Source organism: Mesoplodon densirostris, chromosome 2 (assembly GCF_025265405.1).
Source record: "Mesoplodon densirostris isolate mMesDen1 chromosome 2, mMesDen1 primary haplotype, whole genome shotgun sequence".
Classification (NCBI taxonomy): Eukaryota; Metazoa; Chordata; class Mammalia; order Artiodactyla; family Ziphiidae; genus Mesoplodon; species Mesoplodon densirostris.
The window spans coordinates 31,584,101-31,864,812 of record NC_082662.1 but is presented as its reverse complement, the minus strand read 5'-3'; the positions used below and the strand labels follow the sequence as shown (position 1 = coordinate 31,864,812).

The 280,712-nt window shown below is 48.8% G+C and overlaps 11 protein-coding genes across 20 annotated transcripts; 8 read left to right on the top strand and 3 right to left on the bottom strand.

The window, feature by feature from the left end:
• The first annotated feature begins 27,483 nt into the window (after positions 1–27,483).
• Positions 27,484–28,827, top strand: POU3F1 (POU class 3 homeobox 1). The gene has a single exon (XM_060082412.1). It carries the CDS (start codon positions 27,484–27,486, stop codon positions 28,825–28,827), a length of 1,344 nt encoding a protein of 447 aa, XP_059938395.1.
• A 19,133-nt stretch (positions 28,828–47,960) lies between these two features.
• UTP11 (UTP11 small subunit processome component) lies at positions 47,961–59,392 on the bottom strand. Its single transcript, XM_060082402.1, has 8 exons — positions 59,236–59,392; positions 54,451–54,512; positions 53,129–53,231; positions 52,508–52,621; positions 51,912–52,005; positions 51,685–51,815; positions 49,619–49,729; positions 47,961–48,893 (listed from the first exon to the last, which is right to left on the bottom strand). Exons 1-8 carry the CDS (start codon positions 59,296–59,298, stop codon positions 48,810–48,812), a joined length of 762 nt encoding a protein of 253 aa, XP_059938385.1. The 5' UTR covers positions 59,299–59,392; the 3' UTR covers positions 47,961–48,809.
• A 5,412-nt stretch (positions 59,393–64,804) lies between these two features.
• FHL3 (four and a half LIM domains 3) lies at positions 64,805–72,345 on the top strand. 2 transcript variants are annotated; one of them, XM_060089534.1, is made up of 6 exons: positions 64,805–64,898; positions 69,664–69,837; positions 69,926–70,100; positions 70,965–71,134; positions 71,256–71,442; positions 71,569–72,345. In XM_060089534.1, exons 2-6 carry the CDS (start codon positions 69,682–69,684, stop codon positions 71,721–71,723), a joined length of 843 nt encoding a protein of 280 aa, XP_059945517.1. In that variant the 5' UTR covers positions 64,805–64,898; positions 69,664–69,681; the 3' UTR covers positions 71,724–72,345. The 2 variants fall into 2 exon arrangements, with proteins under 2 accessions (XP_059945517.1, XP_059945518.1); XM_060089535.1 differs by lacking the exon at positions 64,805–64,898 and adding an exon at positions 64,922–64,999.
• A 3,949-nt stretch (positions 72,346–76,294) lies between these two features.
• SF3A3 (splicing factor 3a subunit 3) lies at positions 76,295–105,605 on the top strand. The gene is made up of 17 exons (XM_060089533.1): positions 76,295–76,507; positions 76,789–76,836; positions 78,137–78,189; positions 78,296–78,401; positions 81,984–82,056; positions 82,433–82,524; positions 83,599–83,681; positions 84,825–84,963; positions 86,241–86,309; positions 86,968–87,035; positions 87,193–87,300; positions 88,681–88,750; positions 90,749–90,913; positions 91,008–91,118; positions 92,259–92,349; positions 104,321–104,376; positions 105,307–105,605. The coding sequence occupies exons 1-17, from the start codon at positions 76,412–76,414 to the stop codon at positions 105,382–105,384; spliced, it is 1,506 nt and encodes a 501-aa protein (XP_059945516.1). The 5' UTR covers positions 76,295–76,411; the 3' UTR covers positions 105,385–105,605.
• Positions 105,606–108,690: 3,085 nt separating this feature from the next.
• Positions 108,691–115,125, top strand: LOC132502759 (uncharacterized). The gene is made up of 7 exons (XM_060118871.1): positions 108,691–108,762; positions 110,422–110,489; positions 110,808–110,914; positions 111,138–111,306; positions 112,542–112,853; positions 114,017–114,116; positions 114,923–115,125. Exons 3-7 carry the CDS (start codon positions 110,808–110,810, stop codon positions 115,123–115,125), a joined length of 891 nt encoding a protein of 296 aa, XP_059974854.1. The 5' UTR covers positions 108,691–108,762; positions 110,422–110,489.
• INPP5B (inositol polyphosphate-5-phosphatase B) lies at positions 114,840–159,579 on the top strand. Of its 3 annotated transcripts, none has more exons than XM_060089531.1 (24): positions 114,840–114,942; positions 115,651–115,715; positions 116,101–116,195; positions 117,053–117,150; positions 117,284–117,313; positions 118,592–118,702; positions 122,848–122,988; positions 137,736–137,832; positions 139,470–139,637; positions 141,279–141,380; positions 142,184–142,298; positions 142,919–143,035; positions 143,702–143,889; positions 145,421–145,532; positions 146,952–147,061; positions 148,101–148,236; positions 150,034–150,144; positions 151,061–151,211; positions 152,495–152,730; positions 154,468–154,581; positions 156,338–156,422; positions 156,794–156,921; positions 158,147–158,258; positions 158,504–159,579. In XM_060089531.1, exons 2-24 carry the CDS (start codon positions 115,659–115,661, stop codon positions 158,617–158,619), a joined length of 2,730 nt encoding a protein of 909 aa, XP_059945514.1. In that variant the 5' UTR covers positions 114,840–114,942; positions 115,651–115,658; the 3' UTR covers positions 158,620–159,579. The 3 variants fall into 3 exon arrangements, with proteins under 3 accessions (XP_059945514.1, XP_059945513.1, XP_059945515.1); XM_060089530.1 differs by having other exon boundaries at positions 151,049–151,211; XM_060089532.1 differs by having other exon boundaries at positions 114,850–114,942; positions 115,648–115,715; positions 122,848–122,992; positions 151,049–151,211.
• A 1,346-nt stretch (positions 159,580–160,925) lies between these two features.
• On the top strand, positions 160,926–202,698 carry MTF1 (metal regulatory transcription factor 1). 5 transcript variants are annotated; one of them, XM_060089521.1, is made up of 12 exons: positions 160,926–161,004; positions 162,789–163,247; positions 178,761–178,999; positions 179,810–179,941; positions 182,535–182,608; positions 183,055–183,191; positions 183,889–183,939; positions 186,498–186,575; positions 192,218–192,317; positions 193,028–193,623; positions 197,712–197,772; positions 199,105–202,698. In XM_060089521.1, exons 2-12 carry the CDS (start codon positions 162,840–162,842, stop codon positions 199,533–199,535), a joined length of 2,307 nt encoding a protein of 768 aa, XP_059945504.1. In that variant the 5' UTR covers positions 160,926–161,004; positions 162,789–162,839; the 3' UTR covers positions 199,536–202,698. The 5 variants fall into 5 exon arrangements, with proteins under 5 accessions (XP_059945504.1, XP_059945503.1, XP_059945505.1 ...); XM_060089520.1 differs by having other exon boundaries at positions 197,709–197,772; XM_060089522.1 differs by lacking the exon at positions 183,889–183,939 and having other exon boundaries at positions 197,709–197,772.
• Positions 202,699–204,981: 2,283 nt separating this feature from the next.
• Positions 204,982–206,561, bottom strand: C2H1orf122 (chromosome 2 C1orf122 homolog). 2 transcript variants are annotated; one of them, XM_060089529.1, is made up of 3 exons: positions 206,206–206,561; positions 205,702–205,903; positions 204,982–205,454 (listed from the first exon to the last, which is right to left on the bottom strand). In XM_060089529.1, exons 2-3 carry the CDS (start codon positions 205,747–205,749, stop codon positions 205,359–205,361), a joined length of 144 nt encoding a protein of 47 aa, XP_059945512.1. In that variant the 5' UTR covers positions 205,750–205,903; positions 206,206–206,561; the 3' UTR covers positions 204,982–205,358. The 2 variants fall into 2 exon arrangements, with proteins under 2 accessions (XP_059945512.1, XP_059945511.1); XM_060089528.1 differs by lacking the exon at positions 206,206–206,561 and adding an exon at positions 205,995–206,092.
• Positions 206,245–209,610, top strand: YRDC (yrdC N6-threonylcarbamoyltransferase domain containing). Its single transcript, XM_060089527.1, has 5 exons — positions 206,245–206,646; positions 207,190–207,304; positions 207,427–207,546; positions 208,764–208,906; positions 209,209–209,610. Exons 1-5 carry the CDS (start codon positions 206,255–206,257, stop codon positions 209,276–209,278), a joined length of 840 nt encoding a protein of 279 aa, XP_059945510.1. The 5' UTR covers positions 206,245–206,254; the 3' UTR covers positions 209,279–209,610.
• Positions 209,611–210,859: 1,249 nt separating this feature from the next.
• Positions 210,860–216,986, bottom strand: MANEAL (mannosidase endo-alpha like). 2 transcript variants are annotated; one of them, XM_060089525.1, is made up of 4 exons: positions 216,437–216,986; positions 215,141–215,250; positions 213,762–213,838; positions 210,860–212,665 (listed from the first exon to the last, which is right to left on the bottom strand). In XM_060089525.1, the coding sequence occupies exons 1-4, from the start codon at positions 216,984–216,986 to the stop codon at positions 212,029–212,031; spliced, it is 1,374 nt and encodes a 457-aa protein (XP_059945508.1). In that variant the 3' UTR covers positions 210,860–212,028. The 2 variants fall into 2 exon arrangements, with proteins under 2 accessions (XP_059945508.1, XP_059945509.1); XM_060089526.1 differs by lacking the exons at positions 213,762–213,838; positions 216,437–216,986 and having other exon boundaries at positions 215,141–215,211.
• A 22,383-nt stretch (positions 216,987–239,369) lies between these two features.
• Positions 239,370–280,238, top strand: EPHA10 (EPH receptor A10). The gene is made up of 17 exons (XM_060082393.1): positions 239,370–239,475; positions 241,731–241,795; positions 242,488–243,166; positions 247,985–248,140; positions 248,653–249,003; positions 265,372–265,505; positions 268,083–268,254; positions 272,155–272,263; positions 275,808–275,869; positions 276,017–276,142; positions 277,199–277,384; positions 277,834–277,895; positions 278,134–278,337; positions 278,598–278,747; positions 278,984–279,177; positions 279,818–279,973; positions 280,124–280,238. Exons 1-17 carry the CDS (start codon positions 239,370–239,372, stop codon positions 280,236–280,238), a joined length of 3,027 nt encoding a protein of 1,008 aa, XP_059938376.1.
• Positions 280,239–280,712: the final 474 nt, after the last annotated feature.

Here is a 280,712-nt window from a genome sequence, read left to right as displayed (position 1 = left end):
GAGAGTTACTGGTGTACAGGGAGACCTCAGGAAGAGGCTGCCTGGAGGAATAGATAGATGGCTGCAGGAGACCTGGGCTCTCCTTGGGGGTTCAGCCCTAGTCCAGAGTTCCTGGAAAGTGTCCTTTGCTATCTCTCCTCCCCACAGTTCTGAGCTGGGGCTTGAATCAATCATTCACATGCCTAGCACCGTGCACAGCAGTAGGAGGGTGGGGAGAGGTTCCCTACACACATCCAGCACCTTCTCTTGGCAGGCAGACATATATATCTCTCACAAGTGTGTAGCATGATGTGATAGCTAATTTCCTGTGTCAACTTGACTGGGCTAAGGGGTGCCCAGACAGCTGGAAAAACATTATTTCTAGGTATGTCTCCGAGGGCATTTCCAGAAGAGATTAGCATCTGAATCGGTAGACAAAGTAAAGAAGATCACCCTCATCAATGTGGGTAGGCAACTCCCAATCCTGGATAGAACAGAAAGGCAGAGGAAGGGTGAATTCTTTCCCCGCTTAAGCTGAGACATCCATCTTCTCTTGCCCTCAGACATCAGTGCTTCTGCTTCCCAGGCCTTCAGACTTGGCCTGCGACTTAACACCAATGGCTCCCCCAGTTCTCAGGCCTCCAGGTTTGAACTAGAACTACACCACTGGCTTTCCTGGGCCTCCAGCTTGCAGATGGCAGATGGCGGAACTTCTCAACCTCCATAGCCATGTGGGCCAATCACTCATAATAAAGCTCTCTCTCTCCCTCTCTCTCTCTCTCTGTATATACAGATATAGATATAGATATAGACATAGATATAGATATAGATATAGACATAGACATAGATATAGATATATCTGTATCTATCCTATTGTCCTGTTTTTCTGGAGAACCCTGACCAATAAACACACCCATACCTTGTGGACTGTGCCCAGGTATGCAATGACTACAGATATTTTGTCTTGTGCAAGACTGAGGATGTTCCTTTCATGACCCGCTGGTCCCCTCCCCTTCCCCTGGGAGTTGAGGAAGGCAATTCTCTCCAGTCTCCTCTATCACAGGCCACTCTTGGGCTGAAGACTGACGCTGGGCCCAGCAAGCTGACTTGTGAGCCCTCCTCATTAGAGATCTGTACGGTGTTTGTTTTTAAAAGAAGAGTGACGAACTACAATTTCTGGTCTCTGTTAGGCAGTGTAGCTTGACAGTGAAAACCTACAATCATAGACACGTGGGTTTGAATCCCAGCTCCACCACGTCCTAGCCATGAGACACTGAAAAAGCTATTTAACCTCTCAGAGCCCCAGTTTCTTCATTTATAAAATGAGCATAATGATAGTACCACACTTATAAATAGTTGAGGGGATTAAATGAGACAACTCATGCAAGTGCTTCACACGGTGCCCAGTACAGAATAAGTGTTTCATAAATAGCAGTGATCTTCCTTCAGTAAAAGTTTCTTTTGGAAAAATTCCAAGCCTCAAGGGCATCCCAGAAGTCTGTCCATAGCAGAATTAGTATGAAAGTACTCAAGGGTGTCCTGGGCCCCTCAGACCTCCCATCCCAGACAGTGTGAGGCTCAGTCTGAGGCCCTGTTCAGGGGGTAGTATTGGACCATCTGGGCCTGGGCTGGGGCTGCCTGTGAGGTCAGAGTTCAGGCTCAGTCTGAGCCTAGTCAAAGCTCTCCTGCCAACACATAACATGGCCTTGTGTGAAAGGCCCTTCTCTATGAGCCTCAGTTTCCTCGCCTATAAAACAGAACAGTTATTACGGCCAGCATGCCTCTTGGCGGTGTTGGGAGGGCACCATCAAATCATGCGTGTGAAGGCTGGTGTAAACCTCAGAGACCAGCGGCGTGACTTGCATTGCCCTGGACTCAGACCTACTGGGTGAGAGGGTTCTCTCCTTGTGTCCCTACGCCCATGGTGGAGGCCATTCCCCAGGATGGGAGCAGCAAGGCAGGGGATGGGATGCAGAGGAGGAGGACATCCAGGCCCTGCTGCTCTTCCCAGGAGCTGGGAACAGAAGGCATGGGATTCACCACACACATATTCGCTGACTCTGCTGTGCTGTGCCGGCTTCAGGCATTCACTGCCCAGTTTATTCGAGGAGACGCAGTTGAGCCGGAGCTGGATTCAGCTGACCCGCCCAGGCAAGCAGGCTGAGCCCTTTCTCAGTCCCTCGCTTATACACTCTGCACCTCGCTTGGTTTCTCTTTGTCTGTCTGTCTCTCCATGATGGCCTGCCCCTCGGCCTCCTTTTCTCCTTGGGCTGTTCCTTCTCCATCTGATCCCCTGCCTCAGATTCATTCGCTGCCCTTCTTAGCCCTGCTCTGTGCCCCGAGAGGCTGGGCCCCTGGTTGGGTTCAGCCAGCGGGAGGGAGGCACGGGGAGAGATTGCCCGGAGGGAGGGGCGGGCGGTCAGGGATTCCCTCCCCACTGCCTCTCTCCTGGACAGCATCTTTCGCAGAGGCAGTGTTTCTCCATCCTACAGCGTGCACCAGGCATCCGGTCCTCCACGGCACCAGTCCTTGCTGCCCTGCAACATCACCACCTCCTCCCCTTGCCTCGTCAGCCCTAGAGGAGGTAAGGGCTTCAGACTACTGCCAGCCTCAAGGGCCTCAGCATCTCCTGTCGCTTCCTAAACCCCAGCCATGCCTTGCACGCAGCCTGTCCATTGCAGTCTCTGTGTGGAAAGCATCTGAGGTGAATTCTGTGCCCTGCCAGGACCCTAACCAAACACTCCTCAACCCAAACAAAGAGGATGCTCTTTGGCATTCTTGGTATCTCTCACCTTCTCTCTCCTACAAGTTCTCCTGAACACAGCGGGGGAAACACTGAGATTGCTTCTGTCACTTTCCTTAGTGGAGACCACCCCAGGGTGCTGGGGGTGGGGGAGGGGTACCTGCTGTTACACACACACACACACACACACACACACAGAACCAACAGCCCCTCTCATCTTCCTCACAGGTCGCGGAGAACTCGGGACAGGTTGGAACTCAGCATCAGAAGAGCCGGGTTATAGCACCCTTTTGCCACAAACAAGCTAAAGAATTTGATAACCTCTATTTCCCCCCATATAACATAAAGAAACTCACACTTCTTCCCAAGCTGTTAGAGGGTCTGGTGGGTTGAGGGATGCGGATGTGGTCTGTAAACTATAACCATGACATAGGGGTGAGAAATTATTACTGAGTTCCCACAGGAGCCTCCAGGGCTCCTGCCCCCTCTAAGCTGCAAGGCACGTTGGGGAAAGGATGGCAGGCCTACAGGACAGCCAACATCTGGTGTCCAGGGCTGCTCCCTGCCCCCACGGACAAGGAGGAGCCACTTCTTTCCCAAGGACATCAATATCCCAAGTGATATTGACATTGAGGTTGGAGCAGGAACTGGGCTGAAAATGGGACTGAGGCAGTGATTGAAATTCGGGCTGGGGTTGGATTTAGGATGGGGGCTCAGGCGGGGCTTGGTGGTAAAGCTGGGGTTGAGGTCTGGTATTGAGGCTGAGGTCAGGTTGGATCTGTGTTTGAGTTGGGGCTGAGATTGAAGCTGATTTCAAGGTGGATGTAGGGCTGAAGTTAAGACTGCATCATGCGGTTGAGGCTATGATGGGCTGGAGTTGAGGCCGAGGTCAGAGCTGCGGAGGGGGTTGTGCTTGGGGTTGAGGTTGGCGTTGGAGATGGGTTAGAGGTTGAGGCCGGGCTTGGACTCTGAGTTGGGTCTGGGGCTGAAGGCGGAAGCCGGGTGGAAGCTGAGTCTGCCCTGAGTTGGGGTTTGGGCGTGAGGTTCTAGAATCCTCCCTGCCCGTGCAGACCCCACTGGGCTTTAGGAATCTAACTAACCTGCCCAGTGGAGGTGTTGACATAGCGACATCTCCTCCTTTGCCTCCCTGGGGTGACTACTTTATCTGTTCATTTATTATTTCATTCATCCATTCAGTAACAAATTTATCGCTCACCTATTATATGCTGAATACTGTACCCAATGCTGGAAATGCACTGTAAGCCAAGCAGATGTGGCTACCTCCATCGAGCTTATGTTTTAAAAGGGAGGAAAGACAATAACCCACCAGTCACAGAACTGAAAGCCTAGTTATAGGAGTGCAAAGGGCTGTGAATGAAAGGCCCAGGGAGCCATGTGATAGCACAGCAGATGAAGGGTCATGGAAGGCCACCGGATGTGATGAAAGCTCCCAAAGTGGTTCAAAGTTCATATGGGGGAAACAGATAACAGAGGGATTGACTCCAGCTAGAAACCAAGGAATGCTTCCTAGAAGTGGTGGCACTGTGCTAAGTTCTCCATAGTCTCCTCCACCCATGAAGCTGGGAGGCAGTGGGTGCAATGGATTTGGAGTCAGATAAATCTGACTGGGCCCTAACCAGACTATCAAGGTAGAAACCAGCTTAGCTGTGTACCTTGCGCAAGTAACTTACCCTCTCTGAGCCTCCATCCCATTCTTTAAAATGGAGATAGCAATTCCTACTTTGTGGGGCTTATGTGAGGATTCAAGATGAGGTGTGTGTGCGCTTCCCTGATGGCGCAGTGGTTGAGAGTCCGCCTGCCGATGCAGGGGACACGGGTTCGTGCCCCAGTCCGGGAGGATCCCACATGCCGCAGAGCGGCTAGGTCCGTGAGCCATGGCCGCTGAGGCTGCGCGTCCGGAGCCTGTGCTCCGCAACAGGAGAGGCCACAACAGTGAGAGGCCTGCGTACCGCAAAAAAAAAAAAAAAAAGATGAGGTGTGTAAAGATCCTGGCACACATGAAGTGCTCAATTCATGTCAGCGCCTCTCCCTTTTCCAGGGCAAGGGGAAGAGCAGGAGGTTGCCGCAAGTAGCCGACACCCCGCAGGCAACCACTTGGGGTCCAGATCTTCAGGATCAAGCTGTCACCCCTGCAGGCCCAGGCATGATTTTTCCCTGGAGTTCACACTCCCCAGAATGGAGGCATGATTTACACAGCCATCGGGACAACTCCAAATTGGACTAAAACCTAATGACTGGAAACGAGACGAGTAATGAAATTCTACGCAGAAAATTTACAGGGGAGATTTATTAGGTGGGTTTTATTTACGATGCTGAGCACTTAGGGCTATGGGGTGGGGTGTGGCATTGGACAAATAAATTCAGTCCACACACTCCCAACCCAGATATCACCTGCCCTGGCACTACCTCCACTCAGTCATCCTAGACTCTGGATAGGTAGGAGACCCCTGCAGCATCTCCTGTGCCCACTGAACTCACAACACCACCCCCCGCCAGGCTTTGCCTTCTTCGTCGCCTCACCCCTGTATTGCCAGCCTCTCCAGACCCTGCATTTCTCACTATCTTTGGGAAGACAGCTGTATTGCCCTTGGGCAGGCTTTGCCTGGAGGCTGGACCTCAGGAACACAGAGGGCAGTGGCTGGAAAGCAGGAGCGTCAGGAATGGCCAGTCCAGTGGTTAGCATCTAATGAACCTGACCTTGGAATAAGTGTTCCCTGAGGCAGAAAAGGCAGCAGAAACCCAAGAGAAGGATGGTGCCATTCCAGAACAGCAGTGCCCTTAAGGCAGGACCTTCTTGTGGTCAGAACAAGGGAGCTGCTGGTAGGAGCCTGGAAGGAAAATCCAGGCAATTCTGTGCTGCACCAGGGTCTACAAGAATCCAAGGACCTAGACAAGGGCTGCAAGACTATTTGTAGCTACAGAAAGTGGAGCCCCCTCCTGCTCTCTCCCCGCATAGCTGTCCCTCTCCCAGGACATAGGGATCGGCTACTGGCCCTCATTGCACTCCACATGCCTCCTCCCCCATCACTCTCACTTGCCCCTTCTTTCCTCCACCTACTTCTTTTGGCTCCAATAACTCTTTGACCTATATTTTCCTTCAGTCACCTCATTCCAAACACATTGACTTCTTTGTTGTTACTCAAACATTGCCCAGCAAGTTCCTGCCTCAGGACCTTTGCACTGCCTGGAATGCTCTACCCCCAGTGAACAGCATGGCTTGCTCCCTCACTTCCTTAAAAGTCACCTTCTCAGAAAAGTCAGACAGGTTCCTGACCCATCAAAATGTCAACCTCCCCCTGGACTCTTCCTATCCCCCTTCTCTGCTTTATTTTTTCTCCTTAGCATGCATCACTAAATACTTTATATTTTATTTCCTTATCTTGTTTATTGTATGTCTCCCCCACTAGAACATAAGCTCCAAGAGAACAAAGATTTTGTTTTGTTTTGTTTTTCTGTTTTGCTCGCCACTGTAACCCACAGCTCCGTGCACAGGGTCTGGCAGATGGAAGGCACTAGAACAAACTTTGCTGGCTGATTGAGCCTGGTCTCAAATAACCACACTGCCCCTTAGGGAGCAGCATACACAGCACTATGTACCATGTGCCAGGCACTGTGCCAAAGGCTCCTGTGATCACCTCCGTGAGGGGCTCATTCAGCAAATGACCTCAGTACTTGCTTCTGTGCCAGGTACTGGGGCACCAGATGAATCAGACCCAGGCTCTGCACTCCAGTAGCTCCCAGTCTGGGGGGCAGGAAAGACCCAGAGTCGGGAAGAGCAGTTTTGTGTGTTCAATGCACAGGTCCTGGGAGACGACGAAAAGGAAGTCAGCCAGGGAAGCCTGGAGTGCCAGGGCAGCCAGAAAGACTCCAGCAGGGGGCACCCCACAAGCGGCCCTCACAGCCACGCAGAGGTAACACAGGAACCAGCAGCACAGGCCACGGGGCCAGGTGTGGGTTCCAGCTTTGTCTTGTACCCACCTCAGATGTTCCTCAGCCTCTCTGTGCCTCAGTTATTTACCTCATCCGTAAAATGGAAATAACATAGTACCTACTCTCAATTTAAACAGCATCATCAGGGCTTCCCTGGTGGCAGAGTGGTTAAGAATCTGCCTGCCAATGCAAGGGACATGGGTTCGAGCCCTGATCCGGGAAGATCCCACATGCCGCGGAACAACTAAGCCTGTGCACCACAACTACTGAGCCTGCACTCTAGAGCCCACGAGCCACAACTACTGAGCCCACGTGCCACATCTACTGCATCCCGCACACCTGTAGCCCATGCTCTGCAACAAGAGAAGCCATCACAGTGAGAAGCCCTCACACCACAACAAAGAGTAGCCTGCGCTCGCCACAACTAGAGAAAGCCTGCACGTAGCAATGAAGACCCAACGCAGCCAAATTTATTTATTTTAAAAAAATAAATAGGGCTTCCCTGGTGGCACAGTGATTAAGAATCCGCCTGTCAATGCAGGGGACACAGGTTCGAGTGCTGGCCCAAGAAGATCCCACACGCAGCAGAGCAACTAAGACCGTGCGCCACAACTATTGAGCCTGCGATCTGGAGCCCACGGGCCACAGCTACTGAGCCCACATGCCACAACTACTGAAGCCCGTGCACCTAGAGGCCATGCTCCACAACAAGAGAAGCCACAATGAGAAGCCCGTGCACTGCAACAAAGAGTAGCCCCTGCTCACCACAACTAGAGAAAACCCGTGCACAGCAACAAAGACCCAACACAGCCAAAAATAAAAAAATAAATAAATTTAAAAATAAATTTTTAAAAATAAAATAAAAAGCACCATCAAAATTCATATCTACAGAATATAAATACAGAATACCCACCCTCCCTACTCAGCCATAAAAAAATGAATGAAATTTTGCCATTTTCAGCAACATGGATGGACTTGGAGGGTATTATGCTAAGTGAAATAAGTCAGACAGAGAAAGACAAATACTGTATGATATCACTTGTATGTGGAATCTAAAAAATACAACAAACTAGTGAATACAACAAAAAAGAAGCAGACTCACAGATATAGAGAACAAACTAGTGGTTACCAGTGGGGAGAGGGAAGGGGGACAGGGCAATACAGGGGTAGGGGATTAAGAGGTACAAACTATTATGTATAAAATAAGCTACAAGGATATATTGTACAACACAGGGAATATAGCCAATATTTTATAATAACTATAAATGGAGCATAACTTTTAAAAATTGTGAATCACTATATTGTATACCTACAACTTATTAATATTATACATCAACTATACTTCAATAAATTAAAAAAAGAAAAAAAATATATAGTGCCTACTCACTGGATAGCTGTGAAGATGAAATGAATTGAACTTGCAAAGCTCTTCACACAGACGGAGAACATAATTAATAAGCACACAGTAAATGTTAGCCATTATTATTACTGCTTTTATTTATTGTTATTGAAAATTAACAGGCAAAGGGGAAGAGAAAAGAATTCCAAGGAGCAGGCTGGGCAGTGGTTAAAGGCAGAAGTACAGGCATGTTCAAGGTTAGAGCAGAGCCTTCCATACCCATCTCAGAGCTGTGCTTAGTAAATGTCTAACAACTGGCTCTGGGGGTGGGGAACCCTGATTTGCAGCATTTGCCAATTTCTGTGGGGTAAATACTCCCACCTCATTTCAAACTACCTATGTGACGTCACTGAATGAGAAGTTGAAAGAGAAGCACAGTTGGCACCTGCAGGCCCATATGCATGATCTCCAGCCTGCAGGTTGGCTCAGAGGATATGGCTTCTACCTACCCCGATCCTTGACAGGGCTGGCTCTGTCTGTCCCCTGTCCTTGGCCCTCAAGTTGGGCTCTAGAAGGGAAAAGGTTAGGCATGGGGTGGGGGGCAGGGAGAGACCTGCTAGGACGTGGCCTGAGGTCCATGTGTGGCCAGACCTCAGAGATCCTTGTCCCTGGGAATCTTGGGAGCCAATGTCTCACAAAAACCCACACATACACACACACACACACACACACACACGCACACATTTACACACCACTGAATTCTCAGCCCTGAGCCCTGGGGCCACTTAGGTATAGGTACCTCTGCCTCTAGGGAGGCCAAGGTGATTTGAGCCCTTGGTATCCTAGGTGAAATGAGGGACGGGGCCCTTCCCAGAGGCACATGTTCCAACCTCCCACATGAATTCCCTTCAGAGGCCCTGGTCCCCTCCTGCCAGTTCAGATGGGGGAAGTTCTAGAAACCAACTTCAGAGACTTGGGGCTGGGCCAGCCCCCGCAGATCGGCTCTACTGGTGGGGAGGGGCCCTCAAAGCTCCAGGGTTTGCCACCTTGCTCCCTCCCTCCCACCCGCCCTCCCCAGCAGGTTATCAGCGTGAAAACAGGAAGGCTGGCAGTGCTATTAATAATACATGAAGCTGCTCTGCCCTGATCAGGCAGGCAGAAGCACAGAGGCAGCTCCAGCCCCAGGGAGGGAGAAAGCCAGGCTGCTGGGGGCCTACCTGGCTGAGTGGCGGGCAGGAGCGGAGGGGGGCCCTCCCTTCCTTCTCCCATTTGTTTTGTGCACGGCCAACACTCAAGGCCAGGTGCTGGTGCTCCCTCTATTTTGCTGAATGTCATTTCCCTCCTTAGCTGCTGCCTAGGTCTGGCAGAAGCAGCAACCAACACAGAAAATCTTCTAGCCTGGGATGCAGGAGACCTGGCCATAGAGGGCCAACGAACAACCCAATCTTTGGTGATCAAACAGCTGTGGGTCTGAATCCCAGCCCAGGCCCACCTACTGTGTGACTTCAGACAAACCACTTTACCTCTCTGAACCTCTGATTCTTCATCTGCAAAATCAGAGACTACAAAGGAAAGAGAAGGAATAACAAAAGAATAGATGTGAAACCGCTGGCATAAAGCAGTTGTTCAATAAATGGTAGTTGGGTATTATCACTTCTATGAGTCTGAACTTGGGCAAGCTTCTTCCTTCCCTGGGCCTCAGTCTTGCCATCTATAAAATAAGGGTGTTGAACCAGGTGATCTTGAAGAGCCTTCCAAGTGCCAGTGGGATATCCATGACTACAGGGTGAGAAATCCTAGACTACAGATGGGCTCTCAGAAGCCCACAAGACACCCTACCCCACGGGGAGTCCCCTGCCTGGAAATGCTGTCCTGCCCCCAGAATGCACACGCACTAAGATGCGGGGTGCCTGTGCGGTTTGGTCCTCTCTGCCTCAGTTCCCCTAGTTTTGATGTAGGGACATAATCCCATGGTGGCTCCCTGAGGAAGGGGTCAGCAGAGCGCAGGTCCAGGAGGAGAGAGAAAAGAGCAAGAGTGGCCCAGGGAGGGAGAAGGAGCCTTGACTCTGGGTCATCAACGGAGAATCACGACAGGCCCAGAGCCCAGGGGCTCTCCAATCCTTTCTACCTCACTTATGCATTCATTCATTCATTCATTCCACAAATACTTACGGAGCCCCCTCGAGACTTTGGTAGCAGCCCTCTGTCTGGTTCCCCTTCTGCCTCCTGTTTCTCCGTCTGAGGTTCCTTTACTAGCTCCTTTTCCCCAACCAGCCCTCTAAATGAAGGGTCCCCAGTTCTGTTCTTGGTACTTTCCCCCTCTCATGCCACACACTCCCCTGGGCCTTCTCCCATTTCCACAGATGTATCTGTCTCTATGCCAATAACCCCAAACCTCCTTCCCTGGAGTGAACTGCCCTTGAGCTCCAGAGCCATGGATCCAACTGCCCCCAGGGCGTCTCCATGTTGAAGCCTCACAGGCACCTCAAACTCAATCAGGCCCAAGCCCAACTCACCACCTGCCCAGGCCCTCCCTGATCTGGTCCCTCTGACTGTTCCACTTCCACCTCCTCTGAGCCCTACAGTTTCCAGGGTTCTTCTCTTTCCCTTCTGCTGTCTTCTCAAACGTAAGTTCTATAAGGCTGTGTTAGGCAGAGAGTGTCTCTGCCCGAGCCCTGGGAAGACCACACTCCTACTACCCTATAGTTACCCTGTTCCCCTCCACCTCCATCCGAGGGCCTTCCTTGGACTGGGGAGTCTGGGTGCACGGGGGAAGGAAGGACCAACTGGCAGCTGAGGGCCTGTGCATGGAAGTCTCCAGGACTCGGAAAATCAGAGATGCCAGAAAAACAAAGTCTGCTGCCTCTCCACAGCCAGATCCCCTCTCCCCAAGGTGACGCCTGTGTTTCCCTTGTGATGGGACCAAAAGGAAGAGGCTGCAGACAGTACCTGCAGTGGGCAGAGCGTGGGCCTCAGCCCTGAGCTATTCCCTGCTCTGTCCCTGCCTAGCTGTGTGGCCTTGAGCACAATTTCGTCTTTCTGGATCTCAGTTTTGTCAGCTGTATATTTCAATCACTCGACCAATATTCATTGACCATCTAGTCTATTCCAGGCCCCGTTCTAAGCACAGGAATGTTTTGGTAAGACAGACAGAGCAAGTCTGTCAGACCAAGTCAGACCAAGCTTTACGAAGCTTACATTCAAACTGGAGAAACAATCAAAATGTAAACAATGAAATAGGTACTATAACGCTGCACAAGGATAAATGCTCTGCCGAAGACATTAGAGAAGAACTGGGAGGAAGATGTTTTAGCCAGGGTAGACAGAAAAGGCCACTCTGGGAGGAGAAGTTTGAGAAGAAATCTAAATCAAACGAGGGAGTGAGCATCTGAAGAGGTGGGGAAATCACTCCTAGCAGAGGGAACAGCAAGTGCAAAGGTCCTGAGGTAGGAATGAGCTTAACAAGTTTAAGGGATTACAGGGTGGCTGGTATGGCCAGTGAGGCTGGAACAAGGGAACAAGGGAGAGGATGGCAGGAGGGAAGATCTGCAAGAAAGCAAGAGGGTAGGTCATGCAGGGCCTTGAAAGCCATCATAAGGCTTTCAGCCTGTGTGAGATGGGAGCATTTAAAGGGTTGTGAGCAGAGGAGGGACGTGATCCAATGAAGATTTTAAAAGATCCCTCTGGCTGCTGTGGAAGAATGGACTGTGCAGCAGCATTGTCCAATGGAAATATGATGGAAGGCACATATAAAATTTTAACATTTCTAATGGCCACATAAAAAGTAAAGAAACAGGTGAAATTAATTTTAATAACACCTTTTATTTCATCCAATATATTATCAATATGACATCTATGTTGAAAATTTATTAGAGATGTTTTACATTCTCTTTTTCATACCAAGTCTTCAAAATGCAGTGTGTACTTTACACTTGCAGCTCACTTCAATTCAGACAAGTCGCATTTTAAGCGCCCACTAGCTGCGTGTGGTTACGGCATTGGGCAGCCCCGCTGTAGCGGGGCAGGTGTGAAAACAGCAAGCAGGTAAGAGGCATTGCCAGGTGCCGAACAGCAGGACCGAGAGTGGGTGGAGATGAGGAAGAGGAAGAAAACACAGATGTGGGGGAGGGGAGTTGAGCTGAGCCCAGGTGGTGCCCAATGGTTGGAGTTAGCATCATAGGTCAGATTCCCTGGAAATGCTCTGAGACTATGAGATCTGCATAAAGGAGGTTTATGGGAAAAGACTCTTAGGACAACAGCAAGAGAAGGAAGCAGCACTGGGCAAAGGGAGAAACGGATGTGCAATGCAGTCACAGCCAGTCTCACACGGAACACGGGAGCTGGAACGGCCCTTCCAAAGGTCCCAAGTTGCAGCAAGGGGACCTGGCCTTTGCCCACCCCCACCAACTGATCAGCCATCAGAGGCAGGCTGCCCCCAGGGAGAGGGCTAACTTTGGGCAAGGTGCCCCCCTTCCACCAAAGGCAGTTCCCGGAAGTGGATTCATCTGGAAGCCATCAACAGCCCACACTCCTACACCACAGCCAGGCAGCCGGGGGACAGGAGAAAGGGGACCAAGAGGGAGGCCTCCTGGGACCACTTCTTCCTCCCGGGAAGAGGACCAGTAATGCACAGTAGCAGGAGGGTCCGGCACTGGCCAGCCACATCCATCGAGAGCCTCTGAGCAGAGCTGGGGAAGCCTCAGTCACTGGAGAGACTCAGGCCCAGCTGGGGGCTCCGTCTCCAAGCCCCTCACTCTGTGGGACCCATCTCACAGCCAGTCCTCAGGTTCCAGTTCCAGCTTTGCGGCTCCCCCTCCCCCTGCTGCTCCCCACAACGGGGCACATCCCTGCCCCCATCCTTCGGAGGACTCCAAGCCCATCTCAGCCAGGCTATTGTGAGGCTTGAATGAGCTTAAGCAAGTGGAAAAGTTTTGTTCACTGTGGGGTGCTAGCCACATAGGAGGGGGTTGTTATTAAGCTCCACACTTCCTGCCTCTGGAAGAGCTAATCCCCCTGGGCCCACCGCTTTCTCCTCTTGCCCTGGACTCCCTCCCCCCACCCTCTTCTTCAGGGCCTTTGAATCTTTCTTCTCTCACCCGATTCTGTCTTTCTGAGTCTCAGTCTCTCTCTCCCTCTCTCCCTCTCTGAAGCCCCATCTCTATAACCCTCTGCCTCTCCGTGTCTTTGTCTTGATTTGGGTCTTTGTCTATGGCCCCTCCTCCTGCAGTTTCACCTCCTACCAGGGCAGCTCAGAGCTGCCCCACAGGTCTGGCCTGGGCAGGGAGGAGGGCAGGATGGGAGGGCAGGGAGAGTGGCCTGAACTCTCAGGACCCAAAGCAGCAGCTCAGTTCAGTGCTCTCCCACCCACTCCTCTGAGCCCTCACGGGGCTCCTCCACTTGCCAGCATGGCAGCCAGCCCCTGACCCGGTTCCCGCCTCGGGTCCCAGCCTGCTTGTTTATTACAGCAGCGTGGAGAGGCTCCGTAGCCACACAACTTTACCGCTCCAGAAGCTTGGTGCTGGCAAGGGGCCATCAGCCCCTGCAGCAGCACAGGCAGGCTGCCAGGAGGTGAGTCCCTTCCCCTGTAGCAGCATGGCATCCTCCAGGCTGGGTCACAGTGAGGGTCACAGGCCCAGCCCAGCAGGGGTGGGAGAAGCATGCAAGATTCCCCACGACCCTGGTCCCCCAGGGTGCTCAAGCCAGGCAGCTGCTGACAACCCCACAGCCAAGACAGAGCCTTTCCTCTTGTCTCTATAGGGGGATCGGGGCCCCGAGTTCTCAAGGAACTTCTCTAAGAACCCAGTAGGGAGAGGAAATACATAAACAGAAGGGTCACAAAAATATAAACACTGACCAGCTCTCCAACATATGCACTCAGTAAGCATAATTGAACTAGTGGCTGTGTTAGGCATTCAGTCAGTGGTTGGCTGGCTGGATGGCTGGATGGCTGGCTGGATGGATGGATGGATAAAGTGGGTGGCTGAATGGATGGGTGATGGATGGATGGGGCGGGGGTGGATGGATAGGTGGATGGATGGGTAGGTGGATGGATGGATAGATGGATGGGTGGATGGGAAAACAGACGGAGTCATGATTTCCAGGTTAGCATAGCCCATCAGAACAAGATCTTCCTTTTCCTTTGTCCCATCCAGAAAACCTTCTTTACCAGGTTTCTTTATTCACCAAAGACTGAAGCACCAGACTCCTCCCTTGGCCTCTGCATTTTGAGCAACTTTTCTATTCCCTCTTCTCCATAACTTTTCCTGCAGGAGAGGTTGAGGAGCCCAGGTCACAGGCACAGATGGGTGGTCAGGAACTGAGAAACCCACCCTGGCTGAGGCCTGTGTGCTCACCATCTTAAGGAAAGGACTGAGGGAGCCAGGCCAGGCCAGGTGAGCACCGCCCTCCATCAGAGTCAGTTAAGCACAGGGAGTGTTTCAGGACAGTCCCATCAGAAAACAAGTATGGAAGGGGAAGGTCTACAGCTTTCATTTGGGGAAGAACAATCAATTGAAACACCTGCCCTGACAGCGAGATTAATTTCGCTTTTACAAAAGAGTGTTATGAGCAACCATACTTCCAGGAGATGCTTCCCAAAGGAAGAGCCCTGGGGAAAACTAAGTATGGGAAACGCTATATGTTAAATGTATCTTATGATCATTCACAACACATATTAGCATAGTAAAAGTTTGTAGTAAAGAAAAAAAAAAGAGAAAGACAAATACCATATGATATCACTTAGATGTGGAATCTAAAACATGGCACAAATGAACCTATCTACGAAACAGAGACAAACTCACAGACATAGAGAACACACTTGTGGTTACCAAGGGGGCGGGGGGGTGGTGGAGGAGAGATGAACTGGGAGTTTGGGATTAGTAGATGCAAACTATTACATATAGAATGGATAAACAACAAGGTCCTACTGTATAGCACAGGGAACTATATTCAATATCCTGGGAAACCATAATGGAAAAGAATAGAAAAAAGAATGTATATATGTGTATAACTGAGTCATTTTGCCGACACCAGAAATTAACACAACATTGTAAATCAACTATATTTCAATAAATAAATAAAGATATATCTTTAGGGGGAAAAAAGAAAACAAGTACGGAACTTTCTCTTCTCCCTGCCAAGAGCCTCGGCTCTGAGCCGCACCTTGGCTCCCTGAGCAGAGCCCAGAAGCCAGAGCTTAGCTATGCAGGGAGTTGCTGGGAGGCCAGGAGCTAAGCGGTGGAGGGGATACAGAGAAGACGTGACTGGGAGCCCCGGAGAGAGAAAGTTCTGAGGCAGGCCTAGTTGAATGGGATTAACGTGGGCACCCCACCCTCTACTGGGTGGCTTCCAGGAGGCTCAGGGCCTGATCCTGGGCAGGGCCCAGGCAGGACATGTAAGACTCCAGAGCCGAGATTTTCTCAGGACCACCCTGCCTCACCCACTGTGGGGATCCCGCCCTTTCTGAGTGGCAGACACTCGTGACTGTGGTGACTGGGAGATGGGAAGAAGCTGAAGGAATAAGAGGAAGCCCAACTGTCTCCCAAGGATTCCTTGTGTTGTTGTAAAAATTAAATGAAATAATATATTAAAGTACTTAGAAATATAGTAGGCGCTCACTAAGCGTTAGCCATCAGCACTTAGGATAGTGCCTTACACAAAGTGGGCACTAAATAGTTGTTGAATTAATGTACGAATGAATGAATGAATCCTGCCCCCACTTAGCTCCTCCACCTCAAACACCAGAAGATACAAGTTAATTCTGTCTCCGTAGCTACTGAGGAAGATGTACACATTAAGCCCATTCTAACCCGAGGGCCTTTGCACTTGCTATTCCCCCTGCCAGAAGTGATTTCCCTCATATCCTCACGTGAGGGTTCCCTCCCTCACTTGATTCATCTCTGCCACTGAAAATGAGAAAGGGCCCTGACCACTGCCTGCTAATAGAGCTCCCAAAGTTGTCTCTCCTTTCCCAGTCAAGGACCCTCACCAAGTACGTACAGACACACAGACACAAATCCAGGCAATTCTAACTAGACAACTTCAGTGTCCCCACCCTACCCAGGGTTAGGCCTAGAGTAGACAGGGGCTCTGGCCTGGCAGGTGGCCCCTCCCATAGGCTGATGGCCATTAGTGCCCATGCATGACAAGGGCTCACCCAACCCACAGAGGAGGTCATGCTCTGTCCCCAACCACCCCCCTCCCAACCAACCTTGGCAAGAACCACGGTACCATGCAAACAGTAGAGTCTACTGGACCACAATTTAAGATCCTAGCTCTATCACTTAAGGAAAAAAAACATTTTTTTTATTGAGCACTTACTGTGTGCCAGCCACTGTGCTACCCTCCCTACACACTTGAGCTCATCTAACCCTCACAACAATTAAGCAAGGTAGGTGTGATCCTTATTTTATACCTGGCTGAAGCAGAATAAACTGGCTAAGTGCTCAGGCTGTAAAATGAAACAGAGCTGGGTTCAAATCTGAGCTCCTCCACTCACAGTGTGACCTTGGGCAAGTCACTGCAGCTCTCTGAGTCTCTGCTTCCTCCTCTGTAATGAGGAGATAAGACAGCCACTGCCTTTGATCCTGCGGACAATCAAAGGAGATAACGGATAAAAGTGCCTGCAACCTTCAATCAAGGTCGGGGCCCTGCCCTTCCTGCCTTATCTAACCGGCTTCCCTCCAAGGTTTGCAGGCTGGGACTGGTCTTCCCCATGGTGCCAGGCACAGGGCTGGGCACAGCTGGCACACACAGACTATTCCTACTAATTAGCAGATTCTCCCAAGGCCTTGATTGCAGAGAGCACTCCCTGTCCCAGAGCATCCAAGCAGGGGATCCCCGCCCTGGGCAGCACCAGGGGGAGGGACATATAGGATCAAAGGGGGAGGGCCAGAGGGAAGGCCCTTCCTGCCTCCGAGCTTCCTCCTTGTTTTAGAAGCCCTCACCAGGCTAGACCCGGTGTCCTAATCTGATCCCCAGATCCTGTCCTTGGGCTCCTAGGGTCTGAGTTCCGACCTAGAAAGCCTGACTGGCACCCTGGCTTTTCTAGGACCATGGCCACCTAGAGACCCACGAGTCACGCACCCCAGTGCCTGGCGCTCTGACCCTGCCCCAGCCCCTTAGCTGGACCCTGCCTTATGCGGACAAACAGCCTCCACTCATACCAGCTGCCCAAATCACCCATTCCAGAACCCCAAGCTCCAGTCTGCCCACTCAGCCCCCCAGCTGCCATCCACCTCTCCACAGCTGTCACCGTAACCGCATCCAGCAGCCCCCCACGCACGCACACTCAGAGCCTGCAGCCGGTCCACACTAACCGTGCCCTCTGCAGGGCCCTGAAGCCTGGCAGAAAAATCACCGAGGCACTTTGACATTAATCAAAGACATTCATAAATAAATATGTGTAAATCATATGCAAACCAAGGTAGGAATTTACATCTTTCACTGCTGAGTCAGCATCTCCAGGCACCAGGGATGCTGCCTGCAGCTCAGGAGGTTTGGGACAAGAGCCCTCCCCTCTAGGGGTCCACTGAATGATCCTAGATGTCTCATCTGAGATTCTCGAACTTTCAAGCTGGAAGCATCAACCCCTGTTTATTGATTGCCTAGTACATGCCAGGCATTATACATACTACGGGCATTCAATGAGATGACATGCAAAGTACTTAGAATGGTACCTGGCACCTACCTAGCAAGCACGCAATATATGTGGGCTATTACCATTAATATCTCTCAGCTTCTTCATTTGTAAAATGAGAATAAGAGTTGCACCTAATTCATAGTGTTTTGGTGAAGATGCAATGTGGAAACCCAGGTAGAAGCACTTAGCACAATTCCTGCACATAGTAAGCACTCAATAAATCTTAGCAATTTTATTAAATAGTGTGTGCCCATGCAAACAAGTTCTGGAAAGATATAGCCAATAGGAGCAGTTAAGAGAGGGGAGGAAGAGAGATGAACAGAGGGCTTCCACTTTCTGTTTCAGATATTTCTGAGGCAAAGAATTTGACAAATGAGGGGCTTCCCTGGTGGCGCAGTGGTTGAGAGTCCGCCTGCCGATGCAGGGGACACGGGTTCGTGCCCTGGTCTGGGAAGATCCCACATGCCGCGGAGCGGCTAGGCCCGTGAGCCATGGCTGCTGGGCCTGCATGTCCAGAGCCTGTGCTCCGCAACGGGAGAGGCCACAGCAGTGAGAAGCCCACGTAATGCAAAAAAAAAAAAAAAAAAGAATTTGACAAATGAGCTTGTATGCCTTTCATCAGCAGCAAGAACAAGAAAGCTGTTTCTATTTGGTGGAATAAAAGCCACCAAGGCAGAGTCCATGTCCTGGGAGCCTCCACTTCTCAGCCACCTCCTCACCGTTCTGCACCCCTCCCCACTCAGCCTCTGTCCCCAGATGCTCTCCTCAGAACCTGGCCAGGCAGAGCAGTTTGCTCTGGGCAGGTGTTTATATTAACAACACCTTATGTGACTTTTCCTCTCTGGCAGGACCAATAAGCCCAGGAACTCTGAAACTTCTCCAACAAGCTAGGCCAGGTCTCCATTCTCCCACCTGCCCTCAGGGAATGGGCCTGGACCCAGGTAAAGGTCTTCTTTCTTAGATGTGGTCCCATCCCCGGAGCCCACAGAGAGGCCATTAGGTCTGGATTCATTACTGTTCCCCGAGCATCACTTCTCTTTTCTGCTCATCAGGAGCACATGTACCAAATCTTTGGATCCTATATGTCTTCATCCTGGTCGCAGATAGAGAATGAAATGAGATGGAAATGAGATGACAGAGGTACAACCATGTGATCATCCAACAGGCCTTTCTTACTGGTACCACCATAGACCAGGAATTGGGCTGGGTGCTGGGGAGACAAAGATGAACCAGAGCCAGCTACCCCCAGGAGCTCACAGTCCCATGGGAGAGACAGATATACAAAGGGCAATGACAGTGCAGGCCCACAAATGCTAACACGGAGGTGGTCTTCACAATACATTGTGGAAGCAGGGCAGAGGTCGTGGCTTAGTCTAGAGAAGGAGTGAAAAAAATTCCCAGAGTGGTGACCCTTGAACTAGGACTTGAAGGATGTGATGGGAGGATGGGGGGGGGGGCGGGCGGTGCGGGGGAGAAAGACATTCCAAGGAGAGGGAGCTGAGTGCACAAAGGTAGGGAATCATTAGGTCCTGGTGTGTTCGTGGGAAAGAAGCTCCGTGCTGCTGGTTCAGAGCAGAGGCAGGGGCAGGACCAGAGGGGGCTTTGGGCCTGATAATATATACAATTGGGAGCAAAGGAAGGCTTCTCAGGAGGCAAGTGACATGTCCGAGTTGTGTCTTGGGGGAGCACTCTGATTTGATTCAGCGAAGGGACTGGAGGAAGGAAGAACGGTCCTAGACCAGTCCTAGATTTTATAACCTATCCACTCCCTTATTCTTTTAACTTCGCTTTCTTGGAGTTCCTGAGGTGTAGGCTTTGGCTGTCCCTTGAGGTGTCCAGAGCAAGCAGGCCAATGGGCCTACAGAAGGAGGTAAACTGAGGCACTCTATAGAAGAGCCCTTCCCTGGTAGAAATGAGAGCAGGGACATGAGTCTGGCATATACTCTGTTCTCAGCCACAAACCAAAGTTGAGACTCGAGGGTGATTTTATCTGCCATGACAAGTCCACCCCCAGGCTCAAACAGGTACTGTTCTGGGCTCAGCAGACAACCCCAGGTCAGACAGATGTCCAGAGCTCAAACAGACATTGCCCCCAGGCCAGGAAGATGTTGCACCAGGCCCAGACAGATGCCATGCCAGGTTCAGACACATGTCCTGGGCCCAGACAAAAGCTGTCCTGGGGCCAGATAATGTTCTGGGCTCAGCCAGGTGTCCCAGCCTCAAACAGATGTTGTCTCCAGCCCAGACAGATGCTACCCTAAGCTCAGACAGATGTCTGACACCAGAGATATATAAAGATGCTAAGAGGTCCCTGGGAAAATATAATTCCTAAATCCTCCTTTGCCACTTCCGCCCTCCACCTGCTACTCTCAAGAAAGCCGAGGAATGCCAGCATTGGGCCCAGCCAACTCTCTCCTGACCCTCCCAACTTGTAACAGCCAAAGAGCTATATCATTCTGTCTTTCCCTCGACTCCAGGCTAGGCTGCTGCACGGAGGGGAGGGGAAGGCACATACAGTTGGGGGATGAATGAGGTACATGAACAGAAGTACAGGGCACCTGCGCCATCTGTGGCGTGGTAGGTAGTGGTGTCCAGGCTACCCAAGCTGACTCTGTATGGAGAAAGGGGACTGGGGGGATCAGAGGTGATGCAAAGACCAGGCCCACTTAGTCTTACCTCAAACCCCACACTCTGGAACTGGAGGGGAGAAGTCCTGTGACCTCATCTGCTTACTCATGTACCTTGACCAATACCCTAGGAATGTCATTACTGGGTCATTTGAAAATAATTATTGCTCCAAAGCTGGGCTGCACTAAACTAGGGAGAAAGACAGGGATTAGGAGGCTGGCCTGGTGTGGACATTGAGTGGGAGTGAATCCCATTCATCAGCTTGGTTCTGGCTGGAAGAATGACCTTCTTTCCCCAAGAGCCGCCATAGGGGCGTCATGGACCAGGAAGGAAAAAGAGCTTTCCCATCACCGCCACACAGCTCCCATCAGGAACTAGAGTTGTGTGTACTGCAGCTTTGCAGAAGTTGGGTTTCAGAACCCTGGGTTCTCCGAGTCCATGGGCGGAGGAGGCACAGCCACTAGACCTGGGGTGGCAGAGTGAGAGGCGTTACGGTCCCATCTCCCCATCTGCCATAAGGGGCCTCATGCTAGTCTCTTCCAGAGGGGAGTTCCAAGAGACAGCAGCTCATGAATATGTAAATAATCCATGAGCCATGCCCCCTCCCACAGGTGAAGTTGGGACCTCCCTCCAGCTCTACCTACTCCCCCTCAAGAGCTTCCTGGAGGCTGAGGAAGGTGAGGTGTGGTCTTTATTTATTTTATTTTATTTTTTTTTTTTTTTGCGGTACGCGGGCCTCTCACTGTTGTGGCCTCTCCCGTTGCGGAGCACAGGCTCCGGATGCGTAGGCCCAGCGGCCATGGCTCACGGGCCCAGCCGCTCCGCGGCATATGGGATCCTCCCAGACCGGGGCACGAACCCGTATCCCCTGCATCGGCAGGCGGACTCTCAACCACTTGCGCCACCAGGGAGGCCCAGGTGTGGTCTTTAAAACCACTCTTAAAGGGAAGCACTGTCTGATACGATTACAAACACTAATGCACACATATTAATACAAACCAAGCACAAGCACCCAAACACAAGCGCTGAAATACTTCTGGGCATCTGTAAGGTACAAACAGGAATTCACGCAAGCGAGCTAACCTACAGTCACCCACCGATACAAGCACACCAAGCCCCCAACACACTATCATAAACACTGATGCACACAAACACAAGGGAACTCCCCTCCCTCCCCCCCCCCACCTGAGCTGTCCACCCCCCACCCCTCGGGCCAGAGTCAACACCAGGCCCAGGAAGGCACCTCCCTTGTCTAACAATGGTGACAAGAACTTAAATCATCACTGCTGCTCCCACCCCACCCTGTGGTGTTGAATTTTGCAGCCTTCCAGATAAAAAGTGTGTTTAAAAAAAAGAGAGAGAGAGAAACTCAAACCCAGCCCCAGCCTTTCAGAGTGATTAATCCCCGCTAATGATTTACCGATTTGCAGAGAGCGTGTTCTGCATAACCGGATTGTGGGTATTAGCGCCAGCTCAGAGGCTGCCATTCTGCTAAAAATGAGAGTAAATTTCAAGAGCAATTGACCACCCCTAATCTGAATATTCTACTGATGCACTGGGAGGATCCCCACACCACACACAGACCTAGGGGGCCGAGGCAGGCGCAAAAATACAAGGAAAGGTTCATCCCTGAGAGATATTCCACCTTTCATCCTTCCTTCCCTTCCCCAAGTCTGAGAGATAGGGAACCTTAAATTAAATGAGACTGTTTCTTTTCTCCTCGGCCAAAGGCAGCCATGCCTCTCCTACCTCTCTGCTCTTCTATGCTAGGCTCTTTTGAGCACTGAAAGGACAAAAGAGGTAGGACACCTAGAAGGGCTGAGTTTAGAGGGAGAGAGGTGGGGGATTGAGAGCTCAGAACAGTGATCACATCCCTTGTGGGAGAGCTCTCTGGATGGTGGTGAGCGCTATGAATCTGGCTGGCTGGCACCAACCTGCACAGAGGGAGTGGATGCGCCTACCCAGGCTGGAATCTGCAGCAGCCAGGACCCTGACAGACTCTTCCAGTCAAAAACACATTCCAGCCCAGAACAAGCAGGTTATGGGCGTGGTCACTCCTGACACCGCTCAGCAAGAACTGGTTGGGGGAACAGGCAGGTTCTGTTCCTGCTCACACAGCCTCTTACTCACCCCTAGCAGCCAGGGAGGAAAACCAAGCCATGCTTCCCCTTTCCGAGTTTCAATCGGGGCAGTGATCTCATCCCGCCTTCACAAGAACCCAGCAGAGACCATCCTGCCCAGCTTACAGATGAGGACACTGAGGCTCACAGAGGTCAGGAGGTTGAGACTGGCCCAGTGTCATCCAGCAGGCCTGGGTCTGAGTCAAGATGGAACCCAGGACCCTTGACACTCTGAAAATACAGGATCTGGGTCATAAGAAGACTGGCAGAAGGGAAAGGAAGTGGGCTGAGTGCTGCCCGCATCCCGCCCCCCTTCCAGCCCAGCCTGCCTCAGACAAAGACTTCAAGCCCACGCACACAGGAGGGCATCCTAGGACACGAGCTCCTCTAGCAACCCTCCCCACGGGCCCGATCTCTCCTCTCTTTAGCTCCGCTCAGCACTCCTGACTTGTGAGGAATCCAGGTGGAGTGTCTTGCAGCCAGTCTTCCCGCAACACTGAAAAAGCCTTGGGTCTGCGGCTGCATCTCCTCTCAGTGCTGCCCTGGACTCCGAGGACCCACTGCCCCCCACACAAGACACAGCGGCAGGGGCCCAGAGTCCAAAGCGGGAAAGCAGCCGGAACCAGCTGCCTCCTCTTCCTCCCAAATCTCGTTCAGTGCGCCACTGCGTAGGCTCGCCTGTCTGGGATGTGCGTCTGGAATATTACAGTGCATGTGTGGCTGCAGTGCAGCTGATGGCGAGTGTGGTCAGACTCTAGAGGCTGTGTCTGAACTTCTCAGGCGGGAGTGTGAATGTAGGTGGCAGGGGTTTGTGTCTGTGACTTGAGACTGCACAGAGAATGTGGGGCTTGTGTAGCTGCAGTTCAGCCCCACAGAGCCTCCCCCTGCAGCCCCTCCAGCTCAGAGATCCCCCACAGCGAGGGCCCCATCTGCCGGAGGCTCGGTGACCTGTGTCAAATGAGCAGGCGCTCGGTCACACTCCAGAGCCTGGAGGAGGTCTCACCACTCTGGGAAAGCCCGGGCAGCTCCTGGCCTGGGGGCAGGCTGGGCAGGGGCCCCTGCTGGGGAGGGAGGCTGGGGAGCCTCTGAGACTGGCGGCGGCCTGGCTGGGAGCTGTCCTCCGCAGACAAGGAGAGTGAAAAAAAATATATGAAAAGAAAGGGCTTTCCTGCTTCCTTCGAATGAGTGGGGCCACTGACTCGCATGGACTAAACTCAGGGCTGGGTACAGCCCCTTCCTCTGCTTTCTGATCCGCTGTGCAGATGGGTTAGTTCCTACAGGATGTAGGTGTCTGTGTGATGCGTGGGGTGGGCCTCTTTGTATCTGTGCACTGGGTGGGAGAGTGTGTGCTCATGTTTGTGAACACACGAGGGTGTGCCCATCTGTGTGAATTGGCGTGCCAGCTGACAGCCTCCATGCTTGTCACCCGAAGGGCCTGCAGGTCCCCTCTATGTCTACGTTGCTGAAGGAATGCCTAGTTGAGCCGACTTCAGCCTCTGCATGGGTTCTGCGAATGTTCCTGTTGAGACACATGCCTGTATTTATCATTGTGTGTTGATTTGTGTGACTTTGAATATCCAACCTAATGATGGGAGTCCATGTGTTCCTATTATGACTCTGAATGTTTGTCTCCAGGCTAAATTTCATGTGTGTATCTGCGGGCTATACATTTGTGCGTGTGTGTGTGAATGCACATCTGTTCATATGCCTAAACCATTCTGTGTCTGCATTGGTCAGCTGGCTGTCTGACTTCCGTGTTCTGGGTTTTCTCTGTGGTCTATGAGGGTAGGGCTCCTGGAGAAAGGAGATGCTCTGTAACAGGTGTCTCTGCCAATGGCCATGTCATAGCCCCCAGTGTCCCACCCAGAATCTCTAGGGGCAAGAGCAAAGGGGATGTCGAGACTTCCTAGGGAAAACTTAACTCTCAAATATAAGAAAATTGTGACTCAAGACCAAACCCATATTATTGTAGGAGATGTAAAACTTCCAAAGCAGAGAAAGGAATGTTATCCTTTCCTAGTTCACACTGTTGTTCACCCCAGAGCAGCAACTCATATTAAGAGGGGGCATCTAAATTACATGCTTTGTTTCATCCTTGCAGCTTCAGAGCAAACCTGAGAAGCAGGCATTACTGTCCTCATTTTAAGATAAAGAAACTGAGGCTCCGACAGGCAAAGCAAAGGGCAGGGGTACTGAAGGGGGGTAATGGGATTGGGACTGAGATTTGCTAGCTTACAAGCTGGCAACCTAGAAGCCTGGCTCTGCTGCAGCCACCCCTCAATTCAGCACAGACCTGGGGAACTCAGCTTCAAGAGTGCCAGCTGACCAGAGAGCTCTCTCTGTAAGCTCTCTCTGCTGTGACGGCCAAAGCCGCTGCCTCCACACCCTTCCCATCCCACAGCCACAGGGAGGATGATGGGGAGTGGGACCTCCACGCATTCTTTGCCCTCGGACAAGCCTCAGTTCCTTCAGCTGTGCAATGGGAGAACAATCCCAGCGCTCACTCTCGGGGCTGAGAGCGGCAGGTAACGTGATGAATGAAAAGCATTTGGTAAAGCACCCATTGCTCATGGTGACCGTTCCAAACAACACCTGTCCACTGTCCAGACATTTCCCTTCCTCTGACAGAAACTGAGACAGGTTCATAGACTCACAGACCATCAGAGCTGGAAAGGAGTTTACCAGAGAGGTCACCTGGCCCAAACCTCCAGAACCCCACTCTGCAGAGGAGCAAGCTGAGATTTAGTTAGAGAGGGGGAGTAACCTGTTCATTCACTGGGCACTAACAATAGAAACAACGAGAGTGAAAGTCCTTTCTGAGCCCTTTTCACTCACGTTGTCTTGTACCACTCTCTGACTTACCTTAGTGAGACAGGTGAGCTGCTTATGGTACTGTTATTCCCAATTTACAGGTAGAAGAACCAAGCCCTAGAAGACTGGGCCAGAGTTATTCTTGCCCAGGAAGACAGTGGCAGGTCCAGGTTGGAAGCCCAAGCTTCAGTGTCTTGCAGGTCTGGTTAGGGCTGGCGTGAGAGGGGACTTCACTACAGGACTCCCAGCCTTGGTCCTACCTCCTGAGCCTGGGAGAGAGGCCAGGAAGGCGAGTGGACCAGGAAGTCCTGGGCTGCCTCAAGGTGACCACTTCCTGGGCCAGAGTCCAGGAAAGCCCAGCATCCCTAGCTAGGTTCAGACACAGGGCTCCACCACAGCTCTTGCAGTGGGAGTGGTACCTAAGGACTCTGCTCAGGACAGTGGCCAGTGGCCACCCCATCCCTTGGGGGCTAGCCAGAGGCTGGTCCTAGGGCGTTTAGGGCCTGGACGAGCACAGTCTGTGCCCAAGGATGACCCTTGTCACTGTCGACTTTGCCCCAGTCACCCCCACTGCGGCTGCCCCCTGAGCCCCCATCACCCTTCTTCACACACTGAGGCTTTATTCCACAGTCCTGACTTGCCAGTAGGGCCCTAGCTGGGCCCCCAGCTCGGCCCTCCAATCTGGGACCCCCGGGGCCCTGGAATCTATGAATCCATTGGAGGCAAGATCAGGGATAGAAAAGAGGTGAACTGGCAGCTGGAAGACTCCCCGAGAGCCAAGCCTCAGCGTGGGGAAGACGTGGAGGCTACAGCTCATTCCACTCATCCTCCAGCCAGCATGGCACAGAAGAGCTGATGCTGGGGTCCAAGTCCACTCAGGATCCTTCAGGGAGTCCTCAAAGACCTGGGGGATGAGTAGGTAAGCCAATCGCATGCCGCACCTTTCCAACAAGACCTCTTCAGTCCCAGTTCCCTTTTCAGCAGCCCCAGGCAAGTGGGTTAAACTCCAGCCCAGGGCTCCCTGCAAGGCTGGACAGCTCCCAGCCTGCACGCCGGATTTCTGAGGCACCAGCGCCCTTCCCCATGTCCACGCCACTCCTCACCTAGAGCAAGTTTCCCCGGGGCGTGACCCCGCCATGACCCAGGCCAATGAGCCGGGCAGGCAGGAAGGAGAAGGAGCGAGGCGGCGGCGTGGGTCAGATACCCGTGGGCCCAGTGTGTCCACCATTCCTGTCGGCGGTGCTTTCCCGGAGCCACGGTCTCCACCTCGAGATCCTCTCACTCAGGAACCTCGGAATCGGCCTGGTTACAGGAGCTCCCGTCTCCCCACAGCATCGCTGCCGCCGGCTGTTCCGGCCCCGAGCCACCCGCGAGGTACTCACCTGGGCCGCGGCGCCCGGGAGAAGGAGAGCCCGTGAGAGGCGTGAAGTCGGGGCCAGTCCGACTCTGCCCGCGCCCGACGCTCTCTCAGGGCGGCGGAGGTCGACGGAGTTGCGCTGGGTGGTCTAGAGGGTGAAGAGGGAAAACGAGACGGGCCGGGTAGGAGCGCAGAGGAGAGCTCCGTGCCCGCTGGAAGTCGCGGGAGGCGAGGCGGGCGAGGTGAGCAGCCGCGCCGCAACCGAGCCGGGGACCCGCGCCGCCTGCCGCTCGCAGCCGCCGAGACCCGCGGGAATCCCGGCCCGCCGGCAGCGGCACGGCGGAAGGAGGAGCGCGGGGCTGAGCTGCTTCTCAGAACCCGAGCGCCTCCCGGAGCCCGCCATCCCCGCCACCGCCTCTGGCCACCCGGGCGGGTGACCGGCGGGAATTCTGCTCGCTTGGAGCGTGGGACCCGCCGGGCTCGGAGTCTCCAGCGCCGGGGGAAAGTGGGGCCCACGCAGCCAGGACGAGAGGGGGTGCGGTCCCAGTGCCACCCCCGCGCCACTCCCCACGTGGCGGCCGCGCCCCCGGGGCGTGAGCGTATACGCGGAAGGTAGGGGGGGCTGTGAATGAAGCCCCAGCGGCCAATCAGCATGGTCGGCGCGCGGGACCCCAGGAGTGAGGCCCAATGGCGAGCTCTGGGCGGCCGGGCCGAACGGCAGGCGGGCAGGGGGGGCGGGGGCCGGGGCCGGGGGGCGGGAGGCGGCTCCGCTGGCAGCCAATGGGTGGCGGGTGGGGTGGGGCTCCAGAGCGCTGAGCTGGTCGGGCTTTAAGCCGGCGGAGCGCGGCGGCGGGGCCCGCAGACGGAGCGGAGCGGCGGCGGCGGCGCGGCGCGGGGCGCGGGGCGCGGGGCGGCATGGCCACCACCGCGCAGTACTTGCCCCGGGGCCCCGGCGGCGGAGCCGGGGGCACGGGACCGCTTATGCATCCGGATGCCGCGGCGGCAGCGGCAGCGGCGGCGGCAGCCGAGCGGCTGCACGCGGGGGCCGCGTACCGCGAAGTGCAGAAGCTGATGCACCACGAGTGGCTGGGCGCGGGCGCGGGCCACCCCGTGGGCCTAGCGCACCCGCAGTGGCTACCCACGGGAGGAGGCGGCGGCGGCGACTGGGCCGGCGGCCCGCACCTGGAACACGGCAAGGCGGGCGGCGGCAGCGCCGGCCGAGCCGACGACGGTGGCGGCGGCGGCGGTTTCCACGCGCGCCTGGTGCACCAGGGGGCGGCCCACGCGGGCGCGGCATGGGCGCAGGGCGGCACGGCACACCACTTGGGCCCGGCCATGTCGCCGTCGCCGGGGGCCGGCGGGGGCCACCAGCCCCAACCGCTCGGGCTGTACGCGCAGGCGGCCTACCCGGGGGGCGGTGGCAGCGGCCTGGCCGGAATGCTGGCGGCGGGCGGCGGCGGCGCGGGGCCGGGCCTGCACCACGCGCTGCACGAGGACGGCCACGAGGCTCAGCTGGAGCCGTCGCCTCCGCCGCACCTGGGCGCCCACGGACACGCACACGGACATGCACACGCCAGCGGCCTGCACGCGGCAGCGGCGCACCTGCACCCGGGCGCGGGCGGCGGTGGCTCGTCGGTGGGCGAGCACTCGGACGAGGACGCGCCCAGCTCGGACGACCTGGAGCAGTTCGCCAAGCAGTTCAAGCAGCGGCGCATCAAGCTGGGCTTCACGCAGGCCGACGTGGGGCTGGCGCTGGGCACGCTGTACGGTAACGTGTTCTCGCAGACCACCATCTGCCGCTTCGAGGCCCTGCAGCTGAGCTTCAAGAACATGTGCAAGCTCAAGCCGCTGCTCAACAAGTGGCTGGAGGAGACCGACTCGTCCAGCGGCAGCCCCACCAACATGGACAAGATCGCGGCGCAGGGCCGCAAGCGCAAGAAGCGCACGTCCATCGAGGTGGGGGTCAAAGGCGCGCTCGAGAGCCACTTTCTCAAGTGCCCCAAGCCCTCGGCGCACGAGATCACAGGCTTGGCCGACAGCCTGCAACTGGAGAAGGAGGTGGTGCGCGTCTGGTTCTGCAACCGGCGGCAGAAGGAGAAGCGCATGACCCCGGCGGCCGGCGCCGGCCACCCGCCCATGGACGACGTGTACGCACCCGGCGAGCTGGGGCCGGGCGGGGGCGGTGCGTCGCCGCCCTCGGCGCCCCCGCCGGCCGCGCTGCACCACCACCACCACACACTGCCCGGCTCCGTGCAGTGACCCCGCGGGCCGGGCCCCCCGCCGGTGCGCGGCGAGGCGCCGCGCGGCCTGAACTCTTTTTGTTCGGTTGCTTTGGATTTTACAAAAAGCCCAGAAACTTTCGAATAAAACCAAACACCCGGACGACCCTCTTCTGCGAGCGGCGAAGACGGCCGATAGGCTGCGTCGCCCGAGCCCCGAGAGAGAGGAGCGAAGATCCGGAACGCGCCAACTCACCCCGGGCATCCTGCCCGCCGCCTGCTCCCTGCCCCCAACCCCTCGACGACCCCCGCCCCTGCCCTCCCCCGGGCTGTTCGGGGCCGGATCCCGGCAGCGGCCTCCCCACAGCGACAGGTAACGCGGTACGGGGTTAGGGATTACCCGGGAGAGAGGACGGAGAGAGGAGAGTTCCCCATCCCTCTCCCCGGCGCGGATTCCCGAGCCTGAGGGTCGAGGGTGGGGGACTGTCACTTTATTCGCTCCACGCCTCTTCTCTCTCATAAGGATGCGCCCCATCCCCCTTACCTTTCCTCCGGGCTTGGTTTTTTACAGTTTTTATTTATTCACGGAGCCTCTCGGCTCCTGGGGTCCTTCTAACTCCGCCCGCGCCCTTAATTTAAATCGCTGTATACTGTATTTATCGGGGCCCCGGAGGGGAGGCCGCGAGAGCCGCGTCTGTGTATAAAAGCAGGAAATAGCCAAAGCTTTAATCTAGCCTAATTTATTTTTTCCCCTTACCTTCCCCTACCCTACCCCCCAAAAGCAAAATAAAACAAAAAACAAACAAAAAAGAAAAACTAACAACAAAAAAAAATTCGAGTGTTCATTTTTCGTTTCGTTTTATCCGAGCTCCGGCTCGGTTCCCGGCCACGCTGGAGGGGTCTGCGCTCCCACGCACACGCAGATGGGAAGGGGCTTCTGCCCGGCTGTAGACCGACCACCGCACAGCAAGGCCCCCACTCCCCGCGGGGCCCTGACCTCCCGGCCACAAACAAACGAAACTTGGAAAAGTTGGAGATATTTTTTAACCAGCTGTAGAAATAAGCCGTTCCCTGAGAACCTTCTGCCTGAGTCCCTGCAGCTTCCGTCCGCTCCCTTTCAGCCCCCTGGGATGCGGGATGCTGGAGGAGGCCTGCAGAGAAATTCCCCAAATTTGGGGTGAGGTGGGAACCATGTAAATATGTGAGATATGTACACACTGGCGGGGAGAAAGAAACATTTTGTGCTTGGTTTTTATTTTTGGTTTTCCGGGTTGCCCTCCCTCCCCATACTAAAGGATTTTGTACACCCACTAATCCGAAAAAGATATTTTAATATGATTTCCAGATTTCTGATCCATCTCTATTTATTTTCTGGATGTGTTTGGAGCTTCCCCCTTCTCCATTTCTTGTTCTGTTTGTTACCGTTTGAATTTAAATTTTGTTATTTTATTTTTATTATTTTTTGGAACAATGTTTTGGTGCATTCTCTTTGTATCTTTATTGCAAAAAAATAATAATAATGTAGACTGGGAAGTTCCCTTTATATTTATGTTATAGTAAATATTTTATTACTCACATAAACATGTACCCCAGGGCTGTGTCCTGTGCTCTTTACTACTAGGGCTGGGTTGGTTTGTGGGTGATGGGATGGGATACCCCGACTCACCTCCCCCAAAGTTCTGGCCTCACTCTCTTGGAGGAAGGTGACCACACAGACCTTCTTCCAGGCCAGTATCGGTGCTGCTTGTTACTTGGACAACGGTTGGGCCCCTGCCTCAGATGAGTGAGGTTAGGGAAGATGAAGCTACCTCATGTCCCCCACCCCCACCCCCATAAACAGACTACCCTGGGACCAGACCAGGGCCTAAGACACTGCAGACACCACACCGAATTTGGATCGGCCATTCCTCAGGCACAACTCAACTGCTCTTCCGGGCCAAGGAAGAAGCCTGCCTCTCTCGACCTGGACCACCAGCCGGGCATCTTTGTATTCCCCACCCGTGACTTTGCACTCCCCGGGTGGGATCCAGGCCAACTTCATCATTCTGGGTCTTGGGGCAGTTGGAAGCCGATTCAGGCCCCACCAGCCCACCCCAGCTGGCTTTCCACCTGCAAACAAACGGTACCCAAACCTGCCTGGATCCACTGGGAGTTCTAACAGCTTAGACAGGGGTCCTGGGGGAGTTGAGTGGCCTGGGCAGGAACCCCCGCCAGTTTGCGTGGGCAAAGCTGGTCCTGCTTCTATGCAAAGAAATAACCTGCCCCAACTTCTCTTGGGGAGGAGTGGGGGCAAGAAGAGCTGTGCCACCAGAAAGCCCTGGCATTGCCTCTTCAGGAATGGGTCCCCAAGGGAACCCCCGCTCCCCAGGGAGTGATGCTTCTGCCTATAGGAGGACTCCCGGGCTGCGCAATCATGACCTGGGGAGGGAAGCAGACATTCTCAGACATCCCCCTGTCAAGCCTTAAACACTCCCCAGAGTCAGGATGGTGGAGGCAGCTCCGGGTTTCAGGGCCAAAGCCACAGACTATCTGTGTCCCAGTCAAGCTCTTTCTCCTTTAGAACAACTCCTCTTAAAAATACTAATCAAACGGCTCTTCCTGTTTCCTCCGTAGATGCAGTTCTTTTCCCTTCTCAGGAGAAACCACATGAGGTTTCTGTCACTCTTCGTGGAGACAAAGCTTGAAGGCACAAGCTGGGGAGAAAGTTGTGTCCCTAGTGAGGGTATGTGTGTGGCCCCCTCCCACGAGGGAAGTTGTCCAAGCCCAGGCCTGTGAGAGGCCTTGGCTCCAGCCAACAATATCTTGGGTGCCCAGAGAGATGCTCCCAGACCCCCAAGCTGGCTGTCTCAGGCGGGCTGGGGCCTCAGGATGACTTGTTCGATGCTGAGGGTTCCAGGTGACACCCTGGGCTCTGCCCCTCAATCTCAGGAGAGAGTTGTCTCTGCAGAGGCCACCGTGGTTTTCAAAGGCTCAGCCTCTCGCTGCTCCTTTTTTTTTTTTTTTTTTTTTTCCTCCCTCCTTAAGTCCAGCCCAGTAAGTGATTAGCCCTGCAGTTGGCACCCGTGTCCCAGCCATTCCATTCCCCAAACCGGCAGGCCAGGGAGCCTCCCCAGGCTTCTTACAAAGGAGGCTGGAAACTTTACATGCCAGTTGGGTGACACCACGACTGACCGGGAGCCACTGGTCACCCCACCTAGGCCTCTCATTTCCTGCTCCACTAACTACGGAACTTCGAAGTAGTCCCACACTTCCCCACATTCCCTCCTTGTTTCGTCCTTCCTGGATTCGTCCTAGCCTCAGGGCCCTGAAATGGAAGCGAATGTAGCTCAGAGCTCCCTGTCGCCTAAGCCGCAGCAGGACTGGAGGTTGGAAAGGGCGGCCAGGAAGACGGGGGCCCTTCCCTGGCCTCTGCCTGCAGCTGACACCCATTGATTGATTGATTTCCTAATTGTCTGCTTAACCCCGTCCAAGAGGGTGGATTTATTATTTAAGCAAGTCAACTCAAAAACAGCAAAACAATGTGGCCCCCAAGATCTAGCAGCAGCTGAGGAGTAGAACAAAAAGATGGAAAAAAAAAGTGGGAAAGGGGACGGAAGAAAATCTTCCACTTGGCGAGTATTTTGCTTAATGAGACACCAGCCTGGGACAGCTACCCGGTAACCCAACCCTTGGTCACAGAAGGCCCCAGGGGGCTCCTTCCCCTAGTCGCCAGCCTGGGATGATGGTAAGAACCACAACACATCTTACCGTATAAGAAAGAAACCATAGGAAATATGGAGAAATATCTTTCCCTGGAGTCTTACTCCCTGGATAAAATAGAGTTTAGGAATGGCAGTCGGCTGTGAGCTTGACCGCGGGTTTTTCCATCCCATGTGTACGTGGATCTACCTGCTCACTCCTGAGAGCTTGAAACTTCCTTTCGTTCAAGAGAGCTAGCTGTCCCTAGCATTGACCTCCCACGAAGCCCAAGCTTTCCCTAACAGATTTGGGATTTTCTCATCCCATCTCCCTCCCCTTCTCACTGGAACAAAATTATTTTCTAAGATCATGCAACCACAGACTCTGGTAGCTAGAGAGAGCAGCCCTCTCCCCATGTGAGCCCCTCTGTGTTGGTGTACAAACGTGTGCATGTGCCACTGTGCCTGCAAATCCATAGCTGCTCCCAGACATAGGAGGGGGGAAAGAAAGTCCACGCTACATTGCCGATGCTTTGAGCTGGGACAACATTTGCAGGGTGGGGGGTGGCTAAAATGGGAAGAAGGAAGGTGGCCACTGTGGTCGCCTGTGATCATCAAGGCACACCTGGATGGTGCCCGGCCCTGAACTTCAAGGATGCCTGTATTCCCCACCACCACGTGCCCCGGGAAGTTGCACTGGCATCAATGTTGCATAGCTTAGGATCTGTGCAATCATGCCTTGACCCCAAGACTCAACTGGGTGTCCACAGGACTAGCTGACCCCCACCACAACTGCCCACTTAGGGCTCTTTAGAATTGAGCCTCCTCTGGAGAGGCTCTGGGCCGACATCAGGGAAGGTCAAGCCCCTAGTGACACACCCAGGCCCAGGCTTTCCCCAGCAGGGCTGGAGCTCCAGAAAAGAGACCCACCTGAGCAGGGGGAGGAACGAGAGGAGGCTGGTTACTTGGTCTGGCGGCTGCCCCCGAGCTTAGGGAAGGGGATTCACCCGGGGCCTCTGGCTTAGTGACCGAAGCCAGAGGAGCCGTCAATCCTGTCCCTGCTCCGCATATGTGAAGGCCTTGGAGTTAGCGTTTGGCCCTCCATTCTGGGCTCCCCTTGCCGCTTGGGAGGCCTCCGTGTGGGAGGACTGCCCTCTATTGGTCCCTGAGCTGGGACATGGCAGCAGTCACCAGGACCACCTCACAGCTGAGCATACCCCAAAATCAGCATCGAGCTGGCTACTCTACAGAGGGTGCCCGGTAGAGCAGAGGCAACTTTCGCCTCCAATGGAAGCGGTCCTGTTTCACACGCACAGGCTTGCCCGTGACCCTTCCTTCCCCATCTACTACCCCGCCTGTTTCCACAGCCATTCTTGGAAATTCTCCATCACAGCGACCTCCTCTGTCTCTGCCCCACTCACACCTATCACTTCCACTCCTCCCCTCAACCAGCTAAAACCCTGATGCACACTCTGCCAGGTTGCTCGCTCACACGTGCTGACGCTCTCGGGCACACCCGTGCCACCGTCTGGCCAGCTTCGTGGCCTTTGACACCGAGCTCTCCAGAGCCTCTGGGTACCTGCACCTGTGCTATTTGATGTGCCACACGCAGCATCCTTTCCATCCCTTGGCGGGGTCCCCTCCTCTCAGGATTTTCAAGCACTCACCCCACTTTCCAAACACTTCCCTACCCATCATTGTTCCCAGCTCCTCCCAGATCTCGCCTGCTCCCTTCAGATAATTAAAGTTAGGCTGTGTGTTTGTATGTATGTGTGATCTTATTTTTTAAACACACACCCCCACACATACATATGCGTGTATATATACAAACACACACAGCAATTAGAACTATCCATTCCTGCCATCGTCCCTCCTGTGCTAAAAACATGTCCCCACATCGCCACACCATGAACCCAGCATCATGTAGTCACGGGCTCCTGATCTCTCTCTCTCCCTCTCTCTCTCTCTCTCTCTCTCTCTCTCTCTCTCTCTCTCTCTCTTTCTCTCTCTCTCACACACACACACACACTGACACGTTCACACACCCACCCCCAGCTCCCTCCCTGGTGTTTCTCCAGGGGCATGACCTACCTCCCACCCACCTCCAGGGCATCTGAATGGGCTCCCCTCAGAACCAAGTACCAGGAGGACTCTGCCTCAACGGCTCCCCACGCGCACACCCCCAGTGGACATGTCTCTGGCTGAGCCTGACCAGGGTGGGTCTGGGTATTATTAGGCTGCAGAGACAGCGCGGAGGCATATGGTCTCGTACACAAGAAATAATGTTCATGTTAAATCAGACCTCATGCATAATGCATGGTGCCTGATCTCACATTATTTTGGGTGTTCGTCAAAATCAGTGTTCTTTCTTGTGAGGGCTCCTGAAAGGAAGGGGAAAGGGCGTTTGCTAATTGCACCTGCAGCCTGGACCAGGGAGCCGAACGTGCCCCGGGAGCCTCCCTCTGGCCCCGCGAGTGGGTCTCATCCCTCTGTCCTCTCTGTCTTTCCACAGGGAAGGAGGGGCTGACTCGGGTTTGGAGCAGGCGTGAGGCCCCGTGTTATTTTTATTTCTTTTCTCTCGGCTCTCTTGTCCCCGGAGGGTTCTGGGGAATAGCAGTGGCTTGTCGTCTGCACACCCGATTCATTTGCCGTTTTATGAACTCCCCTTTGATTCATTGCCTCCCTAAGTCAATGATTCACTCCTGATGGCTTTTCAGAAATCCTTCTTCAAAGGCTCCAGATTATTCAGCTCATAGCAGGAGCAGACTGTGACCCTGCACTGCGACTGCCCTCCCTGCTTACGGTTGGAAATTGTCACCATCCTTGCCTTTCCCCAGGGCTGGCCAGCCTGGAGAGGAGGAAGTGCTCCCTCCATACAGAAGCTGCTAGAGTTGACCTCAGCAGCTCATGGACAGACCTGGCCCTCTGCCAAAGCCCCTTCCTGCCACTGTGGGTTACCTGCCTTTTCCCATTGTCATCAAAATCCCTGGGGATGCTCTCCATGTCTCAGGAGAGGCAGAGAGCAGAATAGTGAAGCACAGGGGCTGTGGGACCAGAAAGATCTGGGTACAAATCCTGGCTCCATCTCTTATCAGCTGTGTGACTTTAGGCCAGCTCCTTACCCTTTCTGTGCCTCAGTTTTCTGATACGGTGACAATGGCAGTCCCTACATCATAGAGCTATTTTGAGGATTAAGGGACATGAGGTACACAGAGTGCTCAGCATAAGTAGGTGATGGGTGGATGAAAGCTGTTTTACTGTGGGGCCTGGGTAGGGCATTGTACAAAAGCAAGGGAACAGGGAAGAAAACCAAAATGTAATGAACTTTTACACGGATCCCACTCCTCCCAGGGCACTCTGACATAATACTTATCCGTGCACTGACTTTGTACTTTATTTTCTTTATCTCACATTAACTATTCCTATTTTGCAGATGAGGAAACTGCTGCCCAGAGAGTTTGAGTGACCTAACCAAGGCAGCAAGGCTAGTTAATTATAAAGCCTGGAATAAAACCCATTTTATCTGACACACAGGTCCATGTTATTTTTATACTCCCTGCTGGGGTGAACAGCAGTGTCCAGTGCTTGGGGCATGTGCCCAAAGCAGAGGGGGTTCTAGAACTCAGGACTGGGCCAGGGAGAGAAATAGGGACCAAGGGTATTAGAGCTAATTAGATCTGCCCCCTTCTCCACCACCATGCAATCAGGTAAATCCCATGAGGCTCAGGGAAGTTGGATGAATCACCAAGGTCAGGAAGCCTTCCTGATGTGTCGATTCAGAGCACTGTGCACTGAGAAGCTACATATAGTGGCTAAGAATGCGGACCCTGGCATCTGCCCAGGCTTCCATCCTGGCCTCACCACCTCCTACCCATGGGACCTTGGGCAAGCTACTTATGCTTTCCATACCTCAATTTCCTCATCTGTCAAAAGAAGACAATGACAGTACCTGCCTGGTAAGATTGCTGTGAGGATTAGATGAGAGATGATACACAAAAACACTTAGAAGAGAGCCTGGCATAGTGTAAGTGTGCATTAAATATTAGCTATAAAATCAACTTTATATGCACAATATATATTATTGTATAATTGCTGGGGCTGAAGCAGTGTAGAAAAATAATGCCTAGTGCTTTTTCTACCCCCAGAATTATTTTTCTTCATGCTCAAAACCATTCTGGGAAGAAAAGTTCAAGCTCTCCATTCCCAGTCCACAGATGAGGAAACGGAGGCCCAAGGATTTTGAGGGACTTGCCCCAAATGACCCAGAAAATTAGGCAGGTGCAATCTCCTAGCCTGCTCCCCACATCTGACTCTTTGTGGCAACCCCATGCCCCCAGTAATGTGCTCTGAGCCTCTTCTAAGTACTAAGGCTCTGTGCTGGGTTCTGGGGAGACAGCATCCAGAGGGTCAGGGAAGGCCCCACAGACAATGGTACCATTAAGCTAGGTCATGAAGGATGCGTGAGGGGTTGCCTCTGGGCCTCCTAGCTCAGGGCCTGACCCCAAGGAGATAAAACCACTCAGCCCCAGTGCCCTCAGACCCCACTAGTTCCCCCTTCCTGAGCCTTCATGCCTCTTGCTGCCCTGCTCAGGACCCTTCCACACACACCCTTTGATCCCAACACAGAAGAGTCAACTCAGGGTCAAGGCCCCTAGACCCCGTGAAGCCACCCACCATGACACTAATCTAACTATAGTTAGATTATTAGATTATTAGATATTATTATTATTATATATTATATATTATATTTTATTATATTTATAATATATTATAATATAATATTATTATAATATCTAATATTATTAGATTATTAGATATTAGATTCACGTCCCAACTCCTGCTTCTACTGCAACCCTGCCCAGAGGCTGACCACCAAACCATGCCACAGGGCATCCCAGCCTAAAAGGCAGGGGCCAGGTACCTGGCTCCAGGTCTCACTCTACTGTTTATCTTTAGTATGACCCAAGTTGGGTCATTTGTCATCTCTGGACCTCAATATATGAAATGGGCATTCCCTTGTTTACCTACATCCATCCATTCGTCTATTCACCAACCACCCATGCAACCATCCATTCACCCGTCTACCCACCCATCCTCTCATCCATTCATCCATGTACCTCTTCAACCACCCACCCATGCAATTACCCAGCCACTCACAATCCATCCACTCATCCAATCATACAATTCAACAGGCCCTGTGTTGAGAAGCAGGAACAGACCAGTCCCCCTGTCTTTAAAACGCTCCTGGGTTAGCCTCTTCCCTTTCCTACCTCTCAGTCATATACAGTAGGCATGTGAGAGCCCAAGGGAGATCATTGTTTGGGAGGAAACAATGAAATCTACTGTTACATCTATGAATCTTTTGTGTCAGAGCACTGGGAACCTCCATGCCCCACTCGTTTCTTCAGGGCCCTACAGAAGATGTAGTCAGTATAGCCTCTGCATGGCCCAAGGACTCCCCTTAGCTCTAAATTCTCATTCCAGGGATGCCAGGTATTGACCTAAAGTAGAGAAATTTCAAAGCAAGTGAGGGAGAGAAAGGAGCTTGTGGATATAACTTCTGCCAAGGCTGAAGATCACCACTGGAGCTCAGTTTTTCTACCAGAAATGGCAGCAGTATCTCAGCACCAGAGAGATATGGGGAAATGTTCTGGACCCAGGCCTGTCCCCACCTAGCTGTGTGACCTTGAGTAAGTCCCTGCTATTCTCTGGACCCCAATTTCCTCACCAGTGCAGTATGGGGGGTGGTCTACGGGTCCTCCCAGCTCTGAGGTGGTCCCTCTCCATCCTCACTTCTCTTCCAGCCTGGGTGGGCCTGCCCCTCTGACAATGGGGCCTCTCTGACCAGCCCACACATGAGGAGGAGTACAAGATGACGTGGCTGGTGTCCACAGCCCTGAGTCCTCTTGCTATTCAACCCCGCCCTCTCCTGACACAAACAACCCTCAGTCACCTCCCCCTCCCACCCCCCAGAATCTGGGCATAGCTGGGGCTTGCTATGCCCTGGTCACCCCATGAATCACCCCTCTATGGTCCCCGGGGGAGTGGTCCAGGGAGCATCCTACGCCCCATGCGGGGTGAGGGCCAGAATTGCGGCCCTCAAGCAGGCAGTGTCCACAGGAACAATGGAGGCCTGTGGCTGGCAGCCGGAATGCAGCCATTGTCCTGCCCTGGCCCCCAACCCCAAGGCCTCAGGTCCCCAGGCCGGGCAGGCTGGCGTGGGTCGGTGCATCAGGCACTCGTGTGCTGCTTCCCCTCTTTGGGCAGGCGAGCGGGTGGGCCGCCGGGCCAGAGCCCACCTCCACACCCCAGCTCACAAAGGATCCCATGCACAGGGTGAGGAGAAGCGAGACAGGACCCAAGGAAGCCAAGCCGTCCTCGGACCCACCCATCCCTAGGGTACTTGGAGCAGACTCAGAGAAGGGGCCTCGCAGCTCCAAGACCCAAGCTATACATCACAGTGGGGAGGGGGACCACATTAGAATAATGCAGGATTAGAGTGGGGTTGCTATAGCGACGTATTAGGGCAATACATCTAGGGAGCCCTGCCCCTTGGTGATGTATGACTCTGCTCAGCTGAGGGGAGCAGGGGGAGGGGACATTCCCGCCCCTCCGAGGGGAAAGCAGACACCAAACATGCTCTTCATTGGGGGAGAACATCTGCCTTGAACTCCAAAAATAGGCTTCTCAGAATCCTGTCAAGACTGAGAGAGATGCCCTGCCAATCCAATCTCCAACAACCCCACTGGGGTCCAGGCTCAACTCAGTTTCAACTCATCCCAACTCCAGCCTCTGCCTCAGCCTCTGTCTCAGCCTCTGTGCCCCACGCCCACCTCAGCCCCAGCCTCCATTCCAGCCCCTCCAGGCTCTCTCCTTTCTGCTTCAGTGCTAAGGACCATTCCCCATACTAGCTCCCCAGCATCCAGTGGGGTCAGTAGGACTATATGGGGGGGAGGGGCAAAGAAGGAGGGAAGGAGGGAGGAGCACCCAGAAATACCCATCAACCAAACCATCAAAAGTGTTAATTTGAGAGAAGCCTGGAGAAAAAGGCTGAGGGCACCCATGCTGTCCCCTTCTCACCCACAGGCCTCCCCAAGCCAGCATCGGGGCACCCCACCCCCACCTTATCCCAGATCTGGGAATTTAACTTCCTTCTATATACTCCCAGGGCCACCGCTGGGGTATTAGGGTGGACTAGCCCTAGAGTGAAACTTGGATGAGGCTCCCAACAAAGGAGACCATGCTAAAATATTTTCATGTGATATTTGTAATATTGTGTGACAAAGTCAGACCATGAGATCCCTTTCAAAGTGCTATATCAAGTTATTTGTACTGCTTGCCCCATCTCAGAGGCCCCCGCCCCACGCTCAACCCTCTGGGGACTTCAGGAAAAGATTCTCTTGAGATAACCTGCTTGGCTATATCCACCTTGATGAGAAGAGGCAGGACAGATAACCCCCTCCAAGAATCACAGGAGCGAGGGAGGGATAAATTAGGAGGCTGGGATTAACATATACACACTACTGTACATAAAATAGATAATCAACAAGGACCTACTGTATAGCCCAGGGAACTATACTCCATAATCTGTAATAACCTATATGGGAAAAGAATCTGAAAAAGAATAGATATATGAATATATGTATAACTAAATCACTTTGTTGCACACCTGAAACTAACACAACATTGTAAATCAACTATACTCCAAAATAAAATTTGCAATTTTTTTAGAAAAGAAAGTGCTTTAGGACCTTTTCTAGCTTCTCAAAAACAAAAACAAAAACAAAAAAAAACAGTCATAAGTGCAAGTATAACCCTATCTCCCATCTCTCTGTATCTTGACTTTCCATCTGTGTTCACATGACTGCGTATAACTCTCATTTTGTGTGTGCCTCCTCACTGAATGGTATTTTTTAGTTAATTCAATCGATTACAATAATTACACAACGCCCCCCAAATTCTTCCTTTTCCCTTTTGAAAGTAACGCTCCGGCCCTGTGCCGGGGAGAGGGGGCGGGGGGGGGGGGGCGGCGGGTGTCTCCAGCCCCAACTGGAAGATGCTGACCTCGACATCCCCAGCTCCCACCAGAGGAGGGCCTATGTCATAAGACAAGGCAGGGTAGGAGGCGTTGCCTTCTGTGTGCACACTCATGCGCCACCTGTGCCCATGAACACATGTGGGTAAATACACACACACACACACACACACACACACACACGCATACACTTTGGCCCTACCCTGGTGTTATCCCCGCCATGGAAGAAACTTCATCCATTATTAGAAAGAACCCATGAAGGGGGTTTCTTGTCTCACTGTCCTTCGTCCTCTGGGAGCTTCCTTGCTCACACTCACGTAGACATACGTGCTCACACGCCATATACGCACACACAGGGCAGTGCGAAGAGGAAGGGAAGAGAAAGGCCAAAAGAAGAAGGTAGGTGAAGACAGTGCATGTGCCCAGAGGGCAGCTCCTGGGATGGGGGCGGCAGGGTGCCCGGGGTGCACTGAGTGGGAGGGAAGCTTCGTGGCTTCCTCTCTTCCCCAGCCAGCGACCAAAGGTCAGCCCAGGCGGCTCGGCCACGTGCGGTCCACCCACCCCCATCGGGTCATGTGAGACCAGGACCAAAGCCTCATCAACACGCCATTGTCCTCCAGAGCCCAGCCTTGTGCTGGAGGGAGCAAGCCCCCTCCAGCCCAAGAGCAGTCAGTGCCCCTCCAGAACCTGTGGTCCCCTCCTGAGGGGACTCTCTCAGCCCCCACCTTAAGGACAGCTGCCTGATGCTCAGGCTAATGCTATCCTCTTTGGGGCCTTCCGTCCCCTTCTGAGAAATGGGAAGGAATCAGCTTTCCACTTGCACTGAGAGTGCCTGGGGTGGGAGTAGTGAGTGAGCAGGGGGAGGAAAGGCCCTCTTTCTCATGTGCCCTCCGAGGGGTGCATACACCACCCCATGCCACCCCCCTCCCCGCCCATTCCCCACACACTGTGGAGGGGAGAGAGAGTAAAGCAGAGAGGGCCCAAGAGTTGCCCTGAAGGTCATCTTGCACGTCAGCACAGGGATGGGCCCCAGAGCCCCTTGCGCCCTGGCTCCTAGCCTGGACCACAACACAGGCTCCATTGACTCCTGGGCACCCTCTTTCCCAAGATGCACGCAAAGCTGTGGGCTCGTGGTTCCGGCCCACGGGCCCCTGAGTCCCACAAGGCTCCATGGGGCCTAGCCCCACAGGACTCACCCAGGAAAAGAGGCCAGAGCTGGCTGGCTGGACGGTGTGGGTGGAGGCAGCTGCCAAGGGGCTGGCAGGAGAGAGGGAGACGGCAGGGATGGACACTGCACCTACCCAGAATCTCCTCGATCCAGGCTAATGGCCCTCATGGCCAACCCCTAGGCCCTGCCCTACCCAGCCCGGAGTGGAGTCAAAGATCCCCAGTGCCTCCTCTACCCACCCCTAATCCCTGCTGACTCCTTGCAAAAACAGGGACCTCTGCCCCAACACTGAGACTAAACCTAGGGCGAATCCACCCTGGCCCACCCTCTGTCTCCTACAAGGGAAGTCAGGTGGAGAAGGATGGTTGTGTCTGCGGGAGGGGGATCACAGGAAAGCTGGTCTCCTGTAAGGGGAGGGCTGCCCCAGCAGGATGACAGAGAGATGATTAAACCCACAGAGAAGATTGATAAGAGAGCTAAACAGCTGCAGCTCTGCAAGGTGGGCTGGGGACAAATCTCATCTTGTCCTGGCGGCACTCTAGGGGGGCTGGGCCAGCCTGGCTGAGCTCGTGACCTACACATGCTCACCCGGCAGAGGTTGGGGCGGGGGAGGGCTGCTCCCACCTTCTTCCCCCACCCCCAGGCCTCTGATGGTGACTTCCAGAGCCCAGCTCTCACTCCTGCCGGCCCGGAGCTCGGCCCCCACTCCACACCCCCCTGTACTTAGGCAGCGCATCCCTTCTCATAGGTGCCCCCTTCACCCACGGCATCTCTGCCACAGCTCTCACTCTCGTTATTATTAGATGTGATTTACAGCGGAAACGCTGAGTCAGACAAACCAAGACTCCCCAGGCAGAGGCAGTGGGAGAGGAGAGTCCAGGGGAGGTGGCCCTCTTGAGGCAGGGTTCTCGGAAGAACGTGAGGAGATGGGGGGCCGGGATGAGCTGGAGGGTCATCTCTCCTGTTTCTCCTGCTTGTTCCAGGCCCAGGATCCTCATCTGGGTCTCTTGGACGTTCAGACCCCTTTTCGGATCCCCACCCAGGTTTTCAGCCTCTGATCTTCCTCAACAGGTTGGAAGAGAATAACCCAGGGATCCAGAAGTCTTGACATCAAGGTGGTTCTGACGGGTCGTTTCCTCATACCAGGGCTCGTGGTCCAAAGATGGAGAGAGGCAGGAAAAGTGCATTGCTGGCGTCCCATCCCCCCACTGTGCAGCAGAAAACACAGTCACTGTGCGCTCGTGTGGGCGTCCGAAGGCACCAGGACACGTGGGGCACAGTTCCTGCTCCCACCTTCTGCCGAGGAGCTCTGGCGGGCAGGTCCGTCTCTGCTCCCTAGGTCTCTGACTCCCTGGCAGGGAGGAACTGGGCATTGTTGCCAAAAATAAACGTTCGCTCTCCCGCTCCCTGGCTCCCGGCTCCCGCTCATTAGGATGCGTGGCGTTTGGCTGCGGTCCCACACCTTGCAGCTCATTATAAATATGCAGTCGCTGCTGGCGCTACCCCAATCATCTCTGCAATCAGAGCTTTTAATTAGGTTAATTAAATTGTATCAAATCTCGCAGGGACGCAGTTCACTGATGCTGATGAGGCAGCCAAAACAGACCCCAGCTCCTCTGCTAATGAAGGCCGCTGCCTGCCTGCGTGGCGAGGGAGCCCAAGCGCATAATAAACAGGCGCACCCTGTGGGAGGAGCTGCTGCCCAGGCCCTGAGCTCTGGGGACCTGGCCGGGGGGTGGTCTGCCTCCAGCCCACCGGGCTCCAGCTGCAGCAGAGACTCCCGCCCCGGGAGACCTTCGCCTTCAGTATAGAACTAACCGGGGCAGCTTCTGGAGCCTAGGCAGGTGGGCAGGGTCGGGGCTCTGAGCACCTGCCACCCTTACACGGCAAACTTAGGTGTGCCCCAAGCTTCACGGGCTCCATCTGGGGTTTCCACTTTCCCTCTTCCCCAGCATGGCGCGACCAGGCCAGGACCCCATCTCACACACACACACACACACACACACACACACACACTCTCTCTCTCTCTCTCTCTCTCTCTCTCTCTCTCTCTCTCTCTCTCTCTCTCTCTCTCTCTCTCTCTCTCTCTCTCTCTCTCCAGGGCTCATCCAGCCACTGCTGGCCTAGTCTCCATCTGCTATGGAGGCCATCTGCCCGTCGGGGTGGGCGTGGTCTATAACTCTACCAGGCAGTAGCAGGAGGTGGTGGCACCCCTCAGTCTCCACGTGCCAGATGGACCCTGCATCTCCCCACCTACCACTCCACCTCAAGAGCCCTCTCTGAGGGAGGGACACTTGCCCTCCGACCCCCTGGGATCAAATTAGCTAGAGATGCGAGACGGTCCCTCATTCCCTAGCCCCTGCCCGTCCTGAGATGGCTGTCCCAGTCCCCTGGCAATCCACAGCTGGCCACGGGGAGGGGGGGGGCCACAGGCTCCAGAGCTAGAGAGGGCCCTGCAAAGCTCCTCCCGTCTTTACGAGGGAAGGGAAGTGCTGCCACCTCCAAAGGGACTGTCCCCAACGCTCTGCTCAGCCTGGCTCCAACCCCCTCCTCTCAAGCCCTCTGTCACTGGCCTCAGTGTGGCTGAGCAGCTGAGGAGAGAAGATGGGGAAATTTTCAGTGCTCTCGGGACATGCTGTTTCTGCTGTAGAAGCTGGTTTTTTGGCTTGGAAAGGTTTTTTTTTTCCACCCAGTAATGTGAAAACATGAAACCTGAAACCAACCCCCCGACATTTGCCACCGCAGAGAGAAGACTTTGGGGGAACTAGGAGAGAGCTGTAAATGAGTCAGGCTGACTCAGGGCAGGGGGGGCTGCCCAGCTGCCTCCGGGGCACCAGAGTTTCATTAACACTTATGGTCTAGGCTTGACCGTCAGGTGACAGACGACAGGAGGAGAGGAAAGGACTTCCTTCCCACCCTCAACCCCAAACACAGCAGTCCTCAGATAAACTCCTCTTGCCGAGAAACAGCTAGGTCCTTGGCTCTGTCTTGCACCAGCCTCTACTACCACGCTGCCCCGACACCAGCCAGGCTGCTCCCCTCACACAAGAAAGGAAATGGCCATGGCCATTACCAGGGCCATCGAGGGACGCAGCCAAGACTGGGTAGGGAGAACTAGATACCAACTCCAGTTAGGAGAGATACAGATTAGACAGCACTTCCCCAAAGGAATGATGGATTCAGGAATAAGGAACAGGGAGATTCCTTATAGGGAGTCTGAAGAAGCAGGAGAGATTTTTTCCCCCCCGACTGGAGAAGTTAGGAAAGGAAGGCAAGCAGAAGCATGAACTGGGCCGCCTCCTGAACCTCCTAACTCTACTCGCTGGACTTGGGAAAGGAGGCTCTGCCTCTCGGCGTTGCGTAGCTGCTCTGGGCTCCTTCCCTAAACTTTCTGCTGAGACAGACCCAAGGGAGCTGAGCGGGAGCCCTGCCAGCAGGGACGCCCCATGACCTGGCTGGCAAAAGAGAGCGCACCCTCTGACCCCAGGAAGCAGCTGCACAAGAAACCTGCTGACACAGCCCCAGGACGGTATCTCAGGTCCCCCATCTCCTCTGCTCTCCTGGGGCTGCGGCCCACCCTTCCCCAACACCCCGTGCATGAGGCGGCTCTGTGAACCGATGCTGGGAGAGCTTGAGGAGGAAGGGAGGCCGGCACCATTCACCCACTCGCCTCTCCGTCTCAAGTCCCAACAGGCCCCAGCCTCACCGGCCTCCACAGGTAGGCAGGGCGAGTCTGCATCTGCTGGCTGCCTCCCCTGCTGGAGGCTGTGCAGCTCTTAATTGTTCGATGCCCCACAGCCAGCAGCAGCGTGGGGAGAGAGCAAGCTGTAAACAGACACTCAGAACTGCACGTGGGGAGACCCCACCATGTCTCAGTGGAACCACCCTCTGGAGACTTGGGACTCCAACACAGGCTTCCTCCATGGTCCTCACTAGAAACGTGAAGGGAAAGCCCTTTCCTGCCCAGTCCTTTGGGGGCCACACTTATCTCACGCTAGGGGAGCAGGGATGGAGAAAATCTTTTTTCACAAGAGCTCTACCATGTGGCATTAAATCCAATAAACAAATGCATACTAAGTACCTATGGAGTACTGGGCATTTCAACAGCAGCACCCTGAGAGCTAAGCCCAGTGAAGGGGCAGCAGCTCCACCTACTGGGCTCTTTCCCACCGTCGCCAGGAATCAGTTCAGTACAAGATTCTATTCAAAAATACAGGTCTTCCCTGATGGCACAGTGGCTAAGAATCTGCCTGCCAATGCAGGGGACACAGGTTCAAGCCCTGGTCCGGGAAGATCCCACATGCCACGGAGCAGCTAAGCCCACGAGCTACCAACTACTGAGCCTGCGCTCTAGAGCCAGCGAGCCACAACTACTGAGCCCACACGCCTAGAGCCCGTGCTCCGCAACAAGAGAAGCCACCGCAACGAGAAGCCCGCACACCACAACGAAGAGTAGCCCCCGCTCACTGCAACTAGAGAAAGCCCATGCTTGGCAACAAAGACCCAACGCAGCCAAAAATAAATAAATACAATTAATTAATTTTTTAAAAAATACAGTAAGGCCTAACACTCTCCTGCTTCAATCAGAAGGGCCCTAACAGGTGGCAGTGAACTGTGACTAAGCCAGGCTGGTTGGTTCTCTGCTGGAGAGTCCTGAGGCTTCCATGTCACCTGTGTAGCTGCTGCTTTGGAGACTTGGATTGTACAAACCTGAACGACACGTGTCCTGCCAAGAAAAATGTTCTCCACCTCTGCAAGCTGCCACATTCCCCCGGCACAGCCACAGCAGGGTGCCACCAAGAGCCCAAAGCACCCCTGGACCTGGAGGGGTGGATCCAAAAGAAACAACAGTCTCTTTCCCAAGCAAGGAGCCAGAAGTCTGAGGTTCCAATGGGCACTAAAACGTCAAAGCCCTTGGCCTATTTTCAGGACCCATGAGGCTGGAGCCTCTTAGGTTAAACACAGGGGCAGCCAATCTCTTCCCTTAGAATCCTCGGGCCTCAGAGACAGCCTTCAGTTTAAGAGCAGCTCAGGACCCCTAGCTTTATTCCCTTACAGTGAGTACTCTGACTTCTACCCTGGAACTTCGTACTCAGAGAAGATTGACCTTCCTGCTCCATTTGGCCTGTGCACCTACATAGCATTTGATGACTTGTGGGTGTGTAATCTGCGTGCATGAAACCCTAGTGGTGTGTTCGTGCACACACCTGTGTTTACGAAGCCTTGTGCATCTACTACCCTGAGAGCCTAGAAAGTGTGTGCACCTTTGTGTGGGCGTGCGCTTCACCAGAAGGCCTTTAGGTATACCTCCACCCTCCTCCCACCTTCCTCCCCAGCGGGGGCAAGGCAGCCACAGCAGCAGCATCAAGCAAGCTGTTCTGTCCCAGGAACAGACTGCTGCTTGATCTGTTTGATCCTCTGTCCGACGCCCATGGGATGAGTCCCTTTCCTGACTCAGGTCTCAAGTCTCCAGATGCCTCTGTCATAAGACTATCAACATTTACTTAGCACAGCACCTCCCCAAACTGGGAAGCACTACGTTCCTGAAGGCAAAAGCTGCAATAGCTTCTAGTCCCCTGGCCCTTCTTCCTGCTTTCCAGGGCTCCCAGATCTGAATCCCACTGAGTACACCCTTAGGAAACAGGATTTCATTTCAGGCTTTGTATAAGAACATAACAGTCATAGGAATGTATTAAGTGTTAATAACTTTTCTTTTTAAATACCCGCAGAAGGACGCTGCTCTTCCCCCTCCAGGGGGTGAGGTGTACGCAAGCCTCCCAGAATCCTGCTCCTCAAACACCTGCTCTAAGCACGCTCAGCCCTGTCCTGACTGGCCTCGGCCTACCATCCGTGTGTGTGCAGGTAAGGGAAGGGTGAGACTCTGGCAGGTCTATGTGTCTCCCGCACACACGCTGGGGTATCTATTTCCAGGGTGAAGGCCTGTACCAAGCTATTTATAGCCTTGGAATCAAGAGCTGGCCAGGAGGGCAGGAACAGAGAGCCAGGTCAGTTCTGATCTGAGCTTCATCAATAAAGAAGAGGTGCCCCTGTGAGTTCCTAATTCCAAGGGTTCCTATCTGCAGCTGTAAAGTGTAAAAGAAAAAAAGTCCTTCCTGGCTAACTTATGCAGCCACCTGAATATCCAATAAATTAAGAATGAATGGAGGTAAAATCAGTCTATCCACTGGTTAAAACATTATGCAAGCATTAGAAATATTTACTTTAATTTTTACTATGAGCATATATGACTTTTAAAAATTTAATGATGTAACAAAATGGAAAAGAGCTAATGATTTAATAGTAAGTGGAAAAAGTAGGCCATAAAGGTGTTTAATTACAACTACAAAACACAAAAACCAGTGCCAACCTCTACAAAATGGAGGAAATCAACCAGAATGCACTTGATAGTCGTTCACCTCCATTTCCCTAACCTCCTAGCATAGTTAAGTATGCAACAGTTATCTGTCGTTCTTGAGTAAGTATTGGGATTAGAGATGAACTCACTTGTTTTCCAAATCTGCTATATAAAAGATTATGTGGGCCTCCCTGGTGGCGCAGTGGTTAAGAGTCCGCCTGCCGATGCAGGGGATACGGGTTCGTGCCCCGGTCTGGGAGGATCCCATATGCCGCGGAGCGGCTGGGCCCGTGAGCCATGGCCGCTGGGCCTGCGCATCCGGAGCCTGTGCTCCGCAACGGGAGAGGCCACAACAGTGAGAGGCCCGCATACCGCAAAAAGAAAAAAAAAAAAAAAAAAAAAAAAGATTATGTAACTTTTATAATGAAAAAAAATGAAAGTATATAAAAATAAGACTGATTTCAGGGAATTCCTTGGTGGTCCAGTGACTGGGACTTGGCGCTTTCACTGCCTTGGGCCTGGGTTTGATCCCTGGTCGGGGACCTGGGATCCTGCAGGCTTCGCGCAGCGGCCAAAAAAAAAAGACTGATTTCAACAATTCAACAACCCACAAACAATTTAGACGGGGGAAGGGGCTTTAACACTGTTCACATCAAATGTCAGATCTATAATAAATTATGGTTATAAACAGGAAAACCAAGTCACTTAGACCAGTGGAATCTGAAGTTACTGGAAAAAAAAAAACATAAACTCTTCCACGTGGAATGACAGGCTTATCTATAACACTTCAACGTTTTCGACGACTCTCAAATTTGTAAATAGCTGGAGAGTTGACTGTTTCTTTCTTCACCTTCACCTTCTGAGTTTTATCCTACAAAAGAGTAAAAAGTTACCAGTAAATAGTAGGAGAGGTCTGTGTAAAACAGAAAGTTTAATAAACTACCTATTAGAAAGCCCCTAATTCAGCCCGTCTCAATGTTCAAGAGAGACAAAGCCCTTTGTCCTAAGGCATCCCTGACGCGATGAGTCAAGTTCTCCCCTGGGCATCTATAATGAGGCTGGCTGTGCAGAAGTTTTTGTGAAAATTGAGAAGAAAGGTACTCAAGTCATTATTTTGTAGGGCTTCTTCTCTTATGGAACCCCAGTTGAGAAAGGCAGACCAAAACGATCTGCAAAGCTGAAAAACTTGACATTTAGAGGAATGATAATATGAAAGGGGCATCTTATATTCCTTAGCTCTGCTATTTAACTACACAATGTTGCCTATTTTTAAACACCAGTGAGTGACACGCATTGTTTTACTAACCTGTTTAAATGTTACAGATAGCTGCTCATAAGCTATAAAGTTCATATGCCACCCGATCCTACCCTTTGCTGTTCCAAAGCACTGACTAATAAGCAAGCCTCTTATTACCTTCTTAATCAAGGAACATTTCAACACTGTCAGAGTAACAGACACTGGCTCAAACCACTGCCCCTGAGGAGCAGACATTTTCACTGGGGTTGGTTTACACACAGCTGAAATCCAGTCTCAGTTTAGAACTTTACAAGGAAAAAAATAAAATAAAATGAAGGCCTAAGGCTCTCTCTCCTCACCAGAAGATCTTTGCGAGTCTGAATTTTCTGTGCAATAACAAACAATTTCTTCTCACGCTCAATCCGCTGTGTCAGGCAGTTATACTGCTTTTGCCTCTCTTTCGCTATTTGCTGCAGAAGAAACACACATTTTCAGTAAAACAGTTAACAGGATAAAAATGAGTAAGAAACTGTTTCTTAATCCACTTGGGCCAAACTCATAAATGATTTCATCAATTCCCTCCTTACCCCAGAATCCACGTAACAAGTGACTCTGAAGTTGGCCATTTTAGGAACAGCACATTCCAGAGCTCCATGGAATCTTGGAGACTTGCCCATGGACGCAGGTTCACCTGGAGCGGAATCAGGACTGTGCCTCGAGTCTCACAGATCCCAGGAAGCTTTCCACTACTACACTGAGCTGTCTGAGCATCCCGGTTACCTAACGTGCAGGAATGAACCAGTGCTAGAAACCCTACACAATGAGTAGAGAAGCAGAGAAGGGCCACCGGGCAGTGTGCTGGTGTCAGAACCGCAGAACTCAGAGAGCAGAAGGACTCTGTCAGTGGAAGCTGACCTGAAAATTCTCACTGCTGATGACCCCTCAAAGACCAATGGTCCTTCAGTGTGGGGGGATCACAGACCTCTGAGAAACTGATGAAAGCTTTGGATTCTTTCTTGACATAAATGTATATATGTATTTGTACAAATTCATACAAACATATATACCCAGTCACACAAAATTTCAAGGTGGGAAGAAGGTGTTCATAGACTTCCTAAAGCCCATTCGTGGATTGTCCACCCCCTCCAAGGTACAGACTAAAAATTCCCTGGCAAGCCACCCACCAGCAGTCTCTTAATAAAAATAATTTTGCTTTAAACAAGACAGTCAAAAGAAACAACACCACTAGACAAAAAGGGCAATCCAAACCTTCCCAACTTTTCAAAAGGTAAGATGGTGAACTATTCTACACAGGACTTTGGAACACCAATCTCTTTAGGGACTACTGCAATACTTGAGAAGTGTCAGCAACACAGCTAATTGAAAATACAACTACATGACAAAGAGGGTTATCACTAGAACACCAGTCAGCTGGCTCCTCGGCTGGAAGTGTTATCTACACAGAGGGGAATATTACTGGGCCTCAGATTTAAACAATTCACCAATTCTAGCATAGTCTCACAGCAGTGGTTTTAGACAGCTTTTGTTTTCACTTTATTGCACAGACTGTTGATTTATGGGATTACCCAATATAATCAAACTAATTACGGGTATTTATATTACTAAAGCAAGTTTAGCTGCCTCTGAGCTAGAGAAGCTGCTGTGAAATTAAACAAAGCTGATGCAGTGTAAATGATTCAAATCAAAACAGAACAGCTGTCTGCCTGAAACACATTGACAGCATTTTTTTAAATGAATCAGTCAGAAGTGAGAGTTCAACTCCAGAAGACTTGGAGAAAAAGCATGTCTTCTGCACAAACCCAGTTACAGTGGTGGAAAGCACCGTAAGGACAAGTCAATACAAAATTTGGGGTACAAATGCAGAACATGAAAGACCTTTTGATGTGCATATTCACTGCTAAAGGTTTAATATCAAAGTATACCAAATCCCTTCATCTTCAGTGTCCCCTCCTTTCTCTGCCTTTTAAAACTGTTGGCACCTGTTACAAGCATTGAAAGCACAAAGCCCAGGGTCAGAGGTAGGATTCAAATGCAGACCTAGGGAATTCCCTGGCGGTCCAGTGGTTAGGACTCGGTGTTTTGCCGGGGCCCAGGTTCAATCCGTGGTCAGGAAACTAAGATCCCGTAAGCCTCGCAGCATGGCCAAAAAACCAAAAAAACAAATGCAGACCTAAAGGCCAGAAAGTAAGCTCCTGACCACTATGCTACACGTCCTCTAATCTTAGAAACTAAGGAACCCTCCTCCACTTCCATTCCCATCACCAAATCCTCCTTCCACTTCTCTAAGAGAACTTAGTAAGTTTTCCAAAAATAATCATCTTAAAAGCAGTAGGGAAAAAAAAAAAAAAAAAAAAGAACCTAGATTCCCATAAATTCAGACCTGAAGAAAAATGGAGAAAATTACCTTAAGTCGAGTCTGACTGTTAACTCCTTTCACTTTCTCCTTCTGCAAGGTCTCTATCGTAGGTCTGTTAAAGACTCTGTCGACTAGTTCTGGGGCTGTTCGCAGGTGAGTTGCAATATCAAACTGTTCGACTAAAAGTCAAGATAATCCTTAAGGCGCTGTCTCTAACACCAAACAACACAGACCAATATGCTGGACTGTCCCAGAAACTTTCAAACATTTCATACCTTCCTTTTTGGTGTCAAAAAAAAACACATGCTTCTTCTGTTGCTTCCCCTGGAAATCCAGCAGATGGAGCTCTGATTTTAGTCTTTCAATTTTCTAGGATACAGAATATGGTCTCATTTTATATTGGGTTCTTCTAGGGTATCAGAAATGAATTTGCACAAGTTTAGACCATTCCACATCATTATCACCAGCCAGCAAAGAATTTGCTTCATTCTTTTAAAAGAAAGGACCACTAACATTTATCAAGCACCAACCACATGTCAGGTAGGGGGCTAGCTAGGCACTACACAAAACTCATTTAATCCTTACAACAATCCTATGAGATAGAAATGTGGAAACAGCCCCAGGGAAGTTAATTTGTCCATAATCATGGGGCTAATGAATGGCAGAGCCAGAGTTTAAACCTAAGTCTGTCTCAAACTTGACCTCTTTCCACTCCACCATGCTGACTATACTTTTAAACCATTATCATAATTAAGTGTACTTTAAGACTGGAAATGCCAGAAGAAATCAACTTACAACTCGAGATCAATGGATTTCTATTTCTCTTCTTCACCAACAAAAACATATCAGAATAAAGAGTTTTAGTTGTTACCTTAGCTTCTGCAACCCTTTTCATTTCTATATATTTGACATCCTGAGTTCTCATCAGTTTCAGCTGTTCTGGAGTTACTTCTTCCTCAGTCTCCTTAATAACATGAACTCCATCCTAAAATCCAAATTTAAAAGATACGTTTCCTATTAGATTAAAATCATTAATAAGTTGTTGGCATAGTTCATGGCTGGAACAAAGACAACCAAAGGCTACATACAACAGCAACACAATGCACCAGGCCCCCAAGACACACATTCAATTCAGCACCTCCAATCACCCTCTCAGAATAGCTCCAGGCATCAGACTACTCCAAACGCATGCTGCTCATGAAGGGGCAGCTTTGCCTTGCATAATGACCAGGAGCACCTGACCAACTGGAGAAGAGCTAAATAAAAGCCCAGGGTCCTAGCTATCCATCTCCTCCCTCATCCTTATTTTCCTTGTTGAGTTGGAGCTCAAAACACCAACTGAGGGACTGCCCTGGCATTCCAGTGGTTAAGACTCTGTGCTTCCACTGCAGGGGGCATGGGTTCAATCCCTGGTTAGGGTACTAAGATTCCACATGCCATACGGCATTGCAGGGAAAAAAAAAAAAAAAAAACTGATCCATTAGGCACCCACCTGGAGTTTAACCCGAGTCATTTTATAGTAGAATTCATCTGGATTTTTTTCAAGAGCCTTCTTCCGGAGAGCTCTAAGGTATTTTTGCTTTTTCCGGTAGTCACTGAAAAGCAGGTTAAACAAGGTTCATGGCAAAAAAGAAAAAAAAAAAAACACAACAAGCAAACTTTACAAGCATCTAATGATACATACAAAAGGAAACTCAAAAAAGCCAAAGGAGTAACTACATTCGACTCACACTCCAATGTCACACTCCACTGTCAGATGTTGAGCTCATCTCTTTGTGGGTCCTCTCCTATCCCTGTTCTACCTGAAATTAACAGTCCCCATTTCACGTTAGTTTTACTGCCATCTACGTCATTACAGGGAGAGACCCAACAAAGCACAGATTACAACTCCTCAGACGGGGTTCTGATGCAAGCTTGGGCACCAAGTGACCAAATAAGATTCAGAAACTACACGTTGTAGTATAGCATAGTGACTAGAATCGTGGACTCTGGAGCCAGACTGTCTGGGTTCAAATCTTGGCTCCACCACTTCTGGCTGAGTAATCTTGGATAAGTTAGTTAACCACTCTGCATCCCAATTTAATCTGTGAAATGGGTGTGATAATAATAGTATCCCCAAAGATTGCTGGAACAAATGCATGTAAAAATGGTAACTCTCTTAGAACACTGCCTGGCCTAATAACAGCACTCAGTTATTATTATTTGCCTGAAAAACTCTGGGACCCAGAGCAATCCACTTAATCCATCACCAGCTGCTCAGGGGGCATAAAAAAGGACCTCAGCTGACATGCATAGCTAACAAATAATTATAAAATGTTTTGTAAATAAAGTGCTAAAGAAGAAGAATAGGGATCATTGTTTTATAAAATGTTTTCGAAGTTCATTATCACCCACACTCAGTCCCATGAATCCATCTTTCACATGTCTTCATTCCACACCACACATGGTGATGTAAGAGACTCAACAACTGGAATGTTAGATTCTATCTTGAACTTCAAGAAAAGGGAGAGAAAAAAGATTCAGCGTTTAGCTCAAACACCAAGGCAGAAGCAACCAAAGCCACTCTGAGAAAATGATCTGGAACAACATAATTAAAAAATTTTTCAATGCAACTACAGTTAAATAAATAACGCTCTGCCTAAACAAAGAGAGAAGTTTAGGGTCGCAGAAAAGTATCTGACAGGCTGCCAGAGCTTTGGCCATTCTATCAATGGCAGGAAATCATCCCCTGCTGGACACTCAGGCAATTCAGCTGTAGTACAGGGAGGCTGTAAGCTTTTCTGGCAGCACCGCTCCCAGAAAGACTGTACTCACTCTGCACGAAGTTTGTAATCTTTCTTTTTCTCCAGCAGGCCCAGATGTTTTCGAAAGCTGGGCTAGAAGACAAAAGGAAAAAAAAAGTGCTTAGTTTCCTCAGCAAACACATACCCGAATCAACAGGACACCTGACAGGAACAAGAATCTCTGGAGCATTCAGTAAATCCATGTCCTGGCAGCCAATGTGCTATCCTGTTCCCTCCCCTCCCCCAACTGGGCACTGCCCAAGGATGAGAGGCCAATGCAGGCGCCAGAGAGGTCACAAGTACTGCCATAGTAGGCTTCTTGGCCTATTAAGGACAGAGAAAGGCAACAATGACTCGGCACTAAGAAAGCAGTTGCCAGTTGTACTAAAATTACTACAGACTTAATCCAAGGGTTTATAAAATACTATGAAGGGAAAACATAGTAACAGGGAAGCAACTGTGGTTAAGAGAGCTAAATTTAGAGTCTGAAGAACTGGGTTCAAATCCAAGCTTTACCTCTTAACAATCTGTGACTCTGGGCACTTCACTTAACATCTCTGAGCTCCTGTTTCCTAGCTATAAAATAACAACAATAAGACCTACTTCTCACGACTATCCTGAGGATTTAATGAGCCTCTGTAAGTGGTAGTTGCCCGCACACAGCCTGGCACATAGCAGGTGTCCAGCATATGTGTACTGTTATTATTCTAATTTCGGTACTAAGCATGAGAGAAAACCAAGTACGACAGAAAATACTTTCTCTGATACAGAACTTGGATAGCATGAAGGTACAAGGATAAATCTTGGTATTATCTTTCTACAAGCTATCACTACTTGAGCACTTAACCTACGGCAAGGTCAGTGCTAGATGCTTTTGCCTACATCATCATAATAGGCCACATTTATTAAGAATTACCGTTAAATTTTGGGAAAATTTGAAAATATAAAATTAAAAGAAAGAAAAGAAAATCACTATAAAGAATTTGTATGGGGACTTCCTGGTGGTGCAGTGGTTAAGAATCCGCCTGCCAATGCAGGGGACACACATTCGATCCCTGGTCCGGGAAAATCCCACATGCCGCAGAGCAACTAAGCCCATGCGCCACAACTACTGAGCCTGCACTCTAGAGCCCGCGAGCCACAACTACTGAGCCCATGTGCCTAGAGCCCATGCTCCGCAACAAGAGAATACACCACAATGAGAAGCCCCCGCATCGCAACTAAGAGTAGCCCTCACTCACTGCAACTAGAGAAAGCCTGCGTGCAGCAATGAAGACCCTACACTTCCAAAAATTTTTTTAAATTAAAATAAAAGAATTTGTATGTACTTTTACTTTGCTTTGTAAAATCTAGGAGTTTTGACATTCCCAGAAGGTAAAAAAAAATTCCTGTTCTCTTGTTAGGATAAGTATGTAACATGAGTAAATAAAATTTTTATCAACGTGAAAAAAAAAAAAGAAATACTGTTACAAAGCAATCTGCTATGCTCATTACACACAATGTCATTTATCCCCAAACAATCATGGAAAGAGGATAAAGCAGGCACTACTGTTATCCCAATTTTCCAAAAAGGGAATGAGGTTTAGAGAACAACTTGCCCAAGAACATAGAGAGAACTAGTAAGTGGCAAAACTAGAACGAGACCTATTCTATCTGGGGCCACAGTCTGATCTTCCCCACCCTCCTACACTGCATCCTCTTCCACTTTGAATATTCTCGATGGTTGAGGCAGTACATAAACTTCTCTACTGTTTAAACTTGTATAATAACTTGAGTGGAAATTTTTTATTTCTTTATTTATTTGTTGGATGCATTGGGTCTTCGTCGCTGCACGCAGGCTTTCTCTAGTTGTGGCGAGTGGGGGCTACTCTTCGTTGTGGCGCGTGGGCTTCTCATTGCAGTGGCTTCTCTTGTTGTGGAGCATGGGCTCTAGGTGCGCGGGCTTCAGTAGCTGTGGCACGCAGGCTCAGTAGTTGTGGCTCGTGGGCTCTAGAGTGCAGGCTTCAGTAGTTGTGGCACACGGGCTTAGTTGCTCCATGGCATGTGGGATCTTCCTGGACCAGGGCTCGAACCCATATCCCCTGCCTTGGCAGGTGGATTCTTAACCACTGCACCACCAGGGAAGTCCTTGGGTGGGATTTTTAACAGTCTCCTCTCATCCTCTATCCTTGAAGTGATGCAAGAAATAACTCAATATTTAAAATAATACCCAAGCCCTCTCTTGAGCATTATTATTTTAATTATAGCAGACAAAGAGAAGTTGACAGAGAATAAAGAAAGAAAACTCAAGGGTCAAAAGAGCAACAAAGTGAGGCAGAAATCTTGAAATTTGTCACATCCACTTGAATGTACACCGGCCAGGAGGAAGCCTGGCATTGAATCTGAAATAGTTCATATAATTATCCCCTCCATACCAAGTATTTTCCAGAGCTCCCCCAATGCCTCAGTGAAGACCTGTAAGATAAAGTCCAAACTTTACCCAAATAGGGAGTGCTCTCGTCAATGTGTTTACCAACCTTTCCAGCATGGCCTCCTCCTCACCTCTCCCACAAAGACCCCTCTATTCCCACTCAGACATGGCCATGTCATGCTCTTTGCCTCTGTCTTCTCTACGAATCCAAATCAACTACCCACAACTGTGCCTTTGGACACACTATTCAACCTCTTTAAGCATCAGGTTCATTTGTATTGATACAAATGAGGATAACCTCTGCCTCACAGGAATGCTGTAGGATTATACAAGATAATCCTTGTACAGCAGGTTGGGCTGTACCTAGCATACGGTCAGTTCTCAAAAAGTGACAGTTATGGGACTTGCCTTGTGGCACAGTGGTTAAGAATCCACCTACCAGGGCTTCCCTGGTGGCGCAGTGGTTGAGAGTCCGCCTGCCGATGCAGGGGACATGGGTTCATGCCCCGGTCCGGGAGGATCCCACATGCCGCGGAGCAGCTGGGCCCGTGGGCCATGGCCGCTGAGCCTGCGTGTCTGGAGCCTGTGCTCTGCAACGGGAGAGGCCACAACAGTGAGAGGCCCACGTACCACAAAAAAAAAAAAAAAAAAGAATCCACCTACCAATGCAAGGGACATGGGTTCGAGCCCTGGTCCGGGAAGATCCCACATGCCGTGGAGCAACTAAGCCTGTGCGTCACAACTACTGAGCCTGCGCTCCAGAGCCCGCGAGCCACAACTACTGAAGCCCGTGCGCCTAGAGCCCGTGCTCCGAAACAAGAGATGCCACCATAAAGAGAAGCCCGCGCAACATAATGAAGAGTAGCCCCCGCTCGCCACAACTAGAGAAAGCCCGCGCTCAGCAACGAAGACCCAACACAGCCAAAAATAAATAAATAAAATGAATAATTTTTTTTTAAAGTTGACAGTTATTATCATCGCCTTCCAAGTCCAACAAGTTTCACTGTGATGCTTTCTCTCATCATCTCTCCTCTTCCCATTCATGTTCCTCATTGAGCATTTTTGTTTGTTTTTTAATTTGGGGGGTTTTTTTCCCCTTTCTTTTTTTTTCCCCCCTCTTATTGGACATTTTTTTATGCATCTCTTATAAAGTTGCTTCTTTATTCAACTTTTAGTAGCCTCTGGATTCAAAACACTTGGTCTGATCCCTGGCTTTGCTGATTGTCACCAATAGCTGTATGTCTTTGGGCAAATTACTTAACCTATCTGAGCCTCAGCTTCCCCATCTGCAAATGTAAGAAAATAAGAGTACCTACTCCCACACACTCTTGAGAGATAAATGAGATAATAAGGGTAAAGCATTTTGCACTTTGTCTGGCTCTGGCACACAGCAAGCACTTCTAGCTGTTATTATTTTTAGATAGATCCACACAGGGGTCCAAACAAGGTGGCAAATTATCGATACACTACTCCCAGCACACCACTGAGCACACAGCAAGTGCACAATAAATGTCTGATAAATGTTATTAAGCAGGAAGACTGAACTGTGGTTGGGAGGCCTTAGTTCCATCCCATCCATCAGTGACACAGCTTTAGACACATCCTTCTCTTTCTCTTCCGCATCTGTAAAATGAAATTGCACCAGACATCCCCAAGGGCCTTTCTGGATCAGATATTGTGTGATTCCTGAGAACAGAAGAATAAATTGATTCTGCATATATTAAATGAATTTCCACTCAACCTCTCCACACAGACACACCCTCCACAGAAGTCCTGCAATTGTTTATTCGGTCTGAATTTGGTGTTTGTGACTGGGCAAGTCAATTCTGTTCTTTGGACCTCAGTTTCCTCATCTGTATAATGGGGTTGGAAAACACCAACATTACATGGTGAGACATAAACAAAAAGCGTACGTGGCAGATCTCCATGGATCTCAAAGCCCAGGCATGATGATGATAGCACATTAATTAACTCCAATCTCTTCGGGATCAGCCCGCATACACAGCTGACAGGGCTGAGCATCTTTAGATGTGGATTCCAGTTCCAGCGGGACACTTATTGGCTGTGTGAACTTTGACCTCAACTTCCCCAGAGAAGATCAAGCACTTTACACACAGTATCTCATTTAACTACTTCAATGAAACCTTGCAAGATAGCTTTGATTATCTCCCAGGAATAGGGACAGCTGTGCTCTCCTAGCTAGAACGACCACCCCCTCCTCCCCGAACCGCGAGGGTCCGCCCCAGCCAGGCCTGCGTCGTCAGCATATATTTGCATGTATTTACAAGCAACATCTCCGCACAGAAAAGGCCAGGACCAGCAGCTGGGTGGGTGGGGAGGCAGGGCCGGGGCGAGAATAGCACATGGGGCCACCGGCCAGCGTTCGTGGGGCCTGTGCGGTCCTACCTGGCTTCGCTCTCTGTGTTCCCGCTGCCGCGACTTAGCCGCTTTCCGAAAAGCCGCCGCCATGCCTGCTCAGTCCTGGAAAAGCTCAGTAGACAACGCCAGTTCCGCACCGCCTCGTCCACTGACCCTACCGGATATAGGCCAAGCCGCCAGAGGTTTAGAACCGCCCCCTGCCTTCCTGCAGCCTATCCAGCGCCTGCTTTTCCGGAAATGCGTCATCTAGCAAAAGGCGTCCACCCCAGGCTACTTCTGGGAAGTGTAGTTCTGTAGGTCTAGCCTCGTGACTCTACAACAGCCAGTTCTTATTCGCCAGAGCCTGTCCACGTGTACGGTGAGTTCGCCTTCGTGATCCGCTCTGTTGGCACCTGGGAGCACCGTGGCTGGCCCTGTTCTTGGGCTGAGCTGGGTCTGGAGTGTGCGCATGTGCAGTCAACTACAGCTCTGCTCCGTTTGCCGGTTTATGCGGTGTATTTGTATACACTGCTAGGTATAAGATAGGTAACTACTTTAGAACTGACTGTATAGCACAGGAAACTCTACTCAATGCTCTGTGGTGACCTAAATGGGAAGGAAATTCAAAAAAGAGGGGATATATGTATATGTATAGCTAATTCACCTTGCTGTATAGCAGAAACTAACACAATATTGTAAAGCAACTGTACTCCAATTAAAAATAATAATTTTTTAAAAAAGGCTAGGGGCCCTGCGAATTTTCTGGTGTACCGGAAAGAGCACTCTAGAGAGAGACAAGCATCCTTAAAACCATGTCTGGCTCTGCCATGTACTGGCTGTGTGACTTTTGACAGGTCGCTTTGATACCGACCAGGGTTCCTGGCCTTCCCCAATCAATAGAAATTGACTAGAGGCCAGATAAGAAATTCAGTGAAGGCTTTATTGGGGCCCCTGCAGCTGCAGGAGGGAGCAAAAACAAGTAATAGTTTCCCTTGCTTGCTCCCGGAACGGTGGGCGTGGCAAGCTGGTTCCTTATATGGGGTGAGGGTAGGGGTATGTCCAGGGGTCAGGCCAGAGGGGTGGCTTAGTTGTGTTCTGCCCACGCCTTTGTGGTGTTGAGTGCAGGCGGCATGCGCAGTACCCTGCTTTTGCTTCCGACACCCGTTTTTTGCTCCTGGCTCTTCAGAAGTGGCAGTTGGGGGTTTTTTTGGTCTTTTTGTATCTTTTGGTACAGAATTTACCCCAATCGCACATGCACGCAGTTATTTGACTTTAATGAGCATCATTTCTCTCATCCATAAAACAAGGTTAATAACAGCATGCACTGCTCTCCTCATAGGGCCGTCAAGGGGCTCATAGTTGAACGGAGGAGTTATATCATGGCATTAGTTGTAAAGTTCTAAGTCCCTCACACCCTCAAGGTGTGACTGACAGAATGAGTGTCAGAGGCAGTACAATATAATGATTAGGACCGTAAACCATGGAGGTGTGTTTTATCCTAACTGTTACGAGCCAAGACAAAGTTAGCTTCACTGAACCTTAGTCTCCCATGTGTAAAATGGAGGTAATAATACTATACCTACAGGATTGTTGTGAGGATTAAATGAAATAATATGTTTAAAGTCCTTAATACTGTGTTCACCTATCTGCAAGTTCACGATCAATTAGAGCTATTATTGTTATTATTAGTATTACTAAACCTACCTGTAAGGATTGAGAAAGGGTTGAGCACAGCAGAACATTCCAGAGGCATTTGGCTTCTTTTCCACCACGTGAAGCTAAACTTCAGCAAGTTCTGTAACTGCACCCATTTCTCATGACAGTGCTCATCTCTCCAGCTGAGGAGCTCTGGAGAAATCCTCTCCTCAGTCCCTAGAGGTGTGAATCCAGTAGGCCAGTGGGCGTGTAAAAGCTGAAAGTAGCTGAGATCTGCTAAGTGAAAAGTTTTTTCCTGCCTCTGAGTCTGAGCCTTGCCCAACTAAGGCCACATGCATTAGCAAAATTCCGTCTTATTTGTTACTTAACCATTGAAAGACAAGGCCCTTCATGATCTGGCCCATGCCCACCTTTCCAGCCTCATCTCAATTAAGAAGCCCAGCCATCAGGCAGAGTGACCAGGTGGCAGCCCTAGTAGCTCCTGCCACTTCCCCTGAAGAAGGCATTGAGTGGCAGGGATACCCAGGAGAAGGCAGCTCTGCACGCTGGAAGTGGGGGTGGGCCTTCAAGTCAGCCCCAGATTTGAATTGCACATCCACCACCTATCAGCTTGTGATTTGGGGCCACCTTGTCAAACTCTCTGAGCCCCCATGTACTACTCTGTAAAATAGTGATAGTAATAATAACCACCTCACGTGGCTTTTGTAAGAAATGAAGGAAGTAATGACTGCCACTTAGCACGGTGCCCTGCATGTAGTTGGCATTTAAGCATAGGTTAGTCCTCCCTCTCCTCTTCCTCCCCCACGCTCTGTAGCAGTCACTCATTTTACCCTCTGCACCCACAGACCCATTGCCAGGCTTGGGGTCACTAGGCAAGTGTTTCTGGGCAATCTGAAAGAGGGTGTCTGCTCAGCTAGGAGGCCTGCATGGGCTGTAGGCAGCCCAACGGGTAAGAGTGAGCCATACACCAGAGAAGGAAGAGAGTTTTCTCACTGGGGGGAGGAGAGCTTGTGGTTACAAGCATCAGGGAATGATTCAGCACCCAGAGGAAACCATCAGAGTCTTGCCAGTCTGTCACTCACCCAGGGCCTCCTTTTGTAAACCCTTCCAAGGTGAGAGAACAGCTGGGAGGCCCTGAACAAGATAAGGAAAGGGGGGGGGCCTCCAGGGTGAGGGAAGGGACAACCAGATCCCACTCACCCAAGGCCAGTCAGCCAGCGCTCAGGCTCTGCTTCCAGCCCCAGTCAGACACACCTGTTCCCTGAGAGGAGGGGGAGGACTGATGGGGAACAGGAACAGGGAGTCCATGAGGCTGATCCCTAGACCTCCCTGGGGCACGTCCACCTGGGTCAACGGAAATTAGAGCACGCAGGGAAATGTGAGCCTACTGGGGAGCTGGAAATGGGGAAGGGAAAGGATACAGCCCCTGCCCTACACCAGTCTCCCTCTCTCAGGCTGGGCCAAGTCAAAGGTCTCCTAACTTTTCTGGGCCTCCAGACTCCAAGTCCAAGAAGCAGAATCTTAACACTTGACCAGGAAAGAGAGTGTTGGAGTGGAGGGAGTGTCCCACAGGTTGAATACCTACTGTGTGCTTTCATCCAATCCTCACAAGAATGCTGTGACACAAGGAGTCCCCCACTCTGAACAGATGACAGACTGAGGCTTCAAGAGGTTAAATGACTACAGAGGCGATAGAGCCTAATGATTAAGCTCTTTTTTTGGCATAAGGAACTTTGACAGTTGACTGTCTGGATTTGAATCCAGGCTTTTCTATTGTTAGCTGTGTCACCCTTGGCAGGTTACTTACCCTCTCTGTGCCTCCATGTTCTCATCCTTAAATCAAGGATAAAAATACATATTTCACAAAGTTGTTGGAAATCAAGTGCATTAATATATGTAAAGTGCTTAGGCAGGGACTGGTGCAAAGTAAGAACTCAGGAAATATTGGCTCTTATTCAGGCTGCTCATCGGAGATTCAAGCCGTGAGTAAAACCAGAGACCCCAAATCACTTTGCTGTACAGCAGAATTAACACAACATTGTAAATCAACTGTACTTCAGTTAAAAAAAAAAAAAAGAGAGACCCCCCCCCCAACCCTACCTTTGATCCAGCACCTTCCTTACTCACTCATAACTCCTCCCTTTCTGAAGGATGCTCACCTTTGCCCTCCCCTCACCCCAGAGCAAACCGCTTCTGCCATCTCCTCCAGCCAGGCAGTCTTCCCTGCACTCCCCTGGGCTAGGAGTCTCCTACGCCTGCAAGGCAAATTCCAGAGCAAGGCCCACCCATGGGCTGGCTGTGCCCTCCCTGGGCTCCAGATAGCATGTGCCTGTGGTCCAATCTGGGGTGTGGGAGTCCAAATGGAAGCAATGTCCATCATTCATTCATTCATCAGATATTTATTACATGCCAGACATTGGAGTAGGTACTGAGAATGCAGTGGTGAACCAGAAGTACGCAGTCCCTGCCCTCATGGCACTTACAGTTTAGGCATCGGGAACAACAATAATAAGGAATTAGTTAATGGCCTCAAGTGTGACTTGGGACCCAGGAAGGTAGGCGTGTGATTCAGAAGTGGGAGAGGAGGGTACTCAGCAGCCCCAGCCTGGGAGGGAATGAGTCTCTGCTCTGAGAGCTTGGCTGGACCCAGCCTGTGGGATGGGAGAGCCTCTGTGGGCACCTGATCTCTACTCTAGACTCTGAGGAGGTTATTTCCAGGGTTGGTTTGCTGTCTCTTGTGTTGCTAACAGCACAGCAGAGCCTCCTCCTCCCTCCCCCACCCTTCCAGATCGAGGCTATTTATTCCTAGTGACAAGCCTGAGGATCCCAGGGGGGGTGGCCTCAAGGACCTGGAGGGGCCTTGTGTCCCTGGCAGACGCCAGTCCTCCCGCCGGGGCAGGGCACAGGGAGGAAGCCAGAAGGTTGGAAACTGTAGAGGTCGGGGAGGAGGACTTCCCTCCACCGCCCCTGCAGCGCCCCATCCTTGCACAATCCTCACACCCCTTCCTGAGAAGCTCAAAAATCATGGGGCCAGGGCTTCTCTGGTGGCGCAGTGGTTGAGAGTCCGCCTGCCGATGCGGGGGACACGGGTTCGTGCCCCGGTCCGGGAGGATCCCGCGTGCCGCAGAGTGGCTGGGCCAGTCCGGAGCCTGTGCTCCGCGGCGGGAGAGGCCACAGCAGTGAGAGGTCCGCGTACCGCAAAAAAAAAAAAAAAAAAAAAAATCATGGGGCCAAGGATTAGGGTCTCCCCTAGGCCTCAAAGGTCTAAACTGTTCCTGGGCACTGCGGAGACCAAGGGAGGATTTCTCTGTCCCACGATGCAGCTGGAGGTGAGGAGGTGGTTACTTCTGTTTTCACCACTCAGAGTTGTGGAATAAAGCCCTTTGAAAGTCAAGGCCGTATAGAAGGGGTCCTTAAACTTCACTCCTTGTTTCCAGAGAACACCTTCGTTCCCACTGACAGGGCCGCGACAGCAGGGTCAAAACCACCCCCTCCAACAGGCTGGAATAAGTCCTCTTTTACAAATTAGGGCTGAGTGTGATCCCTGGGGGTAAACTGCGAGGGGGCGGGGACACGAAAAGAGCATGAGGACTCTCTGGGTCTCCAAATGGACCTTGGTCGGCTGCCTCCTGTATCCCTTGCCTGAGGCTGAATACAGCTAGCCGCTGGGGACTGGGGTGGGGGAAGGTAAGGAGAGTGGGGAAAGAGAGGGAGGACAGCAAAAGCTGCAGGGAGGGGACAGAGGCGGGGTCCTGGCCGCCCACGAAGGTTGGTAGAGCCAGGTTAGGCCCGGCGGGCCCAGGGGGCTGGGGCAGGATCCAGCCTAAAAGGGAGGTGGGGGCGGGGTCTGGCCCCCAGCCTCCGGGACGAGGGCCGGGGGCGGGGTCCGCACCCCGCGGGCAGGGGAGGCCGGGGGCGGGGTCCGGGCGGGGCGGGCCCCCGCGCTCACTTCCTAGGGGAGGGCTTGGGGCCGCGCTCCCACTCGCCCACACAGTCCGTGCGACGCCGGCAGCCTCGCCGGCAGCTAGCTCGGTCCAGCTCGGCCCGGCCCGCAGGTAGGAGGCGCCGACGGACGCGGCCCCGGCTGCCCGCCACCCCCCACCCCACCCCCCGCCCCACGCGAGCGCCGCGCCCCGCTCTCGCCGCCTGCTTCGAGGTGAGCTCCCCGCCGACCCCGGCTCCCCATCCCGGCTCCCGGCCCCCGCCCTCTGGCGGAAAAGGAGAGGCGGCCAGCCGGGGGTTAAGGGCAGCTGCGGCCCCCGCCTCGTGCCCCCGCCTGGGTCCGGTCGCGGGCGCAGGGAACACGCTAGGAGCCGGTGGCGCGCGGGCGCCGAGCCTCGGGGGGCGCCCCCGGAACCGTACAGCTCCGGGCGCTGCAACGCCAGTTAGGTGGGGCAGGGGGCCAAGTTTGAAATGGAAAAGCGAGAGTCGAGAGAGACCGGGAGGGTTCGAGAAACCGGCTTCCAGAACGGCCGGTGGAGCAAGAGACCGAGACAAGACAGGAGCGGCGAGCTTAGACAAGAGGCTGCGGAGATACCCGAAAAAGGGACAGAGACTTGCGCGTAGAGTCACCGGGAGGCAGACCCGAGGCGTAGGGTCCGACCCAGGTTTTGTGGAGCGGAGCATTTTAGGAAAAAGCATGCAGTGACCCCAGACGTGTTGTCAGCCCTCTCCAGGGCCTTGGAGGGTTTTGGGCAAATGAGGGGCCCCGAAGCTTAAGCTTCATTAGCCTTGTGGTAAACCATCCTCTGAGAGGCCTAGAAAGACATCCAGAGACTGGAGACAGACACACTCAGGCATACAGAGATGCTAAGAGATAGAGAAGGGCGGTGGGTAGGGACCAAGACTTTCCACCCTGTAGAGACCCTTGAGATGCCAAGACTTGGGCAGACAGTGGTAGAAATCCTTAGAGGCTGCCGTGGGGAGTTAGCCAGTCAGAGACACAGAGACACGGAAACATACAGACAGCTGCTGAAGTGTACAGACACAGACGTGCTGAGTGGAGCAGAGGTAGACGCCAAGAGACAGATGTCATGGCGGGGCAGTGACAGTTTTCAAGACAGACCCCGCGGGACTCAGGCCTGAAAGATTGGGAAGGGAGGATGTGGGGAAACAGAAACACTGGGCCAACTGAGCCCCCGTGAGGCGGAGGACCTGAGACATGAGACAGTAAGACTCGAAGGAGCCCTACGCACTCTCCGAGACAGCCCCAGCTTATTTTTAAACTCAAATCTTGGACGCGCTGCTTCAGCCCTGGGGGACCCGGGGTGAATGAACTGTTCCTCTTCTGTCCCCAGAGCAGCTGCTGGATCCTGCTTCCCACCCCCTTCTCCCAAACCGCTCTGACTCCCAGGCCCCATGGCGGGGGCGGGGAAGAGAGTGGAGAGTTTGGGGTGGATGCCTAGTAGCAGGGGTGAGGGTGGGGGGAGTTTGACTTCTCCCCTCAAGTCCCCTGTCAACTCCTGGAAGCTGGGGGAGGGGTCTGTTCTGATCCTGAGTCACAGCTGTGGGACCTGGCCAGGGTCCTCCTGGACAGTGGGGGGTGGAGGGGGGCGAAGGGGTTGAGCGGTTGGCATGGGTACTTGGAAAGACTTCTGGGTGTCTTCCAGTCACAGGGCTGGCAGCTGGGGAGAAGAGCCAGGCTCTTGTACTAGTGATATCATCCAGCATCTCCTGTCCCCCTACTCTTAAACGCTGACCACCCCGTCCACCACCATTTCTAGGGAAACGGGAAAGGGCTCCAGCCTGGGAGGCAGGGGACCTGGGCTCTCTGATACCTGAGTGACTTTGGGCATGCCCCTGCCCTGTCCCTGGCCTCTGTGCTCAGCTGTAAAATGAGGATGATACCCTATCCCGCCTGCCCTTTGTGCGATCTGATAGATGGTGGGTGGGTGGGAAAGCGCTTTGTGAGAGGCAAAGCAGCATGCAGGTGTGTACACCTGTGTACCTGTGTTGGGGGTTTCAGAGTTATGCTCACTGGAGTCAGACTGGCCCCACTGGTCTCAGTGAGCCCCATGGCCTGGGCCTCTTCAGCTCCCCCAGCAGAACTAGGGGGTTCCCTTTTTGTTCTCTCCCTGGGCCCCCGCTGAGAATGTCAAAGTCAAGTCCCAGGCCAGCCCCCTGACCCAGGCCTGGCTGAGAAACTGTTGACTGACCCCCGTATGAGTGACGGGGCTATGTTTACCCCGTATGAGTAAAACACTAAGAGCTACCATTTACTGACTACTTAGTATCTCCCAGGTGCTTTCCAAGTATCATCACATTTAAGCCTGGCAACAACCCTAGGAGGTAGGAGGTAGTATTAGATGGGGAAGCAAGCTCAGGGAGCTTAAGTGACTTGCCCAAGATCACCCAGGTTTATATTTCACAGCTCAAGCCTCTACACAGCACATGCCACGGCCATTTATCCAGCCGTTTTGAGCTGCAGGAGGTTCACGGGGAGGGGTCAGATGTGTGTGGGGGGGTCAGGTGTAGGTGGGTGTGTGTGTTGGGGGCAGCGGCTGAGAGCCATCTGGCAGACTGAGCGCTCTCCCCCCGACCCCCCTACCAGCCGTGAAGGAATACAGGACTGGCTCCCTTTAGTCCCCCAGTCCTGCCAGGGAAAGAGGGGGGAGGGGCAGGGAAAGGGCAGAGACAGGTGGGCCTTGATAGTGCCCTTCACTCTGTCCTCACCAGAGCCCAGCTGGACAGACTAGAGGATTCTGGGAAAGAAACAGAAGCCACGCCCATACCCTATTTGGGGTGCCCCTATCTCAGAGTGGTGACTGCCTCCCAGTAGGCAGACCTAGGGCTAGTTTGGACCTGGGAAGGTGATGGAGCTGTTGGGGGCCAAGCCAAGAAGGAAGGAAGGGCCCAGCGCACTCGTGGTCGGATGCATGGCCACACTCCACCTGTGTGGCCCCCGCTGCCCAGTGGCTCACAGCCCAGGCAACCAACCCTCAGATGTTGGGCCAGAGGAAACCCAGGCCTGAATGACGGGGAGAGGACTGAGGTGGAGGGATACCCTCCACCCTCCAGCATAGCCCCCAGCCCAGAAGTCCCGGCTCTGAAGACCCCAGCTCCTGGCGGCCTCATGCCCTGGCCTGGGGTATGAACTGAGTGTCCTCCCATCGTACAGAGGGGCAGCTGTGGGTTCATGAGCCACCCCTTCAGAAGAGCCAGGCCCCTTAGGCTTGGGGCGTCTGCTGGCGCCTGGAGTCTGAACTCCAAACCAGAGCCACGCTTGTTGGCTAGAATTTCCTGCGGCGGGTGGCTGAGAAAAGGAGGGCTTTTCCTTCAGCTTGAGCCAGGCCAGGCTCTGCGGACTGCCAGTTACTGGGGTCTAACGTGGAGGAGTGTGGAGGAGTGTGTTGGTGGGTTCCTTTGTACTCCTGGGGCTCATCTGCAGCTGTGAGAACATCCCCTTCCTAGGGTCCAAGTGGTTCCTCTCCACCCACCCCGGGATCCCAGTCCTCAGAGAGCAGGCTTCATGATGGAGGAGACTGGGGGTGGGGAGCTCTGAATTTGGGGCTAGAGACTCGAATCAGGGGCAGCAGAAGGGACTGGGAACCCCACTTCCTAACCCTCCCTACTCCCCAAGCTCCTGCTGCAGAGGCAGCTGTGTGGATGACCTCATCCCACAAACATGCTTTGTTCCTGAGAAAATGGAAAGTGTCTGAGGTTTGGTGGGGGGCTGGGTGTCTGCAGCAACAGCGCTCAGGGCTCCCCCTTGCCTGACTCCCCACCGTAGGGGGGCCTGATTGGAGAGGAAATGTCTTCAGTGGCTCCCACTCTCTCGCCCTTCACTCCCCCGGCCCCAAACCCTTAAAAAAGCTGGGGAGAGGCTGTCTCTCCCAGAGGCAGGGAGAGGGAAATAATGACCCAGGGGATGGAAAGATTCTGGGGCTTTGCCATCACTGCCAGGAGTGATGACCGGCAGGAGACAGCAGGAGGCACACTGCGTAACCTCCAGTTCCCCTCTCCATCCCCAAGCATCTCATTTCCCTTTTTTCCTCCCCTGTTGCTGGCAAAACCTGACATCTGGCCATCTGTGCTGCCACAGCTGCTGCAGATGTTGCAGGCCAAGGCTGCCCAGGCTGGTGTGACCAGAGACCCAGCGGGAGGTGGAGGGGGTGAGGGCAGAGGGTCCAGCTGGGGAAGCTTGGCTGTGTCCAGCTTGCAGGATTTCCTTCCTGCTTAAACCTAGGCTGAGCCTCTGAAGTCCTTGTTGCTGGATTCTCCTGGGAGGGGAGGCCCAATGTGATTTCTCCCATCAGCCTCCTCCACCTCCACCATTCACTGGCCCAGCATCCTTCTTACATTCCGCTGTTTCCTGGTTGGGGTTTGGGGGGTGGGGTGCGAACAGCCCCATTCTCATCCCTAAGCTCCCCACTCCAGAGCTCTGGGTATACCCCTAGGGTCCCTTCCTGGGAGTCAGAAGAGGGTGAGAGTGCTGTACATATGGGACAGGGTGGGGTGGCTCCGTGTCCTTGCTCTTACCCCCTTGGGGACAGTAGGGACAGTGGAGGCTAAACTCAGGCTAAATGCAGGGGCAGGAAATGAGTCACTGACCCAGGAAAAGCCCCCTCCCCCCAGTTCTGCCAGGGCCAAGATAAGAAAAGAACTTCTGCTTCCTGGTTTTTTCCTGACCCCCTCTCATCCCCAACGTTAAATACAGAAATAAACATGCAGGACTCTTTGTGTTCCCAGAAACACCCATTCCCCATCACCACCTGCTCTGACCTGGCATTTCCTATGCCTAGTTCTTGCTCTTTTTTAAATGCAATGGGCTAAGCCACAGCCCCTCTGGGTGACCCTTGCCCCACTTTGTGTCCCTAACAGGGCTCACTCACAGCCACCATGAGCGAGGCCTTTGACTGTGCAAAATGCAGCGAGTCCCTGTACGGGCGCAAATACATCCAGACAGACAACGGACCCTACTGTGTGCCCTGCTATGACAACACCTTCGCCAACACGTGCGCCGAGTGCCAGCAGCTTATCGGGCACGACTCAAGGGTAAGGACTGGACCACACAGGGCAGGGAGTGGGTGGAGGCTGGCAGGAGGGGGCAAAGGTGCCAGTACCCCTGCTGTGCTCCACACAGGAGCTGTTCTACGAAGACCGCCACTTCCACGAGGGTTGCTTCCGCTGCTGCCGCTGCCAGCGCTCCCTGGCCGAGGAGCCCTTCACCTGCCAGGACAGCGAGCTACTCTGTAACGACTGCTACTGCAGTGCCTTCTCCTCACAGTGCTCCGCCTGCGGGGAGACCGTCATGCCCGGTACGTTCCCGGGGGCTCCCAGGGGCTCGTTGTGCGTGGGACTGGCATGCCTGGCATCTGTGTAGGGTTCTTGTAAGGGACTGGCACGCCTGTCTGATACAACATGGAGGCTTGGTAAAGACCTGCACACGCAGCACGTTCCTGGAAATTTACTGTGTGCAGGATCTGTCTTGCTTATTTGCTCTTGGGAGCTTAGCACGCACAGGGACTGACAACGCATGATACACACCTGGGGGCTTAGCATGTTTGGCACACATAGGAGCTACGAGTGTGCTGAGACTCAGTGTTTGTTGCATTGGGGCTTGGTGTGTGCAAAGACATATAAATAAAGGGCTTAACACATATGGCAACCTGCATAGCTAATAGAATGTGAGGATTTAGAACACGTGGAGATTGGCATGATTAGGATATGCCGGGGCTTATTATGTTCTCTGAATCTATCACGTCCGGGGCAGAACTCTGTGTGGGCAGGGACTTGCTTGCCTCGTATATGGGGTCTTTGTGTGTGTGCTCACACTATCACATCTGGTATATAAGCACTTAGCATATACTGAGTCATCGTGCCTGTGACCTGGAGGCCTGGCGTATGCTGAGATCGTCATATTCTGGTACATGTGGGGACTTCACCTATGCCAAACCCTCAGGTCTAGTTTATGGGGGCCTAGCACGTGCTTAGCCAGCATATCCAGTGTTGGGGGGAGGTGGTTAGCATGTGCAATAGATGCGGTGGGGATCCTGCTGCAAATGCATGGACACCACCCTGTAAGCTGTGGGAGCAGTGGGGACCCTCCTCAGGGGGGTGGCAGAGGGTCGCACTCAGGAGCTCGGGACTCAGCCTCTGAGTGGGACCCCTGTTCCCCACAGGATCCCGGAAGCTGGAGTACGGAGGCCAGACGTGGCATGAGCACTGCTTCCTGTGCAGCAGCTGTGAGCAGCCGCTGGGCTCCCGTTCCTTTGTGCCCGACAAGGGTGCTCACTACTGCGTGCCCTGCTATGAGAACAAGTTTGCTCCTCGCTGCGCCCGCTGCAGCAAGGTGGGGGCTGGGCCGGCGGGGCGGGGGTGCCGAACTCCACTGCACACAGGGGTGGGGTGAGCAAGGCTCTGTCGTGCGGTAGGAATCCCCACTCCCCCTGCTGACAGACGCTGCCCCACAGACACTGACGCAGGGTGGCGTGACATACCGTGACCAGCCCTGGCATCGGGAATGCCTGGTCTGCACCAGCTGCCAGACGCCCCTGGCAGGGCAGCAGTTCACCTCCCGAGATGATGATCCCTACTGTGTGGCCTGTTTTGGAGAACTCTTTGCACCCAAGTGCAGCAGCTGCAAGCGCCCCATCACAGGTGGGACAAAGGGTCAAAGGACAGAGTGGGTAGAGTGTAGGCAAGGGAATGGGACCTGGTACTGGGTGAGGCCAAGGGACAGGACCGCCCTCCAGATCGCAGAGCTAACCTCCAGCCTCCCTCCAGGACTCGGTGAAGGCAAGTATGTGTCCTTTGAAGACCGCCACTGGCACCACAGCTGCTTCTCCTGTGCCCGATGCTCCACCTCCCTGGTGGGCCAGGGCTTCGTGCCAGACGGAGACCAAGTGCTGTGCCAGGGCTGCAGCCAGGCGGGGCCCTGAGCCAGGGCTCCTGGGCCCAGGCCCTCCCAAACCAGGGCTCCAGGACTAAGGCTCCTTTTCCAAACCACCTCTGGGACCCAGCCCCTCCCCAAATTGGGGCTACCCCTGGGCTCCAGGATTCAGCGTCCCCACTCCAACATCCCCAGTCTGGTACTTCTTGACCCAGGGCCCCCAAACTTGGGCTCTTACAGAGCCTCCATCATTCAAATCCCCTCCCCAAGCCTGAACTCCAGAACTCAGTCCTCTCCCCTATGGTCCGGCTTCCCAGACGAAGCCCTCTTCCTAAATCAGGGCTCTGGGACCCCAGCCCCCTTCAATCTAGACTTCTCCCTTGAAGACTTCAGGTCTCCTATGGGTGCCTGAGAAGTCCTCAGAAGTGGACTATACTCAAGCTTGACACTCCCCACCCCCATCCCACCGCTATTCCCAGGGATGGGGCTGTCTGGGCAGCACATCAGGGGTTCATTGGTTAGGGGGTCCTAGGGTACAGGGTTTTGCCCAGCCCTTGTTGTCGAGTGTTTTCTCGTTTCATTTCATTTCAGCTCCATTCTGCCCAGAGATGGGCAGAGGGGTGGGTTTGGCTCACCCCCCTTTCAGATTCTGCAATAAAGCAGTATGAGGAAGCAAAGGCCTCTGTGTGTGTGTCTGGGGGTGGAGGGGCAGGGAGGATTCCTTCGCACACCACGGGACTCAGAGGCTCTTCCCGACCTCGACCTCCTCCATGCAGGGCAGAGGAGGAAGCTGCCAGGCGGGGTGGGAAATCTCTCCCGAGAAAGGGGATCCCCCGCGGCCGCTACTGTCCCTCTCAGGCTTAGCTGGCTTCCCCCCTGCTGGCAAAGGGCTTTTTCCTCCGAGCGGGGAAGGGAGGGGTTTGGGGGAGGTTCCGGACGGGAGCAGGGCGGGCCGACGGCGTTGGGTTCTCCGTCGGGTACAAATCGCCCCCCTCCCTTACCATCCCTCCCCAAACCCCGCCGAGCACCGGGTGCGGATCCCCAATCTGGGCCCAGACCCTCAGCCCCCTTCCCCCTCTTCCCGAGGATTAGCGGAGGCGGCCCGGGATCCGCTCGCGGACGCACGTTTTTTGCCAAAAAAGGCAAGGATGCAGCTGCACGCGCCGCGGGAACATCTGGATCCGATTCCCGGCATGAATGGGTCATGGCCCCGCCTCCCCGTGATTCAAGGGCGGGGGCGGGAATGAGCGAGGGGGGCTATCCCCCAAAATGGGGAGATGGGGCGGAGCGCTGCTCCCCTCTCCCGGCGTCCGACGCCCCTGCCCCTGGGCTCTCGGCGGCCTGCGGTCTGGGCTCCGCGGTCCAGACGGTCGGAGCCCGACTCGTCGTACCGCCAGCAGCCTTCCCGGGTGGGGGCCCGCGCGCGGGGCGGGTGGACCCTTGGCGCCCTGTAGGGGAGGGGCCCTCCGGTCCGGCAGAACCGCGTGATTATATGTATCTCAAAAGAAATCCTCCCAGAAATCCTATGGGGCGGGCGTTTTTCCATTTCACGGAGGTGGAGACTCCAGTTGTTAGTTTCCCAAAGTCACATAGGTAGATCCACACTGCCTCCCCGGCCCAATTCGAATCCTAAACTTTCTGAAGCCGTGGTTGACATTTTCTACAAATCTTTACTAGTGCCCACCATGTGTGCTTATAATTAGTGATTGTATGTTGACTTTTTTTTTTTTTTTTTTTTGCGGTATGCTGGCCTCTCACTGTTGTGGCCTCTTCCGTTGCGGAGCACAGGCTCCGGACGCGCAGGCTCAGCGTCCATGGCTCACGGGGCCCAGCCGCTCCGCGGCATGTGGGATCCTCCCAGACCGGGGCACGAACCCGCGTCCCCTGCATAGGCAGGCAGACTCTCAACCACTGCGCCACCAGGGAAGCCCTATGTTGACATTTTTTGTCTCTTTCTTCCACCAGCCTCTGAGGATTGGGCTCACGCCTGCCTTGCTCACCCCTCCACTCTCAGCTTCAGGCACTTACTACATGTTCAATAAATACCTGCTGAAGAAGAGTAGTCCAAGCATAGAAAACAGCTAGTGCAAAGACCTGGAGGCCTGAAAAAACATATGGTGTGCTTTGGGGAAGCAGCAAGTAATTTCATTTGGAGGAAGTGCCAAGAGACTAAAACGTCAGGCAGCGGCCAGGTCATGAAACGCTGAATGCCAAGTCAAACAGACCTCACCCTGCGGGTAAAGCAGCCAGTGGAAATGTTTAAGCAGGGGTGTGAGATGATCACTCCGCTGCAGCGTGAATAATGGATTGGAGGGGTAAGACGAGCAGACTGACCAGGAGGCTAGTGCAGTGGTTCAGGTGAGACATAATGAGACAGGTGGCAGCAGGAATGGAAAAGACAGGACTTGGTGACTGGTTTGAAAGAATGGGGAAGGAGAAGGTTTTCGGGGAAGGAAGGCATCAGGTGAATGGTGCTTAGGTGCTCCACCCACCAAAGAGGAAAGGGATGTGCAAGTACAACAATGTGTCACTGATTTCAGGATAAACATTTTTCAGATTTAACATCTCAGAAGCCCAGACGCAGCGTCTAATCAAGTGTGACATAGTTTAGTTGACAATTTTTGTTCTTTCTTTCTTAGTCGACCGTAAAATAATGGTGGTGTTAACATTTAATAGCGTCTCATATTCGATGAAATACGGTAGATCCCAAACCTTTACCCACCACCCACCCTACCCTCCAAAAGATACACGCCCTGTCTCCGCAATCCAGAAAAGAAATTTCTTACCTCTTTCCTAGAGGTGCAGGAAAAACTTCTGGGGAGGAGTTGTGTCCGGGGGTCCTCTCCCTAAGGTTGAGGTCTTGCTTAAATTTTTAGACATAAATATGACCCTCGGGCCTCCCTGGTGGCGCAGTGGTTGAGAGTCCGCCTGCCGATGCAGGGGATACGGGTTCGTGCCCCGGTCTGGGAGGATCCCATATGCCGCGGAGCGGCTGGGCCCGTGAGCCATGGCCGCTGGGCCTGCGCGTCCGGAGCTTGTGCTCCGCAACGGGAGAGGCCACAACAGTGAGAGGCCCGCATACCGCAAAAAGAAAAAGAAAAAAAAAAATGACCCTCACAACACCCCATGAGCAGGCAGGACAAAAGTCATTATCTCTGTTATTTTTGAAACTTTAAAAAACAAAAAGCAATTCATGCTTATTGTAGAAAAATTGGAGAATTCCAAAAAGGGAAGGTAAATCACTAATAACTCCTTGTTATATTATAACCTCCTAGTTCCTTTTTGTTAAGCAGGCATGTGCATATATGTATTTTCATTTTTAGTTTTAAATGAAAAAGTTCTTAAATTGAAAAAGTAATACATGTATATGTTATGAAAAAATTTTCATGCTGTACTTTGGACATATACAAAGGAAAATGTCCCTACCATACCAGATCTTCCAGTCTGTCTCCTCATAAACAACAATGGTTTACTGTTACTTGGATATCCTTCCAGAAATAATCTCTTTGTGTATTTATTTTTATATACACCGTTGTGCCTCTAGCTTTTTTCACTCTGTGTGGCCATATTTCCATCTGAGTTCATACAGATTTTTTAAAGTTTTATAAAGGTATAAGTTACATACCATAAAATTCACCCAATTTGAGTGTACGGTTCAATTAACTTCAGCAAATTTAATAGATTTGTGCCACTATCACCACAATCCAATTTTAGAACATATCTATCACCTCCAAAAGATTTCTTGCGTCTTTTGCAGTTACTTCCGGTCTCACCTTCAGCAGCAGGCAACCGCTCAGCTACTTTCTGTCTCTATAGATTTGCCATCCCAACATACATGTCGTTTTTTGTGTCTGGCTTCTTTCACTTAGCATGATGTTTTTATGGTTCATCCATACTGTAACATTCCTTTATTGCTGAATAACATTCCATCGTATGGATACACCACATTTGGTTTGTACATTTACCAGTTAATGGTTTTTGGGGGTTACGTCCTGTTTTTCTTGATAATGAATAACGCTGCTATGAACGTCTGAACACACGGACATACGTTTTCATTTCTCCACCTAGAAGTGGGCATATAGACTTGCTTCATTTTTTTTATAGCTGTATAGCATTTTACTGCTTGAATGTACCATATTTTATTTAACCAGTCCCCTGCTGATAGACAATTCGGTTGTTTCCATGTATCAAAAAAGAAAAAAGAGAGGGAGGGAGGGAAGGAGGGAAGAAGAAAAGAAAAGAAACCCGCTATCATCCCCATCTTACTGACAAGGACACCGATGTCCCGAGAAGGAAAAAACGATGTCACAGGTCACACTGAGAGCCGGAGACACAAGTTCCGGTTCCCCAGCACCCATCCATGCTCTTCAACTACTCAGTCCAGGTCCCTACACGCCTGGTCACGCGGCCGAGGAAGCCCCGGGAAGCCAGGTCAGATTCCTTACTGCCAGGCTGGTGGATTTCTGTATGCCCCCTAGAGGCACCTGCAAATCGTTCGGCATCGCTCCACACACCCCCGGCCAGCAGGGGCACTGCAGCCGTCTCCATAGCACTGACTGGGTCTCCTGTGGTGCTCACTTTTCCTCGAGTCCCCGAAGAACTTCCGGCAGCCGCGGAACTTAGGTGTCACCGGACGCGCTTCTTAGGGACGCGGGCGCGCAAGGCAGAAGGAGTTGTTTCCGGCAGTGTCGGTGTTCTAGCTTGATTTGAGGCGGCGGCGGCGGCGGCGGAGGGAAGATGGAGACAATTCTGGAGCAGCAGCGGCGCTATCACGAGGAGAAGGAACGGCTCATGGACGTCATGGCTAAAGAGATGCTCACTAAGAAGTCCACGGTGAGTGGGGCCTGGGCAGGGGCTACCCCTGAGGCTGGGCCCTATGCCCGGGTTCCATCTCCGAGAGTTTTCTTCGGTCCTCAGACCTGCCCCGCGCCCGCCCCTTCCCGGGGCTCCCTACCCGAGCTCCGGCCTAGCTAACCTTCCCCCGGGCCCAGCGCCCAGAGGCCTCTCTGCTTGGGCCGCTAAGACCTGAGCGGATAAGCTCCGCCCTTGGGCGGCCATCCCAACTCCAGAACTCCGACTAACGGTGTCTTGTGTCACTGTTTGCCTTTCTTCAGCTCCGGGACCAGATCAATTCTGACCACCGCACACGGGCCATGCAAGATGTGAGTGGCCCGCTGTCCACTTCTCTTTGGGTCGCGATGGGCTGGAAGAAGGGGGCGGGGGTGACCACCTGGAGCCCTGGACAGAGGTAACCAGGTTGGCCAGTCGAGGGTTTGTATGCCTGCCAAAGGGTGCTTAACCACCCTTGCTCGCTTCTGTGAATGGGGAACTCTTATTCATTCTTAGTTACTTGGAAAGATGCCCCTTAGAGCATTCTGTATCCTATGGGTGTGTAATGAGTAGTTACCAGGAGTCAACCATTCGGGCTGAGAGGTACTCTCCCTTCTCCCCAAAAGAGAATGCTGTGTATTACTCTTTTCCTCCCAGAACACTGTATTGAAGCATTTGAAGTATTTTTTGCCTACCACACTGCATTTTCCTAGTAATAGTTCAATTTCTTACTTTTAGAAAAGTAATTAAAATCAAAATACTGATACGTTTTTACGTTAAAGCTAAGTGGTAGGTAAATGGAGGTTCGTTATACCATGCACTCTACTCTTGCATGTTTGAAATCTGTTTAGAAAAAAATAAAAGACCTAATCACAGTTTCTAATTTGGGGGAGATAATTAATATTAAAAGCCCCTAATCCCTTATCTAAATTCCCAAATCCGAAATAATCTGAAAACAAAAGGTTTTTTATTTGTTTGTTCTGGTAATTGTTTAGTGGCAAAAATCTGACTTGATCTGAACAGATGGGAGGCTTTTTATGGTCTTTATCACATTTAATAAGTAATGCATAAGTTTCACTGCAGAACTATTAACATGTGTTCCAGATTCCACTAGGGATATTGCATGCAGTACCTTCCTGAACTTAAAAATTCCAAATTCTGAAACAAATCTGGTCCCAAAAGTTTTGGAGAAGGGACTACGTACCCATACCATCCTGAGTTCGAATCCAAAAGAAACTGTGTGATGTTTTATTTAGTCTGTGCACTCCTCAGTCAAGCCTTTTGAAGTAGTGAAAATCATCTTGGACTGCCCTTTTATCTTTGAGTGTCTTAGGTGGGAACTGCTGTTTACCAAAGGGTGACAATGGCTCTCTTTTATGACTCTTCTAGGGAAAGTTAAATATATGAACTTTCTGCCACCCCTCAAATCACATTACTTAATCTTCAAAATGACCTGTTTTAAAAAGTAACTAAAAACCAGTGCTGTCTGTTAAAGTTACCAGAAAGAACAGGAACTTTTAACACCATATCTCTTGAGGTTTCCCTGGGCTTTGACAAGAGAGCCTTTGTTGGTTCCTTGGGTCTAAGTTGTACAGATTGCTTCATCCTGATGGGTTTGTGTTTGCCTTTCAGAGGTATATGGAAGTCAGTGGGAACCTGAGGGATTTGTATGATGATAAGGATGGGTAAGTGACAGTCCCAGCCAATCCAGGAATTATTGCTTTTGAGGAGCCATGGTTAAAGGACTGAGTTTGTATTCCATGTTCTCAGGATTTTTTTCTGAAATTGCAGGTTACGAAAGGAGGAGCTCAATGCCATTTCAGGACCCAATGAATTTGCTGAATTCTATAATAGACTCAAACAAATAAAGGAATTCCACCGGAAGCACCCAAATGAGGTACGACCTCAGAAAGTATTTTCTCCAAACCTGTCCAAAGAGAATACAAAGGAAAGGTGTAAGGAAAATGGAGATTGCCACTCAGGTGTCCCTTCAAAAAAGAACTCGCCAGTTAGCTGCAAGCAGCGAAGCTAGGTGACATCCTGCAACTCCAGTGCTTTCAGGATCTCCCTCAGCTTTAAGCTAAGGCCATTCTTTTCCTGGGCAGCCCCCAACCAGTGACTGAGCACAGTGGAGGTACCATGGCCTGGTTACTTCTGCCCATTGTGAGACTCTTCTAGTGAGTAATCTTTGCTCCAGAGTTCCTCATTGGGTTGGTCAAGATTTTGTCCTATCTTCATCATGATCTGGGCTCTCCCTGCCCAATCCTCCTCTCTCCTTTTTATCTTTAATGGATAATACCCACCCGATAAACCACTTGCGCTCCTAACTCTGTCTTAAAATCTGCTACCTAGAGGATCCAACTAACACAAAAAGGCTTTACTCGCTTCCAGTGATCATTACACCTTCATGATTCAGTCCAGAGGCCTACTCTTTCATGAAAATTCCTTCCTAGTCTACTTTACTCCCCCAATTAATCTTTCCTATCTTTATGATTCTGTCATATTTTATGACAATGAATGTCTGCCCCACTATATTGTAAAATGATAAGGAGCAGGGATTACATCTCAGTTACTGAAGAATCCATTAAGCATCTTACACAGCTGACCAAGGGAATTCTGGGGGAAGGGGGAGCGAGGCATGGCTGTAGGAGAAGTGGAGAGAGATAGGTCAGTGATTACTCTGAGCTTTCATGACTGTGTAACTAAAAAGTTGTTCCCTTGATAGAAATAACGAGGAAAGAGGCAACCCATTTGTAGTGGAAATGAATTTTTATGTATGTAGATTTTCAGGTGACATTATATCTAGGTAGAAGTGTCCCACGAGCAGTTGAAATTAGGTGACTGGGGCTTGAGAATTACCACATGTACTTGATGGTTGAAGCCATGGATCATAGAGTTCTGGGAGGGAGAGACAGTGTGAAGGGAGACTGTCAGCTTCTGTGTGCCTTGGGGCACACTCTTAATAAGGTACTTAACTGAAAAAGAGCCTGGGAAGCCATCCATCACAGGTCAAATGGCAGCTCCAGGTAATGTCTTACTGAAGCTTAGCCAATGAGTTTCACAAAGGAAGTCACTGGTATCCGCTGTTGTTTATGTCTGTTTGTTTATTTCTTTTTTTTACTGCATAGGTCTTTTTTTTTTAATTTATATATTTTTGGCTGTGTTGGGTCTTTGCTGTGCGTGGGGTCTCTCTAGCTGCGGTGAGCGGGGGCTACTCCTCGTTGCGGTGTGCCGGCCTCTCATTGGGGTGGCCTCTTGCTGCGGAGCACGGGCTCTAGGCGCACGGGCCTCAGTAGTTGCGGCACGTGGGCTCTAGACAGTAGTTGTGGCGCACGGGCTTAGCTGCTCCGCGGCATGTGGGATCTTCCCAGACCAGGGCTCGAACCCGTGTCCCCTGCATTGGCAGGCGGATTCTTAACCACTGCACCACCAGGGAAGCCCCTCAGGTGTTGCTGATTGGTAACTGCCAGGGTCGCTACTCTGTTGAAGAAGTGGGAGTGGAAAGCTGGTCACAGAGGCACAAGTAGATAATGAGGATACAGTAATGTGGAGTGTTTAGCATGCACTTGAAAGACTGGCAGAAAAAAAGAGAGGAGAAGCAGGAGGATCACAAGGAAAATAGGGAAGGCATACATACTTCAAGGAGCAGATGGAAAAATGAAGAGACTGAAAATACGAGACAGGAGGGGCTATTTATTGAAGTTAAGTGGAGGTACATGAATGTACTCTCACACACCTACCTATGTCTCCTCATCCTCTTTGGAAGGTAGAGTATTGAGTCTTTTGGTAACCAAGAGAGAAGGCACAAGTACCATTCTGGTGTGTTAACCTTATCCCAGCCCAGATAGAAAGGTGATGAGGAATAAATGGTTAAATAAATTATTGGAAGAATGCCTAAGATATACTAAGGGAAAAAAAAATAAGTCTAATTATGTGAGAAACAAAATAATAATCTTGCACTTGCCTGTATGTCCTTACACAAATATATATATTTAAATACATAGAGCAGTGGTTTCCAAATTTTGCTGTGCATTTGAATCTGGGAGCGTTTAAAAAGTACTGATACCTCCCCACCACTTCTGATTAAATTGGTATCAAGTGTGTTAGTATTTTTTAGCACTCTCCCAGGTGATTCTAATGTGCAGCAGAGTTTGGGAATGGCTGACATTTAAAAGTCTGTTGGGTTTCCCTGGTGCCTCAGTGGTTAAGAACCACCTGCCAATGCAGGGGACACGGGTTCGAGCCCTGGTCCGGGGAGATCCCACATGCTGTGGAGCAACTAAGCCCCTGTGCCACAACTACTGAGTCTGTGCTCTAGAGCCCATGAACCACAACTGCTGAAGCCTGTGAGCCACAACTACTGAAGCCCGTGCGCCTAGAGCCTGTGCTCTGCAACAAGAGAAGCCACTGCAGTGAGAAGCCCGCATACCACAGCAGAGTAGCCCCCGCTCTCAGCAGCTAGAGAAAACCCACATGCAGCAGCGAAGACCCAATGCAGCCAAAAATTAAATAAATGAATAAATAAATAAATTTATAAAAAATAAATAAATAATAAAAAGTTCTGTTGACAGTGGTTAGCTATTCCCAGGAGAATTATTAAAGGGGAACCTTGATTTTTTTTTTTAATATTTATTAATTTGGTTGCACCAGGTGTCTTAGTTGCGGCATGCATGTGGGATCTAGTTCCCTGACCGGGGATTGAACCCAGACCCCCTGCATTGGGAGCTCGGAGTCTTATCCACTGTGCCACCAGGGAAGTCCAAGGGAACCTTGATTTTATATATATATATATATATATATATATTATATATATATATATATATATATAATATATATATATATATATAATATATATAAATATATATATATAAATTTACTTGTTTTATTTATTTTATTTTTGGCTGCGTTGGGTCTTCGTTGCTGCACATGGGCTTTTCTCTGGTTGCGGCGAGCGGGGGCTACTCTTCGTTGTGGTGTGCAGGCTTCTCATTGTGGTGGCTTCTCTTGTTGGGAGCATGGGCTCTAGGCATGCAGGCTTCAGTAAGTTGTGGCGCACGGGCTCAGTAGTTGTGGCAAACGGGCTCTAGAGTGCAGGCTCAGTAGTTGTGACGCACAGGCTTAGTTGTTCCACAGCATGTGGGATCTTCCCGGACCAGGGCTTGAACCCATGTCTCTTGCATTGGCAGGCGGATTCCTAACCACTGTGCCACCAGGGAAGCCCTGTACCTTGATTTTTTTTCATTTTGTCTTTTTGTGTTATTTGAGTTTTTGTGAGCATGTGTTATTTTAGCAATTTTTAGTTAAACAATGCAGAAAGGAAAAGGAAAAAGCAAGGTAATTAGAAAACAGAAGAAAGCTCCTAATGAAAAATCAAGGCCAAATAAAGTGTTAGAAATCCAACTTTCTATATAGTCCATTCTGTGATACGGCAACTTCTATGTTGAAATATCCACTTGAGCTTTTCTCTTTTTCCCATCAGATCTGTGTGCCAATGTCAGTGGAATTTGAGGAGCTCCTGAAGGCTCGAGAGAATCCAAGTGAAGAGGCACAAAGTAAGTAGCGTTTAATGTTTCTATCCAGCACTAGCAGAAGTACAGGTTAATGACCAGAGCTCAGATTTTCCCTCAGAGCCCTGGAAAATGGCCCCAGAGAAATTTATAGCCAGGTTCTCTTACTGATTTCCTCTTTGCTAGACTAGAGGAAAGTCTGGACTAGATTGTCATACTGAATCGGCCTTGGACAAAGTAGTCATTTTGTGCTAGCCCAGCTCAAATTCACTCGCCTAGAAAAGCGAGGTCTGTTCACTTTGTGACTAGAGGGAGGATATTTGGGTGAAGGGCTGCATTATGAAACAATGCAGTCCACTTGAAAAGCCAAGACCAAGAAACTGGTCTTTAGTATCTGAATCTTGATATCTGATTCCTTCAGACTTAGTGGAGTTCACAGATGAAGAGGGATATGGTCGTTACCTTGATCTCCATGACTGTTACCTCAAATACATTAACCTGAAGGCCTCTGAGGTAAGACCCAGGAGAGGGGAGAGTGGTTCTGATTCTAGGGGTGAGTCAGGACACTGGGCTGGGGCTACTAGACCTGAAACAATTAAGAGTGTCTTCCTTGTGTTCTGGAACTCTTATGTAAATATTAAAGAGGTGATGTGCTTTCTTGGAATGAAACACTTTTCAAAGTGAAAGTTGGGTTTCTACAGTCAATACAATAAGCATATTTTACTTACCAATAAATTTTATTTTATTACTACGACAAGCTTATTTTGCTTTTGTAAAAATAAAAAATTTTTTTAAACTCACAAATACACATCAAGCTTCTGTGTTAGGCATACAGAGTAGTAGGTACATGAAAGATACAAAAACATAATCTCTGCCAGGAGGGCTATTTAATATCTTTTAAAAGATATTAGAAAATAACTTACCATAAGAGCTGAGGTTTAATGTGACAGTCTCAGGGTCACAAGGAAATACATGATGAAATTTCTCTTGGGGTTGTGAGGACATGTCTCAAAAGTTGTGACTAAACTTTAAGCTCCATGAGTACAGTCCTCTATCTGTCTTGTTCTCATCTGTATCCATGTACTTGGTCCAAAGATATTCAGTAAGTGATTAAATGAGTGAACAAATGGCACCTTCTGGGACCTTATTTTAGGATGTAGTGGGTGTCAGTCTTTAAACAAGTGCCCTGTATATATTGGGTAGGCCAAAAAGTTCATTTGGTTTTAAGTAAATATAAAAGACATTTTTCATTTTCACGAAGAACTTTATTGAAAAACATATTCGCTAACTGAATGAACTTTTTGGCCAACCCAATAGTAATGTTCAACAGATGTTTCTTTTAACTTATTGTTTATTGACTTGATCTTTATTTCACGGAGTTAATTGTGTATCTGATATTCTGCTCAGTCCAGTGGAATTAACACTCAGTGCAGGAATTAAATGTTGGGGCAGGGGAAAGACTAAAGTGAGCTGGGCCTTGTTACTTTGTTAGGCAACACTCAATTTTAATCTCATTTATTGGAGATTATATTGCAACTTGGTGCAAACACCTAACTGAATCTCTTGTCATTTCTTTTCTCTTTCCAGAAGCTGGATTATATCACTTACCTGTCAATCTTCGACCAGTTGTTTGACATTCCTAAAGAAAGGAAGAATGCAGAGTATAAGAGGTAGCCATTACTAGTTTCTAGGCCTCTACTGGATTTAACTAGAAGATTGTTTAATGAGAAGGTTTGAAGGCAGTTTTGAATTTTGTTGCCTGAAAGGCATATATGAATGACTTCCAGGTTTATTATTGGAGGATAGGAATTTTGAATGACATGGTTTCAAAACCGTAATACTCTGGCTCTGGAAGAATGTGTGTCTATGGGCACATCCACAATCTTAGACCCATACTGTTCTTCATGTTGTCTCATTGTAGAAGGAAGTCTCCTATCCAGGTGGCTCTGTGTCTTTGGAGTTGAATGGGAAAAAATTAGACTTTCTCAGATTGTGATGGAAGTTAAGTGCCTGGGTCTGATGTATAGATTTAAGTTTTGTTTGTGTTGTTATGCCCCTGTTTAGTAATCTGTACTCTACCTTCCTCTCTTTTTCTCATTTTCTTTTTACCTAAAATCTTTTATATGTGAGTTAAGACTTTAGTATTTGGAATTGTATCATGAGGATGAAAGAAGATAGGAAAGGTCAGAATCAAGATGACATATTAGGAGAGGGATTTCCCTTGTGGCGCAGTGGTTAAGACTCCGTGCTCTCAAAGCAGGGGGCCCGGGTTCGATCCCTGATCTGGGAAGTAGATCCCACACGCATGCCGCAACTAAGGAGCTGGCGAGCCGCAACTAAGGAGCTGGCGAGCCACAACTAAGGAGACTGCCTGCCTCAACTAAGACCTGACACAACCAAATAAATAAATGTTTTTTTTTTTAAAAAGGTGACATATTAGGAGAAAGCCAATTGTAAGCTCTTTTTTTTTTTTTTTTTTTTTTTTTTTTGTGCGGTACGCGGGCCTCTCACTGTTGTGGCCTCTCCCATTGCGGAGCACAGGTTCCGGATGCGCAGGCTCAGCGACCATGGCTCACGGGCCTAGCCGCTCCGCGGCATGTGGGATCTTCGCAGACCAGGGCACGAACCTGTGTCCCCTGCATCGGCAGGCGGACTCCCAACCACTGCGCCACCAGGGAAGCCCCTCATTTTTTAAAGTAGTATTATTACTTGAAGAAACTAGTTTCACTGGAATTACAAGTATGTCTTACAGGGCATGACAGTATATCAAAAATAGAAACCTTGCTGTCTCTGTGTTATTTACTCCTCTGTAGATATCTGGAGATGCTGCTTGAGTACCTTCAGGATTACACAGATAGAGTGAAACCTCTCCAAGATCAGAATGAACTTTTTGGGAAAATTCAGAATGAGTTTGAGAAGAAGTGGGAGAATGGCACTTTTCCTGGATGGCCGGTGAGCTTCAGTGGGGGTGTGGGTGAAGGACATGCCAGGGATGTAAACTAATCATTTTACTGTAATCTTGAGCCTCTGCTTTAGGGCATGAGGTGCTGATCCCTTGAGATCAGTTATGGCCATGAGATGTTGTCTGCCAAGTATGCTGGGTTTTCTCTGTGTAATTTGAAAGAGATTTGCCAGGGCCCACTTGCCATTGGCTGGGCCCAGGAGTTTCACCAACCATGTCATTACTGCTCTGTGGTTCCTACTGACCAAAAACTGATACAGTTATATGCTAGAAATCTTTATGTTTTCATTCCTGGGGACAAACTTGAGTTTTCCTGAAATCTCTGGGAGTTTTTCAATCTGGTTTTTTTTTTTGCTCTGCTCTTGTAGGCATTTGGTTGTTATTCATACATGTGTATAAGGGGCCAACCAGCACCTGATACACGAACACCTCATCTTACTGCACTTTGCTTTCTTGCACTTCTCAGATGGTTCATTTTTTACAGATGGAGGGTTTGCAGCAACCCTGTGTCAAGCAAATCTATTAGTGCCATTTTCATTTTGTTATGGTGGTCTGTGATCCATGATTTTTGTTACTACCAAGACTCACTGAAGCCTCAGGTGGCAGTTAGCATTTTTTAGCAATAAAGTTTTTTTTTTTAATACATTTATTTGTTTTATTTATTTTATTTTTGGCTGCACTGGGTCTTCATTGCTGCTCGCGGGCTTTCTTTAGTTGCAGCAAGCGGGGGCTACTCTTCGTTGTGGTACGTGGGCTTCTCATTGCGGTGGCCTCTCTTGTTGTGGAGCACGGGCTCCAGGCACGCAGGCTTCCACAGTTGTGGCACGTGGGCTCAGCACTGTGGCTCACAGGCTCCAGAGCGCAGGCTCAGCAGCTGTGGCACACGGGCCCAGCTGCTCCGTGGCATGTGGGATCTTCCCGGACCAGGGCTCGAACACACGTCTCCTGCATTGGCAGGTGGGCTCTCAACCACTGCGCCACCAGGGAAGCCCCGGCAATAAAGTATTTTTTAACTAAGGCATGCACATTGTTTTTTTAGACATAATGCTATTGTGTACTTAATAGACTACAGTATAGCATAAACATAGCTTTTATACGCACCGGGAAGCCAAAAAAGTCGTGTGACTTGCTTTATTGTGATACTCGTTTTACTGTGATGGTCTAGAACTGAACCTGCAATGTCTCTGAGGTGTGCCTGCACTTTAGATGACTCCCTTGTTTTCATTCTAAACCTGGGTATTAATAAACATCATATTGTTCTTTCCAGAAAGAGACAAGCAGTGCCCTGACCCATGCTGGAGCCCATCTTGACCTCTCTGCATTCTCCTCCTGGGAGGTATGTTTTCTTTATCCACTGTGCTGGTCTTGCCTGTTCACTCCTCAGAGGGATCACTCGGTCTCCTGTTTTTAATGTGATAAACTTATGATAAGACATCAGTTCTTGGGGCCAAGCATCTACAAAGAATGTAGAAAGATAAAAAGAATAAAAAGTGGGGCTTCCCTGGTGGCGCAGTGGTTAAGAATCTGCCTGCCAATGCAGGGCACACGGGTTCGTGCCCTGGTCCGGGAGGATCCCACATGCCGCAGAGCGGCTGGGCCCGTGCGCCATGGCCGCTGAGCCTGCGCGTCCGGAGCCTGTGCTCCGCAACGGGAGAGGCCACAACAGTGAGAGGCCCGCGTACCGCAAAAAAAAAAAAAAAAAAAAAAAGAATAAAAAGTGTATCCAACTTCTTTGAAAACTGTAAACTAAAAATTCTAACCATCTTAAGCTGTAGTGGAGGTAATGGAACACTACCAGTATGGTTATGTATGAACTTAACCCCCAAGGCCTCTTTGGAGAGTTGGGGCGTACTGCTAGGAGATTGGCTGTGGAATGTGTGGTCTTGCCACAGCTTTAGGAACACCCACACCCCAGCCTGCAAAGACGAAGTTTCAGCATTTGTTGTTTCTCCAAGTCTATTTATATAAAATTGTAACTTGTCTCTTTCATACAGGAGTTGGCCTCCCTGGGTCTGGACAGATTGAAATCTGCACTCTTAGCTTTAGGCCTGAAGTGCGGCGGGTAAGAGGCTGGTTTTTCTATCAGAACTGTCTCATTTACTGTGTGTTTCACAATCTTCTAAGTGGCTCTGAGTCCCTTCTTTCTGTCACCCCCCACTACAAAGATAAGCAAGCCTATAAAGTAATCCTGAAATCCTTTGCCCCTTGTGTATCCTTAGGACCCTAGAAGAGCGAGCCCAGAGGCTATTCAGCACCAAAGGAAAGTCCCTGGAGTCACTCGACACCTCCCTGTTTGCCAAAAATCCCAAGTCAAAGGGCACCAAGCGGTGAGTGGCTGGGGCCGCACCTCTGCTGACACTTTAAAGTTTTTATTCCCATGCAGAATTCTTACAACAACAGAAATTTTAAAGCCTGTTTTATCACCACTATTGATCCATTGAGAGCCAGTCAGCTCTCTCTCTGCTAATGGCAGAGCATGCTCTCATTGTTATTATAAACCAAAGACAGTCTGTACTCAGCTGACTGAGAGTGGGTGATGTCTGTAAAGTTGAAACTGTGCCCTGGGTACCTTTTGTTACCTCTGTAGGTTTTAGAAACTAAGTAGGTTCAAAAATATTTTTCTAAGTACATTTTTACTAACGACAGTTGAATCTGTTCTTGAGCCACATGCTTGTACGGGGTTTTTTTTGTTTGTTTGTTTTTTTACGGTAGGCGGGCCTCTCACTGTTGTGGCCTCTTCCATTGCGGAGCACAGGCCCCGGACGTGCAGGCTCAGCGGCCATGGCCCACGGGCCCAGTCGCTCCGCGGCACGTGGGATCTTCCCGGACTGGAGCATGAACCCGTGTCCCCTGCATCGGCAGGCGGACTCTCAACCACTGTGCCACCAGGGAAGCCCAGGGTTTTTTTGTTTTAATAAATTTATTTTATTTTTATTTATTTTTGGCTGCGTTGGGCCTTTGTTGCTGCGTGCGTGTTTCCTCTAGTTGCAGCGAGTGGGGGCTACTCTTCGTTGCAGTGCGCACGCTTCTCATCGCGGTGGCTTCCCTTGTTGCAGAACACGGGCTCTAGGCCTGCAGGCTCAGTAGTTGTGGCTCGCTGGCTCTAGAGCGCAGGCTCAGTAGTTGTGGCGCACGGGCTTAGTTGCTTCACGGCATGTGGGATCTTCCCGGTCCAGGGCTCGAACCCGTGTCCCCATGTTGGCAGGTGGATTCTTAACTACTGCGCCACGAGGAAAGCCCTGCACAGGTTGTTTCTTATATGTGGTTTTCCTAATTCTCAAAACAATCCCAAAAAGTTATCCTGATTTTTTGCAGATAAGGACTTAGAAAAGTTATGGGATGTGTCTGTTATCTCACAGTTACTAAGGAGCAAGGTCAGGATTTGGGCCCAAGTCTGCTGGTTCCAGAGCTTGCTCTTCTGTACCACATTTCCTTTGTATGTTATAATCATGGAAATTTAAATACCTGGTTATGTCTTTCACCTTCTAGAATGAGGTCAAAGAGGAAGCTTCCATGCATTCTAAGAAATAACCTCAGTACTTCTATCAGCGAGTCCTAAGCTGAACAGAGCATTTGCTTTCACAACGTGGTATTTCTCACATGCTTGTAATTTTTAATGCACCCATGGAATAAATGTTCCCAGATGTATGGAACAGGGCATTGGGTAAAAGAACCCTTGAGTGATACAGTTTATTTCTTATTTTCAGAGACACTGAGAGGAACAAAGACATTGCTTTCCTAGAAGCCCAGATCTACGAATATGTAGAGATTCTTGGGGTGAGTAACTGACTCTGCTGAGGGCTGTAAATGATACAAGATGGGGAAGTAAGAGAAATATGAATTTGTAGGATTTTTCTTTTTAGGATTGCAAGAGGGAAGATACATATCAAACTACTTCAGCAGAAAATTGGGTTCTCCTAGGGTACTTGGCCCTTCATTGAGGTGCTGTTCTGTTCTTAGGTGTCTGTTGTTAGGTGATATTCCCAAGGTTGCCCAATCCCATGAGGCTAGGCAGAGAGAATAGACTCCCCTTAGTATCCACATTCTTTGCCTGAGCTCTGGTGTATACCCAGGGGTGACCCAAGAAGCAGACACTCAAAAGTCAGATGAGAGTAGCTTTTCAGATGTGACTTATTCTGAAAAGGCATTCCTTACGTGTTCACAAGATTGTGTGAAACTTTTTAAGGCCAGGAGGTTAGTGGTACTGAGCTGGCTGTGAGCTGCTCCTTTCTGAATATTCTTTCAAGAAGAAGCTGAAGTGGGGGTTGCGGGTAGAAAAAGGCCTAACCTGACCAGGATGCTTATCTCAGAGAGAAAGAAGGGACGAGTGGGAGGAAATGACTCTTTCAGGGAAGAGAAGGTGGAGGAAAGGGCACCACTCATCCAGAGAAGGTGGTCAGTGTCTCTGGGAGTCCTGCGGAGGACCGGCCTTTCTGGTTGTCTGCTTTCAACCACTCTGAGCCTTTGCCTCTACAAATGCTCACATGGTGCTTTGAGTGAGCAGGTGGGTCCGGCTCAGATAGCTGGTCTGCGTGTCTCTGTCAGTTGCCATGGACATTTTCATTCTGCCCTTGTTTGAGGACCACTTATGTAATAGGTTATAAAACTAAGATTCATCTTTTTGTTTCCTTCTATAACAACCGCTTTTGATAAGAGGAGGCTAGCCAGACATTGGATACTGGGGGTACTTATATTCTCCACAGTAAACCTGCACTGTGCTAGAGTGGGCAGTAGTCTGTGTTGCCAGTCCTCTGAAGAAGACTGAGAGGCAAATTTGTGCCCCTGACACAGGTGTGCCCACTACTTCTCCCTCCTTTGAGAGCATTTTGCTTTCCCTGCCAGGAGGTGGCACTCTTGTCTTTGGAATTCCAGCCAGTTCCAGCCAAAATGGTTTCTAGATGTTGCTCTTGTTATGTACTGATATTATTTTTACCATTATTTCACCATTTATTGGTACCTTTTGGTTTCCAGACATTATGCTAGATTTTTGGATACAGTAGTGAATATGACACAGCCTCTTGCCCTCGAAAAGCCCACTTTGCGGCTGAGGGCTACAAATAACTGCAGTATAATGTGACAAGTGCTGTAATACATTGAGATTGAGTGCTCTACCTAGGAAGAGGGAGATAAAAATGTTCCAGGTAGAGGAAACAGCAAGCAAGAAGGTAAAATACGATGAAAGGAAATAATGAGGAAACCAGTATATATGGGTGTGCCTTGTAAAGGAGGGAGTGGTCAGAGAAATTTGGAAAGTTATGTTGTAAATTGGAACCTTGTCCTTTAAGCAGCAGAAAGCCAATAAAAGTTCTTTAAGCAAAGTGTACCATTAGATTGGTTATTTTGAGCAGAAAAATCTGGGAACAGCATGGAAGCTGGACTGGAATGAGGAGAGACTCAGGTCAAGTTAGAAGGTTGTCATCTTGGTGAGGACGATAACAGTGGGAAGGAGAAGGAAGGACCGGTTCAGGAGATATTTTAGAGACAGAAGAGAAGAGACTGTTCTCTTTTGTTCTGTGATAGTTCGTGGCCTCAGACGAGTAACTTAGGCAAGTGCTTTATAAAACCTTTGACTTCTTCCTTTAAGATCAGGGAAGAATTATTCCTCTGCTGATGAGGAATTCTGATTTGAAGACAAGACTTTCTCTTTGTTCGACAAGGAAGAAAACCTAATCCTTGGAAGTGAGGGGTCAGCAAGGGTTATAGCAGAATAGGAAATTTCCCTTCTTGTTCTGCACTATTCTTTGACTTCCCTTTTCATTTATGGGCTTGACTTAGGAACAGCGACATCTCACTCATGAAAATGTACAGCGCAAGCAGGCAAGAACCGGAGAAGAGCGAGAAGAGGAGGAGGAAGAGCAGATCAGCGAGAGTGAAAGTGAAGACGAAGAGAACGAAATCATTTACAACCCCAAAAACCTGCCCCTTGGCTGGGATGGCAAAGTCAGTCCCAACACTACCATCTTTCCCTCATATCCCATTTTGGAAGCAGATGCAGACACTAGTCTAATACTGTTTTTTATCTGATTTCTTTTAGCCCATTCCTTACTGGTTGTATAAGCTTCATGGCCTGAATATCAACTATAACTGTGAGATCTGTGGAAACTACACCTACCGAGGTCCCAAGGCCTTCCAGCGGCATTTTGCTGTAAGGAATTCAGAACCATTTCTCCTGGACGTTGAAGCATGAAACATGAGTCTTTTAGAGAAGAGGATAGGAGCAGCCTGAGAGGATCACTAGTGTCCAGAGCCTAAGAGAATCAGAGAAGGAGTGGATCTAAAGTCCAGCATGTGGCATTTGGCCTCTGGCACCAGTGCCAGCCTTGGGTAGTACCTGAGATGGTTTCTGGAGGCATCCCACCACTCTGCTGTTTGAACCTCATTTCTGTTTTCTCTTGCTTGCTCTTTATTTTTCTTTTTGCCTTTCTGACTCCTTGGTCATTTCTCTATCCTGTTGCTAGTACTCAGGACCAAAGAAAGGGCTGACCGCCTCCTTCTTTGGGTCTTAAATGGGCCTTTGCCTCTTGAAAAAAAGAAACGAAGAGGATGACATTTATCAAGCTATTCTTGAGAGAAAGCATTATCTGGGTGGTACTCCAGTAAGTGAATTCACCCTTGTTTTGTTTCTGCCTTCAATTCTTAGTACTTGGAAGGAAATTTTACAGAATGGAAGACTTGCTAGATGTAGCCAAGGATGGCGAATTTACATGAACTCCTCTCTCTCTCCCTCAGACGAACATATTCCTAATTGATCCTGGGGTCTTTTCCGCTAAGCTCCTGAGTACTCTCTGAATCTTTCTCAACCACCTCCAGCGAATTCGAATTGGCATCCAGGGCCCATGCCATTTGCTGTCCCTGAGCCAGAACTGTCAAATTGCATCAGCGTCTCTTCCTGGTCTCTTTCGTACCCTTGCCTGTATCTGATAAACAGTCTTCTCCTTTACTTCCAAAGATGACGCTGACCTGCCATCCGTAACGCTTACTGATGCTGGTGGAGGGGGGTTGCTTGGGAGGTGACTGGTGAGTTGTGGTCTTGACACAGGTTTTGTCTGGATCTGGAATCTAGGTTTTTTATAAACCAGCCCAGTGAGGCAAACAGTGCAGTGCTGCTGTGAAGTAACAGGCTCTTGTCAGTGACAGCCAGCTGTCTACAAACAAGAGCCACAAAAGGAACGCTGCCTTTAGGTGGAGCCTTTTGCAGAGGGTCAGGGTAGGGCTTATGAGTAGAATGGAGTTAGTGCTCAGTGTTCAGTCATCCCGTTTCACGTTGTCCTCTTGCTTTTCCCAGGAATGGCGTCATGCTCATGGCATGAGGTGTTTGGGCATCCCAAACACTGCCCACTTTGCTAACGTGACACAGATTGAAGACGCCGTCTCCTGTAAGTAAGCTTTATTGTTCCCGAGGTCAGACCTACAGTTCACTTTCCCGATACCCTGGTGTGTCCAGGCCTAAGGGCAGCAGGTTGTGGATACGTACAAACTACTACAGTCCTACATACTTTCACTGCTTTTTGAGGGGATGAATTAGCCAGCCGTACTGATTCTTTCTCCCTTGAGAAGAGCTCTGTGCTGACTATAAAACAGGTTTTTGTTTTTTCCCCCCTCAGCCGTGCTGTGCGGCTTGTGGGATTTTAGTTCCCCAACCAGGGATTGAACCTGGGCCCTCAGCAGTGAGAGTTTGGAGTCCTAACCACTGTACTGCCAGGGAATTCCCTAAAATGGCTTTTAACTGGGGTCTGTGAACTCCCGTGTATGCAAGATTTTGAGTGAATGGGTTTATGTATATTTTTTGAATTGATTTTACTATGTTAACTGTAGATACGAAGGAAAAAGTAGAAATGGTCTCAGTAAACTTATTTCTGAGGTGACAGGGCAGATACCCAGCAACACGGCAGCAAAATACCTCTTGGAGAAAAAGCCAAGTGCAGCGTGTGTCCAGGAGTGTGTTGTTGAAGCGCCCAGGGACCTCAGTCAGGCTTCCTGTTTGCCTGGCAATGGTAGCTTTTGCCATCTTTCTCACAGGCTTCATATTTTCTTTCTAGTTTACCTCTTCTCTGTCACATTTTCACTGTTAGTGGGTTAGACCGTGAAGAAAGTAATTTTACCACTCCACTTTGTTAAATTTCAGGCACTCCCTCTCAGGTGTGCATATCACACTACTCCACTGCCTGTTCAGCTAACTCCTTTGGCTCCCAGCTCTGGGGTTGTTCAAATCCTCCGTGGCAGAGCCAAGTAGAAATGACCTCCTAAAGAGCTCCCTGATCCCTGATTTAACCTGTGGACTCTGGGGACTCTTTCATTGAGTTTTTTGTGTGAGTCAGCTTTGGGGACTCCTCCTTGCTGTTTTTTATGTTTTGTTTTAATACTTTTTTAAAAATTTATATTTATTTATTTTATTTATTTTTGGCTGCGTTGGGTCTTCGTTGCTGCGTGCAGGCTTTCTCTAGTTGCGGTGAGTGGGGGCTACTCTTTGTTGTGGTGTGCAGGCTTCTCATCATGGTGGTTTCTCTTTTTGCAGAGCACAGACCCTAGGTGCACGGGCTTCAGTAGTTGCAGCACGCAGGCTCAGTAGTTGTGGCTCGCGGGCTCTAGAGCGCAGGCTCAGTAGTTGTGGCACACAGGTTTAGTTGCTCCACGGCATGTGGGATCTTCCCGGACCAGGGCTCAAACCCGTGTCCCCTGCATTGGCAGGCGGATTCTTATCCACTGCACCGCCAGGGAATTCCCTCTTCTCCCCTCCCCTCCCCTCCCCTCCCCTCCCCTCCCCTCCCCTCCCCTCCCCTCCTCCCTTTTTTTCTTTTCAATATTTATTTTATTTATTTGGCTGCGCTGGGTCTTAGTTGCAGCATGCAGGATCTAGTTCCCTGACCAGGAATCGAACCCGGACCCCCTGCATTGGGAGTGCGGAGTCTTAGCCACTGGACCACCAAAGAGGTCCCTGGTGTGTATTTCCTTATGTCCTGCAAATTGCCTGAGTTAATTTATTACTTCTGATACCTTGAAATTGAACTATTTACATTATTTTAGGCTTATAGTCATGCCAACTACAAAAACAAAGGGGATGTTTTAATTAATTTTGTTCCATGTATTTATTTTTCCTAAGCATTGCCCCCAAGTCTTATGTTAAATAGAAGCAGACAATAAGTCATCCTTCCCTGGATTCTGTTTTTAAGGACCATGGTGATGCAGCTACACTAATTTTAAAACTGGCTTATGATTTTATTATCACATTCCTCAAAAGAAAGATGACAGGGCTTCCCTGGTGGCGCAGTGGTTGAGAGTCCGCCTGCCGATGCAGGGGATGCGGGTTCGTGTCCCGGTCCGGGAAGATCCCACGTGCCACGGAGCGGCTGGGCCTGTGAGCCATGGCCGCTGAGCCTGCGCGTCCGGAGCCTGTGCTCTGCAACGGGAGAAGCCACAACAGTGAGAGGCCCACATACTGCAAAAAAAAAAAAAAAAAAAGAAAGAAAGAAAGATGACAACATTTTTACTACTTTTTCTTTTATCAGGCCTTGAATAAAACAGCATTCCTGAATTATTTCGTACTGGGTGGTAGATATTCTTTTAATGCAGGTTTTTTTGTTTTGTTTTTGTTTTGGCCACACTGCACGCCATGCAGGGTTGCCAGGGAAATCTCCATCTGTTCATCTTCTTTTTTTTTTTTTTTTTTAATTAATTAATTTATTTATTTATTTTTGGCTGTGTTGGGTCTTCATTTCTGTGCGAGGGCTTTCTCTAGTTGTGGCAAGCGGGTGCCACTGTTCATCGCGGTGCGCGGGCCTCTCACTATTGCGGCCTCTCTTGCTGCGGAGCACAGGCTCCAAACGCGCAGGCTCAGTAGTTGTGGCTTACGGGCCTAGTTGCTCCGTGGCATGTGGGATCTTCCCAGACCAGGGCTTGAACCCATGTCCCCTCCATTGGCAGGCAGATTCTCAACCACTGTGCCACCAGGGAAGCCCTGTGCATCTTCTTTAGTGAAGTATTTGTATTAGACTTGTGCCCATTCTTTCTTTATTTAGATGCATTGGGTCTTAGTTGCGGCACGCGGGCTCAATAGTTGTGGCGTGTGGGCTCTAGAGTGTGTGGGCTTAGTGGCCCAGCAGCATGTGGGATCTTAGTTTCCCAACCAGGGATCAAACCCACGTCCCCTGCATTGGAAGGTGGGTTCTTAACCACTGGACCACCAGGGAAGTCCCTAATGCAGTTACTTACCCTGTGAGGATTCTTTTTAGAAGTTTTGTTTTTACTTTCATAAATAAAACATGTGCTTTTTGTTTTCCTTTCAGACACTTGTCAGATTTAGTGATCAAAGCCATATTTTTGTCATAAAATCAATGGGATTACATGCTACATTCTCTTCTGTCATTTGAAACTTTAAATAGAGATTACTTCTTCATACAAGGGGACCACTCTGAGAAGATTCTTTAGTTAATAGCCAATACAATTCCTTGATTTATTATGAAACTCAATATTTTTTTTTGAAACTCAATATTTTTAAAGTAGGAAACTCAATATTTTTATTCTGAGTTTTACTGTTTCCTCTTTTTTTTGACTTGAATTTTATTTATTTTTTTATACAGCAGGTTCTTATTAGTTATCTATTTTATACATATTAGTGTACATATGTCAATCCCAATCTCCGAATTCATCCCACCACCACCACCCCATTACTATTTCGTTTTTATAATTATTTTCTTCAATCTTGTTTCTTTGTGCTTTTTTTTTTTTGCGGTACGCGGGCCTCTCACTGTTGTGGCCCCTCCTGTTGCGGAGCACAGGCTCCGGATGCGCAGCCTCAGTGGCCATGGCTCACGGGCCCAGCTGCTCCACAGCGTGTGGGATCCTCTCGGACCGGGACACGAACCCCTGTCCCCTGCATTGGCAGGTGGACTCTCCACCACTGCGCCACCAGGGAAGCCCCTGTGCTTTTTTTTAAGTCTATAATCAAGAACTTACTTTTTTTTCGAGGTATAGTTGATATTAGTTTCAGATGAATAACATAGTCACTCAAAATTTTTATAGATTATCCTCCATTTAAAGTTATAAAATATTGGGGAATTCCCTGGTGGTGCACTGGTTAGGGCTCCATGCTTTCACTGCCGAGGGCCCGGCTTTGGTCCATGTTCGGGGAACTAAGATCCCACAAGCTGTGAAAAAAAAAAAAAGTTATAAAATATTGGCTATATTCTCTGTGTTGTACAATATGTCCTTGTAGCTTATTTATTTTATACATTGTAGTTTGTACCTCAAATTCCCTATCCTTATCTTGCCTCCCCCACCCTTGCCTCTCCCCACTGGTAACCACTAGTTCTCAATATCTGTGAATCTGTTTGTTTTAGTATCTTCATTTGTTTGTTTTATTTTTTAGATTCCACATGTAAGTGATAACATACAGTACTTGTCTTTCTCTTTCTGACTTATTTCACTAAGCATAATGCCCTCCAGGTCCATCCATGTTGTTGCACATGGCAAAATTTCATTCTTTTCTATGGCTGAGTAGTATTCCATTGTATATATACACCACGTCTTCTTTATTCATTCATTTGTTGATGGACACTTAGGTTGCTTCCATATCTTGTCTATTGTAAATAATGCTGCTATGAATGTTGGGAATGCATGTATCTTTTTGAATTAGTATTTTTGTTTTCTTCTGATATATACCTAGGAGTGGAATTGCTGGATCATGCGGTACTTCTGTTTTTATTTTTTTGAGGAACCTCCATACTGTCTTCCATAGTGGCTGCACCAATTTACATTCCCACTAACAGTATAAGGGTTCCCTTTTTCCATATCCTTGTGAACATTTGTTATCTGTAGTCTTTTTGATCACAGCTATCCTGACAGGTGTGATGTTTCATTGTGGTTTTGATTTGCATTTCTCTGATGATCAGTGATGTTAAGTATCTTTTCATGTATGTGCCTGTTAGCCATCTGTATGTCTTCTTTGGAAAAATGTCTATTCAGATCTTCTGCCCATTTTTTAACCAGATTGTTTGTTTTTTTGCTGTTGAGTTGTATGAGCTGTTTACATATTTTGAATATTAATCCCTTATCAGTCATATCATTTGCAAATATTTTCTCCCATTCAGTAGGTTGTCTTTTCATTTTGTTAATGGTTTCCTTTGCTGTGCAAAAGCTTTTAAGTTTAATTTATTTTGCTTTTATTTCCTTTGCCTTAGGAGACAGATCAAAAAAAATATTGCTACAACTTATATCATAGAGTATTCTGTGTATGTTTTCTTTTATGAGTTTTATGGTTTCTGGTCTTACATTTAGGTCTTTAATCCATTTTGAGTTTATTTTTGTATGTGATGTGAGAAAATGTTCTCATTTCATTCTTTTACATGTAGCTGTCCAGTTTTCCTAGCACCACTTTTAAAAAATATATATTTATTTATTTATTTGGCTGCACCAGGTCTTCATTGAGGCATGTGGGATCTTTAGTTGCAGAATTCGAACTCTTAATTGCAGCATGTGGGATCTAGTTCCCTGACCAAGTATCGAACCCGGGCCCCCTGCATTGGGAGTGTGGAGTCTTAGCCAATGGACCACCAGGGAAGTCCCCCAGCACCACTTATTGAAGGGACTATCTTTTCCCCACTGTGTATCCTTGCCTTTTTTGTCATAGGTTAATTGACCATAAGTGTGTGGGTTTGTTTTGGGCTCTCTATTCTGTTCCATTGATCTAGGGTTCTGTTTTTGTGCCACTACCATACTGTTTTGATTACTGTAGCTTTGTAGTATAGTTGGAAGTCAGGGAGTGTGATACCTCTAGCACTATTTTTATTTCTCAAGATTGCTTTGGTTAGTCAAGAACTTTCTTGTTTTTGTTCTTTATTCTTTCTAATACAGGCATTTAGAACTAGACATCATTCTGTTAGGAATCCATTGGAAATATCCATTATTGATATGTTACATTTAGAGCTTTGTTTATTAAAGAGGTTGTTTCTGAGTTTTAAAGAATAATTCAGTAATTATTTTTAAAAGCACTGGTTTTTTCATTCTGTTTCATTTATTTCTATTTTTCTTGGTCCATGCAGTAAGTTACAGAATTTCTGCCTTTAGAATGTATTTTATCTTTGTGTCCAAGTATATAGTCAGTGATTTGTTAAAGATTTATGTATACCTGAAAGGAAGTATGTCTCTCCACCTGTAGGCTGTTTAATTTTCCTGCAGTTTTCAGGTTTTAAATTTCATACTTATATCTATTTGTTTTGAATTCTGATAAAGACATGTTTACATTTCCAGTTGTAATTAAGCTTTGTCTCTTGCATTTCTGCCAGTTTTGTGTATATTTTAATTTGTGTTATTTGAGCCATATAAACTCAATATTGCACTGTAACCTTATTGATCACTCCCATATTCTTTTTGAAATTCCCATTACCTGATAGTTTGTTTGTTCTATTGTAATAGACTTAGACCATTTCCCCAGTTATCAAGATTTTGGCAGCGAATGTGGGCTCTTTTTTACCCCAGTCATCAATGCTCATCCTTGTATAGGGATATTAAGTGCTTTACACTCAGTGTATTAATTGATCTATTTATATTTAACTCCTTTGCTGGAAAGGTTATCTTGTTAGATTTCTCACTTACATAGATTATATAGTAGACTTGAATCTATTTCTTTGAGACAGGTAGTTTTCTAACATTTCTAACTTTAATTTTTTTTTTTTGGCTGTGTTGGGTCTTCATTGCTGCATGCGGGCTTTCTCTAGTTGCAGCGAGGAGGGGCTACTCTTCGCTGCGGTGCGGTGGCTTCTCTTGTTGCAGAGCATGGGCTCTAGGCGTGCAGGCCTCAGTACTTGCAGCACGCAGCCCCTAGAGTGTGCAGGCTTCAGTAGTTGTGGTGCACAGGCTCTAGGGTGCGCGGGCTTCAGTAGTTGTGGTGTGCAGGCTCAGTAGTTGTGGCGCATGGGCTTAGTTGCTCCACGGCATGTGGGATCTTCCCAGACCAGGGATTGAACCTGTGTCCTCTGCATTGGCAGGTGAATTCTTAACCACTGTGCCACCAGGGAAGTCTTTTAATGTTTCGTCTAATAGTTTCTTTCTACTACAAATTTCTATTATTATTAATGTGTATTATTAGTTGAGTTATTTATAGGAGGTGATTATATCTGGATGGCCTGAAGCAGTGTAAATTCTATACTTCTTACTCTCATAATGATTCTGGAGACATTATGTCTTTAATCTCATATCTATCAATATTCTTATCACCTTGTTTATAAAAAGTGTTTTTTCTGCTTTCAGATTCCCATTATCTCTTTTATTTCACTTTTTTTAATTGAAGTATAGTTGATTTACAACATTATGTTTCACGTGTACAGTATAGTGATACAGTATTTTTAAATATCACACTGCATTTATAGTTATTATAAAATATGGGCTCTATTCCCTGTGCTGTATCCTTGTAGCTTATTTATTTTATGCATAGTAGGTTTTACTTCCATTATGTCTTGTCATGATCTTTTTCACTAGGACTTGGTTGATGGATTCTGTCAAGTTTTATATGTTTTCATATGTTCTGCTTCAAGGGTAAAGTTGGTTCAAAACCACATTCCTAATATAGTTTCATGTGGTGGTTAAGTGTGCAGACTCTGGAGAGGCCACTGGTTAGGGTCCAAATCATGGCTCCACCGCTTACTTACTGGCTATGGGACACAGGACAAGTTAGGTCTTTTAGTTCCTTATCCATCAAATGTAGGTGGTAATAATATTGATATATCTACTTCAGAGAGTTGTCTCAAAGTTTAAATGAGATAATGCAGGTCAAGTGCTACACCTGTCTGACCACAGTGTAGAATGTATTCAGTGAAGAAGCATAAGCTGCCATCATTATCAGCTTCACTTGTGGGCTCCTCTGCAGAGTCTGAGGCGTGAGATCCAAAGTCACCTTTATCTTTTCATTTGGAGTTTAATCTTACTATTACTAGCTACCATTTACCAGGTGCCTGGTGTATGCCAGGTAAATAGGAGATTTTTACACTCATTTAATCTTCAGAACAACCAGTGAGGTAGGAGGTCTCTCACATTTTCCAGAAGAGGAAAATGAGGTAAGTTTTTCAAAGTCACATAGCGTGTAAGTGGAAGAAAGCCATGGAGCAAACCCATGTCTGTTCTACAGCGGTCTCTTCTCTTTCCACAGTGCTATCCTGCCTTCTTAAAATCACCCTTGGGGCCTCCCTGGTGGCGCAGTGGTTAAGAGTCCGCCTGCCGATGCAGGGGATACGGGTTCGTGCCCCGGTCTGGGAGGATCCCATATGCCGCGGAGCGGCTGGGCCCGTGAGCCATGGCCGCTGAGCCTGCGCATCCGGAGCCTGTGCTCCGCAACGGGAGAGGCCACAACAGTGAGAGGCCCACATACTGCAAAAAGAAAAAAAAAAAAAAAAAAAAAATCACCCTTATCAAGTAGATGTTTTTGAGTTGATCATTAAGGGGTATTCCAAAAAAAACTTCATGCATTTTCTCTTTAGCCATACAAAGATTTTTAGAAAACTTAAATTTTTTTCCAGAATATTATTGGCAGGTTCATGATTTTTCCATTATCCATATTGTTTTCAATATTTATTTCCTTATTCAGGTGTCTAGGTTTATCAATTTCTCTTATATGCATATTATTATTATTACCACTTCTTTGATTTATTGTATCATTTCCCCCCATCATGACTTCCCTTGAATATTTGTAGGTTCTAATATTTGTAGGTTCTCTACATAGCATTTGTAGTTTCACTTCTATCTCAATATCACTTTCTCTTTTCATCCCCCTGCAATAGATCATTTATAGGTTTATTACAAATTTATCATCACCTTCCCCCTCCCTTTTTTTTCCCCCAGGGATTATTCCTCCCTTTAAGTATCTTAGATTAACTCTCTGTCTTCCTTTTGGACTTTCAGTAACAGATAGATGGTTGTATATACCTTGACTCCCACAAGATCATGACAGACTTTATCTCAGGTGTCTCACTAGTAGTAGGTGCCAATTAATTATGAAATCAAAGTTAATTCTATTCTGTAGCGTTTCTGCAATTTTTCTTCTTTTCCTATCGGTAGAATAATTATTTTTTATTAAACCTGGAATTTGTGTGTGGTTTTTGGGTTTGGGGTTTTTTGAAAGCATCAAAACTAGACATCTTAAGGATTTTTGGTTATGAGGAAGAGAACCCATTAAAACCTAACTCCATGCCCTCCATCCTGTTAGCAAGTATATGCTTATCCAGCTGTGCTTCTCTCTATATGTATGCCTTCTCCACTTCCTTGTGTCTTCTCTTTAAGCCTTAACTCACAATGAAGACAACTCTAGCCCTTGCCCTGTATGACCTTTTTCAGTTTTCAGAGCCTGCCATCATCCAGCTCAGTCTCTCAGTGTCCCAATTTCTAATATCTGGGAAGGACAATAGGTAGGCGCAGCTGGGTCAGGTGACATCTGTAGTCCAGTCAGCTGTCTTTTCAGTAGCCGGCAGCAAAAATAGCTACTTGTTAGACCAGGACTGCTCCTTCCAGAACACCTTGGGAAGATGTGTTCCCTGATGGGAGTGGGCAAGGAAGTAACCCTTGACACAGCTGTCACACTGGATTTACTTGTCTTTGTTTTTTTGTTGGTTTTTTTTTTTGCCGTACGCGGGCCTCTCACCGTTGCGGCCTCTCCCGTTGCGGAGCACAGGCTCCGGACGTGCAGGCCCAGCGGCCATGGCTCACGGGCCCAGCCGCTCCGCGGCACGTGGGATCCTCCCGGACCGGGGCACGAACCCGTGTCCCCTGCATCGGCAGGCGGACTCTCAACCACTGCGCCACCAGGGAAGCCCAACTTGTCTTTGTTTTAGATCATTCTGTTGAAATTTTCCTTTTGGTGCTTTTAGCCAGGAGGGAGAGATTCAGTACTGTCATTTAAGTTACAGTAGGTTTTTATTGTTTTTTTTTTTTTTACTTAAATGAAGGATTTCACTTATAAATTTATTATTTTAATCATTCCATTGTTCCAGACTTACGATTTTTTTAAAGGTGAACAAAAGACAGCTAAGAAAGAGCCCTATGGAATTGCCACCAGAGACTCCCCATTTAGGTGGTTGGTCACAAATGACCAATATTCGCTAGGTATAAGTCCACTAAACTAATAAACTAATAGCATCAGGTTCAAATACACCATCTTGTTTATGGCAGTATCATGAGAGTTACAATGTTTTCATGAACTCTAGAGACATTGCCTATGAGAGCAATCGCTTTGCTAAAATCATGATATCCTGTGTCTGTACCTTTTATCGGGTCGGCACTATCCCATCAAAAATAGGAAATTCAAATTAATTTGCCTCACTTACTCTTAGTGAACCCACGCTGACGCCCAGAGGTGGTTCCATTTTTTTCTAATTGTTTTCAGATTCCTCTGAAGAGTAACATCTCCCTCACTGCTCCAGTTTCCTACATCCACTTCTTTCTTTAAGAAAATCATGACAGGGGCTTCCCTGGTGGCACGTGGTTGAGAATCCGCCTGCCAATGCAGAGGACACAGGTTCGATCTCTGGTCCGGGAAGATCCCACATGCTGCGGAGCAACTAAGCCTGTGCACCACAACTACTGAGCCTGCGCTCTAGAGCCCATGAGCCACAACTACTGAGCCTGCGTGCCTAGAGCCCGTGTTCCACAACGAGAGAAGCCACTGCAATGAGAAGCCTGTGCACTGCAACGGAGAGTAGCCCCTGCTTGCCACAACTAGAAAAAGCCTGCGCGCAGCAACGAAGGCCCAACACAGCCAAAAATAAATAAATAAAATAAATAAATTTATTAAAAAATGAAACTAACCACCCCATATTTTGGGGCCTCTCACCTTCTGAGATGGCCCACACTGTGTCCTAAAAAAAAAGAAAATCATGACAGCCTTTCTGATATCTGGTATTTTAGAACCACTCTGGGTTGGATTCCTGAATGGCCTGGACAAAGAATATGGTAATGCCCTGCCCTGGCACGTGGTAAATTCTCCATTCCTTTGTAATGTGCATGTTATCTGGGCCTGAAGACTTAAGCTAATTTAAGGCAATTAGCAAGGAAGGAAAAGATGATTAGTTGAGTGCCTGTACACCAGGCACAGAGCTAAGCACTTTCTTATATGTTGTCTCATTTACTATTTCTTTACCCATTTTAGACTTCAACTTCCTCTATAGGATATACCTTCTAATCAAGTCAAGTTTATTAATTCCCTAGTGGTCCAGTGGTTAAGACTCTGCCTTCCAATGCGGAGGGTATGGGTTCGATCCCGGGAACTAAGATCCCGCATGCCGTGCGGTATGGCCAAAAATTTTTTTTTTAAGTGTGGTAATCTTGGGCTTCCTTGGTGGCACAGTGGTTGAGAGTCCGCCTGCCGATGCAGGGGATGCGGGTTCGTGCTCCGGTCCAGGAAGATCCCACATGCCGCGGAGTGGCTGGGCCCGTGAGCCATGGCCGCTGAGCCTGCGCGTCCGGAGCCTGTGCTCCGCAACGGGAGAGGCCACAACAGTGAGAGGCCCGCGTACCGCAAAAAAAAAAAAAAAAAAAAAAAAAAATGTGTGGTAATCTTGTCAAGTTTAGAGATTGTTCTACTTGATGGGAAATGTGAAAGCATATAAGAATCAAGTAATTGTTCCTTTTCACTGTAATCTGTTAATATTTTATCATCTTATCTCTGTAGCAGCAGACCTGTCCCATCTGCTCCACATAGCTCTTTGTTCTAAGGGTGCACCTTCCTGACACCATTCTTACAGGTTTAAGTTGTTCTTTCCCTAGTTTTGTTATCTGTCCTGTCTTTGTACGTGTTTGATCCCCTCCCTCTGAAGCTATGGTGGTGTCTGTAGATGTCTTCCCCTTTTCGTGATCATTGGAATAATTAGTTATTGAACTGTCAGAATTCTCGTTTTAATGTCTTCAGTGCTTGTTGAGCCATCTTATCTTTCAGACTCTTTGGCCATGATATTTCACTTTTTTTTTCCTCTAAAGTTTTTGAAATATATGCACCAGACTTTAAATAGACATATTTGACAATGTCTAGTGTTCTCAATCTCTTCTATTATGAACTTTAATACAATAAGGTCACTTTTTCCAATAATTCCTATATGTTGTACCACATTAGCTTTTTCCTTTGAGATTATCAGTTCTCAATTCTAAGAGGTCTTTGGTTAGATTTGATCCAACTTTTATTTTGCAGCAAAGAAACCTTACGGTAAATTTTGCAATGAAAGGGGTTTGTCCACAGGCGATCCAGACCCAAAATTCCAGTTTGGGGCAGGTAGAAGTCTCAAGGGCAGGCACTCAGGGGGATCCTAATGAGGGATGTGTTGTAACACCTTGTACCCAGTGGAGTCTGATTGCTGATCCTTTCTCGTCCTGCAGTGTGGGCCAAGCTGAAACTGCAGAAGGCATCGGAACGATGGCAGCCTGACACCGAGGTGAGTGCTCACATGGCACCGGGGGCAGCATCAAGAGGCAGAGCTCCCCCACCATGGAGAAGGGAGGTAGGAGATGGTCCTGGTTCACCGCAGCAGCAAGTGTAATGTGACGATGTCTATAATTGGCTCTTGACTTGTAAGCCTAATTCATTTGTGATATTAAATTAAATGTGTCAGACTTTAAATCTGTGTCTTAGGACAGGTTATATCCTCCCACTGAAATTTTGAAGTGGCAAGCAGGGGTGCCCTGTGTCTTGTCCTGCCGTGAGGATTCATAAGCTAAGAAGTTGAGACTCCATGTCATACATTAGATATCCTTTGAGGAGAGCATCTGATGAGAGATGATCTTCTCATGTGGCGGGGAGGTATCCTTGTTGGTCTTGAGATAGTCATCCTGAGCAGCAGATTTCAGAGATGAGGAATGATGTGTACGTGAGGTATGGTAGCTGCTGCTTCTCTTTTCGGTCAGTGGTTTTCAGTGTTCCTTTTTTTAGCAGCAAAGCCTTTTTCAGACAGTAATGTAGAACTCCAATAAATAAAATAGAAAAAAGCAGAACTGCTCTGGATGTGGAGAAGCTCAGCCTTCTTGGCCTTTCATCCCCTGTAGTGGTCTCTTAGGCAGAAACCCAGGATTCTTGGGAACCATTTGAAAACCATGTCTTAAGTGAGCCTGTCTCAACCAGGGTTCCTCGTCTTAAACACAGTGATTTGAATGAACTATTTTCTCAGACATTCACAAGGATCGGTCATAATTGGTACCATCCTAGATGTCTAATAGATGCTGTGAGCAATAGAGCAGAACCCCAGTTGAGAAAGGCTGTCTTAGACGAATGGCATGGAATCAGGCCAGGGTGAGCTCAGGTATCCAGAGGTTGGCTCCAAACATTTCTCCCAGGAGGTGTAGCTAATGGTGTTCCTCTTCCCTTTTAGGAAGAGTATGAAGACTCCAGTGGGAATGTTGTAAATAAGAAGACATACGAGGACCTGAAAAGACAAGGACTGCTCTAGTGTTCAGGGATGTATCTCAGCTGTGGGGCTAGCCCAGTCTTCCCTAAGATCTGCTTTTTCTATTTCTCCCAGCCAAGTGCTCCTAAAGACTCTTTGCTACTTAGTCTTACGGACTAGCATGCATCTTGTAGAAGCAAGGCATGCTGGCATATTGCAGGGTTGAGGTGTGTTTTATATTAAAAAAGATTCTGTTGGAAAATAAAACCAGCCCTTGTTCTGAACGTGTCTTGTTCTGAAGCCCAGGATTATGTACTAATTCAGTCCTCTAGTTCTTAACACCTCCCTACCTCTTTCTCACGAACTTCAGTAGCAACTGAAGTCTAATGAGCGCCTGTTATGTTACATATATTATGCTGGGTAATTCTGACTTAGCCTCATTCCCCACCCCCATTTGCTGCCACTTCCCCAAATGAGCATCACCCCAGGATAAGCCCTGCCCTTAGCTGAGTCAGCCATTCGTGCACATACTGTACTCGGGAAAGATGGGGAGGGTGAGCCAGGACCTCTGCTAAGGACAAAGTTGTGGCACCAAGGTTGCCTTTTTATTTGCATAAAGGAAGGACCTGGGCTATTTTGGAATGGGCCTGCCCCTTCTCTAAGCCTCAGCAGCCGGGCACACAGTGAAACTAAGGCCAGCAGTGACTTCACCTGCTTGCTACTTCAGAACAAGAGTCCTTGGTCTACGTTTGTCTTCTATGGGATCCTCACTTGACTGAGAAGTGGCTAATATTCTTGTGTGCTCCAAGCCCAGATAGCCAAGATTTGGGCGGAGTGGAGCAGCTGCCTCAGGATCTGAATCTGGTATCCCAAAGGGAAAGGACTAGGGGAGCCGGGGGGCCCTGATCTGCCCTCAGCACAGTCATCTGAAGGCCAGGGCCGGGTCCAGAACAGGATTCCCCAGAGGCCCCCTTTGCCCCTCAGCACCCAGACCTTCAGTTCGTTTGTAATATATCTACTTATATGTCTGCTTGGAAAGATCCCAGCTCCAGAGCTGGCCTCTCACACTCGTCTATTGCCCTGGTTATCTCCATGAGTAGGGTTTCACCACCAGGTTGGGATTTTCCTTACTGGTTCAGCCCATCCCTTGGGCAAGTCGTCACATGTTCGTTTGTACTCTTGGCTTCTCCAGTTGCTTAAAACCCCAGTTGGACAACCTCTCCAGAGCCTGAGTTTCTAAAGCAGAGCGAGTGGATAATAAAACCTAATTGAGCCAACTGAAAACGTTGATAACTGAAAATAGGCCCAAAGTGCAAGGAGACGTTGCCATTTGAGAAGAGAGTTAAAGCCTGGGAAATGGTAAACATGCGAGGGGATGTCTCTCCAGCCTTCCAGCTGGGGCAGTAGCAGCATCAGGCCTCCCCAGGGACACACCGGATGCTTTCCCACCGTCACATTCCTCTGAGCCCCCTCTTGAGGAGCGGGTACCTGGGACGGCAAGGTCAATCAATGGAGCATTCCAAGAGCCCGTTTTTTTTCTTTACAGTGTGGAGGGGCGGTGGGAGCAGGTTCTGTGGAGTCCTGCCGTCATCCTTGCCCAGGTAACTATAGTCATCCTGTGAACTGAGCCAGAGGTGCCCGGGAGGAAACAAGCCCCTGGGGTGCGGGGGGATGCAGAGACTCCTTTTGTTCATTTGTTACATTCATCCAGATATTTTTTAGTGCCTTCCATGTGCCAGGCACAGCTAGGTTTGCAAATCTTGAGAATTAAGTGGATGTGAGATGGTGGGAGCAGACCCAGAGGTAAGGAGGTGGGCCAGCTGGAAGAGTCGTGTGGCCAGCTCCACCGAGCCCTGAGGGGCACAGAGTTACTCGGGAGGTGCCAGCAAACTTGGCATCAGTCAGAAGTGGGTCTCGGGACTTCCCTGGTGGTCCAGTGGGTAGGACTCCCTGCTCCCAATGCAGGGGGCCCGGGTTTGATCCCTGGTCGGGGAACTAGATCCCACATGCCGCAACTAAGAAGTCTGCATGCCGCAACTAAGACCTGGCACAGCCAAAATAATTTATATAAATAAATAAATAAATAAATAAGCAGTGGTTCTCCCCAGAGGTGACTCCCTGAAGTCTCGCCTTCAGGGGTCTGCTATAAGAAGAACAGGATTAGAGCTGAGCCCCCTGACTAGGCTATGGAGAGCGGAGTGGTGCTCTTCCTGGGTTTAGATCAGTAGTTCTAAATCTTTTTTACTTTGGAAGTACAAAGATAACTGTGGACTTTCTCCTTAGAAAAGTATGCATGCATATACTTCTTCTTTTTTTTTTTTTTTTTTTGGCAGTGCTGCATGGCATGCGGGATCTTAGTTTCCCCACCAGGTATCAAACTTGCGACCACTGCAGTGGAAGCGGGGAGTGTTAACCACTGGACTGCCAGGGAAGTCCCTGCATGTACATTCTTGCACACAATTTCAGGGGCTCATGAATCCCCAGAAGTGCATCCTTGGTTCCTGAGTCTTATGAGAATCTCTCCTTTAGACCTGGAGTCTGAACCTCTGCCAGGGCACTGCCTGCCAGGAACATGATTCAGCTCACTTTTCAAGGAGGAAAGCTGCTCCATCAGAGCAACTGCAGGACTCTGCCTGCCCTTCCCAGCCCAGGCAAGAATCTGGGCTTGACCCCCAGATTGGCCCTGCTGAACCCAGAGGCTGGTCTCGGGATGAACCTTCCAGAAGCGAGAGTCTCCTCACTCCCTACCTCTGAGAGGAAAGCCAGTAAATCTGTGTCCAGCCTCAACTGTCATCCCTTTCCTCCACTTCCCTTCTGTTCCCCTCGCTGGGTCAGCTTGTGCTGGAAGGCTCTACAAAGGGAGCACCCTAAGAGTAACCCATGTGTTGGGAAGTGAGGCTCAGACAAAGGTGAGGTTTTTGTCTTCCCTCTGCATTGTTTTTACATTTTTTTGTCCTTGGGATGATAACTACCTCTCCCTTCATCCTTCCATCCTGCCTGCTGGCAGCCTGGTCTCTAAGTTCTCTTGGTAGGAATGGGCCCGTGACCTCTCCCCACCCACTCCCCTTTCCACTATCAGACAGACAGAGTTCTCCCGTTGCAGGTGGGCCCTGGGAGGACCCTGGCCTCCCATCCCTCTCATCTCTTCTGAGAGCCTGCTCCACCTGCCGGGTTTCTCATCTACACAGACAAGACACGTTCCAGTGGGGTCCTTCTATCTGCCAGTTGACTTTACTTTCTCCCTTTGGCTTCAGTCTGGACAGCAGCTGTGGTTCCTTCTCTTGCCTGTGTCCCCGGTGGCAGCAGCGGCAGAGGGAACTGCCAGAGCTAACAGATGACTGGAGGGGAGGAGGGGCAGCCGCCAGCTTCCAGGGGCTGCGCTTGCAGCCTCCCTGACTCAGGCACACACGCTGGTTGCCCTCCACACCTTCAGGTGCGCAGGTAGGTCTGCAGCTGGGATGGGGTGGGGCTCAGGGAATACTGGGAGTGTTCTATTTATGGAGACATGCACAGACTAAAGTAGATGGGCAAGGAGCCAGAACTAACACAGACTACCAAGTAACCATCTAAGCTTCGCCCGGCTTTCTGATCTGGCTGATTGTCTGCTTCCCTCACACTCCTGAGCTGTCCCTCCAGCCTCAGCTGTCCCAACCAGGAAGTGGGAAAAGGGCTGTGTGGGAGGCTTGGGTCCTTCCTTTCACAAGGGCACAGGGGCTGGAGAGAACCTTTGGGCCCCCCTCTTGACCTATTTGCCTTTGGAGACTGAAGTCCCCTTGAGAGGTGTTAACTGGATGAGAACACTTCTTGGGTGTAGTGTTGGAGGGGAGGGAGCAGTGGAGGGGCTGAGGCTTCAGGTGGTAAGGAGGGGTGAGGGTGGAGAGAGAAGTGGCCTCTATTGCCAAGGGGTCCTACCCTACCTCACCTCTGCACCCAGGATTCTGAGCACAGCCCCACTCATGCATTAAAGACCATGGCCAGAAGGGGCCCAGCCCAGACAGGGTCCAGGCTCTCCTTTGTATCACATCACCCTGGCAGCCATCACCTGTGAGATCCAAGTGCTGATGGAGGGCCAACCCTTGACAACAAGGAAACATGCCCTGTTAGCCCTGGGAAATCTGGGGGCTGGGTTGTGCTCAGCCTCCCAAGGTTGGGCGGGAAGATGGGAATAAGGGCCCCCTCTCCCATCTCCAGCAGTTTTCTGCCTCACATGGAAAAACTTGAACCTGGGCTTAGCAGACCCTTACAGATCTGATCCCTTTGTCCTGGGGGAACCAGAGCTGGCATCCAGCTATCCAGGGTCTGAGAGTTACCTCCTGCCCTTAGCTCAGCTCTGATTTAGAAACAGGGTTGGGTCTGAACCCTGAAGGATCTGGACAAGGGGAGCCCTGACTTCTGACCCCCTCTGTGACCCAGCATTTCCCTGCCCTGGGTTCTGAGGAAGCCCATCACCAGCCACTCCCCACCCCCAGCACCTTCTGATGTCAGAGGCAAATGAGGCCACATCAGAGGCACCGGATTTCCTGTCTTATTTCCTGTCACTGCACCTGCTCCAGCTTTGTCTCCCCTCTGGCCTGGGATGCTGCTGTTGCCATGCCAACAACAACATTTACTCTCAGAGGGGCCATTACCAGGCTGCAGGACCCTTTGTGCTGGCCTCAATGTCACTCTGAAAGTATGACTTGCAGGAAGCAAAAGCCCAGCCCCTGGGACCCCTTATTCCATACAAGTTGACCCCCCTGCTCCCAGCCTTAGTTTACTCCTTCGCATAGTGTAATAATGGGAACCTCCCCTGGGCTGCCCAGGACCAGTCCCTCACCCTCTGGGGCTCCTGGCCTACCTCTCAGAAGATGTCTGTGACCAATAGTAGCCATCAGGCTGCTTTGCTCAGAAGTAGCTGTCCTAAGCCCAGGGACCTCAGCCTTTCCTGGTCCCTGTGACCAACGCTAACCTGTGACGACCCCTGGGCCCTGAGGCTATCCCTTCTTTTCACCTGTGTCATGGCCCCTTCTACTTAACCACTGCATGACCTTTCCTTAAGCTTGACTCTTGAGCTGGTTGCTTCCTGCAGTAGGGTCTCCTCTCTCCTTTTCCTCCCACCAGTCCTCCTGCAGGTCCTTCTGGTAGCCCAGAACCTGGTGAGAAGCCAGTTGACCCCCGCTCCTGTCCAGGTAAGCGGCAAAGCAGTCTGTGAAGGAGGAGAGAGCCTTCTGGATGCCTTCACCCGGGGGAAGAGGGCCACAGCGTTCAAACCCTCCCACAGGGCTTCCCTGGTGGCGCAGTGGTTGAGAGTCCGCCTGCCGATGCAGAGGGCACCAGTTCGTGCCCCGGTCCGGGAAGATCCCACACGCCACGGAGCGGCTGGGCCCGTGAGCCATGGCCGCTGAGCCTGCGCGTCCGGAGCCTGTGCTCCGCAACGGGAGAGGCCACAACAGTGAGAGGCCCGCGTACTGAAAACAAAAACAACAACAAAACAAAACCTCCCACAGATGTGCCACAGCTTCCCCTGCTACGGAGAGGCGTGGAAACCGGGAAGCAGAGCCTTTCAACCAAACAGCAGAGTGCAGCGCAGGGGAGAACTACTGAGAGTGCAGGGGTAGGGCTGCTGTGGGGGACCAGGCAGGGTGCTGCCAGGAGGGGCTGCTGCAGGGTTGGAAGGGGTGTGACATTCAGGTACCTCCAGTAAGGTGCTGGGAGGGAGGTGCCGAAGTGGGAGAGAGAGGAGTCGGTGTTCGGGTTGCCCTGAGAGTTGAGATACGGCCCAGGACTGGCTGGCCACCCCCCATCGCCCTGGACTCACAGGCACTCTCTTTACCCAGCCGATCCAACTCAACGCTTCCCACTGCATGGCCTGGTGCAGCCTCAGTTGTGAGGGGAGAAATGAAACCAGCCCCAGCCCTTACCTGCAGGCCTCTAGCCCCGGACCCTGCTCTCTGCAGCACTGCAGTGGCGGCGCACTCTGCCTGGAGCTCAACCAGTCGGCCTCGGGTGAGACAGTCCCCCTAGCCTGCAGCTCTGAACCCCTCCTCCGTGGTCCTCCAACTCCAAGCCCCTCCTCCGTTGCCCTCCACACTGACTCTTCCTCCCACTGGCCCCATAAGTTCTGAGCCCCGCCCCACCTGTCCCCAGCCCTGAGCCTTGCCCACCCTCTGACAGGCCCCCAACACCTGAGCTGTTTTCCCCAACCTCCCCAGCCTCTATCAACACCCCAACCTCTAAACCTTGTCAGGCTGGCCCTTAGCTTTGAGGTCTACCCTCCTCCTCGGTGCCCCACCCCTTCTGGATTTCCCCTTCCGACTCCCCACCTTTCCCCGCCCAGCTGGGCCAGTGCTCCCCTCCCCACAAGCTCCAAGGAAGCCGGAGCAAGTTCCTGTGCGTCTCCAGGTGGCAGAGATGGGCGAGTTTCAGGTGTGAAGTCCACACACAAGATGCCCTCCCCTGGGGGGCGGCCTGGGGCTTTGCGGAGGAATTGTCCCCCAGCAGACGTGTCACAGCCCTTCCCCAGACAGCCCTGCTCTGCTCCCAGGCCTAGGCCACCTGACCGTCCCAGAGGACAAGACACTTCCCACTCCACCACTGGTGACCACCACCCTGCCAGCCCCCAAGAGAAACATGAGTGTCTGTCCACATCTGCCTGCTCTGGGAAGTGGAAGCAGGAATGGACAGCGAGGGGTGGCTGGGGCCAGTGGGACAGGCAGGATGGGGCTCCAGCCCCGCCTCTGTCTGGAGCTCACAGGGCTCGGCACCCCTTACCCTTCCCTTCGCTCTCTCTTCAAGGGGAAAATCTCCTGCCAAGGCAGAAATCTGTGGCCCAGTGCCCCGAGGGCTCGGACTTCTGTGAGGTGGGCCCCTGCTGTTCTCCAAGGTTGGGTGCTGCCCTCCCTCAGAACTGCAGGCCTCTCTTCTCCCCCGCTCGACTAAAGGGTCAGCAGCCGAATCGGGCTGGAGCTTGACCTGCTGGGGGCCAGGCTGCTCGACCCTCTTAGCTCCACATTAGGCTGAAATCCAGGGCAGCGGCTGGAATCTTCCAAGTCTCTGTGACATGCCCCCTTGTTTCTGATCACCCTGTATGTTCTCTGGGGACTGGCTGGCTGGCCTCATGGGGGTGGAGAGAGGGGTCCAAGGAAGTTCAGCCCAGCCCACAACCCAACTTAACATTTTTTTTCTCTGTGAATGGGGGACGAAGGCAAGGGGAGGATGAACGGTCTCATCTCTTCTTGCAGCTGAAGCGGTCCAGCTCAGGCTACGCTGCAGGGCTCAGCCAGGCCTGCATGACAGGGACGCCCAGGTGTCACAGGGCTGTGGCCCAGCCCTGCTACCACGAGTGCTGCCGAGCCTTGGCCTCAGGCAGCTGCCTCCAGCTGGATGAGAACCTCCACTTCAACGGGGCCGCACCAGGGGCCACCAGGAGCCGCCTGCCCTGGACCCTGGCTGGCACTCTGCTGCTGTGCCTTCGCTCAGCAGTCAGGGAGCGGCAGGCAGGAAGGTCCCATAGGCCCTGCAAGTCCCCAGGCCCACCCCCAGCTCTGATTCCTGTAGCTGTATCTTTTTTTTTAAATAAATTTATTTATTTTAATTTATTTATTTTTGGCTGCATTGGGTCTTCATTGCTGCGCACGGGCTTTCTCTAGTTGCGGCGAGCAGGGGCTACTCTTCATTGCAGTGCGCGGGCTTCTCATTGCAGTGGCTTCTCTTGTTGTGGAGCACGGGCTCTAGGCACGCGGGCTTCAGTAGTTGTGGCTTGCAGGCTCAGTAGTTGTGGCGCACGGGCTTAGTTGCTCCGCGGCATGTGGGATCTTCCCGGACCAGGGCTCTAACCCATGTCCCCTGCATTGGCAGGCGGATTCTTAACCATTGTGCCACCAGGGAAGCCCTCTGTAGCTGTATCTTTAGTAAAAGGGATTTATCAAGTCCACAACTCTCTGCTAGAGGCTCCCAGGGCCTAGGCCTGAACATGATGCTCTCCAAGGGGGCAGGGCCTTAGCCCCATTCCCAAGGAGAGGCTGGGATTTGTCTGGAAAAACAGAAGAGTCTCCTGTCTGACCCCATCAAGTAGGAGGACCCCAAAGTCCTGCAGGGACAGTTTCTTCATCTGTAAAAATGCCCGGTTCCATCTACTTTTCCCAGATCCTCCCCAGACTTTGACACAAAGAGGGGGGCTGGAATTGGGGTTCCCCTGCTTTCCTGAAATGACCACCACCCCCTTTATCTTTAAGGGTCTAAATCAATCCCCTTTCTTGTCATCCCCCACACAGCTTTGAAACCAAATTCAAATAAACTTGAGCTCCATTTATGCTGCGGATATTTCCAGGAAAAGAAGAAGATTGGGAAGAAGGTGATGTCTGTTTCTGGAAGAGGTTTGCGTATACGAACTTGAACTGGTCACTAAGGCAGCAACTCTCAGCTTAGGGAAAAAGGAGTGAGGATGGGTTAGAAGTCACATGCTCACTCCTTCCCCTGCATTTACCCTTCAGTTTGTGTCAAAGCTTGAGAGAAAGAGTATTCATTAAGATAATTCACTAATTCAATAAACATGTTCTGAGGGTCAACTGTGTGCCAGAAACTACCCTGGGGTGATGAGGAAAAGATACAGCCAGTCCTCAGGGAGCTTACAGCTTAGTGAAATGGCCAATAGGCTGGGAGAGACCGGTCCTGGACTCCCTGATCTGAGCTGGCCCTTTTTGTCCATCTGGAGCAGCCTGCTTATCTTAGGTGGGAAATCGAGGCCCCAAAGGAGGAAGACCTTGCCCAGGTGCCTGTGGCCAGTGAATCGGGGGAAGGGGCCAGAGAACAACAAAGTACAGCCTCAGGCTGTCCTGAGAGCTGAGTGGCCCCCTCCCCTGAACTCTTTCCTTCCTGAGAAGGAGAGAGGATAGAGCCTCAGCACAGTACTGCATGTGAACAGGATCACACCCTTTACAATGTGCATTCTCATCCTTTATCCCCAAACAGCCCCATGAGGCAGGCGGGACCAGGTGCTCCTGTCACACACACCTCACACACACAGCGCTGAGGCTTAGGGGGGGAAAGGGAGGCATGTGGCAGTGTCCATGGCACAGAAGTTGGAGTCACACTTTCAGCTGAGGCCCAATTTTGCCACTTTGCTAGCTGCGAGGCCTTGGTCAAATTGCTTCATGTCTCTGAGCCTCAGTTTCTACACCTGGAAAATGGGGTAGTGGTTCTTCACAGTGTTGTTCTTCTTTAAGCTAGGATGGGGTAGTTAGCTGGGGAGGAGGTTTCCAGTAGAGGCCAGTGTTGGCCTGCCTGGAGTGAGAGGAGTTGAGGATGAAACTGAGAAAGTGTTTTTCCTTAAAGTGACCATCTTCCTTCCAGGTCCTGGGCGGGGAGCTCTGGCCCCATGACTTCCAGGACCTAGGGTGAGCCGAGGGAAAGTACTTAGGAAAAGCTTTCCGGAAGAGGGAGCCCAGGGTAATCCAAGACCTAAGGAGTTAACGGGGGCAGGGATGACCCCCCCACACCCCACCCCCGCACTGGCGAGGGCAGGCTGGGACTTGCAGGCTGGCTGACCGTCGTGTGGCGTGGGGGCTTCTGGGAAATGTAGTCTCTGGCTGGGCCCCGGGACCGCGGTGTTCGGCACACCCAGCGGTGGTGACAGCTCAAGAGGTAGGCGGCGATGGTAGGGGTGTGGGAGCAGGTGCGGAGCAGGGAAACCAGGGCGGGGCTGGGCAGGAGGGGCTGGGCAAGCTAAGGGCTGGGACCCCTGTCCTGATGCTGTCAGAGCCGGACACCATCGGCCTTCGACTGACGCAACGGGGCCTGCTGGGCTGGGGGAGGGCCAAGGAGTAATGGGACACTTTCCCATCTCCAGGGGAAAAGGGACAGAACTGGGGTCCTTGTTTAGGATGAGAGCTCCCTTCCAGAGATAGTGCAGATACACCCCTGACACTGCCCAGAGAGGTGCCAGCAGGACTAATACTGCTCCCCAAAAAGGAAGGCAGAGCCCCATCCCAGGAGCAATAGGACTTGTCTTCCTCTCCAGTAATGGGACAAGGCACCCCACGTCCAACAAATAGACTGGACCCCACTTAGAAGCGACTGGATGCCCTTCAAAACAAAGGGCGGTTCAGCAAATTGTACCTCTCACCAGGGGCAAAGGGATGGCCCCTCTCCCTAGAAACTAAAAGGCCCATTCTCAGGGGAAGGGGGAGGGGGAGGAGGAGGGAGCCGATGGGGCCTCCTCCACCTTCTCCCAGCACAGAGCCCCTCCTCCCTGCCCCCAGCCCTCCCTCAAGCAGCTCCGTAACCTCCTGAGTGACTTGTTGACCTAAGGGGCTCCCATCTGCCCTCCCCCGGGGCGTGTCTGCTCAGCAGGGGCCAGCATGGACCAGTCTGTGGCGATCCAGGAGACCCTGGCTGAGGGGGAGTACTGCATCATCATATCCTTTCCTGCCAGTGCTGAGCTCCCAGCCCCAGGGCCTGCCCTGCCTGGCCTTGGGAAGTGGAATGGCAGGTGTCTACGTGTCTGTCTGCTTGCCTCCCTCTCTCTGTGCCTTCAGGGGGAGATGGAAACCTGTACATACTAAGCAGTTAGTCCTGGACTCTCTGCCGAGTGCTTTAAATACTCAGTTACCCTCCCACCCCCTGTGACGTTGGGGGTTACTCTCCCCATTTCACAGATGAGGAAAGGTCGGAGAGGTGAAACCACAGAGGGAATCTGTGTGGGTGAGGGCGGGGCGGGGCAGGGCAGGGCAGGGCAGGTGGGGAGGGCTGGGTTGGGTGAGGCCCGTCTCCCTTTTGGTTTGCCTTGACCCTGAGCTGCAGGCGGTGCAAGGAGCGCTGTGTGAGGGAGAGAGCAGGCAGAGCCGCCTCCTGGGACTCGTGCGCTACCGGCCGGAACATGGTGGCCAGGAACATGCGTCAGTGACGGGTTCAGTCCTTGCCTCTCTGGCCCTGGGTTTTATTATTCTCCACTGTCCCTCCAGCTGGACTTCATGCCCTCTAGGGCAGAGTCTGAGGCTTCTAGAATAATTGTAATAATGATAATTAATAGTTTATGACCACTATAGGCCAAGCCCTGTGTATTCTTAGCTCGTATAATCCTCAAAATTTGATGAGAAAACTTCTCAAGAAGATGGTTGAACATACTGCCCCAGATCTTGAGCCCTGTGGCCTGACTGTCTTGGGTTCAAATTCAGGCTTTGTTACTTCCGAGCCACATCATCCTGAGCAAACCTCGATGTGTCCGGACTGAAGATTAAAATGAGTTACTACACGTAAAGTGTTTAAAATGCTGTGAAGCACATAGAAAGGGCTCCATAAATGTTGCTAGTAATACCCACATATTACACAGAAGCAGAGAGAGAATAATTAATATTTATCAACGGTCTCACAGCCAGAAAGTGAACCTCAGGGTCTCAGAGCTGGGAAGGAGGAGCCTCAGACATTTTTGAACCCACCACCCTCACCTTACAGATGGAAAAGCTGAGGTTCAGGGAAGGAGTGGGGAGGCTAAGATTGACCTGTCCTTGTCACTTGCAGTGCTAGAACGCACAAGGGGGAGATCAAACATGGGTTTTACTAACAAGGCAGGGGCTCCCCAAAATGAGGCAAGTTCAGCTTTGATGACCCAACAGTCTCTGGTGGGCACCATGAGCAGAGAGACATGAGCACAGCCCCAGGAACCAAGGAGAGAGTGTGAGCACCCCGAGGCGTCCCTGATGGGCCTGAGGGATGACTACAGGCCCCCTGTCCTCACTCTGCTTCCTGCCCTCAGTCTCTTCCTGTACACACACCGGAGGATGGCCATTACCGGGGACGATGTCTCCTTGGACCAGATCGTGCCGATCTCTCGGGATTTCGCTCTGGAAGAAGGTGCCACAGGGGCTGGACCGGATGATCCCTCTCCTCTGGGCTCCCGGGTCATTTCTGCCTTTGTTGGGGGTGGGGCGTTGGGAGGAAGGATGATGCTCAGTTGCTAAGGGCGCTTTCGTTTCCCTGCCCACAGTGTCCCTGGATGGTGAAGTCTACTTTCTTGGTGAGTGGTCCTTTCAGTCTGAGTCCCAGTTGGGGCAGGGGGAACAGAATCTGCAGAGGGAAGAGTGGTGTGAAGTAAGAGTGCTTTCTGATCGCCTTAACTGTGGCATGCAGGACCCTGCAGGATCAGGCCCCGGTCATCTCTCCAGTCACTCTCTTCCCTGCTTGCTGCACTTGGAATCCACTGCATTCCAAGCACCTCAAACGTGACGCGTTTTCGCCACGGAGCCCTTGCACACGCTACTTCCTCCTCTTGAAAGCCCTCACTCCTCTTTTTGCATAGCCAGTCATCCTCCAGGGCTTCAGTTCACACTGACTTTCCTCAGGAAGCCTTTGTTGAACTTCTGAGAGTGTTTGTATCCTGAAAGTGTTTGTATTTCACTCATGCACATTCCTTTGTCTTGTCCTTACCATCTCTCTGTCACCTACAGTGATTTAATTATTTATAGTGACCTATCTAATGTCTGTGTTCTTTGCTAGACTGTAGTCCTAATAGCAGAGGTAGTAATAATAATAATAATAGAAATGAATATTTAATCAATGATGATCTCGTGCCAGGCACTCTGCTAATGAGCTTTACACACATCACATGGTGCTTTCTTCACGATTCTGTGAGGTCATCACTGCTTTCATCCCCATTTTATGGACGAGGTAATGGAAGCCCAGAGAAATTAAGTAATTTAGCAAGCGGTGGGACAAGGATTCAGACTTGGAATCCAGACTCTGGAGCCCACTCTCTTGATCAGTCTGCTGCATTGCTCCTACTCATTCATTAGTTCAGCACATGTTTCGGGTGCTCGCCATGTGCCTGCTGGGTGCTGAGGTTATGCTATGAGCCAGACACCATCCACAGTCTAGCTCCCTGAAGACAAGGCCATGTCTGATGTCTTCAGCATGGTGTTCCCTGTGACTAGCATGTGCCTGGCACAGTCAGGGAGACTGACTGACGGACGGCCCCCCTGTGCGCCTCTGTGTGCTTTTCATTCCACTGGTGGGGTGGGGGTAGACGACAGGTGAGAACTTGGTCTCTTCTGGCTCCGTCCAGAAGGCTACGGTGAGGCTTACTGAATTTTCAGAGCTGAGGTCCACCCCCTTTGTAGACTGAGGGTGATGTTAATTTGGAGCTGGGGGTACAGAGGGCTCCCTTATTGCCCCAGCTTAAGGGTCAAAGGGGCTTTGGGAGCTTGGGCTGCTGAGGTTCCATGCTGGGGGCTCCAGACTAAAGATGCACCTAAGCATCCTGGAGGCCAAGGGCTCATTTCCTGCCTCCCCTGTTCAGGTTCAGATGTCACCGTCCAGCTGGACACAGCGGAGCTCAGCCTCGTATTCCAGCTCCCCTTTGGTTCACAAACCAGAACGTTTCTCCAAGAAGTCGCCAGGGCCTGTCCAGGTAGGTAAGACCGCAGGCTCCCGGGGGAAGGTGGGGCTGGGCACTGACCTCCCCACCACCAGTTAACTTTGCACCCTTTGGACTTACGCTCCACAGTTTCTGTGCCCTCTCAAAGCTGCTGGCATGAGGCCACAGTGCCCCCAGGCCACCAGCCAGCCATGGTGTTTGCATTTCTGTTTTCCCGTTTCTGGACCCGAGTTTTAACTCCAGCAGGGCCCCTTCGCCCTCCTTGCTCTGGGCAGGGCTGCACGGGGTGAGTTGTGATTCTCATGCAGAATCTTTTACAAGTTAGCAGGGTCAGCAGCTTCTAGAGGCCCACCTTCCCTCTCCCTGACAACCACAGCTAGAACCAAGGGAAGTCTGTCATAAGAGCTCTCCTGCCCTTGTACCCTGCTCTGTCCCCCACCACAGCTGAGAAAATGGTCTAGCTTTAACCTAACAGTGAGAAGTCAGTGGCCTCTAGGGCAGAATTTGTTTAGACTGGACGACCAGCCAGGCAGGTAAAGGAGAGTTTGTTCAGAGCAGAGAATCAGCCAGAGAACATGCAAATGCTAGCCACCAGGTGCTGGGGCTTAGCTGTTTACCCAACACTGTCACTTATTTCCTTTCTAGCTAACATCCTGGCTCTGCAGGACTCGGGGGTGGGCTCCCCTTCTATCGTGGTCTCATCATGGAGCCTGAATGTCTGGGGGCTCCAACTTAGTTTGCCCGGTGTGCAGGAAGGGTACTGACTGTTGATGCAAACTGGGCAATGTGGGAAAAGGAAACAAGATTATAGAGCCTTGAATGCCGAGTTAAAGGGTTGATCCTATAAGCAGGGCAAATTTATCTCCAAACCTTCAACTAATAAGGATAACCTGTTTTATGATTATTATTGGTAGTTGTAGGAGAATAACAGTAGGTACAGCAAAGAGCATGGACTTTGAAGCTATACAACCTCTTGCATTTGAAGCCTATCTTTGCTGGTCTTTAGCTGTGTGACTTTGGGCAAACCATCTCACCTCTCTGAACCTTGGTTTTGTAGACTTTTTTTTCTCCCAGATTTATTGAGCGCTCATTGACATACAGAATTGTGTAAGTTTAAGGTGTACAGCATAATGATTTCACTTACATACATCACGAAGTGATTTCCACAATAAGTTTAGTGAACATCCATCGTCTCGTACAGATATACAATTAAAGACATAGAAAAAAAATTTTTTTCCTTGTGGTGAGAACTCATGATTTACACTCGTAAAAATTTTCTTTCATATAACACAGCAGTATTAAATATATGTATCATGTTGTTGCACCCCTAGTACTTATTTATCTTTCTTTTTCTTTCGGGGGGTGCGTACCATGTGGTTTGTGGGATCTCAATTCCCCCAACCAGGGATTGAACCCGGGCCACGGCAGTGAAAGCCTGGGATTCTAACCACTAGGCCACCAGAGAACTCCCTATTTATCTTATAACTGGAAGTTTGGACCTTTGACTGCCCTCACCCAATCCCCTTTCCCCCCACTTCATCCCTCCCTCTGGTAACCACAAATCTGATCTCTTTTTCTATGAGATTGCTTGTTTGTAAACTTCTATATGTAAAGAATATCTTCCTCATGGAATTGTGAGAATTAAATGAGGTAATACATGTGAAAGTGCCCAGCACATAGTAGGAGCTCAGAAAAATATTTCCTTAGCTAACATTCATTGTGGACTTATTGTGTGTTAGACACTGTTCTGAGGACTTTTCAGCACATTATCTCATTTTCCTTACCACAGCCGTTCAAGGTAGGTATTATCAGTGTGTCCATTTTACAGGTGAGGGAACAGAGGCTCAGGGAGGTTAAATGCCTTACCTGAGTACATAGCTGGTAAATAATAGAGCCAGGATTAGATAGGATTAGAGAGTCTCCTCCAGAGCCTGAGCTCTTGAGTTTTGCTCTAATGCATCCTAAGCTCATGCCAACCCATCCCATCTGCACTGCTCAGGGAAGACTTCGTGTAGGAGGTGATGTTTAAGCTCTGACTTGAAGGATGAGTGAGGTTTTTTCCCAGGCAGCCAACATGGGAAAAAAGACAGTCGGAGTTAAGAGCAGGGCACTGGGTGGGATTGAAGTTGGGGTGGGAGGAGGCTGTGGAATGAGCTGAACCAGGACAGGCCAGCAGAGACAGCTCATGAAGGGTCTTAAATAACCAACAAAGAGCTTGGATTTTGCCCTGTAGCTTGTGGGGAGCTGATGGAGCTTTAAACTGAGGAATAACGAGGCAGGATTTGAACATTAGGAAAGTTCCTCTGGCAACTGGTGCAGAAGGGGAGAACCTAGAGCAGGGAGATCAATGGGAATGTATTGCAGTGGTTCAGGCATAAAAAATGAGGCTTGGACCAGGACCCAGTCATGGGGTTGGGGAGGAGAGGATGGACTGGAGAGATCAAACCGATGAGAATGAAGGCACCATGGGAACACTGAGTTTGGGTTGTGTTCACAGCTTTACTCTCTGGGGTTACAACAGTGCCTGGCATGTAGTAGGCACTTAACACATATTTGTTGAATGGATGAACAGAACTTGGTGCCCAGCTGTGAGAATGAAAGAGAGGGAGTTAGTCGAGGATGATTCCCCTCTTTTAGGCTTAGGTATCTGTCTGTCGGTTCCCTTCCCTGCTCTTCCTTCTGGGGTCCACACCTGGGGTAACCAGCAGGGAAACTGCACTAACGCAGCTTCTTTGAGCAGCTATCATGATGTGGACTTCCTCCAGGAGGGGTCTGGGTGAGAGGGGACTCTCAGAGCTGACAGACTCTTGGAAATCCACCTGCCCAACCCTTGCATTTTACAGATAAAAGGACCAGAGTCCAGGATGAGGTTACAAGTGAAAGGAACTAGTTTTTCCCCACCCAGTCCTTGGTGGGTAATGTGCAGCACAAAAGGTCAGGGAGTGGAAGTGACTTGGTCAAAAAATCACAGTTAGAGGAAAGAATTAGCCAACATTAATTGAGTACCTACTGTGTGCCATATATTTTTCTAGACAGCTAGACAACACACAACAACCATGTTTTTCTGTTTAGTCTTTTGAGCAATACTAAAGAGTATCCTGTTTTACAGATGAGTAAACTGACAAGAGAGTAAACTGACATTTTAGTAACTTACCCGAGGTCATTCATTAATTGAAGTAATAGGACCAGCTTTGGAACCCCAGGTTATAACTCCAAAGCCCATGGAGTCCAGAGATTTCAGTTCAGATCCCAGCTCTGCCACTTCCTAGTTGTGAATGTGAACAATATATTTTATTTCTATGAGCCTTGGCTTTATTATTTGTACAGTGGAAATATGAACTTGCCTTACTACTCCAAGAGTTTTGTGAGGATCAGATGGGTTAATAGCATGTAACTGCTGAAAATAATTTAAAAGCTGTGTCTGGCAGTGCCATAGTCAGTCCTACGACCCAAGTCTCTTCATTTATGATGCCCTTGCAAATCCAATTCAGCTCGGTCAGGCTCATGCTGTTCTACAAGAACTGGCAGGATAGCATAGGAAACAGCAAGTGTTTAGGACTCAGGCAGACCTGGGTTTGAGTGAGAGGCAGAGAAGACCCAAGAATTTCTAGGAAGGAGGAGTGGCAATCTGGTTCAGAGGGAACCAGAGGACTCGTCTTGAAGGCATATTTCATAGCAGGCACACTGCTTTTACTTAGAGTGTGTTTTTTTGGGAGGCTTGCGAGTTGCTGATGGAGATTATGGGTAGTTAAAGCCCCCAACCCGCTCCCTAGTACTAACATGTATTTGAGTTCCCACTCTGCCACTCACTCTGCGACCTCAGACTTCACCTCTCTGAGCTCAGTTGCCATGGGATAATAGTTGCCACCGGATAATCGTTCCCTTGCTCCTAAAGTTAGTTGTGAGAATTAAGGAACGTAATATGCAAGTGAAGCATAGACCTCAGCACATAGTTACCACCAGGTCGCAGGAGTGGTGCTTGTTTATCTTGGTACAGCACTTTCGTTTTCATGTTCATTATTGTATTTGAATCTCAGGCCCACACTGTGCGCCAGGGAAACAGGCTTGGAGCCTCCCCGGAGAGGCTGAGCGATTTGCTCACGGACAGACAACCTTGAGGAGGTGGAAACGGCTCTTCAAGTCCGTGCCTCAGTATTCCCTCCTTTTTCCTTCAACAGGCTTCAACTCCACGGCCCTGCACCCTAAGTTTCTGTGGCTGTCTCGATACAGGCGTAAGGAGCCGGAGACCGAGCTGCCCACGCCGCGCGGCTGGCACTCAGCCCCGGGCACCCGGCCCGAGCGCGCTGGAATTGGCGGAGGCAGGTATCGATCTCGGAAGGCGCGAAGGGGATTGGAGGAGGCCAGGCTTCAGGGGCGGGACCCGTTCTCTTGGAGGGCGGAGCTATGGAGCAAACCGGCCTTTGATTGGCGAGGGTGGCACGTGGGGGCGGGCCCCTCTGGGGGTGGAGCGGGGGGCGGGGCTCCGGGCGGCGTGATGAAGAGCTTGAGGAAGGAGGCAGGGAAATGTCCGCCGCCGCCGGCTCTCGGGAGCGCGAATCTGCAGGTCCGGCGGGCGGTGGGACGCTGGGCTGGGGCTCTGGGGCGGTGGCGGGCCAGACCCTCGGGCGGGCAGGGTCTGTGGGTTGGCTGGCGGACGCTCAGGGCAAAGACCAAGGTCCTGGCCCTACGGAGGCGGAGACGTTGGGGCTGAAGTGCTGTGGGGATGTTAGTTATTCTTAGCCGGGCGTGATGAGGGCAGGCGGGGGCCAGTGGGGTACTCAGGAATCCCGAGGCCGGGGTTGTGGTAGTAGTAAAGCTCCGTTCCTGACTTCGCTGTGTGACCTGGGGCGGGTGGCTGCCCCTTTCTGAGCCTGTTTCTCCATCCTGACCTTCGAGTTTGACTTGTGTGGAGGTGCACTCCCCATGACAGAGCCTTCCTTTGGGTGAGGACTGGTGTGTGTACTGGGGCTGCCTGGCTCTCCTGTCGGTCCTCAGCCCCTCTGAGAGATTGGGCTGTGCGCCGACCCGGAGTCCAGGAGAGCCCTGTCCACCCTGGGCCTGGAGGCCACAGTGAGGTTACAGGTGAAGGGGATTAGGTTTTTTTTTCCACCCAGCCCTTGGTGGATAACGTTGTGCAGCACAAAAGGCCAATTGTTGAGCAGGAGGTTGTCTTCTGGAGAGTGAGAGGCCCAGGGCTGAAATTTGGGTCAGGCTGGTGCTTTGGGAGGACCTGCAGACCTCTGTTTTCTGTCTAGCTCCTAGGTTTTCTGCCCGGAGCTCCCTGGTATTTTTTTCTTATGGGTGTGCCCGTGCAGCTCCTGTTACGTCTGAGCTTTGGCATGATCACTAGTACCCACTTGTGCCCCTTTTCTCAGCCATTTGCTAGGGAACTGTCAAATAGCTGTGTAAGTGTGGGCGGGCGCTCCACTTGCTCTTTAAAGGCTTGGAAACTATGAGGGGCTGGGGGAATAGCACGTTGCACAAGTTTGTAAAATGGGAGGAAACTAAGCGAGCAAAGGACTTCCTCCGTGCTCGTGCTTTTCCTTCATTGCAGCCTCTGCAAGATGCAGTCGCAGCACACGATGGTGCTGATAGTTTGCATCTCTCATGGGCTTAGCTCACTCGAAGGGCTGATCTTGAGAGAGCTGTTGCATCAGTTTCCATGACATTCTGGGCTCTGGTACTGGGACAGGTGAGAGCTTAAGATTAAGTACGTATCTTCCCCTTGCCCCTTCGAAAGGGCAGCATCCAGACAGTTGGCAGAGGACAGGCCCGATGGCAGCAGAAAGAGGTGGGTTCTGTTTTCTCAGCCAGCACGCCAGAGCCTGTTGGAGCGCTTCATCTCCTAAGTAGAGGGAGGTCTTCTGTGAGAAGTCGGGACAGCTCTGAAGCAGTTATCTGCCGCTGGGTGATAAATGCAAAGTGATCTCAGAATCTGTGATCTTTCAGAAATCCGAAACTAGCCACTTGCTGGTGAGGAGTTACTGTCAAGGTTTTGGTTTCATTTTTGATTTGAAATGATTTGTCCCCATCGTAATACCTACAATAAGTGGGGTTACACTACTAAATGCTAAGTTGCTCATGTTAAAATTGGTAAGAAATGGCACCAAGCCCCCAGTTCTGTTTCGGTCAGCTCTGTTTCCAGAGTTGCTTTGGCCTCAGAGGAGAGTCACATCATCTACAACAGGTTGGGGGAACCCTTTGGGCCTCCTCTGGATGTCCCTGAACCCCAAGGGAAACAGATAGCGAATTTGATGCTTCCTATATGCATATGATTAAAACTCCCACTTCCTGATAGCCCAGGGAACCAACCCAAAGGCTGCTTTAAAATGCTGTTTGTGATGCACATCAGGAGAAACAGGGCTTCCCCAAGGAGCTGACAGTCTCAGAGAGGGATCTGATGATTCATAGAGTAAGAGAGTGTGGGGTCGGCTCAGCAGGACGGGGGACCTTGTGAGGCGAGCCAAGGGTAGGAGCCCCTCAAAGGCCTAGGTATTTGGGGGGCAAAGTGAAGCTGGTTTTCAGTCCTTGCCTTCGTCTTGGTAGAGAAAGGAAAGCTCTCACTTGGATGCATCTCTCCAAAAATGTCCATTCTTTTCCTTGATTTGTCTCTCCTGCATTCAGGAGTGTCAAGCCAAGCTCGGTAGGAATTGCAGAAAAGTGAAATGCAGAAGTTTTAGATTGGGGTTGGTGTCATTTCAGGTTCAGATCGGGATCTTTGAGCTAAGTTGTGGTGCTGAAGTGAGATGTAAAGCTTCTGGTCAAGTGGCAGGCTGTTCCATCTGATTCTCTTGGCCTCTTTAGACTCCTAGACCTTGCATGGGTCTCAGACAAGTAGCTGTTGTAAGTAGGGGCTTTTCTGCTTCTTCACTTATTTAACTGCTCTTCTTGGTGTAGCTTTTTCTTTCCTTAAAAAGAAATAAGGAGAAATGCCTTCCTGTTTCTATCTAACAACTGAAGGTGCTCTTATCCCTTGGGGAATCCTTCATCGGGCTCAGTACTCACCCATGTCATTGTGTAAAATATTCACCTGCCTCATCCCAGACACATGCAAAGACCTGGAGCTGTGTTCTGGAGGATTCTGAGCTATGTACTAGAAAGGAAACAGCTACTCAGAAGTCCCATTGGGCTTTTCTGGGCTAATTTAACAGCATGGCAACAACAAACAAATTTTGACGTTTTAAGTGGTTTTCTTATTCCATGGTTGATTCAAAGTGAGGTAGCTTGGTAGTAACTCAAATTCAGAATGAGATGTGCTATGAGTATTTTTTCCCTTGGACCCAAGAAATAAAGCATTAAAGTCTGTCTGGCCTGAGAAAGGAAATGAATGCTATTTATAACTCAGGGTAGCATAAAGGGTAACCTAGATTACCAGGGCAGAAGCCAGTGAGAATGTCGGAAAAACAGCCCCTGGGTTAGTCAGTCTCCTTTCTCCCCTGTCTCTTAATAAGTAAAATCTGTGTGACCGACGTTCGCTTTTAGCACAGAGAAAATGAATTTTCCTAGATGTTTATCCTACACGTGGAAATCTTGCCCATCATCTCCACCTTTGTGGGAAGCTCTGCAGGCTCCTAAGCAAATTAATTTGGCCCACTTTGTTCCTTTAAACAAAAGAGAACTGTGTTCCTTTTTCTTCCTCCTTCTGTTGTTCCCTTCTCCGTTTCCCTCTTCGTTGCATCTAACCTTGTGTTTGTTTCTAGAACAGGAGAACCCCCTGAAGACTTTTCTTTCCTTCAGAAAACAGTTTGTTGTGAAATTCTACAGTGGGAGCCTAGAGCAAGCGAGGTGACCCACAAACGTTCACTTAGAAGGGGCGCTTTGCACAGAAAAGTCCTCGGGGACAGAAGGTTCAGGAAGAGGGAGACATCAATATTTATTAGCAGAAAGACAGTTTTGGGACAGAGAAGCTCACTGGCTCGCTTGTTTTCTTTGCTGCTTAAAATCTACTGTAACAAACTTGTAGATTTTATAAGTGGTGCGTATGTGAACTAAAGCTCCAAATGTGAATGATGAGGATTTGAACAAAGTGTGTGTCTACGTGGCTGGATACTTTACTATTTATTTTAGTTACTGCACCTTGGTATCATACTGGACATGTCTCTTGACTTTCTTCCGTCCGTAAAATGGGAGTGAATGTTTGCCTTCTAGAAGGTCTCACAGGACCTAAGGAATGCTAATTTAGGGGTGGTTTCCTCAGGGAAGCACATTTAGGAATTGCAAATGCCCACCTCTAAGAGCGTAGAAACTGGCTGCCCTCTTCAGGGCCTTTCCTAGGCTGGTTTCTTCCAAATTACTACGTCCATTCTCTTCCTCACTCCTTCCCTCCCTCCAGTTTCTTTTCTGTCAATATAATCACTAAAAACCTCAGTCATCTTTGACTCTTCCCTCTCCTATGTCTAATAACCAAATTCTGTCCATTCTTTTTCTGCAATTTAAAAATTTTTTGAAAATTAAAAAAAAAATTAAATCCCCATAGTTCATTCATGTTGGTATCCTCTTACTTGAACTAGTGCAGTGGTGTCCTTACAAGTCTTCCTCCCCTGTCTCCTCCTCCCTTGGGGCTCACCTTAGAACGTAACTTTTATCATGCCCTACTGTTTTGTTTGTGAACTTGAATGCTGCGCCAAATCCTTGTAGCCTGAGGAATAAAGTTCAGATTCTTCAGCGTGGCATTCAAGTCCTGCGTGGCCTGGCCTCAGCCCCCCTTCTCGAGTCTTATCTTCCCCAGCTCACCTTCATTTCCTCTTCAAACCCGACTGCTTGTTATTTCTGGGTAAAACCCTCTGCTTTTTCATCTCTTTGTTGGCTGTTCATTCAGCTACATTTTTACAGGCTCGAACTTGCTGCTTTTAGTATTTTGCATCCTCTCTCCGCCCCAAATGCCAGCCTAATGCCTCGTGCATCAGTAGGTGCTCAAAAATCTGTTGTCTTTTGAACCCTCTAGACCCATACATGTCCTAGCCCGAGTGCTTTGTCGCCTGAAGGACGCCTGCCCCCTTCCTCTTTAAGCGGGCTCTGTACTTCTTTCTACCCCCAACCCTTTCTGGTTTGCTCTTGCCACTTCTCTTTCAGCTCACCAGACCACAGACAGTTCACAGAAGGCCCAGTGAAGAGAGAGTCTGGAGGAAAAAATCATCTCTCCAGTAGCCTGTGACCACTGCAGCCTGTGGCTGAAAAGTAATTGCACAGTCGTCGTCTTTCTCCTTGAGCTAAACTAGTGATATTTAGTCCTTGCTAACCTAAATTGGATTTGCACAGGGGACAACTTGGATTCTGAGTCCAGGGCTTAACAGGTTTGCAGGGCACGGGATGTGTTTTTAGAGATGTCTCTGCCCGTGTTAATTGTTAAAATCTGTGGTACTTTTTTTTAAAGCCATGAGATGATGGGAAATGTTTAAAATGAAAAGAAAGTGAGGAAGAGAGAAAGAAAAGGGAGGAGTGAGGGAAGGGGGAAAGGAAGAAAGGGACTAAGAAGCATGGTTATTTGATTTTTAAATTTTATTTATTTATTTATTTATTTATTTATGGCTGTGTTGGGACTTTGCTGCTGCACGTGGGCTTTCTTTTTTAGTTGCGGTGCGCGGGGGCTGCTCTTTGTTTCGGTGTGTGGGCTTCTCATTGTGGTGGCTTCTCTTTTGTGAAACACGGGCTCTAGGTGTGCAGGCTTCAGTAGTTGTGGTGCATGGGCTCAGTAGTTGTGGCTCATGGTCTCTAGATCACAGGCTCAGTAGTTGTGGCTCACAGGCTTAGTTGCTCCGCAGCGTGTGGGATCTTCCCGGACCAGGGCTCGAACATGTGTCCCCTGCATTGGCAGGCGGATTCTTAACCACTGCACCACCAGGGAAGCCCCCGGTTATTTGAGTTTTACAAAAGTAACAGAAGTATTTGGGGTGGTAGCCAGGCCGAAACAGGAATCATTGGCTCTTTTCATTCTTTTTTTAATAAATTTATTTATTTTTGGCTGCGTTGGGTCTTTGTTGCTGCACGCAGGCTTTCTCCAGTTGCGGCGAGCGGGGTCTTCTCACTGTGGTGGCTTCTCTTGTTGCAGAGCACAGGCTCTAGGCGCGCGGGCTTCAGTAGTTGCAGCACGCGGGCTCAGCAGTTGTGGCTCACGGGCTCCAGAGCGCAGGCTCAGCAGTTGTGGCGCACGGGCTTAGTTGCTCCGCGGCATGTGGGATCTTCCCGGACCAGGGATTGAACCCGTGTTCCCTGCATTGGCAGACGGATTCTCAACCACCGCACCACCAGGGAAGCCCTCTTTCCATTCTTTTTAATGCTGGGTGCCCCGTGCTATGGGCTTCTCTCAAGAGATCCCTGCCCTCTGTGTGCTATGTACTTAGCTCTCCTTTGGAGTCAAATCCAAACTCCACGTGGCATTCAACGTCTTACAGTTTGGCCTTACATATAATAAAAATCTATTCCTAATAAATGAAAAAAATAAAATTGTATTTATAAATAAAAATTGATTACTGTTATGACTATTATCATTAGCAGTTAACATTTATTAAGCACTTAACTGTGGGTCTGTGGGCCTCACCCTGAGCACAAAAGTTCTATAAGAGGATGTCCATTTTTCAGATGGAGAGACTGAGGCTTGGTGAGAGTAGGTGACATGCTTGTGATCACTCACCAGGTCAGTGACAGAATAGAACTCAGGTCATCTGTTTGAATCTAATGCTTGAGCCCTAACCCCAGCACTCTTCTTTTGTATCCCCTGATGCTCCTCAAACAAAACTTTTCATTTCTACTTATTTATACTGCTTTTTGTTATTTCTGAGCACATCGTAATGCCATCTCTTTTTTTTTTTTTTTTTTTTTGTGGTACGCAAAAGCCCAATGCCGTCTCTTTGTGCTGAAATTATTTCCTCTGCCAGAAATGCTTTCTGAACCCCACATTTTTCTGATAGTTAATATAGTTTTCGATTAAGAGCACAGACTCTGGGGCTTCCCTGGTGGCGCAGTAGTTTAGAGTCCGCCTGCTGATGCAGGGGACACGGGTTCGTGCCCCTGTCTGGGAAGATCCCACATGCCAAGGAGCGGCTGGGCCCGTGAGCCATGGCCGCTGAGCCTGCGCGTCCGGAGCCTGTGCTCCGCAACGGGAGAGGCCACAACAGTGAGAGGCCCGCGTACCGGGGAAAAAAAAAAAAAAAAAAAAAGAGCACAGACTCTTCACCCAGATTCCCTGGGTTTGAATCCTGGCTGTACCATTTATTAGCTGTGTGTTCTTGGGCAGGTTACTTAACCTCTCTGTGTTTATCTCAGTCTGTAAAGTGATGATATTAATGCCACATACCTCATGGAGGAGTTGTGAAGATTAAATATACGTACGCAGTTTAAAACCATTCACGGCATGCAATAAGCCTTAAGTATTTACTATTAATATTATTCATGATAATATTACTATCATTGTTATCATTAACGCAGCCTGACTTGGATTCTGGGTAGCTGAATGGGGATCTGTTTATCTCCTTGTAAAGTGAACGAATCTCTTACTGGTATGTGTCACCCTGTCTTGGAGAGGCCATGCGACGGCCCCCTGGTGGTGTGTACACAGCATTGAGAAGCATTAATCCTGCTCGTTTGAACTGCCGGCTGATTTGCTCACATGGTTTTACAAGTTCTTCTAGTGTGCTGGAAATGAGACGCCAAGGCCAGTGACTGAGGAGATAAGCAGGGACACCGCCTCCGAGACCCATCTAGTAAATGCTTAGGAAGGGCAAGACATGATCTCCACCCAGTAGTGACAGCCACACACTTACACAACCCGTGGAGACCATGGTGGTACTTTGGTTTTATTATCCAAACGGACTTAATCCTTCTCTCCATATAGTACTTACCCCTAAGAGTTTATAGTTTTATTGAAGATGTTGTGCTCATGTTGGCAAAAGGGGAGGCTGTGGAGTCTAGCAGATCTGGCTTTTAATGTCAGCTGCACCATTTACTGGCCTGGCTCTGTGTCCTTGGGCATGTCTGCTACCTGCTCTGGGCCTCAGTAGCCTTATTTGTAAAAAGAGGCCAATAATCAGAAATAACACGTGAAGCACTTAGCACAAGCCTAGCCATTCGAGGGGACTTGATAAATGGCAGTCATTATTATCAAAGCAGTGGGGGATGAGGAGCAGTAGAGCAGAGGGAAGAGAACTAACCGTTCCTGCATATGTGCTGTGTACCAGGCATTGTGCGAGGCTCTCGACCCATTAGGAATTTCATTTGTTTATCCTTTTGGCTTCTAGGTAAGTTCAGTGGTGTTATCCTCATTTTACAAATGAGGAAACAAATTAAGTAATTTGCTTGAGGTTTCCTATGAGGTTATGGATGGAGCCAGTGAAATGTCTAGGTCATTTTATTCCAAAGCCACAGGGCTTTTCCAAAAACACTCTAATTTCCCTTAAAGTTCCAGACAAGTCATATAGACAGGAAGGCATTCAGAATTTGGAGAAATGACTGCCGAGCTTTAGTGTGGTTGAGGAGGGCTTGCTGATGGAGGGTGGAGGCATGGAGGCTGGACTTTGAAGCAGAGGGGCCAGAAAGTCAGAGTGAGGGCGGCGTGGATGGGAACCTGTCTGTTTAGAATCGGCTGTCTCTGGGTGGTGGATGGTGAGAGAGAGCAGGACCAGTTTGCAAAGGGCCTCTTGTGTCAGCCCAACCAGTTTGGACCTTCACCTGCAAGTAGTGGTGTAATATGAAAGCGTTAGAGCAGGGAGAGATGAAATCAGGGTCTAACCTGGTCAAGTCCAAAGACTAAATCGGGTAGGGAGAAGCGGGAAGATCTCTTAGTTGGGAGGCTCTTGAGGTAACAGGCGAGGAGAGGATGGCCTGGAGAAAGGCAGCTGTGAGAATGAAGAGATGGATGGCTGACTGGCTCTGGGCGCCTAAGGAGAGGGGTGAGCGAAGGGCAGGATGGCAAGCCTGGCCGACAGGGTGATGATGGTGCTGGTGGCAGCGGGGGGAGCTCAGGGGCAGGCCCAGAAGTCAAAGCACAGCTTTCCCTGGGACCCACCCATGCACAGAGCATCTTGTACAAGTACCCGGTGGAAGTGCAGGGCCTGAACTCAGGCACAACTGGATAGCTCCGTTTAGAATTGACTGTTACGGCTGATGGTTCTTGTAGAAGAGAAGAACAAGATCTAGAGCTGCACTGGCCAGTATTGTAGCCTCTAGCCACATGTGGCTATTTAAATTGACTCTAGGTAAATTAAATAAAAAATTCAGTTTCTCATTCACTCTTGCCACATTTTGGTTTTTTTTTCGGTACGCAGGCCTCTCACTGTTGTGGCCTCTCCCGTTGCGGAGCACAGGCTCCGGACGCGCAGGCTCAGCGGCCATGGCTCACGGGCCCAGCCGCTCTGCGGCATGTGGGATCTTCCTGGACCGGGGCACGAACCCGTGTCCCCTGCATCGGCAGGCGGACTCTCAACCACTGCGCCACCAGGGAGGCCCCCACTCCTGCCACATTTTAACTGTTCAGGTGTAGCTAGTGGCTACTGTTTTGGGCAGTGCAGTTGTAGAACATTTCCATCATCGATCGGGTAGCACTGGTCTGGATCTTGGGGAGTACCTGTAAATAACTGGGGGGCCTGCAGCGGGGGAGCAGAGCAGGAGGAGGACACAGAGGGAGCCATTGAATTAAGAAATAATGTTGCTGCCTCTTGGGCAACTCTCAAAAGAAATAGAGTACTTGGATTTTGGTTTGAATTTGCTTTTTCTCCTTGTGTGATGTCATGTTTTTGGAAAAGCCCAGGCCCCAAGTCAGTGGCAGGCCTGGCTATAAAACATCGGAATGGAGGCCATGCTTCCTGTCTTTGTTTTGTAGATCTGGGCCTGCAACAGGTCTGGTTTGGCTTCTAGAGGACCTTTTGGCCATGCAGTGAGGGGTGGCCTTGATTAACCATAGAAAAGAAGACAGCAGCCATAGGAGGTGGATACTGTTATCTTTGTTCAGTTCGGGAAGCAGAAGCTTAGAGAAGTGAGGTAACTTGTTCGGGGTCATACAGCTAGTAAGTAGCAGGGCCAGAAATGGAATCTAGGTCTGACTCCAAAGCCTGTATATATATATATATATATATATATATATATATATATATATTTATTTATTTATTATATATCTTTTATATATATAATATATCTTTTTTTTTTTTTTTTTTTTTTTTTTTTTTGCGGTATGCGGGCCTCTCACTGCTGTGGCCTCTCCCGTTGCGGAGCACAGGCTCCGGACGCGCAGGCTCAGCAGCCATGGCTCACGGGCCCAGCCGCTCCACGGCATATGGGATCCTCCCGGACCGGGGCACGAACCCGTATCCCCTGCATCGGCAGGCGGACTCTCAACCACTTGCGCCACCAGGGAGGCCCTAATATATCTTTATAATATATATATTTTATATATATCTTACATATATATCTTTATATAATTATAGTGCATTTATATATACATATATATAAATACATCTTATTTTAGTTAACTTTGAAAGTACCTATAAGCAAAAAGAAAAAGCAGTCCTATCACCGAGAAATGACTACTGTTGACATTCAGTGTATACTTTCCAGACTTTCCCACCTGTATATGTATTTGTCTAAATTTATATATGTATATTTATAAACATGTGGTGTATATGTACATAGACATATATTTCAATCCTTTCTGATGCATATAGGCCACACTCTTAACCACCACCTTTAACTCCTTATCAGCATTTCTGAAGTCCTAAAAGCTCTGAAGGTGGAAAATAAATCTTTTTTGTAAATTTGGCCCAAGCTCAATTTGGCAGTAAGATTTGCTTGAACTGACAGGAGACTATTAATAGGCTTTATTTATGCCACTAAGTGTTACTACTCCTAAGTTGCACTGAGGAACTGCTAATGTTATTGGTTTCTGGATGTTGCCTCTGACTGGGGTGCTGTGTAACACGGTACAGGTTCTGTATTATCTTTCTAAAATGTCCCAAAGTTTGAATTCCAAAATACGCTTGGCTCCAAGGGTTTCAGATAAGGGATTGTGGGTCTGTATTAGGTTATAGTGCTGCCTGGGCGAAGGAAGGAGCCTCCAGGGTCAGTGTTATCTATTTAGCCAGGCATGTGAGAGGGGTTTGGGTTCTGTGAGATGTGCAGTGCAATGCACAGAATTCACAAGAGAAATGGAACACTCTCTACTTCTGTACATCCAGATCAAGCTGCAGTTGGCACTCTGGTTGACCTATTAGGTAGGCCCTTACTCAGAAATGGTTTCAATTGTAGGTGTGAAAGGTGGTCATCAGAAAGCACCCAGAAATGTCTGTGAGCTTAACCCCTGCCCTGAGGTTGTTTGCTCAGTGTGTGTTTACTGACTGCCTGCTATATTTCATGTTGTCGAAAGCCAGGGGCCACAGAAGAAGAACATTAGCCCCTGCTCCCAGAAGCCTGTGGTCTAGCTAAAGAGGAAAGATTGATAAAAAAGAGTTAAACTTGGTTACAGGGAATTCCCTGGCGGTCCAGCGGTTAGGACTTGGCGCTCTCACTGCGGGGCCGGATCTGATCCCTGGTTGGGGAACTGAGATCCCACATGCTGTGCAGCTCAGCCAAATAAAATTAAATAAGCATGGTTACAATTATGATAAATGCCTTGATAGAAGTAAGCACTGGGTATGTAAGAGTAGAAGGAGAGGGCCAGAGAGGGCTTTTCGAAGGAGATGACTCCTGAGCTGAGTCTTGAAGGGTGAGTTTGAAGTTCGATACATGCAGGTGGGTTTGAGGGTGGTTAGACTATGCCCAGCATCGGGGCGGGGGGTGTGTGTTGTGAAGAGGCAACATTTAAAAAGATAAATGGTTGCCCCCCGCCCCGTCGCTGCGTGGCTTGTGGGATCTTAGTTCCCCAACCAGGGATTGAAACCGTGCCCTTGGCAGTGAAAGTGAAAGCGAAAGCACCTAACCAGAGTCCTAACCACTGGACTGCCAGGGAATTCCCTTAAAAAGATGAATGGTTTTGATGTGACTGGATTGGGGGCGAGAGAGGAGTGGTTTGAGTGGGGGTGGAAGATGGGCCTGGAGAGGTAGTCTGGGGCTGATTATAAAGGTCCTTGTATGTAATACTTAGAGGTTTGGGTCTTACTACAAATGTGTTAGAAGTTATCAAGGGATTTTACACACAGGAAAGACCTGCTCAGATTTGTGTTTTCTTCTAGAGGTTGTCAGTATGCACTGGAGTGGGTGAGAATGGCGGCAGGGAAATCACTGAGTGTGCTCTCCAGAGATACTAAGGGCCCAAACTAAGGCATGGCAGTAGGGATAGGAGAGAAGTTCAGGTATAAAAATATTTAGGAGAGACGATTTGTAGGACGTGGTGACCAAACATGGGAAGAAAGGAAAAAAAATCCCTGATGTCACCTCTTCAGTTGGGTGACAAGGGACTGCAGGTCTGAGGTTGGAAAAAGGGCAGCGTGGGAGTAGGGAAGCAGAAGAGGAGGAAGGGCAGGAAGCTGTGGCCGGAGAGGGGACTGTGGGGCTGTGCGATGATAAACTTGGTAAAGAGCTGCTGACAGCCAGCTTCCGTACCAGATTCAGGAGGGAAGAGATTCCGAGAAGACTGCCCTGGGGCTAGAAATCCCCCTAACCATGCCTTAACATTTCCTTACATGAAGTCATGAATGAAGATGTTCTAGTTCTTGCTGGACGGAGTCCAGAGAGAGATATGGGGTCGGGGCATCAAAGAGACGCAGGTCAGCAAGGTGGTTTCCCAGTCAGTACACTGCCAACTCCTGGACGGCAGCGCAGTCCACAGGGACAAACCACTTGTCCCCAGGAGATGGCCTGACAGAGTCCTCAGAAAGCACCGACATGCAGAAACAGCACCTAAGCATTATTCCTAAGTTTGCCTTTGCACGTTGTAAAGCACTATGAGATATTTTTTAAGTACCTACTTTATAGATGAAGAAAATAAGACCCGAAGAAAGGAAGTAACTTGTCACACAGGAAGGTGATGGTAGAGCTAGACTTCAACTTAAGTTTCCTGATACTTGCTTTTGACGCCTTCAGTACCTGCTGTGCACCTGTGCTGCTCCAGGCCCCTGGGAAATAGCATAAGGATGACAAAGTCCCCATCTCATGGGGCTTACACTTTAGCGGAAATAGCATGCAATAAACCAATGAATATATATAAGATTTAATATCAAATGGTTTAGTACTAAGGCATAGTCTTGTCCTCAGTAGGCTTACTGGCTAACTGGGGAGACAGTTACAACACACAGCAATCAAGCCTATTGTGGGAGAAGTACAGGGAGCTATGGGAACATCTGTGTCAGGGCATCTGACCAGTTTGGGAGGAATCAGAGAAGGCTTCTTAGAAGAAATGGCCTCTAAGATGTACCTATACCAGGGGTTGGCTAACTACAGTCCCCTGGGCCAGATCCAGCCTGCTGCCTGCTTTGGTACAGCCCATGAGCTAAGAATAGTTTCTACATTTTTAAATGTTTGAAAAGAATTAAAAGAGAATAGCATTTCGTGACGTGGAAATTATATAATATGTAAACATCTGTGACCATACAGTTTTATTGGCATACTGATGCTTATAGCTGCTTTTACACTATAATGGCAGAGTTCATAGTTGCAGAGACTATGTGGCCTGGAAAGCTTAGGACATTTACCCTCTGGCCCTTTATAGAAAAAGTTTGCTGACTCCTGGCCACAGGATGGGTAGGAGTTAGCCATGGAAAGCAGAGTGAGGAAGAAGGAAGTCGGTTTCTGATGGGATCTTTGTATAACTGCAGTAACTTTAGTATACTTGGAATATGGCATTCAAGGAGGTAGGGGGCTGTGGTAAGTGATGTGTCTGGAGAGGTGGGCAGGATCCAGACTGGGAAGAGGCTTGGCAGCCGTATTAAGGGGCTTGGATTTATCCAATGGGGAGCTTTTAAAAGGTTTTAAGCCATGTCGTCATTTTTTCAAAAAATCCTCTGGCCACAGTGTAGAGATTGGATTAGAGAGGGTGGGGTGAAAGAGGAAGCAGGGAGACTAGTTGAGGTCTCCCTCAACTGGTTCCAGGGAATTGTTGGTAACCTAGGCTAGTATAGTGATATTGGGGATAGGAGTATATTGATTGATTTGAGAGGCAATTTAGGAAGCAAAATTGAAAGCCCTTGTTGATTGATTGGAGGCATTGAAACGTAACTATTTTCATGTTTCAAATGATTGTGTTTTCTTTTTCGACTCCAATGTTTTGTTTGTTTTTTCTCGTTCTTGTGAATGCATGGTTGACAAATCCATGTTTAGTAATAGTCTTCAGAGCAGAATTCCTTAGTGATGTTTCATGCCCCTGGTGCTCCTTGTACCTTGTGGGTCGAAGCAGCATCTTTCTGTGGCCTCTTCATGCTGTTCCCTGTTGACAAGAGATCTGGCTTTTAAGAAGCAAAGAAACAGTAAATTGGCAGATTGATTTTCCTTTTCCAGTTTGTCTTGATTTAACAACTTTCCCCAAATATTTCTTTGTTGCAGGTCCTTGGTTTTCAAGGCGCTACGTTGACAATGGCAAGCACTTAGGGCCTTCCCAATTTTACTTCTCTGACCCTTGCCTTTTTCCTCCTGGGAATTTAAGTCTCACTTGCAGTAAATGGTAATAACATCGCTATGTTATATTTTATAATATGTTGCGTGGCTTTCAAAGTGCTTACTCGTGTCAACTATTCAATACCTACGATAAGCCTGAGAGGAAGGCAGGACAGGTCAGGTTACTGAGATCAGGAGAGGTTAGATGGTTTGCGCAAAGTTCAAAGGTTAATAAATAGCAGAGCTGGTGATAGAACTTAGGTCTGCAGATTTCTTAGCTTTGTTCCTTCTATAATGCACTCCATCTCCAAGAAAAGGGGGTCAAACTAGCTGGGACAGTTATGTTTTCAGTAGTAAAGACATCTGGATGAAATACTTTTTTTCCCCCTCTCTATCCTGCTCCCTGGGAGCTTCATCCGGACACCAGCCTAGGCCTTTCCTATGGTTTCAAGCAATATGTAAACCACCAGTCATTCCCAGACTGCAGTTTGAGAAGCTGTGGTCTGTATGGTAAAGCGTATGTAAGTATGTTTTAATTCCTTCCTCCTCCCCTTAGGTGGTTCTTCCTTTGAAGAGTCGAGACCAGCTGGGAAGGGTCTACTTGTGGACCAAAGCTCCCGGGGTCAGGATAAACCAGAAAACTTGCTCCCAAGGTAATGCAGCTCTCTCTTCACTTGTGCCTCTTAGGGCTGAGGTTTTCCTCATTGTAGAACTGAGGCCATTGCTGTGCATGATGTCCATTGTCCCACAGCCGCTGGCCTAGGAAATGTTAGGCTTTTATTGAGCATTTACTATGTGTGCCAGGCATCATACACTTACATGGATTATCTTCCTTTAACCTAAGAGGTAGATACCATTATTTTCTCTGTTTCACAGCTAAGGAAACAGGTGAAGAAGAGATGTTATATAACTCACCCAAGATCCAGAGCTAGCAAGTGGCAGATCTAGGATTTGAAACTGGCAGTCTAACCCTACCGCGGAAATGTAGATTAGAAACATTTGATTTCTCCCTCCCATTATTATTATTATTATTATTATTATTGTTGTTGTTGTTAATTAATTAATTTATTTTTTGCGGTACGCGGGCCCCTCACTGCTGTGGCCTCTCCCGTTGCGGAGCACAGGCTCCGGACGCGCAGGCTCAGCGGCCATGGCTCTCGGGCCTAGCCGCTCCGCGGCATGTGGGATCCTCCCGGACCCGGGCACGAACCCGTGTCCCCTGCATCGGCAGGTGGACTTTCAACCACTGCGCCACCAGGAAAGCCCTCTCCCTCCCATTCTTTTAGGAGTTTCCTGACTCTGAAGATACTTCTTTTTCCCCGTTTTTATTTACTCCTTTCTTTTTTCTGATGCTGTTATATTTAGTGTGTGCTCCAGTGCCCCCTACTGGTCATAGCTGGAATCATCTGGTAAAGATTAAAAACTTATTTGTGTCAATATTTAAATTACACACTTAAACAGTAATGAACAATCCCTGGACTTTAAATGTAGCTAAATCTATCATTCTCAGTTCATTTTTGAGCCTTCCTGATATACATAGATGCATTTTACATAGTTTTAATTAGTATGTACATAACAATCTAAAAATTAAGCACTTTAGTGGCATTTATTCAATGTCAGAAATTGTTTCAAGTGTTTTATGTATCTTAATTCATTAAGTAATCTTCAACAAAAGTTTTCTGAGCATTTATTAGGATTCTGTTATGTACATATGCCAAATTTTGCTTAACTTTAAATGTTGGCATTTGAGTAATTTTTAGTATGACTATGAAAACTACACAAATAATAATAAAAAATAAATTTTCATTGCTTTTCTTTTTATTTCAGGTATTCCTGTGGAATAGAGATTCAGGGGAATTATCAAGTCGAAAGATCTAGATAGTTCTATAGTCTTGTTACGTGAGGCCCAGGGTCCAGAAAGAGCACTGTCTAAACCGAGTTCTGATTCACACTCTGCTGCCATCCAGCCTCATGAACCATTGACGATGCTGGGTCTCCTTTTTCTCATTTGAAAAATGAAGGGATCAGATTAGATTATCTTCCAGGTCTCCTTCTGGTCTGAGATTCTACAAACTTATTATCTCTGGACCAATGTACTATACAATCAACAACATATAAGTTTACTTTGTTCTACATAGAAATAGTGTTGTTTTAGCAAATAAGTCTTCTGAAATTCAGATGCTGATGTGTGGAAACTTCTAGCTTTATATTCACGTACTTTGTCAAGGAGGACTCATCAAAATATGATAAAAACTTCTTTTAATAAAATTTTGTTTGTTTGTTTTTCTAGACAGAATAAGTCCAAATCTGAAATAACTGACATGGTTCGCTCCTCCACTATCACAGTATCAGACAAGGCTCATATTTTATCCATGCAGAAGTTTGGGCTGCGAGATACAATCGTGAAATTACATCTAATGCAGAAAGAAGCGGATTATACCTATATCCAGAACTTCAGGTAGCTCACTGGGTCTTAGACTGTTTCCACAGCAAAATGATCATTCACCTCTCTGAAATTTAAGCACTTCTCCCATAACCTGGATTTGAAAGCAAATCCTGTACAGAATCCCTCCCATCATTTTCTTTTTTCTTTTTCTTTTTTTAGCTGCATTGGGTCTTCATTGCTGCGCGCAGGCTTTCTCTAGTTGCGGTGAGCGGGGGCTACTCTTCATTGTGGTGCGCATGCTTCTCATTGCGGTGGCTTCTCTTGTTGTGGAGCACGGGCTCTAGCCGCGCGGGCTTTGGTAGTTTCGGCACATGGGCTCAGTAGCTGCAGCGCGCGCAGGCTTGGTAGTTGTGGCTCGTGTGCTCTAGAGCACAGGCTCAGTAGTTGTGGCTCACAGGCTTAGTTGCTCCACGGCATGTGGGATCTCCCCAGACCAAGGATTGAACCTGTGTCCCCTGCATTGGCAGGCGGATTCTTAACCACTGCGCCACTAGGGAAGTCCCTCCCATCGTTTTCTAAATGAGTGATTCCTTTCACTCTTCCTCAGCAGACATTTATTCTGTGCCTTTTCTGGCCAGGCACTGTGGGAGGTGTGGTGTAGTGGGAGTGACACAACTTGCAAATGGTTGTGGAAATATTTAAAGAGATACATGTGTGCAGGAGAAGGAGAGAGATCCTGATTTTTGCTTATTTCTCTGTGTATCCCTTGGTCATTTGGGGCCTTTGAAGAAAGTCATTTGAATTGAAATTAGTCAGAGGAAGTTAGTGTTTGGTAATCTTTTTAGGCAAGGTGAGCGAAAGTTACATGAATAAAGCATGCAGGATTCTGCCAGATCTTTTTATTATTTATTTACTTATTATTTATTTAGTTTTGAATTTTTGGATTTTATTTTATTTATTTTCTTATACAGCAGGTTCTTATTGGTTATCTATTTTATACATATTAGTGTATATATGTCAATCCCACTCTCCCTATTCATCCCACCACCCCCACTTTCCCCCCTTGGTGTCCATACGTTTGTTCTCTACGTCTGTGTCTCTATTTCTGCCCTGCAAACTGGTTCATCTGTACTATTCTTCTAGGTTCCACGTATATGCGTTAGTATACGATATTTGTTTTTCTCTTTCTGACTTACTTCACTCTCTATGACAGTCTCTAGATCCATCCACGTCTCTACAAATGACCCAATTTTGTTCCTTTTTATGACTGCCAGATCTTTTTAGATCATTGCATTGGGACTATAACACAAAGTAACGTTGCTTCTAGGAGTATAAACAGTGAATTGTCTGAACACTGGAGTTGCTTTCTTTCGGAAAGTAGTTACCAGGGTACTTTTCTTTTTTTCATTTCACTGGTGCACACAGTAAACAGTCATTTCATGGATTATGGCTCTCTAATGGCTGTTAAAGCTAAGTAGGAATGTTCGGAGTGGGCCTCTACTGTTTGAAGTTATCACAAAAGCAACAAACATCACGGCAGACTGCACGTCACCCCTTGGTGCCATTTGCACTGGTCTAGGATAGATGTGACATTTCTTAAGGCTTCAAATTCCAGTCCAGAGAGACTGAAACCGAGCAGAATCAGCATCCAGTGCTTTCCCCCGTCATGTCCATAGTCCTCCCAAGTGACTGATTGATTGTCTTTGGCAACAGGTTTTTTGTGGGAACATACAATGTGAATGGACAGTCCCCTCAGGAGTCCCTCTGGCCCTGGCTCAGCCGTGGTATCCAGGCCCCAGTTGTATACTGTGTGGGGTGAGTGCTTCTCTTCTAGTTGCCTCTGCGTTTTCCAGAACGTGTAGCTGTGGTTGAAGGGGTGGGGGCATGGATCTATAACGGGGAATTCACAGCAGGTGAAGGGATTGAAAAATGAGCATATGCTTAATAACAGCTGTTCCCCCGTTAGCGTGCTTCCTCACAGTAAACAAATTTCTGGCACTATTCAAGTGATGTGCTTGGCATTTGAATGCTAATATTTAATTTTGAGTGCAGTTCTCTGTTAAGATCGGTGCACCTTGAACTGAATTTAATTACTTAGACATTCAACACTTTGTTGGTCACAAAGAAAAAATATCTTTTGCCAGGGAAGGAAGGTTAGCTTAAAAGAAAAAAAAGGCCCCATCCATCAGTCTTTTTTTTTTTTCACACCTACTATCTTGTCACCACTGCACTGGGTATTGTTGGTGGGGAGGGGACAGCAAAGAAGCCTGTACAGGAGTGGAAAGGGCCTAGAATTTGGAATTTATGTAGACCTAGGTTTGAACCCATTTGCCACTTGGTGCTTGGGCGAGCTAGTGATCTCGGATATAAAATGGAGACTCTTCTAACTACTTTGGGTTCATTATGAAGAAGAAATGGGCTGCTACTTGTGAAAGCGCCTGGTAAGTTCCTTGACTAAGGAACTTAGTCCCTTGTCGCTAAGTGTTTATTTTTCTTCCCTCTTGAGGGTCCTGCAGTTCAGCTAGAAAGCTAGGCCTTACACACCCAAACCAACCTGCGAACGTGCCATCTCGCATGTTACCCTTCTCTACTCTCTGACTGGTTGCTTCTCCTAATAGGTTCCAGGAGCTTGATTTGAGTAAAGAAGCCTTTTTCTTCCATGATACCCCAAAGGAGGAAGAGTGGTTTAAAGCTGTATCAGAGGGTCTTCATCCAGATGCCAAATATGCAAAGGTAAGAGAGGAGTCGGGGATCTTCTAATTTTTTGTGGCTATGCAGGGAAATGCTAAGATAACTTTTCACTTCTTATGCGACTTTCATCAAAAGCCAGCCCTAGGGGCTTCCCTGGTGGTGCAGTGGTTGAGAGTCCGCCTGCCGATGCAGGGGACACCGGTTCATGCCCCGGTCTGGGAAGATCCCACATGCCGCGGAGCGGCTGGGCCCGTGAGCCATGGCCGCTGAGCCTGCACGTCTGGAGCGTGCGCTCCGCAATGGGAGAGGCCACAACAGTGAGAGGCCCGCATACCGCAAAATAAAATAAAATAAAAAGCTCGGCATGGAACTAAGAAATAAAGAAATAAGACACAGGGAAAAAATTAAAAAAAAAAAAAAAGCCAGCCCTAATGATACTGAGATTTTCAGTTCCAGGCCCTCTGGAAGAGGCGTCTCTGGGTGTGAAAGAGGCAGATCTTGGCACTTGTAGGCTGTTGAGGTTATCACGGAGTCACTCGAGTGTTGACCCTGAGTCCTGGTGTGGAGGAGGAGATACAGTAATACTCTCAGCCAGCTTCCGGACTACTTTTCCTTTTGAGTCCTAGTTAATGCCATGACTTGAATGCTTGTCTCTCTTCCAGGTAAAGCTCATCCGACTGGTTGGGATTATGCTGCTGTTATTTGTCAAACAAGAGCATGCAGCGTACATCTCAGAAGTGGAAGCTGAGACGGTGGGGACAGGAGTCATGGGGAGGATGGTGAGTTCCTGGTTGGTATGTCTGGCACGTGGAGGGCCTTGGTCCCTAAGATTTGGACCCCACTTCTCATGATACTGTGACTGCACATGTCCCAGTTTGAGGGTGCTGGCGTTACGAGGTGAACTGTACCCTCGTGATCGAGCAGGGCTACATGGAGCAGACCGTTCAGAAATCGTATTTTAGTGACTTGCCGGCTGATTGGCCCAACTAGCCCAATCCTCGTGTTCATTTCACACCAGAGCCTCCAATGGGTCCTCCAATTTAATGCATGACGTATGTTGCAGAAACTATGCTGGGTCACCAAGGAAAAGAAAGAATGCTTAGAAAGAAAAAAGAAAGAAAGAATGCTAATAATAGGTTTGCAATTTTCTCTTCTTCTAGAAGCTGTTAAATCCTGCTTTTAGGTTCTACTGCGAGAGCTTAGCTTCCCATGGGGAAGGGAGAGCATGTGGTTTGCCTGTGATTTACTGAAAAGTGGACTCACCTTTGCCACTGGCCAGCTAGTCATTCTACCTTCTTGGATGTGTTTTCCTACCTGTAAAATGTGGACCGTAACACTGCTTTACTTACCTCCCAGGATTAAGATGCAGACTAATTAAGAGAAAACATTTTGCAACCTCTCGGGTTTAAACGACTACTGGTCTTTTTTTGGACTCCCTTTCACAGGGTAACAAAGGAGGTGTGGCAATCCGGTTCCAGTTTCACAACACCAGCATCTGCGTTGTCAATTCCCACCTGGCAGCCCACACGGAGGAGTATGAGAGGAGGAACCAAGACTACAAAGACATTTGTTCTCGAATGCAGTTCCATCAGGTTGACCCAAGCCTCCCGCCTCTCACCATCAGCAAGCACGAGTGAGTCTGGCCTTCCACCCCGACAAGGTGCACCGGGCCCCACGGGCCAAGTTGCGGGCTCTCTGTTTCATTAGGCAGGGGGCCGGGGGAGGCTTCCCACTGCCCGAGTGGGAGCTCCAGCCAACTCTCAGTTACACAGGGATTCCTTTCTCTTGGAAATTTTTCGTTTCCCAACCTGCCATCTGGCAGACCTCTAGAATCTTTCCCAGACACCATCTGTTCCTGGAAAATGTGTAATATTTATTTTTAACATGGGTCCGCCTGGATGCAGTGTCATGAGGAAAGCCACCCCAGAGCGAGCATCTCAAGCTCAGGTTTAGCAGTATGTTTCAGGTTAGCAGTATGTCTGCCTGTTCTCTCCAGAAGCATGTGTAATTGAGAATTGGGCTGCACTTCTCTGTCTTCACTTAGTCTTTTTTGCCTCTTGATTCAACTTTACAGAGCCGTGGTTGCAGCTGCTTGGAGCATCTGGCACTGATTTTTGTCTGTTCTCTGTATTTCCTTTATCTCCAGTACTTGCTCTCTGTCTAAATTCAAGGCATACTGGAATTTCAGACTTTACAGTAACACTTGGAGCATGTGCCCCTTCTTTTATGACAAGGAAGAAGCCACTGGGGCTGTGGTGTCTGCCCGGGAGTGCACAGAGCCCAGCCTCTCGTCCGCCTGCTGTGGTGGTAGACCTGTCTTGATTGGTGTTCCGGAAGCTGCCAGGATGGCTTCCCTTCTCCAGGGAACCCAGCAGGGACTGTGTCTCGCGTTCCGCTGACCCTGAAGCATCCTAGTTTGTGAGGTTGAGCTTGCATGTCAGTGTGTCTGCTTTTAGCTCGTGGATGCATTCATTTTGGTGTGTGTATGCTGCCACGTGGCTTCTCTCATGACCTGGTTCTTGGCTTCAAATGAAGCGGTATTGGTCTTCATGGGATGTGCGATGTCACCTGGGAGCATCCAGTCATCATTTTCCCAAAGCAGCAGGTGTAATAAAATACCTGGCACACTCTGCAGAAACAGCCAACCAATGATACGGTGGTGATTAAAGCCAGACTCCACTGGAAGGGTTGAGCTTTGTTTCAGAGGAACTCAGCTCCAGAAACAAAGGTTGCGAGTGTGTCTTGTGGACTGGAGGGTGGGTGGAGGCAAGAGGCGGCATCATGGCGTCATCTGATCTGGGGTCCCTGAGTGATTGACAGGGCTCCCAATACTTGACCTTTTTTGCCTCTTCCTGGGAGAGAGGTAAATTATTGTCTTGCTTTTAGATCTTATTAGACTATCTTTCCAGCTGTACAAGAATAAAATAGTCAAGGAGAACTCAAGACTGTTTACAGTGAACTTGGACCAAGATAATTGAGTAAGCAGCATGCTAGACATGGTGTTAAGTGGGATGGTGAGAGGACAAGAGACCCTGGGTAGCCGAGTCCCTTCCCCGCCCAGCTCCCCAGAGGCTGGGCCTCGGGGGCCTTCTGTCAGGAGCACACCGGCTGGAGCCGGTGAAGCCCCTCCTAAACCCTGTGACCTTTGTGCTCTGTCCTCGCAGTGTGATCTTGTGGCTGGGGGACCTCAACTACAGAATAGAAGAGCTGGATGTGGAAAAAGTGAAAAAGCTCATTGAAGAGAAGGCCTTTCAAACCCTGTATGCGAATGACCAGGTACCGATGGCCACCTGGGCCCTCTTCAGGCAGCCGTCCCTCCACGGGAGGGCACAGGAAAGCCTGGCTGCCCAACTCCAGCCTCTTCTTGCTCATCTTGGGAGGTTTCCCTGAGGAGCTGGTGTCCCATCATTCCTTCCTTCCTTCCTTCCTTCTTTCCATCTGCATTCCCCTCTCCCACAGTTGCCTGCCCCCTGGCTGTTCCCTTGAGGCTTATCTCCCCCGGGGGCAAGAGCTGCTCTCTTTCTCTCGCAGGCGTGCCCATTCATTCAAGGTGGGGCCCAAAGGGAACCAAGCGTCTCATAATGAAGATACTTGGTATTTTTAAGATGATTTACTGATGGTTTGGATGGGTCTCCCGCTCCCCCTGCCCCTGCCCCTCAGCAGGTCTGTCCACTGTGCACGACCACTCTTTTTCGGAATGGCTGTCTTCACTTCGGACAGGAAGCAGTTCTGTATCATGCTCTTCTCCACCATTGTTTGGGTTAGCGTTCCTTTCTCAAAGCACTAGCCATTTCCCAGGACAAGAGAAATCTGTTTCTCTCTGACTCTCAACAGATTTCGAAACTGTTCAAGTGGTCAGAGTTGTTCAGAATGTTACAGCCCTTTTTCTTTTTAGCCTGTATCTCCCTTTCAATCTTCTTCGTATTGTCATTAGTCTAAATCTTTCTGTTTCCTTTATTTTTCCCCCAGTGCAGATCAGTTGAAGGGGGAAAAAGAAAATCTCGAGTCTGTTATGTCTTTCTTTACGGAATAATCTCTTTATCGATCCATTTTCCTCTCCCACTCTTTTCCTTAGTAAACTATTCTCTTTAATTCCCATTTCAGCCTTAACCCAGTCTGTTCTGTAACTATCTGTTTCTTGCCTCTGTTTTCTGGACTGCGGCATTCTCATTTCCCTGGTAGTTCAATACCATCTCCTCTTGCCTTTTTTTTTTTTAAAATTAATTAATTTATTTATGGCTGCGTTGGGTCTTCGTTGCTGTGTTCAGGCTTTCTCTAGTTGCGGCGAGCGGGGGTTACTCTTTGTTGCAGTGTGTGGGCTTCTCATCGTGGTGGCTTCTCTTGTTGCGGAGCATGGGCTCTAGGTGCATGGGCTTCAGTAGTTGTGGCTCGTGGGCTCTAGAGCGCAGGCTCAGTAGTTGTGGCTCACGGGCTTAGTTGCTCCGCGGCATGTGGGATCTTCCCGGACCAGGGCTCGAACCCGTGTCCCCTGCATTGGCAGGCAGATTCTTAACCACTGCACCACCAGGGAATCCCAAGGTTTGACCTTTTTATCCTGAGATTTTTGGGTTTTTTTTACTGTTATCAAAGTTCTGGGAATGCACTTTTATCACGTAGGAAGGCAGGTTAGAGGGGAAAATGCATCAAATAGCAGTTATCCTGAGATTTTTTTTTTCCATCCATCCTTTCGTGTAGCTGAGAGCTCAGGTGGCTGCAAAGGCTGTCTTCGAAGGCTTCAGCGAGGGTGAGCTCACGTTCCAGCCCACCTACAAGTATGATACTGGCTCTGACGATTGGGATACCAGGTAGGTCAGAGGTTGCTTCAGGGGGCTGAGCAGATGGAAACTCAGAAAGTTATGGAAGCACTTGCCCTCATTGACCTAAAGAAAAAGATAGGTTTCCTGTCACTTCTTCCCCATGTTTTGTACTCAGGTCAAACATTCTCTTAGTATCTGTTCATTAAGCAGCCTGCCTTCCTGCACATCATCTTGTTGACTGCCTTAGCCTTTGCTTCATAAGAATCCTTGAGGCTCATTTTACCTTCCAGCTACGCTTAGGGTGATGATTGTAGCAAACCGAGCTTGTACTTGGCCTTTACCTGGTCGTTCATATTTTTTTTTTTTTTTTTTTTCTTTTTGCGCTATGCGGGCCTCTCACTGTTGTGGCCTCCCCCATTGCGGAGCACAGGCTCCGGATGCGCAGGCCCAGCGGCCATGGCTCACGGGCCCAGCCGCTCCGCGGCATATGGGATCCTCCCAGACCGGGGCACGAACCCGTATCCCCTGCATCGGCAGGCGGACTCTTAACCACTGCGCCACCAGGGAGGCCCCTCGTTCATATTTTTATTAGTGCCTGTGGGATGCTACGCACTGTTCAATACACTTTACTTGCAACCCATTGAAGTAGGTATGATTTAGTATCCTCATTTTATAGATCGGGGAACTGAAACCCCCAGAATTCAAGAGCCTCCCAAGCAGGCAAGCGTAGAAGCAGGATTTGAACCCAGGCAGTAGGAATTCACGACCTGTTTTAACCACCATCTTTTGAGGACCACAGAGTCCTTCACCCTCAGATGGCTGTGACTCTTGCCTGATCCCCATAGGACAGTAGAGTGCAGAGAATCATTCTGAATGGCATTTTGGCTCCGAGCTTTCGCAGTTGTTTGGGGTGATACCCGCAGGATACACATTACCCCTCAGTGGGCCCAAATCGCCCCTGCCCTCTCAGATCTCCGGCTGCATGGACTGGAAGACTGCCCCGTCACCCCTAGCTGAGCCAGGGAGCTCACCAGGTGAGGGCGCTGCTGTGCCTGGGAGGGCTCCCAGTATGGACTTTGCGTTTCAGCGACAAGTGTCGTGCTCCCGCCTGGTGTGACCGGGTCCTCTGGAAAGGGAAGAACATCACTCAGCTGAGCTACCAGAGCCACATGGCCCTGAAGACCAGCGACCACAAGCCCGTCAGCTCAGTGTTTGACATCGGGGTAGGTGGGCAGCTGGTGCCTCTGTGGTCATCGTCCTCTAGGGAATTGGTTCCCACAGCTGAGACCACTTTTGTCTTTCTGGTCTGCTCCTCCTACCTTGAGTGTGAGGAAGCTGTTTAATTCATAATTGTTTTGTAGACTTCTACTATATGTTTCTGCATACGTGGAGGTTCCCCTTTGCTCTTTGGACTGTATCTTTCCAGCCCTTTTTCTTTGCAAATGTGTGTCAGTATTCTATATATAGCATAGAGGACGTTTTTCCCTTTTTGTAAAAGAGGTATATCATGCATATTGTTCTGAGAACATCTTTTTTCCCCACTGGCTATGTTTTAAGAGATCTTTCCATGTCAGTAAAGGGAGAGCTCCCTCCTCATTATTTTTAAGGGCTGCAAAATATTTCACAGTATGGATGAACCGTAATATATTGGGGTTGGCCAAAAAGTTCCTTCGGGGGCTTCCCTGGTGGCGCAGTGGTTGAGAGTCTGCCTGCCGATGCAGGGGACACGGGTTCGTGCCCCGGTCCAGGAAGATCCCACATACCGCGGAGCGGCTGGGCCCGTGAGCCATGGCCGCTGAGCCTGCGCGTCGGGAGCCTGTGCTCCGCAACGGGAGAGGCCACAACAGTGAGAGGCCCATGTACCGCCAAAAAAAAAAAAAAAAAAGTTCCTTCGGGTTTTATATATTATGGATATTATGGAAAAACCCGAAGAAACTTTTTGGCCAACCCCAATATATATTGATTGTTTAAGTTGTTTCCAAAATGTTGCTATTGTATTCATTGCTATAGTGATCACCCTTCGCATGTATCTTTGCGTACCGTTGTGAATATTTCTGTAGAATGAAATTCCTAGAGGTGAAATTAGTGGTTCAAAGAAAAATGTATTCTAAATTTATCTGAGTCTGCTAAATTATCCTCCTGACAGCCCTTACCATTTTACACTTCTACCAACTCTGGATGAGCTAGTGTTCCCACAGCCTGGCTAATATTGGGTTTTATCAGTCTTTTAAATTTCTGCCAACCCAGTGAGCCAAAAGAGAAAGATACTCCATTATTTTAGATTACACTTCCCTAATTACTAGTGAAGTTGAACATCTTTTTTTTTCTGTTTCTGTAATCTATTTTTTCTTTTTTTATCAAAGTATAGTTGATTTACAGTAAACATCTTTTTATTTATGTATTCTCCATTTGTATCTCTTCTTCAGTGACTTCTGTGTTTCTTTACGTTACCAATTCTCAAGGGTGCGGGTAGGGGCACATCAGAATCTACGAGGGTGTGGGTGGTTTGCAAAAAGCCTAATGAATGTTATAGGTAAGGTTTTATTACTGGAGAATGACAAAAATTGTAATTCAAAATAAGGAAGGGAAGGCCTGACAAAATCTTCTTGGCTGATGGAGTACAGCTTTAAAAAAGCCTGAGAAATGCTGCTTTAAATCAAAGCCCTGGAGAAGCTTCTCACTGCAGACCTGTCGGCAGCAACAAGCATAGCAGAGCCGAGCACTGGGCGTCTTTCTGCCCTGGGCGTAAGACCCAGCAGAACTGCCAACGGAAGCTTTCACTCCGGCATCTGTTTTCTGCTAATCAGGAAGCAGTTGATTTTACCAGAAGCTTTGCCTCTGGGGCACCCTTCTACATCTACTGTTAATTGGGTTCTTTGTTCGTTAAATTAAATCTATTTAGCATTCACTTTCTGCGTTGCTATCAACTGCTATTTCCCAAGGCCGTGAATGTCCTCAAAACTGAAAAAGAGGACGTGGGCAGAAGCCAAAGCACTCAGTCTCTGCTGTTTCCCTTCCAGGTGAGGGTCGTAAATGAAGAGCTTTATCGGAAGACTCTGGAGGAGATCGTTCGCTCCCTGGATAAGATGGAAAATGACAGCATTCCTTCTGTGTCCCTCTCCAAGCGAGAGGTAGGAAGGACGTGCTAAGGCATCAGGCTCTTCTCTTCACAGAACGTAAATCTCACCTGCTGGGGCTCAGAATTCCAAGAGGCACCTGTCAGACGACTGGACTGTAGTCTTGATCGGCTGCTTCTAGAAAAAGTGAGGCTGATGATGCCAGCTGACAAGAGAGGGGTTGTTGGTTCACCTCCTGATCTTCTAAACCAGAAACCTGTAACCTTTTGTGGCTCATATATTTTACCCATACATGGGCCATCCATGAGTTAAATAAGGCACAGAGGATCCAAAATGTGTTTCATTTGATCTTAGTATAGCTGGTGTGTATTCTTGCACTGGGTTTGTCGTCCTACTGATTCTTTGCTTTGAGATTAAATTGAGTCCAAAATTTGGGTACGTATGAGTTGATAGGAAGGAAGGCAGTACGGAAAGGTAATGGGCTTTGGGAGAAGTCAAGTTAGGGCTAAAGATGTTTCATAGACGTGCCATAGCATAGATCGTTCAGAATTGACTGTACCAAAAAGTCAGTTAAATGAGGACTTAACGGTGAGGGTATTTTTAATGCCCTAGATGTCCAGCTACTTGGAAGGAGGACGTTGATTTTGGGAGTGGAACGTGTGAAGGGTGTTTTGGATATGGTCTTTGCGTATAGAAGATTTAAACTTGGATTCTGTTAGGAAATTATTTATAAAACAACATGAGTTTTTTGAGTTTAGGATTTCTGAGTTAAACACAGACAACTGGTCTTTCATGGTAGCTGTGACCTCCCAGGTAAATACTTAAAAGCAGAAACATGATTTGAAAGAGATGGTCCTTCGTTTTCTTTCCAGAAAGGGCAAGGATTGCCCATTTGGGGTGGCTAGGCAGGTTGCCAAGGAGAGGGCACTGGTCTGACTGGTCCTGGGCTTGTCCCCAGTTCTGTTTTCAGAATGTGAAGTACATGCAGCTGCAGATAGAGTCCTTTACCATTCAGAATGGACAAGTACCGTGTCAGTTTGAATTCATCAACAAGCCTGACGAAGAGTCTTACTGTAAGCAGTGGCTGAGCGCCAACCCCAGCCGAGGGTTCCTCCTGCCAGGTAAGGCCTCCATTCCCAGGTTCCTGGTTGCTGGTTTGGGGAACACCCTACCCTATCTTTGCTCATTCTCCTGGAATAAGCTTTTTGTGTCTGAGTGTTTTGTTGTCTGCTTGAACATTTTTTTTTTTTTTTTAGCGGTACAGGGGCCTCTCACTGTTGTGGCCTCTCCCGTTGCGGAGCGCAGGCTCTGGACGTGCAGGCTCAGCGGCCATGGCTCACGGGCCCCGCCGCTCCGCAGCATGTGGGATCTTCCCGGACCGGGGCACGAACCCATGTCCCCTGCATCGGCAGGCAGACTCTCAACCACTGCGCCACCAGCGAAGCCCCCTGCTTGAACATTTTTCAAAGCCCTGTGGATGAACCATCCATAAGTAAAATATAAAATAGTAAGGAGGGCTTCCCTGGTGGCGCAGTGGTTGGGGGTCCACCTGCCGATGCAGGGGACATGGGTTCGTGCCCCGGTCCGGGAGGATCCCACATGCCGCAGAGCGGCTGGGCCCGTGCGCCATGGCCGCTGAGCCTGCGCGTCCGGAGCCTGTGCTCCGCAACGGGAGAGGCCACAACAGTGAGAGGCCCGCGTACAGCAAAAAAAAAAAAAAAAAAATAGTAAGGAGCATGAGTTCAGTTTCAAAAGCATTCTCAGTCACGTGGATGTTCCACAGTTTCGCAGGGAGGGAAGACACAGGAGTGCTGTAAAGCAGGTGTTGCTGTTAAAGGAGCCGTTTTCACCCTCTGTCTCACTATAATCAACTCCCAACTGTCCGCTCTTGGGGGCAAAGGTAGTAGGGTGGTCATCCAGAAGAATTATGTCTGGCTCTAGAATGTACCGCCCGCGTCTTGCCCCCAACTTCTCCTTGGCACTCTCTGTAGTGCCGTGAGGCAGAGGGGCTAAGCCTGTCTTGTGAACACTTCACAGTCTGATAACGTACTGTATTTTCTACTGGATAGGGTGTCTTCATCTGAGCTGGATCAAGGCAAGCTGTTGGAGCCACACCTTCTTATTGTATTAGTCTTTTCTAGCTTGAGCTGTGCTACTTAGAACACGAGTTTTATAGCAGTTACCTATTCATGTTCTTGTTTACTGTTTTCATATTCCCCCTTGGACCGTAAACTCCTTGTTCACGTGTCTTTTGAGTGCCGAGCATGTAAATTCTTGGTGGTTGGCTGATGCCTCTTATTTTCTCCCCTAACCCTGTATGCCTCACCCTCTCCCCACTCGTCTTCTCTCCCCCTTTCCTCTTGGCCTTCTGCCAACCAGCGTTACTGTTTACATTTTTTTTCAGATTCTGCCATTGAGATTGAATTGGAGCTTTTTGTAAATAAGACCACAGCTACAAAGCTCAACTCGGGTGAAGACAAAATCGAGGACATTCTGGTTTTACACTTGGACAGGGGAAAGGATTACTTTTTGTCTGTGTCTGGGAACTACCTGCCCAGCTGTTTCGGATCCCCCATTCACACGTTGTGCTACATGAAGGAGCCAATCTTGGACCTGCCGCTAGAAAGTATTAGAGAGCTGGTGAGTTACCTGCCACAAGGAAACATCCAGAACTGTGTAACAGCCAAGCCAATCAAACAAGATACTCCCGTGCCTACCTTCCCAGGGACCTGAGGATTCTTTAGCCTCCATAGAGTTTGCTTACTCTATCGGTTGTGTATTGCTATTTAACAGACTCCCTGCCATTTTTAGTGGTTTAAAACAGCAGCAAGTTATTGCTTCTCATGACTGTGAGTTTCCAGTGTGGCTCTTCTACTGGTCTCGCCCAGGCTCATTTGTGTGGTTGCCGTCAGACGGCAGCTGTGATGGCCAGAGGGTTCAAGGAGGCCTCCTTCCCTTTCTTGGTGTTGGCTGCTCACTGGGCCTCTCCCTCAACATGGGCTCTCGTCATTCAGTAGGTTGGCCCGGGCTTCCCTAAGTGGTAGCAAGAGTTTGAGAGCAGAATGTGTAAGGCTCCTTGTGGCCCAGGCTCCAAAACTCGCATGGTACCACTTCTGCCATGTTTTATTTGTTGGAACAAGTTGTGAGGTCAGCCCAGATTCCGGATGGGGAAAGACTCTACCTCTTGATGGGAAAAGCTGCAAAATGTTATTGCCATGTTTTTCGGTCTTTCATAATAACATATTAGAGAAACTCAGCCATGGATACTAAGATGATGGAATGTCCCTGGCCCATGATATTATTCCTTCTTCTGTTTTAATCATCACTTGGTTTATCATCCTAAACTAAATTTTCTGAGATCTAAAAGGCTCCTATGCAGACTTACAGATATTGAACACAAACTTATGGTTACCAAAGGGGAAATGTGGCGGGGAGGGATAAATCAGGAGCTTGGGATTAACATACACGCACTACTATATATAAGATAGATAACGAACAAAGACCTACTGTATAACACAGGGAACTCTGCTCAATATTCTGTGGTAACCTGTATGAGAAAAGAATCTGAAAAAGAATGAACATATTGGGAATTCCCTGGTGGGCCAGTGGTTAGGACTCAGCACTTTCACTGCTTGCTGAGGGCCCAGGTTCTATCCCTGGTGGGGGAACTGAGATCCCACAGGCTGCATGGTGTGGCCAAAAAAAAAAAAAAAGAATGGTTATGTGTATATGTATAACTGAACTACTTTGCTGTACACCAGAAACTAACACAACATTGTAAATCAACTATACTCCAATAAAAATTTAAAAATAAATAAAAGGCTCCTCTGGAGACAATTCTAATACAAGGGAGCTAATTTGGAGCAGGTTTTTGGCAATAGGTATGCTTTCCTTTTTCCTCCATTGCATTTTTTAAATTCAGGGACTCTTGAACTCTGTCCTCTCCATTATATAGATGAAAACAGAGGTCCAGTGAGGGGAGTGATTTGTCATGGGTCCCTGGCGAGTTAACCCTGGACCTGGACCTTGCTTTTGGGTTTTTGTATTCCCACGTCAGTGTTCTTTTTTCACCAGACCACACCGTTTCTCTGGTTCAGACAGTGAAGTGCTATAGGCAGGATATTTTTCTAAGATGATGCATATTTCACCTGATTGAAACTGCTTGCCGTAAGCCACTCCCAGTTCTCAAAAGTCACCCTTTGTACCTTGATCATGTCACCTGATTTCATTTTTGCCTGCTGAATATTTGCTTAGGGACATCAAAACGCTTCCGTTCTTCCATGGGTTTGCCGTCTCCATGTCCTGCGTTCTCCTGAAGCCAGCCTGGCAGAAGCTCTATTGGTGGCCCTTCTGATCATGCTTTTTATTTCTTTTCAGACTCTGATGCAACTTCAGACTGAAGATGATGGGAGCCAGTTGGAAAGACCCATGGACCTCCCCAAAGAGCTCTTGATGATGGTTGATTACCTGTACCGAAATGCCATCCAGCAGGTAGGTGGATGAAGCAGGCACACCTGGCAGAGGCCATGCTGCCTTGAGAAAAACCATCAGCCCTGAGAACTTCGGGCATAAAAAGCTTTTCCCCTGCAAAACCTATGGAAAGCTGTTCTTACTCCGGGGAGTGAAGGTCAGTAGGTTCACATTCCACACCCCTGTGTGGCCCCGCTATTACATACAGCACTTGATTCCTCCCAGGGGAGGCAGTCTCACACAACAGGGCCTTCCCAGCACAGCATGTTCCCTCCCTGGTCCTCTGGGGTCCCCCAGGTGGAAAGCCCTCTGGAGCCTTCTCAGGATGTCCGGCTGCTCTCTTTTGTGGAAACTCTTGCCAGCTTCTAGGAATGGGAGGGGCGGCTAACTTGTTGACAAGCCAGACAGGCAGGGGACCAGTGGAACCCCTGGGGCCATGACTCAGGAAGCCTGATTTCCAGAGTGGGTTGGGCAAGCTTTCTGAGATCAGATTGGTCAGTTTCACTGACTCACTTATCTGGGTCCCAGGGAGATAAATAGAAACTCTCATCTACCACAGCTCTGCCACTTCGGAGCAACATACATTCTTAGGATACTCTCTCCCCACTTTTCCCCTCAGATTTATTGAGCGTTACAATGTCCCAAACACTGTTCTAAGTGTTTTACAGCACTCCCTCATTTAGTTCTCACAGTAGTACTCAGATGAGGAAACAGATTCCCAGAAATGTTAAGTAACTTGATCAGGGTCCCAAAGCTAACAGATGGGCAGGATTGGGATTTGAACCCAGGGAGTCTATAGAAGTCACATTCTTTTTTTTTTTTCTTTCATTTATTTACTTATTTATTTTTGGCTGCGTTGGGTCTTCGTTGCTGAGCTTGGGCTTTCTCTAGTTGCGGTGAGCAGGGGCTACTCTTTGTTGCGGTGTGCGGGCTTCTCATGATGGTGGCTTCTCTTGTTGTGAAGCACGGGCTCTAGGTGCGTAGGCTTCAGTAGTTGTGGCTCGTGGGCTCTAGAGTGCAGGCTCAGTAGTTGTGGTGCACGGGCTTAGTTGCTCCGCCGTGTGTGTGATCTTCCCGGACCAGGGCTCTAACCCGTGTCCCCTGCATTGGCAGGCGGATTCTTAACCACTGCGCGCCACCTGGGGAAGCCCAAAGTCACATTCTTAAGAACGATGCTAGTCTACCTACTCTACAGAGCTCCTTTCAGGGGTAACCTTTGAGTAATACATGTAATATTGTTATTGTTCACGGTATAGGAACTTAAGTTATTTTATAAAACAAACAAATATAAGGGATCCTAGGACTCATAGAAATACCTTTATTGCCATAATCTTGTTTTCTCAAAGCACTGAGGTGCCTTGTTAACCTTCTCCATCTTATAAATGATATATTTTCTTCAGTTTTTTCTTTTTCTGGTCAATACCTCCATAACACTGCAGGAAACGTAGCTACTTTAAACTTTTTGCTTCGGTTGGATCACCAGGGATCAAACCCACACCCACTGCAGTGGAAATACGGCATCCTAACCACTGGACCGCCAGGGAATTCTCTTATAATAGATGTCTTGTGCTGAAGACCTATTGTGGGAGCGTGGCTGGGAAGGCCTGCAAGATGAATTAGCCACATCAGCCTACATCACATTGTCTAGTGGGGTGATTCAAAGGCCTCACCATGCTGCCCCCTTTTGTACCCTGCTGGTGATTATATTTCTAGGTCAGGAAATCATTGCTGCTTTTCTGAAAATAGAATTATTTTGTGACTTTCTTCCCTTTTTCAGGAAGATCTGTTTCAGCAGCCAGGCCTGAGGTTGGAATTTGAGCATATCAGGGACTGTTTGGATACTGGAACGATTGATACCCTCTGTATCCTTCAGATGTTCATGCGCGCACGCATGTATGTGTGTGTGAATATGAGAAAGAGAGGTGAGCAAAAGGAAAGGATATTTTAAGGCTCAAAGTCAGATATTGTGTCCTCAGCTGTTATGTTTTTCTTGCTTAAAGTTTGTATAGAGAAGACTTTACAACTTTAAGCAACCAATATATAGCAGGAATTCAGGAGGGCCTGGCGAAGCTGACAGGCAGCTTGGCCCCTTCAAGATGTCAGCCTGGCATCCTAGCTCCAAGCAGAGAGCCTGGCTGTGCAGGCAGCACTCTGGCATGTGCTGGCCCCTGGGGCTCTTCTTAACCATGACCATGGCAGCGGCATCCCCTGTTCCTTAACGATGGGCCCAAAGCTGTTAGCAATCACTCCATAGCTGAAGCCCTGCTGCTTTTCCTGGAGAGCCTGCCGGAGCCCGTCATCTGTTACAGCGTCTACCACAACTGCTTGGAGTGTTCTGGCAACCTCACAGCAAGTAAACAGGTGAGGGGAAGCGTGGAGCGTCAGCGTGTTCATGTTGCAGCCCCGGGTCTCATTGCGCCTGAGGGAACAAAGTGGGCACCATCCCCCAAATTCAGTGTCGTAGAAACTCGACTCCAAGTCTTTCCTTCCCAAACCTGTTCTTCCCCTCATGTCCCTTTTCCTTTTAATGGCATCACCTTAATTCCAGTGACTCAACCCAGAAACCTGAGTCACTTCTGACTCCCCCTCTCCTCACCTCCCACACGCTCAGTCCCCTTGCTCTGTCACTTGTCTTTCTTCCATTCTAGTTCCACTTTCCTTGGTTCAGGACCCGGCATTCATGCTTTCCCTCTGCTGATTTGTTTTGCGTACTGCCATTAGATTTGGGGTTCTAAAGCTCTTGTCATGCTGCTGTTGGTCAGAAACGCTCTCCATTGCCAATTAAGGATCTTCTTAAACAAATGTTCGGGACTTTTTATGATCTAGTCTAGTCATTCACATACGTAACCTGCCATAGCAGAATAATCTAAAAAACATGCTAACAATACATGATCCAGAGCCTTACCCTCCACCTCCACTGAATCAAAAAATCAAAATCTCTCTCTTCCTTTTTTTTTTTTGGCTGCACCACTTGGCATGCGAGATCTTAGTTCCCTCACCAGGGATCGAACCCGTGCCCCCTGCAGTGGAAGCGTGGAGTCTTAACCACTGGACTTCCAGGGAGGTCCCTCAAAATCTCTTTTGGGATATAGTTTGTACAGGCTTCCCAACTGATTCTGAAATGCAGATAGCCAGAGTACTCATTGAATTCTAGCCTGATCAACCCTTCCAAGCTTAGGGCCTATTCAAACAGTAGTGCTCCTGCCAAACTTGACTTCTCATGATGTGTTCTCTCTTCTTATCTCACTGTTTTCCTTACCTTGCCTTTTTCTACACTTTCTTTTGCCCTAAGTGCCCTAGTCCTTACCTCTGCAAGTGCAATCTTCTCTTATATTCAAGACGCAACTAAAATGTTTTCGGTTCTCTTAAGTGTTTTGAGAACGTGCAGTTAGAAGTTTGACCTCTAAATTCATGTAACGCTTGATCTATGCGTCTGTTTTGGCACCTGTGGCAAGTGATCAAGTTTTTCAGTGTACAGTCTTACTGCTCACACACCCAGATCATGTACTCAGTTCCTGGAATATAGCAGGCACTTGAGAAACGATTGAATGAACGAAAAGACAAATCCCAGTTCTCCCTCTTTCAGGTCATTGCTACCCTTCCTGCGTGCCACAGAAATGTCTTCATCTACTTGATGGCGTTTTTGCAAGAACTGCTGAAAAATTCAGCAAAAAATCATTTGGATGGTAATATTCTAGGTAAGCCGCCAAGTGTGTGTGGAAAGCATCTCTGCAAGCTGACTCATTAAGAGAAATGTGGTTGAGGAATGTCCTGAGTCCACTGCAGTAGAACTAAAATCTCAAGCTCTGGGCAAAGTTTGCCCTCGAATAGTTATTTTAAAGCAGAAAATACTGCTTTGGGGCACCCCTCCCCACTCCTAAGAACACGAGAATAAGTGGTACTTCTTTTGCTGAATCATATGTTTTCTGGGTTTTTCATACAGCTAGCATATTTGGTAGCTTACTGCTTCGAAACCCAGCTGGTCACCAAAAGCTTGAAGTGGCAGAGAAGAAGAAGGCTCAAGAATTTATTCACCAGTTCCTCTGCAACTCACCCTGAGCCTGTCCATCTCCTCTCCTATTCTGCCTGAGGCAGCCAATTACCAGCCCCACCTGTTTCAGCTCCAAAGCTGCCCTAAGAGCATGTGAGCCCACTGGGATGCCAGAGTGGCAGCTGCCTGTTTCCTGAGCCCAGACTGCCCTCCCCACCATGACTGTCACACTCCGTGCTGCTGCGAGTTGTGAAGACATGAGGGGAAATCCACCACAATAAAACTGACATTCAGCGTTCAAATTTAGTTATTTAACAGATAGATCTTTTTTTTTTTTTTTTAATGTTTAAACGACTGTACTTCTTGTGCTCACTCAACCTGCCTCCAGGGCATATAGTGCCTTCCCTGTAGCTTGGGCCGGGCTCCCCATGATCAGGTATTTGAACAAACTTTGGAGTCCTGAAGGATGAATGAGTTGGACGGCAAGAATGCAAATGGGGGCTTCCCTGGTGGCGCAGTGGTTGAGAGTCCGCCTGCCTATGCAGGGAACACGGGTTCATGCCCCAGCCCGGGAGGATCCCACATGCCGCGGAGTGGCTGGGCCAGTGAGCCGTTGCCGCTGGGCCTGCATGTCTGGAGCCTGTGCTCCGCAACGGGAGAGGCCACAGTAGTGAGGGGCCCGCATACTGCAAAAAAAAAAAAAAAAAAAAAAGAATGCAAATGGAAGCTGCTGGATAAAGAGCCCACAGCCACCCCAGATGCTTCCAGCTCTCTGTCGGAGGACATGTGTGTACACATATTGCAAACCCTACCCCCCTTCCCACTCAGATATGGCTCAACAACTCTGGAGCTGGCCACTCAGCCTCCGAGGGCAATGCAGTGGCTTGAAAATGAAGATATTGAAGAAATTGGTGTTCTGGTGAAACAAGTGGAATTTTCTGGGGCAACAGATCCTCCAAACTGTATATAATGCATCCCCTCTCTTACATGTGTAATATATTTTAATGATAAATGTATTTTTAACAGTGGTTGGTTGCTTTTATCTTTTAAGAAATGGCACCTCTCAGCAGCTGGACATTTGTGGCTTAAGCACTGGGGCAGGGTGGTCCCTGGTGGTCCAGTGGTTAAGAATCTGCCTTCCAACGCAGGGAACGCGGGTTCAATCCCTAGTCGAGGAACTAAAGTCCCACATGCCGCAACTGGAAAGAAGCCCGCGCACCGCAGTGAAGAGCCTGCTCGTCACAACAAAGATCCCATGCGCCACAACTAAGGCCCGACGCAGCCAAATAAATAAATAAAATAAATTTAAAAAAAAGAAGCACTGGGGCAGCTGGTCAGGGGCCAGAGAGATATTTGCCTGGCAGTCTGGTGATAACAGCCACTATTTACCTTTTTCAAGCAAGAGATAGTGCAGGCATGGCCCCAACACCTTGACCCCTGATCTAGTTTCTGAGGGTTGTCCCACTAAGAATATTCTAGAGAAGTAGCTTATGGGGAAAATGGCAGCGGCTGCTAAGAGGTTCTGACAGCTAGATATTTACAGGTCAGGAGCAGAGTAAAGTCACATGCAAAATCGCTTCTTGGATCACCACTAGTCCTTGGCAGTGTAAGTGATTTAGGTACCGGCCGGTAGGATGACAATGTGAACGGTTAAAGAAAGAATGGCCAGTAGGTGGCGTTGCCTGGCCCGGGCACGAGTTCCATGGAAGCCGACAGCCCTCTGCAGGGGAAAAGGCCGGGAGAGACGGCCTGGGCAGGGGTATGAGGAAGAAGGGAGTTGGGCGTCTTAAGCGAGGCTGTGAAGGGGGGAAGAGGTGGTGGCGTCCTCTGGCCAGGCTTGGAATACTCCCCATTTCTGCCATTTGGGTCCAGTCTTCCTTTCTGGGTCCCTCCTGCCCATACTAACTTTGTTAGGTGAGGAGGGGAAGCTGGGGCCACAAGGAGAAACCCGGAATGTCACAGCCTTCCAGGCTTCCCCCTTGCGGTCCGGGTACGAATTCGGCGGCTAACTGGGGTCCTTCCCGCTGCGGTTGTGGCTGCTAAGGTGAGGGGAGCGCAAGCCGGGCTGGGGCTACTTTGGATTAGTGGTCGGGGGTCTGATCACTCTTCCTTGCGTCTGGTGCCTCTAGAGCCAAGCCCCGACTCCCCGCAGGCAACTCCCCCCAGGCGGAGGACGAGGCGGGCGCTGCCCCGCGCTGGACGAACTCGTGGCCCCGCAAGGTCTCCGCTGTGCCCACCCCGCCCCCCCCTTCCGCTCGCCAATTGGAGGCTCGATCTCAGCCCCCACACCGACTAAACCAACCAGAAGCATCAGGGAGAGGCGGAGCCACTATCTCCTCCTTCCTCCGGAAAGCGGAAGCGGAATTGACGTTCGGGGAAGGTGGGGGCAATCATGGTGCCGCTGGGGAGGGGAGAAGCTGCTGCCGCCGCCGCCGTTGCCGGGAGCCGCGGAGGTAAAAGGCGAAATCAGACGCGGCCTGGGCTGGGGACTTCCCGGGGTGCGCGGGACTTAGACTCCCTCCTGAAGCATTTTCCAGTAGGGACCCCAGATCGGTCACCATAGGGACCCCACCCCTCCTCCGTTTCCATGGGGATGGGTATCCAGCCCCCCTCCCCTGTTTCCATGGAGATCCGGACCCTGCCCCTTTTCGCCCGGCTTGGAGCCCCCCAGCCTGACTTCGGGTTTTTCCGTGTAGCCCTGGACTGGGGACTATCCCAGACAGGTTCCTTTTCCCAGCCTCCTCTCAAGGGTGCTCTGTTTGTATTTCTCGTTTGCCACCCTCAAACCTCCTGTCTTGTTTGTTCCGGATAGCTGGTCTCCGCGTTGCCGCCTGTGGTGCTGGGGCAGCCCAGTGGGGCCCCCGGTGCTCTTATCTCTCCTCTCAGATGCAGCGAAATGTGCATCTACCGGGTTGCGTAAGCAAGAGCAAGGGGTCGGGCCGGTTCCTCCCGGCTCAGATCCCTTGGCCTGTCTCTGGTAACTACCACTCTGTCTAGCCGCCCTACCGAGTAAAGGTTCACTTTCTAATCCGGAGCAGAAGAGAAAGATAAAGTGCAAAGCCAGACTGAAAACTAAAAGTGATAATATTTAAATTCTCTGTTATGTCTGCCAAACCTGCGTTTGTAGAACCTGTGTGTTTACAGGTAGAAGAAGAATCACTATTCCAGAACAGGAAAACTTCAAATTTGGTATTTTTCCCAAGAGAGTTTATCTTTCCAAGAGAGTATACCTGCAGGCCTTTCATTCATTTAACTGACATATCCTGAACTCCTCGTGTCAGTGTACTGTGCTAGGGGCAGTAGAAACAAAAATAAGACTCATCATTCCCTTATTGCAGAAAGCACACTATAAAGCATAGCTTCTAGTGGACACCAGATTGTTTTAGGAGATAAATAGATAAAGTGATCTTCATTAGATATGCCTGATTAGGGATTAGCCCCACTACCCAGAAGCTGAAACATCTGTTCTCGGAAGGAGGGAACAAATTCACACTTGATTCCTCTACTGTTGTCAGACATTGTGCTTTAACATACATTATGTCTTTTACTCTGCATAACAATTTCCTGAGGACAGGAATTACCAGTTCCACCTTACATATGAGAAAAGTGAGGCACAGAAAGTTACCCAAGTAGTATGTAGTAAAGCCGGGATTTGTGGGTAGGTGACCCTGCCTCCAAAGCCCTACTCCTTCCAGCATAGACTTACTGCCTCACGGTCTGATTTGGGGGATATTTAGGTGGAGTTTCCTTGCTTTAAGCTTTATAGCAACTCAGTTTTGAAACAGTTTGCCCCTATTTCCCCTTAAGTGTTTTGACCAAACTTCACAGTGTTTGGCAGTAAGGCACATTTGGAAGGTCTTATAAGCTGCTACTTATTACTTCCATTTTTTATTTTCATTTTTATTAAAAATGTTTTTGGGCCACGCTAAGCGGCTTTCGGGATCTTAGTTCCCTGACCAGGGATTGAACCTGGGTCCTCAACGGTGAAAGCGCGGAGTCCTAACCACTGGACCGCCAGGGAATTCCCATTACTTCAATTTATTAAAAAACATATTGTTCTTCCTTCAAAATGACTTGATGGTTTTAAACTTAAAAAAAAAAAAAAAAGTCCCAAGGAAGATGTTTTTCATTTACTTTGTCCTGCTCTTGAAAGAAGAGGAAAAAAGAGCCCTGTGATTGCTGAGGAGGTCCCTGGGTCCTATGGTATGGCTCTGACTCTGGCTTTGTTCTGTTGCAGACAGGTCACTACCTTTCCATTTCTCACAATTGGGCTGAGCACGACTGAACCATGGGGGAACACAGTCCAGACGACAGCATCAGCTACTTTGAGGTAGAGGAAGATGAGCTGACCCCCGATGACAAGATGCTCAGGTTTGTGGATAAGAACGGACTGGTGCCTTCCTCATCTGGAACTGTTTATGATAGGACAACTGTTCTTATCGAGCAGGATCCTGGCACTTTGGAAGACGACGATGACGATGGACAGTGCGGAGAACACTTGCCTTTTCTAGTAGGGGGTGAAGAGGGCTTTCATCTAATAGATCATGAAGCAATGTCCCAGGGTTATGTGCAACACATTATCTCACCAGATCAGATTCATTTAACAATAAACCCTGGTTCCACACCCATGCCAAGAAATATCGAAGGTGCAACCCTCACACTGCAGTCGGAATGTCCAGAAACGAAACGTAAAGAAGTAAGTAAAGCAGTGGGTGAGGGCCCAGTTTGGCTTTGGGGAAGTCCTTACACAACTCTTATCAGCAGTTTCAGCCAGGGAGTATAGGAGCCCCTGGAATTAGGACCTACAGTGGCTTTCCTTACTGTATATGCTTCATGTTTTTTGTTGTGACTGCTTTCTGGAACTTTTGGTGTGTATGGCCGCATTGAAATCTGGGAAAACTAAATTGCAAATTTCTTCCCCAGATCATAAATAAAATAGACATTTCACTGAGATAAATCCATGTCTCTGATGTGGAAATAACTGGATTTGGCTTATCTCTGAGTTGTGTAAAAATGACTTGTTTTGGAGAGATAAGTATTTGCTGGACTATACTTTATTAGTGAAAGTTTAATGGATAATAAAGGCTAGCTTTCTTTTTTTTAAATTGATTAATTTATTTTTATTTTTGGCTGAGTTGGGTCTTTGTTGCTGCGTGCGGGCTGCGCGCCTGCTTTCTCTAGTTGTGGCGAGCGGGGGCTACTCTTCATTGCGGTGCACGGGCTTCTCATTGCGGTGGCTTCTCTTGTTGTGGAACACGGGCTCTAGGCACGTGGGCTTCAGTAGTTGTGGCTTGCAGGCTCTAGAGCGCAGGCTCAGCAGTTGTGGTGCACAGGCTTAGTTGCTCCGTGGCATGTGGGATCTTCCCGGACCAGGGCTCGAACCTGTGTCCCCTGCATTGGCAGGCGGATTCTTAACCACTGCGCCACCAGGGAAGCCCCAAGGCTAGCTTTCTTTTGTAAGAAACTCAGGCAGGAGGCAGTAAATGAGAGCAGGTTATCTAAAAGAAGTTTTCCTGCTCATATTTAGCTAATGTGCGTAAGGTAACTCATATTACAATGCTTCGAAAACTGTAAAGCATTGTACAAATTGTACTAGGGGTGATAATTAGCAGAGTAAAAGATGTGGTTTAAAGGTAGTGATATACATTATCCGGGAACTAATTGCAGGTCAACTAGGAAAAAAACCGATCCCTGGTAGTTGCAATGCCAGGGACTAAATGTAAAATGTTACCAAACAGCCATTGGGTAAATTGTTTAGCAGAATATTTTTCTCTTTTGCTGTAATTCAGGTCTTGAAACTGGAGAATATTTTTTTTCGTGGGATTTGGTTTTCCTTTGCTAGCCTTAGAACCTCAGAGCTGGAAGGAACCCTAGTGAGACCGTCTTGTCTTACCTCCCACCTCATGCAGGGATCTCTCTGCAGCATCTCTGACACCAATTCCTCTGGTCTCTGCTTGAACACTTACAGAATGACGAGAGCACAGTGTTTCACAGTTCAGCCTAATACAAAGTTTGTTGGCCAGCTCTGATTGTTAGAAAGCTTTTGCTCGTATGGAGCCAAAATCTGCCTTCCTGCAGCTGCTGTCCGCTGGTCCCAGTGCTTCCTTTCTTCTTTTTTTAAAAAATTTATTTATTTTATTTTTGACTGCATTGGGTCTTCGTTGTTGCGCGCGGGCTTTCTCTAGTTGTGGCGAGCAGGGGTAACTCTTCGTTGTGGTGCGCAGGCTTCTCATTGCAGTGGCTTCTCTTTTTGCGGAGCACGGGCTCTAGGTGCACGGGCTTCAGTAGTTGTGGCATGCGGGCTCAGCAGTTGTGGCTCGCGGGCTCTAGAGCACAGGCTCAGTAGTTGTGGCACACGGGCTTAGTTGCTCCGCGGCATGTGGGATCCTCCCAGACCAGGGCTCTAACCCGTGTCCCCTGCATTAGCAGACAGATTCTTAACCACCGTGCCACCAGGGAAGCCCCCAGTGCTTCCTTTCTGAGCAGCAAGCTAAATCTTCCTCCCACCCGACAACCCCTCAGGTAATTGAAGATCATGGGTTTCTCTACATCTTTTCCTGTTCAGGCTCGACATCTCCATTTACTTAAATGTTCCTCTTACAACATTTTCCTCTAGTTTCTCATCAGCCTGGTCACCTTTGATTGCACGAGTTCCAGTTTTCCAAAGTCCTTAAAATTTGTAATTGAGCATAGTCTCACAAGTGTGAGTCAACTGGTACTGAATACCGTGCGACTCTTTATCTCTTCATCTGGACACTGTACTACAATTGTGATATGGTCTGTATTCTATTAGCAACAACATCCTACTATTAGCTGGCACTTGGAAATCTCTAGAATGGTATTTCTTAGCTGGGGGTAGTTTTGTCCCCCTGGAGACACATTTGGCAATATCTGAAGACGTTTTTGGTTGTCGCACTGGGGAGGCGCTACTGGAATCTAGTGGGTAGAGCCCAAAGGTCTATAAACATCTACAGTGCACGGGACAGCTCCCTACAGCACATAAATAATTGTCTGGCCCCAAAAGTCAGTTAGCTGTGTTCCAAAAAAATTTTACTTACGAAACAGGCAATGGGCTACCCTGACTACCCTTAGTCTACAACGTAGGGAGTTGTAGCAGAGAAGGATGGACGTACAGCAGAGATTCAGACCTGGAAGGCAGTGACAGCATGCAGAGGCATCTGGACTGAGTTCTGGAAATACACTGAAGGTGTCTGAGCCAGGAAGTGTCGTGGTTGGAGTGGTATTTGAGAAAGGTTGCTCTGGTAGCTGTGGCAGCTTGATTGCCTGGTTAGGAGATAGTTGCAGTTTAGGTTTGGGGTTTCCTTTGAGTCTGATGGTGTGGAAAGGATGGTGTGGAAAGAATCCAGGGCTTTTGTTGAAGTATAAGAGAACTTGGTATATTATTGGAGTTTGAAGAATGAGCCATGAATTGGGTCTGACTCAAAGGATTCATCCGTTTTTCCAGGCGTGTTGAGTTTCTTCTGTCTCTTAGCACAGGGGCCTGGGTGACTGATGGAGCTTCAGATCTCAGTAGTGAGTTAAATAGTTCGAGTCCACTGTGATAGGTACTTTGAGGCTCATTCAGAGTGCTCTGGGCGTGCTGAGGAGAAAGCGGCCGACTCTGCTGTCCCCCTTGCCCTCCATGAATGTTGATTCCATAACAGGAATCAAGAAGACAGGAAGAGGAGAATGTTTGATGGGGAAATTGATGAGATGGTTGGCGTATCATGAATGTATAGTCCTTGGAGAAAAGCAAAGTGAACAAGTTGAGAAGCCCTTTGGAAATGTGGACCTGAAGTCGAGGAAGTGGCTGGGGATTAGAATCGCGGATCCATGAAGGAGCAGTAGTTCAAACTGTGGGCAAATAACCCGAGGGAGAAGTAAGAATTGTTCTGAGAATTTACGGGTTGGAAAGAGAAAGAGGAACCAGAGTTCCCTTAGTCCCAGGGATGGGTGGAACGCAGTGCTATGGTAGCTGAGGGAAGAGAGATTTAAGAAGTGTGAATATTCCTCTATGACCCTGCAGAGGGATTGAGGGGCCGAAGAGGAGCCATTAGTTCTGTTGCTTGTGCAATTGATCACCTCATGGGAAGACTTGCGCTAGAGCGCTGGAGGCTGAAGCCAGATGTCAAGCGATGGAGAAGTGAGTGGGCGGTGAGGAAACAGGAGGCAGGAAGCATCAGCTTTTTCTTTTCTTTTTCTAATAGGGTAGCTGGAGGAAGAAGAGTGATGAGGCGGTAGTCAGTCAAGGGGACTGGATCATGTTTTTAGCAGAGGAAATCTGAACATGGCTTAGGGCCTAAACTTTGGGCCATCCTCAGTCAATGATTACTATGTGAGAGGGTTTCAAGAGCAGATGTTTGGGAAACATAAAGTTACATCAAGACAGGGATTTGCTTATTAGTATGGGATTTCTCAAGAGCTTTTGACAATAACTAAGAAGGAAGGACATGCAGAATTCTCCAAATATTTTGAACTCGGGAAACCATTTTTCGGGCCTTATTGCCACGGTCAGTGTTTTGTGGAGCACATTTTGGGAAATGCTGATCTAGGCAGAAAAGGAGGAGAGGGTAGAGAAGGAATGATTATGCAGTCAGTGATATGAGCTGTCACTTCCCACTTTGTCCTGCTTGCAAGCCTGGTTTACCACTCTTGTCTTCTGAACCTTGATAATCATGTAATAGGACAAGGTCAAGGGCACTGTGAGCACCTTGTTCAGTCTCCCGTGGATTTAGCGCACTCTACTTTCCTCTCACCACATTTTCCCATTCTATCCATGAGACCTACACGGAAGACTCTAGAAACTGTTTTTGAAATCATTAGTTGCAGGGTTGGTTGAGGATTGAGGGAGAAGCAGCAGTGGCTTTCAGCCTTTGAAAATTTTGCTACATGACCAGGCATTCAGGAGACTTGCCTTCCTGGCCTTCCTGGCCTTCCTGGAGTACCATCTTAACCGTAGCTTTTGTTTTAACAGAGGTGTAGCTTTTGTTTTAACTGAGGTGTTATTTTATTTTATCTTTTGGCATTTAAATCCATTTTAATTGGCCTGAAGAGGCCAGTGTTTATGACTATTTGATAACACTCTTCATGATTTCTTTACATTCCCCCACCCCCACCTTTAAAAAAAAAATAAAAAACAAAAAACTTGGTCTTTTTCCCATCTCTACACCCAGGTGTTACTCTTGAGAAATCAGATCATTTGAGAACTAGTTAGTCTTCTTGGCTTCCGAAGCAGCTTATTTTCAGAGTCAGATTTTTGCTTGATTTTCCTGTTTACCCTTGATTGTTCCATTGTTTCCTATAGTGTGTGGTTGGCTTACCTATTACTTCATTTTTTTCCCTCGTGCTTGTCTTGTGCAAAAATAAACCAACCAGAACCTTGCTACAGGTGCTGTCTTCTCCTTCTGCAGGGCCACTGGTCATTCCCATTCAAATTGCACGTCTTAGTCTCGAACTTGCTACTTTACTACTGTCTGCCTGTTGATTTGGTAGCTTTGAAAACTCTCAAATCAAAACATTGTCATTTTGCTGAGGATCAGCATTCTTTTTTAAAAAAATTAATTTATTTATGTCTGCGTTGGGTCTTCGTTGCTTAGCGTGGGCTTTCTCTAGTTGCGACAAGCGGGGGCTACTCTTCATTGCAGTGCGCGGGCTTCTCATTGCGGTCGCTTCTTGTTGTGCAGCACAGGCTCTAGGCGTGTGGGCTTCAGTAGTTGTGGCACTCGGGCTTCAGTAGTTGTGGCTTGTGGGCTTAGTTGCTCCGTGGCATGTGGGATCTTCCTGGACCAGGGCTCGAACCCATGACCTCTACCTTGGCAAGAGGATTCTTAACCACTGCGCCACCAGGGAAGTCCAGGATCGGCATTCTTAAGCGTTGCTTTTTTAAAACCTTTCTACTCAGCTGTATTTCTAAGGAGCTGTATTTCCTTTAGTCAGTTCATGCAGTCGATGGTTTCCCAAACTTTCTTGCGTCTGTGCCCTTCCTGAGACCTTTCCAGGACTGTTGGGTTATCTGTTCATCTACCTCTGTCTGAACCACATCGGTGAACATAACGTTCCCCCACTCCTCCCCACCAACTGATCTTGCACTTTTCTGCTGCATGGTCGGCCAAGAAGCGTGAAGAAGCCCAGGAATCACATACCAAGTATGCTCTTCATGATGCATCAGAGTATTTCAGTGTATTGACTGGGAGAGAATAGCTTTTTCTACCAAGAAGCACAGTTACAGTGTTGCTTTATGAATTAGGCTGCTTGCTATGTTGGTCAGTGACATTCCAAGGGGGTCCGTTTTTTTTTAGTGTGACAAATTTTAAGTATAAAAATAAGGGGGAAAATTTGACTCCAGTGTTTCAGAGCCTTTTTGCAACGTGCCCTTTACCTTGGGAGACCCAGTTCCAATCTCATTCCTCATTATCAATCCCTCAGGCAGTGGAAGGATCCACTCAGACAAACCGGATTGTTGCTGACTCTGCAGAGGGGACCCACCCACTTTTAGTCTTTGCACACAGTGATTACATTCCTTTACAGGTTCCCTTCTGAATACCACGGAATTGCCCTTCAGAACTAGGACAGAGACTGTTTCTGCTTGAAATGCTAGTGTTAAGGATCCATTCATTCTTTCCACAAGCTTTTGCTTATTGAGTATCTACATTTGTCAAATACCAGGAAGAACAAAGAAATAATCCCTGCCCTGAGGGACTCTAGGGGAGTCTAGAAAGGAGACCGCTAGAGGCTGTATGTGTGAGGTTTGGTAGGAAACCAGGGCTGGAAGCATTTTCTGTTTACCAGCAGACGAAGCCATTTGAGCGCTGTCCCCTGCATGCCTGCATGTGTGTCACATACCTCTGTGCAGCATTCAGCATTTCCATCACTGAGGCCCACTGGCTTGGAAAAGGGAAAAGGGTGGTTTTATGTTCATACTAGTTTTCCAGCATAATGCTGCAGGAATAACAGTTCTCGGATTTACATTTTACATAGGCTGTACCTGTTGAGTATTGCTAAAATTTTGCTGTGGTAGGACATTGGAGAAAGAACCCGAATGTTAATGTTTTTCTCTTATTTAAATCAAGCTTATTCTTAAAATTGTTTCTTCTGTGATGTGCGCAGGGATAATTTAGACCTAGGTTCCGTCTTTGTTCTGGTATAATACTGTGTGGCCTTGGATAAGCTGCGCTGTTCCCTCTTTTGTAAAATTGAAATGAAAATATCCCGTTGCGTTTCGTGACGGTGAAATGAGATTTATTCATTTATAAATATATAACGGGATAAATAAAACATTTAGCATAGTGTCTGGTGCATGGTGGTTGTCTGGTGAATGTTCATTTACTTTCTCTTCCTCGTAGGCCCACATAGTTCTTGAAGGAGGTATTCTGTTAAAGAAAAGGTTAAAATTGTCTTTGGTAGGAACTCTTTGGGAAGCATTTTCTCCTAAAACAGGGTTATAAATTGTGTTTGGGTTCCCTGGAACCCAGTGACCCCTAATTTGCTGAACTGTCATATTAATACAGCTATGGCATGTGACCCACCATTTAGAGCCGTGTTTTACAAGGGGAACCTGTTGGTGGTCCCGCCGGAGGGGTTCTAGGTGCAGCCCTTGCCACAGTGACCATCCATGCTCATGCTCTGTTCCCTTGGACTTCTCGGGCTTCCGCAGCAGCAGGCCCCCGAAAGGTACTTCCATGGTGGGCAGTTGGGGCATGAGGCAAAGCTGGGGGCTCCTTTTAAATATTATTCTTAATTTTTTTACAATTGAGATAAAATTGACATATAACATTATATAACAGAATGATTCAGTAATTGTATATATTGCCAAATGATCACCACTGTAAGTCTAGTTACCATCCATCCGCACGCATAGTTACATTCTTTTTTTTTTTTGCAGTACGCGGGCCTCTCACTGTTGTGGCCTCTTCCGTTGCGGAGCACAGGCTCCGGACGCGCAGGCTCAGCGGCCATGGCTCACGGGCCCAGCCGCTCCGCGGCATGTGGGATCCTCCCAGACCGGGGCACGAACCCGTGTCCCCTGCATCGGCAGGTGGACTCTCAACCACTGCGCCACCAGGGAAGCCCTTTTTTTTCTCGTGATGAGAACTTTTAAGATCTACTCTCTCAGCAACTTTCAAATATACAGTACAGTATTATTAACTATAGTTACCATGCTGTACATTACATTCTCATGACTTACTTACTTCATAAGCTGAGGACTCTTACAGCTAAAGAATGAGGACTCCTGTTATGCTGGCAGTGACAGTGGCAAGAGGGTTAGATGGTTAGCATCCCGTTGAGTGCCTGCTGTGTACTAGGCACTGTGTTAGGGACTCTGATAGTTTTGTATTTTCATAACAATCTTATAAAATAGGTACTATTAACTCTCATTTTACAGATGAGAAAACGGAGGCTTAGAAACATACAACTGGCAAGTGGTACAGTTGAGATTTGAACTGAGGACTTTGTGCTTTTCTATCATACACACCACCTTTGTGAAGACAGAGAGGAGAATCAGGCACTGAAACCCATTAGCTATGAAAAGGGCTGAGAAATGAGGGGCAACAGGATGGCATTACTTCTGTAAGGGTAAAGGATTTAGGTGTGCAGCTATGTAAATTCAGCTCTGAGATGGGCAGTGGAGGTCACTGCAGGGCTCTTCCATTCCTACTTCGAGCTCTTTGGTTGCGCATTATGGAGTGGGAGAAAGGCGATCACTGCCAGGGTGGAAACAGAGTTGGTACTGGGGAGAGGGATGGGAAGTCCCTAGTGATGGGAAGGAAAGGGCAGCTCCTACAGCTGTAACGGCCAAGCCAATCATTTATTTATAAGAATGTTCAGATGCTGGGTGCTCACAATCAGAGGCTCCCTTTCCTTATGGAGAATGGCGCTGTTAGTGTGTGTAGGACCTAGTTCTCTCGGACTCACTTCTTTTTCCTCCAGCAGAAACCCCGCCTTTTTTCTCTTCTGAATTTTTTTAAGCTTTTGCCTCCTAGAGTTCCAGTGTCTTTCTCATGTTTGCCTGTCTCATTCACCTTTCCTCCTCTGATCCTGTCGACTTAACAGGGCAGTCATCCTTGTTAAATACTTCTCTATTCTAGAACTACTCAGAACACCTTATGAATCCGCATCAGTTCTCTGAAAGCTCATGCCTCCTGCCCATTCCTAGCCTTAGAGCTGGTCCCGTCCTCAGTGAGCCCAGACTGTGCTGTTTCTGAGCTCCTTAACTTCGTAATCGACAGCCACTTAAGTGACGCAGTGCTCAGACTCTTTTGGAGGAACGTGTTTTCCAATGGAATCTTTGGTGACATTATGTTCATATTACAGATACTTTAGTTGATTTCGATAGGCCAATTTATTATGTGTCACCTCTCCCTCAAGTTCTTTAAATTTAGCTTGGGTATCACCTCCTTCGAGAAGCTTTTCTTAGTCATCCCCAAGTTTAAGTTTTTTGTAGTTTTTTTTTTTCTAAGTTTTTCTCTATATTCTAGTATCCATACAACTTCTCATACCATATCGTTCTTGTCTGTCTGAATTGCCTCTTGACTTTGAGCTCCTTGAGAGCAGGGGCCATTTTTTATCTATCCCTAGCACCTGGGAGAATATAATCCCCGGAACATAAGGTTTATCATGCATGTATGCATTCAAAAAAATTAATTGTATTTAAATGTACCAAATGTTGCAACACCTCCGCTGTGTAACGTGTTTTTTGCAACTTCCTCCTCCGATCCAGTTTGAGGAGGTTTAGTTTTCCCTTTTTGTGAAATGTGGTGCTGTTTAGAAACGATTCTGAAAGACACAGTATAGAGACTTCCATTTGCTGCGTTCCTCCAGATGGGGTGAGGTTGCGTGTTTATTCAGCACACTGTTGGGGAGCATTTGCTTTGACAGCCCTCTGTGCCCCCGTTAACTACACATAGCTTCCCCACTCTTTGTCCTCTCTCCTAACGTTCCCCTCTCCCTCCTCAGCCGTTCCGTGAAAGAGCAGTTATATTCATTGTCTCTAGCTCCTCGCTTTTCCCTGACTTTTCAGCCTGTTACGTCCTGGCTTCTGCTCCTACCCCTCCAGTGAAGCTAGTCTTGCTGGGGCAGTTCTGACCTTGTGAATTGGCTGAGTCCAAGAAATGCTTCCTCAGTCACCTCTGCTGCATTTGACCTGGTTGACCATCCTCCTTGAAACTCTGTGGCTTTGTCACTTATAGTCCTTGCCACTACTTTCCTCAACACTAAGTCCTGTTGGTTTGGTTTTGTTTGTTCGTTTAGTCATCCATTCCTTCACTCAACAAATCTGAGTTACTTCTCCCCAAGGCTAGTTCCTGAGGCTGTTGGCAGTGAACAAGACGGATGTGGTCCTTGCTCTCACGGAGCCTACAGTCCAGCTGGAGAGTAGCCGTTTATTCATTTAACTCCACAAATATCTACTTAGTGCCTCCTGCTTTCCAGCTACCGCTGTGCCTAGATTCCAAATAGATAATCATGTAGGGGCTTCCCTGGTGACACAGTGGTTGATGGTCCGCCTGCCGATGCAGAGGACACGGGTTCGTGCCCCGGTCCGGGAAGATCCCACATGCTGCGGAGCGGCTGGGCCCGTGAGCCATGGCCACTGAGCCTCTGCGTCCCAAGCCTGTGCTCTGCAACGGGAGAGGCCACAACAGTGAGAGGCCCGCATACGGCAAAAAAAATAAAAAATAAAAAATAAAAAGTCATTGTGATGATCAGTGAGAATATATGTTGCTTGCAGATATTAAAAAAAAAAGATAATCCTGTAAATTATCTACGTGCTTTAAAGACATACAGGATGCTATGAGAACCTGTAATAAGGGTACCTCTTCTAGTTTGGGGAGGGGGTAGGGATCGGTCAGGGAAGAGGGCCTTGAGGAAGGAACACTTAATGGAAGCTTGAATTGGCCAAGTAAGAAAACGTAGATGGCAGCAGGGGTTGGTAGGGCTGGGAGACAGGGAGGGATAGTTAGTTGCACTTGTTACTTACAAAGTTATCAATCGCTGTAACGTCTGAAGAATGAAATTCTGCTCTTGTCATTCACCGTTGTCGTAAGCTCTACGACAGAGACATGCAGACTTCTTTATTAGAGCATCCATGGGGTCCTGGTTCTCCTTCCTGGTCAGTGATCATTTTGAAATCTCTATCTTGCAGCACCAAAGAGGTTTGTTTTTAGCCATTGATTGATTGATTGATTGATTGATTGATTGATTGCGGTACGCGGGCCTCTGACTGTTGTGGCCTCTCCCGTTGCGGAGCACAGGCTCCAGACGCGCAGGCTTAGTGGCCTCGGCTCACGGGCCCAGCCGCTCCGCGGTACGTGGGATCCTCCCGGACTGGGGCATGAACCCGCGTCCCCTGCATCGGCAGGCGGACTCCCAACCACTGCGCCACCAAGGAAGCCCTGTTTTTAGTCTTGATGAAAAATCAGGACATGTGTGTGAGAGGATAATTAACCAGGTACGCTGAGTGGCATAGTTAAATATTATTAGAATTCAGAGAAGGGCACTGTCACGTAGATATGGAGTGATAGTGGTGGGCATCGGAGGTAGTGAGGCTTGAATGGAAGAGAGAGACTCAGAAAAGCAGAGAAGAAAGGAACCAGGCATTTCCAGTAGAGAGAAAAGAGAGAGAACAAAGGCAGGCGAGTGGGAATTCAGTGTTGCAGTTAGGGACGGGGTTACTGTCCCCTGTAGGCCTCGACAGAGCCTGCTTTTGGCCTGGTGACAGAAGAGGACCTGGAAGGACTTTGAATACAAGGCTAGGGAATTGGGACTTAATCATTTGAGCAGAGAGGTGGTACATGTGGGACACTGTTTTAGAGTAAATCTGGCAGTGATTGGCTTCAAAGCTAGGCAGTGAGACATGAGAATGCCTGGTCAGTAGTTCAGTTCAGCGGATGTTTATGGAGCATGTCCTGTGTGGCATGGGGAAGGGAAAGGGATGAATGAGCGAGAGAGCGCTTGCCTGGGGAACCTAAAGACATGTGCAAGATCCTATCGGTGGTTGGGCTTTTGAGAGAAGGACAAGGAGCCAGAGGCGAGATGGGCTTTTTTTTTTTTTAACATCTTTATTGGAGTATAATTGCTTTACAATGGTGTGTTAGTTTCTGCTTTACAACAAAGTGAATCAGCTATACACATACCTATATCCCCGTATCTCCTCCCTTTTGCGTCTCCCTCCCACCCTCCCTATCCCACCCCTCTAGGTGGTCACAAAGCACTGAGCTGATCTCCCTGTGCTATGCGGCTGCTTCCCACTAGCTAACTATTTTACATTTGGTAGTGTATATATGTCCATGCCACTCTCTCACTTTGTCTCAGCTTACCCTTCCCGCTCCCCGTGTCCTCAAGTCCATTCTCTACATCTGCATCTTTATTCCTGTCCTGCCCCTGGGTTCTTCATAACCATTTTTTTTTAAGATTCCATATATATGTGTGTTAGCATACGGTATTTGTTTTTCTCTTTCTGACTTACTTCACTCTGTATGACAGACTCGAGGTCCATCCACCTCTCTACAAACAACTCAATTTCGTTTCTTTTTATGGCTGAGTAATATTCCATTATATATATGTGCCACATCTTCTTTATCCATGCATCTGTCGATGGACACTTAGGTTGCTTCCATATCCTGGCTATTGTAAATAGAGCTGCAATGAACATTGTGGTACATGACTCTTTTTGAATTATGGTTTTCTCAGGGTATATGCCCAGTAGTGGGATTGCTGGGTCGTATGGTAGTTCTGTTTTTAGTTTTTTAAGGAACCTCCATACTGTTCTCCATAATGGCTGTATCAGTTTGCATTCCCACCAACCGTGCAAGAGGGTTCCCTTTTTTCCACACCCGGAAGATGGGCTTTTGAGAGAAGGACAAGGAGCCAGAGGGGAGGTGGGCCCCTCCCTTCCCCACGCCCACAGGTTTTCAGGGTTTGGCAAGCTGTGGTCCACAGGCCAAATCCATACAGACGCCAGTTTTTGTAGAATGGTTTTCACATTTTAAAATTATTTTTAAAATCAAAAGAACATTATTTCATGATATATGAAAATGATATGAAATTCAGATTTCATTGTCCATAAATAAAGTTTTTTTGGAGCACAGCCTTGCTTGTCCATTTATATATTGTCTATGGTTACTGTCACATACAGCAGCGGAGTTGAGTGGCTGTGAGAGAGACCGCATGGCCCACAAGGCCCTTGAATCATACGCACCCTCTCCTCAGATCCTCCTTCTCTGAAACTGAATGTCCTTCCCCCTACCTGAGGCTTTTCCCTCCACCCAGGCTTTTAAATATCCTTGTGGTCTTTATGTTCCTCCCAGATCCGCAGCTTCTTTCTTCCAGAACCTTTCTCCTTCCAGATACGCTCAAGACCTGTCTTACTTCAAACGGACAAACAACACTTCATCAACTCAAAAGTCCACTTGTGCTGCTGCTCTCCATCTCCAGTCTCTATCCCCGCCTTTGATTATTCACCTTCGTCCAGACTTCTGACCTCATCAGTCCATTAAAGGTAGTCATGCTGAGTCATTGGTGAATTCCTAGTAGTTTTCCCAGTCCTATCTTCCTTGTTTTCTCTGACATTTAACATTTCGATCATTGTCTTTTCCTTGAGACTCTTCATCTTTTGGCTTCTGTGACATCCGTCTCCTTTGCTTCTCTTGCTAATTCCGCAGCCCTGTCTCCCACTCATCCATCAATGGCTTCTCTTCTTTGACCAGTTCTTTAAACACTGGTGACATTCAGGAGCCCATCCTTTGTCCTCGTAGCCAAGATTTTACTGAGCATCTACTATATGTCAGTCCCTGTATTGAAATACTTTACGCAGATTATTCCTAATTATTACAACAACCCCAAAAAGATCGATTTTGTTTCCTTCTTATAAACAGGAAATTGAGACTCAGCTTAAGTAATTTTCCAAAGGTTACACAGTAAGTGGCAGAGCTGGGGCTTGAACCAGCCTGCTTTAGTGTACAGTAAAGTCATCCATTATCTGTGTACCAGAGACTCCTGCTGTAGACTTTCTTTTTAGCTTCCAGCCTTTACGTCTGTCTACTAGACATTTCTACCTGGCAACACCTCAAACCCAACTTATCGTCTCTCCCCAACCCCCATCCAGTCCAGAATTGGTATGTGACCATCTCTTTGGTCATCCCGGCCCCAGTCACGGGAGTTGATCTTGACTTTGCCTCTCCCCGACCGCTGCCATGCACCCAGCTGTCACTACAGCCACTCATTTCTCCCCTTTTAACTTCTCTGCAATTCATCTCTCATGATGTCCACTATCACTTCCCTAGTTCGGATTCTTCTCATCTCTGTCTTGGACTGTTGTCTCCCTTCTCTTAATTTCTACCCCTTCTTCTATTCTCTCAGCCTTCCAGTCTGTCTTCCATAGCTTCCAGAATGATCTTTTCTAAACCCCACATCTGACTGTGTTGCTGTGTTGGTTAAAACCTACTGATGGCTCCCATTGTCCTATTCCTCTACTCCATAGCTTAACTAAGGAGGCTTCACCTTATTTTTCTGGATTCTTTTTCCAGTCTCTTACCTACTCAGGTGTGTTTGTGGTCCCCTGTACCAGCATACTCATGTATCTCTCCAATGTAGTTCTCAAGGTGTTACTTCTTTCTGGAATGCCCATCTCTTCCAGTTTGTCTGAGGAACATTTTTTCAGTTTAATCCCTAAAAAATGGACAAATAGGCAAACCAAAAAACACCCTCAGTTCAGAGAGAGTGCCTCAGCTTCTGAGCCTTCACTGTGTCCAGTCTTTCTTAGAGGGGTTAGGTTTCCCTTTTTTATGCTTCCCAAGCACCGCGGGTGTGTATCTGTTGTCCGACTCCACACAGTGTATAATAATTTGTGCACATCTGCCTCATTAAAATGGTGCTCTTTAAAGACAGAGCTTTATGTCTTGTTTGCCTTTTTATCTGTGGTATCTAACTCGTTGCCTGGGACATAGTAGTTCATTAACTGTTGAATGAATACCAATAGTGTGGCGAGATCTATGGACTGAAGCTTTGGAGAAAGATGAGGATTAAAGGATGAAGATGTTTGCTAAAGCTGAAGAATAGGCAGAACTAGCACCTTGATATGTATAGCATCAGATCAATGACAAAGTCTTTCCACAGATGCTTTATCTCATTTTGTTCTGCTCAGAAGCGCCGTCAGACAGGCAGGGCAGGCACTCAGTTTTGCCTTTTAGAAATGAAAAATCTTTAGTTCAGAGACGTGAAAAGACCTACCCAAAGTCCTGAACCTAAGTGCCAGAATTCAGTCTTCTCCAGCCAAGGCTATGATGCTTCCCCTGAACCAGTGGAGAGATGGGGAAGGTTTGGGAGATGAGAGAGAAGTTTTGGGCTAAACCTACATTTACAGGTTAAAGAAAAGGAGTGAGTGGCTCAGGGAAGACAATAAAGAGCCCCAGAGAATTCCTGTGTGGTGAAAGACAAGTTTTCAGAAGGAGAAGGCATTGTTGATGAGATTTTTTTTCAAATACTAAAAGAAAATTGGGAAGGAGGAAAGAGTTTTACCACCAGGAAGCTCAAGAGAAGGGTTTCGTCCAGTGAAGCCCACCTGGCCGGGTGGTTCCACAGGCGTTGAGGGAGGTGGAGGCACCTGTGGATAGCACCCTTTCCAGAAGGGTGATGGTGGGAAGGAGACCAATAGGCTGGCAGTTTGAGAAACGTCGTACTACCAGATATTCCGAGAAATTCATGGTACATTTTTTTCATTCTGTAGACCTGAAAATAATGCAGTGGAAATTATGCTAGTACATAACTGTGATAGTATACCTATGACTGAGTATATAAATTTCAGAATGTTTTAAACTCAATTTAACATTGGTCAATTCCAATCAAGATATAGTGCCAGAGGGCAGGATGTTCAATCAAGCCTTAAAGTCAAATTGTATTTGAATATGGGTAAGTGCAATAGTATGTGCCCACCTATGGGAGTAGACGTTTACTAGTCTGAAAACACTGTTCTTATATTCATTTAGAGTGTTTACCTACCTACAGGCTTGCCTCTTGGGCATTAGTCTCATCATTTGTCGTCCAGGTGTAATTTGGTCAACGGGAAGATTTTCCTCACTTCTGTTAGAGGGTGTTTTCTGTGTTGATGATAAAAACCTGTGTGTTTCATCTGCATCTCCTGAGAGCCAAGCCCTGCGGGGAGTTAGTCCCTGAGCAGCTCTTTTGTCCCACTGACAAGGTGTCTTCTGTCTGCCAGGTAAAGCGGTACCAGTGCACCTTTGAGGGCTGTCCCCGCACCTACAGCACAGCAGGCAACCTGCGCACCCACCAGAAGACCCACCGGGGAGAGTACACCTTTGTCTGTAATCAGGAGGGCTGTGGCAAGGCCTTCCTCACCTCCTACAGCCTCAGGATCCACGTGCGGGTGCACACGAAGGAGAAGCCGTTTGAGTGCGACGTGCAGGGCTGTGAGAAGGCATTCAACACGCTATACAGGTCAGCCCATTCCTCCCTGCACCTCCAGCCTCTGACCCCAGCTCTGTCCTGACTGCAGAGCTCTCCCTGCACGGTGCAGACGTTCACTTTCAGGGCTTTAAAGAGGGCAGTAATGCTCAACTGTTGACAGTTCATTAGAGCAACTTGTCACTTAAAGATTGACACATACTGGGTTGGTTAAAAATCAAGAGTCCATTTGTGTCTGGATTCATATCTCCTGGAATGACATCCTGGCCTCAGGATTTTAATATTTAGCATAGAATAATATCTCCTGTTGGCTCAGGAGCTTGGAACCAAGGTTTCTTTCACTTCCTTCCCTGCCTCACCTTAAAGATTAACTTTTTTCTACCCCCAAGAAATGGGGAGTGGTCCACTCAGCCATTTCCCTTTTCCACCGTTTGTGTCAAGAGACTTATATTAGTGTTCAACATTGCGTATAAAATAGCACACATAATAAATACTAGCTAACACTTAAAAAGCACTCATTGTGTGCTAGGAAGTGTCCTGAGTGCTGATCCTCACAGCCACTGCTCAGGAAATGGAAGCACGGAGAGGTTTTGCAACTGGTTCAAGGTCCCCCTTCTGGTAGAGGAGAACAGAATTTGAGTCCCAGGCAGCCTGGCTCCAGCGTCACACTCACACCACTACGCCATATACTTCTCTGAATTTCTCTTTGAGCACAAAATGTTGGATACTAATGTATTATGGCTATAGAATTCTTATGCACTTGACCCTGACGCACATTAAGCTGACGTGGGAAGGCTCTGTAGTACATTATGACAAAGGGGATTTCTCTGGGGTATCTTGCAGGCTGAAAGCACATCAGAGGCTTCACACAGGGAAGACGTTTAACTGTGAATCTGAAGGCTGCAGCAAGTACTTCACCACGCTCAGTGATCTGAGGAAGCACATTCGAACCCATACAGGAGAAAAGCCATTTCGGTGGGTCTTGCTGTTTTCTATCTATCACTGACCAGGTTTCAGCTGAGTGTTTTGATGTACTCTAAAATATTTCAAAGTGGAAAGGAAATTCCCTTCGCTGGTTCTTTGGGCAGTGTTTGCTTTCCCCAGGATAGTTGTAACCAACTACTGCAGATTGGAGGAGTGGTGATGGATTCCAAGAGCATCCCTACCTACTCTGCGGATGGTGGCCTCTCTGCCTCATTCTTTCCCTTTCTTTCTTTCTTTTTTTAAAAAATAAATTTATTTATTTTATTTATTATTTTTTTATTTTTGGCTGCATTGGGTCTTTGTTACTGCACACGGGCTTTCTCTAGTTGCACTGCGCGGGCTTCTCATTGTGGTGGCTTCTCTTGTTGCAGAGCACATGGGCTTCAATAATTGTGGCACGCAGGCTCGGTAGTTGTGGCTTGCCGGCCCTAGAGCACAGGCTCAGTAGTTTTGGCGCACAGGCTTAGTTGGCTCTGCGGCATGTGAGATCTTCCTGGACCAGGGCTGGAACCCATGTCCCCTGCATTGGCAGGTGGATTCTTAAGCACTCTGCCACCAGGGAAGCCTCCCCACCCCTTTATTTTCAAGAAACGTTTGTTGAAACTCACGTGGTGGGTACTTTTGTCAGTGCTAGAGAAATACTAAGATACCGGCTCTCCTTTTGAGAACCTTAGTCTGGTGGAAAAGAACCACAAGTAACCAGATAGTATCTGAGACTGAGATGCTGAAAGAGCTTTGAGCACAGAGGCAGGGATACGTACCTAAGAAGAGGTGAGGAGGGAAGGGGGAAATGAGGGGAAATGAGGGGTAGGGATGCTTAGGCTACTGGTTCAGGTATTTTTTTCTTTTATCACTTGTTTGGTTGTTGCTTTGTAATATGTCATGTGTACATACAAACATATAGGAGTATCCATTTTTATCTGTAGATTTCAATTTATATATATATATACATATATGGACACACATATATATTTAATTGATGCATGTATAAATATAAGCTTGAAGGAAGGAATTGTATCATCTACTTTCTCCTCTGCTCATAGCATTTAGCGTGGTTCTGGGCATTCAGCAGGGATTGAAGAACAACTTTGGGATGATTATATGACATTTTTAACAAGGTAATCAGTTTATAAGGATTCCCCCTAAATGTAATATAGATATATTACTGAAAATGGCCCATAAACAATGTCTTTGAATTTGACAGGAGGGATTGCTCTTATGTTCATGGCATTAAATATGCTACCTTTCTGTTCTCAAATCACTCATCTCATTAGGATACCTAGAAATTGAAAAGTCTTCAGGGACAGTCAACTCTTAAACACCAATTAAATGGAAATGTGTTTCAAAAATTACAGATGCATTCCTGAGTCATGGCCCCTCTAAAAACAAGAGTATTTAGATTCTAGTTGGTTACTCTCCAACTGCTGTGAAGCTTGGGTTACTTTTTTCCCCATAGGGCTGTCAAGGGGACTCTGATTTCTATTCAATCACACGCATTTTTGTCATGATTAAAACTGCTAATTTTTCTTGAATGTTAGATGGGGCTTTAGACTCAATGATTTTATGTACTTAAAAAGTAATATGCTTGGGCTTCCCAGGTGGCACAGTGGTTGAGAGTCCGCCTGCCGATGCAGGGGACACGGGTTCGTGCCCCGGTCCGGGAAGATCCCACATGCCGCGGAGCGGCTGGGCCCGTGAGCCATGGCCGCTGAGCCTGCGTGTCCGGAGCCTGTGCTCCGCAACAGGAGAGGCCACAACAGTGAGAGGCCCGCGTACCTCAAAAAAAAAAAAAAAAAAAAAAAAAAGTAATGTGCTTTAGAGAAGCTTTCTATTTAAAGAAATAAAATATGTTGGCTTATAAGAAAATGCATTCATTGTCATGTAAATAGTTACTGAATGCCTGCTATGTGCAAGACTACAGCAGATGTAAAGAACTACATGCACCTTGCCCTCAAGGGAATTAAAATCTAGGAGAACAGATAACAAATGTATACACATAGAGCTAAAATAAGATTGGGAATGACAGGTGCCATAAAAGCAGCATGTAGATAAATGCCCTAGGAGTTCTAAGGAGGGAAATATTACCTCTAGCTTTGGTTATCAAGAAAGTAAAGGAGAAAAGCTCTCTGAAGGTTATAGATAATTATATTACAGCCAGTATATTCTGACTGATTTTGTTCTAGTGTTGTATTTCAGGCCCCATGCCTACGTGAGAGCCTCTGTACCCACCACTGATATTCCTTATATTCCATTTGCAGTAGATTTTCCATATGTGTTCTCATTGTCAATAGAATTCTGTTGTGTAGTTCATCAGAAGGCTTGTATTGTTAGGGCTCTCAACATGTGCCTTACTTGTAGAACAAGAAATACTTATCGTGGGCCAACCTCTCCCTCTGATCCCAGTTTTGTCACCTTACTTTTCCAGGGACCTGTCATCATTCCCATCTGTAAAACCAGTTTCACTGAGCTGATCTTAGTGTTCTGAGCAGTTGTTTTCATTTAAGTTTGTATTTACAAGAGATAGTGAAGATAAAGGTCTATTAGCTAATGACTGCTGTCCTCTCTGCTTAAACAACTTACTTAGGTGTGATCATGATGGCTGTGGAAAAGCATTTGCAGCAAGCCACCACCTTAAAACTCACGTCCGTACACATACTGGTGAGTTTCGGCTAATTTTTATCTTGTAACCTTCATTGAGTCAGTAAATATCTGTACTTCCATTGAGACCTGTAGAGCTTTGTGGAGAGAGCAAGCCTAATCATTTGGCCTTCACCTATAATGTTTGAGTTTCTTTCAGAGGTAAAAAGGATCTAAAGATTGGACTCAGGAGTCCAACCTTAAGAAATAAAACCAATGCAGAGATTCTCAGAAAAGAATCTGGGGGGAAAAAACTAATCTTCTCTTTTAACTTCCCAGGAGCAGGCCATTCTCAGTGCTTTGCTCTACATTAAATTTTAGGACTGGAATGATTAACTTGTAATTTATCCAACTTATTACTTGAACCCTTATTAGAATATTTACTTCCCTCTGTTAGGGGAAAGTACATGTCTTAATCCAGTGAAATGATTTTATGGTAAAATTAATACCTCTTGTCATTCTTGCAGGTGAAAGACCCTTTTTCTGCCCCAGTAATGGCTGTGAGAAAACGTTCAGCACTCAATACAGTCTCAAAAGTCACATGAAAGGTCACGATAACAAAGGAAATTCATACAGTGCACTTCTAAATCACAATGGATCAGAGGTGTGCAGTGTTTTGTCTCTTGTTTTGATCTGGGCACCATAGAACAGCAACAGTTGTTTGTATATCAAAATAAAAGGTTAAAATGCCTTCTCTCTAAATCTGTTAGTGAGAGAGAAGAAATCAGTGTCAAGATCTATGTCTTTGTGATGAGGTGGTGGAAGCCAGAAATTTCACCAGGCTCCCTGTGCTTCAGCCCCTGATTCGGCTCCACCTCCCCTCTGTCAGGTGTGGTGGAAGAGATGTCTTGGAACCAGAGGTCTCAGAATGGCTTCCAAAGTGTCAACCAGGTGCTCTCAAAGGGTGTTATTTTCCCATTCATGTCTATAAAATGGTACATCTGCACTTGAGTTTGGGACATGAGTTAATGATTTGCTTCACACATTCATTAATCCATCATTGGAGACCCAGGCGGAGTCTGGGGGGTCCCCTGCCCTTTTGAATTGTCTGCAGACCAAAAGGTTTGAGAGCCACCGCCTTAAGGCACTGAACCACAGAACAAGACTCTGCGGACTTTTAGGTGGTTTTGTCTGTTCTTTACCAAGCCCTTCCACCACATCTCCCTCTCCTCTACAGCTTCTTTCCAGAGAGGTACTGGGATAAATTTACTGTTATTACTTCTGATATGGTTATTGGGTAACTTACCTTATGTCTTTTGAACCCAGGAACTGAGAATTGTTATTATTTTGCTATTTCATAGATAAAGAAACTGAAGCACACTGACCCCCCTTTGAATAATGCGGTTCTTAAAGTATGTAATACAGTTTTGATTTGGGGAAAGGCAGCATAATTTAATTCTGTGGTTTCTAATTTTTAAAGAACAAAGGATCCCTTTAAAAGGACTCTGATTTGAATGTGTTTTATTAGTAATAACTCCCCCTGTGTTTTATTAGTAACAATAACTAATATTTACTGAATTTTTACTATATGCCAAGTACTGTGCTGTTTTTCTGTGAATTATCTCACTCACAAGAGGTCAGTATTGTTATTATTCCCATATCACTGATAAAGAAACCTGAGGCAAGGAGAAATTAAATAACTTGCCTAAATATCCAAAGCTTATAATTAGTCCCCTTTAGGCAGGCAGGCTGATTCCAGAGCCTGGTTCTTGACCCCTATGTCATAAGAGGCAAAACAGCACTGGTTGGGCTTCCCTGGCGGCGCAGTGGTTGAGAGTCCACCTGCTGATGCAGGGGACACGGGTTCGTGCCCCGGTCCGGGAGGATCCCATATGCTGCGGAGCGGCTGGGCCCGTGAGCCATGGCCGCTGAGCTTGCGCGTCCAGAGCCTGTGCTCTGCGACGGGGGAGAGGCCACAACAGTGAGAGGCCCACGTACCGCAAAAAACAAGACAAAACAAAGCAAAAAGCCAGCACTGGTTGCGAAGAGTGTGAATTCACATCCAGGCTCCACAACTAGTCACATGACCTTAGGCAAATGACTTCTTTGCACCCCAGTCTCTTCCTCTGTAAAACCAGATGAAAATACTAAGATTTGAGAGTGTTTGTGTACAAAGCTGCATTTATGAAGTCATGATAAATTTTCTTGTTTTTGTAACAATCTGAGGACAGTTTCTTGCCACAGTCTCTATGCATTGGAGGGCCCTAGTGCACAGTGCCCAGACCTCACCTACTCTGGATGGCTGTTCGCTCCCCAGGGGAGGGAATCTCCTCTAGTCTCAGTCTTTCAGTGCCATCGAGATTGCCTTTGAGTCCTAAATTTATATCTCCAGCCCGGATTAACCTTCCGCTTGATGTCTCCACCCAGCTGTCACCTAGTTTTCCCAGTCTTGACATGTCCCAACCTGTTCCTCCTGCAGTCTGTCCCATCTTAGTAAATGGCACCTCTGTTTTTCTAGTGGAGCAGGCCAAAAATCTTAGAGTCATTCTTAACTCCTTTTCTTCCCTCATACCCCCCCACCCACCAGCAAAGTCTATCAACCCTACCTTGAGAATATATCTAGAATCTGATCTGATTACTTCATTCAAGCCACTGTCATTTTTTGGCCTGGATTACTGCAGTCACCTGCTGAGTGGTTTTCTTAGCACCTTTCCCACTCTTCTCCCCACTGCTACCCTGTCCATGTCTGTCCTCTGCTCATAACCCTTCAGTAGCTTCTTGTATCGCTTAAAGTAAAAGAATCTTTACAGTGGTCCAGAAGGCCCTAGACACTCTGTCCTGGTCACTTCTCTCACCTCATTTACATCACTTCCTTTCACTTTAGCCGTACCGCCCACCTTGTGGTTCCTTGAGCAAGGGAAGCCCACTCTTGCCTCCAGGCCTTTGTACTTGCTATACTCTGTGTGAGACACTTCTCCCACGTATGTGCATGGCCCATGCCCTCTTTCCTTCAGTATCTGCTCAAAGCCCACCTTATCTAAGAGGCCTTCCCTAATCTAATAGAAGGGCGGCTCTTACCCTGGCCTTCCCTACTCTGCTTACCCTCCGTAGCACATATCATCATCTTGTGTACTGCGTATTTATTTGGTTTTTTGTCGGCACCCCCTCCCCACACTAGAATGGAAGCTCTCTGGTGGCGGGGACTTTGTTTTCTTTATTATTGTATTCCTGGGCCTGGAACAGTGCCTAATACATAGTAGATGCTCAGTGAGTATTTGTTGAATGCATGCGTGAATGGGAACAACTGATCCATGAGGTAAAGCAGGGTTACCACATGAAGTATGTGAATTCCAACTGGCATTCTAGGAATCGACAATTCAGAGTTAGCCCAGACAGCCATATATGAATAATAACCCCTCAGTACCACTCTGAGTAAGGGTCCCTGAGATGCCCATGTTGGGGACACAGTGATGTAATGGAAGGAAGATGGACTTTCAGTCAGAAGCACTGGGTTTGTGTTATGCTAATTAGCTGTGTGATTTTGGACAGTTCACTGCTAGTCTTAGCATTAATGTTCTCTCATACTTAAAATGGGAATGTGAAATAATACTTCGAAGGTTTATATGAATAGTAAATGAGGGCATGTGAAATTGCTTTATCAGTGGTAAGACCAATTATACAAATATTATCCATTTCATATTATTATAGCTTTTGTTACTCTGGAGCCTGAGTCATAAGATAATTCTTAAACTCTATTAACTATCTTGAAGAATGTAAGAGATTTCTTCTTAAGAATGTCAGGATTTTAAAAATTGAAATAATTCACATAGCCCTTGCTTTGAATGGTTTTTTACTCTCTAGACATTTGGAACCTTAGGGACACTGTAATCAAGTGTGTTATTACCTGATCGGCTACTGTAAATCCTGATTTTTTTTTGTTACTTAATTAGATTTTTTTTTTCTTTCACAGGATACAAATCACTCACTTTGTCTGAGGAATTTAAGCCTTCTGTCCACAGATTCCGAATTTCAAGAAAACTCCAATACAGTAAGTGTACCTGTGATTATGGGTGCCATTAAAATAAGTGCAAGAATTGAGCCCTCCCTTTGGTGGGAAAATTGAGGGAGGCCAGTCTTTGAAGTCTTTCAGATTGAGTTGTGTTCAGTTACTAACCATTCAGGGTGTTTTGCTTTTGTTTCCCTATAAGAGCTCTCATTGGAGAGGCTGTTCTCTCTGACGTGTAGTGCCTTTTGACCTAGATCACTCACTTGATAACCTCCTGCCCCAGAAAATGTCTGTCTTTATTCATTTAGCAAATATTTCTTGAGTGGCTACTCCGTCGGGCAGAGTGCTGGTGCTGAGCTGGTGGTGGTGGTGGTGAAGTAGCTGTGGTCTGTCCTTGAGGAGCTTAAAATTCATCCACTGTAAGGGGGAGCCAGGATTCCGTTTCCAGACTTTTCTCAAGCCCTGCCAGTCTGACCAAAGTCAGTTTTTTCCTTTCTTTGAGCTCACTACACGGGGGTTCTGAGGAGGACCCCCTCTACAGGCCCTCTGCTAGGGGAAAACACCAGTGTCTCTTGATCTGCTTGCTTTGGTTCCCTCTGCCATTGCCATGGCTCCATGATGTATCTTGCCAACTGCCGCGTCAATCCTGAGCTTACGCTCCTTCAAGAGGACCTGTGAGCTTTACTGGGTCCCCGACACTGGTGGTTAAGTGTGCATTTTTTGTTGTTTTTCTCTGGTAAGTAAATATAGCTTAGGTCAGATTTTCTGTGAGTATATGCATAATAAATAAGGAGGAATCAATGTGATAGGAAGGCTTTGAACAGAGACTGAGTGACTCAGGAATGCTGTGAAAAAGTGTTTCTCAAATTGTGAATGGTGGAGTCATCTGCAGCTCTTCTGCAACGTAGGTTCTTGGGCCTCTCCCAAACCAACTGAGTCAGTATCCTCCAGAAGGGGCACCTGACACTGCAATTTTATATTAGCACACCAAGGCCTGGGTTCTCCTGGTAATGGCAGAACTGCTCTTATCAGACCAGCCCTCCCACAGAAAACAACTGTATATGCTGGACAAAATATAAAAACAACTACTTGAAGGCACCAGAGAGCAACCCAAACAGGCAGAGGTAACGCTTGGAAGAAGGGGCCACTGGGAAGATAGCAAAGGCACTGGATGGATCTTCAGGCTTTATGGTTTATCCATCTCAGGGCAAGTCCTGGTTGATACCAAACAAGATGGCCCAGGCTCAGTAAACACTCCGTCTTACTGGCTTGACTAACCAGAGGACAGAGTTCAGGGCTACCACAGCACCTGGAAAGTCGGGGCGTTGGCCTAGAAAGGAGAGAGCCACAATGGGGGGCGTCCTGAGTTCTGTGTATAAGCTGTGTCCAAATCTCTAGTTGACCCCTGAACTGTGGGTGTGTGGGGCAGACACTTAAGCAGCCCAGCTGAGGCTAAAGAGCTGGACAAAGATTACAGCTGCCATCCACTGCAGGGAAGACAGAGCTTGGAGTTGGAGCATAGCCAAGTCACCGGAATGTTAAAGCAAACACCAAATACTCTTCCAAGAAGTGTAACAGAATCCTTAGTCTCTACAACATATCATTTGCAATGTCCAGGGTTATCCAAAATTTGTGAACATAAGAAGACACGGGAAGGGACTTCCCTGGTGGCCCAGTGGCTAAGACTCCACCCTCCCAATGCAGGGGGCCCAGGTTCGATCCCTGGTCAGGGAACTAAATCCCACATGCCACAACGAAGATCCCACGTGCTGCAACTAAGACCTGGTGCAGCCAAATAAATAAATAAATATTAAAAAAAAAAAAAAAAAGAAGAAGACATGGGAAAACAGTACCCCTACTCAAGAGAAAAGGTAATCTATGGAGACTGACCCCAAGATGAGCTAGAAATTAGAATTAGTGGGCAGACATTTCTAAGTAGCTCTTAAATACTCAAGCACATAAAGGAATATGCTTGTAATGATTTAATAAATAGGAAATCTCAGCAGAGAAATAGAAACTATAAAAAAAAGTGTTCCAAATGGAAATTCTGGAACTGAAAATATATTGAAATTTTAAAATTCACCGGATGGGCTCAACAGCAGGTTGGAAATGACAGAAGAAAGAATCAGTTAAATTGAAGAGAGATCAGTAGAAATTAACCAATCTGAAGAACAAAGAAAAAATTAAAGAAGCACTTCATATGATTGTTTGGCATATTCACATTTCAGAGCTAGTGCTCTAAATGAAACTAATGCACACATGTGTGGCCAAGATTGCCCTCTAAGCCACACAACCTAAAATTTCTGGGTATAATATCTCCTTAATCTCAAGAGATCGTATGAAATGGTTTACGCATCCACTCCCTGGCTGGGGCTGTGACATATGACTGAGGAGCTTTCTGAAGCCCTGGGGTCACCAGGTGAGGAATCATATGCGGGGACATTGAGTACTTGTAAAAACAAAAAAAAAAAAGGAAAGCTTTTTCTGCCATAATTTACAGCAGCAAGAGAGAGGCCTGCTCTTCTCCCTTGGAATCAAATTATATGTTGTCTCCTTGTCACCCAGCATTTATCCCAGAATTGGAAATAGGCTCATTTTTAGTCTTTCAACTAAGACCACAGTTCCTTGAAGTAATAGGATTAATTTTGCTCTGCTTGCTTTAAAAAAAAAATGATGATGAATTGTTAAAATTAAATGATATATTTTTATGAAATCATCATTTTACATGTTCCTGGGCAGCCACATGCTTGTGTGTCCTAGGAGTGAACTTGGGCTGAAGTGCTGGGGAGCGGCCCGCTGGGCCTTTTGGCTCCTGAGCTTCAGGACCCGTCCTGTTCCCAGACGGCTCAGTGTTCTTGTGTCTCTTTGCTCCAGGCCCCAGAGGCTTAGCCTGTTCTGTCTCCTCTACTTTAAGGGGCAGTTCCCACTCACTCTGCCCCCAGGGTTGTTGCCCTAAAGCCTGGTAGTGGCTGAGTCACAGTCCCCTCAGCACCTTCCTTTTTTCTTTCTTTTAATTAAGAAAAACTTTTTATTGAGGTATAATATACATGCAGAAAAGTACACCTATCATGTACACCTTGATGAATCATCACAATTCATCATATCCAGGTAGCCAGCACCCAATTCAAGAAACAGAACATTCCCAGCACCCCAGAAGACCCCCTCAGTCCCCCTAACAGCCATTACCTCTCCCTAAGGATAACCACTGTCATGACTTCTCACAACCTAAGATGAGTTTTCTGTTTTGGTGATTTGTATAATTGGAATCATGTGGTATATACTCGTTTGTGCTGGCTTCTTTCTTGCAACGTTTTGTTTGAGAAATTAATCCATGTTGTTGCATTTAGTAATAGATTATTCATTCTCATTGTTGAACAGTATTACACTAAATGAATATAATAGAGTTCCTTCGGTCGACTGCCCTTGGGCATTTGGATAGTTTCTAGTTTGGAGCCATTCTGATAGTGCTGCTGTAAACATTCTTGCGCATAATCTTTTGAAGTCACACAGACTTATTCCTTTTTTTAACAGTGTTGTTCCTGATAATGATTCGTAAACAGGTAGAACAAAAAAAAACAACCATGAAGGAGTTGTAAAGCTGTAATTATAGCTTAGTGGTAGTTGTTAGCTCACCATTTTTCAAAGTGGGTGGCACATCTTTATTGGGTTTTAAAATAGTGGCTTATAATCAACACTTTAAGGACATCAGTAGAATAGAAAATATCAGAAGACATTGCACATAATAAGGATAGGATCTGTTTCATAGAGTTTTGTTTCAGTCGTACATACAGATATGTATGTAACATGAAATATATATATATATATATATATATTTTTTTTTTTTTCCTATTTTGTGTCATGATGAAAAGTTTGAAGGCACTGTTTTGGCCTGTGATTCTTAACTCCCTCTGGACTAGAAGCTGGAAGCCTTACATAGGTTTCTGCCTTCAGCTTCTACCATGCTGGCCATCAGCTTCACTGAACTTCCCCTCTCATTCTGCCAGTTGTGGAGTCATGGTAGAATAATTGGACCCTCTTGGCTCAAGTGGGCAGTTCATCTCGGAGGCCCTCTAGATTGGTGGACAGCTCCACTCGCTGTGCTTCCGCCCAGCCCCAAAGAGATCCTTCCCCCTCCCAGAAGCAAAGTTGATGCAAAATTCCCTTAAAGCTCAAGCTGGCACCAGGTCAGAGTCTAGCCTGAAGATAAGTTTTGTGTGGTCTATACCGTGCTTTTAAATTGTTTTTAGTTGCTTGTTTTCAATTATAAATCAGTAGGTTTCATGTAAAAATCCAGGTTTTGAACCGGCCCTGAGCTCTGGTGACCCCCTGTGTGTGGCCTGTGGCCGCCCTCAGCTGAGCCCGCAAGTGTGGCCGAGGCTTTGCCACAGCCCCTGCCTTCTGCTTCACTTCTTTCTGTTGCTCCCTGGGCTCTTGAACATGGTTGCCTTTGCCACACTGCTGCACAAAATGCGAAGTGGAGGTGGACTGCAGAGAAAAGAGTTGCTATTTTTCCCCTTCCCTTAGCTGAAGGGAAGCCTGGAGGTGGTGCCTGTCAGCAGTCAGGCCCTCGGGTCCCTAGGTGCTCTCTTTTGTTTTCTCATATCTTATATTTTCATAAATGCCTCTGACCTTTTCTTAGTTTTAAGTTACAAAGAAACTTGCAATAACAAACAGTAGTGAGTCTAAGGCCATCACTATTGTCTGTCATTATAAGTTTCCTTATATTGTTTGATTCACTACCATGTGTACATATTAGAATAGCATAGACATTGTGTAATATCCTTGGAAGATATTCACAATATGTTATTATTGTGTTATTATTATGTTATTACATGAGAAAAGCAAGTTCCAAGTAACAAATATTATACAACCCCATTTTTATGTAGAATTTGGTCTTTTAGAGCAGGGGTCAACAAAATTTTTATAAAGCGCCAGATAGGTATTTTCGGCTTTGTGGCCCATACATCCCCTGTCACAACTTCTCAGATCTGCCACTGCAGTGCAAAACAACCTAGACAATCCAGAAATGAACAGGAGTACCTGTTCCAATACAACTTTATCTACAGAAACAGGCATTCAGCCAGCAAGTCAGTTTGCCAACTCCTGCTTTAGAGTGTTTGAGGACCCAGATCTTCAGCATCTGAGGCTTAGGGGAATAAATGTCACCTTGGGAAAGGAGAAGTTAGAAACAAGAAGCATATACAGAGGTCATTCTAGTAATTTAGTTTTTTTTTAAAATTAATTTATTTTAATTTATTTATTTTTGGCTGTGTTGGGTCTTTGTTGCTGCGCGCAGGCTTTCTCTAGTTGCGGCGAGCGGGGGCTACTCTTCGTTGAGGTGCGCAGGCTTCTCATTGCGGTGGCTTCTCTTCTTGTGGAGCACGGACTCTAGGCGCGCGAGCTTCAGTAGTTGTGGCACACAGTCTCAGTAGTTGTAGCGCACGGGTTCTAGAGCGCAGGCTCAGTAGTTGTGGCGCACGGGCTTAGTTGCTCTGCGGCATGTGGGATCTTCCTGGACCAGGGCTCGAATCCGTGTCCCCTGCATTGGCAGTCGGATTCTTAACCACTGTGCCACCAGGGAAGCCCCAGAGATTAATTCTAGTTCTGCTGCTCTGTGTGCTCTCGTGGTGAAGACCTGCTTTCGGATGGCAAGCCTTACACCTTTGTTTCTGTCTCTGACACAGGGCCAGAACATTTTCAGCACACTTTCACCAGCAATCATTTTTGAACCAATGTTCCAGAAGTCAGATGATCCAGCAATTCAGGAAGATCCTCAACAGACAGGTTTGTTATACAGACTCTCTTCCTGCCCAAATCTCTGCACTGGGCATGGGAATTCACACTTGTTGACACAGTGTAGATGTCAAGCACAGTGAAATATTTCAGTTCCTTTAATGAAGTGTACTTCCAGCCAGGGGTCAGAAAAGGATGGGCTTTTCAGTTCAATTCCATCTTTTTTTCCCCTACTTCCCCCATCAAGGGTTTACTTGAGGATCTACTTTCCCTGGACCCTCAAAAGAAGAGGGTCCCCTTTTCCAAAAGCTCTTGTTGGCTTTAAAAAGTGAGAGGAGTTGTGAGCTCTTTCTCCTGATGTGACATCTCCGTTCATGAGTGGGCGGGATCCACAAACGAAACTTGAGATGTGTCGATCAGATTGTGTTTGAATGAAAATCTGTCCGTGAAGCTTCACAATAGTCAGAGAGTGTGTTCACTGATCATATGCCAAGAAAAGGATGTCTAAGCTCTTTTCCGGAAAAGCCGTAGGACACATTGTTTTATGGTTAGACCCATACTAGGTCTTCACGTTTAGAAAGTAAGGTTGATTGTGAAGCCTGGTGCTTTGACCAGAGGGGTCATTAAATGAAAAGCAGAAAGCCAGCCTGCCAGCATTAGAGGAATCAGCTGTCTTTGGTGTAGCCCATAATGACTGTGTTTTTGTGGCTCATATAAGGCTTGGAATATGTATATATATTTCTATTTCTTTTTCTTGCCAGCTGCCTTGATTGAACATTTTAATGGTGATGCAGAGTCAGTCAGTGATGTTCTGCCATCCACAAGACATTCAGCATCTTTATCTCTTCCACTTGTACTGCAGCCTGGCATCTCCGAGCCACCCCAGCCTCTACTACCAGCCTCAGCACCATCTGCTCCTCTGCCTGCTCCCTCCCTAGGAACTGGTTCCCAGCAAGCTGCATTTGGCAACCCCCCTGCTCTCTTACAACCTCCAGAAGTGCCTGTTCCCCACAGCACACAGTTTGCTGCTAATCATCAAGAGTTTCTTCCGCACCCCCAGGCACCGCAGCCCATCGTGCCGGGACTTTCTGTTGTCGCTGGGGCTTTGGCGTCAGCAGCGGCAGTGGCGTCAGCCATGGCAGCGCCGCCTCAAACACAGAGTACTACTGAGCCCCTGCCGGCCATGGTCCAGACTCTGCCCCTGGATGCCAACTCCGTCCTAACTAGTAATCCCACTATAACGATCACCCCAGCTCCCAGCACAGCTCTCCTGCAGCCCAGCCTCGTCATGGGAGAACAGAACTTACAGTGGATACTGAACGGTGCCACCAGCTCACCACACACCCAAGAACAAATGGTAAGTATTATGTGGAAATGGATCCAGTGGGGTGAAGTGTATTTCCATGGGTGACATGTTCAGAGGCTTTTACTTCAAAAAGGAAAATGGCTGTCATATCCACCCTGAAACATGTCACTGTAACACTTAGTTATTTCCCCATAATCAAGCAAGCATAAACCCAGGAATGCTGCAGTCAGTACCTGCAGTGGAGAGGTCGGGGCAGAGAAACAGCCTTCAAGTTTACCTGGATATTTCAGCTGTGGTCTAATCCTGCCAGCTAGGACAGGAGAGCCTGAGAACGTTGCAGGAAAGTGGGTTCTTGTCCAAGGCAGAGTCCAGACTGGGATGAGGGACTGATGTGACCCCATCAGATGGAAGCAGACAGCAGTAGCCAAGTCAGAGAAGTGATTGCCCCCAGAGCAAACCGTAGTGCCACTTTCTACCGAAGTGTGTGGTCTTGATGACTAAGGAAATGACTTGGTCATTCAATTGAATATATTTTGAGGGCCTGCTATTTATCAGATACCACACAGGATACTCTTGGGGATATGGAAAAGTGAAAAAACCATGATCTCTTTTTCATAAAAACCTATATTCTAGTTAAAAAGGCTAAAATGCCTAAAAGAAAGTTAACACTACCAGTAGGTAAAGTGTCAAATAAAAATAATGGTAATAAAAAAATAACAACAGCTGTAATTTATTGAGCCCTTACTAATGTGTATAAGGCTTACTGTGCTAACTAAGCACTTTTTTAAATCGAGGGTCTAACATGTGCCAGTCATTACCTTAGGTACCTTATTTTTAGATTATATTTTTTTTAGGTTTTATTGAACAGGTAGAACAGAGAATTTCCATACACTTCCTGCTCCCTGCCCCCACCAGCCTAGTTTTCCCTTTTATTAACATCTTGCATCAGTGTGGTACATTTGTTATAATTGGTGAATTAATATCGATGCATTACTATTAACTAAAGTTCATAGTTTACCTTAGGGTTCACTCTTGGTATAGTATGGTTCTGTGGGTTTTGACAAATGCATGATGTCATATTTCTACCATTACAGTATCCAGAATAGTTTCACCACCCTAAAAATCTCCTCTGCATCACTTCTTCATCCCATCTCCCTCTCCCCCTCTCCCTAAGCAACCACTGATCTTTTTATTGTCTCTATATGTCTGTATCTCTAGATGTCACTCACCATGCTAAGTACTTTTTAATGATTTAATCACAACAGGCCTAGGAGGTAGATAATGATTTTACCAGTGCAGAGCTGAGGCCCAGAGAAGTTAATTGACTAGCCCAAGGTCACACAGCTTACAAGTGGCGAAGCACAGACAGACCAATCCCAGAGCCCATGCTCTTGACTGCTACATAGTGCTGCCAGATGAGGGGTTTAGAGACTAAAGGCTTGTTGGTTGGGCATACAGGTCAGGTGAGCCTTGAAGTATGAGTAGGATTTAGATGGAGAAAAGGATATACTAAGTGGGAGAAAGTCTGGGTGGATGTATGATGCAATCGAACAAACTGGAAAGGTAGGTTAGAGCTAAGTAGTGAGTACTCAAATTCCATAAATGGGGTGGGTGCCAACCACCTCTGGAGGCAACCTAGTTCCAGTCTCAGGTGGCCAGAGTCACTGGAAGGGTCTTTTCAGCATTATGACCCAATCAATCTGCCTCCATGTAGTTGGGTTTTCTGGTTGGTACTGTTGTTTTCATTATTCAAAATTATTTTCAGGGACTTCCCCGGCGGTCCAGTGGTGAAGACTCCGTGCTTCCGCTGCAGGGGGCGCGGGTTCAGTCCCTGGTCGGGGAGCTAAGATCCCGCATGCTGTGCGGCGAGGCCAAAAAAAACAAAAGAAAGAAAATTATTTTCATTATTTTTATTGTTCATATATTTGCTGATGGCTATGTACAGAAAGTGATCATACTTTCTCATTTATGATAGTGGCATTTTTTTCTTTTTTCTTCCAGTTTTATTGAGATATAATTGACATACAGCAGTGTATAAGTTTAAGGTGTACAGCACAATGACACAAGTTTCCTGAGCATCCATCATCTCATACAGATACAGAATTAAAGAAATAGAAAAAAATGTGTGCGTGTGATGAGAACTTTTAGGATTTACTCTTCTAACAACTTTCATATTAACCTACAGCAGTGTTAATCATGTTTATCACATTGCTCATTACATCCCTAGTACTTCTTTATCTTATAACTGGAAATTTGGATCTTTCGACTGCCCTCATCCAATTCCCCCTCTCCCCACCCTACCCTTGCCTCTGCTAACCACATATCTGATCTCTTTTTCAATGAATTTGTTTGTTTGTTTGTTTGTTTGTTTTTGCGGTATGCGGGCCTCTCACTGTTGTGGCCTCTCCCGTGGCGGAGCACAGGCTCTGGATGTGCAGGCTCAGCAGCCATGGCTCACGGGCCCAGCCGCTCCGCGGCATGTGGGATCTTCCCGGACCGGGGCACCAACCCATGTCCCCTGCATCGGCAGGTGGACTCTCAACCACTGCGCCACCAGGGAAGCCCTGTTTGTTTGTTTTGAAGTATGATTGACCTCTGTTAGTTCCTGTTACACAACATAGTGATATTTCTGTACCTTTCAAAATGATCACCATGTTAAGTCTAGTTACGATATGTCACCATCCAAAGATTTACATACTTATTGACTGTATTCCCCACACTGTACATTTCCTACCCATGACTCATTTATTTCGCAACTGGATTTTTGCACTTCTTACTCTCCTTCACCTATTTCCCTCCTCCCCTCTGGCAACCACATGCCTCCATGTAGTTTTTAATCTTCTTTTCCTGGATCTGCCCTGGGGAACTGCATGGAACAGCTCATTCCTTTTCCATCCAATTCATTTTCATGTATTTAAGTATGGGTCTCATTTCTCCATCATTATTTTATAGTGTCCTCTCCTATAACTTAGCCAGAAGCTTTCACGTTCCTCCTAGACTCATCTTAGAGGCACTTTTTTTTCCTTAAAAGGATGAAAGATAAAGCCCTTTTTTTTTTTTTTTTTTTTTTATCTTTTTGCGGTATGTGGGCCTCTCACTGCTGTGGCCTCTCCCGTTGCGGAGCACAGGCTCCGGATGCGCAGGCTCAGCGGCCATGGCTCACAGGCCCAGCTGCTCCGCGGCATATGGGATCCTCCCAGACCGGGGCACGAACCCGCATCCCCTGCATCGGCAGGCGGACTCTTAACCACTTGCGCCACCAGGGAGGCCCAAAGCCCTTTTTAATATAAGACTTGAAGAAAGCAGAAACCCTATAGCCAGTTGAATCGGAAGTGTACTAAAGTGAGGGGTTATTTCTGGGCATGACCTGATAGTCCTACTTGGTAATCATATATATAGCTAGTGTTTGCTGAATACTCACGGTGTGCCCCGGGCTCCACACACATCATCTCATTTCATCCTTTTGGGGGCCTTTGGGAGAGTCTTTGGTTGGCGTCCCTGTTTTTACAGATGAGGAAACTGCGACTCTAAGAGGTTAACTTACTTGCCTGACCTCAACAACTAAGTGGCCGAGCTTGGACTTGAATCCATGTGTGACTGAGTCCAGGGCTTACCCTTGAGCACGTGCCCCATGCAGCTTACAGCACACTACCCAGGGCCTTCACAGGAGGTCTTCTGCCTGTGAGAGGGAGTCTTAGCCTGTTCTGAGCATGCAGCTTAGTCCTTGAGGGGAAAAAAGAACTTTCCAGTCTCATGGAAGTATTGGGGGTTGGCAGGGAGTCGAGAGCTTAGAGGGGAAGCTAGCCCTGGGGCTCCCTCTGAGAAGACCATCCACGTGAGAAAAGCAACCTTGGAGGAGCCTTTGGGTGCATAGAACCTACTGGATTAGGCAGCTGGGAGACAGCCAAGGAGTAGGGAGAGGACAAAGCCGGCTACATTGTCAGCACTGAATGTCAAACAGTGCGGTGACCTCATGTCAGAGCACAAACAAAAACATCGCTCAGTACAAAAATCCCTGAACACTGAGGGGTTTCTGTCCTCTTGGATGACCATTACAGCTGGGGAGGCTTTAGGCCCTTGGAGATCTGCCATATTTGAGTAGCCATAAATGTGATTTTTTTTTTTTTTTTTTCCAGCAGCAAGCATCTAAAGTTGAGAAGGTGTTTTTTACCACTGCAGTACCAGTAGCCAGTAGCACAGGTATGAAATTCTGTGTTAGCTTTAAAAGGAAGTCAACTCTCTTGGGCCCCTTGAGGCACAGTTATTTAATTGTTGCTTTGCCCGGGATTTCAACATTTTTTAAATTAAATTTATCACATTTGTATTATTAGAGTATTTAATATTCTTACAACTATTGAAAGTTACTGGACTTATAGCATAAATACCACATTTAACATTCTTTAACTAGTAACGGTTCTTTCCCTTTCATATATAGCCTTTAGGGAATTCCCTGGTGGTCCAGTGGTTAGGACTCTGTGCTTCCACTGCAGGGGGCCTGGGATCGATCCCTGGTGGGGGATCTAAGATCCTGCAAGCCTCACTGCATGGCCAAAAAAATAAAATAAGATAATAAAAAAAACAGATATAGGCTTTAATGTAGCCAGAAAAAAGTCTGCATCACAGTTAATGCTAAAGAGAGCAGCTGTTAATTCTTATAGAGCTAAAGGGTCCTTTCTCTCAAACTCTTCATTTTATAGATTAAGAAACTCAGGCCCTGAAAGATTAAATGAGTCCCCCAAATTCATAAGTGAGTTTGTGGCAAAGCCAAAGCACTAGTTCTTGGGCCTCCTGACTCCCTCCCATTCTGTTCTCTTGGCCCCTTGGTCTCTAGCTCTTTTGAGACACACAAAGCCTGTGTGAATTCAGAGTGTGCATCTGCACAACACACATATGCAGAAGAGAAGGAATGTGCGTGCACACAAGGCTGGCTGTGTGTCCGAGGCGGGGCTGCAAAGGTGAGCGGGATGTCCTAAAGGAGGTCAGAGCCTCTGGGGCAGGCGGGACTAAATGGCCTGGTACAGTGTGGAATAGCTCTGCACACGGCAGCTGCCCTTGGGCCATCCCTGAGGTATAAGCCTGCTGAAAACACTGCCTGGAGGCGCTAGGAGAGGAGGGCAGTGAGCTGGGTGCTCAGAGGTAAGAGTAAGTTCTCCAGAAGAGTTCAGGTAGAAAGAAGAGCCCCTGAGCCCAGAGCTATGAAGAACGTGCAGGAAAAGGGAGGCATCCACCATGGCTGGCGTGGAGGGTGCCGCCACCCTCCACGAGAGGGGCCGGAAATGAAGCTGGAAATAACAGGGTGCATCTAGATGGTGTGTGGCTTTTCTGTCTTGGAGGGGATGGGGAGTGTCAGAGGCTTCTTACTTGAGGAGGAGCGTGGTCCAGTTTAAAGCAGAACCAAGCCTGGAGCATGGCACGGCATCCACCCTTTCCATCGTTCCGCCTCCGTGGTGCTGAGCTAGTCCTCCACCCTCCTGTCCCTCTTGCCCTTGCCCTGCGGCTACTTGAAGAGCAGTCTCTCTCGCCCTCTCGCAGGGAACGCTGTACAGCAGATTGGCCTCAGCGTCCCTGTGATCATCATCAAACAAGAGGAGGCCTGTCAGTGTCAGTGTGCGTGCCGGGACTCCGCCAAGGAGCGGGCGGCCAGCAGGAGGAAGGGCTGTCCTTCCCCTCCCGCTCCAGAGCTGAGCACCCAGCCTCCTGATGAGCCCAGCCTGAAGCTACCACCGCAGACTTTTTCCCCGCCCCCGATCCCCCTGTCGTCCTCCTCCGCCGCATCCTCTTCCTGTGAGCAAAGCAGACAAGTAGTGACTCCTTCAGACCCTCAGACAGAAACGTTACGTGCCATGGATATGTCAGAATTTCTGTCCCTCCAGAACCTGGACACGCCGTCCAATCTGATTCCCATTGAAGCACTACTGCAGGAGGAGGAGGAGATGGGCCTGACCAGCAGCTTCTCCAAGTGAAAGGCCCGGATGTGCTCACCTCCAGGAACAGAGGCTGAGCAGGAGGCAGAAGGTGCGACGCCTACTATCGTGGGGTCAGCAGTTTGAAGGAGGAAGAAATCTACTGTTTGAAATCCTCACCTTTCAGACATATTTTCTTTATTCATATCCCAGGAGCATCCATTTTTAAGGAACTGATCTTTGGAGAAAAAGAAACAAACAAACAAAAACGGAACAAAACAAAACAAAAAAAAGCTAAGTTATAAATGAACTGTTTGGCTGCACTGTATGTCACTTTTGCTTATTGTCATATGAACTTGGAAATTAAGGTTACTCGTATGCATAAAAATTCTAAATGAAAGGGTGTGGTTTCCATCAATCTGAGGCTGCCCATCACTTGCACTGGGGTCTTTGTAGTCTGGGCAGTAGAGTTCAGTGTGTCGGGTGTTGCTGCTCCTTCTATGTCTTTTGAGTCTGAGGCTGAAGCTTGCTTGGAAGGCCAGACCCTCGCTCCATCAGAGAGGGAAGTGGCAAAGGCAGGTCAGACAGCCATGAGCTGGACAGGGATCACGTGAGATGGTTTCGTTGTCTGCGCTTGGTGTTGGTGGAGCTCAGGGTGACTATGGCAGGTGTCATCCTGCAGCCCAAAGGGGCAGCTAAAAGCCTGGCCCGAGGCCGCGGGGACGGTCCGCTTCCGCAGGGACCCCAGGCAAGTTGTTGACTGCTCTCTGTCCATGACACATGTGCAGAACAGGCTCTAGTGATGTGATCACAGTCTTTGCCTCCGGGTTCTCTCTTTCTCCGTTGGTCGCCAGGGCTTGCAGATCACAGTGAATTTTTCTCGGGGAACATCCCTGCTTTGTCCTAGAGTGGACTTGTGGTTTATGGCCAGTCGCTGGCTGGTGGTCTGCCTTCCTTGAAGGGTACCTTCTTCCTCAGAGCAGAAGAGCTGCATTTTGCTGATCAGGAGAAGGTGCAGCTTTACAGGAGTTCTGTTCAGGCGCCATGTCATCGGCAGGCTGGGTGTCCTGGTTCTGGGTTCCAGCCAGGCCTTTGGTTGCCCAGCCCCATCTCCGCCTCTCACCCCTCTGGATTTTGCATACAGCCTAGTACAGTGCAAAGAAGGATGTGACTTGCTCAGCTTAGTCATATGATTTCTAAACAAAAAACAAAAAAAGAAAAAAAAAAACACAAAGCGATGATCTTCTACTCAGGGTAAAACAAAAAAATTCCCCTTCCACCAAAAAGCCTGAAATGTTGCAATAAGTTATCTCATTTGGAATGTTTCATTAAGTTGTATTATAGGAAAAAAAATTTTTTTGATCTGTGTATAGGATTATATCCATCTTTCTGCCTTTGGCTCTGAGTCAGTCATTGCCTCTTAAAATAAAACATAAAATACAATCCACACTAAAATGGAAAGTTTCTCTTAACTGGCTACATCAGTGTAGTCATGAGTGCTCCCCCACTCACTGAGCTCAGAAGCTAGGCATGGCCCAATGTCTAGACTGGGCCTCTGCCTCCCAAGGGCCCCCTCCCTGCCTTGAGCGAGGGGCAGGGTGCCACAAACAGGGCTGCCCTTCTGAGTCAACGATGTCGGGCAGAAAGCAGCCGTAACTTGCCTTCCTTTCCCAGTCCCTAAGGTGGAGAGATTTGTCACTCTCCTGTTCTCTGCGCCATTACTCAGGGCCAGCCAAGACAGCATCCAGAGCAGATCATTTCCCTGGGAGCCAGAGGCCCTGCCTTTAACAGGATGTTCAGGGCCAGATTTGGACAAGAGGGCAGTGGTGGTAAATGTTACTGCCATGAGGAGAAATGGGCTTACCTACAAGCAGCTGGTGGTTTCTCATTGCAGGAGTCTAGTCACGAGAATCGGGGTTTTTTTTTTGACCCTCTGCACTCTCCTGTCCAAAAGGCTGGTGGGTTCTGGCGGCCACTGGCCTCAGCAGAAGTTGATTAGGCAGGAGGAACCTTCTATTACCGCAGTAGTTCACCTTCCTGGAAAACCAGCTGCTGAGCATGGGTTGTTCTTGGCCGTCTCTGGGCCTTGCACCCATAGGAAGGTTTGCGGTAGGACCCTGGCTGTTTTCTCCACACCTTCCGAGAGAGAGAGCGGCCTGTGGGTCCCAAATGACCTCCCCACATGCCCATCCTAGGCTCACCTGAGATTCGGTTCCCTGGGAGCTGAGGTGGAAAGCAGGAGCCTAGGGAAGGCTGTCGGAAGTGCCATGGTTGAAATATTGCTTCCCTTCGGCCAGCCCGGGCTGTGCTTGTGTTGGGGTCCACCCAGGTCAGTGGCTTTTCTGCTCCAAAGATCAGGGGTGATGAAGAAACTGTGTTTGGGCTGACAGACTTTCCTAGTTGAAGTATCTGCCTTTTGAGGGTACTAGAGAGTACAAGGGGGACCATCAGATCCAATCAGCTTTTGAAAACATCAAGAATGTGCTTAAAATGCTAGTGAGTGGTTGTGAAGAGTACGTTTACTCCACAGGGTAGGCAGTCTCTCCTTTCCTTCTTCTAACACTCTTCCCCGCCCCTGTCCCTTCTATCAGCCTGGCCCCTAGTGTCAAGGATCTTGGAGAAGAGAGGGCGCTGACTAAAGTGGAACCACAAAGAGCCTTCATGGAGAGTGGTTTTCAAACCCAGGAGTGAACCTAGGGTGAGGCTAGGGAAGGTGTGCAGACTTCAGGTAAAATCACGCCTTTTTTCTTCCCATGGTAACCTTAATCATTTTCACCCTGTAGATTGAGACTTCCAGCTCCCACTAGCATCTCCAGTTATACTGCCCCTTTACAGAATGCTAGTCAGCCTGGGGAATTGTGGAGTTCACGGGCTTGGCAGGTGGCAGGAAACCTTGGCTGGCACCACCAAACTGCCTTAGTGAATTTGGTCCTTCCCAGGCAGGTGGGTGAGGCATTGAGGGAAAGTGGCCCTGCCTTTCCTGACAGTTTGGCCAACCTCATGGGGGTATCACTAGTTTGATGACAGGAATTGGTGTCATTCATTGAATTCCACCCCTACCCCTCCGCCCTCGCAGAAGGAGATCATGGTACAACGTCCAGGAGGGGCCTTAAGGTGTGAAGGCCTCTCTGGGCAGAAGCAAGGGACTTCTCTTCACCACATCTGGGAGAGTCAGTAGATTGGAGAGTTTACTTTCAGGGTCAAGGCAGCGGACTGATGGGGATAACGGGGGGGTGGGTTTTCCTGAGAGACTTTGTATAATGTGCTGAATGTGTCCAAAGGGACAAGTTTGCAGAACCTCATATTGGTATATTAAAGAAATAATAAAAAGCACTTTACGTTATTTTATCTTTAACCCAATTGCTGCAATTTCTTTCGTGTGTGTGTGTATACACACACACACACACACACATATATACTTTCCACAAAGTTTTATTTTTTGCTCGGAAAAAAAGTTAAATTGAGGTGTGAAAAGAAAAGCACTTACCTTGGTGCAATATGTGTAGCTTGATGGTTGTTGTCCCATGTGGCCCTGGCCTGGCTGCGTTTTTCCACTCCATCAGCCCTGTGCCATGAGGCTGTCCATAGGGAAACACTATTATGCATTCTCAGCAACTGCTCAATCTATGCAAGCCTTCCCTGTGTGCCCAAGGGCGCCCCCTCAGGCTCTCTGAAGAACTGCTGCGGGTCCTGTTTTCTGCTGTTGAGGCCCTTTTTCATCACTTCTTCTTGGTCCCTTGCCATCTTTTTCCCCTTCTTCACCATTACAAAGTGATGCCTGAAAGGAAGAAACTGGTTGTTCCTAGGTAGACACCTGGCACCTCTAGACTTTTATATTTGTAATCATGTCCATTGTCCTTAATCCTAAAGACTTCTCCAGAGTCACTGAAACCATTGATTTGTGGAACTGCAACAGTATTGCTAATGAGTTTACAATTTTCCTATACCACCAATCAGAAATATGTTTGGGGAAGGTCGTGGCAGTCGTCGGGGGGGCGGGGGGACAACATGAGCCATTTCCATACTGCTCCCCCTACCGCCCCTGTTGGCTCTTTAAGCAAAAGCCTCCAGCCCTCATTGAATCCAGTAAGCAAAGCTGTTAATAATCTGCTTTATCAACTTTCTTCCTTTCCCCTCACTCCCCTTTCCCTCCTCCCCCCATTTTATCTTCAATTCTCAGGCTACTAAAGAACTGAGAAGTTTTAAAATATACTTCAGCCAAAGCAGAAAGATTTTCATAGATCCAATATGCAAATGGTTCTGCTGTGACATAGATCCAAAATTGACCATTCCTAAATATTGGGGAGGGGAGAGGCAACAAAACTGAATCATGCATATTTCTGATTGGTAGTCAGTTTAGCCTGTTTCCTCTGGCATATGTTGGGGGCAGGGCGAGAGAAAGGGTCCCCTGTCTCTTCCCACACCCTTTGGGGAAGCTGATGATCACTGTTTGGGCATTGTTACTCCTGTTCAAGAGAGGGCTTCTCAGTCTGCACTGAGAAATACAAATTAAACTGGATCTTTATGTCTATGTGTACATAGTACAAGCTTTTTTACTGGAAGCAAAGTTTAAAACCACACACTGCCCTTTTGGTGGTGTGCCTGCTGGGCCCCAAATTGGGTGATGATGTCGTGTCACTTTCTCAGCTCAATGCAGGTTCTACTTTTTCTTACGGGGAAATTTTTCGTAAAACCTTTTTTTTCCCACCAAAATCCAGGGGTGTTTTCTGCAATATTCTTATTATCCTTATACTGGTGCCAAGTCAGAGAGGCCTCTCTTGCCCTTTTCCCCATGTCTTCAGACCTCCCCAGGGCGCTCTTTGACTCAACAGTCTACATCCTTTGTTGTGTTTTGGAGAATGCAGATGGGGGTGGTCAGAGTTCAAGGTAGCTGTTCTCTTTCCCCGTAAACTCCTAGTCCCTGTTTGGGGAAGGTGGCTGGAAACAGGTTTTTGCTGACTCTCTGGCTCAGATCTTCTGGCCAGGAGAAGCAAGACCCACGAGAGCCTTCTTTTTTTTGACACACACTAGTCATTGGCCAGAGGTCTTGGTTAAATCCCAAATAGTTTTATTTGGATTATGTAAAAGCCTATCAAATTTATTTAAGTGTGAAACATGGGAACAACAGACTTCCACTGAGCGATATGAAAACGTTACAGGTTCAGTACTTCCAAAGGAAGAAACCTCCAAACCCAAAAAAGAATAAATATGAATTTGTATTTTTGAAGAATGTGAAATAATGGTGTTTGCTTAATTGCTCATTTTGTATAAACTTAATATTGTACTTTAAAATATCTGCTAAGAAGTGAAAATTTAACTTTTTGGAATTGAAAAAGCAATATTAAATACTAATGAAATCCTAATTAAATGCTTATTTAAATCTGGTAGTATCTGTGGCATTTCTTCCCAACCCTACCCATGGTTGACAATTTTCAACCACTTCACCCTTCCCCAGCCATCAGAGTTTTAGAGAGGGGACAGAAAGGAAAGGTCGGTCACCAGGAGAGTCTGCAGGTTTCCTTTTAATCAAGGCTCTGCTAAAAGTGTTTTGTGGGGCTAGGAGCCCCCAAAGCATGAAATGGACATGTAACACGACCTGGATCCCCCAAAGCAGGCCAAACCACTCTGGCGAGCACTGTTGGTCTGCCCAAATCTGGGTAATCAGACTGGGTATTCGTTGGCTACATTTCAGAGCTCAGCACTGCCTTCAGCCAGGATGAAGTGGGAGTGAACCCAGCTGCTAGCAGAGCTGCCACCCAGGCTGAGAGCCAAGTACCAGCCACTGCCAGTGAAGACTGGCCCCTTTATTGAAAGGGAGTTGTTCACAGTCCAGCCACCAGCCCTGGGGAGGGAGAGAAGTCAGGGCGCCCGGCTCGGGGATGGTCAGGGCTCCGTAGCTCCATCGCCAGCATCCTTTGGAAAGCCACCTCTGGCGGAGACAGCTGTCTGGGAGGGTGCTCCAGGTTTGGCTGAGACGTTCTGATTGGAACAGAAGAAAGAAAAAACGTGAGGCTGGGAGGAAAGGCCTTGGATTAGGCCCTGCAAGAGATGGCCACTTGGTATCTGGATAGCACTTAACTTTTTCAAAGCCTCTCGCCCAACTGAAAGGCAGTGGGGGATAGAGCGGTGGGGATACTCTTCCACCCTCCAGGGGAAGCCAGAACTTAGCAAGTGCGGCCAGTGGGCAGTCCCCACCTCCCAGGCCCAGCCCGGGGTGGGCACTGACCCCGCCACCAGCCGGCTCCGGGCGCCGGCGGCCCAGCTGCCGCAGCATCTCCTCGCAGGCGGCGATGGTGTCCAGGAGCTGCCGCTGCCGCTGCTCCACCGCATCCAGCAGCTGCTGGGCGCGCTCATCCCGGGGCGTTTGCGGGGGTGGCCTCCCGCCGAGCCCCAGCCCCGCCTTCCCACGGTCCACGCCGGCAGCCTCCCTGCCCGGGAGAGAGCGAGACAGACGGTCAGGGCCGGCGCTTGCGCGGGGTCAGAGCCCCTTTCCCCCCGCCCCAACGGGCCCCCTCTCACCCCCGTGACCAGTCTGAGCCCGGGCCCCATTCCATCTCCGCCTGCGCGGCCCGACCACCGCCCCCCTTTCGGCCGCCCCCCCTCCCCAGCCCTGCGCTAAGGCTCCGCAAAGCTGCGCCCCGCCCCGTCCCCACCGGTCTCCTTCAATCCTCCTGGGGGTCGCGGTCCCTTTAAGTTGCCCAGCGCGGTGGTGGGGCGGAGCCTCCCAGACCGGAAGATGACTGGGCGCGTCACTTCCTCCCGGAAGCAGGCCTGGGCGGATGTCTCCGGCGCGTCCGTGCACGGGGCTGAGGGCCGTGGTGGCTGCCAGCATGGGGTTGAGCGAGGGGCCGGCGGGCTCCGCCCGGAGCGGGCGCCTTCTCCGTCCGCCGAGCCCCGCTCCGGCGGCGCCGGGGGCTCGGCTGTTCCGGCTCCCGGGGAGCGGGGCCGTGCGGGCCTCAAACCCGGAGCGCGCCGGCTGGACCGAGGCGCTGCGGGCCGCCGTGGCCGAGCTGCGCGCCGGCGCCGTGGTGGCCGTCCCCACCGATACGCTGTACGGCCTGGCCTGCTCGGCGAGCTGCTCGGAGGCACTGGGCGTCGTGTACCGCGTCAAGGGCCGCAGCGAGACCAAGCCGCTGGCTGTGTGCCTGGGCCGCGTGGCCGACGTCTACAGGTGAGGACGCCCCGACCCGGCCCTGTTGGGGGCGGCACCGCGGGAGGGGTTTCCGGTGACAGGCTTGGGAGACTGAGGCGCGGAGAGCGGGAGGGGCTTGTCCAGGCTCACCCGGGAATCCGGAACTGGAAACGTGTATGGAGCGCTTAGTGTCTGCCAGGCCTTGAACGAGATCGGGGGCGCAGCGATGAACGAGGCAGGCGGGGTCCCTATTCTTCTGGGGTTTTTGTGATAATGGGCGGGGGGGACGCCCACTGTTTAAGATAAAAGAGGGGGAACACGGTAGCTTAATTTAGTAGGGAGTGCCTTGAAGAAAGTAAAACATGGAGCGTGAAAGCGGTGCAGCTGTGGTAGCCTGCGGGTCCAAGCCTGGGGCGGTCCTCTGGAGCCCTGCTTTCTGCTCAAGCTCTTGGGGGTGAAGAGGGAAGACAGGCGGATCCTATTTTAGTCCCTCGGGTTACCTTTCCTAGATCTGCCTAGAATCTGGAATAGGACTAGCAGTTCCTTTCATTTGGTTGGATTTGTGTCCCCCCTGTTTCCCAGGTACTGCCGTGTGAGAGTACCGGAGGGGCTCCTGAACGACCTGCTGCCAGGACCAGTGACCCTGGTGATGGAACGCTCGGAGGAGCTCAACAAGGACCTGAATCCCTTCACTCCTGTGAGTCAGATTTTCTCTTGTGTCCCCAGACTCCTGCCGTTTGGCTTTTGCTAGGATCCAGGCCAGAGCCATCCCCCACCCCTTCAGCCTTTCTGATGATTCCTTTTCTCTTTGCCTCGTAGCTTGTAGGCATCCGTATTCCTGACCACGCCTTCATGCAGGACTTGGCCCAGGTGTTTGGGGGACCGCTTGCTCTCACCAGCGCCAACCTCAGCTCCCAGACCAGCTCTCTGAATGTTGAGGTGAGTTACCCATTCCTCCCCCGGGAAATGTCACCAGGCCACAGTTTCCTCTGAACCAGAGGGGCTGATGGTTCACTGGAATTGCCTGGCAGGGGAGCCGCCCTTTAGGTCTGATGGTGGGAAGTCTGCCTAGGTGGCCAGGGTTGGGGAATACAGAATGATCTCGGAAAAGGTTTATTTTAAAGTTTGAGAGGCGAGGGGGGGGAATTGGTGTTGTTTTTCTACTGTGTTTTTAACAATAAGAGACATCATAAGTACATGTTTTTCTCATTCTGTTGGGATAGCAGTCGTTGGAGAATACAGTTGGGTGATAACGTCTTCCAACTTGCTGTAAAGAAAGTTAAGACTCTGAAAAGTTAAATCACTTATCCCAGGGACTCCTGGTCCTGTTCTCTTACCTCTGCCACAAGCCAGGTCAAAGAAGGGATCACCCACGGGAATTCCCTGGCCATCCAGTGGTTAGGATTCCACGCTTTCATTGCTGAGGGCCCAGGTTCAACCCCTAGTCGGGGAACTAAGATCCTGCAAGCCGCACAGTGTGGCCAAAAAAAAAAAGAAAGAAAGGATCGTCCTAATCCTGTCTTGGCTGAGTAGCTTAGAATGAATGAGGACACAAAGAAATTTGACTGAGCATACTTCTTTTCTTCTTACTGGTCTTAAATGCAGAACATAGCAAAGTGATTTTACTTTCATAGTAAAGTGATTCCATGCCCAGACGTAGAGAGTGGGTTCAGGGGCTTTGGAAAGTGAGAGCCCAGCACCCCTTCTTATTCTCAGGCTTTACTTGATCCTGGTGGCTATATTCTAGGCATTGGGGATGGGGATTCTTACCTTTTCGGCAAGCAGCTTACCTATCCAGCACAGTAACTGGTATTTATGATCCCCCATCCCAAATTCCCAGGCCTAACTGCCACTGCAGTGCCTTCATGCGGGGTGAGGGTGGAGTGGTGCTCTGGCTCAGTTAACAATTCAGTCCACAGTTCTGAAGGGGAACTCCTTTCTATAGCCCAAGGATTGAGCGCCAATGGGGTGCAGTTGCAGAGTCCCCCCCGTTTCTCCTGCCCTGATCCAGAGTTTAAATGAGGTTCCTTACCCTGCTTAGAGGAAGATGCCTGCTGTTTTAGAGCTGTGTGATCTCTGTCTTAGGTGCCGTGTGTGTGGTATGACATTGTAGATGCCAGAGGTGGTGTCCATGCCCTTCCTCTCCCTCTTCTCAGGAATTTCAGGATCTCTGGCCTCGCTTGTCCTTGGTCATTGATGGGGGACCAATTGGGGATGACCAGAGCCCTGAGTGTCGACTAGGCTCAACTGTGGTTGACTTGTCTGTGCCTGGAGAGTTTGGCATCATTCGTCCGGGTTGGTGAGTCTCTTTGCTGTGGCACAAGGATAGGATTTGAGGGAGGTCGGGAGATGCAAAAAAAAAAAGGTTGTCACTCCTGTCTTGCCCTGAGGGGAGCAGGCAGGTTTGGAGATGTGGTGGGTGGAGTGGAACTAAGTTTGCTAGTGTTTGCTGGCTTTTTTCAGGATTCAAAAGGATTCATCAAGGGTTTGATGAACAGAGCACAGTATGATCGAAGAGTTTAGAGGTCCCTGATCTCCAGAATCTGGTGGGCTCGCGGCTTTGAGAAGTCGAACCCTAACTGTCCTCCATTTCCTCCCCAGTGCCCTAGAAAATACTTCAGCCATCCTCCAGAAGTATGGGCTGCTCCCCTTACGTGGATCCTGCCTGTGAAACTCCGAAGGAGGGAGGGCCCAAGGACTGGTGCTGGACACTGTGTGTCCGACTGCTGGTGGCTGGCAAGGCCTCATTGGCAGAGGCCACTGGGGCTACAGTGTTACTAGTCTGACGTTTTAAGGCAAAGTTTCTTTCTGAACACTATAGACCAGGCCTCAGAAGCTGCTGGTTAAGCCTCACACCTGGTTGGGGAGGTTATATTTATTTATAATTTCATATATGAGCCAGAAGCTGAACAGAGGTTTTAAGAGCATTCCGAGGATGGCCTTGTTCTGGTAAGTTTTTTCTTTTTTTTGATCTTAAAAAATAAATAACAGATTTGGAATCTAGTGGGAGCTTCTTCTCTGGTGGGTAGTGGCACTTAAGGTCCAAATCAACTAACACATTGGTTGGTGCTTTTCAAAAGTCTCAAGTGACCAAATGCATGAGTTTTATGCTTCTGAAGCTGTAACCAGTTTAGGATAAAAATAAAAACTGTAGAGCCATCGACCAAACACTGCTTCCTCTGAACCAGGGGGCTGGTTCTTTGCTGTAATTGCCTGGCGGAGAGTCATCATTTTGGTCTAATGGTGGGAAGTAAGCTCAGCTGGCACAGGGGTTGGGGGGGTCCCAATTAAGGAATATTGGAAAATAAATCTGTCCTGTCCAGCCACTTTTTTCGTATTTATTCATAATATAAATTATAATGAATTATACCTACAACACCTTTATTTAAATCCAGTGTCCACTCAGGAGCCTTTATCTTTATTCATATGTATATAAGTGTTAAAAACATACTTACTGTTGGGCATTTGAACTTTGTTTTTTCTTTAATAGAAAAAAATGCTGTTAAACATTTTTTTTTTTTTTGTGGTATGCGGGCCTCTCACTGTTGTGGCCTCTCCCGTTGCGGAGCACAGGCTCTGGATGCGCAGGCTCAGTGGCCATGGCTCACGGGCCCAGCCACTCCGTGGCATGTGGGATCTTCCCGGACCGGGGCACGAATCCACGTCCCCTGCATCGGCAGGCAGACTCTCAACCACTGCGCCACCAGGAAGCCCTAAACATCCTTGTAAATGTTTTATTTTTCTTCTTTTGAATTATTTCCTTGGGGTAGGATTACTGGGTCCAAGTGTATGGCCATTTTTCTGGCTCTTTGTAGAGGTTAGCCTTCAAAAGAACTGAATCAAGTCGCATCGCCATCAGCAGTGTGTGAGAATTACTGCCCCTGCCCCCCAGGTCTGGCCATACTTTTAGTATTTTTTAAAATATGCATATGTGAACTGAAGCCTCAGTGTCACTCCCTTGTAAATTACTCCAGGTCACCATCTAGCCCTTTTCACCTGTCCCTGCCTGCCTTGGTTTCCCCAACTGAGTCACAGCAAGGGGACCAGGCCTGCCCCATCCATTGGTGGGGTTTAGTACCTGTTAGCTAACTGGAGCTGGGAGTCCTTGTGGTGACCAGTAGGGCTCACTTCCTTCCCTCTCCCCTCACACCCCAGTTCTCAGAACTAGGATTCAGTCTTGAGCCCATAAACTTCCCAATACGGTCGTTTCCAATGCACATATTTTCAAGTAGATGCTAAGAATTTTGCCAAGAGTGTGTCCCAAGGCCTGCTTTGAGGGTCCCTGCAATTAGCATATTAGTTTATTTGTAAATAAGCACTGGTTTGTTAAATACTCCCTCTAGAAATCTTGTTGAAACTAATTTCTTAAGCAAACTCGACTCTTCGTTGTGCTAACACTGTAGCCAGCCCATCCCATACGTCAATTTGTCACAGAATCTGAGGAGTCAAGAGTTTGTGGTCCCGAAGGGATCAAAAGGAAAGCTGATTTGAGAATAGGAACAACACGTCATTTTTAATACAAATCACAGTCGCACTGAAAACGGCTCTAGTGAGTGGGCCTCACTCAATTCAGGCAGCTAAAGGGAGGGGGGTGTCCTAGTTCTCTCCCTGGAGCTAAATGTTCATCTAGGAAAACGGAGGCTCTGGAGCGCAGAGGTATTTTCTTCGAGGAAAAAGAACTGAACTCCCAGCACTGGGCAAAACAGCAAAAAGGAAAAACTTATAGCTGTGCTTAGGCACTAGCTACAAGGCCACATCAAATTAGGAAAGCTGGCTCCTGTAAGCTTCGGAAGACAGGAGCCCTTCCTGGTCAAGTTTTCCCCCAGCATCTGGCGGTAAGGTGCTCGCTGAGTATGTGTTGAATGAATGTGTGAATGCTCAGGATTATTTCCTGATAATTGGGTTCGGGAATCTACTGGGAAGAGCTTAAACTGAGAATTTTCCCCTTTAGAAAGCCTTAAATGTGGTTCCCTAACTTGGGGAAGACAGATGATGTGGGAAGGAGGCCTGGAGAGGACGCTGGTTGGCAGAGAGCAGGGTGCATGCTAGCCCAGAGCCCTGACACCCCTCTAAGACCAGTGACTTGGAGACTCCAGAACAGCCAGCTGAGTTCCAAGCTAGAAGGGATTGTCTTAAAGTGTTCTGAGGATGTGGAGCTGCCTTGGGCTAAGCCCAGCTACCTGCCAGCCCCTGGGGTTCCCTCTCTGGAATACCGCCCAGTTTCCTGTCCCTGCAGGGCACCCTGGCACCCACCTGCCTCAGAAATTAGCTCTGTTCTCCACGGGCCCTGGCTTGATGGGCCCAGAAGCACTCAGCCGCTGACTTGGGAGCAAGTGCCCACAACCTCAGCCGAGCCCCACGTGGTGACATCTTCCAGTGAGGCTGGGACGTCAGCACCTCCCGCCCCTGCCTGCAGGCCCTTCACATCAGCCACTGCTCCTTCTCTTTGATGAAGTGCTCCGCCCAGCGGCGCGTCAGCTCTAGGTACAGGCTGGGCTGATGAGGCAGGTAGTCCAAATACAGCCGAGTCGGCGTCTTCTTGGGAATGGCCTTCTCAATCTGGGTGCCCTCGTGCCACTCATTGAAGGAGGTGATGGAGACGATCTCGGGCCTCACGGTCAGGGCTGCCTGCAGGGCCGTCTCGTAGTACTTGCCGTTGACCCTGTTCCGCGTATTGTGGTTGTTCCAGGGCCGGATGCTGGTGTCAATGTAGCCAGGCCCCACACTGGGAATGAACATGAGGTTGTTGGCATCGCAAAAGTTCTTCACAGCTTTCCAGTTCTGATGGGAGGAGCCGAAGGAGAAACCGTTGGAGGCAAAGTAGGTGTACATGCCATCAAATCCGGCGGCCAGGATGTCATGGGTGTGGCCCTCCTCCACCAGCAGCGCTATGAAGACCCCATCGTAGGGGGTGTTGCGGATTGAGTGGGGCCCGTTCGGTGTCAGGAGGTGGGCCCAGGCCTCGGGGGATGTCAGGTAGGAGTCATAGATATAAAAGAGTGGGAGGCTCTTACCCATGCTGTTCTTATAGCGGTAAAATGCACCATGGGAGCCATACCTGAGGAGCAGGAGGAAGAAAAGCCTGAGCCAGCAGTCCAAGAGAAAAGAAGCCGGCACAGCCGGAGGGCTGGCCGGGAATGAGACGTCCAGGCACGATTGTGAATCCAGCTGGACTCCACAGCTGGACTCCACAGTTGGACTCATCATGCCTCTAAGCAAGAACCCAGTTCCCTCCCACCCTCTCCCGAGCCTTGTCATTCCTCTATTTAAGCCTCACTTCCCTGCCCCAGGCCGAGCCACCACCATCTTCTATCTGGACTGTACCGACGGCCACCTAACTGGTCTCCAGGCCCCCACTTCCACCTCCCTATAACCCAGTCTCTTTTTAAAGTGTAAATCAGATCTGACTGCTCCGTACCGAGACCAGCAAGGCCCTACCTACTTGATCTGGCCCTGCCCACCGCCATTCCTGCTATTACCCCATCTATCGCTTCACTCTGGCTACACTGGCTGCCGTCAAGCTTGTCCCATCAGACGGCCTTTGGATCTGACAGCCCTCTGCCTGGAGTTTTCTGCCTGCCCCAGATCTCTGCAGAGCTGACTCTTCCTTTAGGTGCTGGCTTACATGTCACCTCAGAGAAGCGCACTGGACCACCCATTCTAAAGTAGTTTCTTGGGCACACTCTTAACACCCTGTTTTATTCCGTTATTACTTCTTCATAGTATGGATCGCTATTTGATTTGTCGTCTATAACCACTATATGCACACCCGCCCGAGGATGTAAACTTTGCTAGCCCTACCCACTGCTGTACAACTGGGACTTAGGACAGTGCCTGGACACCTGAAGGCACTCAGTAATTATTTTTTGAATGAATGATATATGCAAGCCATTTGCAAGCCACTTTCCACATACGTTAGCTCACGTAACTCACAAGACTTAGGTTAAGAGGACTGCCTCTGATCACAGGATGGAGGCCGCAGAACCAGAATGCAAACCCAGGTTGCTGTCTCCAAGCCCAGTACTCTTTTACTCTTTTTAGATGCTGGGGACACGGGCATTCTGCCCTTTTGTCTCTTGACCTGTGCCTCCAAGCCTTCTAGCCCTACCCCCATCTTGATCCCCACCAAAATCCAGGTCCCAGAGCAGCCTTACGTGTCAATGATATACTTGATGTTGTCATGCAGAGTGATGTCATCTCGGCCCTTGTAGGGTTGGATGTGGAAGGCCACCTGCCACAAACAGGAGATATTGGTCAGGTGAGTATCTTTCCAGAGGCCACAACCTATAAGGCTCATGCTTCAACTATGGCCTGGAGAAGAGGCTGAGTTCAGGAGAGACCTGGCAGTCATGGGCACATTGTAAATAAAAGCAACCACTGCCCTCAGGGCCCGAAAAACGGGGGTGAGTTTTCCCACCTCCTACAGCAAGGCCTCTGGGAATCATTCTGATGGGCTGTTGCAGGCTGGCCAACAGGTTTCAACTTATGTGCCAGCTCCCAGTGATCGGCACGAGCTGCCTGAAACTATGGGAAAATGTGTCCATAGGAGAACGTCCCATGATCTATTTAATGTGCCAGTGATGGGCTCAGGAACAGGGGTGGTGCTCCTTTTCATCGTTTTTCTTCTTTTGCCACACACAGGTAAGGGCAGTGACTTACTTGATAGGTACACGTCGGGAAAATAACTGGCCAGCTCCATCCTTTCTCTTGAAAGAGAGCCTGCCTGATGAGAGCACGTGTTGTGCTTTACTCCTTGAGGCCCAGCACTGCCTCCCCCTAGGGAGTTGAGGCTGGAGTTCAGTTTGTGGGCCCATTTGGCCCTTGCCTGCCCTCTCTCCCGATCAGGGTCTCCAACCTAACCTCTATCACCGTGATATTAATTTAGTCTCCCATTTATCCTATATTTTTCCCAAAATTTTTTTTCAGAACTCAAAAAATAAGAGTGACATAGGCACCTAGAGAAATGGTACAGATGAACCGGTTTGTAGGGCAGAAAGAGAGACACAGATGTAGAGAACAAACGCATGGACACCAAGGCGGGAAAGGGGGGTGGTGGTGGTGGTGGGATGAATTGGGAGATTGGGATTGACATATGTACACTAATATGTATAAAATAGATAACTGGGCTTCCCTGCTGGCGCAGTGGTTGAGAGTCCGCCTGCCGATGCAGGGGACGCGGGTTCGTGCCCCGGTCCGGGAGGATCCCACATGCAGCGGAGCGGCTAGGCCCGTGGGCCATGGCCGCTGGGCCTGTGCGTCCGGAGCCTGTGCTCCACAACAGTGAGAGGCCCGCGTACCGCCAAAAAAAAACTAAGAAGAATCTGCTCTATAAAAAAATAAATAAAATAAAATTCAGAAAAAAAGTGACACGGGCATTATTTATTAGACCCCTACCCCCCACACCACACTTGCTACGTATTTGCATACCTGGGCTAACGCCAAGAACTTTGGTAGAGGCACTATCCCTGTGGGCGGAGGAGGGGACATCTCCAGAATCGGCCAGAGAGCATTTGACATCTTGTTGGAGACTCACCTGGATGTTGTACTGATGGGCAGTGTCCAGAATGGCGGGCACCAGGTCATCTGAGGGTTCCCCATTATCATCAGCCATGCCAGGTGGGTACCAGGACAGGACCAGGACGCCTGAGACACAACACAGAGGCTACTTCAGAGACACACAGTACCCCACAACAGAGAATTCCTTCCTCACAAACCATCTCCAACTGCAGAATGGTTTCTGAATGAAACCTTGAGGGAGACTCCTGCCAGGTTCTCTTCTTGCAGATCAGATCCCTGAGCTGTGAGTCCTGGAGCTGTCCACGCCCGCGGTGCTGAAGCTCAGTGACTGCAGGAACCCTAACGTGCCAGGCCAGGAAGGAGCCAGAGAGCCTCAGCAGCCTCTGGCCTGCATTAGCAAGCAGTTAAACAAAGGGAAATGGATGGACAGTGACACACCCACCTGGAAGGCACAGTCCTGTCTCTGGCAGAGAGGAGCACCTCAGGGAGAGGAGCCCTGAGCAGAGGTCATTTTACCCTTCCCGTGGGAAATAACATTTGTCTCAACTGTCTGCCCCTCTAGATGGTAGAATCTTGAGGGATGGCCTCTGCTATTTATCTGTGAATACTTCCCACCACTGTCTCTGGCATTCAATTTTTCCCCCACTCATTAACCACTTCCAAAGAAATTGAAATGTACTGTAAAGTCCAGCAGAATTCAGTGACAAAATCTGAAATAAGTCAGCCTCCCCACCCCAGCCTGCCTACACGGGGGGCTTCTTTTCAAGCGGAGTACTTGAAAAGCTCCCAGGCCCCTTACTGCAAATAGAGCAGGGTCCATCATACAACGTGGGCAAACTTTCCTTTCTGCAACCAGCAAACTCAGGACAGGCTGCTGCCCTACCCTGTGCCTAGTGTGAAAGCAGTGGCCATCCCAGAGACTACTGCTCTGAATCCCAGACTCCTGCGGGGCCAGGGCACCCAGGCCTCACTTAACCCAAACCGAGAAGCCCAATAGACTGCCCTCCCCTCCTCCCTCTCCCTACCTGGGACAGCCCTGGTGCAAACGCCTTCCACTGGCCCTCCCAGCAGCTCTGCTCTAGGAAAGGGCCCTGGAATGGTAGGGGGTCAGAAGGCAGAGGTGGAGGAGTCTGAAAACTAGAAGATGGGGGCGGGGTCTCCTGGTGAGCATGGGATGAGAGTTCTAGAAGAGAAGAGGTAGAAGCCAGGCTGAGTGGGACCAAAGGCCCCGTGATAGGAGCAGTGGAAGTTGGGGTGTGGGAACGAAGAAAGGCGAGGCTGGGGGCCCAGCGACGGGGGAGGGGGAGCTCACCGATGGCGGCTTCCTTCAGCTGGGTCATGTGCTCCCGCAGCACGTCGGGGTCCCGGGAGCTGTAAGGCCCCAGCTCCGGGTAGAAGCTGGAGCCCAAGTCTTCGGGGGGGCTGTGGCGGCCGCGGGGGTAGCTGGCCGAGATCTTGGGGTCCCAGTGCGGCACCATGACGTGGTCCCAGTGAATGTAGTGGCCCTCGCGCCGCGGGCTCCCGTACCACGAGTAGTAGAAGGCGTGCAGGTCCGAGTAGACGCGCAGACTCTGCCCGGGGGCGGGCTCGGCCTCCGCTGGGGCCGGCCCCGGGGAGCTGCCCGGGCCCGCGGTACGGGGCGGAGGCGGCGGCGGCGGCGGCGCGGCGGGGGCGGCCGGGGCCCGGGCGGCCGGCGCGGGGCCCCCTTCGGGGCGTCGCTCAAAGGGCGCCAGCTCCAGGCCGGGGCCCAGCGCCGGGAGTCCGTCCGGAGCCTTGAGCGTGCGCAGGCCCATGAGAGTGCCGAAAGCGAAGAGCAGCACCAAGAACAGCGCGATGCAGGCGCGGCGCCGCCGCCGGGCCATGGCGGCCCCCGCGCTCTCCGCGTCCCGCCCGGCTACCTCCCGGCGCGCCGCGCCATGGCTGCCCGCCCGGCTCCCGCGCGTCGCGCAGCCCGCGCGCGTCCCAGGGAGACGGCGACTCTGAGCTCCGAGCGCGGCGTGGGCGGCTCCCGGCCTCTCCCCCGCAGTGCGGGCGGGCCCGGCACACAGAGAGTGCAGGCGGCGCAGACCAAGTGGTCGCGAGCCGCGGGGGGAGTGGACGGGGAGAGCTACGAGATCCCGGGCCAAAGGAGCAGGGGCCAAACAAAGTCAAGGCGCGTGGCTCGTGGAGGATCTGTCGCCTTTCAGCCTGGGGCACCGGTGAGGGAGCCCGCTGGGGGAAAGGGAATGCCCTCCTCCCGCAACCCAGGAGAAGGTCCGGGCGGTGGCGCTGGAGGGCGTGGGAGCATAGGGCAGGGTGGGGAAGAAAGCAGTGTCTGTGGCTGTCCCTCTCTCCAGCGACCTCCTTCCCCGCTAGGAGTTAGACACTACAGACACTGGCTAGAGTGGGAGGACGAGGGAGACCGTGACTTGCGCAAGGTCACATGGACTGGGCCTAATTCCAAGGATCAGGACTGTCTCCTCGCCAGAGCTCTTGTCACTGTCCAGCCTGCCTGCTCTCGGGCCAGTTGTCCCAAGCTCTCTGTCCTTGGACAACCTCCTATAGTCAGTGAGGACTAAATAAGATGGCTACCACGAAGCAGTTTTTACAGGGCCGAACAAAATTAGCACTCAACACTTGCTCGAAGTTCCTTCTGGACTCTGAGCTCCAGAGAGCCGGCGCTCGGTCACCTTTACCTTTTTAGATTCCAAGGGCTTGGAAAACAGGATGTGACACTCAGTGCCCAGGGTTGCTTGTGGAGTGAATAACAGACTCTGCTGTGATATTCTATAAACAATATTAAGTTTTTCACTCAACACTGATTAAGTTCCTACTCTGCGTTACTCATTATTTGACTCATTAAGAAAAAGTTTTGTTTATCGTCTGCCTCCTTCTCTGGTCCATGAAGACAACAATTCTGTTTCATCAGCCACTATATCTGCAGTGTCTAAAACAGGGCTTGGCACACTGGTAGGCGCCAGATTCTCATTTCTTAAGTAAATGAATTGTCAGAAACCCAGGAAGAGGAGGAGCAAGGCTGGGAAATGTGGGTAGGTTTGGAGCCCAGGAAAGTACATTCAAGAGAATTCATGGGAGTGTCGACGAAAAATTAACTAGTCGATCTAAGACAGAAATGGAAAATATTATTCGAGCCATATTTGAGGATTATAACCTGGGAAGAGCATCTCAGAAAGCTCTGAGAGCTGTTCCGCCCATTAAAAGTCAAGGCACAGTTATATAAGTTTTTTTGAGACAGAGGGCTGTACATTAAATGACGCATTATTGACGGTTTACATAATCCAGATCAAAGCCCCATGTGATCCCTTAGCAAGAAGGAATGTTATCCAAATGCTGGAGAAAGTGGGGAGAACCCTACTAGCACTGTTGGTGGGAATGTAAATTGGTGCAGCCACTATGGAAAACAGTATGGAGCTTCCTTAAAAAAAACTGAAAATAGAACTACCATATTATCCTGCAATGCTACTCCTAGGCATATATTTGGAGAAAACTCTAATTTGAAAAGACACGTGCACCCCAATGTTCACAGCAGCACTATTTACAATAGTCAAGACAGGGAAGCAACCTAAATGTCCATCGACAGATGAATGGATAAAGAAGATGTGGTGTATATAGACAACAGAATACTACCCAGCCATAAAAAAGATTGAAAAATGCCATTTGCAGCCACATGGTTGGACGTAGAGATTATCCTACTAAGTGAAGTAAGTCAGACAGAGAAAGACAAATACCATATGATATCACTTATATGTGGAATCTAAAATATGATACAAATGAACTTATTTACAAAACAGAAACAGACTCACAGACATAGAAAACAAACTTATGGTTACCAAAGGGAGTAGCAGGGGGAGGGGGAGATAAATTAGGAGTTTGGGATTAGCAGGTACAAACTACTGTATATAAAATAGATAAACAACAGGTCCTAGTGTATAGCACAGGGAACTATATTCAATATCCTGTAATAAACCATAGTGGAAAAGAATTTTAAAAAATAAGAATGTTATCTTTAAGGAGTTGTCATTGATGCTAGGAGAATGTTGCTCTTTATAGTTGAGCAGGTATTTCTGATGATGGGGAAGGTTTGGTCGATGCATAAAGCAGTTATACAACGCAGTGTGGGGAGGGAGGAGGCCAAAGGGCACATAAAATTTTTTATGTTTAAATTTTTCTGGTCTTGCCATAAAATATGAATTTTATTTCACAGCATTAAGTGTGAATTAATATTAGAGACATGCAAATCAAAACTACAGTGAGAGGGGCTTCCCTGGTGGTGCAGTGGTTAAGAATCCGCCTGCCAATGCAGGAGACATGGGTTCGAGCCCTGGTCCAGGAAGATCCCACATGCCGTGGAGCAACTAAGCCCATGTGCCACAACTACTGAGCTTGCACTCTAGAGCCCGCGAGCCACAACTATTGAAGCCCACGTGCCACAACTACTGAGCTCGTGCGCCTAGAACCCATGCTCTGCAACAAGAGAAGCCACCGCAGTGAGAAGCCTGCACACCACAACGAAGAGGAACCCCCACTCGCAGCAACTAGAGAAAGCCCACGTGCAGCAATGAAGACCCAATGCAGCCAAAAATAAATAAATAAATAAATAAATTTAAATAAATAAAATAAAATAACGTATTTTAAAAAAAACTACAATGAGGTATCATCTCACACCAGTCAGAATGGCTGTCGTTAAAAAGTCTACAAATACCAGATCCTGAAGAGAGTGTGGAGAAAAGGGAACCCTCCTACACTGTTAGTGGGAATTTAAGTTGGTGCAGCCACTGTGGAAGACAGTATGGCGGTTCCTCAGAAGACTAAAAATAGAATTACCATATGATCCAGCAATCCCATTCCTGAGCATATATCCAGAAAAAACTGTAATTCAAGAAGATACATGTACCCTCTGGGACTTCCCTGGTGGCACAGTGGTTATGACTCCGTGCTCCCAATGCAGGGGGCCCGGGTTCTATCCCTGCCTAGGGAACTAGATCCCACAGGCATGCTGCAACTAAGAGTCTGAAGGCCACAACTAAGGAGCCTGCATGCCGCAACTAAGGAGCATTCCTGCTGCAACTAAGACCCAGCGCAAACCCAATAAATAAATAAATATTTTTTAAAAAAAGAAGATACATGTACCCCTATGTTCATAGCAGCACTATTTACAATAGCCAAGACATAGAAACCACCTAAAGGTACATCAACAGATAAATACATAAAGAAGTTGTGCTACAGGGGCTTCCCTGGTGGTGCAGTGGTTGAGAATCTGCCTGCCAATGCAGGGGACACGGGTTCGAGCCCTGGTCTGGGAAGATCCCACATGCCGTGGAGCAACTAGGCCCATGTGCCACAACTACTGAGCCTGTGCGTCTGGAGCTTGTGCTCCGCAACAAGAGAGGCTGCGACAGTGAGAGGCCCGCACACCGCGATGAAGAGTGGCCCCCGCTCGCCACAACTAGAGAAAGCCCTCGCACAGAAACGAAGACCCAACACAGCCAAAAATAAATAAATATATAATTAAAAAAAAAAAAGATGTGCTACATATATACAATGGAATACTACTCAGCTATAAATAAGAACTAAATAATGCCATTTGCAGCAACATGGATACAACTAGAGATTATCATACTAAGTGAAGTAAGTCAGAAAGAGAAAGACAAATACCGTATGATATCACTTATATGTGGAATCTAAAATATGTTACAAAGGAACCTGTCTATGAAACAACAGAAACATAATCAGGGACACAGAGAATAGACTGGTGGTTGCCAAAGGGGAGGGGGGTGGGAGAGGGTTGGATTGGGAGTTTGGGATTAGCAGAAACAAACTGGTATATATAGAATGAATAAACAAGGCCCTACTGTATAGCACAGGGAACTATACTCAATATCCTGTGATAAACCATAATGGAAAAGAATGTGAAAAAGAATGTACATATATGTATAACTGAATCACTTTGTCATACAGCAGTAATTAACACAACATTGTAATTCAACCATACTTCAATAAAAAATAAATTTAAATAAAAAAGAAAAAAAAAGTGTGAATTAAGTAGAATGCTTTCAGCTCCAATAGCAAACACCTGATTCAAACTGGCTTACACAATGTGGAAACATATCTCACAGTGCAGGAAATCCAATGGGAGGGCAGAGTGGGTAGATGCCCTGGTTCAACAATGTCATTAGGGACCTGGGATGCTTCCATCTCACTGCTCTGCTGTCCCCATCATTGACTTCACGCCAAAACTGGCTCCACTCAAAACACAAAATGACTGCCACAGGTAGTTGAGGCTGCATGCTTCCTTTTGCCATCCAACAGACAACGGTAAAACTGATTTCTCTTTCCCAGAAGCCCTAAGAGGCATTGGTGGTATAGTGGTGAGCATAGCTGCCTTACAGAAGTCCTAAGCAAGCATTTCCTTGAATCACATTGGTCTAATATGATTTAGGCCTGTTCAACACACACAGATTTTTGCCAAGGGGGAATGGAATGACCATGACTGGATTAGATTAAATTTTTGCATTGAGCTAAATGTTGGGGAGAAGACCATAATGTCTACCATAGAATCAGATGACTCTGGGAATGAATAAGAGAAAAAGAATAAGGATGGAACTTTCAGGAACACCAGCATTTATGGGTTGAGCAGAGGAAGAACACGTGATGTAAACTGAGAAAGAATCATTAAAGAGGAAGTAAGAGAATTGGGAGTGGGTAGTGTGGTCTTAGATAACTAGTGGGAAGGTTCCCCAGCTCTCAATTATTCCACTGTTTCTGGGACTGCTCTGCAACACAGTGGTGGTTCCCACTGGCTGTGCCTGGAGTCCTTGACACTACCACCCATCCCTAATGGTTTGACCCAGGGCTAGAACTCTGACCCAAGGTGAACTGACAGTAGCACTCTGTTTCCCATTGTACCAATCATGGACGCTGACCCAAGAGTCCTCGATTACAATCATTCTTTGGGATTTTTCTCTCTGGTGCTGAGGATAGATTGAATCTTTCTCTCAAAAGGCAATGCCATTAAAAGAGAAGGAAAAAGAGAAGAACTTAGTGGTATGGAGTTCCTGATTTGTTTTCCTCGAGGCCTGGTTTCAGTGTGAAACCCTGAAATAATCTAGTAAATTACAATTTTATTCTAAGCAAGATGAGCTCATGGAGGAGACTTTATTGGTTGCCCATGTTAACCTAAAACACTGAAACAGCCAGTTGTTTTACCAGCAAAACAGGTTTATTCAAGAGCAGCAAAGAATTGCAATTTGGGACAAACAACTGTTTGGGGAACCACATGCAAGTCCTGGTAAAACAGAGAGGAAACTGTATAGAGAGGGGAAAGTTGGGAGGGGCAAAAAAATCTATTGGAGGATACTGTGAGTTTGAAGTATAGTGGCTTTTCATTGGCTGAGTTGTGCTAGTCTCTTATTGGCTGAGTTGTTGCCAGGCGAGGAGAAAAATCTGTATTCTTCCAGCTGGCAATATAATTACGTAGTGTCACTTCCTATTGGAGAAGCAAGGTACCCTCTCCTCCTGTTGGGATCTGTATTGATGCAAAGTGGTACATGCGGGAGAGCTCCCCCTTCTGGTCTTCTGACTCCATTTTACTTAGGTTTCCCTTTATTAACTTGTACACCTGTCAATCTCAAGCAGAGATTGAGAAAACGACTTGGGAGCAGAGCGGTCATTTAAGAGGTAATTCTAGGAAGCAAGAGTGAGGATCTGAAAAGAATGAGATAAGAAAGAAAGAAAAGCCAAACTAATGATGCGTGATGGAGGTTACTGCTGAAACTGAGCAGGACCCTGTGGAGCTCCTGGGCACAAAAGCCTTTCTGTGTCCCCCATTTCTTGTTTGCAGGGAATAGGCTTCATTCAGCCCCCACGACCTTCCCTGAGTTCCAAAGGGCAGGTTCAAGCAGGTCCTAATCAGGGAAAGGAGGGGATGCGGAGACAAGGAAGGAACAGTCAGGAAACAATAGTGCAGGACTTCCCCGTGGCCCAGTAGCTAAGACTCCACACTCCCAATGCAGGGTACCTGGGTTTGATCCCTGGTCAGGGAACTAGGCCCCACACACCCCAACGAAGATCCCACATGACCCAACGAAGACCCAGTGCAGCCAAATAAATAAATAAATATTTTAAAAAAACAAGAGTGCAGCCTTGGGGCAGGGTCTTTGTTCCCCCTCAAGGGATACACATAACAATATCTTTGAGTTGTTCTGCAGAAACTGAACACCCCCATCAGGTGGGAGAAGTTAACTGTATGCTGCCCACAAACGCATAGACCCCAGATCTATTGGAACCAGAAGGCTGATGATGCTGACTCCCAATTACCTCACCACCAAGCAATCAAAAGAATGTCCATGAGCTGATCATGCCCTCCTCTTTGAACCATTTACAATAAAACTCCTCACTACTCTCTCCAGGTCGGGACACACAATTTTGAGGGCATTAGCCTGCTGTGGCCCCCTTTGCCTGGCAAAGCAATAAAGCTTTGCCAATAAAGCTTTTTTTTTTTTTTTTCTGCTTCACCCAAAACTTTGCCTCCCAGATTCAATTCAGTGCTGGTGCACAGAGACCAGGTTTCGGCATCACTGCTGTAGATAATGGGGCATTTGTTTCACCAGGACTTCTGAGAAGTGTACGAATGCCTCCCAGAATTAAGAGGTTCAAGGAATTTCCCTGGCGGTTCAGTGGTTAAGACTGTGCTTCCACTGCAGGGGGCATGGGTTCGATCCCCGGTTGGGGAACTAAGATGCCACATGTGCTGTGCAGTGCAGCCAAAAGAAAAAAATAAAACAAAATAAAATACCATTTAGAATTAAGAGGTTCAAGACTAAAGCAATTATCTACTGGTGCCCGATCTGCTGGGTGAGTGTTTCCTCTAGGGCTGTTAACTTCCTCATACTTCTGGTCTCCTTTGTGCCAAGTAGGCTCCCTGACATCAGAGGAGGTCCTGAGGCAAGCATTAAGACAGAAAGACACATTGTATGATTGAAGTGGGATGCTGCCAGTGAGAAGTAAGTTTAGGCTTGCACAGAACTCTCTACCCTGACTGTGCTGTTATAAAAAATTGCCACAAATTTAGCAGCTTAAAACAGCACAGAAATATATTATCACACAGTTGCTGGAAGTCAAAATTCTGGGCACAAGTGTGACTCAGCTGGTTCTCTGCTTAGAGTCACACAATACCAAAACAAAAGTGTTGGCAGGACTATGCTCCTTTGTGGAAGCGTTGGGAATGAATCCATGTCCCAGATCATTGGCAGAATCCAAGTTCTATGCAACTGTAGGACTGAAGTCCCTGTTTTCTTGTTGACCATCAGTTGGGGATCTTTCTCACCTACAGGCTGCCTGCATGTCTTGGCTTGTGGCCCCCCTCCTCCAAGTTCAAAGCCAGCAATATCAGGTCCAGTCCTTCTCACACTTAGAATCTCTCAGACCTCCTCTTCTGGCTCATCTCCCACCTCCCTCTTCTACTTTTAAGATCTCAAGGGACTTCCATGGTGGTGCAGTGGTTAAGAATCTGCCTGCCAATGCAGGGGACACGGGTTCGATCCCTGGTCCAGGAAGATCCCACATGCTGCGGAACAACTAAGCCCATGCACCACAACTACTGAAGCTCATGCGCCTAGAGCCCATGCTCCGCAACAAGAGAAGCCACTGCAAGTAGAAGCCCGTGCACCACAACGAAGAGTAGCTCCCGCTCGCCACAACTAGAGAAAACCCGTGCGCAGCAACGAAGACTCAACGCAGCCAAAATAAAATAAAATAAATTTAAGATCTCAAGTGACACATTAGGCCCAGTTGGATATTCCCTATCCAATTATCCCTAAGATAATTTCCCTATTTTAAGGTTAGCTGATTATTAACCTTAATCCCATCTTCAAAATCCCTTCACAGCACTAGCTAGATTGGTGTTAGAACAGCCAGAGGACAGGGATCATGGGGATGGGGACATGTTTAGAATTCTGCCTACCACAGAAGCTCCTGCTGAAATCAAAGTGGGCCAAGGAGGTGTGACACATGGCTTAAAAGATGTCTGCTTCATCCACTCTATCAGTTAGAATGTGTTTGGCTGCAAATAAGAAGGGAAATAGCTAAAGATGGCTTAAAGCAGTGCTTCACAAACTTTAACGAACATATCAATCCAGATTCTGGATTCTGGATTCAGTAGGCTTAAAATACAAGTGCTGATTCAGTAGGTCAAGGGTGAGGCCCGAGATTCTGCGTTTCTAATAATATCTCAGGTGGTGCTGATTCTGATGGTCTCAGACCACATTTTGGGATTTAAAATATAGTGGGCTTATTACTCCACTTTTTTTTTTTTGGCCACACAGCATGCAGGATCTTGGTTCCCTGAGCAGGGACTGAACCCGTGCGCCCTGCAGTGGAAGCCCCCTGCAGTTAACCACTGGGCTTCCAGGAAATCCCTTGAGGAGTCTTTAGGTAGGCAAGATTTAGGGATGGTTTATCTAGTGGTTCAAAGATATTGGGGCATCAGCTCATCTGTGTGTGTTTTCTTTGGCTTTCTCCTCATGGTTGAAAAAGGATGGAAGCAATTCCAAGCATCACATGCCCACGTAACAATATTCAGATGCAGAGGAGGAAATGGCTGTCTTATAACCCTTTTAAAGAGTAAGAGAAACTCTTTGAGAAGCTCCCAGTCAATGTCCCACCATTTCTTATTGACCAGAATTGTGTCATAGGCTCGTGCCTAAGCCAATCCCTTGCCAAGGCTATTCAGAGAAGGGCAAACAAAATCAGAAAGAAGGGAGGAAGCCACCAAAGGATATAATGAGGGGGTAACTAAAAAAAGTGAGGGGAAACTTGGGGTCTGGTAAAAAGGAAATCCAACAGAAGAAAAGCTCCAGGGAGCCCCAGGATGACAGCTGTGGAAGTCCAAAAGGCAGTCTGCCCCCGATAGGAGCAGGACGACACCCAGGACAGGTATCTCTAGGAATGACTGAAATTGATAGATATCCTGATTTACACCCCTCTCACAAGTTTCGCCTTTCAATGCCCCCATGTGGCAGTATTACTATTTTAGGTTAAATCCCTAGTGGATACAATATTTTCTATAATATTTTTCACTATTGGGCCAAGTGTGAACCATGATCACACTTCCTTTTTTATTCAATTTTCGTTTCTCCAGGAGTTAACAATTCCCCCTTTTTTCCACCATTTTATTTGTTTTCTGTATCTTTATTGTTTGTTTTCCCTAAACTCTCCAACACAATGACATCCTTTGAATACTGTTTCTACAGAGTTTCCATATTAGGATGTCTATCAGTCAATGAACAAAATGGAGTGGCCAGGTGATGATCAATGCTACAGAGAAAAGCAAAGCAGGAGTAGGGGAGATGGAGTGCCAGGGTGGGGAAGGATTGTAATTTTTAGTTGGTTGGTCAGGGAAGACCTCACTGCAAGGGTGACCTGAAGGGAGACATAAAGGAAACTATGCAGACATTTGGAGGAAGAGAGTTCCACGCAGAGGTAATATCAAGTTCAAAGTCCTAGAGACAGAAACATGCCTGGTCTCTTCTTCATACATCTACTAGAATTTTCCTTTGCATGTTTTACAGTCACTTCCACTACCCACTTCCCCACTGAAGGGCACTCCAACCTCTCAAGCACCCATATTCAAACTTTAGTCACTCTTGGTACACTTTTTTATTCTCAGTGTCCAAATGGTAACGAAGTCATATTGATACTATTTGCAAAACACTTAAATTCTTTCTCTTTTTCTATATTTCCACTGTCACTATATAAATACTATAAGATAGAAATTATAGAAAATTAGGACTGAAAGAGCTCTTAAAGACCATCTAGTATAACTCTGTCTTATGAGGCTCAAATTAAGCTACTTCTCTGAGAACTCTCAGTCAGGTCTCTGGAGTACCAGGCAAAGCTTGGTTACATCATACGTGAGTCTGCCCCTTGCCTGAATCCACTCCATTTTGCCTGCTGCTCACCAACAAGTGCTCCTTGCACGCTGACTTATTCCTGCCTACCCACCCTACAGTAATACTCTGTGGGTCTACCCTGGCAGGGCTTTCCTCAGCTGCCTATCTGACATGACCTCTTATACTTAAAAAGAACCCAACATTCAAGTTATATCAGTCGACTTTCACTATTCCTCAGACACACTATCTTCATCTCTGCCTTTAAGTCTGCACTTCACTTCTCTTTTCTGTAATAGTCGTTCTTTTTCCTTCTTGTTCAAATTCACCTATCTTTCATGACCTTTTCCAGACATGGTTTCTCTGTCTGATGGAACGGATCAGAAGCCATGTTTTAGGGTACTTGATTTTCCACACCCACACCCTTATCTTTGTATCAATCTTGTGTCATGAGTATTGTCTTTCCCCATTTTACAGGTGAAGAAACAAAGGCCTAGAGAGGTAGAAAGAGAGTGGGCTAGAATTTGAGCCTATGTCTGCCTGTGCTCTGAATCATTGTGCAATACTCTCTCCTGAGCTAGTAAATGTTAGTTGAGTTGTTTATGAACTGCTTTGTATATATTAGTGACCTCATCACGCCCCAACTGACCATACCCCTAGCCTTGTAGAGCAGAGTGAGAGCAAGAAAGAACCCCACTTACAAAGGGCCCACCTTGTGCCAGAGTCAGTACCATCTTCAGTGAATGTGAGGTAATACCAGGAGGTACAACCAAAAGTGTTGAAAGCAGTTGGCTCTGGGGAACGAAACTCAGGGATGGGGCGAGGGGAAAGGCAAGGACTTTCTATTTTTATAATAAGCCTTAGAGTACTATTTGACATTTAATACTACATACAATATCACTTTGGTTAAAAATGAAAGTGAATTTAAACAAATTAAATGGATAAGTAGATGTAAATAACCTTTTTATAATCTTGGATGGGAAGGGAAGAAGGAAATATAAGGCAAGAGCCATCTAATACATTTGTAGTAAGGATTAAACAGAACAAGGCATTTAATACATGTTTGGCAAAGAACCAGCAGCAAGCATTATTCTTATAACATGAAGCAGGACATGGGCTCAAGGTTCAGGATGGGTTCATTTTACCGGAGAAATGTCATAAGAACAAGCTATGATAATTAGAGATCACTCTGGTTTCCGCCAAGACAGAAAAATGGTACGTTCTCCCCTGGCCTTTCTGTTCCTACTTCTCACCCCTTCCTCCAGATTTTTATTTCAACACAATCCACCCAGTAGAGTAATTATCCTCACCAACCTCTCCACACACACACTCGTACATACCTCTTCCCATCATGCTTTCACTTCAGCCCAACCCTTAACCCTGAGAAAAGGGAGCAGTGAAATCTACAATCAGATTTTGTAGTTCAGAGGGAAAGTAATTGACTTCCCTGCGATATTTAATTTCTAGGAAAGGGAGTTTGGAGGCAATACTGAATCATGTTATTCAAGTCCCAACCATTCATTCAATACATATTTGTTGAGTGCATACTATGTGCCAGGCATAGCTCTAGCTACTGAAGATACAACAACGAACAAGGCAAATAAGCTGTGTGCCTTCATGGAGTTTCTGTATAATGCCACAATGACCGGAGTGGCTACCAGGGCAAGTGGAGGCTTCTGGCAAGGATAGTCACCTCCATTTGCTGCTGTCCAGTTTGATGCAATGGAATGAAGTAAAAGACATGAATTGGGGTGCCTTCTCACTCACACCCTCTTGCTTAAGTGGCCACCTTTATACCATGTGACCCTGTTCCCCTGACCGCAGCTTTTTGGACCAGTAACAGACATTTGACTTAAGCTAGGCAATTAGATTCTTTTTTTCCTTTTAATTAATTTATTTTATTTATTATCATTTTTTGGCTGTGTTGGGTCTTCATTGCTGTGTGCAGGCTTTCTCTAGTTGGTGGTGAGTGGGGGCGACTCTTCATTGTGGTGCGCGGGCTTCTCACTGCTGTGACTTCTCTTGTTGAGGAGCATGGGTTCTAAGCGCACGAGCTTCATTAATTGTGGTGCATGGGCTCAGTAGTGGTGGCACACGGGCTTAGTTGCTCCACGGCATGTGGGATCTTCCCAGACCAGGGCTCGAACCCTTGTCCCCTGCATTGGCAGGCAGATTCTTAACCACTGTGCCACCAGGAAAGCCTGGCAATTAGATGCTTCCCCCAAGAATTTGCCAAAATTAGCTCTGGGAAGGTAAGTTGAAAGGTCAATGCAGAGTCAGGGCCACAGCAGAAGCCAGTAGACACTATGGCAAGCCAATGTCATGGGCAGACCAGAATTGTAAGGGGCAGATACTATGAGTAGGCTGAGGTGAGCCTTCTGTCTACAAAGAGAAAAATGCAGCAACTATGCTATAATAAGAAGGAACAAAGACCATTTGACCCCAGGAGGAAAGAGGAAGAGAGAGCAAGCAAAAGATTTTTTTTTTTTAAAGGAGAGAGCAGTGGGAGGAGAAATAGGTGAGGGAGATTAAGAGGTACAAACTTCCAGTTACAAAGTAAATGAGTCACGGGTATGAAAGGCACAGTGTGGGGAATAGTCAATAATTATGTAATATCTTTGGATGGTGACATGTCATAACTAGACTTATCACTGTGGTGATCATTTTGAAATGTACAGAAATATCAAATCACTACGTTGTATAATGGGAACTAATGGAATGTTATAGGTCAATTAAACTTCAAAAACAAACAGACAAACTCATAGAAAAAGAGATCAGATTCGTGGTTACCAGAGGCAGAGGTCAGGGGAGGGGGAATTGGATGAAGGCAGTCTAAAGTACAAACTTTTAAATATAAGATAAATGAGTACTACAACTTAATCACTAAAAGGGATGTTGTCTATATGCTTAAATTATACATAATGGCCCATCTCTGGGGGCCCTGCCTCCCAGGTAATGAGTGTTAAGCTAAAATACCTTTGTTTAGCTCACAGGAAACATCCTGAGCAGGCCCACATGTGAATGGCTGCAGGAAGGTAGAAATTACCACATCTGCTCTGGAGTCTGGCCGGAACCAGGACTTCACACCTTACCCTTTTAGTAGAAAAGAAGCCTGAATTCTAACTCGGGGAAGGTGGTTCTTTGGGGGCACTAGTCCCCCATCTTCTCAGTCTGCTGGCTTTCTGAATAAAGTTGCTATTCCTTGCCCCAACAATTTCTTGGCCTTTTGTGTGGCGAGCAGTACGAGCTTGGACTTGGTAACACTTGCAGTTAGAATGGGGCTATGTGACTGGATCTAGCCAATGATCTGTGAGCAGACCTGACTTGTGTTACTTCAGATCTGAGGTAGTTAAGAGTTTGTGTGCCGCATCCATCCCCCTCTTTCTCTGTCACATGTTCACGATGGTCAAGGTGTCAAAGCCTCTGTCAGCCTCTTTCCTTGAGGACTGTGAATAAGTAGGGTCCCTACCTTACCGGACATGTAATGAAAGCTAGAAATAAATTTGTTGAATTAAATCACTGAAATTTGGAGGTTTGTTTGTTGCAGCAGCTGGCAGTTAATTACATGGATACTCTTAGGCTGTGTTCATATCCCTGGATGTATTCTGTCTTCCACATTCATTCCTCTGTACAAATTCTCTTTTCCCTGATTCCCAGGACCCTTGGTTCACGCCCTTTATACTGCAGACCTGGAGGTGTGGTGTGTATGATGTGCTTTTACATACTTTGAGGCTATTTTTTTTTTTTTTCTTTTTGCGGTATGCGGGCCTCTCACTGTTGTGGCCTCTCCCGTTGCGGAGCACAGGCTCCGGATGCGAGGCCCAGCGGCCATGGCTCACGGGCCCAGCCGCTCCGCGGCATGTGGGATCCTCCCAGACCGGGGCACGAACCCGTATCCCCTGCATCGGCAGGCGGACTCTCAACCACTGCGCCACCAGGGAGGCCCCACTTTGAGGCTATTTTATCAGTTACATACAAATTTAGTATTTTTTTCTTCCTAGTTTAGTGGCATTTTATTCATTATGCAGTATGTAGTGATGCTTCTTGCCTTAAAGTCTAATTTGCATTATATTAGTTTAGCTTCACTGATTTTCTTTTAGTTAGTTTTTATAGTATGTCTTTTACAACCTTTAACATACCTGTATCCTTATATTTCAGATTTTTTAAAGCAGTAATGAGTTGCTTTTTAAAAACCAATCTGGGGGGCTTCCCTGGTGGTACAGTGGTTAAGAATCTGCCTGCCAATGCAGGGGACACGGGTTCGAGCCCTGGTCTGGGAAGATCCCACATGCTGTGGAGCAACTAAGCCTGTGAGCCACAACTACTGAAATCCATGCACCTAGAGCCCGTGCTCTGCAACAAGAGCAGCCACTGCAATGAGAAGCCTGTGCACCATAACAAAGAGTAGACCCTGCTCGCCACAACTAGAGAGCCCGTGTGTAGCAATGAAGACCCAACACAGCCAGAAATAAATTAAAACAAACAAACAAACAAACAAACCAATCTGGGATTTCCCTGGTTGTGCAGTGGTTAAGAATCCACCTGCCAATGCAGGGGACATGGGTTTGAGCCCTGGTCTGGGAAGATCCCACATGCCGCAGAGCAACTAAGCCAGTGCGCCACAACTACTGAGCCTGTGCTCTAGAGCCCGCAAGCCTAGAGCCCGTGCTCTGCAACAAAGAGAAGCCACTGCAATGAGAAGCCTGCACTGCAACAAAGAGTAGCCCCCACTCGCCACAACTAGAGAAAGCCCATGCGCAGCAACGAAGACCCAACGCAGTGAAAAATAAATTTATTTTAAAAATAAATAAATAAAAATAAACAATCTAACAATCTTTGTTTTTTTCAATCTTTATTTTTTTTTATTTTTTATTTTTTTGGCAGTACGCGGGCCTCTCACTGCTGTGGTCTCTCCCGTTGCGGAGCACAGGCTCCGGACGCGCAGGCTCAGCGGCCATGGCTCACTGGCCCAGCCGCTCCGCGGCATGTGGGATCCTCCCAGATAAGGGCACGAACCCGCGTACCCCTGCATCAGCAGGCGGACTCTCAACCACTGCGCCACCAGGGAAGCCCCTCAATCTTTATTTTTTAATAGAGGTATTTAGTCCACTTATACTTAAAAGAGGCACTTATACTTTTGAGTTTCAAAATATCATGCTAGTATTTGTTTTCTATTTCTCCCATGGGTTCTATGTTCCTTTTTTCTCTCTTCTTTTAAACCTTTTTTGGATTGTTTTTATTATTCCATATTTCTCTGCATTCACTTATTTTACATATATATATAAACAAAAAATAGTTTTAAATTATATATATATATAATTATATATATATATTTTAAACTGTTTTTCCATGACTGCCATGGTGATTACAGCATGCATCCTTGACTTGTTAAATTTTAATATAAATTAATTCTTTTACCACTTCCTGAACAATACAAGAATCTTAAAATATTTTAATTCCATTTATCTGCTCCCACACCGTGTACCATTTTTGTGGTGTGTTTTATTTCTTTATATGTCTAAAGCTCCACTAGACATTGTTGCTTTATGGAGTCATTGTTCACTTATTTTTACCTATATAGTTACCCTTTCCATTGTTCTTCATTCCTTCCTCATATTCATACTTCCTTTTGAGCTTATTTTCATTCTGCTTGAAAAATTCCCTCTAATATTTCTTTTAGTGTGGGTCTGTGGATGAATAATTTTTTTCAGATTTTGATTGTCTGAAAACTTATGTATTTTTCTTTCATTTTTGAATGATATTTTCACTGGGTATAGAATTTTAGATTAACTGTTATTTTCTTTCCACACTTTAAAGATAACATTCCATCATCTTCTGGATTTTAGCATTTATATTGTTCAGTCTGTTGTTAGTCTTAATGTTGCTCTTTTGGAGGTAATATATCTTTCTTTCCTAATTGCTTTTAACACTTTTTCTTTGTTTTTCGTTTTCAGCAGTTTTCCCATGAAGTGCTTAGGTGTGATTTTCTTTGCATTTATCCTGCTTGGGATTGAGTATATGCCTTTCATCAATCTTAGAATATTTTTAACTACTCTATTGTCAAATATTACTTCTTTCCCATTTTCTCTCTCCTATCTTTCTAGGACTCTAATTTTTTGTATTTAGGCATTTTCATCATGTCCCATATGTCTATCCCTCTCTTCTTTATATTTTTCATTCTTTTCTTTCTCTGAATACTTCAGTATGGATATTATATACTGATCTATCTTCCAGCTCCTTAATCCTAAAATGAGCTGTGTCTAATCTGATGTTAGGTCCATTTATTGTGTTAAATACATTATTGTATTTTTCAGTCCTAGGATTGCAATTGCATTCCTTTGTAGAATATCCAGGTTTGGAGATTACCTAGCACTCTACCACAATCCTAATGCAAAATCTTGCTGTTCTACACAGATCTACCTCATTCAGTTAAATGAACAAAAAAAAAAAATCTCAGTTTTGTTCAAGCCAGTTTTAGTTGGGTTTCCAGTTACATACAACTGAAAATTCTTAACTGAAAGTGTTGAGATATCTCTCTTCATGGTGCCAAGGTGGTTGCAGCAGCTCCAGATGTCAAATGCAGACATGATTTAGAGAAGTGGGATGTTGCCTCATGCATCTCTTTTTATTAGGAGGGAAAACACTTTCTAGAATCCCCAGTCAGAAGACCTGGGTTGTATCACATGTCCATGCCTAAGGTGACCCTGACACATTGGAATGGGATTAAAATGATTAGCCAGTAAAAATCTTTGCTTATCCTTGAATTTTGTGAGAGGGCCATCTTCTCTGAGCAAAGGACTGCAGTAGATGAACATCCAGACAAAACTGGGGCTCCCTCAGCAATTAAAAATATGAGAGGATGGGCTTCCCTGGTGGCGCAGTGGTTGGGAGTCCGCCTGCCGATGCAGGGGACACGGGTTCGTGCCCCGGTCCGGGAAGATCCCACGTGCCGCGGAGCGGCTGGGTCCGTGAGCCATGGCCGCTGAGCCTGCGCGTCCGGAGCCTGTGCTCCGCAACGGGAGAGGCCACAACAGTGAGAGGCCCGCGTACCGCGCAAAAAAAAAAAAAAAAATGAGAGGAGCGAGGTCTTGGGTAGATAATCAATGCTGCTTATCTCACTAACAGATAACACATTTATTTTCTGTAAAAAGATGTGCGTGTGTGCACGTGCGTGTGTGTGCATGTGTATAGAAAATATCAGGGAGGGTACGTATCAGTGTGATAACATGGTTTAAATTTTGAAATGGGACTATATGGGATGGAATGAATGGATATTTTCACTTTTTACTTAAAATATTTTTATTAGTTTCTGTTACTTTGGTCACTTAAATTTAAAAGCATGAAAATTCCCTGGCAGTCCAGTGGTTAGGACTTGGTGTTTTCACTGCCAGAGGCCCTGGTTTAGTCCCTGGTCAGGGAACTAAGATCCCACAAGCCATGCAGTGCAGCTATGAATAAATAAATAAATAAATAAATAAATAAATAAAATTAAAAGGACTGCTTCAGTCTTAAAATGGGCTGCTCAGAAATGAAACTAGGATTTAAACAAAAAAACAGTCAGAAGCATATGTTGATGGATCCCATTCCCGGGTCTGGCCCCTAGTATGGTCACTCAGGTGCCAGTAACAGGTTTATCCTTACTGGGGATTTGGAGGCACAAGGCTCTCGGAACCTGATGCCATCAAATATTTAAACCATCCAACTTCCTTCTCTCACACTCTCAAAGCAGACTTCACATCATAAATTGGCTTCCTGTGCACATTTTCCCACAGGGGAAGAATTTGCTGGACATGGCAATGTGAGCATTCTGGTCCCTTCGGCAGTTGCATTTCTCATCGTATAGTAATACACTGGTTCTTTGGCTCAGATAGCAACCTAAGAGCTGAGTTACTATGATCTACTTCCCACCCCCCCGCACCCCCATTATATAGGCTCTCTCTTAATGCTGTTAAAGTGAAGTTTATGAGCTTGGACCATGATGAACTCACAAAGGTAAATGTCACCTCTGAGGCCACTTGGCAGCTGGCTAGCCAGCTTGCCCTGATGACACTCCTGTCCCTTCAAGCACATTCCCTTCAGGCTCCTGTGCTTTCTAGCCACATTCATGTCAGCCAGCTGTCTCTTTCTTTATCCTTCATTCTGTCTTTTCCTCTATGACTGTCTCTCTAATTCTATTCCTCTCTCTTCCTACCTCACCACCTAACCTTCTTTTATCCTTTCCTTTTTTCTTTCTGTTTTTCACCTTAATTAACCATGGACTTGAATAATAAAATATACCAGAAATATGTGCTAGGAACTGCGCTGGGCCATACATATAAATATATTTTGACCTCACAATAACTTTGAAAAGTGTTTTTATCTCTATTTTACAGAGGGGAAAGTAGAGGCTCATAAAAGCTAAGCAGATGTGTTTGATAATTTAAAGTTTTGCTGCTTAATTTTCAAAGTCAATAAATTTAATGTTTTATATTTGCTTTATCTTAGGCAATAAAATTTGAACATTATTTTTGCCTGTGAGTCTATTGTCCTAGAAAAAAAATCACCTTAGCTCTGGTTATTTCTTTCTTAGGCTGGAGAGTGGGAGATGGAATGGAAGAGGAAAGAGACAAATTGGAGATGTTTCTTTGAGCAGTAGGGCTCCCCACTGCTTTTTGCACCCTTCCTCTCCTCTTTCTTGAGAGCAGGGCTTGGCCCTGATTTCTCTGGAGCAATCTTAGTCTTCTTCATGAAGGAGATGACCTTCTCTCTTCAGCCAGGACAACTGTACTTCCTGTATCTGTGCAAAAGGAATAGATCAGATTTTCAGCTCCTAGATATGTAACTTTCAATAACTTGGAGATGGAGGTTGCAGTTAAGTTGGATCTGCTCCCTGGAAGACCACTTCTCTATATTTGGATGTTGAACTAAACTTCTCAGCTCCAGCAAGTGTTTCCTCAGCATCCTGGAGGTAGTGAGGTAAAAGTAGAGAGAAGCATCCCTGCCATCATTACCTCATATGGGGTTTGAGAGGAGTGGAAGAGAAAACTGGAGTTTTGGGTTTTTTTTTAATGCTCAGAGCTGAATTCAGTTTATTTTCTTTCATTATCAGCTTTAGAACTATTTCAAGAAATTTTGTATTACCCAAAAACATCGCTTCAACATTATATCCTAATAAAGCACACCACTACTCTCTGTGATTAACCAAAATTACCTATGACAACTTACATGGCCTAATTTTAGAGGATCCCCAATCTCTTCTTTTCCACCTTAGTCTCATTCTGGTCAGGTACTTGTAATATAGTTTTATTATCACATTTCCATTGTGAAACAACGAAATTTCCAAACAAATATCCCACAGAACTACCATTTTTCTAATTAAAATGTTACACTACTATGGTTGCTTCTCACATACAATATTTACCCCATATTCAAGTTTCTGATAAATCAACTGTAAGTTGAAATTCTGTTTCTGAGGCATTTCCCGGTATACTAGGCAGTGCATTTGAAAAGATATTATATTGCATTTAGTCTATAATAATTATCTTTTAAGCATCTCTATATAATTAACAACCATTCAAAAAGAAAGTGCAAATGAGAGAGAACAAAAACTGGGTTCCAGGCACCTACACTCTTATTCCAGGGAATAAGGCTGATATTGTCTCCTGGAGACTCGAATATTTGGATCTTGGTTATAGGCTGGAGGGGCAGGCAGAGAGACCTGGGCTGAGAATCAGAGCGCAGCAGCAGAGAAGTCCCAGGTCCGGTTGAAAATGGAGGCTCCAGACCCTGGTAGGTTCAGCACCACGGACAGAAACAAGACTGCCGCTGGCCCTCGGGCTCATAATTAAGCACCAAGGTCAGAACCCCCTGCAGTCCCCCACCCCCACCCCCAGCCCCGCGCTTGCTATTCCAGGGAGGAATCTAACCTGGTCCCTGGTTGACTGGCCCCTAGCACTTAAAGTTAGCAATAAACCACAGTTTAGTTTCCATCTAAAGCCCTCCTGAATTTCTACACTGAGGTGTCTATTCCGCAGCCTCCTGGTGAGAGTAGAGTTGCCTTGGAGCAACTCTTATTAAGATCCGGCTGATTTGCATATACCCGCATACACTGGGGCTTCTCCGTTCTGCTTTTATTATAAATGGATTGTTCAAACGAAGAAAGAGAAGGTTTATTTCATTCCTTCTTTTCCTCTTCTTTCCCTTATTCCTAGGGTCTCAATCTGGTGATTTCCCCGAGGTACCTGCAGGTGTGTGTTGTAGGAGAGGGTGGGCACCAAGCCATTCTGTGTGGTTTTCCCCAGATAATTTCCCTCATCTGTTTGCCTTCTGAATGATCCTTGTGAGGATCATAGGGAGTCTGCATTTTGTTTTAGCAAATGGTCAGAACCTCCGGGTTGAAGTCCCTGGAGCTCAGGGACTGAAGAAGCCATGGCTGGAGACTTAGAGACTCCAAAGAGGAAGGGACCCGGTTTTGAAGAGAGGGATGAGGGGTGGTTGAGTGAGGACTCATTTTGAAATGAAAGGAGTCCTGGGTCTCCAAGCAGCTTCTAAAAATACCGTCTCCCAGCGCTGGGGGAAGGGGGAGGGGAAAATCGAGCGTGCGGAGAATAAAGATGGGAAGGAGGTGGGAGTGTAAGAGCCCTTCTTCAGGTAGATCTGATTTCAGAGCCTCCGCCTGCATTCAAGGGCCAGCAGGATGCCACATCTACTTCTGCTTCCTCAGCGAGCTTCAGTCTTCTGCGGTGTCCGAGCCTCAGTCCTTCCTGATGACCTTTCTTTCTATGGGCAAAGGAGCTTAATTCCTCCCAGTCACTATTCCTATTGCTGCTGTCCAGCGACTATGTCTGTGAGCGAGCAAGAGTGCTTGTACACATATCACACACACACACAGAAGTGACACATGAAAGTGCCTTGTAAATGACCAGTGCTCCATGATGCCAGAAATTTTCATTCTATTTGGTGCTCAGAGAGGTATGGATTGTGGTAGAGACAGTGTGATTCACCCAGTTATCCTCAGCACAGAGCATGGCACCCAGTTAACTGTTGGCTGAAGAGGTGTGGAATACATATATACAAGATGCACAGACATCCAGGCCATGCAGGACTCACATTCATTGTCAAGGTTTCTCCGGCTACTATAGCCTCCAAAGGAGAGGGGTTGCGTCCCCCAAGAAAAGAGCTCTGAAAAGCCACAGGGTGGGTGGAGCTTTCTCCGCTCAAGTTCAGTCCAGATGGTGGCGCTCGACAGCCGCCTCCCTCATCCTGGAGGGCCCCAGCCCTTCCCAGCATCAATGCCTTAAACCCTCAGCTAGCACGTAAATGACCTTCACTAGATAGAGGTCGTGCTCCACGTTTCCTTTTGGCTTCTTCAGCGCTGGGTGAACTCTGCGAGGATTGCTCCTCCTCTCTCGCTGATTCCTGGGAGTCCGGCCGCTGCGCTCCTCGCCAGTCCCCTGGGGCGGGCAGAGGGGGATTATGGGGGGGGGGGGACTCCAGGCTCTGAGCAGGCTGGGGAAAGGGGTGGTTGTGGAGAGCGCTGCCTGTGTCCTGGCAGCAGGAGCAGGAACCTGAGGAACCGGTCGTTCATGCAAAATCTATCACCGGCCGTCCAGGCGTCCACATGGTTTCCCAGCCTCGGAAGAGCTGCTGGTAGGGTGGGACTCTGTCTGCCACTTTACTCTCCTTTCTCGAGTAGCTCTCGAGGTCGGGCTTGGCCTCTTCCTCCAGCCGCTGTGTGTGTGCGTGTGTGTGTGTGTGTGTGTGTGTGTGTGTGTGTGAAGAGGGCGGGGAGAAACGGGGCGGGGTGGAGCCACGAGATACGAGAAGCCGCAGACACTGGAAGAAACCGAGGGCTGGGAGATAGAGGAGCTTCCCAGAGCTTGGGGTCAGGATACCAGGCTTCAAAACCTCATGCAAGTCTTGGGTACAAGGGGTCTTTCAGGTTAGCTCAGAGGCTGCAAGTGTCGGTGCCTCCCAGAGGTTCGCTCCTCCTTAAGCCACGCCCACATCGCCTACTTCTCAGGAATGAGAGGCTACGGTTCAGCGCTCTGGGCCACTAACGCAGCTCATCCCCCTCCCCATGAGCCCAAATGGCTCTCAGCGCTGCCCCACCCCCACGGTTTGGAGACTGGCGGGACCCCTTCCTTCCCCCGCCTCCAATTCGCTGATCCGCCCCTGGCCTATGAAACTCCACCCCTCCACCTTCTGCTGGCGGGGATTGGTGGACTTCCCGCGGCGGTGCATAATGCTTGGTCCCCATGGATGATGGTCACCGGCGAGATCCCGCCCCCCGCCGGCGCTGGGGTCTGGGGGCACTGCTCAGCGGTGCTGGGGCTGGCGCGGCTCGAGCCGCCGCCGCACTGACAGCTTGGTCTGCGGACCATGGAGACCGGCGTCGGCCCACATCCGCTGCGCCTGTTCATCTGCCTGATGCCGCTCTGTCTCGCCTTGCTTTTGGGACCAGGGAGGCCCGGGACCGCCGAGGAAGGTGAGGAGACTGGTGGCTGCTCTTGGAGCCTGGGATGCCAAAATACAGGAGGCTGGAGAACTGGGGTGCTGGGAGAAGGAGTCGTATGGAGAGACTGGAGTCGGTATTGGGGTTTGAAGCAAGCGGGCAGCGGGAAGCAAAGAACTGGAGACACGGAGGGAAAGGTGGCTAAACAACGGAGAAGAGAGGAGCATTGAGGAGCTCGGAGGCTGGAGACCTGGGAGGCTGGGGAAGAAAGAGACCAGGAACCGTGGGAGCCAGAGGCGGCGGTTCAGGGGCCGGTGAGACGGACAGGCTGAGCAATTGGATGTGGGAGGCGTGGGGGCAGGGAGATGCGGAGGTGAGATCAGACTACGGGGAGACGGGATGGAGCCCGAACGGCGGGGGGCTAGGGGACCACTGCGTGGCGAACAGGAGGTAGAGCGCTGGTACCGCGGCGGGGGCGCGGGGTCTGGAGGCAAGTGTGTCGGGGCGCGGGTCGGGGCCGGGGTGTGTCTGGGTCCGGGAGCTGCCCGACGTGCTGACCAGGAAGCTGTCCGCAGTGCTGATTTTGAAGCGTAGACTAACCAGCGCTATCCGAGTTGCCGGGTTTGGGGCTGCCCACTGGACCAGAGCCCGCGTCTTGCCTAGATTTGGGGGAGCTGTACCCTCAGTTGAATCCAGAGGCGTAATATCCAGGTGCAGAATCCGGAGGAGCTGGAATCTGAGGCGTTGGCCTCGGGGTTGGTCGGGGCGCTGGATCTCTGATGCTTTCCAATATGCAATTCCGATGTGCTGTAAGTTATACCGAAATCGGGAAGCTGTCAGCGGTCCTGCCCACTGTCGCTGACGCCTCTGGGACCAACACTCTTAAAGGCCTCACCTTGGAGCCCCACCCCCTTGCTTAAGCTCCAGATGAGGAATCTTCCAAGATTTGGGGATGGCCTGGGCTCCTGTCTCTGAGTTGCTGCTGTGCTGTCCAAACCAGTGCTTCTTGGGACCGATGCTGAGAGCGGAATCCAGGCTGCTGGTCAGATGCCTCCTGGGGGAAGAAAGTGACTTCAAGCCTGTCTGGTATAGGAGGGGCCATGGCTTTATATAGTAAAGGAACCCTGACAGTCTTCCAAAAGGCAGTAGAGGTGACAGCCCCTGGGAAAGGGGCTGGCTGAGGAGATGAGAGGTTTTTATCTCTGTTGCTGCCGGCCGGGCCTCTCTACTTCGTTTACCCCAGAGGCCTTGGGAGACAAACTAAAAAGTTTCAAGTCTTTTCCATCCCTGGTGACCCCAGACCTCAGAAGAACCCCCAAGTATGAGCGAATTCAGGGATGTATACAGGGATCCTTTGATATGCTCACTTTCTCCCTCTTCTTGACACTCAGTTATAATTTAGGGAACCTGGGAAGGCGGGGGAATCACTGATCCCCCATTTAAAAGCCAGTCTTATGGTACTTGTCATGGATTCTGTGCCAGGCTGAAATAATGACTCCCCAAATATTTCCATATCCTAATCCCCAGAATCTGTGTATGTTATCATAAATGGCAATAGACTTTGCAGATGTGGTTAAGGATCTTGAGTTGGAGAGATTACCCTGGATTATATGGGTGGCCCAGTTGTAATCACAATGGTCTTTATAAGAGGGACACAGGAGCAGTCAGAATCAGAGGAGAAGGCAATGTGATGACAGAAGCAGAGATTGGAATGGTGCGTTGTGAAGATGGAGGAAGGGGCCACAAGCCAAGTAATCCAGGTGGCCACTAGAAGCTGAAGAAGGCAAGGAAATGGATTCTCTCCGTTGAGCCTCCAGTCTTGCTGACACCCTCACTGTAGACCAGTGAAACCGATTTTCAACTTCTGACATCCAGAACTGTAAGAGAATAAAGTTTTGTGGTTTTAAGCCACTAAGTTTGTGGTAGTTTGTCACAGCAGCCACAGGAAACTAATACAGGCTCTCTCCCTAATCATCATGGCTACCTTTATTTAGACTAGAGCTACTCACACCTCCTCGTGGGGAGGTATGGAGTGGAAAAACCTTGTCTGTGTCCTTCACCACATTCTCTGTTTCCTCAGTTAGATTTTTTTTTTTTTCGGCCACGCTGTGAGGCTTAGTTGCCCCGTCAGGAATTGAACCTGTGCCCTCGGCAGTGAAAACACAGAGTCCTAACCACTGGACCGCCAGGGAATTCCCTCCATTAGCAAGTTTAAAGTGAACTCACCAAAGAATCTCATACTCCTGAACTTCTGGCTTTCTGACACTTCTGTTCTCCCCTCTCTCTAGTCATCCTCCTGGATTCCAAAGCCTCCCAGGCTGAGCTGGGCTGGACTGCACTGCCGAGTAATGGGGTAAGTGTAAACCTTTCCTTCCCTGTCCCAAGGAGCCTCTGGTGGTCCAGGATTCAGTCCCTTTATCTCCCCGTGGTTACATCAGATCAAAATGGTCCTCAGAGCATGTGGTCTCCAGCAGCCCTGGCTTCAAGCCACAGTGGCCTATTAGAAAACGTTGAGTCTTCAGTCAGACAGAAAAAGCAAGAAGAGAACTGTGTGTGTCTAGGAACAGAAACGTGGCATCTGGATGGAGCCAATGCTGGATGGTGCCTTGCACCCAACAGATCCAGCAAACAGTGCTGTTGATTGATAGACTGACAGAACAAGCAAGACTTGGAATCCTAAAAGAGGCTTGGAAACTCGCGGTAGTGGTGGGGAGATGTGGCAGTGTGACAGCAGTTTGGTGTTGTGGAAAGGCACTGGTGGAGAGCCAGGAGACTCCTTTCCTAGCTCTGCTACTAACCTGACGTGTATATCCACTCAAGTCACCATTCTCTGGAGCCTCAGTTTCCCTGTCAGTTGGACTCAGTTGTCTCCAACGTTTCTCCCAGCTCTGCGTCTTATAATTTCAGGGTTGTGTATAGAGAAGGAGGGGAGAAGAGAATGCAAAATGATGGGGAAAGGGGGTTTCAGCCCGAGTCACCGCCAGGGCTCGACCTCTTGGGGGCGCCTTGGCTCTGAGCTGCCCACATCTTTGTTCTCCTCCCCAGTGGGAGGAGATCAGCGGCGTGGACGAGCACGACCGTCCCATCCGCACCTACCAGGTGTGCAACGTGCTGGAGCCCAACCAGGACAACTGGTTGCAGACTGGCTGGATCAGCCGCGGGCGCGGGCAGCGCATCTTCGTGGAGCTGCAGTTCACACTGCGCGACTGCAGCAGCATCCCTGGAGCCGCCGGCACCTGCAAGGAGACTTTCAACGTCTACTATCTGGAAACCGAGGCCGATCTGGGCCGTGGGCATCCCCGTCCACGCGGCAGCCGGCCCCGCAAGATTGACACGATCGCGGCGGACGAGAGCTTCACGCAGGGCGACCTGGGCGAGCGTAAGATGAAGCTGAACACAGAGGTGCGAGAGATCGGTCCGCTCAGCCGGCGGGGTTTCCACCTGGCCTTCCAGGACGTGGGCGCATGCGTGGCGCTGGTCTCTGTGCGCGTCTACTACAAGCAGTGCCGGGCTACAGTGCGGGGTCTGGCGGCGTTCCCAGCCACCGCAGCCGAGAGCGCCTTCTCCACGCTGGTGGAGGTGACCGGAACGTGCGTGGCGCACTCAGAAGGGGAGCCCGGCAGCCCCCCGCGCATGCACTGCGGCGCCGATGGTGAGTGGCTGGTGCCCGTGGGCCGCTGCAGCTGCAGTGCGGGATTCCAGGAACGTGGTGACATCTGTGAAGGTATCCAGCGCACTGGGAGGTGTGGTGTGGGAGTGTAGCGCGCAGGTGGCAGTTGGGAGAGAGAGTGTCCTAGATGAAACAGGCAGGGTGGGGAGTGCGGAAGCCATGGGATGTGGAGCCGGGAGTCCAGACATTTTGCGGTGCTTCCAGTGGGTCCAGCCAGAATCGGTGAGTGAAGTTAATGGGAGGTGAATTTGACTCCATGTAAGGGGGCATCAGGGACCTATATTTTAGGCACCATGATAAGCACCTCACACAGGGCTTCTCATTTATTCACAGCAATAAAGTCATCATTATCCCTATTTTGCACATGAGGAAACAGAGGCTCAGAGATTAACACCTGTCTTGCAGTTAGGAAGTGGGAAACTGGGATTTGAATCCAGATTTGCCCAACTCTCAAGTTCTTTCTACTACACCATGCTGCCTCCCCCGTGCATAAGGAAGAATGTTACAGTAGGCCAACTGTATTAGCTAGGGGCTAGTGGAGTTGGTTGCATTATACGGAGTGAGCTCCCTGTCACCGACAATATGCAAGTCAGAGGCTGGCAGGGGGATTCTTTTATTTTTCTTTAAATTAATTAATTAATTAATTTTGGGCTGCGTTGGGTCTTTGTTGCTGCGCTCGGGCTTTCTTTAGTTGCTGTGAGCAGGTGCTACTCTTCGTTGTGGTGCACGGGCCTCTCACTGCAGTGGCCTCTCCCACTGCGGAGCACAGACTCCAGGCTCGTGGGCTTCAGTAGTTGTGGCTCGTGGGCTCCAGAGCGCAGGCCCAGCAGTCGTGGTGCACGGGCCTAGTTGCTCCGCAGCATGTGGGATCTTCCCAGACCAGGGCTCAAACTCGTGTCCTCTGCACTGGCAGGCAGACTCGTAACCACTGCGCCACCAGGGAAACCCAGGCAGGGGGATTCTTGAGCTGGAGAGAGAGACTGGGAGGTTGCACTAGGTGACTACTAAGATCCCACCCTCCTCTCTGAACTAGAATCACTGCACCCCCTGGGGCAGAGCCTCCATGTTGGGGGTTCTTTTGGACTCTCTGGTCTGTAGGGCACCAGGAACAGATCTCTCCTCCTCTCTCCTATCTGCAGCTGGAGGACTGAACGGACTGGGGTAGAGAACACAGGGTGTGGATGGACATATCAAATTGACGGTGTCCATGGCGCATTCAAGTGGATGTAGCTAGAAAGTGGGTCTGGAGCTCAGCAACAGAGAGATAGATGCAACTTGAAGCTACAGGTGTGGTTGGGACAGACCAGGGAGAATGTGTGGGGTATGAAGCAAGAGGGCCAATGATGAACTCACAGAACAGCACTATATGAGGGGAAGTGGAAGAAATGGAGGCCATAAAAAAGACTGCAAAGCAGTGATCAGAGGCTGGAGAAGAGTGTGATTTCATGGCAGCCAAGGCCGATGGAGGTACCCAGGAACGAAAGGCCTGCAGTGTTGGTGAGCAGTCAGATAAGGCGAGGATTGGCCAGTGTCTGCCCGGTGGCCCTGGTGAGAGCAGTGTCAGCTGAGTGATGGAGAGAGCAACCAGCTGCAGTGCATTGAAAGACGAAGGCAGCTGAGGAGCTAGACTCAGGGACCGTAAACACTCTGGAGGCTGGGTTTGAAAGGGGAGGAGAGGGCCTGGTGTCTTGAGAGGGACATTCGGTGGAGAGAGAATTTCTACTGTAGATGTGAGCCTTGTTTACACATGAGGGAGGAGCCAGTGGGGTACCAAGTGGGGGTGGTGGGAGCAGTAGGCCTCGGGGGAAGAAGTATTTTATTACCGATGTGGATCAGAATTGCTGACACATGCTGCTAACAAAAAGCAGACCACGTTTTAGTCAGTTTCATTATTTTTAAATACTCTACAGACAGTGCCCTACTGCCCGCACCCTAAATGGACTGCTTTTATGGCTCCACTCCCTGTACCGTAACCAGGAAGAGCTAGTAGAGAAGGGAATTACCAACTGATGGCCTCTCTTCCCGCTGTGAGGTAGGAGAAGGGCATCTGTACTAGTGTACAGTAGAATCCTGGTCTGCCTTATTCACTGCTGTAGCTTCAGAGCCTAGAACAGCACCTGGCTCATATTCGATGCTAAAAAATTGTTGAATGACTGGATCAGGTGTTGGAGGAGGGGGTTTGGATACACACTCTGGGCAATGAGAGGGAGACACACACACACACACACACACACACCCAGGAACCCAATCCCACTTCTGACTTTGGCTGAGACCAGACAAAGGCCATTTGTAATGGCATCAACTCTGCCTTGGGGAGTATGGAGGTGGGGAGGATGCCAGGGAGAGCTTCACAAGGGAGGTATTATTTTGAACTAGGATTTGGAGGAACATAGCAGTTCACCAGAAGAGAAGGGGTGTAAGATTACAGGACAAGATCCAGAGGTGTGAAAGGAAGAGTTCAGTACGGATGGGTGGGGTGGCTGGCATTGGGGAGCTGTGGGAGGGTTTCAAGAAGGCAACGATACGATCAGATTTGTATTTAGAAAGGGAAGACCCTGCAAGTGCCTTCTGCAGCTATTATAGAGCCCTCTCTAAAGGCAGATGGATGTGGAGGCTTCTCTTTTTAGTGACCATGCCTCTTGTTCCTTCTCTCCCAGCCACCAGAAGAATTACTAAAAGACTTGGGGTTTCCCTTGGGGGAAAAATCAGAGTGTACGACTCATGTCTTCAAATCTCTGTAGGACTGCCCTGGAGCAGAGGGACCCAAGCAGACATGCTAAGCTCTACAGAGCACATCAAGCCTCTGCAACGAGGTGGCATGAGCGGGGTTACAGGCAGGGAGTCTGCTTTGGACTCAACATAAAGGAATCACTTTCTAACTGCCAGCATTGTTCAGCAGAGGCAGCCTCAGAAGGAGGTGGGCTCCCCATTACCAAGTATCTGAGCAGACTGTGGCTACTGCTAGGAAAGCTGATGGAGGGTGGGCCAGTGGGAGTTGAACTTGATGACTCCTGAAATTCTGACTCCGAAGGAGGCAGGGGCCGGGAATCAGGAGTCGCTTCCTGAGTCTGCCCCTCAATACAACCTCTTTTAAGCAGAGCCTCTCCAAGTAGAAATAAGCAGTGCTGTTTCTGATGGGACCACCCACCTCTAGGACCCCAGACACTTACATACACACGGAGAAAAGGAGCCTCCCACATTCTTTCCCTCCTGCGGTGAGGACCCCCCCCCCCCCGCCCCCGGAAACAGATCCCTCTCTTATTTCACAATGGAGGTGGGCAGGCCATGCTTATTATTCTCATTTGACTGATGGTTTCTCAAGGCCAGAGAGGCACAGGAAGTGGCAGAGCTAACACCGGAACCCAGGTCTCCTGAGTCCCAGCCCTGCTGGGTGTTGCCCACTAGACCACGATGTTAGCTAGCCCTGTGCTTCATTCTGAAGGCAGACTTCCAAAGCTTCCTGGGCTTTGGAGACCCTGCCCAAAGCTGCCCAAAGCCCAGGACTCTAGGCAACATGGACGTCCCTCCCCCCGGCAAACCTAAGCCTTCCAGATAATGGGAACCCTCAGCCCTCTGCCCTCTCCTCCCAGACAGGGAAAGTTCTGGAAGTTCTTCCCAAGTGCTAGTCTGCATCCCTTCTGCTGTACTATGTCTTCTTGGGGCTGGAGAGCAGCCATGCTTCCACAAGCAGCTAAACCAGAGGAGAGGGATAGAGAAGTCCTGGCGGGGGCAGGGAACCAGGTGAACACCACCCAAGCTCTGAGAGGAGGGCCAGGAGCCATTGCTTCCCTCCCTGGCCCAGCTGGTGAGGAATTTTTTAAAATGGGTGTTTCCCTGTTTCCACTTCAGGCCTGAGTTGGAGGAAGAGTGATTACTACCATTATTGTATAACTGTTGTCTGTACTGGGCTAAGCAGTTTGCATGTTTTATCTCAATCTTCCAAGCACCTTTTTGAGGTAGGTATTCTATACAAGGCTCAGAGAGGTCACCAACTTGCCCAAGGCCACACGGCAAATAAGTGGTGCGACTCAGCTGCAAACCCAGGTTGTTTAGATATAAAAGCCTTTGCTCTTAACCATTGACTTCTGGGGGAGGTGAGAGAAGCAAAGTAACTGAGGAGGTGCCAAGGCTAGAACCAGGGAACTTTCACTGTCCCTCTCCTCTCTCCACCTGGCTGGCTCCACTTTCAAATGGGAACCAAGTGCGTCAGTAGAGCATAGCATGAACCCCCAAATAGTGGAGGTGGGAGGAAGCTCTGACAAGTGTGTGTGTTTGTGTGCATCAGAGTTTTTGTCTCTGTAACTGGGAGTGTGTGGGTGTCTGTCCTTGGGTAACTGTGGAACACCCCTTCGAGGGCACTCTGTGGACACTGTGGACAGTGTCTGTGGAACAGTGGACACTCTCTTCTGTCCTCACATCAAAACCGGAAAGTTTGGCTCCTTTTCTTCCAGTGGGCGTTAGTTAGGGCAGTGTGGTGTGGTCTCAAACCAGTCGGCTTTGGCTGGAATCCCTCTATTTACCAGCTGTGGGACATTGGGCAAGTTACTTAGCCTCTCTGAGCCTTAGCTCCCTCATTTAAAAAATGAGGATAAAGCACATACCTCACAGGTTGTTATGAGCATTTAATGAATTACTAAAAGAGAAACACTGCAGTGTTTGCACGTTAAGCGCTTACTAAGCGTTAAGTAATACTGCGTTGTTCAGTCACGAGCTGCCACCCCCGGGGCGGTGCTGGAGTAGCTGAGACCCCCGCCCCCCACTTCCCCATCACAATTCAAGGAGATAAGGCCCACCACAGTGGGGGCAGTCAGGAAAGCGGGGGGAGCCAGAAGCTGTGGCGGAGCCCCCTCCTCACGCAGTTCCTCCCCGCAGCCTGTCCCCCAGGGTTTTACAAGGTGTCCCCGCGGCGGCCCCTCTGCTCGCCGTGCCCGGAGCACAGCCGGGCCCTGGAAAACGCGTCCACGTTCTGCGTGTGCCAGGACAGCTACGCGCGCTCGCCCAGCGACCCGCCCTCGGCGTCCTGCACCCGTGAGTCCCCCTCCTGAATGCCTTCCGGATGGTGGGTGGGGCGGTCCATAAGGGCGTAATCGAGGCGTTGTGAGGGCAGGGGTTCCACACTCGGGGGCGCCAGGGCGCACGTGGGGGCCAGCGACCCAGACGGCAGAGTGGAGGGAGGGGAGCCTGGGGCGGTGATGGGGGCCGGGGCCCGGGGTTGGAAGAAGCAGGACAACTGAGACAGTCCAGACGGAGGGATGAGGTTAGGCTTGTTGGGGGATCACCGTGTGCGCCGCCTACAACCATCCTCGCCCTCACCTCGCCCAACTCTCCAGCCAGGCGAGGGACTCCCGCCCCTCACACTCTGCTGGGTCCCCAGATCCCCGACCTCATCCCCTCACTGACGTCCTCCCACCCCATCACTGACCGCGCCCCACTCCCACATCCCGCCCCTCACTGCTCCCCGTCCCTCCCCCTCACTGGCCCCGCCCCCATCCCGCCCTTCATCCCCCCGCCCCTGACGGCGCCCGCGTCTGTGCCCCCAGGGCCGCCGTCGGCGCCGCGGGACTTGCAGTACAGCTTGAGCCGCTCGCCGCTGGCGCTGCGGCTGCGCTGGCTGCCTCCGGCCGACTCCGGCGGCCGCTCGGACGTCACCTACTCGCTGCTGTGCCTGCGCTGCGGCCGCGAGGGCCCGGCGGGCGCGTGCGAGCCGTGCGGGCCGCGCGTGGCCTTCGTGCCGCGCCAGGCGGGGCTGCGGGAGCGCGCCGCCACACTGCTGCACCTGCGGCCCGGAGCGCGCTACACCGTGCGCGTAGCCGCGCTCAACGGAGTGTCGGGCCCGGAGGCCGCCGCGGGAGCCACCTACGCGCAGGTCACCGTCTCCACCGGCGCCGGGGGTAAGGCCTTCCGCACCCCGCGCGCCCGCCCGTCCAGCCCACCGCGAGCATCCCCACAGCCCGCAGCCACCCCGGATAAACTGCGGTCGCTGGTCTTAAACAAAAATCCCCGACCCTGGCGACCCCTATCGAGGTCAGCCCCCTTCCCGAAGGCCACGGAGGAGAGATTGAGGATGCAGGTGACTCTGTGCCTCTGGGCCAGAGAGGTTATGAGTGTTAGTGATTCTGCGGGAGCCAGTGCATGCTCCTTCTCCTGACCTCGCGGAAAGCCTATGCCCCACATCCAACTCTGCAGTTGCCTTGCCTCTCGTTTCCCGGCAAAAGGGGTGGAAGGTTCCTCAATCTTTGCCCTCCCTTCTCAAAAATTTCAGTGGGAACCAGAATCATACCTCCTTCTTTCCTGTCTTAGAAAGAGGGACCCTGTGTGTATCCCGCTGACTTCGTCCCTCCACCTCTGCAAGGGTTTTGCTGCACTGTCACCCTCTTTCCTGGTCCTGGAAAAGAGCAAGGAAGCACGGAGGGTCAGACTGTAAGGGGCGATAGAATTCACTGGTCAACACATAACAGTCACATTTCGGAGTCTGGAATTGAGATGAATAAATGAAGACCTACAATCCTTTTATACTACACCTTCCTCATTCTTGACATTTACTTTTGATTTGTCTCACTCAGCTTCAAGTAATCCTTCAAGTATCCTTTGCAAGAAAGATAAGTGTGTGAGTGGTATGGTCTTTTCATATCTGAGAAGATATCCATTTGTGACTCTGCTTCCCCGTCTGATGGCAGTTGTATTGCAGAATAGTCTGAGGCCAGGGTAATCTTCATTGTTTTGTAGGTGACTTGAATAATATGAATGTGTACACACATGGATGTTTGTATAATTCTTTAGCCTACTGGTGAAAATAAAATTTAACTAATATTGACCTCTTTTCGTTGAGTTTGGCTAGAACATAGTAAAACTTCAGATCTGCATACCTTTTTTTATTCCTGGAAAAAAATTTTTTTCAGTTTTTATTTCCAGTTATTACTTTGACTAGAACTTCTGATAACTCTGATCTCTCTCTTAAGACTCTTTGTAAACCTTGAGTTGTATGTCCATTTTCTGATTCTCAAATCTTGTCGCTTCCTTTATCATTTTCAGCTCTTAATCCATTTCCTCTGCCTTTTGGGAGAGATTTCCCAACTTGCTTGATTTTCTGGAACAACAGGTTTTTTTTTTTTTTTTTTTTTTTTTTTTTTTTTTTACTATCTCTATTATGATTTAACATTTGCTATTGCATTTACATTTAAAAAAATTCAGAATAGAAAAAGAAAAAGAGCACCCATAATCCTATTATCCAGAGATATACAACTACTAATATCTTGGAGTATATCCTTCCACATTTTTTTCTATGTCTATATCCATACCTAGAACTATCTACTATAAAACGCCTTTTGTATAATATACGTAACACAAATTTTTGTCTGGTGTTTCCTGATAACAATCCTGTTTTGATATAGATGGATTTAAAAATAATGTTAAGGAAATACTCTTCTGTTTCCATTTTGTTAATAAAATACTAAGCTTTCACTGATTGAGTGCTGCTCTGTGTTTGGCACTGTGCAATGTGATTTTCTACATTAATTCATTTAAATCGAATGATAATCATCTTTCAGATGATGAAACTGAAGTCTGAGAGGCCAAGTGAATTATCCAAAGTCAGCCAGCTAGTAGTCGAGACCCACCTTTGAACTCAGGTCTGTCTAATACCAAAGCCCTGCTTTTAGCCCCTTGGCCATATAATGCTTTCACTGAACTTTTTAGAAAAATCAGCAATGGATATTAATTTTACAAAAGGCTTCTTGAGCATCTTTCAAGATGACCATGTTTTTTTGTCTTTGACCTTTCGATACGATGAATTCTATTAATGGATTTTTTTCAATGTGAGTTCTTTTTGCCTTCCTAGATTATACCCTACTGCAGATGAGTGTATTATTCTTTTAATATTTGCTGAATTGATTTGCTTATATTTTAATAGTTTTTCCATGTACATTTATAAGAGAGAGTAGTTTTTTAAAATTATTGTGTTCTTTGTCAAGTTTTAGCATTTTGGGCTGGCTTTGAAAAAGGCATCAGGAATAATCTCTTCTTTTTCTCTGTTCTGGAACAGTTTAAATAACATAATTATCATTCTTTGAAGGCATGCAAAACTGCCTGGGAAACTGTACCTTGCTGATGTTCCCAATCTTTTCTATAACTTCTTCTTGAATCAGTTTTGTTAATCTGTACTTTCATAGAAAATCTTTTGATGATCTTTTTCTAATTTATTAGCCGAGAAACGCTTATTTAAAAACTTTCCATAGTATCTGGAGTTAACTCTACTTTCTCTTTCTTCATGTTGTGTCCTGTGATTTCTTTTTTAAAATTATTCTGGTCAGAAGTTTATTTTATTGGTTATGACAAATAACCAGCTCTTGAACTTATCAATTCCACTGCTCTTTACTTTTGTCACTTATTTTATGATTTTATCTTTATTAATACCATCCTCCTGATTTCCTGAAGTCTTTTTCTAGGTGAGTTCAGTGCTTAGTTTTTTGGGTTTTTTTTTTTTTTTTTTTTTTTTTTTTGTGGTACGCGGGCCTCTCACTGCCGTGGCCTCTCCGGTTGCGGAGCACAGGCTCCGGACGCGCAGGCTCAGCGGCCATGGCTCACGGGCCCAGCCGCTCCGCGGCATGTGGGATCTTCCCAGACCGGGGCATGAACCCGTGTCCCCTGCATCGGCAGGCAGACTCTCAACCACTGCGCCACCAGGGAAGCCCTTTTTTGGGGTTTTTAAAAAAATATTTATTTATTTATTTGCTTGTGCCAGGTCTTAGTTGCAGCACATGGGATCTTTGTTGCTGCAGGCAGGATCTTCATTGCAGCATGCGGGATCTTTAGTTGTGGCATGCGTGTGGGATCTAGTTCCCTGACCAAGGATCGAACCCTGCATTGGGAGCACGGAGTCTTAACCGCTGGACGACCAGCGAAGTCCCAGTGCTTAGTTTTTATATTATAGTTTTAATATTTTAAGCCTATGAAATTTCCTCTGAGAATAGCTTTGGTCACATCCAGTATGTTTCTATACATAATATATCACATTGTTCGTATTGTCATTTTCTTTGTAGATATAATTCACATACCATAAAATTTCACTTACCTTTTAAAGTGTACAATTCAGTCATTTTTCCTAGCAGCTATCACAAACTCTCTAATTCCAGAACATTTTCATCATCCCCAAAAGAAACCCATTAACAGTCACTCCCCATTCCTCCCACCCCCTCCAGCCCCTAATAACTACTAATCTACTCTCTGTTTCTATGGATTTGCCTATTCTGGGCATTTTATATACATGGAATTATACAGTATGTGGACTTTTATGTCTGGCTTTTTTCACTTAGCATAATGTTTTCACGGTTTGTCCATGTTGTAATATGTATCAGTATGCCATTCCTTTTATGGCTGACTAACGTTCCATTGTATGGATATACCACAATTTTGTGTATTCATTCATCAGTTTATGGACTTTGGACTGTTTCTGCTTTTTGGCTATTAGAGTAATGCTGCTATGAACATTCATGTACAAGTTTTTGTGGAAACAGGTTTTCAGTCCTCTTGGGTATATACTTAGGAGTGGAATTCCTAGGTCATATGATGTCATAGACTGAATTGTCTCTCCCAGATTCATATGTTGAAGCTTTAACCCCCAGTGTGACTGTATTTGGAGATAGGGCCTTTAAGGAAATAATTAAGGTTAATGAGATCATAAAGGCGAGGCCCTAATCCCAAGGACTAGTGTCCTTACGAGAAGAGGAACAGACACCAGAGCTCATTTGCTCTCTTTGTGCGTACACAGAGGAAAAGACAGGTGAGGACACAGCAAGAAGGTGGCTGTCTGCAAGTCAGGAAGAGAGCCCTCACTAGAATACAAATATGAATCTGCAAGCATCGTCTGGGATTTCTAGCCTTTAGAACTGTGAGAAAATACATTTTTGTTGTTTAAGCCACCCAGTCTAGAGTATCTTGTTATGGCAGCCTGAGCTGACCAATACATATGGAAACTTTTTTATCTTTTTGAGGAGCTGCTGAACTTTTTGAGGAATTGCCAGACTGTCTTCCAAAGCAACTGTACCTTTTTACATTCCCACCAGCAAATGTACAAGGCTTCCTGTTTCTCCACCTCCTCACCAACACTTGTTTGTCTTGCTGGTTTTAGCCATCCTAGTGGATATGAAATGATATCTCATTGCAGTTTCGGTTTACATTTCCATAATGACTGATGATGTTGAACCTCTTTTCATGTGCTGGGTTTTCTTTTTGTCATTGAGTTATAAGAGGTTTTTTGTCTAATCTGTATATTCTGTATACCTTTGTATTACTTTCGTAGGGCTGCTATAACAAAGTACCAAATATTGGGTGGCTTAAAACAAAAGAAATTTCTTGTCTCACACTTCTGGAAGCTAGAAGTTTGAAATCAAGGTGTCAGCTGGGCCATGCTTTCTCTGCTGTAAGGGAGAACCCTTCCTTCCTTCTAGCCTCTGGTGTTTGCTGGCAGTCCTTGGCCTTCCATGGTTTGTAGATGCATCACTCCAGTCACATGGCCCTCTTTTCCCTGTGTGTCTCCACATCATCTTCTCTCTATGAGAGTCCCTCTCTGTGTCTAAATTTCCCCACATTCAGAAGAACACCAGTCACATTGGATTAGGGCCCACCCAAATGACTTCATGTTGACTTGATTACCTCTGTGAAGACCATATTTCCAAATAAAGTCACATTCTAGGGTACTGGGGGTTAGGACCTCAAAGTATCTTTTTGGGGGGACACAGTTCAACACATAATGACGATTATGATACATGGTTTGCTAATATTTTCTCCTACTCTGTGGGTTGCCACTCACTTTTTTTTCCAATGGAGATGTAATTGACATATAACATGATATTAATTTCAGGTATACAACTTAATGATTTGATATTTGTATATATTGTAAAATGATTACACAATAAGTCTAGATCATCCACAGCCACACATAGTTACAAGAACTCTTAAGATCTACTCGCTTAGCAATTTTTTTTTTTTTTTTTTTTGGCCACACTGCACGGTTTGCGGGATCTTAGTTCCCTGACCAGAGATTGAACCCGGGTCTTTGGCAGTGAATATGTAGAGTCCTAACCACTGGACCGTCAGGGAAGTCCCAGCAATTTTCAAATATACAATATAGTATTATTAACTACAGTCACCACGCTGTACATTACATCTCCAGGACTTATTTATTTTATAACAGGAAGTTTATACCTTTTGATCACCTTCACCCATTTAAAATAAATTTTTTTAACTTCTTTATTGGAGTATAATTGCTTTACAATGTTGTGTTAGTTGCTGCTGTATAGCATAGTGAATCAGCTATACATATACATATATCCCCATATCTCCTCCCTCTTGCATCTCCCTCCCACATTCCCTATTCCACCCCTCTAGGTGGACACAAAGCACAGAGTTGATCTCCCTGTGCTATGCGGCTGCTTCCCACTAGCTATCTATTTTACATTTGGTAGTGTATATATGTCCATGCCTCTCTCTCACTTTGTCCCAGCTTACCCTTCCCCCTCCCCGTGTCCTCAAGTCCATTCTCTACGTCTGCATCTTTATTCCTGTCCTGCCCCTAGGTTCTTCAGAACCAATTTTTTTTTTTTTTAGATTCCATATATATGTGTTAGCATATGGTATTTGTTTTTCTCTTTCTGACTTACTTCACTCTGTATGACAGTCTCTAGGTCCATCCACCTCACTACAAATAACTCGATTTCTATTCTTTTTATGGCTGAGTAGTATTCCATTGTATATATGTGCCACATCTTCTTTATCCATTCATCTGTCGATGGGCACTTAGTTTGCTTCCATGTCCTGGCTATTGTAAATAGAGCTGCAGTGAACATTGTGGTACATGATTCTTTTTTTTTTTTTTGGGGGGGTACACGGGCCTCTCAGTGTTGTGGCCTCTCCCATTGCGGAGCACAGGCTCCGGACGCGCAGGCTGTTTGGCCATGGCTCATGGGCCCAGACGCTCTGCGGCATGTGGGATCTTCCCATACCGGGGCACGAACCCGTGTCCCCTGCATCAGCAGGTGGACTCTCAACCACTGCGCCACCAGGGAAGCCCCATGACTCTTTTTGAATTATGGTTTTCTCAGGGTATATGCCCCGTAGTGGGATTGCTGGGTCATATGGTAGTCCTGTTTTTAGTTTTTTTTTTTTAAATTAATTTATTTATTTTTGGCTGTGTTGGGTCTTTGTTTCTGTGCGAGGGCTTTCTCTAGTTGCAGCAAGAGGGGGCCACTCTTCATCGCGGTGCACGGGCCTCTCACTATCGTGGCCTCTCTTGTTGCGGAGCACAGGCTCCAGACGCGCAGGCTTAGTAGTTGTGGCTCCGCAGTTGCTCCGCAGCATGTGGGATCTTCCCAGACCAGGGCTCGAATCCGTGTCCCCTGCATTGGCAGGCAGATTCTCAACCACTGTGCCACCAGGGAAGCCCTATTTTTAGTTTTTTAAGGAAGCTCCATACTGTTCTCCATAGTGGCTGTATCAATTTACATTCCCACCAACAGTGCAAGAGGGTTCCCTTTTCTCCACACCCTCTCCAGCATTTATTGTTTGTAGATTTTTTGATGATGGCCATTCTGACTGGTGTGAGGTGATACCTCATTGTAGTTTTGAGTTGCATTTCTCTAATGATTAACCTTCACCCATTTTGCCCACCTCTCACCTCCACCTCTGTCAGCTACCTGTCTTTCACTTCTTAGTAGTGTGCTTTGAAGCTCAGAGTTTTAAATTTTGATCAAGTCCAGTTTATTTTTCTTTAGTTGCTTGTGCTTTTGGTTTCATATCCAAGAAACCATTGCCTAAATCAAGGTCATGAAGACTTACACCTGTGTTTTCTTCTAGTATTGTAATTTCGACTAAAATTATTTTATTTATTTATTTTTAAATTTATTTTTGGCTGCGTTGGGTCTTTGTTACTGCACATGGGCTTTCTCTAGTTGCAGCGAGCAGGGGCTACTCTTTGTTGCAGTGCGTGGCCTTCTCATTGCAGCGGCTTCTCTTGTTGCAGAGCACAGGCTCTAGGCATGCAGGCTTCAGTAGTTGTGGCACACAGGCTCAGTAGTTGTGGCTTGCGGGCTCTAGAGCGCAGGCTTAGTAGTTGTGGCACACGGGCTTAGTTGCTCCATGGCATGTGGGATCTTCCAGGACCAGGGCTCGAACCCATGTCCCCTGCATTGGCAGGCGGATTCTTAACCATTGCTCCACCAGGGAAGTCCCCAATGTTTACTTTTAAAAGTAACTATTGTGGTTTTCTTTGAGGGCTAAGGTATGGTAAACATTTTAACTATTCTATGGCTACCTTGAAGCAATGTGTATTATTTTCATACTGCAGTGTTCTCTCTCTCCCCCTCCATCTCCATATATATTAAGTACTATATTATTTAATTCTTCTATTTCCTTCTTATTGTCTACTTGATGTTCCAAGGACTAAGAGGTTTAGCTTTCACATTCTGCTTGTAATTTTGTTAAATTCCTTATATTTGTAATGACTTTTAAATATTTTGATTTTGCTAATGCATTTTTAGTTTCCCTACACGCCTTTCTCACTTTCTCCACTTTTATCTCATCTCATCCTGTTTCTTTTTCTTCTCCATCTGTTTTCTCTTCGTGGCCTTCTGCTCCTATTTCAGGAGGCTGTGTTTTCTTTCATCTTCTTCAAGATGCCAAACAGTCTCCTTACTTGTTCTTCTAACTGTCATATTAATCGCTCTTAAAGATCTGCTTCTCCTGAGTCTTCATTTTTTTAAAAAAATTATTTATTTATTTTTGGCTGCTTTGGGTCTTTGTTGCTGCGTGTGGGCTTTCTCTAGTATGGCGAGCGGGGGCTACTCTTCATTGCAGTGCGTGGGCTTCTCATTGCTGTGGCTTCTCTTCGCTGCGGAGCATGGGATCTAGGCATGCGGGCTTCAGTAGTTGTGGCATGCAAGCTCAGTAGTTGTGGCTCGCGGGCTCTACAGCACAGGCTCAGTAGTTGTGGCGCATGGGCTTAGTTGCTCCATGGCATGTGGGATCTTCCCGGACCAGGGCTCGAACCTGTGTCCCCTGCATTGGCAAGCAGATTCTTAACCACTGCGCCACCATGGAAGTCCCCTCCTGAGTCTTTAGAGTAATTTTTTTTTTTGCTTATTCGGAAATATTTTTTCATAGGCCCAATTTCTTAGTGTTTTCTGTTTACTTGTTCTCGAACAAGGAAATAGCTGATGTTTGCCAAAAAAACCAAAAACCAAAACAAGATATATGAATTGTCCTTTTTACCAGTTTGTGAGGTTTTCAGCTGCAAGTAACAATACGTCTCAGTGCAAATGACATTTGACTGAAATGACTTATTAGCTTACCTAAGAAGAGGGGAACTAGAGCTTGGTTAATTCAGCAGCTCAACAGTGCCCTCAAGGACCCAGGTTCTTTCTTTCTCTCCACTCTGCCATCCTTATAACATAGGCTGGCTCCCTTATGGTGGCAAGTTGGATGCAGCTGCTCCAGACATCATCATATCCTTACCATCCAGGGCAGAAAAAGAACTGTTTCTTCCTCGTTGGTATCTTTTTTTTTTTTTTAAGTTGTGATTCTATTCCTTTATTTCTTAATAGATCTTTATTGGAGTATAATTACTTCACAATACTGTGTTAGTTTCCGTTGCACAACAAAGCGAATCAGTCATATGCATACACGTGTCCCCATATCCCCTCCCTCTTGAGCCTCCCTTCCATTCTCCCTAGATCCCACCCCTCTAGGTCATCGCAAAGCACCGAGCCCATCTCCTTGTGCTACGCTGCTGCTTCCCACCAGCCAGCTATTTTACATTCGGTAGTGTATAAATGTCGATGCTACTCTCACTTTGCCCCAGCTTCGCCCTCCCACCCCATGTCCTCAGTTGCAGGGCAGGAATAAAGATGTAGACATAGAAAATGTTGGTATCTTTTTAAAAGCCAGAAACCTTTCCCATAATCCCTCCTCCCCTTAGGTGATTTCTCCTTTTGTTGGCCAGAACTGGATTATGAACCCAACCCTAACCCAATTACTGGCATAGGGAATGAGTGCACACAGATGTTTTAGAACAATCAGAATTAACCTGAGTCATCTCAGGGCAGACAGTAGACCCTGAATCAAAAACTGGGCTCAGTCAGCGGGGAAGGGGGACATGGCCATTGAATAGGTTTCCAGTCGTGTCTGCTGTACTCTCAGCCCCTCTTTGGTGCTGACTGATCTCATTACCAATCTACAGTGGGAGGGCAGGTGCTTGGGCTCAGTTTTTAGCTCCACTGTCAGGATTTATCAGGCTTTCATCTAACATAGCTCTGTGGGGCTGAAATGCAACCTTCTCCTACCTCTATATCCTGGCCATCTGATAACTTTCAACAAATGTAGTTTTAAAAAATGACATTCCTGGGCTTCCCTGGTGGCGCAGTGGTTGGGGGGTCCACCTGCCGATGCAGGGGATGCGGGTTCGTGTCCCGGTCCGGGAAGATCCCACATGCCGCGGAGCGGCTGGGCCCGTGAGCTGTGGCCGCTGAGCCTGCGCGTCCGGAGCCTGTGCTCCGCAGCGGGAGAGGCCACAACGGTGAGAGGCCCGCGTACCGCAAAAAAAAAAAAAAAAAAAAAAAAAAAAAGACATTCCTGGCTCTTTCCTATCTCTGCCCTCCATCTGTATCTACAAGGGATTGTGCCCCCTCCTAGGATGTTTCATCACTCTTCTTCCCTTTGTGCCTACATCTTTTCTGGGAGCTGCCATCTCCAAGTGTATCTAGGCTGAGAGGCACTCTTCGGAGGTAGGGAAGAACACTTTTCCTCCAAAGCAACTATGCAGTAGAGTGATGGCTGTGCGTTCGTTGTCCAGTTGACAAAGACCTTGCTTTTTTTTTTTTTTTTAAGGGTCAGACAGTGGGAGGAAGGATAAAGGATCTTCCAAGTTATTTTTAGGATGGGAGGCGATGTCACTCTGTGAGCAGCATAGCCTGGGGGTGCACTACAATTGTATTTTTCAGTCCAGTACCACTGGCTTTAGCGTAGGTGGAAATATGCCACTCTAGTCCCTGTCACCCCGTTCTGGCAATCAGCTGTCAAGATTAGTTTACGGTGACATTCTGTGTTTTCAACTCTTTCTGTATCTTTGGGTCTTAATTAGAATTTGGGGGAGACTGGAGGTGGAGGCTGTTAGATGGTTACCATTTAAAACTGGAAGCCATGTTTATACGCTTTTCTAAGAGTGAGCTCCATATGCCCTCCTCTCCACTTCCTCGGCCCGTTGCCGCCTGCTGTCCACTTCTCCTCTATCCCCTGAAGTCACCAGGAACCTCCACATTATTAAAGCCAGTGGGCACTTTGAATCATCTTGCCCCGTCTCTGCTCAGCATATGACACTGCCAACCAGCGGTTCCTCTTGCTGGTAAACTTGGTATTGAATGCTTGTTCTGTGTCAGGTATTGTGCTAAGCTCTCCATATGCATTAATTCATAAAATTCTCGCAGCAGGCCTAAGGAGGTCATTATTGTTTCCAGTCTACATATAAGGAAACCGAGGCTCTTGCTTATGGCCCAATAGCTAATAACTGGAAGAGTCAGGAAGGAACCTTCCTAAATGTTCTCTTCCCTGGGCTTCTGTAGCCTCCTTTGCTCCAGGCTTTTCCTCCTACCTCTCTGGCTTCTCCTTTCTAAACTCCTCTTCCTTTGCCTGCCTTTTCTTGGGCTTGTTTCCTGAAAGCTTTGCCTTCTCTCTCTCTGTGCATTGCCCTGGGCAGTTTCATCGAATCACCTCCTGATGGCTCTCGGATCTCTATCACCCTCCCAGGTACCTTTTGGGAGCCTTGGAACCACTTATCCAGCTGCCTTTCTGGCATCTTCTCTTGGGAACCCCTCTGCTCAACACACTTAAAGTGAAGTCATGATCTTTCCTCCCAGTAACCTGGTGGTACCTTATTCTGGCATGATTACACTTTTGTTTGTTTCTTTTTGTTTGCTACTGTCTGTTCCCCCAACATTATCTAGACTAGGTTCTCAAATCTGTACACTGGAATCATTGAGAAGCTTTTAAAAAAGATGCTAGGGGCTCCCCTGGTGGCGCAGTGGTTGAGAGTCCGCCTGCTGATGCAGGGGACACGGGTTTGTGCCCCGGTCCGGGAAGATCCCACATGCCGCGGAGCGGCTGGGCCCGTGAGCCATGGCCGCTGAGCCTGTGCGTCCAGAACCTGTGCTCCGCAACGGGAGAGGCCACAGCAGTGAGAGGCCCGCGTACCGCGCAAAAAAAAAAAAAAAAAAATGTAGGGCTTCCCTGGTGGCACAGTGGTTGGGAGTCCGCCTGCCGATGCAGGGGACACGGGTTCGTGCGCCGGTCTGGGAGGATCCCACGTGCCGCGGAGCGGCTGGGCCGGTGAGCCATGGCTGCTGAGCCTGTGCGTCCAGAGCCTGTGCTCCGCAACGGGAGAGGCCACAACAGTGAGAGGCCAGCGTAGCGCAAAAAAAAAAAAAAAAAAAAAATGCTAATGCCCGAGTCCCACCCCACAGAAATTATGATTTAATTGCTTTGGGTTTATGACCTGACCTGGGCATCAATACTTTTTTTTAACTGTGGTAAAAAACATATCACATGAAATTTACCAAATTAACCATTTTTAAGTGTACAGTACAGTAGTGTTAACTATATGCAGTTATTGTACTACAGACCTCTAGAACTTTTTCATCTTGCAAAATGCAAACTCTATACCCCTTGAACAACAACTCCTCTTTCCCTTTCCCCCCAGACCCTGGCAACCACCATTCTACTTTCTAAAAGTTCGATTACTTTAGATACTTCATAGAAGTGGAATCATGCAGAATCTGTCTTTTCGCGACTGGCTTATTTCACTCAGCATAATGTCCTCAAAGTTCATCCATGTTGTTGCATGTGATGGGATTTCCTTTTTTTAGGCTGAATAGTATTCCATTGTATGTCTACATGACATTATTTTTTCCCCCAGCTTTATTGAGATATAATTGAATTACACCTTTGTGTAAGTCTAAGGTGTACAATGTGATGATTTGGTCTATGTGTGTATTGTGAAATGATTGCCATGGGAAGGTTAGTTAACACATCCATCACCTCACATAAGTATGTTTTATGAGTCTGGTGAAAACATTCAAGATCTCTCTTAGCAGTTTTCAACTACACCATGCCATACATTAGATCCCCAGATGTAATTCATCTTATAATTGGAAGTTCGTACCTTTGACCAACATCTCCCCATTTCCCCCACCCCCTACCTCTTGTCAAGAGCCAATCTACTCTCTGTTTCTATGAGTTTGGCATTTTTATTATTTTTAAAATTATATATTTATTTATTTATTTATGGCTGCATTGGGTCTTTGTTGCTGCACGCGGGCTTTCTCTAGTTGCGGCGAGTGGCGGCTACTCTTCGTTGTGGTGTGCGGGCTTCTCATTGCAGTGGCTTCTCTTGTTGTGGAGCACGGTCTCTAGGTGCGTGGGCTTCAGTAGTTGCAGCACGTGGGCTTCAGTAGTTGTGGCTCGCGGGCTCTAGAACGCAGGCTCAGTAGTTGTGGTGCACGGGTTTAGTTGCTCAGCAGCATGTGGGATCTTCCTGGACCAGGGCTCAAACCCGCGTCCCCTGTATTGGCAGGCAGATTCTTAACCACTGCACCACCAGGGAAGTCCCGAGTTTGGCATTTTTAGATTCTACATATAAGTGAGATCATGCAGTATTTGTCTCTCTCTGTCTTATTTCACTTAGCATAATGCCCTCTTGGTTCATCTGTGGTTTTGCTAATGGCAGTATATATTTTTTTAATCGCTGAATAACATATCATTAAATATATACGTATATAATTTTCTTGTCTTTATCTGTTCATCTGTCAACAGACACTTACGTTGTTTCCATATCTTGGCTATTGTGAATAATGCTGCAGTGAACATGGAAGTGCAGAAATTTCTTCAAAATTGTGATTTCATTTCCTTGGGCTATATACTCAGAAGAGGGATTGCTACATCACATGGTAGTTCTATTTTTATTTTATTGTATTTTTTATCAATTTTTAAATTGAAGTATAGTTGATTTACAATGTTGTGTTAATTTCTGCTGTACAGAGTGATTCAGTTATACACATATATACATTTTTAAATATTTTTTCCATTACAGTTTATCATAGGATACTGAATATAGTTCTCTGTGCTATTCAGTAGGACCTTGTTTTTTATCCATTCTATGTATAAAAGCTTACATCTGCTAAATCCAACCTCCCACTCCACCCCTCCTCTAGCCCCCTCCCCCTTGGCAACCACCAGTCTATTCTCTATGTCCTTGATTCTGTTTATTTTTCATAGATAGGTTCGTTTGTGTTATACTTTCGATTCCACATATTAAGTGATATCATATGGTATTTGTCTTTCACTTTCTGACTTCACTTAGTATGATAATCTCTAGTTGCATCCTATTCTTATTTTTTTAAAGAACCTCCATACTGTTTTCCATAGTGGCTGCACCAATTTACATTCCCACCAACAGTGCACAGGGTTCCAATTTCTCCATAGCCTCATCAACACTTGTTATTTTCTGTTTGTTTGTTTTGTTTGCTGTTGTTTGTTTGTTTGTTTTTGATCCTAACAGGTATGAGGTGATATCTCATTGTGGTTTTGACTTCCATTTCCCTGGTGATTAGTGATATTGAATATCTTTTCATGTGCTTATTGCCCATTTGCACATATTCTTTGGAGAAATGTTTATTCAAGTCCTCTGCCCATTGGGTTATTTGTGGGGTTTTGTTGTTATTGTTGAGTTGTAGGAGTTCTTTTTATATCCTGGATATTAACCCCTTATCAGATATGTGGTTAGTAAATATATTCCCCCATTCCATAGGTTGCTTTTTCACTCTGTTGATTGTTTCCTTTACTGTACAGATGTTTTTAGTTTGATGTAGTGCCATTTGTCTATTTTCGCTTTTCTTTTTTTTTTTTTTTTTTTGCGGTATGCGGGCCTCTCACTGTTGTGGCCTCTCCCATTGCAGAGCACAGGCTCCAGATGCGCAGGCTCAGCGGCCATGGCTCATGGGCCCAGCCGCTCCGCAGCATGTGGGATCTTCCCGGACCGGGGCACGAACCCATGTCCCCTGCATCGGCAGGCGGACTCTCAACCACTGCGCCACCAGGGAAGCCCCTATTTTCGCTTTTCTTGCCTGTGTTTTGGTGTCATATTCAAGAAATCGTTGCCAAATCCAATATCATAAAGCTTTTCCTCTATATTTTCTTCTAGGAGTTTTATAGTTTCAGGTCTTACATTTAGGCCTGTAATTCATTTTGAGTTAATTTTTGTATGTGGTGAAGGTAAGGGCCCAAATTCATTCTTTTGCATGTGGATATTCAAATTCCCCAGCACTGGGGACTTCCCTGGTGGTCCAGTGGTTAAGACTCTGCGCTTCCAATGCAGGGGTCGTGGGTTCAATCCCTGGTTGGGGAACTAAGATCCACATGCTGCACAGCGTGGCCAAAAAACAAAACAAAACAAAAATCAAATTCTCCAGCATCATTTGTTGAAGATTCTTTCCTTTTCCCATCCTTGGGAAAAGGCCCTGACATCCTTGTAGAGGAGCATTTGACCATATATGTGAGGGTTTACTTTTGGGCTGTCTGTTCTGTTCCATTGGTCTAGAGTTCTGTTTTTAGGCCAAGTACCATACCGTTTTGTTTACTGTAGGTTTGTAACATTTTGAAGTAAAAAAGTGTGAGGCTTCCAGGTTTGCTTTTCTTTCTCAAGATCATTTTGACTGTTCATGGTCCTTGGAGATTCCATATGAATTTTAGAATTTTTTTTCTATTTCTGCAAAAAATGCTATTGGGATTTTGATAGGAATTGCACTGAATTTTTTTAGGTCACTTTCGGTAGTATGGACATTTTGACAGTGTTAAGTCTACACTCCATAAATATGGATGTCTTTTCTTTTTTTAAACACAGATTTTATTTATTTATGGCTGTGTTGGGTCTTAGCTGTGGCACGTGGGATCTTTTGTTGCAGTACGCAGGCTCTTCATTGCGGTGTGTGGGCTTCTCTCTAGTTATGGCACATGGGCTTCTCTCTAGTTGTGATGTGCAGACTCTGTAGTTGTGGCACGTGGGCTTCAGAGCACGTGGGCTCTGTAGTTGTGGCGTGTGGCTCAGTGGTTGTGGAGCACAGGCTTAGTTGCCCCGCGGCATTTGTGATCTTATTTCCCTGAACAGGGATTGAACCCACATCCCCTGCATTGGAAGGAAGATCCTTAACCACTGGACCACCAGGGAAGTCCCAATAAATATGGATGTCTTTCTGTTTATTTGTGACTTCTTCAGTTTCTTTCAGCAGTGTCTTGTAGTTTTCAGTGTGCAAGTTTTTTGCTTTTCTGGTTAAGTTTATTCGTAAATATTTTATCTTTTTTGATGCTATTGTAAGTGGGATTGTTTACTTAATTTCTATTTCATATTGTTCATTGTTAGTGTGTAGAAATGCAAATGATTTTGTGATTTGATTTTGTATCCAGCAACTTTGCTGTATTTGTTTATTTGTTCTAACAGTGTTTTCTGTGGAATCTTCGGGGTTTTCTACATATAAGATTATGTCATCTGTGGAGAGAGATCATTTTACTTCCTCCTTTCCAATCTGGATGCCTTTTATTTCTTTTTCTTGCCTAACTGATCTGTCTAGGACTCCCAGTACTGTATTGAATAGAAGTGGCAAGAGTGGGCATCCTTGTCTTATTCTTGATCTTCAAGGGAAAACTTTCAGTTTTTCACCATTGAGTATGATGTTAGCTGTGGGCTCTTCATATATGGCCTTTATTATGTTGAGGTAGTTTCCTTCTATCCCTAGTTTGTTGAGTGTATTACCTCTTGCCCAGATTATTAGAATAGTTAAGTAGCTTGTCTTCCTGCCTTCTGTGCTCCCTAATGTCTCCAAACAGCAGAGAGTGTAGAAAGAGCCTGGGGGATTAGAACCAGCCACCATGAGGGAGGCTGGAGTATAGGGTGTGGGCAAGCAGCACGTGGCCTGATGCTTTCCCCCTAGGAGCCAGGGAAGCAGAGAGCTCTGGGGTGAGAGAGGCCTCCCTTCCCTCTAGTCCCGCAAAGATGCTATCCCTCAAGCCCCGTGCCTCAGGAGCATCCTGTCCCCCACAGACCCTTTGGTCATGCTTCTGTGGCTCCAGTAGCCCCGCCCCTAATCCCCGCTTGTCCAGACTTTCCAGCCCCTGTCCCTGCCCCACAGTCAGATCTGGGTCCAGAACCTTGCATTACTTACTTTCAGCACCATGGGAGGAGGATGAGATCCGCAGGGACCGAGTGGAGCCCCAGAGTGTGTCCCTGTCATGGCGGGAGCCCATCCCCGCTGGAGCCCCTGGGGCCAACGGCACGGAGTATGAGATCAGATACTATGAGAAGGTGAGTCGGGGTCTGGGAGGGACCTGGGGCTGCATTCCTGGCTGTGATCTGCCCCCCTCATCCGCTGGCTTCCTTCTCTTCATAAGCACCTCCCAGCAGAAGTCCTTCTTACTTTCTTTCTAAACATTTCCACAGGCCCTCTAAGGGGCCTGACCAGCTGGGGTTTCTTCCTGTCCTCTCCTCACCATGGACCCCACTGCTCTCCCTCTTTCCCCACGTCTCCGTTCATCACTGGTCATCATGTCCATTTTCACCACTTCTGCCTAGTGTGTACAGTTGACAAGAAGCCTTTTCTGGGGGCTGATCCAGATTTTGTGTGGCGGAATCATGTACATACAATTTGCAATCCTTTTAAGAAAAAGAATGCAGAAATACATGGTTTCAAATTTTACAGAAAGGTACCACGGTGGGAGCACATTGCTAGGTCATGGGGCCCCCGTGTTGGTAAACGTTTAGCAGCCAGCTCTGCAGAGCAATGAACGTGTGCATTATTATTATAATTTTGCTGACATGAGGAATGTGTAACCCATCATTTACAAATAAGAATAGAAAATATACAGCAATCCTTATTGTAAACTCCATATCGCCAATTGGTTCTCATAGGATACTTCTTGCTGATTTTTGTTGACCTCTTGTATCTGTTGTCATCTCTGGTTGCAGCTCAACCATGGTTTGACAAGTGGAGTTACAACCGGATCCACCGTCTCTTTTCCGCATAAGTTAATAAACTTATGAATTTAAATTCAAACTGTTTGAATTTGACATGTAATCTGCAGTTAAACTGTTTCTCACCTTGGTGCCAACTGTATTCATTAAAGTGAAACCTTGCTTTCAACTTAGCACTACATGTGTCAGGACTTCACTCCCTCCTCAGTGACTCCAGGGAGTTCTTTGCTGAATCAGTCGGTTTTTGAATACGAGAAGTCTGGAGAGCTGTGAGTTGAGAGAGAGAGACAGAGACACAGAGAGAAAGACAGAGAGAGTTGGGGGCTTTCAGCATAGAGATAGTAGCTGAAGCCAAGGGAGCAGAAGGGATGACCAAGGCGGGGGGGCATGAATGAGAAGAGAAGTCAGGGCAGAGCTCTGGGGATCCTTGATGTCTAGGAGACTGCAGCGAAGGTCACTGGGAAGGAGCTAGGTACGCAGCAGTTGCTTAGAAAGGGCTCATTGAACTGACACTTGGGGATCACAGCATAGATACAGTCCCAGCACTGAGCTGGGTGGCTGCTTCCAGGCCCTTAGGGAGTTTGAAGTTGCTGGGAACAAACATCCTTGAAAAGAGGAGCCAGTACCAAAGGGGCTGTGTTTGAAAGCCTTCAGGAACGTCTCATGGAGCCCGATGACCAGAAGTGTGGCTGGTGTCACGAGCTCCTCACGCCGACTTCTCTCTGTGCACCAGCTCCACCTCCTCTGCAGGGGCCTTGCTCCTAGCACTTGGCAGCTGCCGAGGCTGGCAGCCTTGCCCCTTTCCCCCACCCTGCCCTGAGCCTGTCCTGTCTCACAGGTCATGCAGTCATTGCACTGTCTTTCGGTGGTTTGTTCAAATGCCCGGAAGGGAGATTCTCATTGGCCCAGCTTGGGTCAGAGTCTTCCCTGATTCCTGAATACCATGGCCCTAGAACTGGGGCCACAGGTATAGGAGAGGTGCACCTCTGGGGGCTGTGAGTGTGGCAGGGGCTCTAATAAGGGGGTGTGGGCAGAGACAAAATAATGGTAGCATGTCCAGCAGGTACCATTATCAGATGTGTTGGGGGCAGGATGATGTAGAGCACAGAGCACGGGACCTGGAGGAATCGAGAAGGTGTCACCCCAACCCTTCTTTTCTTTTCTTTTCTTTTATTTTTTTGCGGTACGCGGGCCTCTCACTGTGTGGCCTCTCCCGTTGCGGAGCACAGGCTCCGGACACGCAGGCTCAGCGGCCATGGCTCACGGGCCCGGCCGCCCCACGGCATGTGGGATCTTCCCGGACCAACCCTTCTTTGATGTGAGCCTCACCTGTTAAAGGAGATAGGAATGCTGCTGTGAGGATAGTAGGAAGTTGGCTCCTATAGGGTCTAGCCCAGCAGCGGGCGGTGAGTGGACCGTTGCTGGGGCCCATGGGAGAGCCTGTCTACCCCTCTGAGCCCAATTCCTTATCTGTGAATCCATGCCTTGCAGGACATTGTGAAAGTCCGATGCCGAGGGGAAGGAAAAGTTGTGGGATCCAACAAGGGCCGAGCAGGTGTCAGGCCTCATTGTCTTCTTCTTTCCTCTGAGGGGTCAGGTGCAGCTCACCCTCTGGACTGCCAGGCCCTGATGCCCTTCATCCTAGCATCCCTATGAAGGCCAGCATCTTCTCTAAAGTTTCTCTTACTTGGAGGTGGGGCTGTTCTCAGCTACAAGTACCACCGAGTATGGGGGGGAGCTCGTGGTGGAGAAGGGGGCTGGTGACCCTATGGAACAAAGCTGTGGGATCTCCCCAAGACAAGTGGAGTTATTCCACCAGCCCAGGCTCCTCCCTACTCCTTTCCCCCGACATCCTCCCAGGAGAGTGGGGCCAGCCCTGGGTCTGGGCCTCACTTCTCGGTCCCTCCTCAGGGTCAGAGTGAGCAGACTTACTCCACGGTGAAGACAGGGGAGCCTGCGGTCACCGTCACCAACCTCAAGCCGGCTACCCGCTACGTCTTTCAGATCCGGGCGGCTTCCCCAGGGCCCTCCTGGGAGACCCAGAGCTTCAACCCCAGCATTGAAGTGCAGACCCCGGGGGAGGGTAAGTGATGTGTCAAGTGAAGAGAAGACCCAGCCCGGGGCTGGAGCAGGGAGGCAAATTGGGGCGGGTGGTGGTGGTGGTTATCTGTGCAATTAAGGGAACCTGCAGAACAGTTCAGTCACAGCCTAATTAATGGATGAATTTGATGGACTTCCCTGGCGGTTCAGTGGTTAAAACTTTGCGATTCTACTGCAGGGGGCACAGTGGAACTGGTCGGAGAACTAAGATCCCACGTGCTGCTCAGTGTGGCCAAAAAAAAAAAGCATGAATTTGGAATCCAGCAACTAGTGGCTTAGATTGGGTACCTGTCCTGGAGGAACGGGGCCCATGAACAACTGTAACCCAGGTCTCAGCTGGTGTCTCCCTGCCTCTCAGACCCTCCCATGTCTTGTGGAAACATCCTGTGCCTTCTCCAAGATTCTTCTCTTTTCTTGGGAGAAATTTTTGTCTCCTGGTCACTTCTTGCCCTTGACCACTAAATTCTTGTTCCCATCCTGCTGCTTTGTCTCTGCCATGCTACAGACTCAAACGTGGGCCCCCGTCCCTCTTCCCACTAGGCCTTACAGTGTGAAGCAGAGGGGTGAGGCCCAGCTCACCCTCTGGACGGCCAGGCCCTGACATCTATCAACCTAGCATCCAACCTTCCCTGAGGGTTGGGGCACATGAAGGGAGTTGCACCTGCAGCGGTAAACAAAACAAAACACCAGGAGAAGTGGTTAGGATTCAGCGCTTTCATTGCCAGGGCCTGGGTTCAATCCCTGGTCAGGGAACTAAGACCTCATGAGCTGCGTAGTGCGGCCAAAAACAAACAAAAAAACACCAGGAGAATTGTACACTTTCAATGGGTGAATTGTATGGTATGAGAATAATTTCTCAATAAAGCTCTTACCAAAACAAAGCAAAACAAAAGCTGAACATCAGATATTCCCAATCCTAAAGCAGCTCCAGCTCTTCCGCACAGTATGGTGCCGCCCCCTCCCCCCTTGGCTTCCCTCCCCTGGTTTCTCTTCTCCTGATGCGTGCAGAGCATTTAGCACTCTCTTTTGTTGTTCTCCTGCTGCTAAAACAGCCCTCAGGATCTCACCTCTATCTACCCCGAGCAGCTCATGAAAGTATTTTCCCGGACAAAGGCAGTTCCCCCTAAGAGGCATCCTGGCACCAGCTGTCAAGATAATAATTCTTTCCAACCTGCTACATGAGTCTAATCCAAGATAGGAAGAGTTCTGAGCCCAAAGGGAGGTGGAGATAAAATGTTGAGGGAGTTTGAGTTCTGGGAAAGGAAACAGCACTTCTTGCTCGAATGCCTGTCTCTGCCAGACCTTGGCCAGGTGCTGGCAAGAGATTAGAGCTGTGTCTTGAAGGCTGGGGAACGTCTGAGTGTGTGGAAGTGGGCAGGGAAGGCATTTTGGATAGAGGAAGCCATCAGAACAAAGGCTGGCGGGTTTGGCTGGAGTGGGTGTGGCGGAGGGCGGGAGCTGGGAGCCAGTAGCTGAAGAGGGCTGATGACTTCCCTTAATTTGGTGCTTCTTAGTTGGTAGATACACTGCTCAGCTTCCGGCCAGCCTCCTTTGCTGTGGCCCTGGCTATGGGGAGTGGTTCCCCAATCTGCAGAGTACTTTTTCCAGTGAGCTGTGACCCCAAATCAGGATCACGAGGAAGGACCATGCTTCACCGCTGTATTAGTTACCCGTTGCTGTGTAGCAAATTACCCCAAAACTCAGCGGCCAAAAACAACAGACGTTTATTATCTCATGGTTTCCTTGGGTCAGGAATATGGGCAAGGCTTAGCTGGGTGCCACCTGTCTCAGGTCTCTCAAAGGCTGTAATCAAGGTGTCCTCTGGGGCTGCGGTCACCTCCAGGCTTACCTGGGGCGGAGTGGGGAGGGGGTGTCTGCCCCCCTGCTCGGGCTCTTGCTGGCTGTTTGCGGGAGGCAGGCACATGCCTCCTGGGCTTCTCCAAGGGCTATTTATAACCCAGCAACTAGATTCTTCCAGAGACTGCGAGAGAGAGAGAGAGAGAGAGAGAGCAAGAGGGCACCTGAGACAGAAGCCAGTCTCTTGTAACCTAATCATGGAGGTGACATCCCATTGCTTTTGTTGTATTCTGTTGATGAGAAGCAAGTGACTGTGTTCCACCCACACTCAAGGGGAAGGAGCACCAGGAGGTGGCGAATCCAGGAGGGCCATCGCACAGGCTGTGGACCACAACCACTTTTATCTCCATCCTCAGTTTCCGCGTCCGCATGATACTTCATTTCAAACAGTCCTTGGCAACTCCACCGCCTGCTGCCACCAGCTGGACCGTAGACCCAGTTCCCCATCTCTGAAAATGTGGGCTCTGAAATCTTCTCTTTGACCCTGACCTTGTTGGCCTCTAACTCTCCCTTCCTCTTCTATCCCTCTTCCTCACTTGCTCTGTGACATCCTAATAGCAGCTCTTGGGATCTGACCTCATCTCCCAGGCTCTCAGCCCCTCCTGTCCCCACAATCATCTCTCCCCAGTGAGCAGATTCTCCCGGCAGAAACACGCCCCACCTCTGCCGGCCCACATTCCCCGGACATCGTGCTGCACCTGCCCCGCTAGTCCCCAGGCTTGGCTGTCCTCCTCTGTCCCTCGCCAAGGCTGCCTGCAGAGTTGTATTTTTCTAATCTCAGTTTAGTCTTCAGGGCTGCGTAGCATTTTCCCCGTTCTTGACAGTTACCCCAAACTGTCACGTCTCTCAAGCACCTCCCCTCTCTCCCCTCTCCCGAGCCAGCAGATCCCCTCACTCCTCTCCCTGTGGGCAGGAACTCTGTCTATTGCTTGAGCTCCCTGTTACCCTTGGGATATACTGGCTCATACTCCTGGCCTAGCGTTCAAGGACCTTCCGGTTCTGTCTCCTCCCCCAGTTCCCTTCACCCTGCCGCCCTCCAGCTTTATACCTTCATATCTTGCATCTGCATCTCTGCTTCCAGGCAGTCTGTTTTCCAGCCACATGGGATGACTTGCCGTTTTCCAGACCCAGCAGGTGCATCTAAGCATCATCAACAACCCTTTCAATCTTCCAGGTCCAGTGCAGATGATGCCTTTTCTGCAAACCTTCCTCGCTGGCTTTAGGAAGAAATTATCATGCCTCTGCTCAGCTCTGCTCATGTCTCTGTTTCTTTTTTTCGTTCTACAGTTAAGATTTTTCATTTCTGTCTCCCGCACTGGTCGGTACACCCCTCCAGAGCAGGGATTTTGGCTCATCCATTGCTATCTCCCCAGAACTAGTGCCACCCTGGCACACATGTTGAATGGATGGATGGTTGGATGGATGGGTGGATGGATGGATGGGGCTGAGAGCCTGGCTCTTCCCCTGGGGAAACAGTTCAAAGCAGAGGCTTTAGGATCAGGTTCGAATCTTAGGTTCACTGTTTGTTAGCTGCGTGACCTTGGGCAAATTACACAACTTTTCTCAGTGTCAGTTTTCTCACCTATAGAATGGAAACAGTAACACCTTACTGGCTTGGATCACTTAGTCCTGAATGGAGCAAGTGTGCATTAAATGTTAACTCATCATTATTGCTGGTGTCAGTTCTGGATGGGGGCTGGGGAGCTTGGATGAGAGGCCATCCCCCTGCAGAGCTACCTTCATTGTGCATCAGAAAGGCAAAAAGGGAGGCCTGGGCCTGCCTGTCTGGATGTCTGCTCCTCTGTCAGAGCTGGGCTGCAGTGGAAGTGCCTTGCCCTGGGAAAGGAGGAAGCTCCAGGTGCCCCTGTGGCTGGTGGGGCTGCCTTGGTCCCTTGCCGCCGGGAGGCCGGGCCGAGTACAGAGGTGCTGTGGGAATCCTGCTGTGGGGTGAGGACAGGAGTCTGTCCTGGAGCTTCCCTGGGAGCCTGGTCCTCTGCCTCTCTCAACCTCATGGTTTCCCTCCCAGCTGCCTCGGGGTCGAAGGACCAGAGCCCCGCAGTCGTCGTCACCATTGTGACCATCTCAGCCCTCCTCGTCCTGGGCTCTGTGATGAGCGTGCTGGCCATTTGGAGGAGGTAGGTGGCTGGTCCCAGCCTGGATGATGCCTGATGGGCCATGTCCCTGTGCACATTCACGTGTGCTCACAGGCACCCATGTCTGTATCTGCATTTGCACCTGTGCGGATGTGCACGGGCGAGCACACCGCTGTGTAGATACAGGCGTGGCTGGTGTGGTCCTGGCCCTCCCCCCACCGTCCCGAACCCCTGCTCCTGTAGTCAGCAGCGTGGCAGCCAGCACGGCAGCTAGCTCAGCCGCTCTGGGATGAAGGGGATTTAGCTCCTTAACTCATTAAATGTCAGAAGGCATCGCTGAGGATGGAATCAAGCTCCAGCTGCTCCGGTGTGATTAGGATCCTCCTGAGGCGCTCAGAGGCCCCCAGCCCGTGCCCGCAAGGGATCTGGAGGCCCTTCAACACAGGCAAAAGGAAGAGAGGCAGAAATTGTGTGTGTGTGTGTGTGTGCGCGCACGCGCACGCGCCCACGTGCAGGGAGACCAGGGAGGGGAACTTATAAGCCAGAAACCCCCAACCCCCAGCAGAAAGAAGCTGGCAGAGTGGGCTGAGAAGGGGGATGGGAGGAGGGGCAAAGATGTGAAGCTTGGGTCTGGCTCAGGGAAGATTCCGGCCCTTTGGCATGCAGCAGAAATCTCATGGCATATATATCGCCCTTCTCCCCAGGGCCACAATCTGCCACATGCAGAGGCACCCCGGGTGGGTTCCAGGCTGGGGCCGAGGTCAGCAGACTGGAGGGGCTGGAAAGTCTGCATGTGACAGGCTGGAGTGGGGGGAGCAAAGGAGAGAAATGGGCCGGCCCGGGAGCCACACGTCAGCATCCTGGAACCACCTGTGGGCTGGAGGGACCGTGAGCTTTCACTTGGCTCGGAGGGGACTGTTTGCTTGGTCTTGAATAAGGTGCCGAAAGTGACTGAGGAGGAGAGAGTCTGGGAGCCAGCTCTGCCCGGCCCGGGTGAGTCAGGAAGGCAGGACAAGAGTGGAATCTCCTTCCTCACAGAGCTTAAAGGTCCTTATATGAGACCTGTTGGAAAAGCGGGAATGGACAGGAGCTGAGAGCATATCATCCTGGCTGTGAGCTCAGGGTCTCTGGGAGGCAGAAGGAGGAAAGGGGAGAGACGTGGGCAAGGAGGGCCTCTTCAGGCAGACTCTCCAGAACAGGGGCAGCTGCCCAGCAGCTCCTCGGAGACAGAGGCACCAGAGCAGGCAGAGTAAGCCAGGGGTGGATTTCAAAACCTGCTCAGAATCACACGACACCAAAATGAGAATCTGCCTGGTCTAGCGCTAACGGGCAGAGAGGCACACATCTCCAGCACGTGTGTCCCAGCTTTGCAGACAGTAACACCTCCCTCAGCCGCCGCCTCCTCTCACAGTCTCTGCGGTATCCGCTCTGTGCGGTGGGCTCCTTACCTCCACTTTCCCTCCCCAGTCCATCTTGCGTCACCCAGTGGGAGCTTCTCATTTTCTCTGCCACCACTCCTCCAGCCACTCAGCCTTGCCCCCTTCATCCCTCGTTACCTCTCCCAGGTGTTCCCGTCATTCATGGAAGTCCTGTTCCCGTACTGGATGACTTCAGTAGCCATTGGAAGACCTGCCCCACCCCTTGACCTCTGGGTTCTTTGACTCCCTTGTTTCCGCGGACCTTCTCTCCTGTTCCATCTCAGCTGCCCTCTCCCATCTCCTGACGTGGACCTGGCCATCACCCCAAATACTGACACCAGTTCTGCTTTTGCCCTGCAGACTCCCCGTCCTTGCAGCTCGCTCCCTCAGCCACGTCTGCTGCACCTGCTCTTTAACAGCATCCTTAACCCCTCAACTTCTCGCCCCCAAGTCTACACACCTGCCTATCTCTGCATCCATCCTCCCCCTCCTTTTGATCTGGAGGAGGTGCTGTTCTCCTGGCCAGGATCTTCTACCTGTGACCATACTTCCGACCATCTCAGGAACCCATTACTATTGATAATGTCCACTTCTTCCCCACATGATAGCTAACATTTATTTAGTGCTTAGTAAGCTCTTGGCACCAGTGTGATCAGGCACGGATGTCTTTATCCTGATTTTATTAAAGAGAAAACCCAGCCAGCCACCTGGTCCCGCAGACAGAGAGCAGACCACCTAGGGAGCCGGTCATCAGCTTCCAGAGCCCGTGCTGGCGACCGCCATCGTGACCACTCCATACTACAGGACAGCCTCCTCTTTCCCACTGGAATCGGAACGTGGTCCTCTCTCTCCAGTCTCCCCCAACCCCTCCTCCTAGAGCCTTCACGTGACCTCCTCCCTCTGCTCCACTTTTTCTTTCCTTGCTTCCTGTGATATCGCCCGCCGCCTCCCCCCACCCCTGCCCCCGATTTCCCTTCTGTTTCCCTCCAGTTTCTCTGGTGGTTCTTTCATGATCTCCTCCATGGCATCCTTCTCCTCTACCCAATTTTTAAATGGTGGGGGTCCTCAGACTTGTTCCCTGTCCCACTTCTCAGGCTCCCTCCTCTCCCTGGGCAATACCCCCAGCTCCAGAACTTGTATCTCCAGAGCACACCTCTCTGCCAAACTCCAGACACACACATAGCTAACTCCCTGCTCATTGATCGTCCCTGCTTTTACCAGAGGCCCTGCAAACTCAAATGTCTAAATGAGAACTCCCGATCTCAGTAACTGGTACACCCCACACCCTGCTGGGCAAGCTGGAACCCGAGTTGGTCCAACCTTCCCCCTCCCCCTTTCTGCCTTCCAGCCGTCTCCAAGCCCTGTGGCCCTGTCACCTAAATGTGACTTGAGTCCTCTTTTCTCTGAGTCCATGGTCACCACATAGCCTGAGCCACTGCCATCTCCTGCGGGGACACAGCGCAGCTGGGATGATCTTCCTAAAATGCAAATTGAACCTTGGCTCAAAGCCCCCCAGGGGGTTCTGGGGCCTCTCCTCTGCCCCCAGGATAAAACCAAAGTCTTTTATCTGGGCCTGCAAGGCCCTGCCTCAGGGGGCCCCAGATGCCAGCCTGTGGCTTTGTTGATCATGATGCAGTCCTTTGGTGCACGGCTGCCTCTGTCTCAGGAAGCCATCCTTGACGGCCCCGGCCACGTCAGATCCAGCTGTTAGGTGTTCCCCACGGCGCACCACCCTTCTTTGCTTGGACCTGTGAGTGGGCTTGTGGTTCCTTCTCAATGTTTGTTTTCTTGACTAGACTGAAAGCTGCCCCTGGACACAAGGTCTGCCTGTTTTGTTCAGCTGTAGGCAGGGGAGCAGCTTGGGCTTGAAGTCAGGGCATGGATTTGGGTGCCTCTGGAGTTGCAAGAATACACTGTGTCTCAAAGTGAAAATAACTAGGAATGCGGAGGCGGGTGAGGGGTTAGGTCTGGGGCTAGGGTCGTATGTGTGATGTGAGGAGAAGCTTTCAGACCAGCAGGACAAGAAGGCCCCTCCCCTGGGGCGCAGACCTTATCCTTTTGGAGGGACAGAGAGGTGCCGCCCTGGGTGCTGGTGAGATGGGAAGGGCTGGGACAGCCTGGCTCAAAGAATGACTGCGGACCCCCCGACCCCCAACCCCCTACCCCAGGACCTGCAGCTATGGCAAAGGAGGTCGGGATGCCCATGATGAGGAGGAGCTGTATTTCCACTGTGAGTTGTCTGGGCCTGACGCGGGGCGGGGAGGGCACCCCCCTACCTTACCCCTCAATCCTCTTCCTTGCTGCCATTGCATACCCCCCACTCCTCCAGTCGTGGAGGCCCCTTGTCTCACCCCCCTCTCTTTCCCTGCGTTCCCAGTCAAAGTCCCAACTCGCCGCACATTCGTGGATCCTCAGAGCTGTGGGGACCCGCTGCTGGCCGTTCATCTGTTTGCCAAGGAGCTGGATGCGAAAAGCGTCACGCTGGAGAGGAGCCTTGGAACAGGCAAGCTAGGCACCCCGGAAGCCTTATCCGTTGGGAAGCCCCGCCTCCGCCTCCTCCCAGCCCTCTCTAGAAGCCCCTCCTCCATCCCACCGGGTCTCTATGCTGTAAGCTTGCCTCCACCCCAAGTCCCCGGAGGCCCCGCCTCTACCCAGTCCCCACCCTGTCCAAGAAACGCCCTCTCCACATCAAGCTGGACCTCCGTCCACCAGGGTCCAGGGAAGGAGGTGGCAGAGGAGTCTGTGACCCTGCCTTCCTACCCTTTGCCTGTCCCCAAGGTCAGAATTCTCTCCAGGCCCTTTCAGAGCTGGCTCTGCAGACTGCCACTGGCAGAAGTTTGGTCCCAGGCCTTCAAGGGACGATGGGGAGGGGCCTTTGCAAGCTTGGGGACCAGGCATACCTGAGTTCTAGTCCTGGCTCTACCACTGACCAGCTGTGTGACCAGGGGTACGTCCCTTTTCTGCTTTGAGCCTCAGTTTCTCATCTGTTAAATGGGCATGATATTTGCCTCAGAGCTGATGTAGGGGCTTTCCAGCACTCAGCCCAGGGCCGGGTTCACAGTGGGTGCGTGCTCTCTAACGGTCAGTCCCCTTGCTTCCTTTTTTCCTGTCTGCAAACCCTCAGCCCCTGCACTAAGGCAGCGCTTTCACCAGGAGCCTGACACTCTTCCCTGGCACTGTCAGCAGACTCACTGGGTAGAGACCAGAAAGGGGCAGCATGGCAGAATAGATGTCATCGTTACCCTTCCTGGGTCACCCTGGGCCTCTGATGTGCTGGCACGTGCAGCGTCCTCTCTTTGAGACTTTGGAATTTCCCACCAAAGCAGGCAGGGAGGACTCCCCATTTCACAGAGGAGAAAACTGGGACCGAAAGAGAGAAAGAGCAGAAGCCCATGTCACATGGCTGGTACTCACTTTACCAGGATTTGAAATCAGGAGACCCGAGTCCCAGGCCGGAAATGGCCCCTGATCCAGAAGCTGCTTTCTCCTCGGCTCACCCTGCCCAGGTTGGCCGAGGGAGCGGCCTCCGGTGGGTGTCTGAGGTGCTCTTTCCCCCCAGGGCGGTTTGGGGAGCTGTGCTTCGGCTGCCTGCAGCTTCCGGGCCGCCAGGAGCTCCCCGTGGCCGTGCACACGCTGAGGGAGGGCAGCTCCGACTTGCAGAGGCTCAACTTCCTGGCCGAGGCCCTCACCTTGGGCCAGTTCGACCACAGCCACGTGGTGCGGCTGGAGGGCGTCGTCACCCGAGGTAGGGCCCATGCTCCGCCAGTGTGGGAGGAGATGATGGGGTGGGAGGTGGAGGTGTGCCGTGCCCCCAGGCCCTGTGCTCAGTCATGAGAGGGAGCCCTGATGCTGCCCACCATAGAGAGAAGGGCTCAGCTCTCCTTCGCTGACTCTGGGTGGCCTCTCGGACCCTGCGTGATCTCTGGGCGTGTGGTGACACTCGGTGGGGTTGGATCACTTGGACCTTCAGTGATCGCCCTCAGCTATCCTCACCTTGGCCTTTGTTCCCCTCAGATGACACCTCTTTTGTTCTTCAGCACAGAGGGTCCTGGGCTGGGCAGGAGGGTGGCAAGACTCAGGGAGCTTGGCCTGGGTTCTGGCCATCTTGGCGGGGTCTGGGGCCCAGGTGGGGGAGCACATGTGCTCACAGAGGGCAGCAGGCACCTTAGCGTGTGTTCCCCTCCCTGGGTACAGGAAGCACCTTGATGATCGTCACTGAGTACATGAGCCATGGGGCCCTGGACGGCTTCCTCAGGGTGAGTGGCCTGGGCCCTGTGCGGTACTGATGACCATGATATTCTTGGTCCCCCAGTTTTCCCTTTGGTGGGGCTTGGGGTTGGCCTCATTCCCTATAAAGATGCCCACTGGCCAGGCTGACCTGGCAGGTCACATGGCAAACTGAAGCCCAGAGAGGTCCAGTTGACTTCCCTGGGGTCACCCAGCAACAGGGGAAGCGAGAGTGCAGCCTGGCCTCGCTCTCCTCCTCTCTCACAGCGGCATGAGGGCCAGCTGGTGGCTGTGCAACTGATGGGGCTGCTGCCTGGCCTGGCGTCGGCCATGAAGTATCTGTCGGAGATGGGCTACGTCCACCGGGGCCTGGCGGCCCGCCGGGTGCTGGTCAGCAGCGACCTCATCTGCAAGATCTCTGGCTTTGGGCGGGGACCTCGGGACCGAGCAGAGGCTGTCTACACCACCATGGTAAGGAGCCCTTCCCTCAGCAAACTGCCCTGGAGTCCCCATCGCCCCCCATCCCTCTTTCTGGCTGTGTCAGGGTCACTCCTGCCCCTCCATCCAGTTGTCTGTGCCAGTGTGGGCCTCGCCTGTGGTCAGACTGTGGGCCTTCCCTAGATGAGCAGCCGGGGAGGCGGCAGGTGGGGCTGGATCTGTGGCTCTGTGGGTGGGGAACCCTGGCTGTGACCTGGTCCCCTCCTGCCCCTGACCTGCCTGCCTGCCCGCAGAGCGGCCGGAGCCCGGCACTGTGGGCCGCCCCCGAGACGCTTCAGTTTGGCCACTTCAGCTCCGCCAGTGATGTTTGGAGCTTCGGTGTCGTCATGTGGGAGGTGATGGCCTTTGGGGAGCGGCCCTACTGGGACATGTCTGGCCAAGACGTGAGTGACACCCGTGGCTTCTGCTCCTTGCCTTCTGATCCTGTTGCTCCCTGACCTCAGGCCCCAGCTCCCTGACCTCTGCCCATAACCCTTGACCTGTTAGCCCCAGGCCCCACTTCACTGTCTACTTGCTTCCAGTCCTGCCTGGTCACCACTTGAGCCTTCCTTGGGATGGGGTGAGTGTGTGTATTGGGGGACCTAAAACCTCCTGTCTGCCTGCTACCCCCGTGGCCTAGGTGATCAAAGCCGTGGAGGATGGCTTCCGGCTGCCACCCCCCAGGCACTGCCCCTCCCCCCTGCACCGACTGATGCTTGACTGCTGGCAGAAGGACCCAGGTGAGCGGCCCAGGTTCTGCCAGATCCATGGCCTCCTGAGCAAGATGGTGCAGGATCCAGAACCCCCGAAGTGTGCCGACACTACCTGTGCCAGGTACAGCTGTCACCTCGCCTGTCCCAGGTACATTCCCATGTATCTCCAGCCATACCAGACATAGCAGAACTCTCACCTGTCCACGAATGCCCCCCCGCCACCATGTACAAGTACAGCTGCCCCACCTGTCCTCCCCCACCAGTCCAGGTACGACTACCCACTCAGGTACCCCTGAGTGATCTAATACTCCCACCTGCCTTAGGCATGTATAACTTTTCATCTTAGTCACTTCTGCTTGTCCTGGGTTTTGCCCCACGTATCCCAGGTACAGTGACCACATACATAAATGTGGTAATAGTCCTAACATATCTGTAGTTCCAATAAATAAGTGAAATTAGTATTAGTGTCCCCAATACCAGTCACTTCCCAAACTCTCCTAGGTACATCCTACCCAAGACTGTTCCAGATACTCCCAGTGCCTTTACCTGGCTCCTATGCAGCTCACTGTCTGCCAGCCTGAGCATCGTGAACCCTCGCCTGCTCTGAGGATACCTGGAACCCTGTGTGAGCCAGGCCTGTCGGAGGGCTCGGCCATCTTCACCTTCTCCTGGCCGTTCCCAGACGGCCTCTCCTCAGGAGAGTGCCCGGGTCTGGGCCCCAGGTCCCTGCTGTCGACTGACCACTGCTCCTCTGCCCCCAGGCCTCCCACGCCCCTGGAGGACCGTGCCTTCTCCACCTTCCCCTCCTTTGGCTCTGTGGGCGCGTGGCTGGAGGCCCTGGACCTGGGCCGCTACAAGGACAGCTTCGCTGCCGCCGGCTATGGGAGCCTGGGGGCTGTGGCCGCCATGACTGCCCAGTGAGTCTAAGGGGCCCGGGGGCCCTGCCCCTGCCAGCATGGGAGGCCCAGCTGGTCCTGATTCTGGTTCCCTGGCCGGGCAGGGGGTGGGAGGGACAGCAGAAGGTGGGGAAGAGCCAGCTGGGTCTGACCCGTCCTTCTTCTTCGCAGGGACCTGGTGAGCCTGGGCATCTCATCGGTGGAACACCGGGAGGACCTCCTCAGCGGGATCAGTGCCCTGCGGGCCCGGGTGCTCCAGCTGCAGGGCCAGGGGGTGCAGGTGTGAGCAGCCCCACTCTTCCAGGCCAGGACCCCAGGGGGCTCCAGCCCCCAGCCTTGCCCAGGACCCCGGCCAGCTGCACTCCACCTGTGTGGAAGTGGGCTCCCAGAGCTTGTGTGGAGCCCCGGTTTCCCCCATTTCCCCGCCTTCTCCCCCCATTTCCCCCAGTCTGAGCACCTTGGCTGACTCAGTCCCCCTGGAAAAACGGTTCAAAACCTGGGGAGGATCCCTGAGATAACAGTGGGAGGAAATGCAGGGTCTCAGAGACCAAGGTGGGCAGGGGCAGGGTGGAAGACATAGCTTTAAATGGCCTGATTCATGCCCTTCTGTCTTCCATACCCACTGGGGTCTGGGGCCTACTCCAAAGGGTGCCCCACTTTCCCACAGACCATTGGCCATCAGGCAGCACAGGTCCCTGATGGATGGACTCCTGTCAGTGACCACAGCCGCCTGGCCGCCAATCCTGATGGGCCATGGGGC

Excerpts from the sequence above, each read along its gene's own strand:
- POU3F1 (XM_060082412.1), top strand. The coding sequence starts at position 27,484 with ATGGCCACCACCGCGCAGTACTTGCCCCGGGGCCCCGGCGGCGGAGCC.
- UTP11 (XM_060082402.1), bottom strand. The coding sequence starts at position 59,298 with ATGGCGGCGGCTTTTCGGAAAGCGGCTAAGTCGCGGCAGCGGGAACAC. Across the intron at positions 53,232-54,450 it reads GATTACAAACTTCGTGCAGA|TGACTACCGGAAAAAGCAAA; the intron begins GTGAGTACAGTC and ends CCTGCTTTTCAG. Across the intron at positions 52,006-52,507 it reads AAAGGGTTGCAGAAGCTAAG|AAAATTGAAAGACTAAAATC; the intron begins GTAACAACTAAA and ends TCTGTATCCTAG.
- FHL3 (XM_060089534.1), top strand. The coding sequence starts at position 69,682 with ATGAGCGAGGCCTTTGACTGTGCAAAATGCAGCGAGTCCCTGTACGGG. Across the intron at positions 70,101-70,964 it reads CGGGGAGACCGTCATGCCCG|GATCCCGGAAGCTGGAGTAC; the intron begins GTACGTTCCCGG and ends TGTTCCCCACAG. Across the intron at positions 71,135-71,255 it reads GCTGCGCCCGCTGCAGCAAG|ACACTGACGCAGGGTGGCGT; the intron begins GTGGGGGCTGGG and ends GCTGCCCCACAG.
- SF3A3 (XM_060089533.1), top strand. The coding sequence starts at position 76,412 with ATGGAGACAATTCTGGAGCAGCAGCGGCGCTATCACGAGGAGAAGGAA. Across the intron at positions 83,682-84,824 it reads AAGAATGCAGAGTATAAGAG|ATATCTGGAGATGCTGCTTG; the intron begins GTAGCCATTACT and ends ACTCCTCTGTAG. Across the intron at positions 87,036-87,192 it reads TTAGGCCTGAAGTGCGGCGG|GACCCTAGAAGAGCGAGCCC; the intron begins GTAAGAGGCTGG and ends GTGTATCCTTAG.
- LOC132502759 (XM_060118871.1), top strand. The coding sequence starts at position 110,808 with ATGTGCCACAGCTTCCCCTGCTACGGAGAGGCGTGGAAACCGGGAAGC. Across the intron at positions 112,854-114,016 it reads CACCCCCAGCTCTGATTCCT|CCTGCTTATCTTAGGTGGGA; the intron begins GTAGCTGTATCT and ends CATCTGGAGCAG. Across the intron at positions 114,117-114,922 it reads AGGGGCCAGAGAACAACAAA|CGGTGGTGACAGCTCAAGAG; the intron begins GTACAGCCTCAG and ends CGGCACACCCAG.
- INPP5B (XM_060089530.1), top strand. The coding sequence starts at position 115,659 with ATGGACCAGTCTGTGGCGATCCAGGAGACCCTGGCTGAGGGGGAGTAC. Across the intron at positions 118,703-122,847 it reads AGTCGCCAGGGCCTGTCCAG|GCTTCAACTCCACGGCCCTG; the intron begins GTAGGTAAGACC and ends TTCCTTCAACAG. Across the intron at positions 158,259-158,503 it reads TTTGGATGGTAATATTCTAG|CTAGCATATTTGGTAGCTTA; the intron begins GTAAGCCGCCAA and ends TTTTTCATACAG.
- MTF1 (XM_060089520.1), top strand. The coding sequence starts at position 162,840 with ATGGGGGAACACAGTCCAGACGACAGCATCAGCTACTTTGAGGTAGAG. Across the intron at positions 182,609-183,054 it reads TCACGTCCGTACACATACTG|GTGAAAGACCCTTTTTCTGC; the intron begins GTGAGTTTCGGC and ends TCATTCTTGCAG. Across the intron at positions 183,940-186,497 it reads TGAATAATGCGGTTCTTAAA|GATACAAATCACTCACTTTG; the intron begins GTATGTAATACA and ends TTTCTTTCACAG.
- C2H1orf122 (XM_060089528.1), bottom strand. The coding sequence starts at position 206,029 with ATGGAATGGGGCCCGGGCTCAGACTGGTCACGGGG. Across the intron at positions 205,904-205,994 it reads GGCTCAGACTGGTCACGGGG|GGAGGCTGCCGGCGTGGACC; the intron begins GTGAGAGGGGGC and ends TCTCCCGGGCAG. Across the intron at positions 205,455-205,701 it reads CGGAGCCGGCTGGTGGCGGG|AACGTCTCAGCCAAACCTGG; the intron begins GTCAGTGCCCAC and ends TGTTCCAATCAG.
- YRDC (XM_060089527.1), top strand. The coding sequence starts at position 206,255 with ATGTCTCCGGCGCGTCCGTGCACGGGGCTGAGGGCCGTGGTGGCTGCC. Across the intron at positions 207,305-207,426 it reads ACCTGAATCCCTTCACTCCT|CTTGTAGGCATCCGTATTCC; the intron begins GTGAGTCAGATT and ends TTTGCCTCGTAG. Across the intron at positions 208,907-209,208 it reads GGCATCATTCGTCCGGGTTG|TGCCCTAGAAAATACTTCAG; the intron begins GTGAGTCTCTTT and ends TTTCCTCCCCAG.
- MANEAL (XM_060089525.1), bottom strand. The coding sequence starts at position 216,986 with ATGGCCCGGCGGCGGCGCCGCGCCTGCATCGCGCTGTTCTTGGTGCTG. Across the intron at positions 213,839-215,140 it reads CCCATCAGTACAACATCCAG|GTGGCCTTCCACATCCAACC; the intron begins GTGAGTCTCCAA and ends TGTTTGTGGCAG. Across the intron at positions 212,666-213,761 it reads ATCAAGTATATCATTGACAC|GTATGGCTCCCATGGTGCAT; the intron begins GTAAGGCTGCTC and ends CCTGCTCCTCAG.
- EPHA10 (XM_060082393.1), top strand. The coding sequence starts at position 239,370 with ATGGAGACCGGCGTCGGCCCACATCCGCTGCGCCTGTTCATCTGCCTG. Across the intron at positions 278,338-278,597 it reads AGGCTGTCTACACCACCATG|AGCGGCCGGAGCCCGGCACT; the intron begins GTAAGGAGCCCT and ends GCCTGCCCGCAG. Across the intron at positions 278,748-278,983 it reads GGGACATGTCTGGCCAAGAC|GTGATCAAAGCCGTGGAGGA; the intron begins GTGAGTGACACC and ends CCCGTGGCCTAG.